The sequence below is a fragment of the Lissotriton helveticus genome, chromosome 9 (assembly GCF_964261635.1).
Source record: "Lissotriton helveticus chromosome 9, aLisHel1.1, whole genome shotgun sequence".
Taxonomy (NCBI): domain Eukaryota; kingdom Metazoa; phylum Chordata; class Amphibia; order Caudata; family Salamandridae; genus Lissotriton; species Lissotriton helveticus.
The window spans coordinates 1,191,378,115-1,191,666,472 of NC_136070.1; the positions used below are offsets into that span (position 1 = coordinate 1,191,378,115).

Sequence of the window (288,358 nt, forward strand, 5' to 3'; positions counted from 1 at the left end):
GCAGAAGCTGAAGTAGAGGCAGAAATGAGAGTTGAAGCAGGTGCATCACCTCCCCCCTGTAACACACCATCAGAGAAGTGAGGTTTATGAGATCCAGTATTATGAGTCAAGTCACGATCAGTCATAGACAAAAATACATTGTCGTTGCTACCATTGCTCTTCTTACACCTCACTAGACTCCTATCAAAATTTCCTGAATGCTCATTCCCCTTCTGGTACAGTGCTACCCGCCTGTAGTTCCACCTCTCACCATTCTCTAAAACCACACAGTAAGGTAATGTAAGCCTCACTCTAAATGGACCCCAAAAATTTCTTAAACGAAACACCAGGTCTTTCAGATCGTACTTTTACCCAGTCCCCTGGGCAAATCATCCTTGATGAGTTTCTTTCACTACTCACTTTACCCTGCAAGTGAGTTGGAGACAGATTAGTGGGCAACACATCCCTACTTACTAGTTCTTTCAACCACGTGGGAACTCATTTTGTGTTAGGAAGTCTCCCACGCATCATCTCGAAGGGTGTTTTGTTGGTAATACTATGTACACTGGAACGATAGGCCCAAACCATGTCTGATACCATGAAACTTACATCCTGACCACTAGAGATAGCTATCTGAATGATGCCTTTGACTAAACGGTTAGCTCTCTCAACAATTCCGTTCCCTTGTGGATTATAGAGGGAAGTACGGGTATGCCTAATGCCGCATGAAGACAAAAATGCTTTCATCTCCAAGGATGTCAGCTGCGTACCATTGTCAGTCAACAATACAGAAGGCAAGCCTTCGTCCCTCCAAACTTCCCTTAAGACTTTTACAGTAGTCGAAGTAGTTATATCTTTCAAAAATTTGACTATCAACCATTTCGTGTGTACATCCACCAACACAATACCGAAGCGTAAATTTTCTTTCAAACAATTCATCGGACCTATGAAGTCTACACACACCGTGTGCCAGGGTACACTTGGATCAGATATATGACCAGAGGAAGTTTGCGAGCCAACCTTTAAACGTTTCTCACCATCTTTGCATATTTGACAATTAGTAATAAAATGATCCACGTCAGAATCCATGCCTGGTCACCACCAATTCATTCTCAACCTCTGTTTAGTACGAGTTTGTCCTAAATGTCCCTCATGAGCTAAAGTGATCAAATTCTGTCTGAGAGACGCTGGAGGAACAAATGTATCCCCTCTCATAATTACTTTGTCCTCACAAATTGATAACTCATCAAGAATTTTTACGAAAGGTCTATTCGTGATGGAAACAGTACTCTCCCTTTTACACCCTTTCCTTATCATATCTTTGAGTTCCAACATGGCATTATCAGCAATGGCACTGATCCACATATCCTTGTCTAAAGTTTGAGGCTCACATAAATTTAAGACATCCTGGACAAAAGCGACAGCCCCTTCATTTTCTTTTTTTAGTACAGCATCCTTGTCAACAGATTCCCAATCTAATGACAGTCTTGAAAGACAATCAGCTTGAATGTTCTTCCAACCAGGGATGTGCTCAATATTATAACAAAACTCTTGGAGACGGGAGGCTAGCCTAGCCAATCTAGCTGAGCACTTTGCATCACCCCCAGGTAATAATACTCTTATAAGAGGTTTATGATCAGTCTTAAGCGTGAATTTGGTTCCCCAGAGATAAGTTCTAAAATATTCACAGGCCCAAGCAGCAGCTAGGGTCTCACGTTCTATAACAGAATAGTTACTCTCTGTGGGAGTTAACGTTCTTGATGCAAATGCTACAGTTCTTTCTTCACCATTGTGAATTTGGGCCAAAACTGCTCCAAGACCAGTAGCACTTGCATCTACTGTAAGGATGGACTTTAACTTTGTATTAAATGGTGTGAGAACTTCTGCACCGCAAATGTCTTTTTTTACATTTTCAAAACAGGTTTGTTGAGCCTTTTCCCACATGAAATTAACCCGTTTCTTCAACAAAGATCTTAAATCAGCTGTTTTTGTGGAAAAGTCTTTAATAAACTTGGAGTAGTATTCGATCAGCCCTAAAAAAGATCGCAACTTGTCTTTGTCTAACGGAACAGGGGCCAATCGAATAGCATCCAGAAGGTTCTGTTTAGGCTTGACTCCTTGTTCTGAGATCTCATACCCTAAATAGTCCACCTTATTTACTAGAAACTTGCACTTTTCTCGTCTAAGTGTGAGACCAGATTCCCTAATTTTAAACAACGCTTCACGAAGGGTGTAGTTATGCTGTTCCACCGTATCCCCAAATATCAATATGTCATCTTGAAAGAAAATGATGTTCTTAAGCCCCTTAAATAACACATTCATCATTCTCTGAAATATACTTGCAGCAGAGCATAAACCAAAAGGCATTCTAACACATTGAAAGATACCTTCTGTGGTTATAAATGCTGTTAATGACTTAGAATCGTTATGTAACTTTATCTGGTGGTAAGCGTTTTTAAGGTCTAACTTCGAGAAAAATTTGCCTCCACTTAGTGCTAAAACCAATTCATTTATATTGGGGAGAGGGTATGTGTCTACAATCACATTCTGGTTGAGAGACCTGAGGTCAATGCAGAACCTAAATTTGCCATCGGATTTCTCCGTGATAACCACAGGCGAAACCCATGAAGAACTCTCAACCGGTTCAATCACCCCAGAATCAAGCATGTCCTGGAGCATTTTTTTTACTGCTTCTCTAGCTACTAATGGTGTTCTGCGCGCTTTGTGCTGTACAGGAACAGCATTGGGTTTCAACATTATCTTATGCACATAGCCCTTAAAACAACCCAAGTCTTCTCTGAACACATCTTTAGCCTCATTCAAAATGTCTTCTAATGAAGGGTCTTCCACCACCAACACCTGTGTAGGAACTCTGGGATTTATAATAATATATAAATCAAACTGGTGCACCCACCCTAAAATAGGTGGTCCATCTCTCGATACATAAACTTTACCAACAATTGTTCTTCCTTTAAACTCAATGGTAGACTCCATAAACCCAATTATGTCAATGGTTTCTCCTTGGTATCCACCTGGATTAATGTCTCTAGGAAGCAATTTCTGGTTAGGCCACAGCTTAATAAATGTGCATTTAGGAATGATAGTATACATTGATCCACAATCAACCATCAAGTCTACATTGACTCCATTGACCTTAAACTCTGCTTTGGGTCGATTTCTTCTACCAACTTGGTCTTTAGGGTCATCTACACATAAGATTTTATCTGAGGGTACAAATGCACCTTCAATGTCATCAAAAGTAGTACTATTGTCACTGTCAATGGTCGCAACTCTCTGTTTGAAAGATTTCCTGCACATGTTTGAAAAGTGACCTTTCCGTCCACATTTTAAGCAATTTTTATCTAAGGCTGGACACTTATAGTAGTCAGGGTTATGAGAACCTCCACATTTGTAACATGACTTAAATTGTTGTCTTCCTCTTTGAAAATTGGTCTTTTGAAAGTATCTTCCAGGTTTTGATATAGCTGCAACTTCAGATTCTGTATTCTGCATTGAAGAAACGTTGCTGTGAGATACATCATCTTTCTTGTTCATCTCACGCATGCAAATTTGCGAGTGTTCAACAACTTTCGCTATCTCGATAGCATCTTTCAAGGTCGGATTCTTGGCTGCCCATAGTCTTTCTTGGGTCTTCCTACACTTACACTGCACAATTAGCTGATCGCGCACCATTTCATCCGTCATGGCACCGAATTTACATTTTAAAGAAAGTTCCCTTAATTTGGACACAAACTCGTCTATGGACTGATTCTCACCTTGTTTGTGAGTGTAGAATTGATGACGATTCATCACTAAATTGACTTCCTTGGCAAATCTTGTCTCTAGTCGTTTTTTTGCTTCATCAAATATATTCTCTATGGCATTACCATTAGGTAGAGTTGCCGTCGGTAAATATTTAAATATGCGTTGTCCTTCTTTTCCCAGATTATTCAACAATAAGGCTTTTTTTCCTATCAGCACTAAATTTTGATCCATCTATTGCATCGATATAAGTCTCAAACATAGGCAACCAGTCTTCCCATTCTATTGCAAGTGGTCTTGGAGAGGCTAAAAATATAGGTGGAGTGACTATAGAACTTTGAGTTGCCATAGTTGTCTTAAAGATATCCTACAATAACAGGTATGAATTGTGGCAAAAAAAAAAAAAAATTTTTTTTTTTTTTTATTTCCCACGTTGAAATAATATAATAGGGAAACGTTAAAAACTAATCGGAAAATAAAGAGTACCTTTTAAATGATATATAATGCAGGATTCCTTGATGTGAGGTCGATGCTTTGGTGCTGATCGATATGTTTCTGTCAAAAGTCGATTTGCGCTATATAAAATGGCCGCTACGTTGTTTGTACGTTTTTTTTTTTAAGGAGATGGGCCTTGTTCTGGTAGCGTGATGATGATAGAGGCTTGCGTCTTGTTTCTAAAGTAGGTTGGACACAGCGTTATGCTCGCGTCATGGAGAGTCTCGCGCTCCTTTCAAGCAACTGCTTGCGCTCGTTCAAAGAGACTGTTCGTGCTCCTATGTCATCAGTGCGCTCGCGCTGACAGCTGGTCGGCAGCGATTTGGGCGAAAAACAAGCCACTTGTATTAAATAAAAATATGACTCACGGCTCGCTGAAACGCCACTGCGCTACTGCACGCTGCTACCGTACAAGACTGTCCAAATGAAACAATGTGCCTTCCTGGGATAGCGGACACGACTGCAGCACGCTGGATTCTTGCCACCTCCACTACGGAGACTGCAGCCAGAACGTCGCCAAAATGAAGTAAGGTAGACGGAGATCTGTTGTAGAGAGGTAAGGAGCTTTATTCATAGATTGTCTTCGAGTGGAAAATCAGTGGCCTCCTCTCTGGCTGGTTAGGTCTCAACTGCCAGGAGATAGAACCATCAGCTCATGGAGAATGTGGAATGCACTAGGCACAGTGCTCCACGATCCATGGCTGATGTAATAGGTTACAACATTTTGTTCTCACACCCATATATGATGATTAGCCTATTTGATCCTCCCATTCGCTGACACATAGTTGAGCCTCCATTTCCTTTTGAAAAAAGGGTTAAAAATAACCTCAAAATCGTCACAGAACTAAACAGTTATTTACAGAAAAGCTTCAAAAATAGAAACAAAAATACCCAACACACTATGGGACCGATTCACAAAAGTAATCTGAGACAAAATCATAACTTTATGACTTTAGGTATTCACAAAAGGCATTTAGGAGTAGTAAAGTTAGGAATCCTAACTTTACTACTCCTAAGTGTTCTTTGTGAATACCGAAAGTTGTAAAGTTAGGATTTTATCTCAGATTACTTTTGTGAATCGGGCCCTTAGTTCTCCAAAATATATTTTGAAATACATGTTGAAAAAGCAATTTCATAATGATCAATAATACCTCAGTGTATTCAATTCCAAAAACAAATTCACAGCATTTTTGCAAAACACATTCCATGTAGGTTCATGCATCAGGAGGAAAACATAAGCAACAATGATTGCGTCATGTCCTTCTTCAGAGAATCCATTGCAGCAGAGAGTGACCCTGATCAACAAGGAGGGGTTGGTAGCATTCTAAAAAAACATACGGGGCATATTACCAAGGGTGGCGATAGGCAATTATCGCTGGTTTAGCGGCAGTTTTCAAAGCGGCGATAATTCTATCACTCTATTAGCAAGCTGTTGCTAACTGATGTTAGCGACAGCTTTTAGGCAATAGCGAGCGGTTTGGGGCCCGCTTTGCATGTCAGCGATATTTATCGCTAATGACATGCAAAGTGGGCGTACCCAACCTGTTAGCGACTGAAAGCAGTCGCTAACGTCACTATCGCCTATTAGCAAGGCAGGCGTAGCGATGGAAATATTCCAGCTATCGCCAAAAACTAACGCCTGCTCAGACCAGTTCTTAGCCTTGTTATCCAATGGGAGGTGGATAACATGGCTAAGAGCATTTCGTCGCTAATGCGTGAATATCGCTGTATTCTCAGCCATATTCACGCATTTCGCCACTATCGCTGGATATTTTAGCACAATGGAGAAAAACGTTGCTAATAGCTTGTTTTCTCCGCTAACATATCCAGCGATAGGCAGCGATAAAAAATTTGTCGCCAAGCCTATTTAGCGATAATTATCGCTACTTGTTGGTAATATGCCCCATACATTTGTCACTGTATAAAATTCAGTCTGGGCTTAGCGTAAAGACATTTACTGAGATTCACCATTGAATCTTTCATAAACAACAGATTATTGACAGAGATGACTCTGTGGATGTTTGTTTGAAAGTAAGGGTGAATGGCTATAAGCAATTGGAGCTATATTCATCATACTTTCATTCAGCGCAATGCAGTAAGCCACCTTGATGCGCTATGTGAAAGGGAAACGTAGGATGGTTCTATATTTAACATCTACAGCGCATTCCTAGCCTTTCTTTGCACTAGCGCACTTCTATGTTGTGAGCAGGATTGTTTTTGTGCAGGATCAGACACCTTCCTGCACGAAAACAATCCTGAAAGATATTTAGCTCTTTCTATGTGTGCTGCATTCTGCGGCGCAAGGGGTTAGTAAATAAACCACTTTTAGTACTTAACATGTAAAGCCGTTTGCATATTCTAGATGGTTGTTTTAACTCACATTGGATTTCTAGCCACATACTTTCGAAGCAGAGTCAGCAATATTAACATTTGTGGTTACCATTCCTCTTTCTTTCCAGATTTATTGTTCAAGCCATGTTATATAGCTTCTAATCAAGTCTATTTCTTTTGAATTTACAGATCGTAGTTTTATGGAATTTCTTCTTTTGTATTTATTCTCTCACCTCTCTGATCCTTTCTGGCATCTCATCCTGTTATCCTTGGCCAGACTGGTTCATTCCCCATTCCTAAACAGCTTCATCCTCACTTGCCCACATCTCACCCAAGTTTTACTTGATATTCCTCTGATTGATTGCAATGAGTGTGTATGCCTTCCCTTAGTTCAACACCATGGACAATGCTCCTTTGTTATCCATCAGAAGAGGTGGGAGGTAAGACTACCCACTCTGTGGTAGAACAGGGCATTGGTAAAGGTCTGTGTTCACAATTAGTCTAGAACTACAGTAACAAGCAGACAAGTATTGCTTCCTCTTTCAGATGTGTTACAAGGGGAGGAAACAAAAGAAGATCTGCAGCAACATTGACAATCATAACAAATGTCACTGAAGCATCAATGCAGAGTATAGACAGGCCATGTGAGAAGATGCATCTGCTGCAGAAATCTGTATTTACCCTTGCATCCCGTTAGGATTCTGGTGTGTGGTGTACCCAACTCAGCTTTTCATCGCCATGAGGTCAATTTCATTAGTACCATTGAGTTGATAATAGCAAAATCAGTAATTTACTTCTCTACAAAAGTTATAGGAACATGGCACCAAGCGCTATATAGCACACTGTGATGAAAACAAGATGTAATAGTCCAAGCTAGTGCCCACGAATTTCAAGGGGACATCAGGCATGCCTGTCGCCCGACGGCAGAAGCTTCAGGTCTCCACGAATCCAAGGAGTCACTACTTCAGCATCAGAGCTACTTTGTGGTCTTCAATATCTTCCAAATTATCAGAGTATAGTTCTTCAACGTAACTTATGACTTCAGACTCCAAGCTAGAACACCTTAGCTTCTGCAAAAGAAAAAAATAGATGTGTGGATATTAGTGAAGTTAACCAAGCCACAATATCATATTAAACAAATTAGAGAGACAGTGTAAGCAGTGAAGGCAGCAGTGTTAGAATCAAGCGTATGGCGGTTTCATACAAAGTGCTGCACGTACAAAGTTTACTCATCATTACAATTACAACATAATATGAATCAAATAACTGGCATTGTGTAACTTTTGGGCTGTGCTCAAAAGACAGGCACAATGTGTTGCTGGAGCTTTAACAAACAATTGCAGTGGCACAATCACAATATATCTTTCCACTACTCATAGAGATAATGTCCTTATTTTACAAACTAAATACATTTAACTAAAAAGTGTTAATGTCAAAGCTGAATAACACACGAGTAATAATGCAAAACATTAGTAGAATGTAATTATATTTAGGCATCACAAGAAAACACAAATGAAGTAACATAATGTATTGATTTAAGTTAGCCTGACTGCTGATACCATGTTACATGGTTGTATGTCAGCACAACGCGGGCTATTACCACGCGTGCCATTACAACGCTGTTTTTACAATGCAAGTCGTTACAACGACTTGCGCTGTAAGCGCTGGATAGTGGAATAGTTTAATTTTCTATTCCAAATCCAGCCCACGTTACAATAGGGAAGGTGTTGGAATTGAAAATTAAACTATTCCTTGTCCAACAGCGCCCTCCAGCGCAAGTCGTTGAAACGACTTGCGTTGTAAAAGCAGCGTAGTAATGGCAGTGCGTGGTAATGCCCGCCTTGTAAAGGTTGTTCCCCATGTTACATGTCGACTACACGTTAGGGTTAAGACGCCTATTTTCACATTAAGCTGTTGTTTTGCACAAGATGTTTTTCTCTTTCCACTGCAGATGCCAAACAATTTCCATAAGTCTTGTGTTAGCTAGGGAATAGGCATTTGTTATGTATTAGACAACTGATAGTTAATTTCCCACCTGGAGGAGAGGAGATGGCAAGAAACCTGACTCATTAGAAGAGCTGCCTGAACCACAAGATTTGATCAAATGTAATGAACCAAGGACACCCTTCCATAGTGCATTTGAAGGACATGCGGAACTATGGAGTTTACCTGCCCCCAGAGTTCACTGGAAACTGTTTGGTTGGTGGGAACGGGGAATGTATGGTGTAATTGTATTAGTTTGTGTTCCATAGATTAGTCAGGAAAGAGCCCCCTTCATAGCCTTTATCAGAGAGGCCTCCTTCATTCAGAGAGCTTCCCTTTCCCACCCGGAGACTAGGTATGGAGACCTTGCTGCAGAACTTAGAAATCAGATCTGATGGATCCCTGTTGACTTTTAGCTGAGAATACAATCCAGCTTTTTCAAAATGTAATTGCTTCATGCCTATGCATTTTTATTCTCTCATCTTCATTAGGGCTTCGAAACTGACACCTTACCTTGCCTGTTGAAGAAAATTACCCTTTATGCCTAAAACGTCATTAATTTAGATTAGGGATTTTCCTTTATGGAACACACTTTAACCTCACACCAAATCTCTTTATCGATTCATGTGAAGCCCCATTTGGACTTCACTGTTTATGTTGTTTGATGTAAATGACTTCTCCTTACCATCTCTCCTTGTTGACTAACAAAGGTCCCCACGACCAATGGTGGGGGTTATTTAATGATTAAACTCAACGATTGAGATACACAAATCTTTACTCCGGCCCTACCTTACTGATTTCAGTAGATGCTGAAGACACCTACAGGTTTTCCCATGGAGGTTTAAAAAAAAGATGGCGGAAGTGACAAGGATCAGGACAACATGTTTTTCAAAAGTAAGTTTTGTATCTGAACCATAGAAAACAAACTGATTCAAGAGCATAAGGTATAGAGGTGATAATTTTTTTTTAAACTACCATATGGTGTGTATTACTATTAATGCTTTAACTTGTGGCAGATTTACCAGGCCATGAATCTTTGAAAATAATATGCAGAAATGTTGTTTGCAATTGATTCTAACACAGTGTTTTGCACACATGCTTTCCTCCAGATTGGACCTGGTGGAAATTAGGGTTGAAGCTGAACTGGACTCAAATTGGGCACAATCTGTTTTTGTAAAACTGGGGCATACATTGATTGCAGCTACAAAGGATTGCAGAATGAAGCCAAATATCCCCCAGTGTGTAAACTACTTTCAGTCTTTTGATCAGGAAATTTAATTTTGAGGAGAACCGAAAGCAGGAAAGTTGTAAACTAAAACGTACCTTAAAGAAAAATTGGTGACAATGCCTGCACATTGTCATTCTGAATGCTGCGATAGAGGCCCAAAGTTCCACACAGGCCTTTGCCTCATTTTCACTAGTAATTGCCCGCAAATTCCCTGTTTCATCAACATTCAGGGGGCATGAGGTTTGCAACTCTTAACACCTTCACTGCGGCGGCTATTCCGCCGCAGTGCTAAACGGGCGGGGCGGCCGCACGCTGATGACGGAACCGCTCCGTCATCAGCCGCGGTTGGGCTGTGCTCATGACGGAGCGGTTCCGTCATGGCCCAGCCCGCTCAATAGAACGCCCAGCGCAGGCACGGAATCCGCGCCGCGCAGGTGCGGCGGCAGGGCCATGACGGAACCGCTCCGTCTTCAGCACAGCACCACCGCAGCTGATGACTGAGCGGTTCCATCATCAGCGTTGAAAGGGTTAATGAAAATTCATTTTATGGTTCAAGGGCTTTGAGCACCCCACCACTGAAAGAGAGGCTATTCGCAGTGCAATGCACAAACTCCACCTTGACCACCAACCCCTTTTTAGGTCGAGCTTTAGCGGCAGCGTGCATGTGCTGATTGCTTTGTGATTCAGAAAAGGGGGTGGTGATGGACAGAGCATCTGAGTTAAACAGAACACTCATACCCAGTCAAAAGATCAGGGATTGATCCATCACCGTTTTTTAGCTCACTGCACCATCCCAGTTCAGAACCTGGCTACATGCAAATTAGTCTGTCCCTGGCCCAGTGCATCATGGGAACAGGGCAGACGAAACTACCAAGCCAATTCTTTACTGGAAAGGAAACAAGCTTCCGGGGACCGGTTTCTGGCATTGCAGCCGTCTTCGGCCCGGCTTGCTTGAATCCTGATGGTGCAGTGAACAAGGGACTCACATCTGAGCATACCCTGCCACTCCTATAGTGGCCAAAACGATTCAGAAAAGGGGGTGGTGATGGACAGAGCATCTGAGTTAAACAGAACACTCATACCCAGTCAAAAGATCAGGGCTTGATCCATCACCGTTTTTTAGCTCACTGCACCATCCCAGTGCAGAACCTGGCTACATGCAAATTAGTCTGTCCCTGGCCCAGTGCATCATGGGAACAGGGCAGACCAAACTACCAAGCCAATTCTTTACTGGAAAGGAAACAAGCTTCCGGGGACCGGTTTCTGGCATTGCAGCCGTCTTCCGCCCGGCTTGCTTGAATCCTGATGGTGCAGTGAGCAGGGGACTCACATCTGAGCATACCCTGCCACTCCTATAGTGGCCAAAACGATTCAGAAAAGGGGGTGGTGATGGACAGAGCATCTGAGTTAAACAGAACACTCATACCCAGTCAAAAGATCAGGGCTTGATCCATCACCGTTTTTTAGCTCACTGCACCATCCCAGTTCAGAACCTGGCTACATGCAAATTAGTCTGTCCCTGGCCCAGTGCATCATGGGAACAGGGCAGACCAAACTACCAAGCCAATTCTTTATTGGAAAGGAAACAAGCTTCCGGGGACCGGTTTCTACCATTGCAGCCGTCCTCCGCCCGGCTTGCTTGAATCCTGATGGTGCAGTGAGCAAGGGACTCACATCTGGGCATACCCTGCCACTCCTATAGTGGCCAAAACGATTCAGAAAAGGGGGTGGTGATGGACAGAGCATCTGAGTTAAACAGAACACTCATACCCAGTCAAAAGATCAGGGCTTGATCCATCACCGTTTTTTAGCTCACTGCACCATCCCAGTTCAGAACCTGGCTACATGCAAATTAGTCTGTCCCTGGCCCATTGCATCATGGGAACAGGGCAGGCCAAACTACCAAGCCAATTCTTTACTGGAAAGGAAACAAGCTTCCGGGGACCGGTTTCTGGCATTGCAGCCGTCTTCGGCCCGGCTTGCTTGAATCCTGATGGTGCAGTGAGCAAGGGACTCACGTCTGAGCATACCCTGCCACTCCTATAGTGGCCAAAACGATTCAGAAAAGGGGGTGGGGATGGACAGAGCATCTGAGTTAAACAGAACACTCATACCCAGTCAAAAGATCAGTGCTTGATCCATCACCGTTTTTAGCTCACTGCACCATCCCAGTTCAGAACCTGGCTACATGCAAATTAGTCTGTCCCTGGCCCAGTGCATCATGGGAACAGGGCAGACCAAACTACCAAGCCAATTCTTTACTGGAAAGGAAACAAGCTTCCGGAGACCGGTTTCTGGCATTTCAGCCGTCTTCGGCCCAGCTTGCTTGAATCCTGATGGTGCAGTGAGCAAGGGACTCATGTCTGAGCATACCCTGCCACTCCTATAGTGGCCAAAACGATTCAGAAAAGGGGGTGGTGATGGACAGAGCATCTGAGTTAAACAGAACACTCATACCCAGTCAAAAGATCAGGGCTTGATCCATCACCGTTTTTTAGCTCACGGCACCATCCCAGTTCAGAACCTGGCTACATGCAAATTAGTCTGTCCCTGGCCCAGTGCATCATGGGAACAGGGCAGACCAAACTACCAAGCCAATTCTTTACTGGAAAGGAAACAAGCTTCCGGGGACCGGTTTCTGGCATTGCTTGGTAGTTTGGTCTGCCCTGTTCCCATGATGCACTGGTCCGGGGACAGACTAATTTGCATGTAGCCAGGTTCTGAACTGGGATGGTGCAGTGAGCTAAAAAACGGTGATGGATCAAGCCCTGATCTTTTGACTGGGTATGAGTGTTCTGTTTAACTCACATGTTCTGTCCATCACCACCCCCTTTTCTGAATCGATGCGAGGCATGCAGTAGTCCAGTATGGTGAGACCAGCTGCCCTCACTCTCCGCCCATATTTTTCATTGGCTTCGGGCTTTGTCCTTCCTAAATGCAGTTGTGTGATTACATAATAGGATTGTTAGTCCCGCCTTAGTAAGGCCATGACGTCATTGGTAACCTCCCTTGGCTACTGGCTCCTTTACTTTGCTGTTACACAGTGTACTATTTTTGGCTTGAGTCAGCGTGCAGGCGCTGATCTGGTTTTAGTTTCCTGTTTTCCCCGATCCTTTTGTTCCCGCCCCCTCCCGTTGTCCGTGCCTTCCCCCTCTCCCGCCCGTTGGGATGTCCGCAACACCAAAGCAGCCCGGGGGTAGGGGAAAGCCAGCCATGTCCTTTCCACCACGGCACTTCCAGTAGTTCACCAAACAGGTTCTGAAATTGAGAGGTATACTTACAAAAAAATGTTGGAGCGTGGTGTTACGCCACATTTGTCAACACCGCGCTCCGACATTTTTAAAATACAGGGATTTTACGTATTCACAATAATAGGGCACACTCCTGTTTCACCTATCGTTGGCGCAAAATAAGCTGTCTATCTCCAGTGCAGGCACCCTGCAGCTATTTTACAAGGGTGCCTGAGTTGCAGGGGCAATTGTTTATGTGCTGGAAATTGCACCCTCCTGCACATAAAGACTCAATAATGGCGATTTGCTCTTTCTATGTGTACTGCAGAATGCAACACACATAGAAAGAGCAGAACATGAGGAGAAAGTAATAACTTCTCCTCTTATTGCCATGTATTGTCTGGCCTTAGTTTATGGTGCTGCACCAGCCTTGCAAATCTGGGGCAGCGTGAAAAAGCAATGAGTGTTGCGGTGGAACACCCACTGTGACACCAATTGCATGCTCCTTTGCTGCAGAGAATTGCGGCGGAAATGGGCATATTTACAAGGTGGCATTAAGCCGTGTTATGTGGCTTAGTGCCACCTTGCAAATAAGGTGAATGCTACTATGCCACCGGAGCATCACAAAAAAATTATGGGCCAGATGTAGCTAATTCTATTTTACCGACTCATAAATACCGAATTTTACAGATTCGGTATTTATGAATCGGTAAAATAGAAGGAGGGAGATTTAGGTAAATTCGTAATTGAATTACCGAATCTGTAAAAATCAGTATTTACCGAATCGGTAAATACCGACTTGGTAATGCCCATTGATTCCTATGGGCCTTGAAGCCCATAAGAATCAATGGGCAATACCGAATCGGTATTTACCGATTCGGTAAATACTGAATCTTGCAAGGGTGCAGGGGGTGTCACTTTGACACCCTCTAGCACCCCAAATACAGGCATGTGTGCCATGTGGCACACAGACATGCCCTAAGGGCATATCTGTCTGTCACATGGCATAGGTGTGCATGCACACATGTGCATGCACACCTGGATTCGGTATTTTACCACCCAATTGGATTGGGTGGTAAAATACCGAATCTGTAAGGCCTTTGGGACTCAGAAGAGTCCCACCTACGTCTTGAAGTTACCGAATCGGTAAAAATACCGATTCGGTATTTTACCGATTCGGTAAATTTACCGATTTGGTAAATGTACCGAATCGGTAAATAGGGCCCCTACATGCCAATTCCTAGATATCGATTCCTAGAATCGGCCGTTACCGACCGGTATTTGGGCTCCTACATCTAGCCCTATGCTCCTGTGGCGATAGGGGCATGTAAATATGCCCCAGAGTTTTGACCGAAAAGAGGGTGATGTTGTTACGTACAATTGTTTATTGATTCTCCTTACCTTGGCTTCCATGCCTTGCACTTTCAAACATCATGGTTTAGAATTTTTGAAATGGCAGGAGGTGAAAAGATGGGTAGGAGCCACGCACACTCTGCAAACTTGTGCCGTGATGGTTAGACAATAAATTTGTATTCTCTCATATACCATCTTCCAGTGATAATTTCATACATTGTCATTAGATAATCTGTATTTGTTTTCTTTCTTCACTGTGTTAATAGATTTTTTATATAATTTCCACGTAAACATTTGTTTCTTGAAATATCCATTGCTGATTCTAAACATTTAAAATGGCAAGAAACGTGCTAAATTTAATCATTCCACTAGATGGCGCCCTAGGTCCTGAATTCAATATTTAATTCAATATTATACCGGTTCCTGAAATAGTAAAGGGTCATACAATATTTTTTGTCTTATTCAAATAGGTTCACCAAAAACTAAACCTGTTTCATTTGTTACAAATGAGTGTTTAGTTATATAAGAAACTGACAGGGTTTGCGTCATAAAAGTAACAAAAACTGACGCAAAATCTTTTTTTCAATTTACCTTCCAAAGTAAAACTTGTTTTACACTGGGAAATCACTTGAAAGAAGCACAAAGAAATGCCTAGTGCTGCTTTGCATTACTTAGCTCCAAGGGGGCTTTCCATGGGTGGTGCATGGGAGTTCCCATGTAACTACCAATGGTTTTTGACACAAAACTTTATCTACTGAAAAAAGTAGACTGGGTTCTACATACAAAAATAATGCCCTTTTGAAATAGACATTATAACGGAAAAATGCTTTTATTTCTCCTTATTTTTATGACTTTGTACGTGAGCTGAAACCGAACAGTACACATATAAAGTAGGAAAGTAGGTGAAGTTCATCTAAGCATAGTGTTTTGTACTGGAAGGGTACCCTTCCCAGACAAAGTATATACTGGCTCACGCAGACACATTTGCACAATGTAGATTGTGCACCAGCAGTAGAGAGAGAGGTGGAGAGTGCCATATCTCTGTATCTCTATAGATTTAGCACTGCCCTGCTCTCTCCTACTCACGAAATGCAGCGATCCATTTTTGACAAGTGCGCTGCTTTGCGTGAGTATTTAGTAAATAGATTCCTTAGGGCCAACGACCATATGTTGGAAGCCAATTAGTGGTCGGAAACTCTGGGAATCACCAAGGGCTTGATCTAGAGTTTGACGGGTGGGTTACTCCGGCGCAAATGTGACAGATATTCCGTCCATCGCATTGCAACTGCCATAGGATATAATAAACTCGTAATACGGCAGACAGGATATCTGTCATGTTTGTGACAAGGTAACCGGGTCCGCCAAACTCTATATCGGGCCCTAAGTCACCAAGTTTGAAACCTTCAATGCCATGTCAGGGGTCGTAAGTGCCATATAAATACAATAAATACATGGCTTTTTTTAAATCTACTAAATCTGTTTTACGAAAAGGAGTTACAGAATTGCAAAATGCGCTTAGAAAATGATAATGAATCACAATTGGAAAGGCATGGTTAGAGCGTCCCTTCCAAATTGAGCGTTGCAATGTTGTGTATCAATGGCTGCCGCATTTTTCCCTCAATTTCTGTTGCAAACCATTGACAGATGACCAACTCCTCAAATTAGGTGGTAACCCATTCACAAAGAAGATGAAGTACTGGTGGGACCTCTTCCAATTTGTGAATGGAAAAAAAAGTTTGGGAGTGTGCAGTGGTCTAGGGATGACTGACAACTCTTAAACAAACTTTAATTATTTGTTGTACTTTATTCAAATTTAATCACAGATATGGGGGTCTGCTGACCGTACCAAGCCACCATCTTTGTGATGGCATCCAACTGGGTTTAGAAATTTATAATGAATCACATTTTGGGAAGGAGAGTGTTTAAAGCATCCCTTCCAAACTGAGCTTTACAATTCTATGTCTTAATGGCTGCCTCATTTTCCTCCCAATTTCAGTTGCAGTTGTTTCAGGTCCAGGAAGGACCAGGCTTGGCAGTTCAGGCTGGACTGTTCCCATGAAGGACAGGGTCAAGACTGATTCGCATGTGGCTGGGTCTAAACTGGAGTGTCTTGGTGAGCAAAAGAATGATCGTTTTTAGCCAGATCTCTTGTCTGGGGGTGAATGTTTTGATTTGTTCTGCAGTCCGTCCATCATTTGTGTGTCTTTTGCTTTCTCACCCTAAGTTCGCTGGGTATGCCAATACGTGGGTCCCAGGCTCACTGTGCCACTGGATTCAAGCTAGTCAGGCTATTAAGGGGTTAAACCCTGAAACCAATCCTAGGATGCTTGTTGCCGGTCCAGGAAGGACCTGGTTTGGCTGATCGGGCTAGGCTTTTCCCATGAGGGACAGGGTCAAGACTGATTTGCATATGGCTAAGTCTAAACCGGGGTGGCATGGTGAGCAAAATAATGATGAATTTAATCTGCATCTCTTAACTGGGGGTGAATGTTTTGATTTGTTCTGCAATCCTTTCATCATCTGTGTGTCTTTTGCTTACTCACAACTCAAGGCAGCAGTCTAACAACTTAGCTAAAAACAGCAAAAAACTATGTAAAGAAAACCCTAATTTAAAGCACTGTGCAAGGGTTTGAGGTGGTGTAGGAGGAATACTCTGAATGATGCCACTATCTCCATAGCTGAAGTTTTCCAGCTCTCTCCCTTCAATAATACCACCTACTGTACCCCAAATGCAGAGTGAACACATCACCGAGTGTCAGCTCCCAAGAGGCTAGGGTCCATTTCACCTGAAATGGATGTAATACCCTGATACCACCCCTGGACTTGAGGGTGACCTACCTGCTGCAGAAGGAGCCTCATTTCCACTAGCGATTTCCATAGGTATATGAACCCATGAAATGGTGGTTGTGTCCACCAAGTGTCATACATCACTTGTTAAACTAATGCAATGACAAAATGTCTTGAGAGACCAAGTGCTGCAGCAACCTGGATGGAGGAGTTGGAGGAGGGTCTGGATAGATGGGGAAATGGCTTTAGTAGGCTGGAAAGAGATGTGCTGCAGAGAACTGGAAGGAGGTGCTGCAGACGATACAACATGGACTCTGGTGTGCCTTCAGCCTCAATCTGAGACCCAAACCATCTACAAATGACTGAGGGGACATTTGAAAATCAAGCTATCAGACTTGCCTTTAACAGAACAAAGCTCATAATGTGTTGAGAGTGGTGAATTTCAGGCACAATCAATGATCCCTCTTGTCTCTGAACTTTCTTCAGGCTCACACCAGTACCTGAAGTCACTGAAAGGAGATGTGAAGTGTTTTAAATAAATAAAAACACTCATTACTGATAAGGGGGAAGTTCACTCTACACTTACAAACTCAGGGGTAGATTTACAACCCCCTTGCAACACTTTTGCGCTGCTGTTGCATCACTTTTTGTGACGCGCAGCGGCGTAAACAATGCGCCACATTGCAGCCGATTTACAACCTGAGGCATCTAGCGTGATGCGTCATGTTGTGAAGCCCTGCATCACATTATACCTGTGTCAAGTATAATATATGCAGGGTGGGCGTTCACAAGCAAAAAGCAAAGTAGAACTGACCCAGTGAAATTTACAACATTTCACTGCGTCACTCTACACCATCACCGTGTCAAAATCCCTACGTCTGCTCAGACCAGGCGTAAGGAATGATGCAAGGCTTTTTAAATAGGACTCACCTATCTGATGTAGCGCATTTCTGGAGTTTCGTCACTTTCACGAGATACTCCAGCAATGCGTCACTTTTGGGTCAACAGATCCTTCAGAATTTCTGACGTATCTGTCAATCCTTGTGCCATGGTGCGCCTTATTGTAAATACGGTGCATCCATGATGGCGCAAGTGTTTCTTATGGAGGTGCAGAGAAACTGACATATCTGTACATATGCGTCAGTTTCTTGTAAATCTGCCCCTCAGGTTCTAGGAGGGCAATTAGTCCTCGTTGCAGATCTTACTTATGACACACTCTAAGCTGATGGTTCTTAGAATGTTATAATAGCTCAGAAGGTGACTATTAAAGGATGTCATCCCTGAGAGGTACATTGAGCATTAGACTGTATGGCGCATGAGGTGCCCTATTAATGGAAAGTTCTTTAGATCTTCGCTGCAGCCATCCCAGACTTCACATGGCTTGCTAGTTCTATCTGTTCCTGCACCTGATGCACCTCCTGTTATCGCTTCAGTGGACTGCTGCTCTGGCAGCATCCAGTTCAAAAGTAGTCCAATGCAAGGGCAACAGGAAACACGTGTTTGTCGCAAAGGGTGAGTCTTAAAGCCACCAGATACAGATGAGAAGCAACCATTTCAGCATCTCCAATTAACTGACAGGCCAACGTAAGAGATACCCTTCTCCTGCCATGGCACCACCTGAGTAACTAAGAGCTTTTTAAGATTTTAGATGAGTTTAGTAAGGCGTCCATTCTTGTCTATAGGACCTAAACATCTCAATAACCATGCAACTCTTTCATTTCACTTCATCTCTATAAAAAATGTACAAAATCGTAAATGTGCCTGGACTCAGAGCAAAGACAGGTAGTTGCCAGCCTGCCTAAGATTCTCTCCTTAGCCCCAATCTCCTCTGAGACCAGTATAGTTGGTCACACTGTGTGCATATGTGTCCATCCATCCCAGAGTGAGCACTGTAGCCCGACTATTTCTCCTTCTTTCTGTTCCTCTCATGGGCCTAAGCCCCACAGACCTGACTTCTCTCATCATCAGTTGTGTGTACCCACACAGCCTATGTGAGTTACCTTTGCACTCCAACAGGCCTACCTTTGATGGTATATGTGCACTATCGGTTAGAAACAAAGAAGCAACTATCTTTGAATTTGCAGCTCACCAATGTGTGGCTAATAGTTTTTTCCCTAACCTCCTTCTTCTAGGGGTAGGAAAAACCCAGAGATGCTTGGCCTTACTGAGAGGTGGGTAGCAATGGATAACCCTCCAATATTTGCAGCAAATGTTAAACACAGAGACAAGTATATGGGGTTTTCCCCATCATACAAAGTCTAAGGTGGATGGAAGACTTGCTCTGTCTGAAATGGGGAAAAGTCCACACAACTCTAAATCAGACCTTGAGGCCCCTATGAGTGCCTCCAGATATGTGGTGCAGCCACTGCTGATTATAGGGGCAGCTGGACCATGGTTGAAAATTAGCAGATCAGCATAAAGGACAACTGAGGGCACAGTGGTGCCAAGGCAGCCTAGTAATCCAGTCAACAACTAAGAACCCTGTCCTTCAGACGTAAGTTATATCAGTGAATTGTATAACAGACCAGTCCTGTAATCCTGATCACGGTTACTCTCCCCTATATACCGTATTTTTCTTCTGGGGTATTAACTTGTAATACGTCCAATATTTGAAAAGTTAAAAAGAACACCTATTGGCCAACAGTTCTTGACAGTCGCATAAAACAAACAAACTGCTGTCTGAGACCTTGATCAATACAGAGTATCCACCACATAAGATTGAAAACAGACAGAGTTCTACATAAAAATGTGTTGTTGACAGTTTTTGAGTGGAGGGCAACCCTGTCTGTTTCTTCCCCTCTGAGCTCCTTTTTTGTGATAGCCTAGTAATCCAAACATGTTCCTCCCTGAGGGCAGAAGAGGACTACTTAATGCATAATACTGGCAAAGAAAACTCTGTGATTATCCTCTTCTTGATGGATATGGAACCCTTAGAATTGCAAGCCTAAGATGTATAATGGTATATTAGTGCGTGTAGATGACAAACGCTGGTCTCAATCCCCAGGGCTTAGGAAATCACTAGGATGTTCTACCCGTCTGCTGCATGTCCACCATCAGGTGGTTGGGAGGAGGGCTAAATGGGGGCCCTGATGCTGAATTGGCTGTTATTACTTAGTACAGTTTATGTGGTAGACATTGTTCCATAGCTCGGTTCTCTTTGTTCTCTTCTGCTCATATGAAGTCCAGCTCTATTACTTGCTCTCCTGACCCTTTTAAACCATCCAAACAAGGAGCAAACACTTAAATGAATTCACGCATTAGTTTAGGAAACCTTTTGCACCTTCCATAGAAACACTTGATCAGATCTCTTCAAACCACTTCTAAACTTTCCATGACTGTGCCAGTCAGTCACCCTTAGAGATGGTGACCAATGGTAAACTCAAGTCATAGTTCATCCAGGTAGCCTCAACAACTTGTCATCATGGTTTTATTTTCTCACTTTTCATTAAGGGCAATGGCTGTTTATAGAGTCTTTGTATCCAGATTTTACAGAGTGATGCTTAACTTAGGCATCACTTAAGGGAGTAGAGAGCCAGTGTTAGACAGTCAGTCAGTCAATTATCTTTATTCGATTATTAAAAATCATAAAAGAACGAGCATAATTACATAGCAATTCATCAAGGCACAAGTTAATACATAATTCAGCAAATAATCAATATTTAAGAAACATTTTAAAATCACAATATACAAATAGAACATGTAAAAATATTAAGAAATATTAAAAAAGTTTAAAGTTTAAAAAGAGACCCTCCAGTAAACAAAATTTTAAAAGATAAAAGGGAAGTCAATTTTCAATATTCAGTAAGGTGCCTAACTCTAGTACGGTTCTTATTTATCCGTACTCCTGCAACTAAAAAACTAGCGACATGGAAAGCTACTTTAACACTTGGAAGGAGTTGCAAAAACATCAAAGCTGGTTTGACCTGAATAAAACCTTGGTTACGCAGGATTGGAAACAAATATCTTTTTCTGATATCGATATAATGTCCACAAAACATGATAAAATGTGTCGTGTCCTGAGTAGAAAAGTGGTCACAATCACATGGTTCAGCATCATCAGGTCTACTCCAATTTTTAAAATTGCCCAAAAAAAGATGGATCAAATCAAAACGAAATCTCGTTAGGAGGAAACGATCGTATGATTTAGTTACCAGGACAAGGTATGGTTCCATTCCTGGGACAGATGTCAACATACAATGTTTCCTTACCGTGGGTTTTCTAAGCTCTATTGCTTCCCTCTCCAGAACATATAACTTAGTCAGGGTATTTTTTACTGTTTTAAGATCATCCTGACTTATCAAGTCTGGAGAAGAAAAAAGCTCCGGACGTCCGGCAAGAGTCAGCTGCATTTGTACAAATTTTACCCACGGAATATGTAAGGCTCTATCCAGGGCTAAACAATCTTTTAAAATAATATGATTTAATGTGAGCTCCTGGTTAAGCCAAGTTTTCATCCATCCAATAACTGGGGCTAATTTTAGGGTGTCCGTTATATAGCCCAAACCTAGCTCTGCATGTAATACGTAAGTGGGAGGCGATTGGGGGACTGAAAGCAGAGATTTCAGAAATTTATTTTCTACTTTCTGGATTTTATCGTGACTAGTATACCCCCAAATGGCAGAGCCGTACTGGGCAATGGACACACATTTTGCTTTGTAGACTTTGATAATGCTTTCCATGGGGCGGGCACCTAATTTCTTAGCAAATCCAAGCAACCCCGCTGCCGCTCTAGCAACAGCGTTGCTTTTAACAGAGTGCTGGGGGCCCCAAGTACCCTTTTCATCAAAGGTCACCCCTAAATATGGGAAAGATGTGACTCTCCTAACCTCTTTCCCTGTGCAGAAAAATGTTTTAGTCTTTCTTTTCCTACCTGCGACTCCTGCGATCATCACATGGGATTTCTCTGTATTAGTTTTCATGTCTAGCAAAGTCATGAAATCTCCAAAGGATGAGAGGAGTTTATTCAGTGCCACTCCAGAGCGTGCTAGTAAGACTGCGTCGTCCGCGTACAGGAGGACAGGTAACTTTGTCTCACCTGCACGCGGAATATCAATATGAGATGCAGCCATAACTTTCTCCAGGTCGTTTATGTAAAGAGTGAAAAGTAGGGGGGCAAGGATACACCCTTGCCTAACCCCCCTCTCCGAGTTAAAGTGACAAGTGCATCTTCCTTCCCTAGTCACTCTAACTGAGGTCTTTAGGTCCCTGTGTAATTCAGCTAGATATTCAACCAAAGGGGGGTCAATGCCCATGACCAAAAGGATCCTCCACAGCTTAGCCCTGTTAACCAGGTCAAAAGCTTATGAGAGGTCCATAAAGGCCATGTACAGAGAGTCCCCCTTGGCGATCACATATTTATTTAAGATTAGTTCCAGGTTTAGGCATTGGTCTATGGTACCTCTTTTGGCCCTAAAGCCGTATTGTGCATTTGATAAAATGTCCTTCCCTTCTATGAGCTGGGTCAGTCTACCTAAAAGGACTCTCCCCAAGATTTTAAAACTTGAATCTATAAGGGAGATTGGCCTATAACAGGCTGGGTCTGTCCTTTGTCCTTTTTTAAAAATAGGTACTATTGTAGACTTTGTCCAGCTGATAGGAAAAATATGGTCCCTAGTAACATTAAAAATATTTGTAAGAATCTTGGTACTAAATTCAGGAGCACTTTTGAAAAAATCTGAAGGGACCCCATCGGGCCCCGGTGCCTTTTTGCAGAGTGTGTCGTTAATTGCTTTCTTAACCTCCTCTGGAGTAAAGGCTGGGATTATGGTTTTTGTTTGCGAAAGTAGCGTCTCGCAATCTGAAGGGATGTCAGAGCGACTGTAGATGTTGCTAAAATGTGTCACCCATTTATCGTCTGGTATAACACAATCTGCTCTCTGATTATTTTGTCCTACGAAATATGGGTGATTTATGATTGCCCAAAATTTGGCACTATCTCGTTGTGTTTCGGGCAATAATAATTCACTCCAGGCCTCATTTTTTATCTCGAGTTTCCTCACTCTGATAGCGTGGTTGTATTGCTTCCTTAATAACGCTATCTGTACTTTGTCTCTAGGTTTATTTTTTAAAGCCTTTAAGAGAATAGTGTGAGCCCTGGAGCAGTTTGAATCGAACCATCCGGGGCCCCTGAGCCCATCTGCTTTTGCCTTTGTCTTGACGGTCAGATCTAAGTTGACCTGTCGGCAAATGGCATCAAAGGCCTCAATCATGTTGGGACGAGAATTCTTATTGTCCAGACAGATTGCAACCTCGCCCTCTACTGTGCCAGGGTTTCCTGCAAAAAGGCAATAGGGGTCACTTGATCCCACTTCAGTCTCCGATTCTGATCTTTTAAGACTAATTTTGTAGCACATAGAATATCAACCTTTCTTTTTCCCAAGACTCCCTGAGATATAGTCTCTAAAATCACAGGATTGTGATCACTAAAAACTGTTGTTTCTACCTTATAGATGATAACTTCAGGTAGAAGGCTAGAAGATAAAAAAATATAATCTATAATTGTGCCTGTATTATTGCCCACGTATGTCGATAACCTCGGGCCTATAGGGCGACTAGATGATTCATAAAGGTTAAAAGTGGCTAGAAGCGATTCCAACATCTGCCCACGTGGTGTATGTTCAAAATGTGGTGGAGAGGAAGAGAAGGAAAATTCCTCATGTTCCACATGGCAATCCGCATGGCAAGGATGGATGTTAAAATCTCCCATGAGGATCACTTTGTACCCATAGGTACTGTTCTCACTGTGGGTAGACAGGAATTCCTCTAAAGTTGCCAAATGCTCGTTAAGAGTTTGACTGACAGGGGAATTATAAAAGTTAACTAATAATATGGGAGAGGAATTTGGTATGGATAGTTCAACCGCTAAGCAATTTATTGAGCTAGATTTAATGTATCTTGGCTTTCCTTGAAGGTCTAATGAAATATATATGGCCAAGCCCCCCTTTGCCCTTCCTGCATTACTGGGATCTGCAGGTACAAAAAAATGGGAAAAGCCGTCCAGAACCAAGCTGTCTGACGTTTCCCACGTTTCTTGAAAGGCAAGAACATCGTAGGATCTAATTATGTCAAGCCAATTCTTGTCATTAATTTTGGCTCTAAGACCAGCGATGTTCCAGCTCATAATTTTGCAGGCCCCAATGCCTGCAAGACTCCGTACTGGTGGACTAAATGCAGGCTGAAGGTCCTCGCCTCCATTTTCCTGTCTTGGAGAGAGTCAATCGTTTTGGTCCAAAAAAGACAGTGGAGCATAGCGGTTGGACAGTTGAAGGGGATGTGCAATCGGGTTAAACTGTGCTGGATGGTGGTGGTAAGCTGCTATGTTATGCCTTGATTCCTGATCCCATCTAAAAGTCGAATCCCAATTACTGTCCCACCCTGGGGCTGGGGTCCTTGGGTAAGTGACTTTCTGCTGCTCGCCATAAAAAAACTTTAGAGTCAAGGGAACAACATTGCCCCGTCTGCGTTGGGGAGGGAATATATTAGCAAGAATATTGGGGAGGACTTCATTTGCTGAGAAACTCACTGCCACGCAATCCCCTTTGAATTTTTTCGGACGGTTTCCCAACCAGGGGACCCTAGTTACTGACTTAATAACCCTAGCCAGGTGCTGCTTCCCCCCTGGTGCAAACCGCGTATTACTAGTCAGCCAGTGTAGAGCCTTACTACTAAGGGAAGTAGGGCTTTCCACTATTCCCTCTTCTAATGGAGGGACATTTGCTAAGACCAAGACCACAGGTGTAGCTTCTACTAAGAATTGTAGGGGGTCTGGTGTGTACATTTGTGCTGAGGGGTTATTTGCCAGAGGGGTTATATCTGGGGGAATGTTGACTAACAGAGAACCCTCACTGTTATCAAACAATGTTGGTGGATAAGATGATGGAATCTCCTCTGGCAATTGATTACCTACTTTTTCAGTTACAGCATCTCCAGTAGCTTTTCCCCCTGTGTTGTTATTTAAGTGTGTAACAATTGTAGTTATATTTTCTACCCCATCAGCAACCAAAGTATGAAGTCCGCCCAACTTTTTTACCTCTGCTTGCAATTTATCAATTTTTGATATTAGAGGTTTAATGATGATATTAATCTTTGTCTCAAGGAATTCACTAATTTTTTCGAAAAAGGCATCCTCAAGAGATAATTTGGGTGAGTCCTCATCACAAATCACTAACTTAGCTTTTGGAGTAGTAACCCTCTTCCGTTTTGCCCCTGAACGTAGCCCCACCCGCTTTGGTGGGTTTTTAGTACATTGTCGTTTTGGCCTAACATTTCGTCTTGTGGGGGACTGCTCATCCGCTGAGGCACAGATCTGTTTTTCTAGTTCAAGTTCAGTGTCTGTGTTTCCCTCAGCCTCTTCGTTTAATCCTTCAAGTGCTGGAATCGCATTAACAGATATGTCAATAGAGCCTTGGGGAATAGAACCGCTACTAATATCCACACAGTGAGCTTCTTGCAGAATAGTGTCATCAATCAGGATAGATGCAGAGGGGGATAAACATCGCATATCAGGGGACTGGCTCAGTCCCAGGGACTCTCTTCTTTGCGTGTTTATCTTTTTAATGGTCTGCACCAAGTAATTGTTAATGGTGTTAGACTGAACTTCCGCTTGTTTCTTAGGCATAATTAGCGATTTCCACACAAGACCGGTATGTTAACTAAACAAAGAAGCAACTAGAGAGCAAGTCTTACTTGGAGAGGCGTCTTTTTCAATTTTTCTGCAGTGTTTATGGCCCAGCCCAGCCTCCTCCTGCCGATGAGGGCCGTAGAGGGCCCGCCCTTTGCCCGGGCTTCGCTCCGGGCGTCCCGCGTAGCGGGTTTCTGGTGCGCTTTTGTGCGCCTGCTGGCGCCCTCACGTCGTTGGAAAGCGCGCCGCCACGTAGGCTGCCGGGAATTGAAGTCCCGGAGCGGCGGCGCGTGTAGTCAGGTAGAAAATGACTCTTGGCAGTGGCGGCGTGCTTCCAGGTGCCTGTGTGCCTTTGTAATGACTCCTGGCGGTGGCGGCGTAGCGGCGTCTAGCAGGTAAGTGTATTTTTCCTCTCCCCCGCTCCGCCGGTTTCTGGTGTGCTTTTGTGCGCCTGCTGGCGCCCTCACGTCGTTGGAAAGCGCGCCGCCGCGTAGGCTGCCGGGAATTGAAGTCCCGGAGCGGCGGCGCGTGTAGTCAGGTAGAAAATGACTCTTGGCGGTGGCGGCGTGCTTCCAGGTGCCTGTGTGCCTTTGTAATGACTCCTGGCGGTGGCGGCGTAGCGGCGTCTAGCAGGTAAGTGTATTTTTCCTCCCTTTATTTGGTAATGCGCTAATGACAAGGTTATGTAACTAACAAAATCCAGAATCAAAATCACTGATTGGGCAATTGTTCTTTGCAAAAATGAACTGCTACTAAAGTTCTATGTTGGAATAACATCTTTTTTAAAAGCTACACCATTTTTTATGAAGAAGAACAGGGAAGTTCAATCCTAACAAACACATATAAGAAAAACATAACCTAAAAATAGAAATTTGAGTATCATATGTAAGCATAGCAGTCTCTGCACTCCGAAACTTTAAATAATTATGAAGAAAATTATTTGTAGCAATTTGCAGAAATTAAGCAATTCTATCCATACTAATATTATAAAGAGAGAGCCCAAACCTTTGAGGCGGGTAATCTCAGTAACCACAGCACCAATCACAACACCAAATACAGCGTTGGAAAGGGCAGTTGCAGTAGAAGGACATAGGCTATGCCGACGGCCCCCATATACATTTTTTTTAATTGTCTTTATTAACTTTTCAAGAAACAGTGGTGTTCATCACAATCATACAGTGCAAGACATACAATTGTACCGTAGGACACCATATACATTCAAAAGGTAAAAGAACCGTGCCAGCAAAGTAGTCCCTTGTGGGCGTGTCTGCGTTGTGCTGTGGGCGTGGGCTGGGGGGGTGACTAATGCTGGAGGAGTGACAAACGCTGGGGGCGTGTGTCCACCCTTCATGCCATGTGAGTCGTACATACAAGCGCCAATTACGTTGCTGCGCAGCCTCAAGGGGCACGCTGGGGACGTGACACGCTGGGGGCGTGAGAAACGCTGGGGGCGTGTGTCCGGCCTTCATGCCATGTGAACGCAATTGCGCCACATCAAGGGGCACGCTGGGGGCATGAGAAACGCTGGGGGCGTGTGCTACATTCCGCCCTTCATGCCATGTGGGTCGTACATTAATCAGAAGATCGTCTGCTGTGGCCGCGTGCTGGGGGCATGACAAAGGCGTTCAGCTGGAGTTCTGGTAAGTAACATTACTGCAGCCTCTCCTGAACTCTCTCATTCAACGAAATTAGACGTGCCTGCTACCATCAACCAGGGCTCCAGCCGGGCTCAGGCGGCGGATCCGTACACTAATTACACGCGCCTGATAACATCAACCAGGGCTGCAGCTGGGCCTCAAGCGGGGAAACACGCGCCTGCTAACATCAAACAGGCCTGCATCTGGGCCTCAAGCGGGGGAACACGCAAATGAGCGTGTCTGTGGGGACAATTACTGCAGCCTCTCCTACTCGCTGTCACTGAACTCTCTCATTAAACGGATTTACCCGCGGCTGATAACTCTCTCATTCAACGACATTACACGCGCCTGCTAACATCAACCAGGGCTGTAGCCGGGCTCAGGCGGTGGATCACTACACCAATTACACGCGCCTGCTAACATCAACCAGGGCTGCAGCTGGCCCTTCTCCGTCCCTATTCTAATGAAACAAAAAATGTTATCTACCGCGAGATTTTAAAATAAATTGCCCTTGACAAATACACACATTACACACATTCTATTTCATACCCGGACAACGTCGGGACGGGTTGCTAGTGTGTATATAAAAATCTGGAACTAAACAGTGTGTATGACAGTTACAAAAACCACAATATAATTGGCTTTCAAGGAAGCATTCATTGCATTGAGAAGAAATTGTTTCATTTCAAGATGGCTGCTCAATAACATTTAAGCAGGAATGCTATGACATGAGAAGCAGCTACAATTGCTCTTGGTAAAAGGTGTCTGACATCTGTCCAACCATGTGAGCCCTGTCCCTTGACCGCATATCAGCTAGTGTGAGATAACTCCTACATCACCTAATATTTTATAGCAATTGATAACATATTGCTCTTTCTCACTATGTGCACTTCTCTGTGTCACCTACATAAAAATCTGGGTACGCATGTGTCAGACATATGCCAACGCGCTCCTGTCCACTGGTTCCTAGTCACATCTGTAGTGCCTTCCATTAAAACGTCTTGCAGTAACTTAGCAAAAAGTCTTGCTGTTCAGTTGCGATTGATAAAAACATGCATTGATTGCTTTCAACTTGAGTGACACAGGTCTCTTCCATGGAATCCTTTGCACCCCTCCCAGGAGATGCATCACCATCCCATTCCCATGCATATTGCTTGTAATTCACCTGCACAGAAGGTATAGAGGACGATTGTCCATCTTACCCCAATTTCAGGAAATAAAAACACGTCCTTCAGGGGAACTTCTGGTGATGGGACTGGAGGAAAAAGCTGTGTGAAGACTTGAAATCTAGAAAGAAAACATAGAAACTTTAGATTAGATCTTAAAACCATGAATGTGCTTTAGATGTTTTACCAGCACGTATGAACCACTGATTCCCAAATGATTGTTTCAGGTTGTAGAGGACTCTTTAAGCCTTGGCTTTGAAGGATTAGGTGAAATTTATTGTTCAGGGTGAAAAATAATAGCAGCAGGGCTTGTTTTTTCCTCAGAAAACTGATAAAGTCCCCTTTCAGATTGGGATTCAGAAACTATTTCAAACTTTTTTGGACTTCTCTGCTTCCAGGCACTAATGGGCCAAATCTACCTTGTGTATCCGGCCTACGCTCCAGCATAGTCAGCCTCAAATTATGTCTAGGTCCTGGGCTGCCACAACCATTGACTACCATTGGCGCTTTGCCACTTAAATCTCTAAAAATTCATATCTCATATTGGATTTTTGTCACTTTAGTGTCCTTTTGCTTACAACATTTTCTCTCCTTTAATAAATCGGAGTGGGATTTTTATTGTGTTCCATTTTCAACTTTTTAACTGTTTTGGTACTTCAAAATGCTTTACATATTTTCCTTAAAATAAGCCGCTATGCAATGTGCCATAGCTACCAGGGGTTGAGCCCAGGATTATATTTCTAAAGGCTTTGACTAGACCTAACAAATTAGTGACTTTATTAGTTGTGGTAGATTACCATCCACCCAAACTAATACATTCACACTCAGATAGATGATAAAAACGACTAGCAGGTCTTAAAGCACAAATAAGGCTATTGCCATGCCGTCAAATGCCCACAGCTAAGTGGACTTGAAAAGTTATTTGCCCAGGAGCAAGAGAGTAAGCTAGCATTTTTAAAGCTAAGAGGTTGGAATTGCATTTCGACTTCTGATTAAAACATTAAAAAAAAACACTGCACTGTAAACACAAGGCAAAAATATTTGATTTCTGTATAGAATGCAACAATGCAATAAAGGTTTTAATATGTGATAATTCAGAGCACTTTTATATTAAACAAAATAGTCCCTTTTGCATTCGTATAGAGTTGAGGGGGACAGAATGATAGTACAACTAGCCAATACCATGAGGTGAGAGGGAAATGCACTCCTCGGTGAAGGCAAAGCCCACTCTTTGTATATTTTAAAGAATTGGTGACAACAGATCCTCCAAACAGCTGAGCTGTCAAGCCAGACCTAAAATTGTAAACATGAATTTCAGCTGCCTGAGAGAAAAAGAACAAGACGCTGCATCGAGGACCCTAGCATAGATACAAGAATTCTATTTGCATAGATATTTGCACTTGCTAAGATATCAGTCGCTGCTCCTGCAGGTAAGTGCAGTGGGGCAGGGGCAGGGCGGGAGTGGGGAGGTGGAAGGAGGTACAAATGATAAAATAGGGAAAAGAAAATAAATAAATAAAACCACTTACCTTGCGCTCGCCACATTGCCGAGTTGCGATGCAGTGAGCACAAGGTAAGTGGTTTTATTTGTTTATTTATTTTCCCTATTCCTTCGTTTGTCACTTAGCCCCGCCTCACCATGCTTACCTGCACGAGCTGCGACTGTAAGATATACACATTTCGAAGAAAGACCATCCAATTTATTCACATTGTGAACACTGAGCAATCCAACTATCTAACATTAGGAAACTACCAACTACGGTGAGCAGCCATCACAACGCGGGCATTACCATGCGCTGCCATTACGACGCTGCTTTTACAACGCAAGTCGTTTCAACGACTTGCGCTGGAGGACGCTGTTGGAAAACGAATAGTTTAATTTTCTATTCCAACACCTTCCCTACTGTAACGTGGGCTGGAGTTGGAATAGAAAATTAAACTATTCCACTATCCAGCGCTTACAGCACAAATCGTTGTAACAACTTGCTTTGTAAAAACAGCGTCGTAATAGCACGCGGGGTAAAAGCCGGCGTTGTAATGTCATACAACCCCAACTACCATGTGACAAGCAGTATATTAAGTGGCTTATATTTGGGCCTTACCTGCATCATATGTATGTATCTAGATATGTGTATTTCTTAATAATATGTATGTATTTATCTATATATCTATATATTTATTACTTTACTCCTATTGTAAAAAAAAAAACGTTGACTCTCTCCAATGCACTCCTCTATATTTCACCCTATACCTCTCTCAATATATCTTCCCACTACTACTATGATCTCATAACCCATTCTAGACTCTTCCCTTTGCTATCCCTCCTTGGATCACCCCAAACCTCATTTTAATACTATGATCTCCCAAACAACCCTTCTAAATTCCTCCCTCATTTATCCCTCTTTTGATTCATCTCAAAACTCATTTTACTAGTATGATCGCCCTAATCCATTTCTAGAGATTCTTCCCTCCTCCGTCTCTCCTTATACTCATCCTAAACCTCATCTTACTATAATAATATTAATCCACATTTGTAAAGCGCACAATCACCCGTAAGGGTCTCTAGGCGCTGGGGGCCATCGGGAAGATTAAGCAAGCTATTGCCCAGAGTTACATGGTGGTGGGCTAATCTGCCACCGGTGCCAAGGATCGAACCGAGATCCCCAGATTCCGGAGTCAGTCGCCCTAGCCATGGCGCCACGCCTCTTCCTTGTACTAGTATCTCCCAATATATACTTTCTAGACTCTTCCCTTTTCTATCCCCCATTATCCTATTCAATCCAACTAACAGACTCACATGTCCACTGCTCAAATTAACTCACATTTTCACTATACTAATCCACCACTAATCCTTTTTGGGTTCCTGAGTAGCGTGCTACTCGCCAAAAACCACTTTGATGCCCCGTCAGGGGTAGTCAGAGGTATATAAATACAATTACAATACAATACAATATTTTTAGATCAAAGCCATACCCTGCAGTAGGCATGGAAGTTCTAAATAGACGTATGATCTATTTTCTCTATTTACACACTTTCCAGTTTTACAACATCTCACATTCACTGTATTCTTCTATCATAAGTGTAATTTTTTTACAAGCACACCCATACCTCGAGAAACTGAGGTGCTTATTTACAAGCCCTTTGCTCAGCCGATGCTGCACTTTTGCCCATATTAAAAGTGACCCACCGGCGGTGCAAGGGGCTTGTAATTAAGCCCCTGAATGATTCATAAACACCATATCTGTGGCATTTTGTGATTATCTTTTCAGGTAATGAATGGTTTTATGGTATGGTGTATTTTGCTGATTTTGTCTGATAGTATCATTTTCAAGTACATCCTATATTGTCAAGTGCATTTAAGAGCACTGTTGAAACACTGTGAAGACTGATCACTCTACAGCAGTTCTAAACTGGATGAATTGACCTAGTTGTATGTATATAAATTGAACTATGAATGAGAATAAATAAATGTGCTATCTACATAAGATTGGAGCAGTGTTAGCATGCCCAATTAGCGTTTTCACTACAAGTGAATCCCATTAACTCAAGTGATAATTGAAGGCATGGAATATTAAGATCACCTCTGGTACGGTCCATGACTGAACATCATCGCAGTGCATCACACTAGAAGCAGTAGCTAGCAGCCTCTTCTTCATGGCATCTATTGAAAGTGCATCTCCATTGATACCAAAGAAAATGCTTCCCATAACCAACTCCCAAAATCTACTCTGACAATGTGGTTTGAATCCCCTCTTGGGCAACTCAAAACACCCAGCTAAGACTGGCATGTGATCAAGCAATTGTATGATGGCCAGTGAAGTCCAATCGATGGATAGTGAAATGTCTACTTCCTAAGTCTAGGAAATTCGCCATACCAAGGACTCAGCTCTACACTTCTCGTTAGATCCATCCTTCCATTACAAGCTCCTATGTGTACTTGGACGGTAAAATGATGTGTTGGTATTGTCTCTCTGTTGACATTTGTTTTATGCTAGCTAAGCTCATGTCGAGCACGCAAAACATGACCGTAAGAGTTAGCCTATATAGGAACATTAAGGAATTGTCCCTCAATGATAGGTTCCATGTTGGTATTACTTTGTGATGGCATAATGATTGGCAAGTGCCCCAATACGGGTTTTATTCACCATGAAATAACAATTCATACCCTTTTTATGAATAGGCTTCAATAATAAAAGATAATAAAACTGAAAGAACAATAAACATGCCTGTGAATGTTTAGCAATATCTCTGTGTTATGACTCTAGAATTCCTTACCTCTTGCAGACCAAGGCGGATATGAAAGCTAGGAAAATCACTGTCAGGGAGAAGGCAATGACCACAATGAACAGTCCATCCTCCTTCAGGTTCCCTGGAAATTTAAGGTGCAAATAAACAGTTTCAGTATATTTCATCAGTTAATTTCTGTAAGCTAATACAATGAGGAGGTCATAAATGGTGCAGAAATTAGAAACTTGTGAATCTAAACTGTGCTTAAAATGTGAAGAATTTGGCTCACTGCACTAAGCAGGAACGTCAAGATTTTCAAGTGGTTTATTTGAGCTATTTGTTGAATTCAGAACACCAGTGCACCAAGGATGCTTCCAAAAACAATTATAAACAATACATTTCCTGAATACGGTCTATCACACAGTTTAACAAACAAATCCAGCAGTAATATACAGCAGAAAGATTTTTACAACAGCTAGACCTAAAGAGAGAGGACAAAGAACAAGTTGATAAACGAAACTTTAATGTAGCCTTCGAACAAGAGCTGAGAATTTCACAGCAGCTTTGGAAAAAGTTTAGGGCCTGATTATGATGCAGTTAGGAAGGACTCCTAACTGCATTTGCTGCGTCCGAATTGGATCGGGAACGTGTCTTCCTGGCCGACTCGGAAAGGTTTCCTACCAACTAAGTTCAATGCGTGTTAGACGTTAGGATTACCTCATTTCGAACCCGACGGCATTCGGAATGACCAAGCCATATGGAGCAAAATCCTACATCTCTACGGGCAGCATTTCCTAACGACCGAGTACAATGATTTATTCGGACCGCCTTTACGAATCGTGGCATCCGATTCAAATCGGCAGTCGGAATCAGACTTTGGGGGCCCGTAGCGGGCCCCCCTGCACCCAGAGCCTTCCCAATCGGGACTGTAGTGGTACCAATGGGTCCCCCCTTACCAGCCATGCACATTGTGGCAGGCAACAGGGGGTGCCTACCACAGGGGGCCCGATTTTCCCCAGCCACCTCTTTCTTCAATGGGAGCCTATGCATCCGGTTGGAACATAGGCTCCCATTGAAGTCAATGGGAGTACGACCGAATCGTATCTTGAAGCATCCGGATGCATTGTACTTGGTCAGTCGGACTCCCCCGATCCGAGTCAGTCGGAAACCATTCCCAAACCCATTCGGTCGGGAAGATATCCTCACCGCATCATAATCGGGCCCTTAGTGGGAGGTTCTGGCTTCTGGAATCGTGGAATCTCCAATCAAAAGCACCCCTACTGCACAGTTCTCTGAATACATTTGAATCTTCACCTTGGAAGCTGGGATGTAAGTGACAGTCTGTTCTTAGAAAGTTTAATACTAGGCAAAATGTTGGAGTAAAAACCTGTCGACCCATGTAGTTCCCAAAGACACAGCAGCTCCTCCCACAGAGCACTTAATAGTACACCTGAAAGGTGTCCAATATCTCCTTGGGAGGATGATCTCATTTAGGAGGAAAAAGCCACATAGGGAGAAAGTCTCCTTCTCAATCTTGAGGCTCTTTATTGAAGAAAAAGACTTAAGCAGAAGATGACTAGGAAGGTAACAAACTCTCCCTGACATGAGGAAAGAAAAAAACAAGATCTTCCCAGAAGAAATTCTCAATGGAATTCTGTTTGAAAGAACCGAAAGCCAGGGACATAAAAAGAAGCAAATGGGTGTTGAATGTAATGAAAAATAAGGAAGGGAATATTCTGCAACACACGCATTCCAGCCGGGTCTGGTGGCTTAGTGGACTAATGTGTTCACTATAGGGGCCTGTGTTTCACCCAGGCGAAGCTCCTGCGTTAAGTCGGAGGAGCGTTACTACTCCTGCTGAAAGCCAGCAGAGGCAAAGGACAAAAAGAAAATGATAATAAAACATATTTATCATCATTTTATTTTTTGCCCTGCAGGCTGGAAGTGCAAGCAGAGGGGTGTAGCCACCTACACAGATATTGCAGTTGCAGCACCAGGAAGGACGGGGGAGTGGTGGGCACTGCCAAGTGCTCATGACTGTTTGCCGGCCAACCAGTCATGCGCACTTCACCTTTCTCCGCCTCGATGCATTGTACAGCTGGGTGGAGAAATCAACACAGGCTCCCAGTCTATGTCAGAGCGCCGAACTGAGGTGCTCAGGTTATACTGGGAATAGTATTCCCAGCATGTGAGCAGCTCTGGGATTGGAAGCTGGGAGGGTACACAGCATGCAGCAGTTCCTGGACATCCAGATGGCAAGGATAGGGAGGAAGGTGGCGGCCATCGGAGCAGGTAAGTGCATTTTTCTTTATTTATAATCCTTTTATTTTGTTTGTGTTCCCCCCCTCCCACCGCCACACTACTTCACAATATGAGTAGCCACTCCTGTTTTGACCTTATGGCACTAGCAGCTGCTACCGGACCCGGGAGGTGGGGCAGGGGAATGGAAGTAGTCTGTCGCCTCTCCTCTGTCCTCTTCTTGCTGTCTCTGGTCCAGCAGTGGGAAGCAGCAGAAAGCCCCCGGGCTCTCAGGCTCGCCTGAGCCAATCACAATGCTGCAATGCAGCAATGCAGCTTCGTGATTGGTCTGAGCGCTGTGGTTCAGTGCTCAGATGGGGAATGGGAGGCTGAGCATGTTCCTCACCAGGCTGTGCATTACAACCTGGTGGGGAAGATGCAAAGTGCGCATAACTGTTTGGCAGGCCCAAAAGGTCGGGCCAAGCAGTCGTGCGCACTTAGGAAGAGCAAACCACTCCTACCCCTCCTCTGGCCAGCCTCACCCAAGAGCCACTGAGTGTCATAGGAAAAATAAAATGATAATAACAATACATTATTATCCTTTTATTTTTCCTTTTGAGCATTGGGACGATGCTCCTCCACCTTAACGGAGAAGTCGCCACTGGCTCATGGCCACAGGTTTGATTCCTGGCAGGTCGGCTCACCCTTTCATCCTTCTGAGGTCGATAAAATGAGTACTTTTAAGTTGGGATAAACATCTGTTATTCAGGTCCAAGATACCTTTCTGGTGACCGTGCGCTTTACAAATACACAACATGTTGTGTTTTTAATGCCTCCTTTATGTGCAACCCAGACAACAGCTGTCATCACAGGAAAACAGTCAGCTTCACCTTGAAATGGAAACCTCAGGCCTCCCTGGACAGACCATCTTCTTGAACAGAGCATTTTATATGGTTTAAGAATGCCCCTTTCTTCCAATACATTGTGTTTACATGGAACACAAAGAAGAAACACAAGTCTGACACTTTTTTCCAATGTGGGACTCTGCAGCCCAACCACTTCCCTTTGCTGCTGACGCTCCATACAAGGAAAGAAGTACTCCTCCAGTAGACTGCAACCATAGAAAAGTGAGCATGATACAGGCCATGAGGACACCCAGCTGTGCACCGAGCATGGGGTCCAGCAACAGACTGCCTTACTGCTTTATAAGTGCATGGTCTTCTTAACATTCGCTGCCTCATGGAAACTCCCTATGTGGATATAACAACTTGTGACTCTCAATGCAGGAGGGAACATCTGTCACTGGTCCATTGGGAACTATAGATTACTTGTAATTGGCCTTTAGGGGTGTTATCAGCAGGTACTGCCTGGTCAGCAAGGCAAGCATGGACAGTGCCCATTCTAGTGGTGGCAGCCAATGCAGTTGTCTTAAAACTGGGATTATGTGGTCAATCCCACATGATGCACAGCCTCAGAGGAATGAGGGGAGAAGAGTTGGCCTAACGGCTAGGGCGGTCGACCTCGAATCTGGGGAACCGGGTTTTAGTCTCGGCAATGGCGCTGAACATCCTGGGATTCTGGGCAAATCACTTAATCTCCCCGTGCCTAACCAAAAATGAATGTGTGTCCTCATGTAACGTAACTGGTGCCTGGTAAAGCACTCTGATACCCGATTCAGGTCAAGTTCGCGCTATATAAAACTCTGCAAAAAAAATGGTATTGGATTTAGGCAATCCCACGACGATGGAGTTTCTAAATCCAATCCACAAAAAAGAGGCCTAAGCCAAAGTATGGAGATCAGGTAGAGGGATCAAAAGTATCAATCCTTTGTTAATGAAGATGAAAGTTAGTACAGATGACCCATTGGACATGAGTCTGCAAAGTAAAGTGAGAAGTGAGATAGAAGCCTAGAATGTGAGGAAAAGAGCAACTGGAGAGGTGAAATTGATGGCCAGATCAAGCATCAAAGAAATCCATACTAATCTGGTTGGCGTGGAACAGGAACTAGATCTTGGAGATTTTTAATTTGAGTAATGGTCAACATACATTTCTCAATCTCGAAATGGAAGTATTTGACTTTACACAGTTAGTTTTATCATGTGTCAATCACAAAGCCTGATGATTGTGCATGCTGAACACTACCACAAGAACAGCAGAAATGGTAGATCTGAACTGGCTATAACATCAGGATGTTAGAGGAAATTAACATAAATGAGTCAGTTTTGACAGTAGGCAAGACAATTTGTACTTCAGAATTAATACTTCAATATTCGATGCTTTTAACAAACCCCCTTGTTATGTTATGTTATTTTAACTTAATATCACACTCAAATCAACCACTAAGGGTTATCTCGGCATGGGGAAACGGGCAGAAAACAGGCTGAGGTTGACTAAAATAGGTGGGTTTATAGCGACTTCCTAAAAAGAAAATGGTTAACGCAGAGACGAAGCTGAATGGGCAGACTATTCCAAAGATGAGAAGCAAGGAACGTGAAAGATCTGTAGCAGGCCCTGTCCTTCTTAAACCTGAGGCCTTTAAGCAAAGCTTTGTCACTAGATCTAAGGAGTCTCACTGGGGTATAAGGCAGAACCTTGGCTGCAAGAAAAGAGGGCCCTTGGCCGTGAAAGGCACAGTGGGTTAAGCAGCATAATTTGGAAATTATTCTCTTTTTCACTGGAAGCCAGTGTAGAGACGGCAGAAGAGGGGCTGAGAATGAACACAGAGGGGAGTTGCACACAATGCGTGTGGCAGTATTTTGGACCACCTAGAGTTTGGACAAAAGATTCTCGTTAATGGACGCCAGAAGTAAGTTGCCATAATCGAGACGGCTAATTACCAAAGCTTGGACCAGGGTTTTCCTTGAGGAGAGAGGTAATGGGGGAAAACTCTTCGCAACAGGCGCAGCATGTAAAAACAAGACCCTCTGGTAGCAGCGATGTGTTCATTCATAGAAAGTGATTGATCTATGCAGACACCAAGATTTTTTACTGCAAATTTTGGTGAGGGGCTGGGGCCCAGTTCAGATGGCCACCATTCCGGGGCCCAAACAAGTGGGGCTTTTCCTAATAACATGATTTCAGTGTTTGTAGGATTGAGTTGTAGCCGGTTATCCAACATCCAGGTGGCTATGGCCTTCATCCTGGAGGAGAACAGGGCTTTAGATTTGAACAAATCAGAGCCAAAAGAGAAAATTAGCTGGGAGTCATCAGCGTTTGAGATAATCTCAAATCCAAAGCCTCTGGCTATCTCAGCAAGGGGAGCCAAGTAAATATTAAAGAACGTGGGACTCAAACAGGAACCCTGAGGGGCTCCAAAGGTTAATGGCATTGTTCTAGACCTATAGGGGCCAAGGGTGATTGTTTGGGATCTTTGTGATAGAAAAATCTGCTAACCATTTCAGGGCCATTCCCTGACTCCCTAGATCATGGAGTCTATCGAGAAGTCAGGGTGATACACTGTATCAATTGCCGCTGACAGATCTAATAAAACCAATATTGCCGGAACATTAGCATTAAGTGAACATTTAATATGGTCAGTGACCGCAGGCAAGGCTGTCTTGGTGCTGTGGAGAGGTTTGCAACCAGACTGAGTGTCATCCAATAGTCTGTTAGTCTCCAGGTAGGTGGTTAATTGATAGTTAATATGTTTTTCAAGTAGCTTGACCAAGGAAGGGAGTAGGTAAATAGGGCGGTAGTTAGCCAAATCAGTGGGAACAGGGTTGTCTCCAGTCTAAGGGCACTTTCCCAGATGTAATTGGTAGAATAATTAGGGAAGCAATTTGCAGTGCTAGTTCGGAGGCGAGAGTCGCCAGGACTGTGTGTGGACAGATGTTTGAAGAAGAGCCAGACTTCACAGAGTTTAAAAGGTTAAAAGTAATTTCTGTGGAGATTGCCGTAAAATTACAAAGACTAATTGGAGAATCAGTGCAAGAGAAGGGACTATGGGGTTCATTGGGACAGTAGGAGGGAGGTTTAAGTAAATCTCCTTAATTTTGCCCTCAAAATGGTCAGCCAAAGTGTCACAGAGAGATTGGGATTGTCATGGATCTGAGATGCAGGCCGTAGGGTTAATGTAGGAATTAAAAATATTAAAAAGAGTTTTTGATGAGTTCCCAACGGCATTGATAGTTTTAGCAATATAAGTTTTATGTGCTGCCTTGACCTTACGATGATACACTGTTATGGCCAGTTTAAAGGTTATTTTGTCCACAGTTGGATTAGTCGAGCACCATCTTCTTTCCAGTTTTTTTTCAAGACGCTTTCATAGTCCTTAGAACGAGAGTATACCAAGGCATGTGAGGTCTATGGGAATTTTTTTGCCATGGCTGTATGGGGCAATTTTCTCAAAAACTGCGTTCAGTGACATGTTATACTATGCTAAATCTACTTCAATGGTGTCAGAAAACAAAGGAGGCAACTGTGCCTTGGCCAAAGCCAGCGGGGTGACTTTTGCCATTGCCTAGATAATTTATTATGGCCTATGAGGCGTTGGCTATTAGTCTTGTGTACAGAAAAAGAAAAAACGATCAATGCGTGATCGGACCAGAGTACGGGTTTAGGGGGGTCGATGCTAACTAGAGGAGTCATTGAAAAAATTAAGCAAGGGTGTGGCCCGCCGACTGTGTGGGGCTTGTTGATGTAGTCCCAACGTTCCTAAGTCAGACAAAAGTTGATTGGAGTCGAAATTTGTTATGTCATTACCATAAAAGTTCAAATCACTCAGCAAAAGGAACTGCTGGGAGGAGCGAGCATGTGGGGCTAAAAATTCCAAAAGATGATGGCAAAAATGCTTTGGGGGCCAGGTGAATGATAAACCAATGCTCCTTTCCATGAAGGATTGGGGGAGAGGTCCAACTTGAAGACACAACATTCCACCCAGTTTTCAGAGATGGAATCAATTATTGTTGCCTTAACATGTTTGTCAAAAATAATAGTAATACCCCCTCCAACCTTATTGACCCTGTTAATTCTGAGCTTTTTAAAATTGGCTGGGAGAGCTACAGGGATGGAAGGGGTAGAAGTGGGAGTTAGCCAGGTTTCAGTAAGAATGCCTATATCATTTGAGGAAGAGGAAAGAAGGTCCCAGAGTTCCACCGCGTGTTTTGACAGGAATCTCATATTGATAAGGACGCTGTTTAAATATTCTGCAGGAGTACAGGAGACATTGGGGCAAGGTATAGAAAGTGCAGACAGGTGAGAGTCTTTACAGGAATTGGTGTGGGTGAGTGTAGTGAGATTCCGGGGGGGAGACAGACTTTGGAATCTGTATTGATGTAGGTAGCGGGACCCATTAAGAGAGGAAAGCTGGAGACACGAGCATAGTGATTAAGAAACTTCAATTGATCAGAAGAGAAACTGACCGTCCTCAAAAAGGGATATCCTGGGGTAAAAAGAGCAGGGGTTCTAGTTCCTGGGGACGGCCTGGCACGGATGGGCACAGACGGGCTTGCCTTTGGCATGCCATTGGCGCAACCGCTGCGTGTCGGCATTGGCAAGACCTGACGAGAGGAGGATCTGGGGATGCGAGGCACGAAGAGAGTGAGAAACTACTTCCTCCACACAAACGGCAGCTGCCGCGGTAGGCCAGGAAGTAAGTACAATGGAATAGGCTAAAGATTTTTAAAAGGTAGAGTGTTCAATAAAAACTAAAAGCGCACAACGAGCGCTAAATCATTTACACTAACATCAGCAATTAAAAGTAAAGTCACCAGGTATTCAAGTTGTCCTAAGCCTAGGTCAAAGGCCCTTCAGATAGAAAACGTAAAGAAAGAGGCATAGGCTAAGAAGAATTAGACAGGAAGAATCAGGAACTAAGAAATTTAAGAGTACTCTAAAGTTACAATCCAAAAGCACTGCATGTAAAGAAGAAACAAAAGACAAGGAGATGGATACATCATGAAAGAGAACAAGAACATAGCAACTGCTTCCAGTTCCTACAAGAGGCCAGGTGTGAGGTTTGTCGTTTAGGAATAAGACAATATTTTTTCCTGACCTTAGACTTACTACCCAGAAAACAGAGTGAAATCAAATCCCCCTTGGAAAGTCACTATATCACATACATATACCCTGCACACTTTTACAAACCACCCTTCAAGCAAAGTCACTACTGCGCTCATTTAAACAGGACCAGTACCACAACAGTATAAAGGAGCACAAAACTTTTAATGGCATGTTCACAGACACCTATTACAGTTGCAGATTGTTACAATATATGTGGCATCAACCAGATAGTGATCATATCACCGCCATGCAAGTTAAAAACAGCATTGCACAATACAAACACTGCAATTTGGAGCCAAAAATAACTATAAGCAAAATAAAAGAGGGAGAGACAAATAAGACAGCAAACAGCTGTCTATTTCAATAGCACCGATCCATTTATCATTATACATGACGAACATAAAAAATCACCATCTATTGTATCAAGATATTAAACAGATTCAGGGCCAGATATACGACCTGCAAAATAGCGCTGTGTTTAACTCTGTTTGCGATTCCCACTGTGGTCGCAAATTACGAGGCTCATGAATATTAATGAGCCTCTCGCAATTTGCGAGCCCATTGGGAATGACAGGGCCTCCAAGGCATGGTGGCCTGCTGGGCTCAGCAGACCACCATGTCTGGGACTGCTTTTCAATAAAGCATTTTTTTTAGTGCGGCCCTTTTTCCTTAAAGGAAAACGGGCTGCATTTAAAAAAGAAAAATGAAACTTTTCAGTAAACATTTTTTAAGGGGAGGCAGTGGTCTCTGGGACCACTGCCTGCTCTTAAAAAATATTTTCCATCATACTCACAAAGGCAAAGGCGTCCTCTGGGGAACTCTTCCCCTTTGCGAGTGGTTTACCACCTACTTGAACTAGATGGTAAACTGTGAGTGTTTTGAGGCCGCAAATGCGGTCCCAAAACACTAGTACATAGCATGTTGACTCACTATTAGGAAACGACGCCCCTCCCTAATAGCGAGAGTTGCAAATGCTATTTTGTGAGTCAGTGATTCACAAAATAGCATTTGTACATGCTATTACCCTTTTGTGTGGCCGCAAACAGCAAGGTTCTCCCGTTTGCAGACGCAAAAAAGGGTCGGACAACTGGCCCTCAGTGCATCAAATATAACAAAACGTTTCAGTGGACTTCATTGATTATTACCACCTTCTTCAGGACAAAACATATATTCCTTCACACACATAGGATAAAATGTATAAAACCAATAGGCATGATTTGAAGTTCCTTAAAATGACCTATACATTAGTATTAGTGTCCTATAAGGGAATTTTGTCTTTAAAGTTCAAGGATGTCAGGCACCAGGCCATAATCCAAAGAGTCACTCATTGGATGCCAAGACAATTCTTGTGAAGCCAGTGTCTGGTTGAAAGACTCTGCTTTTATCCTACCAGACTTCTGTCTCTGAGTTTTACATATAACATTTGGGATATACTCGAAAGGGAAGAAAACAGGATGTCAAGACAATTCTTGTGGATCCACTCATTGGTTGCTGAAAGCCAAGCATATGTCCTATCAGTCTCTGGATTTATTGTTTATACAGTGGCTGCATCAAAATGGATTTTAGTGAGGCCACAGATGCTCACAGCCTCAGCAGCTCTGCATCTTGGTCCAGGTCTATTGTTTCCTGGCCTATAAACATGAGGCTACTCAGAGTGGACAAGCGCAGTATTCCTACCAGGGATACTGTTCCAGGCCTCTAGTAATGTGGACAATCATGCCATCTCTCTTCACTAAGACAGCATGTTGATGCTCTAGAAAACATACGCATACATACATGGAAAATAAAAGATAAAAGACTACGGGCCCGATTAGGATCGCGGTGAATCCGCATCCTCCGGGCCAGCGGAAGCCACCGCCGGCCCGGAGGATGCGAATTCACCACGGCGGACACAGAAAAGACCCCCCGCCAAATTAGGATGGCTGGGGGGTCATTTTTCCGTCCGCCGCTTTTCCGCCGCGGTCGCCTTCCGACCGCGGCAGAAAAGCTCTAATATGGTGGCGGTGTCTATCAGACACCACCAGCCATATTAGGATGCCGGCGGAGACATGCTTTTCCACGGCGGGTTTTCTGCTGTAAAAAAGCATGTGGAGTTTGAGTATGGGGGCCCGTTGCGGGCCCCCAGTGGCGTTGAGGGGTGGGGGGTGCACATGGGGGGGTACCTATGGTACCCCCCTGCCTTTGCATGCACAAAGCGGCAGGCACCACGTGGTGCCTGCCGCTTTGTGCATGCAAAGGAAAACATGCACATTTAACCTTCGAGCAGCACCCGCCGCAATGTTAAATATAGGGGATGTGACCGCCAGGGTGGCGGTCACATCCTAATTCCAAGGGAGGGAACGCCGCAGCCCCTGCGGACCGCCCCTCCACCTCGGGGGTGGCGGACGGACGCTGGTCCGTCCGCCATCCTAATCGGGCCCTAAGAAAGGATGTAGTTATTAAATAGACCACAAGCTGAGGTCTTCATCGTATTGCCAACAGCTTGACAAACATCAGGTAGCAGAGTTATAAAATGGGAAGTCTTTATAGCTGTGGCAAAGAAAAAAAGAGCTGGGGATGTAGAAACAGATTTTGTCTGAGATATCAAAATGAAAAGAAGGTGAAAACAACCTTCTTCTTAAAAGGAAGTTGTGTTTCTTTCAAAATAGCACATCCTGAACTGGGAACCTGAACTAAAGGCTAGGGGGAAGCAGATAGCAGATTCTTTAGCAATTTACAAACTTGAATCTAACATGAAGTGTGGCAGTCAGCTTTTGAAACATTCTTTGATACCAATCACCAACAAACCGGACACTAAAATAAGGTCAGTTATGTAAACAGAAATCCAATAGCCAGAAGTCTGTTTGAATTCTATCTTCTGACCAAACCAAAAGGTTACTTGCTGCACTTTATAAAACATTTAAACAAATAATAAACAAGTATCTATAAGCTTATTCTACACCACACCACTCTATGCACTGCTGTCCATGATGTCTTTCCTAGCTCCACCCAAAGCCTGTCAGAGACTGGTCAGTTCCAATGACCTGGGGGTAGATTTATTAAGGTTTTGTGTGACGGCTGTGTCAATTTTGTGGCACAGCCCAGAGGCAAAATCATTTTTGCTATTTACTAAGCCATGTAAAGATAGGTTATATGCTTTAGTAAATACAAAGTAACGCAAGGAAGGGCATACTGCTGCTTTATATTTACACTGTTAGGTAGGCATTTCATGGATAGAACATGTATTTTCCTATGCATCCATCTAAGGATTTTGGTGTATTGACAGATTTACAAAGGCTTGCAAAGTAGGGAGTACTTCAGAATACTATGCTTTTCCGGTGAGGTGTAAGGAGAAGTATTGTAAATTCTTCACATTCTGCAGCACTCATTGAAAGTGAAAAATGCTATTAAGCATTGTTTTTTGCATGAAGCAACTGCACAAAAACAATCCTGCCTGTAATACAGGCACTCTTGCACTACAAGGAAAAGTTTCCAGCGTTGGCGGTACGCAGCACCGAGTGTACCAGAGCAAGGAGAGAGCAGAAATGTGCCACATCTTTCTGCTCTCTCCCTTTCACACAGCACAGCAAGTTGTCCTGCTTAATTGCATTGCATGAAAGAATAGAAAATCTACTCCTCTGGGTTTTAATGTTGAGCACTCTGCTGGACCGAGGCCTTCAAATGTAAGGGTACCTCATTATAAGGAAGAGGGGGTCCACATGAGGACATCTGGTCCAATAAGAGTTTAAAATCCTCACTCTTTTATCATGTCTCATGAAACACAACAGTGGATGTCTGACAAGTTCTTGATACTGAATTCATAACAAAACTCATCTAAATGACAACATATTTAACAATGTGAGAGGGAATCGTGATATATACTACTTTAATGCCTCCGCTAAGGCAACTTAACTTTTTAGTAAAACTATTTAATGTAGGAGACATTTTGCATGCAATCCTTCACTAGTGCCAGGGTGCGTTAGACCTACATTTCCATAATCATCAGTGCTTTATTGCTTCTACACCTTCAGGTGGGGAATTACAGTAATTCAACCTAATAATGCCCAATGCCCATGGAAGGACCAAGGGCCAAATTATCAAGAACGGCGTTAAAAATATTGCAGTTTTAGCAGCAGGAAACTGCAGCTAAAGCGGCGATAATGGGCTTGATTATATGCCCTTGTGAATTCCCATAGACCCCAGGTTAACACCAGAACCTGGGCTTCTATGGGAATTCACAAGGGCATATTATCAAGCCCATATCACCGCTTTAGCGGCAGTTTCCTGCAGCTAAAACAGCGATAATTTTAATGCCGTTCTTGATAATATGCTTCCATGTTCCTTCATATCTAAATACTCAGACTCTGAGTTCCTATATATTATAACATTGTTATATGGTGAGAAATACTTAACTGTGGTGCTTACACATTAATGTTACCCTAAGTGTGGAATAAATGACTCATTTATTTTACTAAAGACATTACACAGCCAGAGACTTATTGGATGTTATTCCTGTGTTAATCATACCGTATTATTTAAGCATACATCACTGTCCAAGAGCATGCACTGGCTGTTCAAACTCACAGTTCCTGAGACTCAAAGCTCACAAAAGAGGAGCTAAATGAGCTTAAAAAGATTGCCAATTCGACTGTGACCTACCTAGGGCCTTGAGAACTGGTCCCATAAGTCTCCTACTAAGACCCATGTGTTGTTCGGGTTGGGATAAAACAGGTTGGGTGAAAACGCCTGCCCCACGGAGGTATACAATGTCTTTGAGCCTGCTGAAAGCCTCATAAGGAATTGTTAGGGCCTGGTTTTAACAAAAAAGGAATTACTACAGACTGACCCTTGAATGTGTAATTTAATTCTAGCTGCAGGTTTCTTTTCATGTCATACTGAGTTCTCCCTTACCACTCTACTTCTAGCACATCACTGTTACTTGTTACCAGAAGATTAATTTGTGCTCTTGAGGGTAAGCCTAACTCAGTTCAGAGATGCAAAGGGCCCGATTCACAGACCTAACTGAAGACAAAATCCTAAACTTACTACCATTTTGGTATTCACAGAAGGCACTTACTCATTTCGGTATTCACAGAAGTTAGGACTCCTAAATGCCTTCTGTGAATACCGAAAGTCTTAAGGGCAGGATTTTTCTCAGTTTAGGAGTAGTAAAGTTAGGACTCCTAACTTTACTACTCCTAAACTGCGAAAAATCCAAACTTATGACTTTCAGTATTCACAGAAGGCATTTAGGAGTCCTAAAGTTAGGAGTCCTAAAGTTAGGAGTCCTAACTTCTGTGAATACCGAAATGAGTAAGTGCCTTCTGTGAATACCAAAATGAGTAAGTGCCTTCTGTGAATACCAAAATGGTAGTAAGTTTAGGATTTTGTCTTAAGTTAGTTCTGTGAATCGGGCCCGCAAAATCTTTACCTTTTTACGAATTCAACCAGTGTTGTCTTACCCTCCAAGCATATTCCCGCGGGATACAATAATAATTTACCAAATTTTAATTGTAAACACCCATATCTAAAATAATTTCTTAGCATACTCATTTTTAAGTCTAGTTTGACAGAGCTGATGTCTGCAAACCATATTGATTTCAGATCTTCAAAATATACAAAGAGTGGTTTTGGCTTCAGCCAGAGAAGTCATTGGCTATTCAATGGATCATTTCACTCTCTAGACTGCTTGCTTTACAATGCATGCAGGACTATTTTACATCATAAATGAACACTATATCATCACTCATTAAATACGTTATCTGATAGATCCATTCTAAGCAGAACTTTTTTGGTTTTTTTTGTTGGTGCAGCAGACTTTTTTTTATGCTTTAATTAAAACTTAGGGGTCTATTATGATGGCAGTCAGGAAATCACCCCGACCTCCATGGAAGCGGGGAAAGACCCCCCACCAGAACGGTGGCATAACCGCCAGTCCCATCGGTATGCTCCGCAGTCAATATCCGACCGCAGCGGTACGATCACGGGCTTTAGCATTGCGGTGGTTGCTGCTGCCAGCAGCACCGCAGCGATGTCAAAGGAGCACGTCCAGCATATCCCTGCACTACATGGCAGGTACTGCACAGTGCCTGCCACCTGGTACAGGGACATGTAGTTGGGTACCATTGGTACCTTCAGTGCACCCACACACCCCTCTAACACATTGGGGGCCCACAATGGGCCCCCACAGACATTCTCTGCATGCCTTTCCATGGCTAGCTACTGCCGGCATCATAATCATGCTGGCGGAGCCTGGCCCTGCACCGGCAATATTGTGGCAGTCCAGTTCCGCTCGCTAGGCAGGCGTGCGGACTGTTACCGGCGGAAAAGTGGCATGTGGAAAATCTCACTGCCGCGGTCATCACCGCCATGCTAATCAACGGTTTCCCAGGTTGCGATTGCGAGCGGATATTCGCCATCCTAATAGACCCCTTAATTCGCAAGAAGAAACATTGGCTTTGCCATTGCTTATTAATTAGAACTGGAACAGCCATTCACCTTCTTTTCAACAGATTGTCATAAACAATTATCTTTCTTGTGTAAGAAATTGGGTTATTTTTTGAAAGGGCTACGACCCACTTCAAGAAATAATCACAATCCTTGTCAGGGAGAATCACAAATGTCAATAACTAAACCTGTGCTTAATGCTCTCTTAGCTTGGCACAAAGCAATCAGGCTCAACTTAGAGGCAATGTGTAAAGTATTTTTGCAACACTCAAACTGTAATAGAGTGTAAACGCAGCACAGGTTAAATTCCAAAACTATTTTGAAAAATAGAGAATATTTTAATTAATAAAATGAAAGCAACATTTTGCAAATCCAATCAGGAGAGCCGGAGTTATGAATTTACAAATCTTCAGATAAAAATAAACTAAAAGCAGCTGCAGTTATCAAGTTGAACTAGACCGGGTCATAGACAGAAGTTAAGACAGGCCACAATGGAGCACAGTTCGGATAGAGAGACCATGTTCGTCCCGGAGGAAAGTTTACCTTTGCACTTAGAAATGTTTTTGAACAAAAGTTCTCATCAACTGCGGGGTCGGGCTATACTCTGGAAGTGCAGCTCGTTGATGGTGGCTGCTAAAAAGCAGGTCCTCAGTGGGAGTTTCACCTCATGCAGAAAGTTCATGGCTTTAGACATCGGGGAAGCTCCAGGAGCTCAAACTCTGAAGTCTTGGCCCAGGTCGGTGTTGTTAAAGATGGGCTGCTGCCCGGCATTCATCCTGGGTACATCCTCTACGTTCAGACTTAAACACTTTTTTGAAAGTCGAGATACTTTCACAAGGTGAAACCAGGAAGTGGAGCTCAACTGGCAATTCAGCGTGAGCTGATGCAGCTCAGCAGTGGTCCGATGGTAGCCTCTTGTTTCTTTTGGGAAAAAGTAAAAAAAACTATTTGAAGTGTCCATTTTTAGTTTTTGGTCAGGAGGAGTACACTCCAACAACAACCAAGGTTCCAAGACCTGGGGAGGGCACCTCTTGGGGGTTAGGACTCACTCCGGTAGAGGTCCAGAGCAGTTCCAGCTAGGCAGAAGGAAAAGCAGGAAAGCAGGAAACAGCGCCTGGAAGCTTGTTCTGTCCCTGTAGCTCAAACAGGAGTTCAGCCAACTGAACCTTGGAGTCACTTCTTGGTTCCGGATTTCAAAGCAACTAGGTACAGACTTCCTAGTTTTTCTCCGGGTTTCAGAAAGCAGGGCAGTCCTTCGTCTTAGTCTCCACAGGCCCAGGATTATTCTCTTGAAAGGTTCTGAACATTCTTCTTCTATACCCAGTGCCCAGGGCCGGATAGGCCATAACGGGCACTGGGCATTTTCCCAGTGGGCGACCACGGTGGGGGCTGGTTTTAGACCCCGGGGGCTGTTTTTGTTACCGCAGATTGTTTTTGCAGCATAGCTATAATATCGGCCCACTGCAACTAAAGCGAAAAGCAGCACAAGGCTTTCCCCTAATAACCCCCATCCGAGCTCTTTGCCAGGGACGATTTCGGTTCCCAGTCTGGCCCTGCCAGTGCCGACCCGTGTGTGGGGGAGACCTCTTTCATCTAACCCTTATCTCGCTCTTATCATTTCTTCCCTTTTGACTGTAACCTAAATAGTATCCTCCCTTATAAACAAATGTGATAATGAGAAAAAGATACACCTATACTAAACCACACGTAGAAGGAAAAGGAAAAAAAACTCTTTTTTATATATAACCCTCACCTACTCTAGTAGTGCCATGCTTCATCATCAGGTTCACCCTGACTCCTAAAGGTCAGGGTGGGCTTGATCATATTCCAGGGATCGTGTTGGAGAAGTCTTGATTTTTTTCTTTTTTGGCGGGGTTAGATGTAATTAAATATAAGATTTCCTCATTCACCCCAAGGTATCCCTTTATTCGCAGTGTGAGTGGGAATAGTTACAAATTATGACAAGGGGCAAACAGGATGGTGTGATCTTATGACCCTAACCTAAAGGCGCCAACATCTTCAGCCCTCCTCTATTGGCCTAGATAGGTTCTGGGTTTTCTTTAAGGTGACACTAGAGAAAAAGATCCCCCAGTGAATCACCCCTGCAAATTTTACAGGTGGATGCATAGTGTGCTAAACATAAGCTTCAGCATGCAAAAAGACAAATGTACTTGCTGTGTTTCGGAAGTACCTGTAAATAGAAAGCACAAGATCAATTGCAGCATAATTACATTTGCAGGTTAATCATGACTCCTTAATCATAACATGGTTCCAGACTTATTTACCTATGTCTTTGTCATATGTTTAGTGCCTTGCAAATGTGATTTTTTTACAAGGCCAATTGTCCCGTAATTTGCTCTATATTTTCATGTGTCTGGATTTCGGACTAATCTCATTAGTGGGTACCAATTGGTACCATAAAAAGAAGCGAGGTTCACTGGAGAAACAGTGTTTACAGCACTGTTTCCACAAAGCATGGGTTCACAACGGGGTTGTTACAACGACCGCGTTGTTACCACATGTGTCATTACATCGCAAGTCGTATCAATGACTTGCTGTAGGGGGCGTGCAACACCAGAAACTGTGTTGGATTTTAAATCCAACACCGTCCCTGCTGTTGCACAAACTGGAGTAGGAATAGTAGTTAATATTATTACAAAGTCCAGCGCAACCCCTACAGCAAGTCGTTGATACGACTTGAGATGTAATGGCATGTGTGGTAACAACGCGGTCGTTGTAATGACTGTGTTGTAAAGGCATGCTTTGTGAATGCATGTGTTGCAACGTCATACATTTGGTTCACTTTAATATTTTTAGATACACTAACTGAATAAACAAAGAAAAAGAGGAACAACAAGCGATGAGGGCCATGTGGCCGGGACATGCAACATTACAGAAGACACATGTGAAGACATTACCACAAGCATTTTTCTACATTTGTCTATGGACTTATCCTAGCTCTAAATAAATTATACTTATCAGGAGGCGTGGGGGTAGGCCCTGTAGTCAAACGCTTAAGATTTTTCTGGTTGTCATGCCAGTGTAGCGTAAGCCACAGGGGCATGTGATCATGTAATTTACATTACTGCTATTGCAGTTAGTGTGGGCTCTTTTTTCCCATGCTTTTGCAAGGCCTAGTTCCAGTGTGTGTGTGTGTGCCATGTGCTACTTTTAAATACCACGCACCCTATCCTATAAACATTAGGGCCAACCTTAGGGGTGACTTATACGTATCGAAAGGAAGGTTTAGTCCTGACAAATGGCTATTTTGCAAGGGTCAAAATGGCCCTTTTAAAACATCACTCACAGATTACAATGACCCAATGAATGCTATGACCCACTGGTAGCATTTCATTTACAGGTTCTATGTATGCATGTATTACCATATACTAGGGACTTAGAAGTAAATTAAATGTACCAATCAGATGTATACTAATTTTACCATTTTTTGGAAGAAGAGCATAATCACTTTACTACTGGTTAGCAGGTGAAGAGTCCTAATGACAACAAAAACTGGGTCAGCAAAAACAGGGAAATGAAGACAAAGATCTGGGGAATACCACGCAAGAGGTGGCCTTTTCCAGCAAGAGCCCACGTCGGCAAACTCCGCAACTGTCAAGAGTCACAAAATAGTACACATTATGTGCAAGCTAGCTGTTAGATCCTTTGCACTCAGAGTCAGGACACACGCCTGAAACATTTCTCTGTCCTGGTCACTAGAAGACCCATGCTATGCAGAGGTGAATCATAGTGATGGTGCTGCCTAAACTTGCCCACAGTTAATGATGGAGCTGTGGTTCTGTTGCGGATAGGTGTACTTGAAAAAAAGAGGCAATATGACCCGGCAAGGGGGGTATTTATATGGGTACAGAGAAAGTATACTATTTGCGGAGAACACTGTATGGAAGTGGTTATCAATTGTGTGTCTTCATGGCAGGGGTTTGTAGTTAACATAAGTGAATAATAAGACTGTGCCTAAAGAGATGTTGTGACTCTTGCCTCAAATGTCAACAATCATTGATTTAAATATTATAAGCATATAGGGGCAGATTACAATCCCTTTACGCCACTTTTGCGTCACTTTTCCCATGTCAAAAGTGACGAAAAAGTGGCGCAAGGGGCTTGTAAATCTGCCCCATAATGTTTTGTTGGGGATAAGGAACATCAAGCTTAAGCTGAGGGTACAGTTTGATAAGTCAACACTACTAGATATTAATGAACTGTGTTTGAAAAATGCATTAAATTCTGAAATGTTTAAGATAAGAGGCATCACAGGCAACCAAACAAAACAGCTATGTCAAAAACAACAATAGGGATTTATGCATGGGTGGATTCTGGCCAAAGCTGTGTGCAGGACAAAAACAGATATCTTTACAAACTTTGATAAGGATCACTGGTTATAACGATGTAAACATAAGTTTTACCTTCATGAAATCATTTTTATCAGTTTAATCCAGGGGTCTCTAGACTTTTCAGTACAATTGCTGCATAATGTATATAGATATATTAAATGAATGAATCAGGCTTACTTGGATTTTTTTTGTAATCAACTTAATATTCAGAACAAAAGAGAACTGTGACAATTACAAAGAAGCAATGCTTTGCATGGACTGAGAAATTATATATAATACTAGCAGCCCGTCCCGATGTTGTCCGGGTATGAAATAGAATGTGTGTAATGTGTGTATTTGGCAAGGGCAATTTATTTTAAAATCTCGCGGTAGACAAAAATTTTTGTTTCATTAGAATAGGGACGGAGAAGGCCCAGCTGCAGTCTGGTTGATGTTAGCAGGCGCGTGTAATTGGTGTAGTGATCTGCCGCCTGAGCCCGGCTACAGCCCTGGTTGATGTTAGCAGGCGTGTGTAATGTCATTGAATGAGAGCGTTATCAGCCACGGGTAAATCCGTTTAATGAGAGAGTTGAGTGACAGCGAGTAGAAGAGGCTGCAGTAATTGTCCCCGCAGACACGCTCATTTGCGTGTTCCCCCGCTTGAGGCCCAGATGCAGGCCTGTTTGATGTTAGCAGGCGCGTGTTCCCCCGCTTGAGGCCCAGCTGCAGCCCTGGTTGAGGTTATCAGGCGCGTGTAATTAGTGTACTGATCCACCACCTGAGCCTGGCTAGAGCCCTGGTTGATGGTAGCAGGCGCGTGTAATTTCGTTGAATGAGAGAGTTCAGTAACAGCGTGCAGAAAAGGCTGCAGTAACATTACTTACCAGGCCTCCAGGCGAACGCTCTTGTCACGCCCCCAGCACACGGCCACAGCAGACGATCTTCTGATTAATGTACGACCCACATGGCATGAAGGGCGGTACGTAGCACACACCCCCAGCGTTTCTCATGCCCCCAGCGTGCCCCTTGATGCTGCGCAGCAACGTAATTGGCGCTTGTATGTACGACTCACATGGCATGAAGGGCGGACACACGCCTCCAGCGTTTGTCCCACCCCCCGCGTTTGTCAAGCCCCCAGCACACGCCCACAGCCCACGATGTGATGGCCGTGCCACACGCCCCCAGCGTTAGTCACGCCCCCAGCCCATGCCCACAGCACAACGCAGACACGCCCACAAGGGACTACTTTGCTGGCACGGTTCTTTTACCTTTTAAATGTATAGAGGAGTTGGCCTAAAGGCTAAGGCGCTCGATCTTGGACCTGGGGATCTGGGTTTGAGTCTTGGTAACGACGCCAAACATCCTGTGAATCTGGGCAAATCACTTAATCTCCCCGTGCCTAACAAAAATGAATGTGTGTCCTCATGTAACGTAACTGGTGCTATGTAAAGCTCTCTGATACCTGATTCAGTTCGGGTCAAGTTCGCGCTATATAAAACTCTGAAAAAAAAATAATACATTTTTTTTTTTAAATGGTGACCGTCTGCATAGCCTATGTCCTTCTGCTGCAACTGCCCTTTCCAACGCTGTATTGGGTGTTGTGATTGGTGCTGTGGTTACTGAGATTACCCGCCTCATAGGTTTGGGCTCTCTCTTTATAATATTAGTATGGAAGTAAAAATGTCAAACATTAGCAAATGTTCAGACAAAATAATTAATTACATATCTATAGCTAAGAAAAGCAGGCTATTCGTTTTTTAATCATATTAAATACTAGAGAACATTGAAGAGGCTCTGCTGCTACCCATAGGCTGTCAAAGGAATTGGAAATATATTTCCCTCTGATCATCGAATCCGAGGCTTTGGAAAACAACAGAGAAATCACATTGTAGCCTATTCATGCTAACTATGCTGCGGGCCAGATAACATCTTGTAGAGGGCTGGGTAGTTTGGAGAAGCCGTGTGTAATCAGATAAGCAAGCTTACCTATTTAGAATCATCCCCATATCTGATATTTAGGAGCCCTGATCGCGAGTCCATCCTTTTGGACAGATGGCAATGTACCTACCTGTGAATACCGGCTGGCTCCATTCACTCCAGTGGTTATTGCTCCTGCAGGAATCGGTTCCTCTGGCTCTCACAAGCACAGACTGTCTGCTCCTTACATTCTTGAAAATGTTTACTGTGTTCCTCTCGGTAGAAGTTACCTACAAAAGGAAACTGTGTCAAAATTTCAAAGTGCCACACGAAAGTCTAAAGGTTCAAAGAGAGCATATAATGAAATTTAAATGAAACTAAAAATAAAGGTAAGTCAATGATAGTGCAAATTAAAGACAAACAATTCGGATGGTGACATAAAGGTAAGCAAACAATATCTGAAAGATCAATGGTGCAGCAAGACAATGCCAGGTGAATACAGGCAAGTTAATTAGGAAGGGAAAGTCAGGTTACTGACACAACCAACACAATAGGAGAGTCTAAACAAGAGCAAAACCAAACATAAGTCCATTACACATGAACCATGGCAAATTAAATGCACCAGAATGTACGTTGTAGGAAACGGCAGTCAAGTAAAGCCCAGACAGCAATACATAAAGGCAGTCTAGTTTTGCCAGAAATTAAAGGTTAGTCAATGCCAAAAGAAAACAATATCATCTCAGTGGAAGGAAAAGATATGTGAGTGAGGTAGTGAACAAAGAAGGAAGCAAAACAAATGTTATCAGTATAACCTGTCAATGCCATAAATTAAGGAAGGCACGTTAAGGACACAGTAAATGAAATGCAAATCAATCAGAGTGAAACACATAAAATAGAGTACCCGATTAAATTAGAATAAAGGAATGTAATGATATCCAGAAATATAAGTAAGAAATAAAATGCTGAAATACGTGATTGAAAAAGACAATAAAATGAATTCAATAATTCAATATCACAGTTGAACAGAGGCCAGAGTGAAAAAAGTGCAAGCTAATGTAATGTAAGTAAATGACATAAAAACAAAAGCAAGTGAAACAATGGAACGACAGTAAGTGAAGGGAAGTCTGTGATACAGAAAAAGGCAAGTCAATGGCACAGCACACACATGCGTGTGTATAATTAGGGCCATATGTATGAAGTAAATTCGCATTCGCAAAGCCGAAATTCACAGAATTTCGGCCTTTGCGAATGCGAATTAGCAAAATGATATGTATGAAGTAAAATCTGATGCAAAATAAGGAATCGCAAAATTTGCAATTCCTTATTTTGCTATTGCATTTAAGGAATCACAAATTTTGCTTTTCCTTAAATGCAATGTATCAAGCCAAAAAAATTTGCAAAATGCCCTTAAGGAATTGCAAATTACCACCAACTTCATGTTGGTGGTAAGTTGCGATTTCCTTGAAAAATGCACATTTCAGCATTTTTCAAAGTGCCATGTGACGCACATACATGCCCTAAGGGCATGTATGTGCGTCACATGGCACTTTGAAAAATGTGCACCCATGCATATTTCAGGGGTGCAACAGGGTGTCCTTTGGACACCCCTGTACCCTTGAAATTATTCTCAATTTGCGATTTTCAAATCAAGAATCGCAAAATTGAGAATACCTTCCGGTTCATTCCTATGGGCCTCCTGGCCCATAGAAATGAATGGGAAAGTATTCCTTAACTGCGATTCGCAATTTGCTAATCGCAATTAAGGAATACTAAGAATTCGCTAAAAAAAGCGATTTTGTACATACATACCAATTTGTGATTCTGAAATAGCGATTTCTTAAAAATCGCTATTGCAGAATCGCAAATCGGTACCTTCATACATATGGCCCTTAGATCTGAAAGTAGGAAACCACAAAACGCAAAAGCAAGTCAACTCTACTGTCAAACAAAGGAGGTGGCAATAGCTTGGTAAAAAGTCACATGAAACAGTCATGTCACTCACACATCAAACCAAAGGCAACTTAATAACGCAGTCAAACAATTTCAAGACAACAATCTACAACAAGCATTGGTAAATGCACTAGGTTTCGCCTATTTGATGAATAATAAGCTGTTTTTTGTTGTAAGTTGTACCTTGCTGAGTAGTAACAATATAAGTTACAGAAATTCTGTTAAAGTGTTATGACTTATTTATGTACAAAAAAGCAATATATTGTGCTGTTACCAGTGGAATAGTGTGGGTAAGTAATAGCAATATTTTGAAAAATTAAATAGAATAAAAGAGTGAAATGATTGAATTAATTGATGTAATAGCAATATTATGTGTTTAGAGGAGTTCTGACAACTTTTGGTACTGGAGCCACTGCACCTGCTGCACCATTCAAATCACGCCCATAGTGCCTGCAAGATAACTGCATTTGGCACTTTCTGTTTAGTAGTAAAATATATGGTGTCTAAGTGTAATATAGCTAGACGGTGGAGTGCCCTAGCGGCCCCGGAGTTGAATGCATGGATAATTGATATGGATTGGTGTATGGTGGCTGAAAAACCCATATATGAAATAAGGGGCTGCCCAGATAAATGGACAAAAGTATGGGGGAAGTGGAACGAATACTGAGGCATGATATGTGCACCAATATTAGCAACAGAGCATAGACTTCAGTTATTAATTGATCGAGGTACGGTGGAGTTGGGATTATGATCAATGATATCCTGGAAATGTATGATCCTGCTGACGGACACTCCGCAGCTTGGTGCTGCTGTTGCAACATGTAACATGATACTGAATGTGCATTGACCAGCTGACTGCTCAATGTTTGTATTTTTGTTTAAATAAAAAGATTTTTTTTAAATAAATAATCACCTTAGTCAGTATTTAGGGGCGTCAATTTCTTAAAGCCCCATCATTAATAACTACACAGTATGCTTAATTGTTATAATGGTTGCCAATCATGAAAGATAGGACTCAGCAAATGTCTGAAATTCAAGGAACATGCGGCGTCTCTTCACTAGATTGGTTGGAAATGTAAATTAGGGTTATGCATGGCATAGTTTATGGCAGACTAACTCCTGGTGGCTGGGGCATCAGAGCACAGGTGGGTGTGATGCAGCTTCTAGGTGCAGGATGGGACATTCAGGTCAACCTTGCCACAGAAGGATTTAGAACACTAAAGCTGTACATCGGTTCCAGGGAACACTTCAGGTTGAATGGCTTTTTCTGCCTTCTTTACAGCTCCTTATACTAGCTATTACCCTCCACCCTTTTTTATCACCATCAAGGTTCTATCGAGGTTTTGCTCCTGTGAGTCCTGGTTATCCGCATGCGCGCTAGCGTTTTTCCTGCTGCGCGCTGCGTTTTTCAAAAAGCAGCGTTACATGACGAACTCAGCTCGTCATCAGCGCACGCCAGGTTACGCTCATGACGAGCTGAGCTCGTCATCAGCCCCAAAGGGGTTATTTTCTTCTCATCCAATTGCCTTGCGGCTACTTCTCTCCAGTCTCCTGTGCTTCGCTTTCACTCTGCTTTTAAAGAAGCTCTTACCTTGCTTCCTCCTTACATTTACTCTGATGGCCATATGTTCACCGTGCCCTGCCAAGCGTGAGCTGGTGAGTACATTTGCAGAAGGCGGCTTGCCCTACTGCAAACATTACAGAACTGAGATTCTGTTGTCAGAGCAAGCCCTTAAACGCTATATTTGGAGAAATTAGGGGTGTCAGTGTACGTGGACTACTAGCCCCCGCCGCTAATTTGGCCTTGAAGTGATCACATCCATGGGGGTTTCACCTTCTCTACTGAGAACCCTCTAATCTACCACTTTTGAAAATGGCAGAAGCCTTCCTCATCTGTACAGACCAGATAGCCCACCCTAGTCTGGAATCAGATGCCATGACTGTTACAAGCCAAAGGTACTAACATTTAACAATATCTATACTGCATGGTTTGACAAAATTGGGAAGAATACAGTGCAAGTAGATATTTATATATATATATATATAAATATATATTTATTTTTTTTGCAGATTTTATATAGCGCGAGCTCGACCCGAAGGTATTGGAGCGCTTTACATGGGCACCGGTTACTTCACAAATTCAGGCACAGGGAGATTAAGTGATTTGCCCAGAATCACAGGATGTGGACGCGACCCAGAGGCTTGAACCCTGGTTTCCAGCATCAAAGTCGGCAGTTTAGCCGACGGACCACATCCTCTCCCCGATATTATGGTTCTGGCGAATTCCACATACAATTTAGAGCCCTGAAGAAGCCCTGTGTGGACGAACTGCATTGGCTACTACATTCTATCATTTATTTTACTGGTGTAACGTTACATGAGAAGATATTTAATAAATAATAAATGTAGAAAGACAATTTTGACATCGTAAGGGTTTTCTTGTTTATACATGGACTAGCAGCCCGTCCCGACGTTGTCCGGGGATGAAATCGAATGTCTGCAATGCTTTCAATTTGCAAGGCAATTTATTTTTAAAACTTACTTTGAATCGCCCCATCACCGGGCTCAGGCCCCGCGTTTTTCTTAAAACGTACTCTGAATCGCCCCATCACCGGGCTCAGACCCCGCGTTTTAAAAAAAAATAACTCAGAATTGCCCCATTACCTGGCTCAGGCCTCGTGTTTTTTAGAAAAGTTACTCTGAATTGCCCCATCACCCGGCTCAGGCCCCGCGACTCAGAATCGCCTCATCACCCGCCTCTGCCCCCACAGAAGAATGCGCCCACTGTGAAGCTGTGTCCTCAATGCAATATGGGAACGTTTGTGTCCGCTGCAAACGCGAATGTGTTTGTGCGCTCCACCTGACGCTCCGCTCCAGCCGACGGCAATTAGACGCCCCACATCGCGTCAACATGCAACGCCCACATAAATGGTAAATGCAATGCCCACTTGTATTGGGACGACGCCCACTCGTATTGGGACGGCTCGGTTCCATCTGACGGAAATTACACGCCCCACATCGCGTCAACGGCCAACGCCTACAACAATGGTAAATGCAACGCCTCCTCGTAGTCCCAGCAGGCCGCGCCCATCGCTCTATGCCAATGCTTACGCACACGCCCAAATGGTAAATGCAACTACCCCTTGTTTCGGGACGGCAGTCCCAGCATGCCACGCCCATCGCTCTATGCACACGCCCATGGCTTTCCAGCAGAACGCCCACGCCCACAACTGACTACTTTTTCCCTAACATTCTTTCTTTGGCCCACTGTTGCGGTAAATGCCACCTCCCTCTCACTTAGCGCGGGGACACGCCGAGATGGCATAACTATGCGCTTTATAAAAAATAAAAAATTTAAAAAATGTATATGGTGGCCAGCTGTATAGCCTATGTCCATCTGCTGCAACTGTCCTTTCCAATGCTGTATTGAGTGTTGTGATTGGTGCTGTGGTTCCTGAGATTACCCGTCTCAAAGGTTTGGGCTCTCTCTTTATTATATTAGTATAGACTGTGATCACTGTTGTGGTTGTGGTTGATGAAAAAAATATTTGCTGAAATTCTTGCATTATACACAATAGATTACGAATTGTGAATGCAGAACCACTATTTGCAATTTGTGTTTGGAAGTTGTCCATATAGAAGTAGAGAGGGGTTGCCCTCCAAGGTTCATTGTACCAGTGTGAATATTTTCGACTATCCAACAATATCATTGTTGGCAACTGCGGTTTTCGTTTGCCTCAATCCCTCAGTGTCTTGTTGTAAATTATTATGATCATATTTACGTACTGTGATAGAGAAATTAAATAAACAGCATCTAATCAATTGACGTATATAAAAACTATGTTCAAACAACAAAAGAGTGTTGTATGGTTATGTAAGACCACGCGTAGGAGCAAGGTAGAAAGGTAACCGGCCTCATTTAGGTAGGTTAGGAAGGCCCTCACTCACCACCTGGTGGTGACATGCTTCATCATTGGGCCCCACTAAAGAGGCAGAGTGCCTCTTTAGTGTGCTTCGACGCCAGAACTACTGCGGAGCAGGATTTGTGAGTTTAGGGCGTGCAGTGAAAGTAAATTAAATGGTGGTGAGGGGTATAAAAAAGTCTAAGTGTAACCAAAAATTGATTTATTATGTGGTCACTTAGAGCATAGATTTAAAATTATGTGTTGGGAAAATCGTCCACAATTAATTGTGTGGTTGTTTCCAATTCTACATTTTGGCTGCTTTAATAGAGAAATATTTACCACCCATGTTTTTTACTTGAATGCTGAGGTTTTGAGGCAAGGTGCCAATCTTGAGCAGATGTTCCTTTGTTGTGTGTATTTGGTAATTTTATTCCTGCTAAAAAGTGGTCCTGTTCCATGTATTGCTTTCTGGGTGATACATAGCAGTTTTAAGGTGGATCCTCTGGCAACCGCTAACCAATGTAGGGCCCTCAAGGCAGGGGAGATGTGGGTTTACATGTGGGAGTAGTCTAGAAACAGAGTTCTGAATTTGTTGTTGTTTTTTCATAGTTGATAACGTTGATCCATGGTAGAGGCCATTGGTGCCATCAAGTTTGGACAGTACAATATAGATAGTAGCTTGGACCTTGTTTAGAAATCCTAGTTGGGGGAATATGTATCACAGAGTTTTCATAGTAATGAAGCTTGACCTTGTCAACTTGTCCACTTGGGCATTCATTGGTAATTTGGAATCCATGGTAAATCCAAGGTTTCTTACTTCCTTAGATACTTTATGAGGTGGTCGCAAATAATCAGGCTAGGCGCAGAGTGGGTCATAATGTTTCTAATTGCCACCTGTGAGTATTTCAGTTTTGGAAGCATTACATCTGAGGAGGGTCTATGTCATTCACTGATCAGTGGCTCTCAGGCAACTTAAGATTTTTGAGTTTCCAATGTCTTTGGGCCTTTCCAGTTTAAGAAGTATTTTTTATGTCATCTGCACTTATAGCACGTGAGCTGAAATCCGTTGATCTTTGCCAGAATGACTTCATGTAGATGTTGAAAAGTATGGGTGAGAGCACAGAGTCTTAATTTAACACATTATTGCATGCATTAATCAAATAAATTAAATTACAGTGCTTGGTACGTTTTAAGCAAACAATGCAGGGGTTATGGGGGTATTGGGTGGGGAAGTATAATATGATTTAGGTTTTTAATTATTGATACTTTGGTATTGATTAAAAATACATATTGATATATATATATACCAACAACTTTCCCTTCTAGCAGAAAGGAAAACGCTTGACCATGGCATCGTGGGGTAACTTGTGCTTTATTCAGCCATGAGAAACAGTCTCTGTCTTCAAACCTTACGCGTTTCAGCTGTCGTTGCAGCCTTGATCACAGGTGAGCAGAAATCCTTATGTTTGCGACGTGTGATGTGATCTTTATACGTCTGCGTCAAACTACTCCTTTTCACCGTAGTTCTCGGCTTCCTACAATTCCCAGGATGCATCAGGTGAGTTAAAGTCTCTTTGTCTTAACACTTTTACTGCTCCGATATTTCTTCCAGGATTACACACAATTACAGTACGTGTATGTATATTCTGAGTGTCTCACTCGATGCACAGTCTGCTCATTAAAATAAATCTGGCTGTTTCCTTGAATATAATTAATGCCTGCACTTCGAAACAATCCCGAAGCCTTCTGTTAAAGCACCCGTGTGCTGCACATTCCCAAGCTTGCAGTGCAGCCCAGTTGGAATTTCGGCTGAAAATCTCCGTGCCTAAATACTGGAACACTGCAGGCGGGTCCCGCTCCTTTTCTTACAACTCCAACTCCTTTTGCCCACATGGAGCAGCGGACCTCTCACAGGGCGGTCACAGCGCTGGGGGTGGGCAACCTCCATTAACATACCAACAACTTTCCCTTCTAGCAGAAAGGAAAACGCTTGACCATGGCATCGTGGGGTAACTTGTGCTTTATTCAGCCAAGAGAAACAGTCTATATATATATATATATATATATATATATATATATATATATATATATATATATATATATATATATATATATATATATATATATATATAAAATCCCATATAGAAATAACGCAGCACTCCTTATGGCTTCAAAAAAGGTTGTTTATTGCAGATGCAATCTCCTACCCGCTTCGAACTCTGTTCTTGATCACGGTAGTTTGATTCAAACTACCTTTTTTGAAGCCATAAGGAGTGCTGCGTTAAGCAAGCCGGGCCGAAGACGGCTGTAATGCCAGAAACCGGTCCCCGGAAGCTTGTTTCCTTTCCAGTAAAGAATTGGCTTGGTAGTTTGGTCTGCCCTGTTCCCATGATGCACTGGGCCAGGGTCAGACTAATTTGCATGTAGCCGGGTTCTGAGCTGGGATGGTGCAGGGAGCTAAAAAACGGTGATGGATCAAGCCCTGCTCTTTTGACTGGGTAGGAGTGTTCTGCTTAATTCAGATACTCTGTCCATCACCACCCCCTTTATGAATCGTTTTGGCCACCACAAGTGTGGAAGGGTATGCTCAGATGTGAGTCCCTTGCTCACTGCACCATCAGGATTCAAGCAAGCCGGGCCGAAGACGGCTGTAATGCCAGAAACCGGTCCCAGGAAGCTTGTTTCCTTTCCAGTAAAGAATTGGCTTGGTAGTTTGGTCTGCCCTGTTCCCATGATGCACTGGGCCAGGGTCAGACTAATTTGCATGTAGCCGGGTTCTGAGCTGGGATGGTGCAGAGAGCTAAAAAATGGTGATGGATCAAGCCCTGATCTTTTGACTGGGTAGGAGTGTTCTGCTTAATTCAGATACTCTGTCCATCACCACCCCCTTTATGAATCGTTTTGGCCACCACAAGTGTGGAAGGGTATGCTCAGATGTGAGTCCCTTGCTCACTGCACCATCAGGATTCAAGCAAGCCGGGCCGAAGACGGCTGTAATGCCAGAAACCGGTCCCCGGAAGCTTGTTTCCTTTCCAGTAAAGAATTGGCTTGGTAGTTTGGTCTGCCCTGTTCCCATGATGCACTGGGCCAGGGTCAGACTAATTTGCATGTAGCCGGGTTCTGAGCTGGGATGGTGCAGGGAGCTAAAAAACGGTGATGGATCAAGCCCTGATCTTTTGACTGGGTAGGAGTGTTCTGCTTAATTCAGATACTCTGTCCATCACCACCCCCTTTATGAATCGTTTTGGCCACCACAAGTGTGGAAGGGTATGCTCAGATGTGAGTCCCTTGCTCACTGCACCATCAGGATTCAAGCAAGCCGGGCCGAAGACGGCTGTAATGCCAGAAACCGGTCCCCGGAAGCTTGTTTCCTTTCCAGTAAAGTATTGGCTTGGTAGTTTGGTCTGCCCTGTTCCCATGATGCACTGGGCCAGGGTCAGACTAATTTGCATGTAGCCGGGTTCTGAGCTGAGATGGTGCGGGGAGCTAAAAAACGGTGATGGATCAAGCCCTGATCTTTTGACTGGGTAGGAGTGTTCTGCTTAATTCAGATACTCTGTCCATCACCACCCCCTTTATGAATCGTTTTGGCCACCACAAGTGTGGAAGGGTATGCTCAGATGTGAGTCCCTTGCTCACTGCACCATCAGGATTCAAGCAAGCCGGGCCGAAGACGGCTGTAATGCCAGAAACCGGTCCCCGGAAGCTTGTTTCCTTTCCAGTAAAGAATTGGCTTGGTAGTTTGGTCTGCCCTGTTCCCATGATGCACTGGGCCAGGGTCAGACTAATTTGCATGTAGCCGAGTTCTGAGCTGGGATGGTGCAGGGAGCTATAAAACGGTGATGGATCAAGCCCTGATCTTTTGACTGGGTAGGAGTGTTCTGCTTAATTCAGATACTCTGTCCATCACCACCCCCTTTATGAATCGTTTTGGCCACCACAAGTGTGGAAGGGTATGCTCAGATGTGAGTCCCTTGCTCACTGCACCATCAGGATTCAAGCAAGCCGGGCCGAAGACGGCTGTAATGCCAGAAACCGGTCCCAGGAAGCTTGTTTCCTTTCCAGTAAAGAATTGGCTTGGTAGTTTGGTCTGCCCTGTTCCCATGATGCACTGGGCCAGGGTCAGACTAATTTGCATGTAGCCGGGTTCTGAGCTGGGATGGTGCAGAGAGCTAAAAAATGGTGATGGATCAAGCCCTGATCTTTTGACTGGGTAGGAGTGTTCTGCTTAATTCAGATACTCTGTCCATCACCACCCCCTTTATGAATCGTTTTGGCCACCACAAGTGTGGAAGGGTATGCTCAGATGTGAGTCCCTTGCTCACTGCACCATCAGGATTCAAGCAAGCCGGGCCGAAGACGGCTGTAATGCCAGAAACCGGTCCCCGGAAGCTTGTTTCCTTTCCAGTAAAGAATTGGCTTGGTAGTTTGGTCTGCCCTGTTCCCATGATGCACTGGGCCAGGGTCAGACTAATTTGCATGTAGCCGGGTTCTGAGCTGGGATGGTGCAGGGAGCTAAAAAACGGTGATGGATCAAGCCCTGATCTTTTGACTGGGTAGGAGTGTTCTGCTTAATTCAGATACTCTGTCCATCACCACCCCCTTTATGAATCGTTTTGGCCACCACAAGTGTGGAAGGGTATGCTCAGATGTGAGTCCCTTGCTCACTGCACCATCAGGATTCAAGCAAGCTGGGCCGAAGACGGCTGTAATGCCAGAAACTGGTCCCCGGAAGCTTGTTTCCTTTCCAGTAAAGTATTGGCTTGGTAGTTTGGTCTGCCCTGTTCCCATGATGCACTGGGCCAGGGTCAGACTAATTTGCATGTAGCCGGGTTCTGAGTTGAGATGGTGCGGGGAGCTAAAAAACGGTGATGGATCAAGCCCTGATCTTTTGACTGGGTAGGAGTGTTCTGCTTAATTCAGATACTCTGTCCATCACCACCCCCTTTATGAATCGTTTTGGCCACCACAAGTGTGGAAGGGTATGCTCAGATGTGAGTCCCTTGCTCACTGCACCATCAGGATTCAAGCAAGCCGGGCCGAAGACGGCTGTAATGCCAGAAACCGGTCCCCGGAAGCTTGTTTCCTTTCCAGTAAAGAATTGGCTTGGTAGTTTGGTCTGCCCTGTTCCCATGATGCACTGGGCCAGGGTCAGACTAATTTGCATGTAGCCGAGTTCTGAGCTGGGATGGTGCAGGGAGCTATAAAACGGTGATGGATCAAGCCCTGATCTTTTGACTGGGTAGGAGTGTTCTGCTTAATTCAGATACTCTGTCCATCACCACCCCCTTTATGAATCGTTTTGGCCACCACAAGTGTGGAAGGGTATGCTCAGATGTGAGTCCCTTGCTCACTGCACCATCAGGATTCAAGCAAGCCGGGCCGAAGACGGCTGTAATGCCAGAAACCGGTCCCCGGAAGCTTGTTTCCTTTCCAGTAAAGAATTGGCTTGGTAGTTTGGTCTGCCCTGTTCCCATGATGCACTGGGCCAGGGTCAGACTAATTTGCATGTAGCCGGGTTCTGAGCTGGGATGGTGCAGGGAGCTAAAAAACGGTGATGGATCAAGCCCTGATCTTTTGACTGGGTAGGAGTGTTCTGCTTAATTCAGATACTCTGTCCATCACCACCCCCTTTATGAATCGTTTTGGCCACCACAAGTGTGGAAGGGTATGCTCAGATGTGAGTCCCTTGCTCACTGCACCATCAGGATTCAAGCAAGCCGGGCCGAAGACGGCTGTAATGCCAGAAACCGGTCCCCGGAAGCTTGTTTCCTTTCCAGTAAAGAATTGGCTTGGTAGTTTGGTCTGCCCTGTTCCCAATATGCACTGGGCCAGGGTCAGACTAATTTGCATGTAGCCGGGTTCTGAGCTGGGATGGTGCAGGGAGCTAAAAAACGGTGATGGATCAAGCCCTGATCTTTTGACTGGGTAGGAGTGTTCTGCTTAATTCAGATACTCTGTCCATCACCACCCCCTTTATGAATCGTTTTGGCCACCACAAGTGTGGAAGGGTATGCTCAGATGTGAGTCCCTTGCTCACTGCACCATCAGGATTCAAGCAAGCCGGGCCTAAGACGGCTGTAATGCCAGAAACCGGTCCCCGGAAGCTTGTTTCCTTTCCAGTAAAGAATTGGCTTGGTAGTTTGGTCTGCCCTGTTCCCATGATGCACTGGGCCAGGGTCAGACTAATTTGCATGTAGCCGGGTTCTGAGCTGGGATGGTGCAGGGAGCTAAAAAACGGTGATGGATCAAGCCCTGATCTTTTGACTGGGTAGGAGTGTTCTGCTTAATTCAGATACTCTGTCCATCACCACCCCCTTTATGAATCGTTTTGGCCACCACAAGTGTGGAAGGGTATGCTCAGATGTGAGTCCCTTGCTCACTGCACCATCAGGATTCAAGCAAGCCGGGCCGAAGACGGCTGTAATGCCAGAAACCGGTCCCCGGAAGCTTGTTTCCTTTCCAGTAAAGAATTGGCTTGGTAGTTTGGTCTGCCCTGTTCCCATGATGCACTGGGCCAGGGTCAGACTAATTTGCATGTAGCCGGGTTCTGAGCTGGGATGGTGCAGGGAGCTAAAAAACGGTGATGGATCAAGCCCTGATCTTTTGACTGGGTAGGAGTGTTCTGCTTAATTCAGATACTCTGTCCATCACCACCCCCTTTATGAATCGTTTTGGCCACCACAAGTGTGGAAGGGTATGCTCAGATGTGAGTCCCTTGCTCACTGCACCATCAGGATTCAAGCAAGCCGGGCCGAAGACGGCTGTAATGCCAGAAACCGGTCCCCGGAAGCTTGTTTCCTTTCCAGTAAAGAATTGGCTTGGTAGTTTGGTCTGCCCTGTTCCCAATATGCACTGGGCCAGGGTCAGACTAATTTGCATGTAGCCGGGTTCTGAGCTGGGATGGTGCAGGGAGCTAAAAAACGGTGATGGATCAAGCCCTGATCTTTTGACTGGGTAGGAGTGTTCTGCTTAATTCAGATACTCTGTCCATCACCACCCCCTTTATGAATCGTTTTGGCCACCACAAGTGTGGAAGGGTATGCTCAGATGTGAGTCCCTTGCTCACTGCACCATCAGGATTCAAGCAAGCCGGGCCTAAGACGGCTGTAATGCCAGAAACCGGTCCCCGGAAGCTTGTTTCCTTTCCAGTAAAGAATTGGCTTGGTAGTTTGGTCTGCCCTGTTCCCATGATGCACTGGGCCAGGGTCAGACTAATTTGCATGTAGCCGGGTTCTGAGCTGGGATGGTGCAGGGAGCTAAAAAACGATGATGGATCAAGCCCTGATCTTTTGACTGGGTAGGAGTGTTCTGCTTAATTCAGATACTCTGTCCATCACCACCCCCTTTATGAATCGTTTTGGCCACCACAAGTGTGGAAGGGTATGCTCAGATGTGAGTCCCTTGCTCACTGCACCATCAGGATTCAAGCAAGCCGGGCCGAAGACGGCTGTAATGCCAGAAACCGGTCCCCGGAAGCTTGTTTCCTTTCCAGTAAAGAATTGGCTTGGTAGTTTGGTCTGCCCTGTTCCCATGATGCACTGGGCCAGGGTCAGACTAATTTGCATGTAGCCGGGTTCTGAGCTGGGATGGTGCAGGGAGCTAAAAAACGGTGATGGATCAAGCCCTGATCTTTTGACTGGGTAGGAGTGTTCTGCTTAATTCAGATACTCTGTCCATCACCACCCCCTTTATGAATCGTTTTGGCCACCACAAGTGTGGAAGGGTATGCTCAGATGTGAGTCCCTTGCTCACTGCACCATCAGGATTCAAGCAAGCCGGGCCGAAGACGGCTGTAATGCCAGAAACCGGTCCCTGGAAGCTTGTTTCCTTTCCAGTAAAGAATTGGCTTGGTAGTTTGGTCTGCCCTGTTCCCATGATGCACTGGGCCAGGGTCAGACTAATTTGCATGTAGCCGGGTTCTGAGCTGGGATGGTGCAGGGAGCTAAAAAACGGTGATGGATCAAGCCCTGATCTTTTGACTGGGTAGGAGTGTTCTGCTTAATTCAGATACTCTGTCCATCACCACCCCCTTTATGAATCGTTTTGGCCACCACAAGTGGGGAAGGGTATGCTCAGATGTGAGTCCCTTGCTCACTGCACCATCAGGATTCAAGCAAGCTGGGCCGAAGACGGCTGTAATGCCAGAAACCGGTCCCCGGAAGCTTGTTTCCTTTCCAGTAAAGAATTGGCTTGGTAGTTTGGTCTGCCCTGTTCCCATGATGCACTGGGCCAGGGTCAGACTAATTTGCATGTAGCCGGGTTCTGAGCTGGGATGGTGCAGGGAGCTAAAAAACGGTGATGGATCAAGCCCTGATCTTTTGACTGGGTAGGAGTGTTCTGCTTAATTCAGATACTCTGTCCATCACCACCCCCTTTTTGAAGCGTTATTTCTATGCGGGATAATTTAAAATGAGACACTGTCCTGGTCTCGCCACAGCACCAACTGGAAATTTGCTCCTCTTGCACAGAAGAATAAAATTCTAATTGCTCTCTTGCAATTTGGGTCGGCTCCTCTATCTTGCATTACCGGTAGACTCCGAGCAACTAGGAGTTCGTTGGTGTGGATGGAGTGATTTGACATATATATATATATATATATATATATATATATATATATATATATATATATATATATATATATATATATATATATATATATATATATATATATATATATATTTATATACACATATATGATCAAGGCCCGTGGGAAGGGCTGAAACGAGCTATGGCGGCATCTTGCACTGAAATAAAATAACTATCCACTTAATCTGTGGTCCGTATCCATTCTCTGGGAAGAAATACAAGGAATAGAAGCAGAGTACCTTGAAAATATATATCTAAATCTATATCTGTATCTATATCTATATCTATATCTATATCTATATATATATATATATATATATATATATATATATATATATATATATTACATTTATTGATTAGATAAATTAAAAATAAATCCATGTTAAGTTTTAGGTACAGGATGCAACGGATATAGAGGTACTGGGAGGGGAAGTGTATTAAAACTCTGGTATTAACTATTAATACCGGGGTATTCATTTATTAATAAGAAGTAAATCACAAAAGCAGATAACATAAAAATAAGGAAACATGAAATGGTAATTATTAGTTCTGAAGCAATACAAACCCGCCAAATTTATTATCAAACACTTATTTAATGGTATAAGTAATTTTAAATTGTAACTTTCAATGATTAATTCATTCATAACACATATGGTTTTGGAATTAAATACTTTTAAATATTAAAGAAAGGACTGTAAAATTCAATAAATAATGCTTTAATATTACAAAAATATATCTGCATTTAACAAAATACCTAAATAATTTAATGCATTAACTTCCACTTTTTATGCATTTTTTAAAAACATTTCCCCATGATTTCCACTTTATTTCAAGTGGGAAAATTGTTCTTTTTTCTTTTTACTTTCCAATATTAGGTTCCCGTGTGTAGGTCTGTTTCTACAGTTGGCGGAGAGTGGAAGCACGAGGGAGGTGAGGCTAGGTAAGACTGACAATTTAAAAAAAAGAAGTGATAGGATAGGTACTTCATTGGAAGTAAAGAGGGAGAGTACTAGCTGATAGTAATAAGTATTATTGAATTCGATATGTCACTTTGAATGAGTATTACATTCCCAAATAGGTTGTGTTTGTATGCTCATACTGGAGTGTATTTTTAAAAAACATATTACATTTAAAAAGCTTACATTACACTACACTTATATTTAAAAAACAGCTATTTTGATTTTTTGGGCATTGTGTTTTTTACGGTGTATTCATTTTAATTACGAAAATAATTTTCGGGTTGCTTGGATTTGGATGGACATTTTTTTGGGGCACATCATGGATGGATTCAGGATTTCAGAAAGTATTTACCTTAAGTGGACTTTGAGATTACCATAAACTATTGGTGAGTGGATCTTTAAAAATATTACCCACAGTTGAAAAGAAGACTGCTCGAGGTAGGACACTTAGAAATGGAGACTTTGAAAAATGTCAATTTAATTAGGAATTCATGTACAAACAGAGGAGAATTGACCATAAACGTTAAGTTATGGGTAGGTTTAATTGTGTAGAACGCAAGCAATGTTTTTCAGGTGTTTTGAACTTCTCAAAATAAGAAACTATCGGATTTTTACCAAGAGACTTTCAGACATTTGTTTGCTTTTTTTTATACAAGAGGATTGAGACTACCTGCTGATGGTTGCGCCTATATACATTCCTAAAAACGTTGTTACTTTTTAAAATTTCCAGGGAGTTATATAGGTTGGAATGAAGTTTATCAATTGCACTGCTAAAAGACTTATGCTTCTTGACCCAAATGCACCCCAAACACACTCCAATTTTCATGATTGACCCCAAAACACACCCCAAATTTAAAATGTTACCCTATAATACACTCCACATTTCATATCCGACACCCAAAACCCATACCCACCCAAAATATTAAAAATACCTCATTACTGACCTCACAATGGGGTAACAATTACTATTCCCACTCCAGTGAGTGCAAATCAAGGAAAGTGTTGGATAGCGGAGGGGTAAAAATTACTATTCCCACTCCAGTGAGTGCAACAGTAGAGAAAGTGTTGGATAGCGGAGGGGTAAAATTTACTATTCCCACTCCAGTGAATGAAAATCAGAGAAAGTGTTGGTTTGCGGAGGGGAGAAATGTACTATTACCACTCCAGTGAATGCAACAGTAGGGAAAGTGCTGGATACCACACCAATAAAAAAAATCAACATTTTTATTAAATTAATTCCCATTATTAACATAAATAATATGGAAATTTAAAAATATTATTATTAAAAAAAGATTATAGGTTACACATTGTTTAACACTATAACATCCACAACACACACCTAAAATGTATTACACAATTACAATTACTAATTACTAATTAATTAATACACATTAATGAACAAATATTTAATACTTCATCAATAAAAAATAAATTACTTCCCACCCTTCTCACCATTTACATCTATAAAAATCACAACACACATCTAAAATTAATTAAACACTTACCATAATTAATTATTAATTAATTAATTTAAATGAATTAACATCTAATTAGCATACAATTATTAATTAATTAATGTACACATTTAACTCTAAAACATCACAACTATACAATTATGGATAAATATAAATTATTCAATACATTTCATATAATTACAACGTGTTCACGATTTCTACGGTGGGAACAAGGGAACATATGCTGCAGTATTAAAACACTGTAAGTAAGTAATTTCATATGTAACACCCATCTAGTGTCATTGCTGATGAAATATTGAGACAAATGAAACACCTCACTGTAGATTCTACAAAGAGTACAATGTACCTCTTCCTTGCCTGTCTTCAAATCGTGCATCTTTACTTCATACATGAAGCAGTTATTTGGAAAGGACGAACGCGGGTGTTCCCACTGTATCTCAATGAAATCAATTTTCTGGAATACTGTGACATTCCAAGGAGGGAGGATCTTCTCTGTAACACACAATAGATGTTCAGAGAATGGTTGTCATCTGAACAGGGAAAAGCAAAGGATGATGGAAAAAGTCATAAATGCTTACCAAGAATGTCTGTCTCAAATAACTGGTAGAATGACTGAATTTTGGCATGCCAACTGGATCCATTAATGAATATCACTAATTCGCTTCCTCTTCTACTGTTTATTTTTGTCTTTGGAAAGTGGCAGCTGGTAGGAATCTTGCTATGCACATCCAAGCCATAATCCCAGCACTCTTCGGTGACCTTCTTATACCTGAATTAAAAAATGCAATAACAATAGGGGAATCCGGTAAGAAACATCAGAGTGAGAGAGGAAGTTATTGAATTGTATGAAGCTCCTAGGATAAATTTGTAGTCCTACATTTGCCTTTATTTTACTTTCACAAAAGTGTATTCCGCCATAGGATGCATGTTTCTCGATTACTGCTGAACTACAGATTTGATTCATCATCTGGTTCTATAAATTACCTTGATAAGTGGTTTTGTTTAAAATTGTAGTTATAACAGTAACTATCTGGCACTATCACTATTACGGCTAACCTGTAAGGAGATGGTGTCTAACCTAAATGTTCCTATTTCAATGGCAGTCTCTGCTGTAATGGCTAGGATATTAAGAGAGACATGGTAGACAGTGTAGCACCAACTGGTTTATGGCCCTTGTAAGTTCAACCATGTATATTCTGCTCATTCTGTATTTCAAAGTCTCATAGTCCAATCCCATATTAATTTCAAGTTACTCTGTCTGATACACAAAGCCAGGCATACAATCTGCAGAGGGTTTTGTACTTTGATCTCTTCCTGCGTAATACCAAGACCCCTACGATCTTGCGTATCTGTCCTCTTGGAGGTTGCTCTGCAAATCATAGCTCTATCATGTCATCCGTTGCATCCACCATCGTCTGTATAAGGTCATTCATTAGGGGATTTGCAGTCCAAAAGGAGGTATATTTGGCTAGACCCTATGATCCTTATGATTTGATTTTGATGAGAATGTTATCTTGATGAGTAGTGTGAGATATAAGGGATTGCATTCGGCTGCGTACTAGATCGCCAATGCTTTTCTCTTGGCTATTCAGAATACTCCCTGTCTGACCTTATTGAACAGTCTTGTCTACAATGCTATGTTGGATGCCTGGTTTCTGGGACCTTGGTCTTGGCTCTTGATCAAATTCTTTGTGGGACCTTGAGTAGAGACTTGGTATAATAGCAGAGGCATTAGCCTGGATGCTAGGTCTCCAGATGACTGTATCTATGACACTGATAAGACATAATGGTTTGGTTGTATTGAAAGATGTATTCATACCATAATTCAAAGAGACAGGGGGCTACACCCGTGATTAGTTACACTACATACAACTTTTGTTGCACATAAAAACTGTTGACAGCATAGACAAAAGTGTGTAATAATTCAAGATTGCCTTCCATCTGCCTTATAGTGAGTTAGTACTCCTTCAAAGGGAGGCAAAACAATGACTAGCAGAAGTCTATGCAATGGAACCAGCGTCCTACATTCAAAGAAATTACAGATTACCCATTGAATTGCATTTTGTTCTCCACTAGTCAAAATGTCTGAGTACCTACCACTATGCGTAACTCAAATATAAAAAGAAACACTGTCTTCTGGTGAGGGATATATTACTAGGAGATATTTAATTGCTTGAGCTAGACTATGCACAGGGCCACCAAATGTGCCCCCAGTCCAGACTTTCTGGCACTCTCAGAGTGCACCCACCCATCCCCAATACACTAAATCCTGTCAGGGAGATGGTTACACCTCCCTGTGAAAGGATGCCTATTGTCATGCCTTCCTCTGCTGGAGCTTGGCTCAGCAGCAGGAGAGCAGAATCGTGTCTTTGCCTGTCAGCGTCCATTTTGTGCTGCACAGGTCGGGAAAGCTGGTGCTGGGTAGACCGGTGACCCACAGTAGTGGCTCTAGAAGGGTGGAATTATACCTCCCACACCAGTTACTGGTGTGGAGGTATGATTCCAAGGTGTTTGAAACTAAATACGACATGTTTCTAAGCAGCCATTTTTAAGTTAGCATTTACCGCGAGGTTATACTGCACTTCAACCTATATGTCTGGCTGCATTACAGACAACCCCGGAGAATGTTTCTCCGAAGGCTGCAGAGGGGCCCTACTGAGGCAGGGGCTCCCTCTCACGTAAACCCAGCCCCCTGACTTTAGGATTTTTAAGGCCTGCCATAGGGGTGACAGGTTTTTAAGTGTAGTGATATATATATATATATATATATATATAGTGAACCTACATCCCAGTAAGTGGTGCAAGCACAAGCTTACACAGGTTGCTGTAGAAGCCCTGTTGTGTCATTTTGAATGGCCTCTCATGGGTGGCATAATACATGCTTCAGCCCATGTGAGGCCTCCGGGGTACCTATGCCCTGGGTACATGGTGTACCATATAGTAGGGACTAATAAGGGTACCTCAGTATCCAATCTGGAGTGTACCTAAAGTACATACATGCAATTTAAGGGAGAAAGCAATTAGACTGGGGCCCTGGATAGAAGGATCCCAGTCAGACTAGGCCAAAAATAGTGAGAAATCAGCAAAAAATGGGGGTAACCATAAGAAGCAGATCCTACCTTCCTACAGCCCTAGGTGTTGGGTAATAAACATGGCGATTGAAGAAATGCGTTATTAAATACATAGAAAACAGCAAAAAGAGTTCACACAGTGTTTGGGATAGCATGCTTTTTAAAAAGACTCTGATATTAGATTAGGGACTAACTTAGAGTTTGGTGAAGAGGGTACTCCCTCACAAATGTGGAGAAATACAAAGTCTGCCAAACTGTCAGTTTGCTATGTACCTCAGACTCTCCGTCCTATTTGGGATGGACATTCAGACATTTTTGTTTTCCTGATAGGGACCTCCAAGAAGCCTGGAGATCCAAAACAGAAAAATATACCAATGGTCCACACACCTTAAATAAGTTCCTTAGGGCCCGATGTAGGTAAGCAAATACCAGTCTGAAACGGCCGAAAATACCGATTTTCGGCCGTTTCTGACCGGTATTTGGATATTGAGATGTAGGGGCATCTTAAATTACAGAATCGGTAATTTTACAGAATCTGTAATTTTTCCAAATCGTTAAAATACCGAATCTGTAAAATTACCGATTCTGTAATTTAACATGTAGGTAGCACTATAATCAGTGCTACAAGGGTTTAAGAATTCGTTATTTACCACCAACTAGAAGTTGGTGGTAAATAATGAAAACCCTTCAAAAAGCATTTTTTTGGCTTTAAAAAATGTGCCATGTTGCAGACATACAGGCCCTAAGGGCATGTATGTCAGCAACATGTGCACCCATGCACAATTGAGGGGTGCAACAGGGTGTCAAAGTGACACCCTGTCCCCCTTGCAAATTCGGTAATTTTACCGAATCGGTATTTACCGATTCGGTAATTGGCATTGATTCCTATGGGCCTCAAGGCCCATAGGAATCAATGGCAATTACCGAATCGGTAATTACCGATTCGGTAATTACCGAATCATTCCGATTCGGTAATTTCAAAAGTGAAATTACCTACATCCCATTTACCTACTCTTAAATACCGAATCGGTATGATTCGGTATTTAAGAGTAGGTAAATCGAGATTACCTACATCTGGCCCCTAGTTCTCTCGCCATTACTTTCACAAGTCTATTGTGGTTTTAACAATAGGTAAGCACATACTCCTCCCATGCATTTTCACAAGAGCCTCACCTGTAAAACAGAAAGTATTTGGTATCCTTCGGAGCATTCTTTCCAGCGAGCCAGGTACAGTTTAGACATAGTGCACCAGCAAGATCCACATAGGTAACACACGATAGGTTGGTGACAGAGGTATCAGAATCACCTAGAGAAACAAAAATAAAGAACTAAAATACAAAACAGCGATCAGAAAAAGTACAGGGAGCTGTTAGGGACACAATTTAAATGTACTTTTCTGTGTGCAGTCCCCCCAGGCGGCCTGGCCAGCACGTGCCAGCATAATGTAACTTGAGTACAGTGTCTATCACACAGTCGCTATCTGCCACAGCAGCGCTAGATTGGCCAGCATGCGTTCCGCGCTCCTGCTGCTTTCTCACTGCTACTTAACTTATTATAACCCAGCGCCCACGACGATGAGGCGGCAGCGCTAGATTGCATGACTTTTTCATTTTAGTGCGGTGATGCGGACGACCACACTAAAATGCGTTAGTCTGACGCCTGATGCGTGATCTTGGCGAGGCTGTGTGTGTGTGTATTTGTGTGAGTGTGTATTGGGCAACACAAATCCATTGATGAATTGCAGGCATAAAAGTCGGCACACCAACCAAGTATTGCAAAAATTTCATTCAAGATTAATTTCATGGCAAGCAGTCAGACACCCAAAACAATCAAGGTCCACGTATGTCGGGAGGGATGCCTTTATCACAACCAAGGGGGCAGATTTATGTTAACTGGCGCATCCCCAGGGATGCGCCAGTTAATGTGCGCCACAGTGCGCCACAGCTCCGCCACCCATGGGGCAAAAATGGCACAGATGCGTGACGCATCTGTGCCGTAAAGGCGGCGCATTGCTGGAGTTGCGTGGCAAGCACGACGCAGCTCCAGCAAGGCTCGGGGGTGCCCTATCTGACCAATGCTGCATCAAGACCTACGCCTGCTTCAAGCAGGCGCAGGCTTTTGACGCAGCATTGGCCTGAAAGTGACTGAGTGAAATCTTATAGATTTCACTCAGCCACTTTTGCGAGGCGCACCTGCCCCGGAACGCCCACCCTGTGCCGGAACGCCCACAAGCGGCGCAGGGCTTTACAACTTGACGCATCTGCCTAGATGCGTCACGTTGTAAATCGTTCGTATGGATGCGCCACGTTTACGCCGCCTTGCGTGACGCAACAGCGGCGTAAACGTGGCGCAAGGCCTTCATAAATCTGCCCCCAAGTTTGCATATTTTGTGCTCACCATTTTGCAGGAAGTTGAATTGAGAACAAACCATAAGCCTGGCCATAGAGAGACAACCTCAAATCAATCACTTTTAAAATATCTTTGAAGGTACCAAACGGTCGCCATTTTGTAAGTTGGAAAAGTTAAAGGCCAGTCTATATATAAATATTCGATGCTATACAGATGACTACTTTAGCCCAATGTTGTCTCTCATAAATGTCCTAAAAAAGCATGAGCTCTACGACATCATCATCATCTCAATTCTTTTTCCCATTTCAGTCAAAAGTTTAACAAAATCACCTTCACCAAGTGCAAACCAATAAAGTGCATAATAATAATCCACATTTGTAAAGCGCACAATCACCCGTTAGGGTCTCTAGGCGCTGAGGGCCGTCAGGATAAGCAAGCTATTGCCCAGAGTCACATGGTGCTGGGCTAATCTGCTGCCGGCGCTGGGGATCGAACTGTGATCCCCAGATTCCAGCGTCAGTCGCCCTGGCCGCGGCGCCACACCTCTCCGCTTAAATCCACTGCAGCCAATAAACATGAAATTAATATTTGGAATCCATCTGAATATTTTGAACTAGGCATTTAGAAGAAGACATTTATTGTGAATAGACATTCAGGTCAGAGATTTCAGTATAAAAAATTATTCGGCAATATTCTATATCAGTCAGTTTATGGCCTTAAAGTCCCTTGAAATTCTATCCTTTCCCTGTCATGTTTAATTCATGGTGCTTTGTGTCAAACCCAAGTGGCACTTATGTTCCAGGGCGCTCTTAGTATGGCCCAAGTGGGCATCCAAATCCCATCAGAGGATATCATAGAAAATGTACCAGTCTTGGTCAAAATGCTTTAAATAAATCTCAGGATATTTGATCAACCATAAAGTGGCACCTATCATGGCGCAAGGGAGACTGCGTTGGCGCTAGGAAGCACACAGTGCGCCAACACTAGTAGACAGCATGAATGCGCCATAACTTTATTGATATGACACAATTCTGCTGTTTCCCTTTCAAGTAACACACCACAGCTACTTAGCTTGAGGCCCTGAGCTGTCTGAAAAATGTGTAAATATCCCTCTACATATTTATCGCTTGTTCTGTGAAGCAACATTTCCTGTTACTGTTTTGAATATTTTGCAAACAGGGAACATGGACCTAGGTGACTGATAAGGGTGTACTTGCACCACGTCCAAGCCAGAAACATCCACAATGTGTAATAGATAAGCAAGGGCAACTTAACTCATTATTTATAAGCTGTACATGTACCCATCACTGTGCAATACCGTAGCACAAGGTTAAAATGCAACTTGAAATGTAACAAAGCACCAGTGCTTAATTTGTATAAAATAAGTGCCAGGGCCCTCACCAGGAGGTCACTCCCGCTTGCATCACCCATTACCACTGGCAGCGCTAACACTTACAGTACGAAAACAACTACTAACGGGTCTACTGGCCACACTTACCTTCTGGACAGCACGCCACACGCAGCCTCTGCCCCTGGGTCTGGAACGCTGTAGGTCTCGCCGCCATCACCACTCTACGGCGGCTCGAGACTACAGCTCCCAGCGGGCTTTGCGTGGACTTCCGGTTTCCCGCTGTCTTCGCGCCCGGAGGCACTACAAAGGCGGGACAACCCCTCGGTGGAGCGGGGGTCTACTGGCCACACTTACCTTCTGGACAGCACGCCACACGCAGCCTCTGCCCCTGGGTCTGGAACGCTGTAGGTCTCGCCGCCATCACCACTCTACGGCGGCTCGAGACTACAGCTCCCAGCGGGCTTTGCGTGGACTTCCGGTTTCCCGCTGTCTTCGCGCCCGGAGGCGCTACAAAGGCGGGACAACCCCTCCGCGTCGCGGGACGCGCGCGGGCGACGCTGGGCGGAGCCCGGGCAGAGGGCGGGCCTTCTGTGGCCGTCCGGGGACGCCGAGGGACGAGACGGGCCACCCATCCTGGCCCTTACGCTTCTGATACTACATCCAGGTACTGTACTGTGGGCATAGGGAATCTGCTCGGGGTTGTGAAGCCCGTTAAAGCCACCCCTTAAACCTCTACGGCAGCTCCCAAGAGGATTGGCAGAAACCTTGCGGGACATTGTTGAGGCGATAAGGAAGGAGTCCTCAAGGGAACGATGTCCACCCACCCCAACACCCGCTCGACGGGGAACAAGTCAAATAAGAGAATAACCCCTAAGTTAACACGGGGGGAAATAAAGGAGGCGAACCATGCAAAGGGGAACAAACCCACAGCAATTGACTTAATGTTAAAGAAAGTCACAGGGGAAATTGAACGGATGGAACGGAGTTTATCCTCCTCGCCCAATCTCAATGCCATCACTCAAACACCCTCTAGAGACGTTCTACTCATCGATAGCTTAAACACCCAGGGCAGTGCATCACAAATAATTAATGACACAGTGGATGTCCCTTGTGCACAAACCTCAGGGCCAGAATCCCCTGAACTTAATGACACACCCCATAGGAAATCAAGGAAGCGTGGGGGGAGGAATAAGGGTCAGCAGAGGCAGAGGAAAGCACTCCCAAGAGCCAATTCCCCAATATGCCTTCATGAATATAAATCATTAGAAAATAACTCCCGAGCAGACACTACTCCCCCAGGGTGGATCGAGACAGTAGTCATAGATATCAAAAAACAGCTAGAAACCTTCATTGCGGCACAACTAAAACCCATAATAAGCAAGGTGGATAAAATAATGTGTGAGCTCTCCAAACAATCTAAGGCATTAGAACACACACTCGTAAAAACTTCCGCTGAACCACCCCAACCAACGGAGGTAGCCTTAAATGATAAGGCAACCACAAAGAGGGCCCAAAATAACAACTGTGTTAGCCATGTCCAACAGGCTATAGTTCAGATTCATGAGGCCCCCAAATCTGTCCAAAACCCCAAAGGGGGTACAAATGATAACTCTAGAGGGAGATACCAGCAAGGCGTGAATAACACTCAGAGTGAGAATCCTCCCATACAACCACTAATGCAATGGAGACAAGATGACCGCCCGCAGAGAGAAGGGAATCATAATCATTGTTACACAGACCCTGACCCCTTTCATAACATCAATACTCAGGCACCACACATAGATTTACCGCCCGAGGCGAGTCCTTTTGTAATAATTTTTGCAGGGGTCCCAGAAAATAGGCCCAATGAGAGAGAAACACACCCACAACTGCTCTCCAAAATATCTAAATGGCTGAATATCCACAGACCCTTAAATACTGGAGAAAGAGGAGAAATATTAAGCGTAAGAAGGGTAAACTGGGTTGGGGGGAGAAAGAAAGATATCAGAGGAGACTGTATAGTCGCAAACTTCACGGACACTAGCTTGGTAGAGTACATCCTGAAGAATTCCAACAGGAACCAAACCAGCACGATTTGCGCCCTCCCACTTGGGTATTTTTACCCAAGGACCCGCAACAACAATCGTGTGGATGATGAGGGAGGATGGACGCTGGCTAGACCACAGCGCCCATACAGATCCAGACCAGCAAGTCACCTCGAACAGCCCTACTCCCAGCGTGATTTCTCCCAATGGAGAAACAGATTTGCCCCATTTCAATCACTAGAGGACATAGATTGACTCATACCTACATTAAAGAATATTACAGGAAGGCCGGCCCTAGTAGTTATCTTGGCCCACAAATAGGGAATATAGGGGGGAGCGAGGAGAGTATACTAACTAGGGATCTAGACTCACCCCGGCCCCACGAGGAAAAGGGAAAAACAACCAAATTAGATTCACCATCAGATGGGGAGGAGAAAGTAACTGAAAACCATACGGTAAGCGACCATTCTATCGTGGAATGTCGCAGGGCTGGAAGCCAAACTAAAAAATAAGGAATGGCTAGAATTTATAAAATGTTTTCATTTGATAGCGCTCCAAGAAACATGGGCAAGGGACTCGGGCCCATGCCAACTGGAGGGTTACAAATGTTTTTTTAAACCTGCACAGGGCACAAACTCGGGCAGAGCAAAGGGAGGCTTAGTACTATACGCAGATTTAGATCTGAATGGATCGTGGTCATATTCTGACTGCCCATCAGATAACATACAAGCAGTTAGACTCTCACATAAGGGGGAGAGTCTACTGTTCGTGAATTTTTATAATTCCGGGCCGGTGAGGGAAATTTCCCAATTTTAGTGCAGCTGGAGAGCTGTCTAAATGAGGAATTAGATCAAAGGACGACGGGGTCAGAACCAACTGTCCTGTTGATGGGGGATTTTAATTGCCACCTATGCCCCAAATTACTGCCCTTAACTCCCGATTGGTCAGCTTGTCCTTTAGAAAAGGGCCCCCACTTCTCACATACCAAAGAGGGCATACTACTGATGAAGTTATTAGATAACTTTGCCCTCACCAAGGTCATGGATCTATCCGCTCACAAGGCAGGTGATTCCCTAATACCAACATTTAAGGGTAAAGGCGGGGGATCCATAATAGATTATGTGATGATATCCGCCTGGGCGAGGGAAAGGATCCTAAACACCAGGACAGAGTGGAGTCCCTTCAGTGACCACAATCCCATTATAACAGAACTTAAAGGGAATGACTTCATTAGAAAAGATCCAGGGGTGATTCATCAAATAGAAATTCAACCAACAGACCAAGGGAGACGCCTAAGGTGGTCAGTGATCAACCCCCAACAATTCTATGTTAAATTAGTCGATGAAGGGAAAGCCCACATAGAGACCTGTCTAGATCATACAATAGAGGGCAGAGGAGTAGTAGAGGCATTCGAATCCTTAACCAAAACTGTAGAGAAACTCCTGACAACCAAGAAGCCCGTAAACCCGCTATCCATGCCTAGATGGTTTGACTCTAACTGCTCTAAAGCGCTAAGAGATTTAAAACAGAGCCTGAAAAAGACACCGAGGGACAAAAATGAAATCACTCGCTGTAGACATTATTATAAAACCCAGGTTAAGATCAGAAAAAGCACCCTCCAAAAAGAAGTCTGGGCAGACTTAAGAGAGGCCGGCGAAAACAAGGACTACACCCAGTTTTGGAAAATTATAAACAGACCATGTTTTCACGATGCAAGCTCCCCAGTCATCAGCTCAAATATCCTGCCGGAACAATGGATTGCCCATTTTAAATCCTTGTACAACCAGCAGGATGTAGACATTGGTGATGGTAATTGGAGGGGGCCAAGGGCGGAAAAATTTGAATTATCCCTGGATGAAGTTCTCAAGGCAGTCCTAGGGTTAACACGAAACAAAGCCCCGGGCCCGGATGGAACCCCCCCTGATCTATTTCTTAGTAATACGGATCTATGGGCCCCACTGGTAACGAGAGTACTGAATGCAGCCATCAAAATAGGTCTGCCGAGATCATGGTCCACTGCGGTGATTGTCCCGATCTACAAGAAAGGCTGTAGGGACAGCCCGCAGTGTTATAGACCAATCTCGCTCATCGACGTCTCTGCCAAGGTACTGGGGAGGGCACTCCTAAACCGCCTACTGGATTGGACCGACACCCATAACATCTTGGTGGACACCCAGTATGGGTTCAGAACAGGTAGATCAACCACCGACCAGTGCCTCAACCTGTACCTTCTCACTGCTAAGTATACCAAGGCATCTGAAGGTACCATGTATATGGGGTTCATGGACTTAGCAGCGGCGTTTGACAATGTTAACAGAGCCAAACTATGGTCGCTCATGTTCAATCTGGGAATTGATCCGGATCTTATCAACATTCTGAGGGAACTTCACTGGAACACCACTGCCAAGGTCCGCTACAGCGCGGGGGGGTGAGTACCGATCCCTTCCTGTGCTCGGGCGGGGTGAGGCAGGGGTGTATCCTGGCACCTTTCTTGTTTTCCCTCTACATAAACGGCCTGGAGAGTGACCTGATAGCATTGGGAACTGACTGCCCAAAGGCGGGTTTGCGTCACCTGCCAGTACTTTTGTACGCCGATGACGCGGTCCTCCTAGCTCGAACGGCGGTTGGCTTGCAGCTCCTAATCAAGGGTTTCGCAGATTTTATGAGGAAACTGGACCTCTCTGTAAATATGACAAAATCCTTCATCATGATAGTGGGGAAAAACCACAAAAGAAAGTTGTATTCAAACTGGGGGATCATGTCTTGGACACTGTTAAAACATTTCCATATCTGGGTCTTTTATTCGATGAGAAGCTAAAGTTCGCCCCGCTGATAGTGGAGAGGGCGAGGAGACTTGTCTCAGCCAATGGAGCTTTGTTAAACTTTGCTCGTCGAATGGGACGGTGGTCCCCAGAGCAGGTGTTGACTTTGTACAGATCAGTCAGCATCTCAAAGACCATTTATGGATCAGAAGTCTGGGGTTTCAGAGATGCACAACTAATCCAAAGCGAGGAAGGGAAATTTCTAAAAAAACTGTTAAAACTTCCGCTGAGCACCTCTGCAGCAGTAATACACAAAGAGCTGGGAATCACATACATAGCGGACTTGATCAGACTGAGACCCATACTGGCCTGGATCAAAATCTGGCTAAACCCCAACGCGGAACTATCCAGACAGATTATCCAGGATTGTCTGACGAAAGACAAATGCCTCAAAATCCCCTGGCTGAAATACGTTAAAGATACTTTGGGGGAAATAGATGAACAAAGATTATTTCTGGACCCATCCTTGGTGGACATATACTCCAGTCACTCAGTAAAGGGGCAATTGTTGGACAAATTTAATGGCAGGAGGAGGGAGCTTGACTCTATTAAATCCTCGATAGTCGCTCACTCGCTAGTCTCGAATCAAGTTGGCATGGAACCATACCTCTTTTTATTGTATAGCCAGCATGAGAGGTTTTTAATGACTCGTTTTAGGCTCAATTTGTTGCACCATATTTTAGCATATCCATCGGGGTTCACTCAAACAATTGAGCAGAAGGGTGCCTGCGGCTGCGACAATAGGTCTCCGCAGGACACCCTTCATTTTGTACTATTGTGTTCTTTTTATAAAATGCCGCGTCAAAGATTTTTAGTAGGGGTTTTAAAAGACTTTAATATCATCCATGCCAAATCTGCCTTACTGTTCCTGCAAAGAGCCACTGAAATGCGAACTTTATGTGCCACTATAAGTTTTCAAAAAATTGCTTTTAAACTGAGAAATACAAGGGGATGTTGAAAGGGGTGGGTAAGGGAGGTATCTTATCTTCTTATGCAGGGTTTTGTACCTTATCGGCACTTGGTCCTATTACTTACACAAAAAAAATCTTTTTTAACGTGATGTCCCTTTTCCTTTTAAATAATGACACGTTGTTCAGAATGTTTTCACTTGAGATTATGTACTATAATTATTATGTATTTTCATGATGGTTTTTAACCTTCGAAATAAATAAACAAACTGAAACTGAAACTGAACTACTAACTGTCACACTTCGACAAGTGTGACAATTCAGACTGTTGGAGGCCCCCACAGCTCTAAGAATGGCCAGGGAGCAGGTATTAGTTGTTTTTAATGTTTATTGAATTAATAAACGCCTGTTGTTCTGCTTATATTTAAATTACACAAACAGCGCCACCATGTGACAGCTGTCATAAGCGCCAGTTTTGGTAATTATGTGCTGGTGAACCCACTGGTTCAAATTAAGCACTGCAAAACAGCCTGCAGCATGTTTAGTATATTGCAGGAAATGAAAAAGAAAGGGGGTGGCGTGCCCAGTGCTTTTCTCCTAAAAACTAAGGGAACATATTTTTTATGGATCAAGGGCCACATGTATGAAGTTGGTGCTAAACTGCGATTGTTTTGCGACGGCATTCCGGTCGCAACACAATCATACATCCCCCTGTGGCTCGCTATTAGGAAGAGATGCCCTTGTTATGCCCCTTCCTAATAGTGACTCTCAGACCCTATTTTGTGATTTGCTAATAAGTTACGACTCGCAAAATAGGGTTGATACATTCTACAGGCCATTTTAGCAATTGCAAACAGCCCGATTCGCCATTTGCAACAGCTAAGTATGGTCGTACATATAGTCCCAAATCTTTTTTTTATTACATTTTCAAAGCAAGCAAGAATTTTGTTTCACAGTGTACCTTACCTGGTTAAAAGGTTTAAACCGAAAACAAAAAACCTACTCCTTCCATTTCCACACATCCATTCCTAAAATAAGTGAGTGGCAGAAAATACATCCACAGAAAAAAATGCATTGGGTCTACAGGCGCATATCTCTCTGCCCACCACAATCCTCCACCCAGCAGGTATGGTATCTGTGACAAATCTATCACCATAGTATATCATTCTCTATGGTACTTGGGGCGGATGAGTGCTCGAAATTCTGATGATAAGTAGTTCAGAAAGGAGTTGAAGTTTGTTTCAAAGCTCTCACAAACTTGTTCTAGTACGTTATTCAGTTTCTTCATTCCCAAGAGTTTCCAAAGTTGGGGGTATCCTTGTGTTTTTATCAGACTCACCCACCTTTCCCCATGGCAGTCTTCCTACTGCAAACAACACCAAAAACATGTGTTTCCCTGTAGGGGATTGTACCCAATAAGTCTGTCTTTTGGGCAAGTTCTAGTAGGGTACGTGATGGAAACCTGGGATAGCCGTGTGGAACATTGAGTCAACACCTTTAGGAATATGTGTCCTGTGCTTGGAGTTTAGGGCATCCCACAAGGTTCATGTTACTACACCTTTCCACTAGGGGTTTGTGACAATTTGCTACTTACAAGGAAATTCCTGGAAAATTGCACAAAATGCTACTGCCCTAGAATTGTGCTGCGAAAGGAAGCCGTATTACCTGATGTGGCATCATGACGTAATTTCAGGAATTTTGCATAACAAGCATAACGTGGAATGACTGAAATTATGAAAATTATGCTGGCATAAATAAACATTTTCCTGAAACTGCTTTCGTTCCAGCACTCTCCTGCCCATCTTGGCTCCCATCTATGGAGATTAACTGGTGTGTAATACTAATATGTAATGCCATCTACGTGAATCCTACATTTTCCCTGGTGTTTCAAATTACGAAGCGTGTCCTCCCATTCCTAGTCCGCGAATGTACACACACACTCCTCCTCCCATAGCTTCTGTCCCAGTGTCCTGCTAGTTGGGTAAGTGTGTAGTAGTATTTGGTATAGCACTAACATTGTTCCATTTGTACTAAGTAATCATGTCTCAAACTGAGTAAATTGTTGAATGCAGCTGCGGCTCCTCCATTATGGCGGAGAAATATCCCCCTACCTGTGCGAGCGCAGCAGGCACACGCAATAATTAAATTTAAAAAGAAAACATTTTATGAATGTGTCCCTGGCTCTCGCTGTTACAGCATAAGGGTAGGGGGCGGGGCTGATTGGTGCAATTGCACTATTAATGCTTTCCCCTGCCAGTGCGCATGTGAGATTGGCCGGGTGTCTGCAGCTGCTCAATCCCACATGCCTATTTCAAAGCCTGCAATCCCAAGGCGGAAAAAACAGCCAAGGGATTGCAGCTGCAGGCCCTCAGCCTCAAAATGAGTGCCGGGTGAGCCTGCTCCAACCAATCTTTGGAGCTGCGGTGCAGCTCCAGGATTGGTTGGTTTTGGGTTGTCCCTCCCTTTCCGCCCAGGCAGCGCTGTAGAGGAGAGTGCCAGGAGTAGAGGGCCAGGACAGAGACCTGTGGGCAGCATGTATGGTGAGTGTTTTGGGTTATTGCCCCCCACCATGTTGCCAGCCACCGCAGATTGGATGGGGTAGAATGGAATTCCCCTGGAACAGAGGACATGGGAATATGAGAACCAGAAGCAGTTCAAAAGCCAAGCTGGTTCTGGTGACTGCGGATGAGCATAAAACCAAGAGGGGTGTTTTCTGATAGAAGACCAGTGGTATGGTGATGTCTGCTGAGTGCGCTCTATCACTAGGCCAAGTTGCACATTTTGGGAAGCTCATGCCAGGCTGCTGTTTGTTTACTGGTAGCTGCTGTCCAGTGTAAACTGAATCATCGGATGGTCATTCTGTTCCTGTCAGTAACAGAAATGAAAATTGTTCCTATGATCTAGAGGCAGGTGGGCAACTAGAGCCAAATTTCGGGGGGGCTGAAAAAGATTGGGGGGGGGGCTAATTCTTCCTGTCATAGGCAGAGTGGCTCTATGAAGGGGTGAAAACAAAACAAAATCCACATTAACAAGTAATTGGTCTTTTAAAGACCTGCGAAGTACTTGGGTGCGGCTGCAATTAGATGGTCATTAGCCCGCAAAGCTGTCTCAGGCCGGGCTGACACACACGACGGGGGGGCTGAAGCCCGGTGAGCCAAATGGGTGTTGCGCGCCTGTCTAGAGGCCTTAGTCTTCTGCCTTGTTTTTGAGCATTCATGTGGTGTTCAATGTTATTAGGTTCTAATAAAGTGCAGGATTCAGGAGCTGGGACAGGATGTGTGGTTCTGGGGCTCCTGGTCACTCCTCAGTCTGTATCCCTTCATTCCACCTGACCTGGTCACTGAAGGAGCCATCATCTCATCTGCTGTGCTTGGCGGGTTTGTTTGAGGTCCGACTCACTTTGTGGGATTGATCAAGCTACATGGGGCTCAATACGGGTAGCTGCAGGAGAGGGGGAGCCTGATGGGTTCCCCAGAGCACGAGCACTGGTCCACTGCATCCACTGTGTGTCACTCAATGTCTAGGCGGAAAATAACACAAATCCCAGATTGGTAAGTAATTTAAATCCTAGATTGCAGGTGGAAAGGTACGTAAATCGCATTTTGTAAGCGGAAAGCAATGTAAATCCCAGATTACAGACAGAAAGGTACATAAATCCCAGTTTGTCAGCGGAAAGGAACCTAAATCCCAGATTACAGGCGGAAAGGTACGTAAATCTTAGATTGCAGATGGAAAGGCACATAAATCCCAGATTACAGTTGAAAGGTACGTAACTCCCAAATTTGTAAATCCCTGTTTGCAAGCAGAAAGGTAAGTAAATCCCAGACAACGGGCGTAAAGGTATGTAAATCCCCAATTGCAGGGGACAAGGTATGTAAATCCCACATTTGTCAATCCTAGCTTGCAGGCAGAAAGGTACGTAAAACCCAGAATGAAGGCTGAAAGTTACATAAATCTCAGGGGCATATTATCAAGCCCCAGCGATAATTATCGCTAAGCGCACTTAGCGCTAGAATAATTATCGATGGGTAGCGTGGATTTTTATCACTGAGATAGCGTGCTATTAGCAACACTTATCTCAGAAGTGATAAAAATCCTTGCGCTAACTGCCAAATGAGAGATTATCGCTGGAAAACCAATGATTATCTCTCGAAGTTTGGCATTAGCTTGATGATAGGGGCTCACAAATTTAGCCATGATATCCACCTTCCATAGGATATCATGGCTAAGTCAGGAAAATACCAGGTGTAAAAAAAGCAGCGCTAACCGCGGTTAGCGCTGCTTTTTTTAACACGAACAGGGTTAGCGATATCCTTGATAATAGGAGAAATGTCGCTTAACAACATTTCTCCTATTATTTTTCTCTGGAACGCCCCCTTTGCATCTCATTAGAGATGCAAGGGGAAGCGTAGAGAAAAAGGGTGCTAACATGCGAATTTGCGTGTTAGCACCCTGTTGCTGATAGGGAGATAATTTTATCTCCGCTTTCTTGGCTTTTAAAGGCAAAAAAGCGGAGATAAATCCCTTGATAATATGCCCCTCAGTTTGTAGGTGGAAAGACACTAAAATCTCAGGGGCATATTATCAACAAATAGCGATATTTATCGCTAAGTAGGGTTAGAGACAATTTTTTTATCGCTAAGTATCGCTAAGCATCGCCTATTTTTATCACTTAGGAACCTTGCTATTATCAAGGTTTATCTCCTAAGCGATAAAAATCGGCCGAAATGCATGAATATCGCTGAAAAGTCAGCGATATTCATGCATTATCGAGGTAATGCTCTTAGCCATGTTATCCACCTCCCATTGGATAACATGGCTAAGAACTGCTCAGGGGCAGGTGTTAGCTTTTGGAGATATTCACGCTTAGCGCGAATATCTCCAAAAGTTGGTAATAGGAGATAGCGATGTTAGCGACTGTTTCCAGTCGCTAACATCTTGGCACGCCCACTTTGCATGTCATTAGTGATAACTATCACTGACATGCAAAGTGGGGCCCAAGATGGTCGCTATCTCCTACTAGCTGTCGCTAACTGGTGTTAGCGACAGCTTGGTAATAGGGAGATAATTTTATCTCCTCTTTCTTGGCTTTTAAAGCCAAAAAAGCGGAGATAAACCCCCTTGATAATATGCCCCTCAGTTTGCATGTAGAAAGTTACGTAAATTCCAGATTGCAGGCAGAAAGGTACATAAATCCTATGTTTGTATATCCCCGTTTGGAGGTGGAATGGGACATAAATCCCAGACTGCAGGCAGAAAGGTACATAAATCCCAGACTGCAGGCAGAAAGGTATGTAAATCACAGGTTTGTAAGTCCCAGTTTGCAGGCGGTAAGAGACATAAATCACAAATTGCAGGCGGAAAGGTATGTAAATCCCAGTTTGTAGGTGGAAAGGTGCTTATTGCTGCATTTGGTTATAATACAGGTATTAATTATGTGAAATCCTAGCCCAGACAGTTTTACCATGAGTAAAAACAAGCATTGGCAAAGTCAATTGATCTTGTCTTTGAGAATTTTGGCTCTGACATTGCTTTCATGCTGTGCAACATGGGCATTGATGTATTTAGCAATGTTTTGTAGCCATGCTGTATAGCAGTCGCCAGTATATCGGGTCAAACTAGAAAGACTTCCAGTGAAGAGACCTACCTGTCTGCAGGCTCATTGACCGAGAGGGAGTGACTGCAGTTTAGAGATCTGACACATGGGACATGCAAGGAGAGGAGTGGACATTTGTGTTAGAATGAACCACAAACATGGGGACCCTGTGAAAGGCCTGCACATCTTCAGACTGGTGGTTAGACCCCTGCACTTCGACAAACTCCAGTGAAGAGACCTGCCTGTCTGCAGGCTCGTGGACCTTGAGGGAGTGCCTGCAGTTTGGAGCCCCGACACAAGGGACATGCAAGGTGAGGAGTGGAATTCTGTATTAGAATGAACTGCAAACATGGGACCCCATGAAAGACCTGCACATCTTCAGCCTGGAGGTCAGATACCTGCATATCTCGGAACTGGTTGCAGACAAGAGATGAACAGAAGAGGCAGAAACATCTGAAGCCTACAGGATTAAGACCTGCACACTTGGGGTCTCAGCTGGAGTGGCCTGCACACCTCCAGTCTGAGGTCAGGAGATCTGCATTAAAGGAGCCTGAAGAGTTCAACGAGGCGTGCAAGAGTGGCTTGCAGTCACGCCCAATACCCTGCATGTCTTGGCCCAGTTGCATCCTCCCAAATGCTGAGCTCAGTTTGTACTCTGGGGTCAGAGGCCATTTCTTTTCAAAGAATTCTGGAAAATATGCCACTAGAGAAAACTGCTAAAGAACAACACAGACTACAGAGGGACCAGAAACAAGGATGGCAGGGTTGGTGAAAGAGGGGGAACACAGACAGAGATCATGCAGTGAGAAACCGGAGGGGCAAAGGCAGATATGAAAGATAACGATCCACCGAGCAGGTCAAGCCGCGGAGAGGCAGGTAAGGCACAGGCAGATGACAGGCAAGGGTAAGATGGGCACAGGCAGTGAGCAGACATAGAGCAAGGGGAGATGTGGCAGTGGGCAGACATGGACAGGAAGGGTACAAATTGTATGTAGGGCAGTGGGAGCTACCTTGTAGGCTCTCTGAAAGGAGGAAGACAAGAGTTCAGACATTAGTGGACTGTGGAGAGCACTGGCACTGTTTAGGGCCAAGAGATGTATTTAAAGGAGTCATAGGCATAAAGAGGTGAAGACGGTGAGGGATGGGAAGAGACCGAGGATAGGTAGGGGGTATTGGACAGGGGTGGGGAAGGGGAAATGAAGTATGGGCAGGGAGAAGAGTAGCAGAGGAGGTGTGCAGACAGGGGAACACGTAAGCAAAGGCAAAAAAAGTGTGTAGGGAGGAGGAAGGAATACATGCATGTCCTGGACAAGTAGGGCTGTGCAGAAAGTGCAGAGTCTGCCTGCCAGGCATAGCCACCGCTCCACCTCCTCAGGGTCCAGCTCACATTGCAATTTATTTCCTGTCCAAGCGATTCAGTTATAGTCTTAAAATAAATTTTAAAGGGCTGTGCCAGTTGATAAGCAAGCATGGTAATGAGCGTGTGCTGCTGACAGGGCTTGTGGGGATGGGGACTCAGTAGTCTGAAGCAGAAAGATCAGGAACTCGACTGTGGTCTGAACTTCCAAGAATACCGCACTGGCTCCCTCCTGGTTTTTGCAAGAAAGAAATGACAAGCAGAACACTGCCCCAGCAACGGCATATAAGTCAGCACAAACATTACCAAATCCAGAGGAGCCCATCCTCCAGGCAACATGTACACTTTCTGGGATCACACTGGTGTGTCAGGAGAAGAAGGGATGGCGCACAGTAAATGTGAGGAGATAACAAGAATTACAGCCCTGTTTACAGAAACGGAAGTCAGAGCTCAATGCGACTGAAAACATTGAGCGCTCATGTGGAGTGCTCTTGGACAAAGGAAAAAGTTGTCCCTTTTACAGTTGTTAAAATGGGACAGATGGGAGTCTAGAAGTAATGGGGACCTGCTCCCTGGGAGTAAACAACCAATGAAGAGGAGTTGGCCTAACCGCTAGGGCGGTGGACCTCGAATCTAGGGAACTGGGTTTGAGTCTCGGCAATGATGCTGAACATCCTGTGATTCTGGGCAAATCACTTAATCTCCCTGTGCCTAACAAAAAAGAAAAAAAAATGAATGTGTGTTCTCATGTAACGTAACTGGAGCTATGTAAAGCACTCGGATTCCCGATTCGGCTCAAGTTCGCGCTAAATAAAACTCTGTAAAAAAAATATGAAAATGAGGGACAAATAGGAACGATTAACCACTTGGAAGCAAGGATTTTTAAAGGACATTGAAAGAAACAAATGAAAAGCAATGGGCGGGTTGTAAACCCACAAAGTATATATACAACATGTCCCAAAGAGACAGCACAAGCGCTGGCTAGGTTCGACCTTATAACCAAAAATGATGTTATACTATCACAAAATGTGGTCTCATTATGCCACATAATTTAGTCAACCCTGTCACACAATTTGGCCATCCCTTGTTGCATTATTCCAGTGGCCCTAATGAGAGTTACAAAAATCGATGCAGCTTAAAAAAGCAATCAGTTTTTTATTTCACTAAAATCAGTGATTGCCGTATCATTCATTTTTTGTTGAGACTTGAGACCATCAAATATAGAAACCCGCTCCAATGAATGTCAGAAGAACATTTCGGTTGGTCTATGGGAAAAATGAATATGTCTTATTACCAAGCTGGCATTTTCAAGAATCAACTATTACAAAGCAATGCTGTTGCGTATTCCGAGACTCACCTTGCTCCACTTAAGGCACCTCAACATGCTGCAGCACACTTGATCTCTTTGATTGGGTGCTCTGATCACATGACTCCTTTACTACGCTAGTGAAGGCACATCGACATACAAACCTGTACAGGCCTAAACCTAAACTCTGATAAAACTCGCTGATTGCCAAGTAAATGAAAGGGCTGTGGACGCTCCAACCAATTACAAAGCTCAGATGCTCCACTGCTTGATATCCAAGTATATGATAAAAAAATTCTCTGACCAGCTTTTTTCTGGGTGTGCTTTGACAGCATGCTACCCCGCTATCGATTCGTACTCTTGCCTCTCTAGTCACTTTCAAGCGAGAATTTAAAATCTTCCTCCTCAAGCACTATTTCTCCTCGCCTTCCATTTAATCATCAGAATCAGCCCTTTCACTAGTATTTCATCTGGTATTTTGGAGGTGTACAGGAATCAGTTGACTGTTGTTTCTGGTGCTGATTTCCTCCTCTGTCTGGGGTTTTGCTCATACTCATACATCAGTCGACCACTCAACGAACACCGTTAAGGCTCTTGTCCCACCACATAATCATCTTTGTATCTAACTCTTACCAGTTTTTCATTTTCCTTAAATTGGTTTGTGGTGCCCATCCCTTAATCTCCCTTCTCTACATGTGCCTTATATTATCAAACTATGCACCTTCCATTTTAAAGTGTCCTGATCCCCTTAAACCTTGTGCACACTAAATACAAACGTTAATACAATAAAATAAAAAAAACAGTACAGCAAGTTACAATTCATGTACCTCATCTAATTTTGTTTAATACATATTTGATCAATATTGCTAACAGCTCTCAATATTTTAAGTGCTCGACTTACAACACAATATTATCCAGAGGGGTTGGACTTGCGCAGAATAAATGGTTGGGGTGGTGGGGTAGGAGGACTACATGTCACTAACTGTCTGTCTTAAACCTGCAAATGCTGTGTAACTTAACAAGATCTCTTTGACTAACATGTGGACTTCAAGCAAGGTCCTTGCAATTGTTTAAAGAATTAAGGATTGAAACGCTGTAAATCCTTACAGTTGTCTGGTTCTTAAATGCATTTATAGTATGAAATGAAGATGCACTTTGTGCAATCTGTGTCATAACGATTTTTCATTTTGGAAGTTGGATAGCTTATAAATGTAAAAATATTGAATTGCAAACTGTTTCTTACATAGGAGATGCCATAAAATACAATCTATGCCATGATGATGTTTCATGTCGGCCAACATAGAGTAAGGTGCCCTGTTAAGGTTGAAAGTAGAAAACGGGTATTTTTATTGTGGCCGCCTCATAGTTACCAAACCCATTCAAAGATGGCGCTCACAAACATAGTCCTATTTCGATTTCCAAACGATCATTTATAAACACCGCGTTATCGGCAGGAGGTGTTTCTGCCTATTTGATAGCCAAGACCCCCGCATTGTGACGTTCGTAACAAAGATAACTGGTAAGCTAAGCGCATAAATGAAAGCGTCCTCCGTTATTGAAGACCAAACTTAATTTTATTTTTAATACTGAGCCTTGCCTTTTAGTTTCTGTTCGAGCCGATTTGAAAATACCGTGCAAACTTGTGCTCCGCAGACACTACAGCCCCTTTCTTTGGTAAGCGCCTGAATGTCGAATATTGTTGTGATTCATTTCCAATGCCATACCCTGAACTGACCAGGTTTCTGTATTACTATACAGAGTGTTTTGGGCTTGACTGCGGACCAACACTGGCTAGTGTTACCTTCATACCAAATACCCGGTTGAGGTCTTGCGGAAATAATTAGCGTAACCGCCCCCCTTTTTTAGGTAAGCGTGGTCAATTTCTAACGCATTGCGGGCTAGTTGTAGTTACCGTACCCACATTTGTTTTTCTGTATCATTATACAGATTGCTTTTGGCATAGTCGCTGTTCAACTTGGGCCACAACTGTGAGTGGAATTGCACTCCCGCGTCACTAATTCGAAAATTAAGGTAATTCAACCTGTAAGTTGGATGAAACATGCACCGATAGAGATCCCCAGCATACTAATAATTAGGCATTTCTACATCTATGTAGATTGATGTGGATCAGTAAACATCCGGAAGTACCTATAGTTTGAGTCATACAACGCGACGTGTCTCTGCTGAAACCCATACGCTATAGACACAATTATTGCTGTAAGTCACTTTTTTCCACTACTAAGGGTGGTTGAGCTGAGGGCGATTGTTACCTCCTCTGTTGACGGCTTGAAACATCACTGTGGCCGCTAGATGCAGTATAATCTCTTATCTGTGAAAAGTGCACAAATTAGACATGCTTTCTTCATCAAATGTTCACCATAGTGATAACATAGCTATATATCAAAATGAATAGCATGAGCTAACACATTGTGTAAATGCGAGCAGTTAGCATTGTTTGGATTTAAACTGTCAAAATTGATAGAAACAAACAAACTCTGTTTGTAGGATAAATAGGTTTTGAATATATGTGTGTTTTTTGTAAATATGTTTTTTTGTAAACATGTGTTTTAGAAATAGGTGTCCAAATGTTGTTTATGTTTGCATATACCAAGGTGTGATGACTTAGAATAATCAGTTAAGATTTGTAATCGAAAATATTTCTGTTTCAGATTACATTTTAATATACAGATTGAAAATATCATCAGTCCTGAAGATGGTCTCGCAAAGTAGCCTGTAGGAGACCGAAACGTCGACTTCCGCCTTATCCTGTTTGTTTTTTGAGTACACTTTTGGGATAGGCGTTCATAGGTTCTGCTGAGTTGTTTGTACATTAATTTAGTATCAACCACCAGTCCTATTCTTTGTTTCCTGTATATCATATGAATTATTTTTAAATTGTTTGATAAACTTCTATTTTCTATACACCTGGTTTGTGCGTTTGTTTGGTCTATATGTAGTCATGTTTGTTTAAAGTTCTATTACATTAAGCTGAATTTATTTTCCAAGAGGATAATTTGTTGATTCTCCACAAATCAGACTATTAATTAAGAAACTGTCTAAAACGAATTCCCTTGAAGGCACTCTTACCTTTTCACTATCTGGGAGGGCCTCAACCTTAAATAATATAGATTATTCAGAAAATGCAGACAATGGGTTGAACAATCTTAGTTCTCACCGTGTGGGAGTTAAATGGTAATGAATGCTTTGGCCAGCATTTAATGGTGAACCACTTGTTGTGTAGTGGGCCCTAGGCCCACATGACAATGAATGAGGACCCCAACTCAGTGTAGGTGGTTACTAGAACTGGCCAGAGCACGTGCATCTGGGCCCTTTTTATTAACAGGCTCACGTCACTCATGACGCCTGTGATGGATGTGTGTGGGGTGTATGTGTGCCCACTCCCCCAAGGGAATGGTTGAGAACTCTGGGGCATATTACCAACAAGTAGCAATAATAATTGCTAAATAGGCTTAGCGACGATTTTTTTATTGCTGCCTATCGCTGGATATGTTAGCGGAGAAAACATGCTATTAGCAACGTTTTTCTCCATTGTGCTAAATATCCAGCGATAGCGGCGAAATGCGTGAATATCGCTGAGAATACAGCGATATTCACGCATTAGCGACGAAATGCTCTTAGCCATGTTATCCACCTCCCATTGGATAACATGGCTAAGAACTGTTCTGAGCAGGCGTTAGTTTTTGGAGATAGCGGGAATATTTCCATCGCTATGCCTGCCTTGCTAATAGGCGAAAGCGACGTTAGCGACTGCTTTCAGTCGCTAAAAGGTTGGGTACGCCCACTTTGCATGTCATTAGTGATAAATATCGCTGACATGCAAAGCCGGCCCCAAACCGCTCGCTATCGCCTAAAAGCTGTCGCTAACATCAGTTAGCGACAGCTTGCTAATAGAGCGATAGAATTATTGCCGCTTAGCGGCCGAAAACGACCACTAAACCGACGATAATTGCCTATCGCCACCCTTGGAAATATGCCCCGCTGTGTCTGCTGAGACACTAGAACGTATCTCACAGACACAAAACCACTAGCCAATCAGAATATGAATTGCAGTTTTTTATGTTCCTAACATTAAACTCTGATTCAAAAAAATCATTATGTTGACATGTGACAATGCTTGTCAGAAGACATTGCTTAGCAAGCATATTAGGAAAAAGCATACAGTTATTGTGGGTTTTCTTAAAATATCCACATAGAGGATTCTCCTAAACCGCGGATGCTCCCATAGATCATGTTCTAATCTATTTAATACATTTTCTATAGTGCTTGGTCACTGAGGTAACTGCACGTCATCCTCGCTAAAACATCCAAAGATGGCGGACAGCCTCTTACCTGGATGAGGTGGGAGTCGGACCTCAGCCCATTGACTTCTCTCCCTGAATGTACCATTTGTATATAGAACGGTGGAGACACGTGCAGAGAGACCCTCGTTCAGAGCGAAAGTTTGCTTCCTCACTTTATGCAGAGTTTCGTACTAATTCAAAGGTAGACAATAAATAATTTCAATGTTGGAATCAGTGAAAAACGGTAAAAGGCATCATTTGTACTTTGCAATAAAAAAGCAACATTCTAATGGTTTTCTGGCCACATCCCCCAGTTCCAATAATTGTTCCTTATATGGCTGCGAAAGTGCCCTCTCTCAACAATACAATATATAGACCTGGCATTCCTTTCACAAATAAGTTTGACCATGTATGGTAGAGCAGTTAGTTCACCTGAAGAAATCAGGGCACTCATTTGGTGCCCTGCCAAAAGGAGTTCGGAAAACTTAGCACATTGCAGACCTTTTTAAAATCAAAATCAAATAAAAATCCGATGGCTTCAGACTTATTGCATGTACATTAATGTTCTCTATCTTTGATTGATTGAATGCTGAAAACACTTGTATGGTTTATATTGTTTTTTATATATATTTTATATGTCATTCCTTTATAGGTAACTGCGTGTTCGTGTATCAGTTTTTAGAATTCTATAATGTATAAATAAAACTAAAATAAGCTCAAACTCGATCTTTTGCAAGGTCTGTCTCAATGCTGAAGGCACAGCTGTCTCTTCCATCTCTGATACGCTCTGAATGTGCTACTGCCAGTCATCCCTAAAAAGGTGCCAGTAGAGGTGGGCTCCATCTGTGCCAGGAAAGTACTGTCTTCACTCGTTAGTGTAACAACATTTTATGAAAGTAACTCCCAGTTGTAGCATGTTGCACTAGGAGACACTTGATTACCCAAACGTTATACTTTATTTATCACAGAACTCTATTTACCCCACATGCGTTATCACATTTTTCACCAGACACTCCTTCTACTTGTTGGTCATGCTCCTGTCCATCTGCTGACCTCAAACACATGTTGTTTGACTGTCCTCCTATTTCCAAGTTTTGGACACTGGTCTGGTCTCAAATACAAAAGATTTTCCAATTTCAGATTTCCTTCTCCCCTTCTCAAATTTTTCTAGGATCCCTCTCACCGGCACTTCCCCGATCTCCTCATCATTACCTCCTACTTGACCTTTTGATTGCTTTTGCTTTCCATACCATTACTTCTAATTGGAAACAAGCTACAAACGTCTCCTTTCATTCTTGGTGGAATGCAGTCTGTGTTCATCACCAACTAGATACCAACTATGTTTCCCCCATCTCCCTGGCAATTAAACGTGATCTGCTTTGGCTCCCTTTGGTAACGTATCTTTCCTCCTCTGCTCCAGTACATACCTCTCCGGATCCGGGCGTAATGGAGGTACGCAAACCACCGTGACTTTTTTGCCTTTCTGTTAAAATTACATTCACAGCATTTTTACTGTCATTCTAATTAACACACACGTTTGTTCAAAAATCCTCATGCTCGTTATCCATGCCTTTCGCAAGAGTTTTATTGTAAAGCTTATTTCCTTTTTGTATTTATATTTGCTGATACTTTTCATTAAGATGTATTTTATTGTCATATCCATTTCCTGTTTTTTTCCTCCCCCCCTCTCCTCCCTTTCTTTATTTCTTCAATAAAATAAAAAAAAAAGGAGACACTTGATTACTTTCAAAACGTTCAAATACAACTCCATCCTAGATTGGGATCAGCTGCAAGTGGTACCTGTCTTGTCTCACTCGGAGCAACATGACAGCCTACAGGGGTGCTGGAGGGTGAGCAGAGATGCACCTGAACGCTCATCCCACCATCAATCACTTTTTTGTATCCTACAGAGTGACCATCCAAGTGGGATGCATATGCCCAGACAAGGGTCCCATGCACGCTGTACAACTAGAACCAAGCTAAACCTGCCTCATGAGCCCCAATAAGGTCGAAAGTGGTTCTGGGTTGCTTGTGCTCTGGTTTTGGGAGAACCTGGCCTTGCATTTGCATTTGAGGCTGAGCTGTTTCCATTGGAGCAGGGTCAAGACTGATTTGCCTATGGCTAGGTCTAAACTGAAGTGGCACAGTGTGCAAAATTACGATGGAGTGTGATGCGGTTCTGAGTAACTACCATTGGTTGATATTAATTCAAGCATTCCATCCATCACTTTTTTATATTGTTCAGGCAAATGACACCAATTATTCTGCCTGGCCTGCAGCCTGAAAGGACAAGGTGTTACAGACCGTATGCAGGTGCAAATGTTCACCTGACAGGCTGTGAGTAACTCCTCTCTCTAATCCACCACACTGAGTGAGAGTCCTTTCAAAGTGGGTGCTAGTGAGCAGCGATGGGCAGGTATCTCCAGGAAGAACTTCATATATTGGGGGGGTGGCTTGGAGGCTGATGAGAATGGCTGCATCCTAGGACAGCTCCATGCTGGTGCCAACATGACAGCTCTTTTCTTCAGGATTTATGGAGCTTTGAATTGATCTTTTCTCTGTCACCTTGAAAGTGTTGTGATCTTTGGTTAAAGAATAACATCTCTTTTGCAAGTTGTCTTTCTGCTCAAAGTATGCGAGGCAGCCATGACATGAGGTGAAACTGAGGTCACAATAAAGACCCGCCACTGCCATCACTTCATCATACATTAAAACCAATACTTGGAACTTTGATTGGCTCACTCATGCTCCTTTTTCAACAGCAGTTATAATAAAAAGAAAGTATTTGGAGTATTGTTCATTCTACAAATGGCAATAAATATGTCAGGCAATTTGGTCAGCCATGGTGTGCTTCCTTTTTATTTCTATCGCTCTGAGTTTTCACTTTTAGCACTTGTGAAAGTACCTATGCATGGTTACAAATAAGCTATTGCATTATTCACCTAGCAGGAAGGGAATTGTTGTAATAATAAAACTCTGAGGCAGAAATGTGAAGAACAGACTTTATTCCGTCACCTACTCTCCAGGACTGACAGGAGGATGCCAACATTCTAAGGTGAGCTCCAGGGGAACATACCATAAGGGGAGGGCAGTAAGAGGGAGGGACATACCAAAAAGGGAGTGGGGAGAGGGAAGAAAGATTACAACACATCTCCCTTCGATCGGCATAGACAAGGATAAAACATTTATGAAGGCATGTGTAACCCTAACGAACAAGGAGACAAAATAGAATGAAAACGTAACCCCTGTTGACAACCCATGGCAAAAATAAACCATAAGGCAAACATTCAGCAACACCCCAGGGCATGATGTTGGGAATAACCAGGAAAGACCATGTAGAAAGTTGTTGTGCAAGGATATCTCCATTAAGCCTTCTCAATACGCTGGAGGAAACAATGACATAGAGGTCTAGGGCACCCCTTTACAAGTGAAAGGATATTTTAAAATCAAAGAGGGGGCCGGTAGTAATATCTGAAACCAATTGGTACTGGATCGACTTGGAAGAGAAATGGTGAGTAAAACCCAGAATACATTGGGTCTGGTCATGGAACCGATACCTCTGCAGCAAGTAGAGACCATGTTACACCTAGAAACAATCTCTAAATTACAGAACGTTCAACATTATCACTCTCAAGCAGAAAAAAATCTCTTTCATTCTCAGATAAAGTGGCCAATATGTCAGGGGAATTTCCCATCATCGCCGAACCACACACTCTCTTATTGTTGCAGACATCACTGTGGCTTTTAGCTAAAAGCCCCTCTTGGGACGCCTCCACAACCTTATGGAAATCCTTGTCCAACATCCCCAGGCAGACTTGATCTATGTTGTTAGGGTCCAGCACGATCCCTAACTCTCTTTGATGGTGCCAACCTAATAGGTTTGAACCATCTTTTACAATGTAAATGTTGCCACATATTGATCTTCCCCTGAAATCTATACACATTTCAACCATGCCTACCAGGGGAATATATTCTTTAGTATATCCAATAAGTGATATGTTAGGTTTTAACACATTAAGACTTGACATACTGAATAATTCCTTCATAACATTATGACTAATCAAGGTAAATGGAGAACAAGAATCAGCGTAAACAATCATAGGTTTTTTGTTCAGCAGAATGGTACATTCAGGATACTCATTTTGTTTGGAATGTATCATTGAAGACTCACTATCAATATTGTTTACTTGGAAAACGTACTTCGGAGTGTGTTCCTCTCCACTGGAAACCATTTTCACCTGGTTGTTCTCCCCCTCTCTACACACTCTAGCGAAGTGCCCCTTCTTATTGCACTTCATACATGTTGAATTACGTGCAGTGCAATGAACACTATTAGCAAGATGGTTACTGCTGCTGCATCGGAAACACTTCAAACCTTCGGTCACGCTAACCGCTTTCTCAACCTTTACTTCTCTGGGTCTAATCTTTTATATCTCACCATCATTGTTGTCATCAATAGCACACTTGGAGTTGGTTACATTACAGACAGGCTCTTTGGGAGGGTTCATTTACAAAATGCACTTAGCTGTATGTTCTATAGATTGTGCTAAACTAATGGCTTCTTTTAAAGAAGGGTTTTTTGACAAAAGTTTCTCTTTTATACGGCTGTTGTGGGTACACCTGACTAACTGATCCCTGATGAGTTATTAAGTTCGCCAAACTCGCATAATTGGGTAAGTCCTCTAAGAGCAGCTACATAATTAGTGACCGACTCTTGTTTGCCCTGAAGACGAGTAAAGAACTTATGCCGCTCTAGGACAACGTTTACCTTATCCCCGAAATGAGTTTCTAATTTCAAAAGAGTGATCCTAAATACATCCATGTCAACTTCATCATCTACTAATTCAGGATCAGGTAGGGTATCGTAAATTTTCCTACCTTGAACACCCAAAATGTGTAAAAGGACATGTTGTTTACGGACAGCAGAAAACTTTCCCCCCTATGGCAATCAGGTAAGAATCAAATAGATTAATCCAATCCTTCCAATGTATATCAGGATCACCAATTTCATTTAAAAAGGAAGGCGGTTGACTCATGGATGACGCAGCCATAGTAAGGAAGGAAAAACAGGTATGCCCACCGAATGAGGTAAAGATTATAGAATATATGTATATGCACTCTACCAACCAACAGAGGTACACAGAAATGATTAGTTACCAAAACGTAGCTATAGCATAATTAAAGGATATGCCCAGGAAGGTGGCAATAGGTAATGGAGGAACATGAAAGAAAAGCACCAGGTACACAAGTCACTGGATTAACATATGACGCGCACACAGAGGACAAACAAGGTGAGGGTGGGAGGACTAAGGTATACACAAGATATAAAAGAGGGGAAAGGTAAGGATGTGCGTATCGCCATTAGGTAACACACAGGCACACCATGCAATAAAAAATCCAGATAATAACATCTGCACGTTGAACCCTGAGGAGGAAGCATCACAACCACACTAATTTGTACAGTAAATAAAACTATACTTAAAGTTAGGTCCTAATTAGAGGATGACCAGTGAGAAAGGAGTGTAAAAACTAATTTGCCAGTCTCTAAGTGTGGGTTCCTGGAAGGGGCAGAGAGATCAAAATAAAGTCATGAGGTGAGATAGTCACCGAATGAAGACGCACCACCAGGTAATGTTGTGAGGAAGAAAAAAAAAATATATATGCTAATGTCCTTGATATCTGCAAACAAAATAATGTAAATAGAAATCTTCCTGACAGGTACCCAGGATAGTCTTACTTCTGCTACATCTGTCGTACTGATTAACGGAAGAAGAAGGAAAGAGCACTGTAGCAACCCGACACTGGCATCAGACAAGGGCGTCTTCACACGCTGCAGCTGAGGAGAATAACGCCTACCCCAAGCAGGTCACAGCTGGTAAACACCACATGAGAAGGAACGCACACCGTCGCGACAGCAACTGACAAAGGCGCGTTACCAACCCACAGGCCTCAGCTGAAGAAGCGCACCGACAGCAGCGCCCACTGGAGGTCGCGAATCTCGATGAGGAAATAATCCGGCTCCGAGACGCTGCACCGGAACAACACAGGCAAAGACCGGCTGCCCAGGGGCGGGGGAGCCATATAGCCCGGTGACACTGTGAAGAGCAACTTCCGATATTGCAGCGATGAGGAGCCTCACCAGCAGGAAAACTCATCCGCTGTGCACTCCGATAGCCAAAAGACTTGGAGCTCAAACTTTGAGACGTGAGCTTTGAGAGCTTTGAGACGTGAGTTCGAAGGAATCCGATGGAAATCTCAAGGCAGTCCCGGAGGAATTTTCACAGAACTGCACAACGGACTGAGGCAGTATTTCACCTATGATAAGTAGGAAGGAGGCAGCAGAAGATGTCCTCACACTCTGCAAGACTTTTCAAAGGAGGAGACAGTTTCCCTCGTGGCAGAAGGATCCCGTGTAGAAAATTTCAATTGTTTTTAAATTCGCACAACTCCACTTATCTGAATCAGAAGGCATGGAACGCGGCACTGCAGGATGAATTCAGACTCCTCCACGGCACAAACAGCACGGAGAACCTCTAACATGCAGAGAATGGAGAGAGCACAGAAAGGGGAGGTGACAGAAGAGGCCCCCTGCGCCAACTCGTCGCCAGTGTTGTAATAATACAACTCTGAGGCAGAAATGTGAAGAACAGACTTTATTCCGTCTACACTCTCCTGGACTGACAGGTGGATGCCAACATTCTAAGGTGAGCTCCAGCGGAACATACCATAAGGGGAGGGGAGTAAGAGGGAGGGACATACCAAAAAGGGAGTGGGGAAAGAGGGGAAGAAAGATTACAACAGGAATGTATTTACTTCTTCAGCAGAATATTTGGTGGACTTTCATGCAGGCAACTGAAAGAAAGTCTGCACACTTGACTGTAAGGGAACACTTTTATTTTTTCAGCTTGGATATATAGGTGGCTCGTATTACTTTTAACTATATGCCTACATTATAATATGTAGGAGTTTGCTATTAGGTTTTTATAAGTATTGTTATGGACAGAGCATTTACATTATCTCCTGTTTTATTTAAAGGGGCAGGGGACGAAGAAGAATACATGTATCACTAAGTCTGTGCTGTCATTCAGGAGGCTTTACATCAGTTACCTTTCTGACCACTCTGCATGCAAAATGAAAGTTGATTCTTCTCAGGCTGATGGATTAAAACATGGCACCAAAGCCAGTTTCATCACTCTCTAGCCTGTTTTCAGTATGAAAAGAAAGCACCACAGCTGGCAAAGTATCTATCAAAAGGGTTAAATAGACCCACCTTTGTCTATGAAACCTAATTCTGGATTCACCATGGAAGCCCTCTTAAAGGGGATTAGAGCTTTTAGAACATTCATAGAGGGAACAAACAGAAAACCTCTGATGATAAATGGTCTATCATGGTAACCTAATTTTGAAGATAAAGCAACATATTAGTAATGCAGAGAATGTTGAGCAGAGACTATCTAATCTAGAATCCAAAACCAAAATCCCTGGAAAACAGGAAGAGAATTTTGAAATAAGAAATTAATAAAAAATAACTTTAGAGAACATGATCTGCCTTATGGAGTGGAGGTTGAGGATTTTTTGCCCGTCATAAAACGTTTCTTATACGAATTGTTGGGGCTCTAAGATACAAATGAGATTAACATCCACATAACTCATCTTCTGGGTAAATCATTACAGCTGATGAGCAGAAATGAGAAACCAAGAGGTATAATAATGCTCTTTTTAGAGTATACTGCTCTCATGAAGGTGGTGATGGCGGTAAACAAGAGAGAGAACAATGTATCTGTTCAGGACATAATATTTTAGTTTAAAGCATGTAGCAAAGAGTACAGCTGAAATCCATAAACAATTCTTGGATTTAAGACCAGCATTGAGGCAATCGAGGCCACTTTATGGTTGAATTCATCCCTATTTGTTTAGAGAGACTCACAGTGGGAAACTATAACGCATGAAGATACTCAGACACTCAGAGAATATAGTATACATTTGATGGCTAATACATGCTTATTTAGAACTGTTATATCACATATTTTTGTCATATTTTAATGTCTTTCATTATATGGCTGTGCTTATGGATAGATGGTAGAATGCTCCTTGAGTTATGTTCTTGTAATATCTAATTGAACATTTTTGTTTTTCCTTCATGTTTTTTCTACTTGTTATTTTGTGTAGATGCCCCCCAGTGTTGGTCATACGTCTTTAATTGGATATTGTGGATAAGCAGCGGCTGCAGGTGAGGTGTGCTGTTTATTCAAGTAGCTCTCATCTTCTTTTCAAAACTATTTTTATTTATTCGTATCATTTTACTCACAGCTTATTGGCTCCTGACTGTCTCTCATTTTATTCTTATCTGGTGCCATTCTCTTTACTTTCGATTAATTTTTTCCTTTTCTCTTTTTTCTCGAGGTGGTGTCAATATATTTCCTGGGTGTGCTGTGGCTAAAGGGATCGTGTGTGATATGGTGTTTTTAGTTTTATGATTTGCCTTGATCATTGACTTAATGTAAAGGTTAGATTTGCATCTTGGAATGTGTGATGTCTGGGTAACTCCATCAAGAGACACTAATCTAAATTTAAGACTAACATTGCTCTGCTTCTAACATCCTATTTGTCTGTAAATGAGGTGATGAAATTTAAACAACAGTGGGAGGGTTATGTTTCTACTGCAAGAACATTTCAGAAGGAAAATAGAACATTATCTCATGCCATTCTGAAGGCAGATGCATTCAATTAGTCTATATATAGCCCAATTGAATACTGAGATTTCTTTTTCCAAGCTTTATTAATATGATCTCGAATAACCATCCAGATGAAAATGTATTAGGAGGGGGTGATTGTACCAAATACTAAACTTATTTCTAGACAGGAAATCTAAATATAAGCATATTCATAATAAGATGCAAAAACTTTTTCAAGAGTTGTTTCACAAAGGGAATTAACTGATACTTGGAGAATACATAATACAGGTGTATGTGAATTTTTGTATATCCCCAAGGTGCATGGATTTAATTCTAGAATTGATTGATTCAAATATGACTGCCTTCTATGCTCGGAAACTTGAAATATCCTAATATTAGATCATGTACTGGTAATATTTAATTTAGATTTCATCTTTCAAAAAAAGAAAAAGCATAGATGGAGATTCAATACTTGATTGTTGAATGATATGTAATTTGTATCTAAATTTGTAGCCTTGGCTAAAGAAATATTTTAAACTAAATTGAGTTGTAGATATGTCTGGTTACATCACTTGGGATACCTTTAAGGCTTCTGCTAGGGATGTCATTGTAAATGATGTCTCACATTAAAATAAGGATCTCTAATAAGTATTTCAAAGGGATGTTAAAATTAAGTACTTAATATAAAAACACATTTTACTTCTAAAAAAAAGTACTTGAAGAATTGGCAAAGGCTAAAATGGACTTTGACAAAAATATATGGAAATGCATATGCTCTTCTAATAAAATCTAAATCTAAAGTCCAATTGTATGGTGGGCAAAAGAAAATGGAAAAATTATTACCTAATTATTTGAAAACTAAAAAGGAGAGAGTTATAGCAATTAGTCCTGAGGCATTTCTACCTAATCTATATCTATAATCTATTAATGAATTCAGAAACTGTTAGAGATAACATTAATGTTAATTCTCAATGGGAAAATGATTTGAATACAGTGTAGTCAATTCAACAATGGGGGTTTATATGGTCAAGAATTCATACCACATCTAGTGCACTCAATACAACACAAACATTATTTTGTCTTTACAAAAGACTGCATCTTAAGCTATATCTATTACAATGTAACAAATTGCTTAATTAACATTGTTGTCCACTCTCCTGTGTTAAATCAAATTTTGTATACATTATTTATAAGTGCCCGTTAGTATATCAGTTTTAGGTCTAAGTTTGAAACTTAATTATTGAAGTTCTGAAAACAAATGTCCCTCGTTTGTTACAAAATATTTTCCTGGTTGGTTTGGTCTCATATACTAAGATACCTCCTATGAACAGCAGAACAGTAGCTTTACTCTTACCAACTGCATTCTGACAGATTACAACAAATTGGAAGGAAACTGAAAGAAACTCTTATAAAACCTAATGGAATTGTTTATGCTATAACCATAGAGTCAATTTCTCCAACTTTAATTCTCCAAATTCATTAATTGGAAGGAGTTTACTATGGCGATACTTTACTTCATAGTTATCCCAATCTAGATCAGCAAAGGTTTTCACAACTTGAGCTTTTGAAGAGGTTCTAAAGCCTCCTTCAATTAATTCGATTGGCATCTTTAAATGTCTCCTAATTATTTGTCTTGCTGTAAATAATTAGTATCATTATTTTATGAGCATAACGTGTTTTTTATGCATGTTACATTGCATTACATACTCTGGAATTTTCTATCTAAATCATCTTCAGTATTACAGGATTAGTGTAACATCCAGATATACAAATGTAATAATACTTATCTAAGTGCTTAAATGTGGCAATATTTTTTATATATACATTTCCATTGTGGATAATAATTCAATTTTGTGTTTGTTTTGGTGACTGGGTATGTTAAGTATATAACATTTAAATAAAGAATTTAAGATAAAAAAACAAGATTGGCACTGTAATTCACTATATATGAGAAGAGGCAGAATATGCAAGGGAGCAAGATAAGCTGCACCTCTGCTGTTTTCAGACCAACTAAATGTATGATGAAAAATAAATTCTGGTTGTGTTAATTATAAATTAAATATTACATTACCGTCTCATAAAAAGTTGGTGTATTCTTATATCTAGAGCTGAGAGGAAAATGTGCAGCGCAAAATTACACAGTATGGTTAAAACATAATGGGACTAATCCACCCTTGACTACTGCATCACATATCAGTGCTGTTCCCAGGTGCCTTACAAATGAGACACCTATCGCAATGTAGCAAAAGACAATGTATCTACTTTAAATAGAGCACATTTGATTGGGCCTTTCAGGAGGATATGGCTACAGACTAGGTAAAAATAGCAGTGAAGGGTTCTTAGTACCCACACCAGGAAGGTCAGTGTAGCTTTCTGTTGTAAGGTCTTTCTTTCTCTTCCTCCTTTCCACCCTGTCTTCCCGCCTTGTTCAGTCTGCGGACATTTAGAATGTTCAATGATGTCATAGAATCTGATGGGACTCATGCAGGTCAGTTGACTCCTGGCTGAGCTGAAGGAAAGCAGCTCCTGGTAGGGCCTTCATACCATCTTACATATTGGCTTAACTTCTACCCTGGCTAACTATTTACAACCTTTGTACTTCAACCTGAATAAAGATTCTTACCTGGAAATACTACCTGGACTCCTGTGAGGTATTTACTTTCAACATTTTGGCGACAATCTGGTCTTCCCTTTTTTGATTAAAATTCTATGGACCTTCTCTTTAAATACCTGTTTACAACAACTAAGGATTCAATTTTTGCGACTTCATCTAAGAACCCAAGCTGGTATCATCTATGTTTAACCACTTGGCAGCCCCTGCCCCACCAGTGACCACAGTCCACCGGTCAGCCTCAAATCGGACATGCCAGTTTTCCAGTTGACTCCAGCTTGGTGAGTTATGTAAGTTATGTATTGTATGCTGGTATACCTTTGATCTTCAGTGACTGCCTAAGTCATCTTTCTTGACATTGTGACTGTCATATTAGGGTGTTTTCTATGGTCAGCTATATTAGAATGGTGGCCCAAACATCCTAGTGTATTAATACCTGTTATAGCTGAGACAAAGTGAAGGCAGTACTCTCTTCCACCCCATCCTTTCTCTCATGGAGTTTTCTTTGAAAGCATGAAGTCGACTAATGCATGGTTAGTTGTGACACTATTAGTCACAACTCAGATCAGCTTTTGTTGGATGATGGAGGAAGTGCTGTCAGGCAACCACTCACCCTTTCAGAGCACCACCTGCTTCCACTCTCACCTGACACAGTTTAAAGCCCCTGACTTTCTTTATTTTGTTTAGTATAGCATTGCAGATTATGTTAGTTTACAGCTCTGCCCACCCATCATTATGCCCTCAGAGTCTATAGTTTCCTTATTATGATTAGTGTGACATTGCATGATATGACAGAGTTCAGTGCTGCTAAGCTTGCAAGATATTTTACGGATCACAGCAGATGTAGATCCTTCATCTTGCGATTATGGCAACACAGAAAGCAGCATGCATGTATGTATGATGTATTAGTATGTCTTCATACGTATGCATGTATTTATAGAGTTAGACTTACTCGGAGAACTCCATGGTTAGTTCTTCAGAATATGGTAGAGTACATATCTCCTGTAGCTCCTTCACTGAGGTTACTATGGTATTGCAGGTTATAGTAGAATTCACATCAACCACAACTTCTTCTATTATAGTGAGCAGTTCAAGGCCTGAACTTGCCCAAGGCGTATGTATCTTCATTGTTATGCTTTATTAAAGCTGTGTGGACAACAGAGGAGATTACGAAAACAACTCACAGCTCTGGCCCTCTCTCTGGAAATCATGGATGCTTAGTAGAGCTGCTCTAGTAGCAAAAGAGATCACAGTAGGACTCACAACTCTTCCTTCGTTCAGAACAACATGCAGCTCAGATCTCACGCAGCTCCTATCAGACACTTGTGCAACTCAGAGCTCATGATTCTTTGTTATAAGTAGAGCTGGACTAGTAGCAACAGAGATCATGGCAGGACTCCCAGCTCTCCATCTGATTCATAACATCATACAGCTCGAAGCCCATGCAGCCCCTTTATTACGGTTAGTACTGCATTGCAGGTTCTGGCAATGTTTATAGTTCCCGCAGTTCAGAGTCAGTTCTATAGCAAGGCAATCTAGATGGCCATCTAGTGCATGTCTAGCGTGTAACATGCAAATGCTAAGGCCCTCATTCTGAATCACATGTAAGAGAGACAATGGTTCAGGGTGGCCTATAGGTCCAGGTGAGAGCACGGAGTTATTTGGTCTAGAAACTAAATCAAGAGGGTGCAGGATAAGTAGGGCAACATGTGTAGCATTTATTCACATTAAACAGAATCTAAGATACGTTCAGGTGCTCACATAAGTGACAGGGTGTGTAACGTGACTGAGTGGAAGTGAACAATATACGAAATATCACATAAAGAGATCTGCAAGAAATATGTACAATGAGGGGATTTTCATTGGGGGTCGAGAACGTTTCAATCTTTACTTAGTTAAGATCATCATCAGGACAGGGTGAGCAGTCTGAAATATTTCGTAAAGGTGATTTGAACAGAATACAGCTTGTAATCAACGTAAAAAATAAAACTTCACATATCCCAATGCATTTTGGGCTTTTACATAAGCCCTTTGTCAGGGGAATCTGCAATATATCAATAATCTTGTTTCAATATGAAGCTTAAGATGACAAAAAAATGTCAAAGCAATCAATGAAAATATGGAACATCAGGGCTCTGGAGGGCCGAAGAGGAGGAGAACGATAGATGTACATCTCATGCAGTGTCATGAAACTAACGTCTAACCTATTAAGTGCACAAACAAAAAAACAGAATTGTGCTGAAGTGAAACTTAATATAAAAGTCAACACATAGACACAAATGTGCACAAGTGACCGTGAATTAAAAAAACGTGAATTAAAAAGGCTATAAATGAATCGCAGCATACCTCTAGCGCTCAAGTGGATGCAATCAGAGCAAAAGTATAAGCCGACAAGAATCCTAGCGCCATGGAACCGGTTTCGGTATAAGAGCGCTTTACAAATATTTTAAAATTCAAATTCAAATTCAAATTCAATTCAAATTCAATCCTGAAATACTGCACACAAATAAAAACCATTGAGAAGTGAGTTTTGGTGAATTCAAAATGGTGAAAAACAGTGGCCAAACTCCGACGCTTACCTATCACAATACTTGTCGAGACGCATTCAAAAATGGAAAGGCAAACACCTGAAAAAAGGAGCTGGTATAAATATTGTTAGAAAATTATGAAGGGGTTCTGCCCAAATTACCCTCCCATACCTGGGCAAGAAACATCAAAAAGATGAGGAAGTAGAATCAAAGGTACTGAGGAATCAATTAAACATATGTTTTCACAACAAGATATATTTAATTATCCTGTTATTTACAGTTATTCGTATTAGCATCAAATGATACAATTTCATAAGGACATATATACGAGTCACAAGACAAGGTGGCACAAAACAACCTAGTAATCAAAACAAAAACCTATATACAAAGACCTACAAATACAATATATACACTATATGTACAATGAAGTACCCTACAAGAAACAGAAAAATAAAGTGAATCAATTTTCTAACAGTACCCACTCCTAACTTCGAGTGAAGTATCACGATAAAGGAAGTCCTTATAGCGCCTGAGTTGTAAATTCTCTTTAACACAAGAAGTATATATTAATCAAGGCGCCTGACATCAAACAAAAATTATACAAGAATAAGGGGACTCCTTATCGCAACGGTGTCGACGCAGTCGCGGTCGCGTTTCCGCCAGTTGTCTCTTATGGCTTCATCAGGACAGGGGTACTTTAAAGAAAAAAGAAGAAATACACACAGGGAAACTAGTCCTGGGGACAAGGCATGACTCCTCGTCTGGTGCACACAAGGCGGGCCCTCCAATGAGTGAAGGTATCCGCTCAAAGGTCCAGATGTCCCATCAATCGTCCGGTTACCGGGGGGGAAATTCTATCACTCTGGGGGAAGACCTAAAAACTCCTTATTTAAATTTCTGGAATCCAAGTCGCAAAGCAGAGTCAAACCGCATTATATGAGCCTCAGGGCAGCACAACCTTCCGTGAATCCAAGTGAAACCCAGTAAATATGGTAACCCAAAATGTAAGAGAAGCACAGTAACGTACAGACATTTCCTCAAAAAAGTGAAACTCACCAGAAACGGCGGGGATGCAAACACACACTGCCATACGGAAGACGCCGGCTCCATCAGGTGAGCTTGTGCGTCATCTCCGTTTAAATGTGACACGGTGACAGTACAAATAGAAATAAGACTGGTGTGACTGTGCATCTACTACGACGAAATCGGCTCAAAAAGTGGAACGAAAAATAAAGTGAAAATTAAAGTGAATTAAAGATAAAAGATAAAATAAAATGAAGATAAAGGAAAAGTGAAAGGGACGGGGACGGGGTAAATGTGGGCAAGCTTCAAGAATGACAAAACAGTCACATATAAAATCAAACAGTGACAGAAAAAATAAGATCACCATAAATATTGAATTTTGAAATAGATCAAACAATGGGCATGTGGATAACCTGATCTAGTACATACAAAAAACCTATCTGCCATTGAGTGGAACAAGCAACAAGGAATTTAACAAGCACAGAGGAGCGATATCATAAAATGCAGTAAATATTTTTAGGAAACAAGACAATTCGAATTTTTCATTCAACCCTTTCGGCGACATTGTTTCCATAAACCAAATCCAATGAGACTCGTTGGGATAAAACTCTGGACATGTCTCTGTCAGGCCGAATCGCGACCAACTCAAGAACACTAAATCTTAACTGCGCAGTCGTATGTTTTCCAGCTAACCAATATTGTGCTAATGGTGAACTGATAGTTTTAGTCCTAATCTTACTCTTATGTTCAGTAATGTGGGTTCGGGGAACTCTCTCCGTCTTCCCCACATAATGTAAATCACACGGACATTTGATCATGTAAATGACATGATGGCTATTGCAATTTGCAATGAAATTTAGAAAAATATTTTTGCCTGAACGAGTGTGTGGCAAGCTTCTGCCTGTGATCACATTGTTACAATGCGAACAATTCATACAGATAGACATCCCTTTATAGGGGACTTGAACATTGGCTGCGGGTTTGCTTGAAAATTCTTTCAAATTGCGTGACCCCTTGTATGCAAATAACGGAGGATTAGAAAAGATTCCTTTGAAGTCAGGTTCTGATTGAAACAAATCCCATCATTGCAAAATGCTCCTTTTAATGAAATTGGAATGGTTAGAATATGTGGAAACAAACACTTCTCTAGCTAAGCCAGGTTGCTTTATTGTCTTTTTCAGAAGATTATTGCGGTGTAATGCAAGTGATCTGGGTTCAGCCTGATCTACTACTTGTTGGGGGTAACCTCTGCTCAATAACTTCTCTTTGAAGTCTTGAATGGTCTGCGAGCCTAAATCTGAGTCCGAAGTAATACACCTGATTCTTGTGAATTGAGAAAAAGGGAGATGACGTTTCAAGGACATGGGGTGGAAGCTTTGATATAACAAATTATTGTTGTGGTCAGTTGTTTTTTTTAAAACACTGGTCTCAATGGTAGTACCTGAAAGTTTTAGCGAAACATCCAGAAAAGCTATGTTCTGTGATTCAATCTGAAAAGTGAATTGAATCCGGGGATTCATATTGTTGAGCTTCAAGATCTGGGATTATAACTCACTTCGTGGCCCATGTCAAATGATTAGTATATCGTCAATGAAGCGACGATATACGAATAACTTAGATGTCCACAAAATATCTGAAAGAATGTGCTCTGTTTCAAATTTTAACATGAAAATATTCAAATAGCTGGGGGCTCCTGAAAAGCCCATGGATGCACAATTGGCTTGAAGAAAGAATTGATCTTTCCACTGAAAATAGAAATGGAAAAGACAAAAGTTGAGAAGTTCAAGAAGAAACACTTATTAGTTCTTATGTGTTCCTGTCTCAATAGTGCCCATTCAATAGCTTCAATGCCTTCAAGATGTAGAATGGACGTGTACAATGACACCACGTCTATTGTACATAACCAGGTTTCTCCAGTCTCAGGAATGTTAATGTCTTGAAGAATATTCAACAAATGTGTGGTGTCTTGTAAATACGACGGGTTGGTTTGAACTATAGGTTGAAGAAAAACATCAAGATAGTGGCCCAATGGGTCATGTATGGATCCACACCAGGATACTATAGGTCTCAATGGGGGGGGTCCAACACATTTTTGTGTATCTTGGGAAGCATATAAAGCCCCGGTCTTTGAGGAAAGTGAGTAAATAGAAACTCTCTAGTTTTGGAATTAATCCATTTCATTTCAATAGCATGTGAAATAATAGAATGCAAAAGAGCTGAAAAAGAAACAGTTGGATCCTCAGATAGTGGTAAGTAGGTGGAAGTGTCCTGCAACATCTGTTCAATTTTTTATCATAAAGCTTACGATCCATGACACCTAAAGCTCCACCCTTGTCTGCTTTTTTAAAGTGTAAAGTGTGGTTGGACTGCAAAGATTTCAATGCTAGTCTTTCTCTCTTGGACAAGTTCGGGATGACTGAAGTTTCAGATGGTAATTTAGCCAAGTCTTGTTTAACCAGGGTCTCAAAGGAATCAATGATCTTATGAGAAATGGGAGAAACAAAGTGCTCCGTGGCATAAATTCAAGATATTCATCATCCTGTGTGGCCTCAGGTTCAGTAACAATAGTTGAAAAAAAAATATCTTAAACGTGATTTCCTTGTGAATTTGTATGGGGCAATCAAGACTTTTAGCTTGATGTCTAGGTATAAATGAACAACCCTTATTCAACACTGCAATTTTATTATCAGTTAATTTCTTAGAAAAAATGTTAACCACTAGTGTTTCTGTGTTCGACGTGATGTTCCTGATTTTACTGAATCGGTGCCTTCTACGGGTTTGGCTGGTTCTGCTGCCACCTGAGTAGGAGGTTGGTTTGCGGCGGGACTGGTCTCTAAATGGAGACCTTAGTTGTACTGGGACCAGCTGTAGCAATATCACTAGTGGGCAGTTGGGTTATAGAAGACACCGGTGGACAGAATAATTGAGTGTCGCTGACTGAAGCTAAACTTTCTTCGGATGAAGTTGTGCCTGGTTTTTTCCAGCTCCGTTTTTGGGCATATACCTTGACCCATGAATAAACTTGATCCAATTTATAATCAATCGTATCGCGATTAAATTTTCTTATCTTATGTTCATGGATCTCTTTAGCGTACACATCAAGTTTTGTATTGATTTCATCTAGAGTAGTTGTCCAAACATCAGTTTCTATACGTGAAACTAAACTCGCCTGTAATTCGTTAATTTCTGATTCTAAACCTGCTAATACCTGAGACAACTCTTCAACAATTAATAAAATCAAGTCCAAAGAGCACTTGTTTAAAATAGCATACCATTTCTCCATAAATTTCTTGTTCATTTTAAACAACATGGGTTTAATAGCAAGGCGTAACCCCCTTGGTATGCGACTGGCTTAGTGATATTGGATTAGAGTTGTGGCATGCAGACGCTGGTTAATCTCTCTGCACATTAAATACTCGAATTGTCGAATTTGTTGCTGAACCGGACCTGGAGTTGTATCAAAAGTCCTGACTTCTCTAATGAGCCCATAGATGTCAGTGGCTTCACAGGCAGAGTAAACTTTAGTTTGAGCTCGGTTTTCAGTGAGATGTAATATATCTTTGAAAGGCATAGTGAAAATGCTAAAAATATAAAAGAGGTGCAAAAATAGCTGCTAAGCAGAAAGTTGAAGAAACAATGAGTAATATGCAGCTGGATTGCACCCAAGGATTCTAATTTAAACAAATAAACCACTTGTACAAACTTGAATGAAAATCATGTGTGCACCAGGTGAGGGGCTCTGTGGGCCACCAGAATCAAAATGAAGAGAAATGAACCCAGATGAGTATCCAGGAATACCCAGTGCACTACAATCGAGTCACTGATTATTGTACACAAGTTTATCAAAAACAATTCTTAACCACATGGCTGCTAGAGCTATTCCCCTGCTGTGCTGGACAGCAACCAAAACGGGTGTGGTCATGACGAGCTCAGCTCGTCATGAGCACCTGAGAGGTATATGCCATGACGAGCTGAGCTCGTCATTAGCACGGAAGGGGTTAATAATGCACGATGTCTCTTATTGTGAACAACAATAAACCAAACAATTAACGATGAATCCGGATTTGCAAATGAAATCTTCAAACATTAAATTGATTGAGATCTGCTTTATTCTTGATAGTTGCAGATGAAGATTGTAGTTCAAAGTGGCAAACAATACAGCTTGTAATCAGCATAAAAAACAAAACCTCACATATCCCAATGCATTTCGGGCGTTTAGATAAGCCCTTCGTCAGGGGATTCTGCAATATATCAATAATCTTATTTCAATACGAAGTTTAAGATGACAAAAAAAATTCCAGCGATCAATGAAAACATGGAACATCAGGGCTCACTGGAGGGCAGGAGAGGAGGAGCTTGTGCATAAATTCACACTTATGCCCAAATTATGCACCACTCGAGTGTTTACCCTTAATATTTGCTCCATGTGGCATGCATGCAAACTTTGCAAAATCTGTGCTTGCATTCCTCAGAAATAGGAGAAAATTATCCCATTTTTAATGTTATCCCCATTCTGAATTTCGTTACCCAGGAATAAGCACAATTTGTTATGCTGGTAACTACCACACTCTGTTGTATCAGTTTTTACCAAATGGTCAAATTGAAACTAGAATTATGCAGAACTGAGCATCAGTCCTTAAGTGGTCAATACAAACATCAGAGAGTTTGCAATATTTACGGTTACATTATGTCCATATTTAATATGTCACCTGCATTGTCTTGGATGGAGTCTCCAGGACCACAGCATACCGTACTGTATCATGGACATCGAGTTCCATGGACAGATTCTCTTTCCAAGATATTGTGACTTCTCCCAGGGCCGACTCCATGATTTGAAGATCTACAGGAGGAAGGATCTGATCTGATGAAGAAAGACCAACACTTAACATTTACTTCAAAGATCACACGAAAAAATAATTATACAGAAAAATATGTGGAAGCAGAACATGTGCTCTTGGGGCCCTAAAAATGATCCATTGCAAAGGCTTCCTTTCATAATGAAGAGCAACAAAGCGGACCTGTATTAAAGTCACATTCAGAAACAATTGTCATAAACTAACACTTATCACTGCTTTGTGAAAATCCAGTCATATGTTCTTGTTAAACAAAGCGCAAGAGCACAATGCACATTGTAAACTCACTTGCATTAGCAAGTCAATTGGTTTGGCAACTGTACTAAGTACTATTGGTTTTGAGTAAAGGGGCGCGAGCGCTGACAACTGCATCTGAAAATTGATGCTACAAAAGTAAATATAAAATTAAATTCTACAGATAAAGGCAACCGGTTTTATCTATACCTTTAATTTTTCAGATGCATATATCAGAGTTCACTTCCCAGTATTATTGATCCGCTTGCTGACTGTAAGATATCACCTCATGGATTTCAATGGAAGCACAAGAACATAGCTAATTAAGCAACAAAAACTTAGAAACCAAAATACCCCTGTGGGATGACCCAAGATCTGATTGACAATATCACAAGCCAATGGCTAAAGGTGTCAAAACAAAAGAAGCTAATGGCTGAAGGAGACTGGCCCAAAGTCTGTTAATGTAATTATATAACACAATATGTTCAGCATGAATTCAACAAGAGCCTTACACAATAACCTTAAGAACAACTGTAAATTAGACAGCGTACACTATCACAAAATGCAGCATTTTGATTGGTTCATCACCACTCGCAATATATCCTGGAGATTCACTACCAATACTGGAGTCTAACCTCACTACAGTATCTGCCTACATTTCACTATTCCTTCTTTCCCAAACAGCTACCTATGAAATCCAAAATACATCAAATAAAGAAATAGAACTTCACCTATCTGCACTGGGAGACCAGCTGTTGGAAAAGACCGCTTTAGAATTATTCACTCCCTTTAAGGTTGAATATGTACATGGAAATGCTTCTTATCGTTGCGGTTACAACATCCTGAAATAAATGAGACACCAAAAACATTCTTTTCCATGTGTTGTTTATAGGTTTACAGTGCTCCCAGTCAGTCATAATTGTGTCGTCTATGACAATTTTCACTGTTTTGGAATAGCATTGTCATATTTTTGTCTGGTATTTTTAATTCAATTTAAATGAAATAGTTTTCAAGTTATACAAAAAGTCCTTCTATGGACAATACATATTTTTGCATATGTTTTATAATCTTACTATATTTAACTCACAATAACAAATATTATGAGGCCAGTCCACATTTATTCATGGAAATGCAAATACTGACAAGAGGGAGAAGGAAAGCGTAAAAAGAACAAAATAAATATCAAAACAGCAAATCCTTCTGGAAGGTCTCACCTACCTATTGAAGCACAATATTACTAATTTAAAATATGAGATCTGTGTGTAAATAGCTTTACCCCAGCTCTAAAAAATCAATTCACAATAATTTAAATAGAAATGGTTTGGGATTGAGCTCTTCAACTATATTTAGCCACTTACACAATATATATTATGCCTCAACTAACTATAACACTTGTATGAGAAAATCATGACCGGAAAATGTTTTCTCTCAAACATGGTCCATCAAGTCACCTTTGAACTCCCCAACAAAAATGCTTTATAACATGACTATCACTCTTTCTAAACGCTCCTTTGTGTTCCCTCAAATCGAGGCATTCACCATAATGCATTTTAATGTAACACTTGAGATAGAGCCTTATCACCAAACAACTCCAAGAACTGTTCTTCCTGTAACCTTCCACCTAAGTAGAACAATAAAAAACACACCAGCTAACAATTTTGTGATTTTCACGCCAAATGTTAAGGGTCTGATTTACAATAGCACTCATATTTACAGTGGAGGACTTTCACAGGTAGTGCCTACACCTGGTTAATAATCACGTGGGAGTTCCATCTCCCTTTTGAACAGGAGATCTGGTCTAGAGGCTAAGCTGCTGACTTTGGAATCTGGAGACCTAGATTTGAACTACAACCTTGGTACATGAGGGGGAATCCTCTGGTTGTGGGAAGATAACTTATTCTCCCCATTCCTTGAAATATAATTGCAAATATGTGCAGTGCAAATCTCCATTTTTCCAATAGCCTCCTTATGATCAGGGCTTCATTAGTGAGCTAGATGTGTGCTATATAACAAATACAATAAACAGCAAATGTTCCAAAAGGCTAAATAAAAATTTCAGTGGTTTAGATATTGTGACAAATGTATGTGCAGTGCCTTATCCATAGCGTATCTATATTGTGTGTACAGTGCCTTAAGCTACTCTAATTCAGAAGCCTGAATTAAAAAGAATAGGGAAGGAGTATTGGTTGGGCATCCTCTCATGTTGCACCTTTTCGAGATCGAATTGTAGTCCCCAAAGGTGGCCGTGTTTCATATGTTTTTACCCTCAAGGATCTCATCTCCTAGTTCACACTTCTTAACCCCTTCCATGCTCATGACGGAACGGTTCCGTCATCAGCGTCGGTGCTCCGGTGCTGATGACGGAACATTTCCGTCATGAGTCAATATGATTTATGACCCTTCAGCACTGCAGCGAAATTCGCGTGGCACTGAAGAGGTTAAATGAGGGGCAAAGTACCCTTGTACTATGGGTTTAACTTTAATCTGGTTTGTACCAGAATACTTCTAGATATCAGAACTTGTGAGGTTTGATTTGCATGTTGACCACAAGCCTTGACCATACTATTCTTGCTCTCTACCAAACCGTTTGGCTTGTGGGAAAAAGCGCTGTCCTCAAATGATTCACACCAACATCTTTCAAGAATTCACACATGACAACAGACATCAATTGTACTTCATTTTCGTTCACAATGTTCACAGGTATCCCTTCTCTAGCAAATTGTGTGGACACAATACTAACACATTTAGGAAAACCCCATTTGGATGTGTAGTCCACCAACACAATAACAAACATTTCAGAAGGTCTGAACACACTGAAAGGACCAACAATATCCAAACCCAATTTGCACCAAATTCTACTAGGCACCTCAACTGGAGACAAAGGAGCATTCCTTGCTACCAGACTTTTGTAACAATGTGCATGCAAATTGCATTCCTTTACCACTCTGTCCATCATATGATCCACCCATGGCCAACAATAAGTTTCTCTGGCTTTGGTTTTGTTCCTTCCCAAATGCCCATCATGAGTCAAATTAATAATCTTGTCACGTAAACAATCTGGTGGCACCATACTCAAACCACTACCTAAGATCTTAACATTCACAGATAATTTGTCCCTCATCGGCCAAAATCCTTCTAATTCCACAGGAATCTTACTTCTATCAGGCCATCCCCAAACCGCATGCTCTTGTACTGCCAATAAAGCACCATTACTGTCAATCGCCTCATTCCATTCCACCAACAATAGCGCACTTTCCTGCACCCAAAAACAACATTCTCTACCTGCTCAACCTCCATGGCACTCACAAGCAACCGAGAAAGACAATCGCTGTTTGATTTGAAGATGCAGACAAGTATTCCACTTGAAAATTACAATTGCTCACGCCATCAATCCATCTACAGAAGGAGTAAAGTCACCCTTTCACTAACCTTGGAAGAAAACATCCTTACCAAAGGTCGGTGGTCTGGCTTAACCACAAACAGCAAACCCTACAAATAGAATTTAATATGTGCGATGCACCATGTGCATGCCAGGGCTTCCCTCTCAATGACAGAGTAATTCTCCTCATTCTGGAGGCGAGTGCCACAGCCTTTTTTCAAAAGGTCAGCAGCTTACCAATGCAATGCTTAACCAATTCAAATGCCTCCTTACACTCTTTTGTCCACTCAAATCTCTCTACCTTCTTCAGTAACGTTCTTATTGGCCTGTGCCACACTGGCAATGTGTTGGATGAGTTTATTATAATACTCCCCTAATCACAAAAATAAATAAGCTCCATCCTTACTAGAAGGTCCCGGTGCATCCACAATGGATTTGGTCAAATCAGACTTGGGACTAATTACTTCATGTGAAATGGTGTCACCAAGGTTTGTAACAGTGGTTTCCCAGAATTTACATTTCTCTCTCTTCACAGATCAACCACAATCATGCAATTTCCTAAAAACTTCAAACAAAACCATGTCATGATTATCACTGCTTGAACCATAAAATAAAATGTCATTGTGGAAAATGTTGGCTTGCTGTATCCCTTCTAGCATCTTTAACATGACCAGTGGAAAGCATGCCACAGCCGACGCAAGTACAAAAGAAACCTATATACACCAACAGGTGTGACAGACGAAGTTAAGTGCTTGGATTCTTCACTTAACCACACTTGATGGCACACAGCAGACAAATCATGACACTGCCTCTTTAAGGTTGGGATTTTTAAATGATACTTGTTACACACACTAACTGGTCTCTTTTAAAGGTAGCTGCTCATTCCCAAAGTCACAAGTTCTTGAAAGGTTCCTCAAACAAGGTACATATTTTTAACCCGCTCAAATTTGCCTTTTTGGCATGCAAACAAAAAATTTCTTTCTAGGCCTACATTTATTTCAGTATAAAATTTTCAAAGACATATCTAAAACATGTTCTGGTTGTCCATCAGCATTACCAATTCTTATTTCCTCCAAGCTTTCGTAAATATGCCTTCCTTCTACCCCAATATTATGTAACAATACCCCATTGTTTCCTAGATGCAGAGAATGTTACCCACCAATAGCGACTAAGTATGAATCAAATTGTTTTTTCCACCTGGGCCAAGGCACTACAGGCTCCCTGCATCAGATAAAAATTGTGGTAGTTGGGAGATGCCAGTAACAGCTATTACTATAGTAACAGTGAAATAGAACCAAATAATAAACCAACAAACTGATCAAAATACCTAGCTGATCAAATACATTAAAATAACAACCAGTCCATATGATCTGCATCCTTGTTAGACAATAGTTTGCCACACTGTTCACAGCTGCACCCTTATCCTTGGTTAGTATTGCCACCCTGCACAGTTCAGACTGCTTCTAGAGTTTGTCATGGTTAACACAGCTTACTCCCTGAATTTAGTATAATACCTCAAGATCTACTGGCTGCCTAGTCCACACTGAGGTGCTTGCCTCACTTCGGCTACCTGAGTTGCACAGTCTACACTGAGGGGCTTGCCTTATGTCGTTCACTTGTGCCACGATCCAATGGTTTCCTCCTTCACCGTCCGACAACACAATAAACCCTATGTGCAATTGTGAAAGTGTTTCCCAAAACAAAAGGGTGGGCACCGAAGTGGCATGCTGCTTCAGATACTGCATACCTTACATCAGGCAGGTTTCCTGATCCAAAATGGCACCTGGAAAGCGTAATGGCTTCATCGGATGCACATGCAGACCTCAGTGCTCGTGTCATTCAGAACAAAAGTTTGCCTTTGGTGATCCCGCCCTCGCATGGTGAGTGTGGTTTAAATATATTCCACCAAACTCATGAGGCATGGAGATTATGGCCAGAGGTACCAGTGGACAAGAATAAGCAAGGAACACGAGAGGGTCATTACCAGGAGGACCAATGCCTTGATGGCCATTACCAAAGTAATTTGAATTAGGATCAGGGCCAAGAGGCAGGAGAACAGGCACTGTGAGTGCCAGGGGACCATAACTTTAGTATCAGGGTGCAGAGTGACAAGTGGAGGAGAAAGACCTGGCAGTAGTAGGACCATAATGTGGATGATCAGGAGGATCAGAACAGCCAGGCAGGAAGAAGAAGGGGACTGGACATTATTAGCCAGGAGGATCAGGCCCAAAGGGATCAGACACAGAAGGAGCAAATAAAGAGAACCAGGACCAAGAGGGCCGAGAGCAGGAGGCACAGTGCCAGAGAGACAAAGAAGACAAGGCCCATAGCCAGGAGGACAGGGTGATCTGAACCTGGAGGGCAAGAGCTAACAGGGCAAGGCCAAAGAGCACCAGGATATCAGAGACCAGGTGGGTAGTGGAGACCAGCAGTACCAGAAGCTGGTGTAGAAGCAATCGGATGAACAATGTGAGGACGATCCTGGACCAAGAAGGAAGAGCCACAAGAAGGGGGCTAGGGTGGACAGGGAGATCTAGGCAAAGAGGACTAGACATCAAAAGACACAAAAAAGAGGACCAGAAGCAAAAGGTTCACACCGAGGGGGCACAATACCAGGAAGAGAACACAGACTGTTAGGACCATGAATAGGAGGATCAGTGCCAGGCAAACCAGACAGAGAGTGAGGACAACCAGTAAAACTGGACATGGAGCTGGAGAAGCAGTTGCCCACACAACCAGAGCCAGCAGGACAATAGTCGATTGCTCCGGCGCCATACTTCCAGGTTCATAAGCAGGGCGTAGTCTGTCCTCGAGGCACAGTAGCATCCCGGAGACAGACAGAGCCTCTGCCCGTCCTCTTCCTCTACCGACTAAGCCGTACACTCAAGTAAGTGCAGAGCAATTTGGTTCACTATTGACAGCCTTCAAAGATGTCCCGCATATTGACTGCCCCTTCCTTTTTCCCTTCCTCTTAGATACCTCCCATGGCCTCTTCTGGAGCTTAGTTCCCCTCGCTCCATTGTAAGTCTCCAGGGCATAGGAGCTCAGTGATTACTCAGGCAGATAGCAATTAATTAAACTTTTATTCTACAAGTAAGTGAGTTCTCAATTTTCAGCAAATACCGACACCGCTACTGCAATCATTACTCTCAGACCTTCTCACTTGGTTTAAATCCCTTGTCAGGATGGAAAACTGTGACATAACAGCCCATGACGCCGCACTTCCTTCAAGACCCAAGATTCGCTACCCTAGGGTTCAGTTAGTAAGTTACCCTTATGCAGGGGTACTCGCATGCCGATCAACTGCTACCTTGGCATGTGTCACCACAGTCATCATTTTGTGATACCCTTTGTCATGTCGTGTCTAAATTTTGAATCATCAGCCCACAACGCTGCACTGGACTCAAGACCCAAGATTCACTTCTTTAGGGTCCAATTAGTAAGTTCCCTCTTAATGCATGGGTACCCTCACTCATACACACTTCTTCCATGGCATGATTCATGGTTAAATTTCGCCTTGACCTTGTTGCCGCACGTCCATTAAGTCAGGCAATTGATTCCGCCACCGAGACCACCTTTCACTTGGTCTCAAGTGATTCACTCATGTACAGTTTAATTAGGCAATAAATCATGCCATTGAGACCCCCTCTTTTCCAAATATTTTACTAATTCTTTACATCCTTTTGGTCTTTCATTAAAAATTTGCAGAATTCCTTCTATGTCCTTTCTAGCTTGATTATCATATATAGCTGGTTATCCTGTACATCTGTTCTCTCATTAGTCGAGCATGAAAATGTTAAACATTAATTATTGTCAATATTTCGGGGATATTTCATGGATTTTGAACCTTGCATTGCATTAGTAGATATCACATGCTCACAATTCTGTCCTGATGAAGATCTCAAATTGTTGAGATTGAAACGCCGTCGACCCTTTCACAACTAAACTCCTTAATTTCTTGAACTAATTGCGTAAGGAGTTTTTGCTCTTGCTGTCAATGCGATGTATGCTTTTAAAGTTTTCCTTCTCTCACCACATCACGTTCCTTTTCATTAAATTGTGAGCACTGGCTCTATAATCTGCCAGTAATAATACAGTAAATATTGTCAAATAAATGAACTATTTTACAATGTTCATATGTGTCCCGTCCTATATATGGTTTCTTAAAAATGACTTGTGCCAAAAGGATCTCTGATTGATTTACCTCTTTTCTATGCAAATATTTATCTCTACCTAGACTGAGTGGCCTTGTAGGAACCATTTGTTTTTTTACAAAAACTGTCTGAAACCCCAGGTTCGACGATATGGGTCCCATTGTTATATAACACACTGCTTGAAAAACAGGCGGGTGAACTTCTGTACTCCCCCTTCTATCTATCTATATCTATACTACTATTATAAAGAGAGAGCTGAAACCTTTGAGGTGGGTAATCTCAGGAAGTACAGCACCAATCACAACACCCAATACAGCATTGTAAAGGGGAGTTGCAGCAGATGGCCACCATATACATTAGAAGTATCAAAGAACCTTAGGGGTAAAGTAGTCCCTTGTGGGCGATGGTGTTATGCTGTCATCGATGGCGTATGAAAGTAGCGATGGGTGTCTCAAACTATACTTCACATTACTCCTTTGTGGACGTCACCGTTGTCAGAGGGGCATGGCCCAAAAAAAAAAAAAGAAAAATGGGCGAGGATTTCACTGTGCGCACCCATTCACGCTCCATTACTGATAACACTCACAGTACTTGCCGACTTGCCGCACTAACTGCCTACTTGCTGCGCTAACATAAACAAAGCTTTACTCATTTGTGAGCCTTGGCGTTGTCAGAGGGGGCTGGTCTAATAAAAGGGGCGCGGCTTTCAGAACCGCGGAATTCACTCGGCACCACATTCACGCCTTTGTGGGCATCACCGTTGTCAGAGGGGCCTGGCACAAAAACAAAAAAAAATGTGCGCGGATTTCACTGTGCGCGCACATTCACGCTCCATTACTGATAACACTCACAGTACTTGCGGCGCTAACAAAAATAAACCTTTACTCATTTGTGAGCCTCGGCGTTGTCAGGGGGGCTGGCCTAAAAAAAGGGGCGTGGCTTTCACAAGCGCGGAATTCACTCGGCACCACATTCACGCCTTTGTGGGCGTCACCGTTGTCAGAGGGGCCTGGCACAAAAACAAAAACAAAAAGAAAAATGTGCGCGGATTTCACTGTACGCGCACATTCATGCTCCATTACTGATAACACTCACAGTACTTGTGGTGCTAACAAAAACAAACCTTTACTCATTTGTGAGCCTCGGCGTTCTCAGAGGGGGCAGACCTAAAAAAAGGGGCACGGCTTTAGGAAGCGCGGAATTCACTCGGCGCAACATTCACGCCTTTGTGGCCATTACCATTGTCAGAGGGTCCTGGGCCAAAACAAAAAACACAACATGAATGGTCTTGGATTTCAATGTGTGCGTCCATTCACGCTCCATTACTGATAACACTCAAAGTACTTGGGGCGATTACTGATAACACTCACAGTACTTGCGGCGATAACAAAAACAAACCTTTACTCATTTGTGAGCCTTGGTGTAAAGAGCGGAGGAGGCAAGAAAAGCTTTAAATAGGATTTATTTAAGTCAAATCCTAGGACCCACTGGAGCACAAACCAAAGCGTCTAGATCAGATCAGCTCCAACGGCTTCTCTGATCTAGAACTCTGGTCCACTACAACATTCTCCATTACATGTGTAACATTCTACATTACATATGACAATTCCAAAAGTGACATCAATGACAGTGACAGAAAGAAAAGAAGAATATTACCACATGTATCTTTTCCACAAATAAAACAAAATAAAATAAAATAGAACAAAACAAAAGAAAAGAAAAGTAAAACAAAACAAAGAAAGATTAATCCAGAATATAATCATCTAATCTCTTTGGCAACTTAACACATCTTTTAAGAGAAACATGTGATCCAAGAACAGATGGACTAGTACCAGCATCACAATCAGAAACAGAAGAACCCAAAATAGGATCAGACTCTGAACGAAGAGTAGAACCAAGACCATCACTGGAACAAGCAAACTGTTCCTTCTGTAATGGACCAGAACAGGAATTGTCAAACCAAACATCTTCACCATCTTCCCTTTTATCAAAACAAAATTCTTGGCCAGGTTTAAGAACAACCACAGAACTTTTACTCCACCACCCTCTCCCCTTGAGAAAAACAGTGGATTCTGAAACTTGTTCCACTTCAAATGGCCTGCTGAACTTGGACATACCTTTGGGTGTGTGAGAAGGACTAACAATCCTAACCCAATCACCAACATTCACAACTTTGTTCTTACAATGATGAAAATCATCATGATAGGACTTTCCTGACATTCGTGCAGAAGTGATATTATCTCTAGCTTTAGAGATAGAAGACTCAAAACTCTCCGTCAAATTGCTCTTGTTTTTAAGTTGAGACAAAAACAAAGATCTAGCTTGTCTGCCTCTCATTAGACAAAAAGGAGAAACTCCTGTACAAGAGTTAGGGGCCTGATTCACAGAATGAACTTAAGACTCAATCCTAAACTTACTACTATTTTGGTATTCACAGAATGCACTTACTACTTTTGTCATTCACAGAATGAACTTACTACTTTTGGTATTCACAGAAGTTAGAATTTTGTCTTAAGTTTGTCTTAAGACAAACTTAAGACAGACTTAAGCAGACTTAAGACAAATTTAAGACAGATTTAAGACAGACTTAAGACAAAATCCTAACTTAAGTCTGTCTTAAATATGTCTTAAGTTTGTCTTAAGACAAACTTAAGACAAAATCCTAACTTCTGTGAATACCAAAAGTAGTAAGTTCATTCTGTGAATACCAAAAGTAGTAAGTGCATTCTGTGAATGCAAAAAGTAGTAAGTGTATTCTGTGAATACCAAAATAGTAGTAAGTTTAGGATTGAGTCTTAAATTAATTCTGTGAATCGGGCCCAAAGAGTCAGATGATAACTCCACATTTTGTCTTTCAAAAAGTCAAAAACATCCAAATTACTCTCCAAAGCAGCTTGGATCCCCTCTTTAAAAAATCTGTTGGCCCTTTCGACCTGACCATTGGAACGAGGACTATAAAGAGGAGCCCTCTTAGCAGACACACCAAACTTTTTAAGAAACATTTCCATTTTGTTTGAAACAAATTGAACACCATTGTCAGACCTAATGGAAATGGGTGCCCCTTCAATCCTGAAAACATTGTCCAGGAAACTAATAACCACATCAGTACTAGGATGCTCCACAAAAGAATAATGTAACCATTTAGAAAAATCATCAATGAGAACAATTAAAAATCTATCTTCTCTGCCAAGACAATCATAATGTCCTGAAAAGTCAATAGAGAGCTTTTCCCACGGACCTGTAGGAGCTTCACAAATTGACAATGGTTCAGTCGAAACCTTCCAGTGCTTGTCAGACCTAACACACACCGCACAATTATTGATAAACTTCTCAACAGAGGCATCCAAACCAGGCCACCAATAATGACACTTAAGCAACCTCTTTGTACTTGAAACACCAGGATGCCCTGAATGTGCTAATTTGATAATCTTCTCCCTGAGACTTCCTGGTGGAACAAACAAATCATTCCTCATCAAAATTCCATTTTCAATAGATAACTCATTCGCCACTTGTGCAAAACTTCTCAATGAAGATTCAAGAACAGAGGGCCATCCATTAACAACATAAGATTTGACCTTAACTAACAAATTATCTTTACCAACATGATCATTCCATTCATTCTCATCAATGCCAAAATTGGTGGACTCTACAGCATTCAAAGCAGCCACTACACATTCTTGCTGATCAGTGACCACATCACAAGAATCACCAAGTGGAGGTAACCTAGATAAGCAGTCTGCAGCAAAATTATTTCCACCTGGAATATGCTGAATCTCAAAGTTAATCTCCTGCAGTCTCGCTATTAACCAAACCAACCTAGAAGATGCTCTACCACTCCTCACGCCATCCATCAAATAAACCAAAGGCTTATGATCCGTCACCAAAACAAAAGGCCTATCCCACAAAAAATTCTTTAACTTCTCCACAGCCCACACACAGGCTAAAGCCTCCTTCTCGATTGTACTATAATGAACTTCAGCACCCCTAATCGCTCTTGAGATAAACAAAATAACTCTCTCCTTGCCTTTAACCATCTGCGTGAAAACAGCCCCCAATCCAACCGTGCTTGCATCCACAGTTACAAAAGATTTCCCCTCTGGATCAAACGTTTTAAGACCCGGAGCACTAGCGATAAGCTTAATAACACCCTGAAAAGCTGAATCATGGACCTCAGTCCAAACAAATCTCGAACCTTTCTTAAGTAGTTGTCTGAGAGGTTCAACAACCAAAGCATATCCTTTCACAAATTTCGCATAATATTCACTTAACCCAAGAAAAGAGCGTAAAGCATCCTTGTCCTGAGGCTTGCTGGCATTTTCAAGGTTGCTAATGATATCTTTTTTAGGAAAAATCCCTTCCTGAGTAATTTTATGGCCAAATAGTCAATTTCTTTAACTAAGAATTTACATTTCTCCTTGCTCAACGTCATGCCTTTGCTGCTTAGGATCTTCAAAACTTTTTCCAAAGTGACATTATGCTCATCAAATGACTTAGCAAAGATTAAAATGTCGTCTTGAAAAGACTGGACACCTTTAACCCCACTAAACAAATTTTCAATTAACTTTTGGAAAACACTGGCAGCAGATGCCAGGCCAAAAGGCATCCTCAAAAATCTAAATAACCCAAACGGAGTTATAAACGCCGTCAGATCTTTAGAATCGTGATCCAGAGTAACCTGATGGTATGCTGCCTTCACGTCAATAATAGAAAAAAATTTCGCTCCATTGACAGCAGCCAACATTTCTTGTATTCTTGGCAAAGGATAAGTTTCTACTACAATGTTTTTGTTGAGAGATCGAAGATCTACACTCAATCTGATTTCTTGATTCTTCTTAAGAGCAATAACGATAGCGGAAACACATTCTGATCTATCAGTAGGTTCTATGATGCCTTGAGAACAGAGACCATCCAAATGTGATTTGAGCTTGTCCCTCACACCCAAAGGTACCATACGAACTTTATGTTGTACAGGTAAACCTCCTTTTTTAAGTTTAATCCTGTGTGAAAAACCTTTGACCTCACCCACAACATCTTCAAAAACATTCTTATACTTATTCAGAATAGAAGAAAGAGGATATTCCAAAGAAACATTGTTAACAGGCATTTCTCTCAACTGAATGGGACGATCTGATCCTGGGCATAAATTAATGCCAAGTTTACCAAGATCATACCACCCAACAATATTTTTCCCATCAATTGCAACATAAATTTTGGTAAATATGACACGGTTCTCAAATTTTAACGAATCCTCGAAGAAACCTAACATTATGATGTCAAAATTACCAAAAGCTTTAGGATTGATATCGGATTTAGCAAGTTTGACACCTTTCCATTTTTCATAAAAGAACACATCTGATAAGATAGTCACCGGCGAACCAGATTCAGCCATAGCTTCAAGGGCAATCTCACCGACATGAACTATCCCCAAAGGAGCTTTGAAAGGAAGAGAAATACTATTTATGTGACTATCAAAGGAATCATCATAAATAGTGATGACTAAATTCTCCAAATCATCATTAACATAAGAAACACTACTAACAGTGGAATTAGACTTACCACCTTTCCTTTGAATCCTACATGAAGATGTAAGATGGCCAATTTTACCACATTTAGTACACTTTTTTTTAAGTGCAGGACAATCTGGACAGTTCACCAAATGTGTTTTTGACCCACACCTAAAACAATTTAATGCTCTATTAGTTTTAAAATCACCCTTACTATGCATTTGAACAGCACAAACAGAGGTGTCATTAGTATTCCTGTTTTCATTAGCAGCAATGACCTTAGATGACTCAATTGATCTTTCAATCCCTTTGGCCAAATCAATTACTTCTGCCAGAGTAGGAATACGACAAGCTAAGAGTCGTTCTTGCACTTTTTTAGCTGCACAATTAAACACAAATTGATCCCTTAATGCTGTATCAACATAGGCACCAAAATCGCAGTTTGCAGCTAAAACCCTCAAAGCTGCTACATAATCCTCAACAGATTCATCAGCAGACTGTTTTCTCTTATGAAAAGAATGCCTTTCAATCATGACATTAGGTTAATCTTCAAACTGTTTTTCAAGTCTAGCAACAGCTTCAACAAAAACATTCCATCCATCACCTCCCTCAATTGGTGGCGCAATAGGTATAAGGTTCTTGAAAATCTCAATAGCAGCTGTGCCTAAATAACTGAAAAGTATTGCTTTTTTCCTTGCAGCAGAAAACCCAGTACCATCAATGGCAACAATGTAATTATCAAAAGTCTCAATCCATTTCTTCCACCTTAATTTTGGTTTTCCTGGAATTTCCAAAAAGATGGAGGGTTGATTACAAATCTGAGAATTAGCCATTACAATGACCTAAAATAATAAAACTCTAATACCTTCTTAAAACGTGTACAGATAAAGTTAAATCAAATATGAAAATCAAAGAAGCAAAAAAATGTAAATTGTGTGCAGATCACAGTAGTAACAAGACTGCAACATGCACTTCTCAAAAATAATAAAGTGTGCACATCACTGAAGTAAACAGAGGATTGAAGGAGATCTCCAGCTTACCACACCTTCACTTTCCGATTTTCAAAATATTTATTTTAAGTAATAGTGAGCGAATTACTGAATTCACAAGTAATACTCCAGGAAAATGACACAAAACACACGTTGCCGCTTGAAAGACGTTGGAAGTAAAACGCAGTTACACTGCTCGACAATCGCTGACGCTGTCAACACAGAACAGCTGATCGTCTGAAAATCACTCTAAAAATGGCCGTGACTTTGCGTGCTACGTTGCGTTCCAGATGAGTGATGCGTTTTAGGAGTCTGAAAAGCACTCCTAAAATGTTCGTGACGTTACGTGCTACCAAGCGATGCGTTCCAGGCTAATAATGCGTTCCAGGAGTCCGTTGCAAATCACAGACGTCATCAGACTGGAAACGCACAAGAGCGCGAGCAGACCAACTGCCGTAGAGACGCTTTAGAGACAGCGACTCAAAATCCTTAAAATTTATGGAAAGGACAGTACCTTGGAAGTCACAAGAAAGCACCACTGTCAACAGCTCCTATCAATCTGCATCAGAAAAGGATCGCACCGTAGGTCTGTTTCTTGTTTTTAAATAAAATCGATGAAAAACTAAAAGACGCTTAGCAACACAGTGGGTCCATAATTTATTAAATAAACCTCGCCGCCATTGTAAAGAGCGGAGGAGGCAAGAAAAGCTTAAAATAGGATTTATTTAAGTCAAATCCTAGGACCCACTGGAGCACAAACCAAAGCGTCTAGATCAGATCAGCTCCAACCGCTTCTCTGATCTAGAACTCTGGTCCACTACAACATTCTTCATTACATGTGTAACATTCTACATTACATATGACAATTCCAAAAGTGACATCAATGACAGTGATAGAAAGAAAAGAAGAATATTACCACACTCGGCGTTGTCAGAGGGGGCAGGCCTAAAAAAACGGGCCCGTCTTTCAGAACCGCGGAATTCACTCGGCGCCACATAAATAAGGATTTACTATTACAAACATTGCACACATTACATTTCATCCCCGAACAACGTCGGGACGGGCTGCTAGTATTACGATAGATTGGTGTTCATGGTTTAAGATTGTACAGGAACGGGAGATGGCTGCGAACTTGAAGACGCTGAATGTTACAAACATGGGCGATTTATTCAAGGAGGGCACAGTGAAAAGTTGGGAGTAGATAGTAACTGACATTGAGACCCCAACGGATATGCCGCGTTTTAATTTCCACAGACTCAGACAGGCGCTGAGGACCATGCTAGGAGAAGACATGCTAGAACCCATAGACATGCCTGCATAAACTACTATACTAAAAGAGAGTGAGCCTCTCAAACTAATCACCAGACTCTACCCGGCGGCTCAGGAAGACCACAGACCGCTTATGACAAAAGCCAAGCAAGACTGGCAAAGAGAGCTAGGCATTGATGTCAGAAGCTGGAAATACTTTGCCCTGAAGTGTCGCCCTTTTGGGAAGCCATTTTTTAGAACTGGAGCAGATAACAGGCATTACATTAGAGGTAGATTAGTTTATGGCCCTTCTGGGATATACTAGAGGCATTGAGAAACCACACCACAAACTAATAGCGATGGGGCTGTTGTTTGCCAGGCGTTGTGTAGCAAAAGCGTTGGGTGAAGGGCCCGTTACCCATGACTTATATGTGGCACAGAGACATGACGTATTGCAATACACAATCTGAGACATACAATAACCTACTCCCCCTATACAGTCGACCTAAAAACATATGCAATAGCTACCACACATACTTAAGAGGGAGAGAGAAGGAGGAAGCTAATGTGCAAGGGACGCAACATGGGATGTTGCAGACGCAGGGTCAGCAATTGCTCACCGAACATACACAATAGGGCAAAGGTTGAGTCCTTGATATTCCCCACTTACGCAGGGACACCTGGGACACTGGGGCCCAACTCAGCGCACAGAACCATAAGTTGATACTGTATACGTTGGTGTAAATATGTGCATGCAGTGCATTAGATCACAAAGTAAACCATGAATTATGTGTCACAATGTAAAGAGATGAAAATGTAAGATGCTTAAGGAAGTAAGTGATGCTTATCGGACTAGTGTGTTATGTACAGTCAACTGTTCTAATTGTCTTTATTCTTCGCCAATAAAACAAACAAATAAAACAAAAGCAGAACCTGAAACAGACCTACGAGGGTCAGGAGGCCAGAACCAATGGGTACCAGGAAGTGAAGTACTACCTGGAACAGGAGGTCTAGCATCTAGGGTAGCAAGATCATGCTGACGAGGATCAGGCAGACCAGGACAACCCATGCCTTGAGGACCAATGCACCCAGACCAGGACCACAATAACCATAACACCCCAAGAAGACCTAATAAGGAAGAGCAATACCAGTGAATGTAATACCAGGTTGGCCAATAGGACAGGGACCAGAATAAGGATGATTAGGATGACCCAAACCAGGAGAACTAGGAGTGCCAGGACTAGGAAAACAGAGCAAGATAGAGAAGGACCCAACAGACCAGCAGGATCATTATGCAGTGTTTCGTCAGTACCAGGATCAGAGGGACCAATGAAGGGCCACTACAAGGAAGGGCCAGGAGCACAGCCAAGAACCTTAGGGTCAGGAAGGACTAAAACCAGGTGTACCAGATTCAGCAATCCAGTATCAGGGTAACCAGAGCTAGTCAGACCTGTGATAGGATATGGAACAAGACGAACAAAACAACCCAGAAAGGGTAGACGTGCAAACACGAGTGGGATGCACACCAACCGCAGAAGGTGTAGGAGGACCAGAAGGAGAAGGAAAAAGACCAGGAGCAGGAGGACACCTATGTGATTATAGGCCACATGTATTAGGATATCTCTTTTGTAATGGTCCTTAGTCATGCTTCTTGTGCTATCAGCTCATTGAAACCCACACCTTTTTCAGCCCACTTTGAGATCTGGTAAGTATTTGCTAATAATTCAGAGCATCCAAAGTGAATAAAAGCCAGGACTGTTACACTCAGACCTCTGAGTGATAACAGATGCATCTTCATGCTGGCACTTTAGTCTGAGGGTGGATCATGGAGCCGAGGGACTGAAACTTGGCAGTAGGGCCTAAAGATTCATGGGTAAAAAGGAGTATAGAGCTGAAGTTAGAAAACCTGGTTAATGCCTAACAAAGGAAGCCAAAGGGCTATGTAGATTAGAAAAGGGGAGCTTAAGATAATAAGAAGACTCAGATAAACAGAATAGGGGTGAGAGAAGCTCCAAATAGGTTGTCTCGGATGTTTCACACAGGGCTTCTGGGTAAGAAAGGGCTCTGATTGCCATCTATCTTAGCACTGGGAACCAAGGTCAGCAGTAATAGCTTTAGCACCAGACGAGTGGTCTGCGAAAATCTGAGGGCCAAATGAAGGGTTTGGAAATACATTTGCAGCAAAAGTGTTTGAAAGACCAGCAAGGAGATGCCAAGATTTACAAAGTTTTTGCATCGAGCTTGTGTTACATTTTTAACGCAAACCAGACGCAAAATCTTTTTGGGGATATACAAACCAATGTAAATTAGTATTTGCGTTCGTTTTGATGGATAAGTGCGTAAACCACCGCAAAGCATTGCTTTGTGTTTTTAGCATCATGAGGGCGCTACATGGGTGGTATATAGGCCTTACCATGCAACCACCCACGCTTTGTGATGCAAAACCCAACATTAGTAGACAGGGTTTTGTATAAAAAATTACGCTGCTGGAAAGCAGGCGTTAAATTTTTTTTCAAAATAATTTCTCTTTTTTGCTGACATTGCATGTGTGCTGCACTTGCAGCGAACATACAAAGTAAGGAACGTTCTAAAACTTGTCTAGTCATAGTATTTTGTACTGAAAGGGCACCCTTTCAGTACAAACCTATGCTAGACTCATGAACACACCCTTCCACTCTGGCACAAAGGTGTGTGTGCGTATGTGTGTGGCACTCAGCAGCAAAATTCTGTGCCGGCGCTGGGGTGAGGGGAGGAGAGTGCCATCTCTCTAGATATGGTGCTGTCATGTTCTCTCCCTGTCATGCAACACACCACAGTACCTATGGGAGCTGCATTGCATTGCATGACCCCTTTGTACATCTGGGACTAAGTGTCAACATTATTATTGTCGCCTGCATGACTTCCAGACCTTTGCGCAGACATTTCATGAGCGTGGGTATGTAGCAAGTGTGTAGTTGGAAGCATCAATGTGTGGTGAAAGTCTGAGTGCTGAGACTAGAGGGATACATTTAGATGCCACCTGGTTTAGCATGGTATTTAATTGAGAACAGATGCAGCTCTCCCAGATGGAGGAAGAATATTGATTGTATACCTCTAGCTGGAGATCCAGACACTGAAATGAGGAAGGATGGAGAAAAGGCTGCCCACAGAAGTTCAGGGAGGTACTTGTTAGCAAAGGGCTGCTGATTATTTATTTCTGAGAAACCACATAGGGTAGATGGTAGAAGTAAGGGGTAGGTCAGAGGTTTCTCTTGTTAACGGTGACAACGTTTCTAAGGAGTGCCTGCACTTTTGTCTGTGCCCGATGACTGCTACAGAAAGGCGATTACAGCCAGGACTGAGATCTCACACTTCATTGTGTCCTTGTTTTGGATACTCCTTCTAGGAGCCTGCACCATTGCTGTGGCTGTTATCACCTGCAGGCTGAACATGACATTTGAAAGAGAGTCACCCCAAATCATTTCTGAAACCTTGGGCAGTAGATCCACATCTCCTGTCAGGAAAATTAGTATAAAAGTGGAAGGGTGAAACGATTGCTTCATCGGTCACAAGAATGGAGGTAACAAAAAGTCTCTATTTATTCTCAGTGTCTTATTTCCTATAATATTTGTAATAAAGGCAACAAATACATCTGTTAGTTTCTTTTGTTCTGTACCTTTGATGCCTTTCATTTACTAGGAATATTCCTTCATATTCCAATGACATTCTGTTCATTATTCATGGCCCCATTCCTTTGTTTGTAAAGTAGACATTTCCATAAATTGGCCAGATGGTTGGGAGTAGTTGTCTCCTTCAGATTCGTCCCTCCAAAAGCCCTTTCAGGAAAGTGTTCCATGTCCTGGGAGAAAGGACACTGAAAAAGAGTAATTAGCTTCACCTAGCTTAGCTAAGGTTCTAATCATCTTGACCTTTAGCCACATCTGCAGGTAAAGTTAAAGGAATATGAGCATTTGTGGAGTGCGAGACAGCTCCCTATAGGGCCCCTCAAGTGTCTGTGTCTTGGCACACAGTGAAATGGAGAGGCATGCTGTGCCAGTCGGTCAAAATTACTTGGCAGCATTCAAACATTTGGACCTTTAGATCTTTGAGTTAGTTTAGTGAGAAAACTGCATTTAAGCCAGTTATAGCAGCAAGGATCAAATGTCACAAAACGATATGCTTTTTGACCATAAAGGTGTTTATCATTATATTCAAAAGCCCTTTTATGAGTTGGGAAAATCTATTGACTCATAAAAGGACTTCTCCGATCCTTTCCAATCTGCAAATAGGAGGGGCTGTGAAAGAAGCAACACTTCTCCCATTTCCAATTCAGAAAGGAATTTATCAATAGTTTGCTACTTCAATTGTGGTGATGAGCTACCAATCCCTAAGTTGGGGGTTGTAACTGATTTGCAATGGGTAGTGGGTCCCCAATTGTACCCCATTCCCGCTTTGAATCACTTTAGCAGCCTCAGAGAAAAGAAATGGTACAAAGGATCACTGCGTTCTCCCCTTGACGTTTCTCAAAATGTAAAACTTTGTTTTGAAAGGCAGCACTGGTTTTGGTATTTAAGGAACACAGAGACTGTTTTGAAAACAATGCTATCCATTTTGAAATGTAGTCATAGGGATGGGGAGTGCTTTCCCTTGCATACCACCATCCCTGTGATTGCAGCCAATCATAGAAGATTGTAGATTGCCTCCTCCCTACTGAATATTAATTAGGCAGGTTTTTCTGCGACTCCTGGTCATTGAGTATTTTGTGAAACAATGAACTAGTATATATGTTGTTTGAAAAATACAATGCCATTCACAAAATGTCTGTGTGCAATGTGCAACGTCCTGGTTGGAATAATACTACATTAGGAACATAACTTGTAGGAGGAGATGTCATCCGAGTTCACTCCTTGTTTGCTGTCCTACTTGGTGGTCAGTGCCTGTTGAAAAAATCTGCATAAGGCAAAATCACTCAAAATGTTGGTTTAGACAACAGCAGGAGAAATAGTGATGGTTCTCTGCTAGCTGCATTGCTGCTGGCCAATGTGTCCACACTGTCTACTATTTATCCACCCCCCGAGTGAATAATAAACTTTCTCTTCTCTTTGCATTGCTACTGGACAAGTTATGCACATTGTCTGCTATTTTGCCAGCAGCTGTGTAAAGAGGGAAGGCTCGTTGTTATGTCTTGACTGCTGGTCAAACAGTACATGATGTCTATTAGTTAGACACAGACTATGGATCCTTTACTACACAAGGTGTAGGTCCATAGCTGGGGCTATAGGTCTTATCTGAATGCTACATTTTGCATCCTCTATGGAGCCTGTACCACACACCTTATCCATAGGCGGAGCTATACCTCTGACCTGGATCCTAAACTTTACACCCTCTGTGGAGCCTGTACTACACACCTTATCCACAGCTGGGGTTTTACATCTCACATTAATCCTACACTTTACGTCATCCATGAAGCCTGCACACCAAAATGTATCCATGGTCTCATGTTACATCCTGTATGGAGTCTGCACATCACATCCTATCTGTGGGCCCGATTCACAGAACTAACTAAGACAAAATCCTAAACTTACTACCATTTTGGTATTCACAGAAGGCACTTACTCATTTCGTTATTCACAGAAGTTAGGAGTCCTGACTTTAGGACTCCTAAATACCTTCTGTGAATACCGAAAGTCTTAAAGTTAGAATTGTTCTCAGTTTAGAAGTTGTAAAGTTAGGACTCCTAACTTCTGTGAATACCGAAATGAGTAAGTGCCTTCTGTGAATACCAAAATGGTAGTAAGTTTAGGATTTTGTCTTAAGTTAGTTCTGTGAATCGGGCCCATTATTAGCCAGGGTTATACATCTTATCTGGATCCTACAATTTACACCTTCCATGGAGCATGTACTACACACCCTATCCACAGCCAGGGCTCCTCTATGCAGCCTGTACAACACAGTCTACCAATAGCCAGGGCTACACATCTCATATTTTCCCACGCCGCACACCTTTCCACCGTTCTGGAGGCCCAATTACACACCTTATTGCAGCCATCACTAGACACATTTGAGGCTTTGTTTACACACTTTTTATGGGGCCCAGTGGGGCACAGTTTCTTTAACAGAGGGAAGTAGAAGGTTATCAATAAAGATGTTTCTTCCCCTTGACAAAAGCAGAAGTACTTCAAAAGGGTTCAAGACAGAGGAAGTTAGAGAGGTGCCTCTTCAGAGCCTGCCACAGCAGATAAGACCTTTCGGTTATCCTGTAAGATTAGGGTCAGGAGATGTCGAAACAAACGCCCTGCTTGAAAGGGTCCCTCTAACGCTTCATTGCCTTATCCGACGTGTGTATTTTGCGCTGGCTGAGTAATACCTGAGAATTCTGAAAGCTTAAACATATGTGAAAACTCTCATCATACAATAAACAGTAGAGGCGAAAACCTGACAGATCTAGCTCCTGGTAGTAGAGCCAGCACAAGTGTCTTGGACAAGAGTGCAGGTTTTGCAGTTTTTAGAAGCATGTAGTTAATGAGAAGATAGAATCAAATATTTTGTTTCCATGGTGGTACCTCACGGACAACCGCAGTGTGGGTGTCCATCACTCACACGTAGACACATACAAAATGTGCACAAGGAATGCTGCAGTGTAATCTTTTGTTACAAAAAGAAGAGACTGGTCACATGCAGCAGCAATGTATTTATCTCTCATGTACAGAGGAGAGATATACCACAAACAGCAGTGCAAGCTTCCATCACACGCAAGCACCTAAACACAGCAACACGCTCACGCCAAAATGCCCGCACAAGTGCAAACTCAAAAGGTGCAGAACACTGTGTTACAGTGTAAACCTTTATTACATGCACAGCACTTTACAGAAAAGGCACAAGCAGTCCAATTAACACTCCAGTACATACAGATGTGGTATAATAGAAGCAGCTGACCAAGTTTCCATCACTCAGACAAACAAACACGCATACAGAAGCACACACACACACTCAAAAGGTGATGAGCAAAGTGCCTTTGTATTATAGTCAGACTAGATGAAGCACATGCTACAGGTGTGCAAGCATCCCTCCTGTGCACAGAAGAGATACGACAAACACACAAGATACAGCTTCAATCAACAGATATATAACGTGGACCAGATGACTCTCTGACAGAACCTCAATTTTCAAAGGCATAAAAAAATTACAGCATGTGCAGCAGCAGAGTTTACCATAGTGAGGCCATCATTTAGAGTTGATGGATGTGGTACATCTGCCCAAAATAAAGGACGCAGTGCAACAACAACAAAAAGATGCACCGCCTGCCAAACGGGCAGTTCTCCTGCCACATTTAGAGGTTTGGAGGTCACGGGATTTCCACCTGAGGAGCCTCAGGCCACGTAGAGGTTTGGAGGTCACAGGATTTCCACCTGAGGAGCCTAAGCCCAAGTAGAGATTTGGAGGTCACTGGATGTCCACCTGAGGAGCTTCAGCCCACGTAGAGATTTGGAGGTCACAGGATTTCCACCCGAGGAGCCTCAGGCCACGTAGAGGTTTGGAGGTCACAGGATTTCCACCTGAGGAGCCTCTGCCCACGTTGACGTTTGGAGGTCAGAGGATTTCCACCTGAGGAGCCTCAGGCCACGTAGAGGTTTGGAGGTCACAGGATTTCTATCTGAGAAGCATCATCCCATGTAGAGGTTTGGAGGTCACAGGATTAACACCTGATGAGCCTCAGGCCACGTAGAGGTTTGGAGGTCACAGGATTAACACCTGATGATCCTCAGGCCACGTAGAGGTTTGGAGGTCACAGGATTAACACCTGATGAGCCTCAGGCCATGTAGAGGTTTGGAGGTCACAGGATTTCCACCTAAGGAGCCTCAGCCCACGTAGATGTTTGGAGGTCACAGGATTTCCACCTGAGGAGCCTCAGCCCAAGTTGAGGTTTGGAGGTCACAGAATTTCCACCTGAGGAGCCTCAGCCCACGTAGATGTTTGGAGGGCACAGGATTTCCACCTGAGGAGCCTCAGCCCAAGTTGAGGTTTGGAGGTCACAGGATTTCCACCTGAGGAGCCTCAGCTGGCTCCACCAAGGGAAGTCTTGACCTGACAGCTCAACCCTCACAGGGCCACAGGGTCATAATGAGAGTCACACCTTCCAGTTTAGGGTGAGATAAACAGTAAACGTTTCAGCTTTCTGATCAACTGTGGCAGTTTGCTAGATCTTGCATGCAATTCCTGAAGATGTCCGCTGCAAGGCCGGGAGCACGCGATAGGGAGATGACCAGCTGCGTGTCATCAGCGTAGGACACCAGGCGAAGGCCGTGGCCCTCCACGATAGCTGCTAGGGGGGAGACGTAGATATTGAATAAGGTTGGGCTCAGGGACGAGCCCTGAGGCACGCCCTGGCCCAACTCAATCTCCCTCGAGTAGCTATCACCCAGGCGAACCTGGAAACGCCTGTCGGCCAGGAAGGACCCGATCCAGCCAAGCGCTTCTCCAGTGACCCCGCCTTCACTCAGACACTGCAGCAAGGTGGAATGTGCTACAGTGTCGAATGCTGCACTTAGATCAAGTAAGATCAAGGCCATTGTTTGGCCCTCATCTGCACCCTGGTGTAGTGCTTCAACCGCCACCAGAAGCGCTGATTCCGTCGAGTGACGGGGGCGGAAGCCAAATTGAGAGTCATGGAGTATAGAGGTCACCTCCACGAACTTCATCAGTTGTAAGTTGGCTATTTTTTCCGCCACTTTGGCCATATAGGGCAGGAGGGAAATGGGGCGCAGATTGTCGAGTTTTTCGAAACTGACATTGGCTTTCTTTTGCAGGGGTAGTACAACTGCCTGCTTCCAGGCATTGGGAACACGCTGGGACATGAAGGAGGTATCTAATAGGTGGCGAATATAGGGTTCAAGTACTTGTAGGCTACCCTTCAGTCGACCAGGGGTGGTCGGGTCTCTCGGGGAACCAGATTTTATCGACCCACAGATGCGGAGGAGTTCCTCCGCAGGAGGGGTGACGAAGATGGTTAATCGCTGTTCCCCTTGGGTTGTAATGGTCTCCTGGTATAAAGGACTATTGTCTGCTTTCTGAGGGAAGGAATTGTATATGTTGGTAACCTTGTTTGCAAAGAACTCTGCAATCCGGTCACAACCCTCTGGGGTGCAAAGTTTCTTGGGCACCACCGTGGGCTTCCCTACTGCAATAGATTTGTAGATTGAGAAGAGTTCCTTGGTGGACTGTTCAGCTTCTTCAATCTTGTTGCAGTAGTATAGAGATTTGCCCTTTTTTTATCAGTTTATGATAATTGCGCCTACATTCAGTGTATTCTGCTTTGGCATGGGACGAGTAGGCAATCCTCCATTGCCTTTCAGCACGTTTACACGCTGCTTTAGCCACCCGCATGTCCTCGTTGTACCATGGAGCCGATCTCTGGACTCGGCCCCCCATTTTTGCCACACCAAGCGGAGCCACCAGGTCCAAGGCCTCCGTGATACGTTGGGAGAGGTTAGAGTTGATTTCTTCAACCCCATCACCCCCAAGATGACCCTTCACAGTTAGTGCTTGATTGAATTTGGCTTGGGAGAAAGCCGCCCATCTCCGCCTAGGGTGTTTATCGGCAGGAGGTTCGGTCGGACACGCTCCCTGCATCTTAATGGTGAATGGGATAAGATGATGATCGGACCATGGAATGGGGATCGGAGTCTGAGCTTCCACTTGGCTCCAGTTTGCAAAAACCGGGTCGAGAAGGTGGCCCATCTTGTGGGTGGGGTGCTGTACTTTCTGATCAAACTGTAGATCTGCCATAGTTTGACAGAATTCACCTGCCACCTTGTCAGCGGGAGTATCTAAGTGTAGATTTAGGTCGCCTAAGACTAGATATTTATCAGTACTTAGTGCGGCCTCTGTGACTCCTTCGACTAGCTTCTCGATAAAGGCTGTAGAGGAGCCAGGTGGACGGTAGATCAGAAGGCCTCTCAGGGTGAAGTTGCCGTTAATCGAGACAGAGAAAGCCCCGGCTTCACTGTCCTCAATGATGGTGCGTTGTAACAGACATTGATAGTCCTGTTTAGCAGCAATAGCTATGCCACCCCCTCTCCCTAGTGGTCTATCTAGCCTCTGCAGGCAGTAGCCCTCTGGGATGGCTTCAATGATCTCCGGCATGGAGTCTTGGTCTAGCCAAGTTTCCGTAAGGAAAAGCAGATCCAATTCCTTCCCGCTAAGGAGGTCATGGATGTCAAGACTGTGTTTACGTAGGGAGCGTACGTTCAGCAGGCCACAGACCAGGGAGTGCTGGTCTCTGAGTTCCGCCTCCCCTGTATGGAAAGCGAAGTTGCATCCTTTTATTTATTCCCATGACATGCAATTTAGGAGACCAGTTACAAACATATTTTCATTCACTGCAATTGTAAAATAAAATTCCTTTATGACCTGAACGTTTTGAACCCAGAATCGGGCCCAATCAATTCACATTTTAGGAGATTTACTTACATGGTCTCCACTCCTCCTTATATGTTAACTCATATTTGTCCTATTTGAACACTAATAATAGGAACATTTGTATTTACGAATACACATTTGTTCTCGTCAATCAGTTATCTACTGTTTGCAATAAAAAATAAATTTGGACAGAACCACATATTATGACACTGGAGGTCATTTTAAGTTTGAAGCGGCAGGAGATCTATTTCACTTACAAAGAGGCTGTTCTCCCACCTTTGTAGAGGTTCTGCTGGGCAGACACCTTTGACCAGCTGTGCATCCAGCACAGGGCAGCCAATCTGTGAATATTGAAAGAGTCATTCTATTTTGGGTAGCTCTTCTGTCGTACATTCTCATGCCCGGGAAAGCATGGATGGTCACTGGCAAGGAAAATAAAAAATCACCCGCATGCTCAGGAAGACAACTTCTTGTGTGTGATGGACTTTGTTTTTGGTTATCAGAAAAAACACCTTAGGAAGTCTGTTTCAGAAAAACAAACGTTAATACCGAAGGGACAACATGGTGACCTACCCGGCATTCAGATTTGTCAAAAGTGCCTTGTCTGTAAGTAACAGCAGAGATATTTGCAGCATCAAGGTCCCTGCTGACCTGGTGGAGAGTTACAAATAAGGTGGCCAGAGGGACTGGGGGATGACGTATCCACTGACCTGGTGATCCACCTGCCAGGGTCTAACTTATCTTTTGTATTTTTGTCTCTACCAGGTCTTCCAAGCATACACTTTTTCTCATAAAAGCAATTGGGAGTTTGCGTCCAAATTGGAATACTGGGACTCCAGAACAGCATGCAAATAAAAAATGAATAGGTGGATATTGTTTGGAGACCTAGGCAAGGCATACTTTACACATCTACATCTTTGCCCTTTCTTGATCAAAAAAAATATTTGTGGAGTGTGGGGATCCAATCATGTTCTGCATAACCTCCAGCTTACTGTTTACAAAACATAAACTACTTTGAGAAAAACATTATTCTTTGGTGCGTTAACAATGTTCAGTTTTGTTCTTCTTCCAGGAAGTTTAATTGGAAGCTTACCACCTCCCAGATGTATATGTGAAACTGTATATGTTACCCATGGCAGGAACCTAGCACTGTACCCTTATTCCTATGGCATTAGCACCTTTGATGTGTACAGAACATCAGACATTGAGCACAACTACATAAGGTTTAGGACTAAACTCCCAAGAAATTCTGGTAACAGCTTTGCCCTTCTAGCCAGTATAATAGCTTAAAACTATGGGGTAGTTTGGAGGAAAAAAACACACAAATACATGTAGTTGATCATTTTGTGTTCCACTTTAATGACAGTGCTTACTGTGATCACAGCTACCACTGGAAATCATAGGTTCATACAACTTCAGTTTGTCTCAGACTTCATTAAAATCAACTACTACTCCGTGCAAAACCCCAAAATTAGGGTGGGCACTCTTGAATGTTGTAAAGGATGTGTTAGACTATGGACCATCGCAAAGTTGGAATGTTAGGATAGTAGGTTGTGTGATGCTTACTGTGGTCATCCTGTGAGTGGTGTGGTGAATTAAATCATTCAGTCATAGTGGTGCTATTGTATAGGGTTAGTGCAAACAAAAATATGTTATTAACTGCAGTTTTCTGTAGATTGGTTATAGGAACAGTGTACTGTAGGATCTAGGAAAGAAGCCACTCCAGTCAGTCCAATTACTGGGCTAATTTGTGAGCAGTAAATGTATAATGACAGCTAACTGAGGCAATCATAAGTTTCAACACTTTTGTTTTTGTTAACATTCACAACATGTGAGCTCACATCCCTCTCTGTTCATGAGAATCAGATAGTACTCCGTTGGGGTCTGCGGTTACAGCTGCATTTGTTAAAGGTCATTGTTTGACCTGCTTCTTCTGTACAGTATACACTGTGAGAAATCTAACTGTGGACATAACACATTCCAACAGTTTCAATGCTTGCCAACATTCAGAATCAAAAAGAACAGTTGATGGACATAATGCAGAACAATGTCATACATTCAACCCAGTACAGAGATCTGGGCCTAAATCCATCATTGTTTTTCTTTTTTTTCTTTTTGCTCCCCATGCTATTGCAGTTTGAACCCAGCCATATGCAAATCAGTCGTGACCCTGTGCCCAATGGGAACAGTTCAGCCCGAACTATCAGGTCCCCCCTGGACTGGAAACAAGCATTCTAGGACCGGTTTCGGGTTTTCAACCCTCAACAGCCCGGATAGCTTGACTTCCAGTGACATGGAGAGCACGGGACCCACGTCTGGGCATACCTGTCCCACTCGGGGTGACTAATGAAAAAAAAACAGTTGATGGAGAGAATGCAGAACAATGTCGTGCATTCGCCCCAGTACAGAGATCTGGGCCTAAATCCATCATTTTCTTGTTCCCCATGCCATTCCAGTTTGAACCCAGCCATATTGCAAATCAGTCATGACCCTGTGCTCAATGGGAACAGTCCGGCCCGAACTTCTGAATCAGGCTAGGCATCAACCTGAGAAAGAAAATTCCCCCACCAGCCAGTTGCATCGCTGGTTCGAGAGGTCGTCTCCTTCTGATTAAGTGATGTATCTCTGCATCTGATCAAGAACTTTTCCTTAGTAGTCTAACAAGTCGAGGCCTCTATTGACAGAAGCAGCACAGCACAGTAGTGCATCAGTAGCAATGCTACTTGAGTTGTGTGTGACATCTATTGTGCTCCTACAATGCTGCATAAATACCTATCACTTCTTGTTACCTAGTATTAAAAATATGAAAAGATAAACTGAGAAAAGCCTGCAGCCTGTTTTTTCTAAAATTACCATGATTTTTAGGGCCTTTTTTTCTCCAGATCCTTAGGCTGTAGTAGCCATCTAACAGTTCCCAAGGTGTTTCCTGCTAGAGACCCATGATGCCAGGAGACGAGCGAGCAGTCTCTCCTGCGAGGTTTCTGTGACCTGTCAGTGTTTGGTCTGCTCAACCATTAAAGGGTGAGGTCATGTGAGGAGGTGTTAGAGGTGGAACCAGAGACAGTGCAACACAATTATCAAACTAAATAATACATGACAATACCCTATAAGAGGTATTACGTTAACAATAATAGTGGCTTGATTTCACTGTCCCTTCCCATCTATTCTCTCTATGCTATGGGGTGTGAGCCTAAATGTCAGGAGCATCATATTAGCCTTTTTGCGAAGCTCTGCCAGACATTTCCTGGCAGGTTTTATAGAAAAAACTCTGGGGCCGATTAGGATGGCGGACGGATTGCCCCCGCCGGGCTGGCGGTAGCCACCGCCGGCCCGGCGGGGGCAATCCGTCCGCCATCCTCCCTGAAATGACCCCCCGCCACATTAGGATGGCTGGGGGGTCCACGGCGGACGGGAAGACCGCCCGCCGCTTTCCGCCGCGGTCGCCTTGCGACCGTGGCGGAAAAGGTCCAATATGGTGGCGGTGTCTATCAGACACCGCCAGCCATATTAGGATGGGCTTTGGCGAATGCCTTAAAGGCATACGGTCTTTGATTTGGGGGCCCGTTGCGGGCCCCCAGGGTGAAGGGGGGGGTGGGGTGCACATAGGGGGTACCTATGGTACCCCCCTGCATTTCAAAGTACAACATGGCAGGCACCGCGCGGTGCCTGTCATGTTGTGCTGTGAAACGCACAACATGCATTTTTAGCATTGCGGCGGGCGGTGCTTTCAGCACCGCCCGCCGCAATGTTAAAAATGCAGGATGCACCCGCCACTGTGGCGGGTGCATCCTAATTCGGCGCACACGGGACCTCCGTCATTATGGTGGACGGTCCCTTGCCACGACAGGATGGTGGACGGACAAAGTCCGTCCGCCATCCTAATCGGCCCTTCTGTTCGGATGGTGACCCACAATCATTTGTGGTGGCATCACCTCTGCACACCAGCCCAACAGATAATGGAGGTTTCCACCACTGGGTTTTCAGCCATCCTATTCTTAATAGTATTTATATAGTCCCATAAGTACAGAAGGTAAATCTGCTGTTTTCATTGAAGATTTTCAATAACAGACTCTACTTTAAATCAGAACTCAGTTCCTTAATAGACGATTATATATTTGCTGAGCCTAAGGTTGAGGACGCTACATCTTTTCCTTTTTCCTGATTTAATAAAGATATACCTCCCCCGAGGATGTGATACCCCCCCCGCGCGGGTTGCGGTGGGTTTCCTGCCCCTCTCCGCTCCCCACATCAGCATATTAGCTTTTGAACCTTCCCTGGTATGGTTTTTAGTTTAGTCTTTTTTCTTTCTTTTCTTTTTTCATGTTACCTCACTTACCCAAAGGGTTTTGGTTGGTTTACCACTGAAAGCGTTCAATTATTCCAGAAGCTTGTAGAGGGGGCTTGCACTTACTCCTTTTTTATGGTTAATTTGCTTACTCTCTGAAGCTATGCATGGTTTTCCTCTTAAAAACGGCTCACAAGAGGCGTCCATAATGTATTATGAAACTGTGTCTTTACTATAATTACCTAATGTCTGGACTATGCTCCTGTGAAAAAAGCTTGAACACAGTATGGTCTTTGTGTCTTATGAAATGATTGTAATCTTTGAATAAAACTCAATAAACAAAATTTGACAAAAATAGAATGCTACAATTAAAATAAAAAACCTGTATCACAATCCTTATGGATATATGTATCCAAACAACTTGGTTTGGGTCAATGATGCTTGGGGGCAGAGATGGAGGTTGGCAGATTAGAGAACCTGAGGAGAAATGGCACGTAAGGGCAGGCACCATAATGGGCCCTGCCAGCAGATCGCATAAGACTGAAGGAAAGTGGCATCCAAGCAAAAGATAAAACAGGACTTCTTTAGCAAACTAAAGAGGTGCCCGCTTAGGGCTACAGAGCGGGAGATGGTGGTAGGCGCTCTGGTCAAGGAACAGAAAGAAATGCTCAACATGTTTAACATCATCTACAAAAAATCAGACAAGGTGAAGAAATCGACTTCAGCAATGGAGACCTGACCAGAGTAAATGACAGTGAAGATAAAAGAAACAGAAAGAAAGGTGAAATCATTGGAGGATGAGGTGGCAGAGTGGGGGAGAAAGACGAATGGAATGGAGAAACCTACAAAAACCATCTCAGTTTTTACGGAGTCCAAAGCATAGATTCCGATGGATAATAAAAAGAAGGTACTCAGAAAGCAGCAAATATTCTAGCTTTTGGGTAAAACTCTAAGTCCATCTCAGAAGCAATGTACACCTTCTTTGCAGAGAATCTTATCCCCGGTCACACTGTGTCGAAGTAAATTTGGTGGGAAAGGCATATCGATCATGAGTGAAACTGTCATTTGTAAAAGTTCAAAGAAAATATTTAAATAAACAGAATACCAAAATGGCTGGATGAATGAATGGGGTATGAGTGTAATAAAGTGGGAAGGACAAATGGGAAGAGAAAATTGAAAAAGCAGTATGAACAAAGAGGAAACTAGCAAAAGAGAATATTACAAAAGATGGAAAGGAAAGAACAAATAAGGGACACTAATAAGACGGAAAAAGGAAAACGTGACAGGACAAGTTACCTGACCGTATCTTATGCAGAAAATGAAAAGCCAACGAAGGCAGAAAATACATTTGAGAGAGGAAGGTGGGAAGGGTGAGATGAAGAATGCAAATGTAAAACGAACAATTAAACAAAATATTCAAGATGAAGAATAAAGAAAGAATGAAAAAGTATGACAGAAAGAAGAAAAATGAGAATGTTGACAACAAAGAGAAACAGTACAATAGGTTTAAAAAAATACAGAGTCAGTTCTGTGTAAAATGAAACAATGTTGCCTTCATTTTAAACTTAACACTAACGGTGCGAAAGGAGAAAGATGTTTGGTAATTGGGATAACCAATATAATGAGTATTTTCACAGATTATTCACAAATCCATGGAACACTTTTTACTTATGTGTGTATGTACTTTGTGGGCTCTGGAGATCAGCCCTAGGACTTGTCTGCTTCCGCTTAGGGACTTTTTTTCTGTTCAACTGCCTCTATTTAAGTGCCTTGATTGAAAACGACCAGTAGAGGTCAGTAAAATACCAGAATTGCTTTCTACTTGTTCCACTGCCTCTATTTAACTGTCTTGATAGAAAACGACCAGTAGAGGTCAATAAATTACCAGAATTGCTTTCTGCGGAGGGACTTTCTTTTTTTAATTTTTATGGCAACTGCCTCTATTTAACTTTCTTGATAGAAAACGACCAGCAGACGTCAGTAAAATACCAAAATCACTTTAGCATTCTGTAGATTTCAGTCCATAGAAATTGTCTTCCACGAGCATCCGTAGACAATAATATTTTTTTTCAAATCTTGTAGTTTCAGTGATGTGACCACCAAACAGAACTTTGGACTATACCATTTCCCACTGAAAGGGAATATTTCTCTCCATGTGTTCCAATACTTGGCGTGTCAAGCAGTTTGCTGCTTACTTTCCTTTCATGTTAAAGAACAGTATATGTTTCAGCACCCAGACTAATGTGCTCCATAGCAAAATACACATATGGTCCCAAATGCGAGACTGATTGCATTGCAAATGCTTGTTATAATATGGCAGAAAGTGGCTGATGACCGTGCAAACACCACATCTGCCTATTCCCAAGTATTTAACCCAGTGCTCAATGTTGACCCTTAATTTGTTAGAGGCATATTCATGTTGGCAATGCTAAAAAAAACCTGCAAAGAAAACATTTAACTGGTAGAGGCTTTTTATTAGAGGCCAGCAACTCACAGAATACAAATTGAAACTGAACCAAAATCATTCTATTTAGTCATCACAGAAAAAATGCCAACTATTTTACTTTTCTCTGAAAAGCAAAATAGTAGAAAACAATCTTTGTGGCTAGTGGCAGAACTGAAAACTAATATAAAGTAAGCAGTAGGTAGTTATAGTTAGGACTAGTTTCCATAGGAAAAGCATTTATTGCTTTGCTAATAACTTTGGCCCCAATTGACGAATCTTCAAGGAATTTTACATACCAGTTTGCCACTCACTTCAGCTGCTGTCTAGAAAATTTGGGGTGATTCGTCAAGAAGGAGCTCAAAAAAATGTTGGGACCCAAAACATGTTTTCCCCATGCAATTTCCCATATGGATTTTAGACACGACTACAGTCTGAACCGCTGAACGGAGATACATCAAATTTGACAGAAAGTTAGATCCTGGTCCAGAAAGATTTCTTTTTGAGATATGGTGTAAATCCATTCAGTAGTTTTGGAGTTATTAAAGAAAAAATGATTCATATGTATCTGGCGATGCGGAGGGTCAGCGGATCCAACAGATCTCATCATGAAATCTGATTGGCTGCCACCACTTCAACCTGGAAGTGGTGGCAGGCCTCTTGGGACTCTAACTCGGCTGAGTTCCAAGATAAAACATAAGAAACAGACAAGGGGGTAGGGTATAAATACCCTGACCCCCCTGGGTCTGTTGGTGGGGTCCCACTGGGGCACCACGGGAGCCGAAAAATGTTTATTTTGGGATTTTTTTCTGTTAATCTGCAGAGGATCTGCAGGAAAATAAAAATTAAAAAAGAGCAGTTTCCTGCATTTGTTTTTATATGCTCCCCATGCAGGCCAGATAACGGGGGAAATTAAATGAATATATAATGGGAAGAAGAGCGCACATGGCCCACCTCCTCAGGTCGCGTTTGGCTCCTGGGACCCCCATCTCCCGGAGCCCAGCTGTCAAAATGAAAGGGGGAGTAGGGCTACACAGGCCCTCCAGGCCGAATTCAGCCCAGAGGACCCATGCACCGGGCCCGGCCTCTTTTAAAAACAGGGAGGAGGGTCACACGGCATCACTCCCTAGCCGATTTTGGCCCCTGTGACCCTTATTCCCCGGGGCACAGCCATGCTTCAAATAGTGAGCGCGGACCCTCTCCTAAAGCCCTTAAAGGCCATGGGGGCCCTATCCTCCAGGGCCGGTTCCTTCCGTGTCCTGGGGTGCCCACCTGTTTTTGCTCTTGCTTGGCAGGAGCAATTTCAAAGCTCCCACCAAGCAAGAGTAAACACTAAGGACCCGATAGTAGACCTTTGTGGACAAGTTACTCCATCACAACGGCAACGGACATCCTGTGGGATATCCTATGGGATTTATATTTCGACGGAAAGTATATCCGCAATCGTTGTGATGGAATAACCAGTCCTCCAAGATATAAATCATGCCCTAAGTCTGTATCCAGTGTGAGCGAGCATGAACAAGGCTCCTGCATGCTGGGAGTGGACTTGTGATCTTTTTCCTTGCCTGCACTGAAGCAGACAGGGAAACAGATGAAAATATTGCTCCTGCACCAACGTGCAGCATTTTTAGCTGGATGGGGCAGCGGGGCATTGGGGATCCCCCAGTCTGTTAGCCCAAAACCGGTCCCAGGAAGCTTGTTTCCAATCCAGGGAAGACATGGCTTGGCAGTTTGGGCTGGACTGTTCCCATGAGGCACAGGGCCAAGACTGATTTGCATATAGCTGTGTCTGAACTGGGGTGGCGAAGTGAGCCAAAGAACGATGATGGATTCAACCCAGATCTGGGACTGGGGTGAGTGTCTGAAAAGTTTCAGCGCTCTGTCCATTATCTCCTTGTGTTTGCTTGGTTCCCCCAGTAGCCCCCAACAATGGTGAAATGGGTGCCCTTGGTGGGCCTCAGGGTACCCACCCTTAATTGACTGAGCCCCAGCATCCTCAGGGCCAAAAGCAGCCTAGGGGGGGGGCAGCATGCCTCCCTCCCTATGTAAAAAAGTAGAGGGCCCCGGGAGATGGGTGCCCCAGCACCAAACCAACCCAGAGAGGGGAACTGCATTCCCCTTCACCTTTGCAATATGGCTGGGCCCTGGGAGATAGGGTTTCTGGTGCCAGAAATTCGCCCGGGAAGGGAGGCTGTGTGCCCCCATCCTCATTTACAATATTGCTGGGCCCAAGGTGTCAGGGCCCGCCTCGCAGGATTCAAATGATGAAAAAAGGGGTCCACCTCCCGATGTTACTAACACCCTAGATGTACACACAGGGGGTTCGAACCATCAGGCGAGGGATAATAAAGAGAAAGACCGGGGAAGGGAAAGGGTCAGCAGGGACAAGGGATCTGGAATGACAAAGCATAAAACGTTATACACGTTGCACTACAATCAAGGCTACTCTCAATGATTCTCGCTAGAACTGTAATACCTTATTAGGCTGTAATGATTCCTCCAACCAAAATAAGATAGAGATAGTCCAGTTTCCTGTAACCAAAAACACACGGGTTAACCAATGCATTACCCACAACACCGTTTCTGTCTCAACCTCTATATGTATACACACCCTATAATGAGGAACTGGACATTGTAATGACCCTTATGTTGTCCTGTAAGTTGCATCACTTGGACATTTCATAGTTCATTCCCCGATATCAGCATAACCTTTAAAAGAGTTAGAGATACTCCTCTCTTTAATCACTCAGATCAGGTATGATTTGTTCCACTCTCAGGACGTCCTAAATTAATACACACCCTCGGAAGTCAACAAAGTTCGTAGTCACCCCAAATCCTATAGAGAGAAAATAAGATGGGAGAAAAAACGGCAGCGTGTGGTTGCGACCACCACTACACTCCGCTTCTCCTGCGATGCAAACAAACCAAGTGTCCGGTAGCAGGTAGTTGTGACCACCACACTGTTCCGGTAACTATTCTCGAAATGGCACACTGTAACGTGTAGAGCCCTACAACGCTCCACTGCTCTTTTCCCCAAAAGTACCTTCAGTATCTAGAATTCATAGACGGCAACCAGCAGCAGCCAGCCGCTTAGTTCCGCGGGACAATCACACGGCCCCTAAACAGTCTAACACTCGCCGTTTCATTTCCTTTCCTCTTCACTGAAACAAAAGCCAAGGCAAAGGAATGGATCCGCGAGCTACGGCTCCCAGCGGTTCTCCTAAGAAAAACAATACCTCGAGGTTGAGCGGGTATTTTCTGCAGCCGTGGAATCACTCTCGCTTTCAGCAGCGCGACGCTGACAACAGCCTGCACTTCTCCCATAGACATCAACGAAGGACTCAAATTACGCGCAACTTCCCCCGGTCTCTCCTCACCATATACTTCCTGCAGCAAAGGCTCATGGAAGTTGTAGTCACTTAAAGTCTAGGCAGGCGCGGTAAGGAAAATCCTGACACAAGGAGATTGGGTTCCCGGGACTCAAATCAGCCTGAGGAAGGGGGATGTGTGCCCCCTACCCCATAAAGTCAGTGGTGGACTCCGGGTGATGGAGTTCCCAGGGCCAAAAATGGCCCAGAAAGGGGGGGGCACGTAATAACTCCCCTTAAGAAATTTAGCTGGTGCCTAGGGTTGGGTTCTCAGGCCAAACTCAACTTGGGGAGGGGGTCACATTGATTGCCTTTGGGGGGTTGGCCACAGGGTCTGGGTGCAGGACAGGCCCTGTGGTCACCCTCCTGCCATGCACAGCTGAATGCCATGTGCAGCGTGGGGTTGGCTGCATATGGGTGTTGGCTACTGCAGCCAGGCCCTGAGGCTAACCCCAGCCAAGCATGGTGTGGCGGCAGTTGGGTTAACATATTGTAATTAAATATTACTTTACGTTAAAAAAACTAGAAATTCACACAAAAAACAAAGGTTACAGGGACATTATAGTTAGGAAATACCATTAAAAAAAACATAGAAATTTACAACAAAAAAAACAAAGGTTATATGGACGTTATAGTTGGGAAATAGAATAAAAAAGACGAGAGTTACACAGATGGTATAGTTAGATTAATATTTTACGCACACAAAACCAAAGAAATTCAGTAGTTATAGTTCTACAAGTCACAAGAAACTATAAACTCATGCCACAAGGTATCTATAACTCGTGCCCTCGCCATGCACTGCTTATTACCCCACATATTACATCAGTCATGACATCTTCTTTGACATCATTGATAATATCAATGCAACATTTGCAATAAAATGAATGAGGAGAAAACTGCATGCCAAGGGCGTGAGTTATAGTTACCCTAGGGCATGAACATATATATATATATGCGCGCATTGACACTGACGAAGGACTTACAGTCCGAAACGCGTCTGTTGGAAAGCCGATAATAAACTAACTGAGCTTTAATACCCCCGTGAGTGCGTGATCGTTTTCTCTGGATGTGGGAACGGTTGGAGCTGAAATATATATATATATATATATATATATATATATATATATATATATATATATATGTATATATATATATATATATGTATATATATATATATATATACTAGCAGCCCGTCCCAACGTTGTCCGGGTATGAAATAGAATGTGTGTATTTGGCAAGGGCAATTTATTTTAAAATCTTGCGGTAGATAACATTTTTTGTTTCATTAGACTAGGGACGAAGAAGGACCAGCTGCGGAACGTAGCACACGCCCCAAGCGTTTCTCACGCCCCCAGCGTGCCCCTTGATGCGGTGCAATTGCGTTCACATTGCATGAAGGCTGGACACACGCCCCCAGCGTTTCTCACGCCCCCAGCTTGTCACGCCCCCTGCGCAGCAACATAATTGGCGCTTGTATGTACGACTCACATGGCATGAAGGGCGGACACACGCCCCCAGCGTTTGTCACGCCCTCAGCGTTTGTCATGCCCCTAGCACACGCTCACAGCCCACGATGCGATGGCCGTACCACACGCCCCCAGCGTTAGTCACGCCCCAGCCCATGCCCACAGCACAATGCAGACACGCCCACAAGGGACTACTTTGCTGGCATGGTTCTTTTACCTTTTAAATGTATAGAGGAGTTGGCCTAACGGCTAAGGCGCTCGACCTCGGACCTGGGGATCCGGGTTCGCGTCTTGGTAACGACGCCAAATATACTGTGATTCTGGGCAAATCACTTATTCTCCCCGTGCCTAACAAAAATGAATGTGTGTCCTCATGTAACGTAACTGGTGCTATGTAAAGCGCTCTGATACCTGATTCAATTCGGGTCAAGTTCGCGCTATATAAAACTCTGCAAAAAAATATATATATATATATGGTGGCCGTCTGCATAGCCTATGTCCTTCTGCTGCAACTTCCCTTGCCAACGCTGTATTGGGTGTTGTGATTGGTGCTGTGGTTACTGAGATTACCCGCCTCAAAGGTTTGGGCTCTCTCTTTATAATATTAGTATGGACATATTGATACCCCTCGGTTCCTTTTCGCCAGAATTTGCAGCGCTCTCTCGCAGGTTCGTAAATCCTCGCGGCAGAACCACGCCACATTTAAATCCACAACTAATTCCCCCAGCTGGGAGAAAAACGGAACGAACTCGCGTTTGTCTTCACATATGTGCATTTTGATTTAATCCTCACAGCATGGAGTTTCTCAAGCAGGCAGGCACAAATCTAAGCGTTTCAGGATAGCATATCCCTTGTTCACGATCAATTTGGCTCCAGGCTCTCAGTCTCAATATAGTGAGTCACATTATTACATGTTATGTTATGTTATCTACATTTTTACCGCGCTCAGCTGCCCCAGCAAAGGGGCGTCCCGGCGCTTTGCAAGGTAGCCAAAACACAACTCTGTTAAAAGGCCAAAGGGAAACAGCAAAGAAGCAGAAAAAATAAACTACACAAAGAGGATAGTCTTAATGGCGCGTCTGAACAACAAGAGATCTTCAAGGGCCCGGGTCTGAGGGGGGAGAGAGTTCCACAGTTTCGCCGCTAGCACCCGAAAAGAGCGGCCCCCCACTCTACTCAGCCTAAAGCGCGGAACAACTGCCAGATTTTGGCCCAGAGATCTAAGGGTTCGTGAGGGTACATATAGCCTCAGCAAATTCTCCAGTATTTGGGAGATGAACCCTTCAGGATTTTCAAAGCAAGGTATAATACCTTGAATTTAATCCTCTGGCTCACAGGGAGCCAGTGGAGAGAGCGCAGCGCGTTTGAAACAGAACACTGCCTTGGCAGCCCAATCACCACTCTGGCTGCAGCGTTTTGAACTCTCTGCAGCCGCATGAGTTCCGACTGATTAATCCCCACCAGAAGCGAGCGAGCATAATCCAGCCGGGACACCACTGATGCTTGGACCACTAACTGCCTGGTGGGTGCATCGAAAAATTTCAGGATAGGTCTTAGACCCCTAATGATGCCGTAACAGGTAGCTGCCACCTTCTTAGTGTGGCAGATAAAACTAAGAGTCGTATCCAGCCAGACTCCAAGATTTTTTATCTCTGATACTGGAGAGGGAGTCACACCTAATTCAGAAGGCCACCACATGTCACCCCATTGCTCCGCCTGTTTGCCGAGCACCAAAACCTCGGTCTTTTTTGCGTTTAACTGGAGACAGTTGGAAGTCATCCAGTTGGCCACTGCTCGTAGTCCGTCACGGAACCTGGGAGCCTCCATGTCAGAGTCCCCACTCAACGTGACCGCCAGCTGCGTGTCGTCTGCATAAGAGACCATCGTCAGGCCCCACTGCTTGACGACCGCAGCCAGCGGCCTCACGTAAAGATTAAATAGAGTGGGGCTTAACGAAGGGCCCTGAGGGACACCCAGTTCCAACGGATAAGATTTAGACTGGCAGGGCGGGATCGCAACCTTAAAAGACCGTTCGGCAAGAAAGGAACGGAACCAGCATAGGGCGGAACCCGTGACACCTACTTCTTCCAGGCGTTGAAGCAAAATCCTGTGCGAGATCGTGTCGAACGCGGCACTTAGATCTAATAACAACAGTCCTGTTTGATGTTATTTTGGCCCTCGGCCTTCTGGATGATGTAGTTGTTTGCAATTTTTTTATAATTTTTTTTATCCGTCTGCATAGCCTATGTCCTTCTGCTGCAACTGCCCTTTCCAACGCTGTATTGGGTGTTGTGATTGGTGCTGTGGTTACTGAGATTACCCGCCTCAAAGGTTTGGGCTCTCTCTTTATAATATTAGTATGGATGGATACATATATATATATATATATATATATATATATATATATATATATATATATATATATATATATATATATATATATATATATATATATATATATATATATATATGTGTATATATATGTATATATATGTATATATATATATAGTACACAACAAGTTACTCTCCATCTTCCATGTGGCGTATAGAGAGACACGAACCGCTGTAAGGTATGGCTTGATATTATTTTATTTTCTCAAGATATGACGCATTTCGGACTGCACTAGTCCTTGCTCACATACATTGGAATGCAAATCGCCATGTTTGAAGTATGTTTTGTTGAACACCACGTGATAGATGGACATAGTGAAAATACTAACGGCTCTTTCAATAGTTCACATCTCATAGTCTGTTTACCAACCTGAACATTTCAAAGAATTTTGCACTAACATTATTTTGGCATAACAATGCTAATAAATTACTTAACTAATAATAAATATGCATAAAACAAATTGTTGCTTAAAATGTGCATAAATGTATAAATAATATTAGAAACATAAAAAAATATATAAAGAGCAAAAAACCATGTAATAGCTACACACTATATATATTATGTGGGCAGTCACAGTTGTTAATTACCCTTCCCTCTTTATGGGCCTGAGTGGAAGACGGTACAAAAGGAGGTGGTAGACGGCAGAGGCAGATTATAAATAGTTATTACCCACAGGCATTAGCTGTAACTCTTATTTATTACAGGTCTTTGTATAGTGAAATGTAACAGTTTTTAAGATCACTGATCCTCAGCTTGTCAATAAGCTGAATTTTAAATTAAATATTTTCATACATTATTAATCAACCAAAAGTATATAATGATGTGAATAGTACTGTTTCCATCCAAAGGTGTGACTGTGTAAATGTAACCCCTAATTTCATTCAGCATACATTTTCTGTGTTGCAGTCTTAAATTCATGGAATCCATTTAAAGAATTAATCTATACTACTATAATAAAGGAGAAACTTTCAGGCTTTGAGGCGGGTAAACTCCGGAACCACTGCGCCAATCTACACACCCGATACACCGTAGAAATCGTCAGGGTGTGTAGATGGTTATAGGCTATAAAAAGTTTAAAAATAAACATTATTTAAATAATAAGATTTGTGCACGGATGACTTGTCTTGGTGGAAATGGCGCTTTACAGAATACAGGCAGATATTCCTATGGTCAGTATCTAGGTTGTTGGGTGCTTAGGCATGGGTTGTCATCCTAACCCACCAATAAACAAAAGATCAAAAACTCCAAGGGAAACCTATCACACCAACATAGATTATTAAGTAAACTTATATAGTTATCTCCAAATTGAACATAAAGGCACAATATGACAAAAAAATAGAATTCATTTAATTGTAAAGACTTTTCCCTCAGTCCAGCCAACACGTGTTTCGTCGTCTGGGCGGACACCCACGACTTCCTTTATGTTCAATTTGGAGATAACTATATAAGTTTACTTAATAATCTATGTTGGTGTGATAGGTTTCCCTTGGAGTTTTTGATCTTTTATTATTTAAATAATGTATATTAAAAAAGTCCCCCCAAAGTAGCGCCGGCCGCGACGTGCATGCTCACGTAAAGGAGCGGCGTCAGAGCGGCGTCAGAGGAGCGGCGGACATGGCGCGGGGGAGGAGCGGTCACGTGAGGAGCAGCGGACAGGCCAGCGGCGGTGCGACCAGCAGAGAGGCGGACATGGCGCGGGGGAGGAGCGGCGGCGGAGAAGCGGTGAGGAGCAGAGCGGCGAGGAGCTGTCAACTCAGGAGCGGCGGCTGAGGTAAGCAGGCGGGTGTCGGGCCAGGCGGGGGACGGGGAGTTACAAAAGGCAATGTCGGGGCAGGCGGGGGTCGGGGAAGGCGGGGGACGGGGACTAACACCTCCATTGACTCAGGCCACGCGAGGGTCGGGCCAGGCGGCAGGCGGGGGACGGCGCTTACGGGGGCCCGGGCTGCTGGGCAATGTCGGGGCAGGCGGGGGTAGGGGGAAGCCTGAAAGCTCCCGGACAAGGTCGGGACGGGCTGCTAGTGTTCTATAAGGCTATGTAATATAGTTTGCCATTTGATGACAATTGCCTACGCCAGTCAGACAATCTTTGTAATGTATGCAACCTTAGGTACATCTCCTTATGGTCACTGATTCATTTGTGTGTTGTTGTTAATTAATTTAGTGTTCTATATAGCGGATATCTTTTAAAAAGAAACAACTTACTGGGAGATGCAAGGGATGCCAAAAATGTGATAACCAACAGCAATACAGCCACCATCACTGCATTTATCTGTGGAACATAAAGACAAGAGGTTTAGTTTTCTGTTGAAAGCAATTGTGCTCACACCAGAGCATCATGATCTCAGATCCAGATATCTTATAAGCAGCACCGTCTAAACCAATAGACGTGACCACAATTTTGATCACATTCCCCAGGAGCCCCCTTTTCGATCTCCCTCTGTGCGACACATCTGAAGTGAAGATTCATATTTGAACTAGAACAGAGTAAGGTTGTTTATTACCAGATAAATCACCAACCACTACAATGATGTAAATGAAACACATGTACCTGATTCAATTCTTCAGCATTTTGGAATCATATTTTGAACTGTTCTGCCTATGCTTGTTTGCCACTCCATTTTCTTCTATTTTAGCTTGTGATTGCCTGTCACCAAGCTTTCTTTCATGTCATCCTGTGTTTGGTTACCACTTATTGCTAATCGAATGTATCCTGTTCTTGTTTACTCCCCAAAAACTTGTGCATGGTTGCAACCCTTTCCCTCTAATGTATCCAGTACTCTCTCATTGCTTTGTTTTATCTATGCTTATTTAATATCCAGTTTCCCTTTATATTCTGTGCTTGTGTGCCTAGTTTTCCTTTTTTGTGAAACTTACTCCCTTGTCACCCCCAAACTGCTGTTTGGATGCTATTTCATTTTTCTTTCTCTTTCGTGAGCTCATTTGTATCCAGGTTACTCTTGTTAGGTAAGTCCGAATGAGGTCGCACACTGCTCGTCCCATCAGCGTGTGACCCCGGAGCATGATGGTCGATGTGGTCGGTATCAGCGGTTAGGTCTAGCTTGATTGCTCAGCTGCCTGCATGATGTATTGTTTCCGGTTCATTACATTATATGCACAGTGGCCTCACGCTATTGGCTATTTGGTGAACCAGCCGCCTTCCAGTAAGTGCGTCAATTAGAATGTTTTATGTCCTAAAAGTACACTCTGGTTTATAACATTCACTACACATTCTATATCGAGGGAAATACTGTTGGGTACTGTTTGGTGCACGAGCTGTCACGAGCGTGGTGATTGTCTGTCACAGCTCGTGACAATCTCGTGTCTATGGGGAGAATGTTATTATTTGTAATGTGGCTGTTGAGCAGTTAGAAATGCTGTTATGTTCTCAGCACTCTCTGACTGGATCTCAATGTACGAGAACATGAATAAATCATCTCGTCACTTACCCATCTGTTTCCCGGTATCTTCTTTGAATCTTCCTACAAATACCCTTATGCTTTCTTTTCCTTGCATTGGCACCGCCTTTAATGTAGCAGGCTTCACTGTGATAACAGCATTTATGAATGTGGCCCATATAAACGCTGGTTATCTCATGTTTTATTTTCCTCTCTGATGGTCAATGTCCTTATTCGCCATAATTATAAAATGTCCTGCTGACACACATATATCACTGATAGAACTAATAATTTTAGGAATAACTCAGGTGTATCATTCCATCTGGCGATTCCCTTATCTTGACAAGTAGATCTTTGGAAAATGTGTGTAGAGACCCTACAGTTCAATACTATATCTTGGAGTATGCAAAGTTTCCTATAAAAATTGGCACACACCCTTAGCTTGAGGTTTTACATTCCTGGCCATCACCATTCTATTTGGGGTCAAGAGCAGTTCATATTTTTCCTGTCTCAGTTTTATCAAGATTGCCCAATGGCACATTTAAGGTGGGGACAGTGACTTAAGAGTGGAAGCAGGCATGGGGGCTTCCCCTCTTAAACAGGCGTCATGCTGATCCCAGTGTGATACCCAACTGTTGGCCAATTTAATTGCTTTCAGCACATGCTAAGATTTTGGAGACATATATCAATAACAAACTTTAATGCTTTTCTGAAGACGTTAATGTTTATGGAGACATATATCAATAACAAACTTTAATGCTTTTCTGAAGACTTTAATGTTTATGCCAGTTATCAATCTGGTTTCAGACAAGCGGACAGTACCGAATCAGTGTTGATTTCTGAAATAAATGAAACCAGAATTTCTCTAGATTCTTTTAAGCTTGCAATTCTGATCTTGCTTGACCTGTCTGCAGCCTTTGACATGATCTCCCACAGTACTTTAATGCACAGACTGCAGACCATCAGAGTGGGTAGCTGAGCTCTTAACTGGATCTATTCTTTTCTGATGAATAAAACACGATAAGTTGACTCTCCATCCAGATCTATACAAAAACATCTTCCATGTGGTGTTCTACAAGGGCTTTTGTCTGAGCCCTACTTTTTTAAATCTCTATGTGTCACCTCAGGCAGCTATCACATATTTGTTTGGCTTCCTATACTTTGCCCTATGCAGATGACCCGCATATAACCATCAGACTACAAAAGGACTCAATTTCACAAAAATAACATTAAAAAATTGCATGGTCAAGATTTCAGAAAGGATAGCGCCCAATTCCTTACCTCTCACGCCAGCTAAAACTGAAGCTCTGGTCTTTGGAGATGTCGCCATATGGGGTGGGGGTGTATATTGGTGCTTGCCTCTGCTTGCCCTTCCAACCCCTGGATCACATGAAATCTTGGGGTTCTATTTATCAATAATCTTTCTTTTCAAGAACATATTTCTAAAGTAGTTTTTTAGCGTATTTTCATACTTAAAGTTTTTAGGAAAGTCATGTCATTTATCACAAAAGAGTTCTGGAAGACAATAATTCGAGTCTTTGCTTTATGTAGACTAGATTATTGTAACTCCGTCTTTTTAGGTCCTCCACAAAATCAATTGCTAAGTTGCAGTTGATTCAAAATGCGACCTGTAAGAAAGTCATCTTTTTTGCCCTGATCAATCCCATATTAATACTGATGCTGGTGGTTACTGACTCTGAAAATGCCCTGTTCTCTGCCGACCAGGCCTAAGGCTAGTGCTCTGTCCTGTAAAGGTATATGGAAAATTGTATAATTCTAATTGGCCAAGACAACCTACCTGTAATTCCTAGTATAGGGTAGGGCATGTAGGTTTTGAGACCCCCGTGGACTTGATGCACTTAAGTATGCACTACTGTGGTGTCTGGAGTCCTTTTAAAGCTAGCCATGCTGGCTGGTTTTTAAAAAAAACTATTTACAAATTTGACTTTGGAACTAAAAGCACTTCCAAAGCTAAAAACTACCTTTTTATATCTTATAAGTCATCCATAAGGTGCCCCATGGGTAGGGTGTATTGTTATAAAAAGGAGAAACAATATAAAATATGTTGTATATGCCCTGGTAGGGAAAAACAGCCAAAGTCGTTTTTCCCTATTGTAGTCCCATAGGATACTGTGGGAATGCTTTATTAAACTTAATGAAGCCATCTTTGCTTGGGAGTTAGCTAGCAATCTCATTGAACGCATCAAAATAATGGTCACAATAAATATAACAACTTGCCAAAGTGGGATTTATTACAATCTATTACAGGAAAGTAGCTTTAGAACTTACTATCCTGCGGTTACCTAAAGGAGCCATGTCGCAGCCTTCTCTGATTGGCTAGCCTATGAAATCCTGAGCCAAGCTGCTACCTGAGTAGGTGTGAAGAGGCTTAGCGCTGAAACAATACAGCTATTTGGTGGGAGGAGATTTGCTTTCTGGAGAAACCAGGTAGATGATGCGGGTTGGGGAGATAAGCTGGACTTCAAAAGCAGGAGAACAGATGTCAGAGGGCCTAGGCCAGCCCCCACTTCCTTGACCTCCAGCGAGAAGGGAGCCGTCCTAATTAGATTAGAAGAGCGGGTATGGAAGGGGGGTGTAGTGAGATGTTAGCCACACCTTTGGAGTGGGTTACACAGAAAAGCATGGATTTTCTCCATTTTGATTTTTGTGTAAACAGTACATTCTGTGTCAAAAATATACCTCACTTTGCACAAAGAGGGCATAGCAAAGGGAAGTAACTTTACTCCTATTGGTTGGGGTGTGCCCTCCTCTTGCCAGCCCAGAATGGAGAATAAATGTGGGAGAGCTACAGGTTCTACTCGGAACATTGACTGGATCAAAAAAAGAAGGCGAACTGCCCTGCTGGACCATTGGACTGCACCACAGAATGCTTGCACTCAAAAGGACTGCGCCTGCTGCACTCTCAAGGCTCAACAAAGAAAGATCCGTGTCTGACCCAAAGGAAAAGGAGTGGACTCCCTGATCAGCAACAGGTATGACAGAGCTAGAAGAAGTCACCTGCAAGCCCAAAGAGAGGATCACCGCAGCAGACCTGTTGCAACTGGATTTTTCCTGGACTCTGCAGGTGCATTGTGTGAAATTGAGTCCTAGCCTTAAAGAGACAATCCAGAGTCTCTGAACCCTTGGACTGAGCTAGTGGACACTTATTTTCCACAAAGGAACCTCAAGATCAGAAAAGCTCCAGGAAGAGACCAGCTCGCTGTCAAGGGTCAAGTTACCGATATCAACTCGCAAATCAGCTCAACCATGCTAGTTTGTCTCGCTGAAACCTCTGGAGCTCCTCACTGTCCATTCCTAGGCTCGCCGAGGCATTGCGCTGCATGCAGCAGGCTACCGTCTTCGAACCGAACTTCAGATACGAGAAGCCCAACGACAAAAGAATCTCTCCAAGATATATGAAATCCATGTAGTCTGAAGTCCTCAATCACAATACCATAACCAATATCATAGCATCCCCCTAAATCCACCACAAATGCCACTACCAACACCAGACAGAATGCCACCATCAATACAACCACCAGTAGACACCTTCAATATCACCAAAACCAAAATTACCACCAGTATTAAATGCCAACACCAATTTGTTCCACTACTACCAATAACATAATCAATAGCACACCCAAGACCATTGTCACCAAAACCACACCAACACTACAAATAGCACAAAAACCAAGACCAGTACCACAGTATCTATATCACACCACCACCATTACCATTACCAGTATCACAACTACACTGCGTCCACGAGTACCACCATTAACACAAATACTATGAATGCCAATACCACTGCGAATTTCAACACCACCCCCAATACAACATTCAGTGCTAATATGATGACCACCAGTACAGCCCCCCAGACACAATACCACAAACAACAACACCACCAATACCATATCATCACCAAAATTGCCGTCAATAATACTACCAACCATCAATACCACCACCACTAGCTTCAAAACCACCACCAATACAACCAAGCAGGGAAGGTGTTGGACTTTAATTCCAACACCATTCGAACAATGCGTCCCCTAAAGCAAGTCGTTTCAACGACTTGCGTGCAGAACACATTGGTTCTGTTGCCGTTGCTGTGAAGGCACAGCTTGTTTGGGGCTTTGTTGTAAACAATGTGTCCCCAACCTATACAGTCTTAAGAGTACCACCACTAATACCACAACCACTGCAAATACTACCAATAGCAATAATGCTAACTCTACAAGACCACCACTGACACCATAACCCGGCTAAATACCAGCACCAATAGAACCACCCCAGACAGTACTAATAACACTGCCAGTACCGCCACCACCAACTAATAGGACCAGGAGTTCCTCCACTACCAATATCAACAATACCACTCCACCCGCAATGCTACCAACATCAATACCAAAATACCTATACCCCTATCGATATCATACCAATACCACTCTTACCAATAGTACCACCACCAAAACTTTGCCACCAGCATCACTACCATCACCAACACAACCATACATCCACAAAGCCAACATAACTATCTTCAATGTAGTATCACATGAAAGCATCGTTACTGCATGCCTTTTGTTTAAATACTCTAACACGAATCGATATGCTTTGCAAATGTTTGTTAAAAATAATGCATAAATTGCGCCGCCTCGCGGGTAGACACAGTCACTGACTCCTTCTGGCCTGTCTCTTCCTTTCTGGCCTCACCCGCATTCTTCTCTCCCTACAACTCCCCATCTTCCCACACACAATTAATGTGCTCTCGAGCTACAGGCGTTCAGTCTCCAAAATGGGCGTAGGAAGTGTGGGGGATGCTGGGGATATGTCCCCCCCAGATTTTGGAGTGGGGGGGCACGGGGGACAAGGGTTTGGGGGACAAGGGGACAAAAGAATTTCCCCTCTCCCTTCTGTTATTCAGCAGGGCCATTAGCACGCGAAAGCGCTACCTAATGGCCCTGCACTTGACCTGCCTGGAGTCAAAGAGGCGACCCGCCCTCTGTCCTTTGTTATGCTGCAGGAAGGCTCGGAGGCCTGGGAAGGGCAGAGAAGGGGAAAAAAACTTTCTCTTTTCCTTCGTACCCATTTCTGACTTTGTCTCGCTCCTCCTTAAGTTCTGATTTTAAGAGCTCTTATTACTCTCTCTTGCATCTCGTTTTCTTCATTTGTTTCTCTGTGAAATGGATCCAAAATAGGCGGACACTGGCTGGATATTTCCTCATTTACTGACCGTTTTATAATTCCAAAGAAAAGCCTCGGGACAGAGAGAAAAAAAAATGAAATACCTAAATTAAGCAATACAGAGTGGTCAGCAGACAGGCCAGAGTGTTATTTACACCCACACACATTAGAACTACTTTACAGAGTTTGCCAGTGAAAGCGCTACTTTCTTTTTTTCTTCTTTCTTTGAACAACATTGTTTTCCCACGGGAAGTGCACCATTTCTAAAGGGACTGCAATACCTGGTTCATGAGTGGAGTGAAAATGTTTAATATGATCGTTTTCAACTGTTTTAATTATTTTAGCTTATAAAATGTGTACTGCAGCTCTGTGTTCGGGGATGTGATTTTTTTTAACCAAACTGCTTACATTTTGAAAGGATATAAGCAATGGACATTGAAACGGGTCACTTCCTGGTCCTGTAGCCATGTCCTGAATTTTTCAGGCAAAATCACTTACTGATTTCTGAATAATGAGTTTAAAACTGTTACGGTAACCATGTTGTTCCTGAATACATTTCACATGATTTGCTTATTCTTGCATTCCTTATGAGTGTTTGCTTTTTTCAGGGTGTTATTCATTTTTTTTCAGGCAGCATTTTACTGTTGTCTAGTGCATAATTTGAATTTAGTTGCAGCACAATTGAGTTGTAGCTGAGGGCAGTGCAAGTTTCTCTGAGTGGGGCACTATGGTGTTCAGTGTGGGAGAGGATGTGACACTCTGGCCAGAGCTGCTGAATTCGGAACTAGAGCACCATTTTCAGCCTTCATGACCAGTCCACCAGACCACACTCCTGACAGAGCTCCTTCCGATGCTACACCTTAGAAGGCCCGATAGACCTTAGAAGCCCTGGTGTCTTAGCACCCGCAGGTGGACCCCAATGGTGGCAAGTGTGAGTTAACCTGGAAGGCCTGTCCACCACAATCCATACTGCAGTTCACCTCCAGTCTTGCGAGCAGGCCTACAAAGAAGCACACCCTAGATCGACAGTGACTGTCACTGAAGTCACAAGATCCTTGAGGCCAGCCCACCACACCCATTGATACCTCCATTGGTCTTTTTCAGCAGTAGTGGTGCAACTTACCAGGGGTTGGCATTGTAGGATTTGCATGCACACCAAACTTAGGGGGTGATTATAATGAAGGTGGAACCGCCACGTCCCCCCGTCATTGGCGGTCCCACTGCCATCGGTGACTGCATCAACGCCAACCATATTACAATGGCGGGTGCTTTCCTGGCGGTCAGAAAGACCAACCGCCACGCACCCGACTGGCTACTTGAGCCCGCCAGTGCGGCGGAGGGGCTCTTGGTTCCTACAATGCTGGTGGTGCCTACCAGGCACCACAGTAGGGCTTATGATACCCCTTACCCGCCAGCCTATCCATGGCAGTTCACCCGCCATGGAAAAGTTGGCGGAAAGGGACATTGGAGGCCCATAGCGGGCCCCTTTCCCCTCAGCCCCCAGACATGGGACCTGACAGAGTGTCCGGCTCCCCCCTTCCGCTCCAAAACCACCGAGATAATCTGCGGCGTACCCCAAGGCTCATCCCTCAGCCCAACGCTGTTCAACGTCTACATGGCACCACTCGCCCACGTCGCCTGACAGCACGACCTAAACATCATCTCTTACGCCGACGACACCCAGCTGATCCTCTTGCTCACCAAGGACCCCCACACTGCCAAAACCAACCTCCACGAAGGAATGAAGGCTGTCCCCGACTGGATGAGGGACAGCCGACTGAAGCTGACCTCGGACAAGACAGAGATCCTCATCTTCGGCTCAACCCCATCGGCCTGGGATGACTCCTACTGGCCAACGGCACTAGGAGCACCCACCAACCACGCATGAAACCTAGAGATCATCCTCGACCCCACACTCTCCATGACAAAGCAGGTCAACGCCGTCTCCTCCACCTGCTTCAACACCCTCCGCATGCTTCGCAGGATCTTCAAGTGGATCCCCACTCAAACTAGAAGGATGGTCACCCAAGCCCTCTACTACAACGCACTCTACGCAAGAGCCCCGGCCAAACTCCTGTCACAACTGCAACGCATCCAGAATTCCTCCGCACGACTGATCCTCAACGTACCTCGCCGCAACCACATCACACCCCACCTGAAAGACCTGCACTGGCTCCTCATCAACAAGAGGATAACCTTCAAGCTCCTCACCCATGCACACAAGGCACTCCAAGACACCGGACCGGCGTACCTCAACAGACGACTCGGCTTCTACACCCCCGCCCGCCAGCTTCGCTCTGCAGACCACGCCCTCGCCATCGTCCCCCGCAACCGAAGAGTGACCACAGGTGGCAGATCATTCTCCCACCTCGCCACCTAGACATGGAACACCCTCCCCATCCGCCTACGACAAACCGAAGACCTTCTAACCTTCAAGAGACTCCTCAAGACCTGGCTTTTCGAACAGTGGCAGTCCTCCCCACCCCCTAGCTCCTTGAGACCCTCACAGGTATGTAGTGCGCTTTACAAATGCTATGATTGATTGATTGACATGTCAGTTTTTACATTGCGGCAGATGATGCAGCCAGCAGCACCTGCTGCAATGTAAAAGATAGGCACTGCGAATGCCATAGTGGCGGTTGTCTTGTAATGCCTATCGTCGGGCCGCCACCTTGAAGGCCAGCGGTCCCATTCCCTGATTCGATGGCAGACGGACTGAAGTCCGCCTGCCTTCGTAATCAGCCCCTAAGTTTGCAAACTTCATGGTCTCTGCTTCATGCACAAACACTTTTAACATGTGCAGCCTTCTTTCGGGCCACTGGAGTTATGCAGCAATGGAGGCCAAAATTATGTTCCAGTGTTGACTAAATGATGCAACAATAAAAAGACTGCAGCGTAAGGCGGTGCATTTTATGATACTTTATTATTTTAACATATTTATACATACTAACAGCCTCTGCAAAGTTTTTGCCTCATTAGTACCTGTGTAACACACAAATGCAGCACAGGGAAAGGTGACCAGTCAACCTTTGCAAAGGGCCCTACACTTCACAGCAACATAAGTCACATTTCTTTTAGTAATTTTTGAACCGTTTGAGCTACAAAATTGTTTTGGGTCAAATCGTTAGATTATGCAGCAGATGATGTATTATGTGGCAAATATGATACAGTCATAGTTAAGTGGAATTTTTTTTCCACTTAACTTAATTTTGCCCCAGCATTGTAGTTGATCAATTTATAAGTTCCCCAAACGCAAAAGTCGAGTTTGGGCACAATTTGCATTTTAAAAGCAGTCCTACACCACAGGGCTACTTTTAAACTGACCTCAGGCTTCAGCAGTGCACACATGCAAACGCAGAAAGGGCTGCTGGCCTCTAAACAGCCATGCCCTAATATATTCTAGGGACTTAAAGGTAGTTCTAATCTCCATGCCCTATTATGAACTAGGGCCTTATAGGAGAGGTCATGCCAATCATAGGGGTACCCTAACCCATAGTGCACCCTAGTGTATGTAGGTGTTTTCACAGTATCTTTAAGTGTCTCTTTCAGAATAGCACTGGCCCGGTGCCTGTTCAGGCAGAGGCCAGGGTCAGTCAAAGTCAGGTACCACCAGTACCAGTCAGCAAAACGTTGGGGAGTGCCCAGGGCACAGGATGGCTTTGCAACACTAAAGAAGCACACACTCAGAATTTAAAACATAACACCATGGTTGGGGGGTTCTCTTTAATAATCAGAATTGATTTATATCCTAATGAACCCATTTTCCAACATTAGGATAAGGAAATACTGGGGAAAAATCATAATGTTCTAATTTATACCTTGAAGTTTTCATGCAGCTCTTTGATGACGGTTAATAGCTCACTGTTCAATGTTAGGATTTTAACTTATAAACTGCAAATACCAACAGAATCTCTCAGACAAAGGCAGTAACTCACTGACCAATTTACATGATATGCATTTTGTGATCTGCGTGGTACACATTCTTTGCAGCATGCATATTAACCCACTGTGTCTACCTTACCAAGAGTCAAAACTTTCACTAGACAAACCTTCGATCTCTCACAATGAAGAACATTAATCACCAAAGTTATCTTCACATTTTTAATATTGCCTGAAAATTGCTGGAGACCAGGAATGCAGCAGCAGGTACTTTTCAAATCATAATGCACTTGCAAATAACGCGCCCCCACCCTAAGTCAGCCACCTATGTTTGCTTGGTGCATCAAGATGATTCATATAAATTATTTTTAACATTTGGCCTGTTTACTATATGAATGTAAATAACAATAAAGCATAAATGAAAATTGTTACAACATGCCTGCTTTTCTTAATATTTCACTTCGAAAGTACGCGATTGTATTTGTTTAACGGGCGGTGATTTGTATAGGGTCACTGGAAAGTCCACAAGGTTGTCCCTGTACCCCCCAGAATTTTAGTGTCTCCTACGCCCCTGGTCTCCAACATGGTACATCACACCCTCTCAAAGAAGTTATTTTTCACGTGTTCAGTCTCTCCAATATCGTACATAACACCCTCTCAAAGAAGTTATTTTTCACGCGTTCAGTCTCCAACATCGTACATAACACCCTCTCAAAGAAGTTATTTTTTCACGCGTACCGAGAAGATGTGACCCTCGCCAAGGAGCTATCTGAAAAAAGAAGCGGTTCCTCAAACATTCCTCAAAGATGACGAGTCCTCCATCAAGATGCGTGTCTGGGATGCACACGGGGAAAAAAATCATTGGAAGGATCCCTGGAAGAACGGCTCGGACAACCAGCTGTGAAAAAAAATGATCCCCGGAAGGTAAAGGCAATACTCACTGGGCTACGAACGTGACATCCTTACGTCGCAGTGGCGTTCCTTAGACTTCCAGGTTTTACGATCACCTCAAAGGTGCATCTACTTCAACCCCGAAAACTTAAGAGGCCCCTGTCTATACGATCTGTAAAGACCAGCACCGTATTACAAGTAAACAACAACCACATGCACACATCTCCAGTAGGACGTATTACTCTCAAACAGCTTCAGATTGTATCAGTAAGACATGTACTCGTCTCCCTCTGACCCCCCTTCCCCTACTGCACCTGCTGAAAGAGCTCCTGAGCCTCACGAGGACACCGCTCACGCGTGGACTGAGCCGGCTGCTTGAGGAAGGCGCATTCTTAAAGCTATAAGTATTGCTTCATTGAAGAACAGAGAGATTAGGACGGCACGAGGTAACGCATCTGCTGCATGCAAAGGAGATTGCACAACTCCAGATGCAAGCAGGATGATGCGCGGGGAACCACTGACAGCAGTCTCTACACTACAGGGTCCTAGCTTAGTCAGTGACATTCAGGGGGTGCAGGGGAGGAGTCGGGGAGGAGGTGGGGTCTGTGAATCTCACAGTTCCCAACTTAAAAAGCATTGGCCTACAGGGTGTTGGGTAGGGCCGGACAGGCTACCGGGCGTTTTCGTGGGCTGCCAAGCTGGGTGCTGATTTCACGGCGGTGGGGGCTGATTTCGTTGATGGGGACCTGCGTGTGCTTCTAAGTAAACAAAGCAAAACGAATGGTTTTAACCCCTTCCATGCGCACGAAATTTCCACGCTGTACAGGAGTTTTCATTTGTGGGCGGGGATTCAGACGGTCGGGGGCCGTTGTGCGAAAAAAACCACCGTAACGCTTGGCGGCTCTTGGCCGTCACGAGCATGGAAGAGGTTAAGCACACGCAGGTCCCCATCAACAAAATCAGCCCCCATCTTGGCAGCACACCAAAACGCCCGGTAGCTAGTCAAGCCCTGGTGATGGGGTGGGATGATCAAGGTTTGGGATGGACTGATTCCATATGGAACAGGGCCAGAACATATTTGCATTAGGTGGGCCCCTGTCTAGGGTGGCACAGTGGGCACCTAAGGATGGGTTGGAATGCTATCCGAGCAACATTCTAGAAGTTAGACAACTTTCAACCACTCATCACATCACCTTTTGGGGGTTTGATTGCCAGTAGCATGCCCTGGGTCAGCTCCTCCATTGGAGCAGAGGAGCGCCGCCCCACTAGCCTCAGATCTGAAAAATAAAACGATAATAAAGTTTATCCATTACAGTTTTATTTTTCAGCAACCCGTCCTCAACTAAGTGTCAGGACGGGGCGGGCCTGCGATGCAGAGTGGCAGCAGCATGGAGCTATATGCTTTCAAACATGCATTTGTCTTTGGCCAGCCGTTTTGGGAAGGCCGGCCAGACATGCACATTTTGAAGTTAATTTGCTCTTAGGAGCACTGGGAGAGCCTGCTCTATCCAATTCTGGTGCTGCTTTCCTAATGTGAATGGATGGACCGCCATAGCCGTACTCACACTGTCTGCTAGATTACTATTGTAATCCTTGGCAGGTGGGCCGTGTCTGTTTAAGGTTCACCTATGGGTCTTTAGACAGGCACCGCCGTGACACCAACGCAGCACGTTCCTGCATGGTGCGGCATGCGGAATTCCTATCTACAAACAGGTAAGTACAAAAATATCGAATCAAAAATATAGTTTAAAAAATTTTTTTTAAGTGTCTTAAAAGTAATTTAAAATTCATGAAATAATAAATATAACATTTTCTATTACCACTCCAGTGAGTGCAACAGTAGGGAAAGCGTTGAATAGCGTAGGGGTAAAAATTACTATTCCCACTCTGGAGAGTGTAACAGTAGGGAAAGCGTTGGATAGCGTAGGGGTAAAAATTACTATTCCCACTCCAGAGAGTGCAACAGTAGGGAAAGCGTTGGATAGCGTAGGGATAAAAATTCCTATTCGCACTCCAGAGAGTGCAACAGTAGGGAAAGCGTTGGATAGCGTAGGGGTAAAAATTACTATTCGATATTAAATTACTTACCTTCAATTCTATATTTTTGCACCACTATATTCTGTCCATTCGATATTTTGTCCATTCTATATTTTGACTTCGATATTTCGGTAATTCTATATTTTGAATTCGATATTTTGTCTTGTTACCATAGACATACATTGATTAAAAGTGATAATGTTTAGAAACATTCATGGTCCGCCTCCAACTACAATGCCATTAGTGCACTAATGTCATTGTTATGTCGAAGAAACTGCGTTTCTAGCTGGCACAGTATGCAACCTGTTCAAGTAAAGACCACAATCCTAGTCTGGGTAAGCTAGATAAACACTAAAAGATAATCTGTGATTACCCTCTGGTAGCTTGACATACATGCTTATTCTTTAAATGATTCACCTGAAGTGCATATTCTGCCAGTTCCAAACACTGAAAACATGGAATATTCCATTTCAGGGTTTTGGGATGGTCACTATTTGCATACAATGAGCAGTTAGTTGATGTTGCCTTTCTGTTTACTTTTGTGCATAGAGCTCACATATTTAAATAGATTGCAACATCCATAAAGTCAATACTTTTTGCACTATTATTGCTTGTAGAGTTGATAATGTATTCAATAAGGATTTCAAATACTTTTTGATCTCTGCCTGGAAAAAATTGAGTTATTGGTTGAGAGGTGTGGAAGGCTGACTCTGGGAACAACCTCAATCTTTGTCAGGGTGAACCACAAAAGTCACTAATTAACCTGTGCTTAACACTGTGGTAGCCTGGTGCAAAAGCAGTCAGGCTTAACTTAGAGGCAATGTGGAAAGCATGTATGCAGCACACCAAGAGTACTAAAGTGAAAACACAACATAAAAGTCACTAATTAATCTGTGCTTAACACTGTGGTAGCCTGGTGCAAAAGCAGTTAAGCTTAACTTAGAGGCAATGTGGAAAGCATGTATGCAGCACACCAAGAGTACTAAAGTGAAAACACAACATAAACAAAATCTCAAACTGGGTTTCAAACATAAAGTACATTTAAATAAATAAAATGATACCAGAACCACAGCAATCTAATCAATTGAACTGGAGATACTGAATTTCAAAGATTTTAGCAAAAATACAATTTGCAGTTATCTGATAAGGCTCGTCCAACCGAAAGTCACAAATTCAGGCTGACGGCAATGTCCTGGCGTTGAGTTCCTATCGCGTTGGATGAGGCTGTGAGGAGGAGACTTTTGGCGGGAACAGCAGTTCGGGCATCATCGACAGTCGTTACTGTAGCGAGAAGTCCAATCGCCGATGGAGCTTCATGGTGGTGGATTGCCATGGCTGGTCACTGTTGTCGCAAAGTGTAAGTCTCACATTGCCAGTCATCATGTACGATCGCTGGCACAAAGTGTAGGGCTCCCTGGAATTTCACGTTTGCGGTTGTCGCAGGCGACAGAGTCTTGGTGCAAACAAATCCATTCATCACCATGAGGAGCATAACTGCAGTATTTTGACCTTTTTCTTGTGAGGAGCTCTCACTGATGCCACCCAAGGGTCCAGGACCTGGAGGGCACAACTCTGGGGGGTCAGGACTCATTCCAGCAGAGACCAGCAGCAGTGTTCATGCAGGTCCGGGCAGGTACAGTTGTAGCTGGTTAGCTGGTCAGTTGTGTGGGGGAATTCCCTAACCTACCCCCACAATTGGTCAGTTCTTCTCATACCCCTGGTACTGGGTCCAAACTGTCTAGGGGAACAAAGGCAAAGGTAGGCCTGGTATCAGGTTCCTTTTTAGTGTGAGGTGGACAAGGTCGTTTGAAATGTAATCAGAGCAGGGTACAGCTGCTCCCCAGCCATCCTGTAAGGAAGATCCTCTCCTAGGTACACCCATGTCCAATTTTTCAATGTCTGGCTCAATTTACATTCTTGATGGGGGAACCATTTACAGGCTCAGGCAGCTGGAAACTAATGCATCAGAAACAGACAACTTTTTAAAAGTGGCATTTTCGAAATTATAATTTACAATGCAACTTTACTATTAAAGAGGATTTAAAGAATGAAAAAGAAAGGTTAATACCAGACAAAAGATTTATTTAGCTAAACTACTGGCTGCAGTGGCAGGCCAGGGACATGGTTTAAAAAGCTACTTTAGTTGGTGGCACAATGAGTTTGGTTGCCCACTTGCAGCATTTAAGATACAGGCCCAGGGTATATGTACTACCATTTACTAGGGACTTCCATGTAAATGAAATGTACTAAACAGGTTTAGGCCAATATTAACAAGCCCAGGCAGCTGGAAACTTCTAGAAAGACCTTAGAAACTTTGAGCAGGAAAATACTTTATAAAAGTGGCAATTTCAAAAGTATGATCTAAAATCCAACTTTATCATTAAATAGTATTTAGGATTATAATTCATTTATATGTAAACACCATTTCACTATCGTCTCCCAATCTGATGTTATCACTTATTATTTGAAATAAGGTAAGCCAGTGTTAGACTATGATAGAGATTGGTCTTAGAACAGTAAAAAAACAACTTTAGGCGTTTTTCACTGACAAGACATGTAAACCTTAAACACACATTTTCTACATTTTATAAACCATGCACCCTGCCCTATGAACCTTTCATGCCTACTTTAGGGGTGGCTTATAAGTATTAAAAAGGAAGGTTTAGACCTGGCAAAAGGTTTATTTTTCCAGGTCAAAATGGCAGTTAAAAGTTACACAACAGCTGAAGTGGTAGACCGGAGACATGTTTTAACAGGCCCAATGAAACTTACACATAAAATAAATGTACCAATCAAGTATAGGCCACTTATAACATGTTCTTAAGGAACAGCACAAGCACTTTACCACTGTGTAGCAAGGAAAAAGTTCACAGAGTCCTGAAAGTCAAGAAAAATTAGTTCAGCAAAGGAAGGCAGAAGAAGGCAAAAATCTGTTGTGACCCTGCAGAGGGGGTCAGGTTCAATATGACCCCAGATCAAAAACAGATCACCGATATACCTTGTCCATAGGGCTACCCTGTCCATAAGTTCTTGATTTTTTCTTCTGCCCAGGCAACATACTTTTCCCACGATCCCATGAAGAGGCTGCATATGCTGGGGCAAAGAAAGTGCCCATCACAGTGTCTTGCTTCTGCAGGTATAGGATACTATTAAGCAATACATTGTGGGCAAGGCAATATTCCAACATTCTCATGGAACTTCTCCACCTAAATGTGAAATGTTACAAATAGTAACTTCACTCCTACACCTAGGTGTAAATCTACATGTGTGTACTAGTTTCCAATTCCAAGTGTATATTTACATCTAAGTTTAGACTTACATGTTTCAACCCACTCAGTTCAGGGGTGTGAGGCGTTTAATGATACATTGATGAAGGATGGTAGAGAATATGTCCTTCCAGGCTTGGAGGGACGGTAGTTGCATGGCTCTGGAGGATTTATATGTAAATGACACCTTCATTACCTTTGAACAGGCTTGCGAGGGATTTGACCTGTGACAGGGGCAATATCTCCAATATACAGCCTGGTGGAACTGGCCAGAGTCACATGGCCCACTTGTCCAAATATGCCCCAGACCACTAAGACCCTAGAGATATTGCTAACATGTGGCAGTGGACGTAGGCTAGTATCATTATTATATAAGGCTATGAGGGGCGGGAATCTTAATAGAGGCTAAACCAGAACAGTACTTCCTGGGGCTGGCCCGCAACCCAAGAAACGGAAAATGGCCAATAAGTTATTACAATTATCATTGGTGTTGGCCAAGCGGAGGGTGGCTACCGTATTGTCCGGCGTATAAGACGACCCCCTACTTTTCCTGTTAAAATATAGGGTGTGGGCTATACTCGCCGTATAAGACTACCCCGAGTTCTGGCCAATGTGGGGTGCCTCTTCTTAATGCACACTTGCCCACTGACTCGCCTCTGTGCTAACATCACCGGCAGGCTGCACTGGTGTTTGTTTTGCTCAACCCATGACATGGTGGTGATCGCGGTAAGTGAGAGCTGTGGAGAGATGTATGGCGTTACAGGGGTGACTTTGTGCTGCTATCATTCACAGGCCTGACTGACATAAATTGCCTCTTTCCTGGCATTTCTTCGTGGAAAATGGCGATCATTTTCCTGCTGGTGCAGTGACAATGTTTCGGCGTGTGGGCGGCTTCCTATTATTTTTTATTTACCGGCGTATAAGACGACTAAGTATGGGCGTAAAATCCGCTCCGCTCGCGGATTTTTCGGATTTTCGGCAAATTCGCAATCCGCGAACTCTCGCGAATTTGTCGAAAATCCGTGAATCCGCTCGCGGCGGATTTTTTGCTTGGTTGCGGCGCGCGGCGTGGTGCACGGCGTTCACTTTCCGTCATTAAGCGTTTGCCGAGTTGTTTTTCTCGATCATATTTTTCTAGTGCCGCGCCATTTTAGATCTTGCTGCGTGATCCCGCGGGAGTTTGGCGCCCGCGAATACGTAATCGTGGCTTGCCACCTTGCATAGCACACCTCGCGAGAGTTCGCAATTGCGAACACGTAGTTGCGGCGGAAAGGAACAATCTCGCATTCGCGAAATAGAGATTTTGCAATTCTGCACAAGAAAATCACCAGCAAACAGGATAAACCTTCAGAAAATTATGATTTTTATCAGAATCACTCCTCAGGTTGACATTTGCATGGCCTTTTTTTTTGCAAGGAGTCCATTTTTGGGGGGGGGGGAAGGAAGTGCCCCACAGTCTCCAACTTCCTGTTCCTGTCCAGCAGGCTCCTCCCAGTGCTTTGTCCATCTCCTGGTCACTTTCATTTGGATCTGGAGCTGGAAGGATTACTTTTTGTGGGTGCTGCGGGATATTTGGATTTGAGGCCTTTTTGACTGTCTTTGGATCACTTTTGGATTAGAAATCAACTTTCACAAGTAAGTTTGTTTGGGGCATTACAGTTGCTGCAAGTACAATTTTGGAACTTTTTCAGAGCATTAAATAAATTATATTGTGGGTAGCCACAGTATCCAGTAGGACCAGGGTTGGTTAGGGGTGCATGATACAACTGTTTTGTTGAATTTAAACACCATTGAGGCCATGGATGGGCTGGGATTGTGCTGATTTTTGTCGTTTTTTTGGGCCTGCTGGTGTGGCCCTTTGCCCAGGGGTGGTGAGTGTTGCATGGGCCTAGTCTTTCTGTGGGGTGTCTTCTTGAATTTAAACATCATTGAGGCCATGGATGGGCTGGGATTGTGCTGATTTTATTGTTTTTTGTCGTTTTTTTGGGGCTGCTGGTGTGGCCTTTTGCCCAGGGGTGGTGGTGCATGGACTGAGTGTGCCTGTGGTGTGGTCTCACTCTCTTTAATGTAAACATCATGGATGGCATTGGATTGTGGTGATTTCTGGCTGGTTTTCTGTTTTTTGGGGGTGTACTGTTGATGTGGACTGGCCATGTGGGTGGTGGTGGTGGCCATCTTGAGTGCTGGCTGGTACAGGCAACATGTGCTTGGGGTGTAAGGGGCCATTTTGAAGAGAGGCAGTGTCTGAGGCCTGCACTTATTTTGCCTACTTTTCATCCATTATGCCCAGGGGTAGTGAGTGTTGCATGGGCCTAGTGTTTCTGAGGGGTGTCTTCTTGAATTTAAACACCATTGAGGCCATGGATGGGCTGGGATTGTGCTGATTTTATTGTTTTTTGTCGTTTTTTTGGGGCTGCTGGTGGGGCCCTTTGCCCAGGGGTGGTGACTTGCATGGGCCTAGTCTTTCTGTGGGGTGTCCTCTTGAATTTAAACACCATTGAGGCCATGGATGGGCTGGGATTGTGCTGTTTTTTGTTGTTTTTGTCGTTTTTTTGGGGCTGCTGGTGTGGCCTTTTGCCCAGGGGTAGTGGTGCATGGACTGAGAGTGCCTGTAGTGTGGTCTCACTCTCTTTAATGTAAACATCCTGGATGGCATTGGATTGTGGTGATTTTTGGCTGTTTTTCTGTTTTTTGGGGTGTACTGTTGATGTGGACTGGCTTGGGGTGTAAGGGGCCATTTTGAAGAGAGGCAGTGTCTGAGGCCTGGACTTATTTTGCCTACTTTTCATCCATTATGCCCAGGGGTAGTGAGTGTTGCATGGGCCTAGTCTTTCTGAGGGGTTTCTTCTTGAATTTAAACACCATTGAGGCCATGGATGGGCTGGGATTGTGCTGAATTTTGTGTTTCTGTCGTTTTTTTGGGGCTGCTGGTGGGGCCTTTTGCCAAGGGGTAGTGGTGCATGGACTGAGTGTGCCTGTGGTGTGGTCTCACTCTCTTTAATGTAAACATCATGGATGGCATTGGATTGTGGTGATTTCTGGCTGGTTTTCTGTTTTTTGGGGGTGTACTGTTGATGTGGACTGGCCATGTGGGTGGTGGTGGTGGCCATCTTGAGTGCTGGCTGGTACAGGCAACATGTGCTTGGGGTGTAAGGGGCCATTTTGAAGAGAGGCAGTGTCTGAGGCCTGCACTTATTTTGCCTACTTTTCATCCATTATGCCCAGGGGTAGTGAGTGTTGCATGGGCCTAGTGTTTCTGAGGGGTGTCTTCTTGAATTTAAACACCATTGAGGCCATGGATGGGCTGGGATTGTGCTGAATTTTGTGTTTTTGTCGTTTTTTTGGGGCTGCTGGTGGGGCCTTTTGCCAAGGGGTAGTGGTGCATGGACTGAGTGTGCCTGTGGTGTGGTCTCACTCTCTTTAATGTAAACATCATGGATGGCATTGGATTGTGGTGATTTCTGGCTGGTTTTCTGTTTTTTGGGGGTGTACTGTTGATGTGGACTGGCCATGTGGGTGGTGGTGGTGGCCATCTTGAGTGCTGGCTGGTACAGGCAACATGTGCTTGGGGTGTAAGGGGCCATTTTGAAGAGAGGCAGTGTCTGAGGCCTGCACTTACTTTGCCTACTTTTCATCCATTATGCCCAGGGGTAGTGAGTGTTGCATGGGCCTAGTGTTTCTGAGGGGTGTCTTCTTGAATTTAAACACCATTGAGGCCATGGATGGGCTGGGATTGTGCTGATTTTATTGTTTTTTGTCGTTTTTTTGGGGCTGCTGGTGGGGCCTTTTGCCCAGGGGTAGTGGTGCATGGACTGAGTGTGCATGTAGTGTGGTCTCACTCTCTTTAATGTAAACATCCTGGATGGCATTGGATTGTGGTGATTTTGGGCTGTTTTTCTGTTTTTTTGGGGTGTACTGTTGATGTGGACTGGCTTGGGGTGTAAGGGGCCATTTTGAAGAGAGGCAGTGTCTGAGGCCTGCACTTATTTTGCCTACTTTTCATCCATTATGCCCAGGGGTAGTGAGTGTTGCATACTTGCATGGCCCTAGTCTTTCTGTGGGGTGTCTTCAATGTAAACATCATGGATGGCATGGGATTGTGCTGATTTTTCTGTGTTTTGTCGATTTTTTGGGGTGTATAACTGAACTGATGTTCCTCTGTCTTCCATTGCTTTTAGGTGCACAAGACTCAAGAGAACCCCCAGTGCCAGGAAGAAGTCCTGCAGCGGTGTGTGTGTGCAGCATAACGTCACGCGACGTCACGTCTGGACACAGACAACTCTGCAACTCGTGCAACTGCTGCCTGCTGTTCTGACCTGCTCTGAAGAAGATGGCCCCAAAAAAAGTTACCCGTAGCTCCTCTAGCAAGAAAGGTGCCAGTAAGGAGCAGAAGAAGCAAGTTACCAAGGAGACTGGTGTGCCGCCCGCCCCTTTTTTTGGGAGTAAAAAAAAAAGTATGCCTGCAGCAGCAGCGGGATCTGCTGGGGACCAAGCTGGCAGCAGCACCCCCGCTCCATTGGACTCAGTGCCACCACCACCACCACGCCAACTTAAGTCCAAGCCCTTGAGTGCTGCAGAGGCAGCCAATCTACTTGTTCAATCACCATCGACCAGTGATGTTGGCTCATCGCAAGAAAGCAGCAGCAATGTCCCTCAATCAACACAGGTTGTTGTAGCTCATCTGACGAGTGTTGAACAACCACAGCCGCAACAACAATCACATGTGCAAGTACAAGCCCAAGTACATGTGGAAGGAGAGGCAGCGCAAGGAGATGCGCAAGCAGAGGTGCATGGAGGGTCACAAGTGCCTACAATAGTTGTTCCTCCCGAAGTAGGGGCACATCAGGAAATCGACAATCAAGGCGAGGTATCATTTGAGGAAGCCACTCCTCCTGATGATCATTCATTGTCTTCCACACCCCTAGCAAGGAAGAGATCAAGGGTGGTGTCTACATCTTCTTCAAGCACACCTCCTTCTGATGATATGGATCAAACTTGGGAACCAGCACCACTGCCGTCTGAGAGTGAGGCACACCATGATCTGACAAAGGTAGTTAAGCGTAAAAGGAAGCTCGTCCAAAGTCTCAGAGTTATGGAGTGTGATGAGGCTCAACAAGAAGTGGCGGATACTGCTGCTGATGAAGACTCTGACAACGACGACCCAGTCATCATAAAGGTCACTGCAGCCCCAGCGGGCATGCAGCAAACAGACATTTTGACCCTAGCCCGAAGAGCTGCTGAGCGTGATGATGATGATGTTGTCGATGAGGAGGCAGTGGAAACACCACAATCATTGGAGTTAAGTAGTACACCAACTCGTCCCGCTTCCATATTTCTTTCTGGCAAGAAGGGACCTCCATCCAACTCGACCTTAATTAGTGGCGGTGAAAGTGCACAACGTACAAAAGTTGGGCAATCCAGATCCTCCACTTCATCTGGCATTAGCTTCATGACCACCACCACCAGTATCGCCGCCTCCTCCAGGCCCCACAGACACTTCAGGTCCCCAGTTTGGGACTTCTTTACTGTTTGGCAAAAAAATCCAAAGTTTGCCATTTGTACCCTTTGTAAGCTTGCAGTTAGTCGTGGTAAGTCAGGTACCAACTATGGTACCGGAGGCCAGAGAGGTCATCTTGAGAGAAAGCACACTGTCAAATGGTTTGCGCACCTAGATGCGATCAAGGAAGCCCGAATTGGAAGTCAAGAAAACGTTGATGTTGCATCTGATGATGACGAGGAGGAAGAAGACATGTCAAACACTTCCCTTACACCCAGTACCCCTGTCAGCAGCACACCCAATGTGAGGCACACTAAGAGTGTTGGAGCGAGTGAGACACCAACGCACAAAAGTTCACCAGCGAGCAAAATTGGGTCAACGAAGTCATTATCAGCCCGTAAATGCTTGGTCCAGGGCAACATTAGAACCATGTTTTCTTCAGACGTGCCATATGAACGCAACCACCCACTGACGCGTCTGTATAACACTAAGCTGGCTAAAATGCTAGCTGTGGACCTTCTCCCTTTTTCTTTTGTAGAAGCGGTAGGTTTTCTAGAATTAGTGGCAACGCTCTGCCCTAAATGGAAGGTTCCTAGCCGGTTCTATTTTGCCAGAGTTGCGGTTCCAGCACTACATGAAGATGTGCTGGAGGCGATTGGGGCAGCTTTGCAGAAGAGTGCTGTTCACACAATACATCTGACAACAGACATGTGGACCAGTGGCGCAGGCGCTGATTACATGTGCATCACTGCACACTGGGTCTCTTTTTCAGGTGTTAAAGCAAAGCTAAACGCAGGTGTTGACCCGGACCAAGTTTTCAAAGCTGCTCGGAAACATGCAACACTAGCCATGTTTGGCTTGGAGAAAAGTCACACATCCGAAAACATTTTGGACGAGTTTAACAAAAAGGTCTCGAAAATGCTATCCCCAAAAAAACGCCAGATTGGTTATGTTTCCACGGATAATGGCGCCAATGTAGTTAAGGCCATGTCGCTGGGTGGCTATTTCAGAGTGCCGTGTTTGGCGCACTGTATCAACCTGGTAGTTCAAAAATTCTTGAGTGATAGAGACAGTGCAGCGTTCGCGGTAATGGCCACCTGCCGCAAAATGTGCAACCATTTCAGCCATTCTTTTAAGGCCCGGAAGCATCTGAGGAGGCTGCTACTTGAACGTCGAATGCCAGTGAAAGCACTCATCCAGGAGGTGGCAACACGTTGGAACTCAACCTTCTACATGCTTGAGCGTCTGTATGAGCAGTATACGGTACTCGATCACTATTTCTTAACAGAGGGTACATCTCAGAAGGAGGACCTGCGGATGGGTGCGGCGCAATGGGACATAGTTAAAAGCCTGACAGACATGCTTCGTCCTTTTGAGTTCTTCACGCGTGCAGTCAGCCAGGAGGACTGTAATTTGGGAAAAGCTATCCCATTGTTGTGCATGCTGGAGCACCAACTGATGGCGGTGTCTTCTGAGTTTGAAAAAGATGTAAAAAAAAAGACCCTTTTATTTTGTCTGAGAAATTATTAGAGCGCCTACGTGGTGATGAACGTCTTCAAAAGATCAAGTCAGAACAGCATTACATTTGTGCTACTATTCTGGATCCACGCTACAAAAAGGCGCTGGCAGGCGAAGCATTCTTTCCTTTTACTGATGAAGATGTTCAAAAGTACAAACATTGGCTAGCCTGGTCAGCCATGAGGTTTGAAAAAGAACGGCAGGTTATTGAAGGAGAAGGCAGTACATCAGCATCAGCATCAGCAGGCCATCCCCAGTCACAAGAATCCACTTCTGCACCTGTGGCTGGGGCACAAGTGACCTCTCAGCCGTTAAAGACACCGGCAACTGGATCATCTGCACCACACACAACAGTAACAGTGGCTGCTGTAGAGGATTGGCTAAGTTTGCTTGGGTATGGTTCTCGAAAAAAAGTCACAGGCACAGCAAAAAGTAAGCAAAGTGGAGGAACCATTGATGACCTTGAGTCGATGGTGCAGGACTATCTGAATGACTCAACAGAGGTCTTTCTTAATGATGAGCCATTGCAGTATTGGCATGGCAAAAAACAATTGTGGCCACAGCTCTCCAACCTGGCTATAAACTATTTGTCTTGCCCACTCGCAAGTGTGTCTTCTGAACGTGTTTTCAGTGCTGCTGGTGGCATTGTAACTCCCAAACGGAGCCGCCTCTCGCCCAAAAATGTGGAGCGGCTGACAATGATCAAGATGAATCAGCACCTCATACCACCAGATTACAAAGTACGAGAAAGCACGCCGCATGAAGACGAGGAGGACGGCAACGTAGATGAGGGGATTTGTTCTCTGTTCGGTGGCACTGACCTCATCCTGCCTGAATTCACAGAGTATGATGACGAAATCTTCTTCTTATTCCCTGACACCGAGCCCTGAAAATGAGACAATGAATCAATAACCTTCTTTTTCGTCCTTATTCACTTTTATTCCTGTGTGTCTCTCTTTCTTTGTTTTGCACAGTTAATTTAATTCAAACTTTAATCACCTAATCCCCAAAACAAGACCATCAGCAGAACTGTCTTCACTTGTTTGCTTATTGATTTGAAGGTGCCGCAGTCTACATTCCTCAGGTTCACAAGTTCTGAAGAACATGCTCCTCTATCCTCCTCCTCCAGACTGCGATTTCCCTCAAAGCAGAGTGCTGGATTACGCCCAATGAAGAAAGACTCAGCACTTGTGGGGGTGTTCTACTTCTTTGCGGGTGAGTTGACGGCTTTGGGCCCATTGCTGTCAAGCTCTAATAATGGATAAAAGTGTTTTGGACCAAATATGAGGTGGAAATTTCTTGCCGTTTTTGCTGACTTGCTTGCCTTTGAGGTGCTCTTTGGCGGGGTTCCGGGTGTTTGTGGGTGAGTTTTGGGGTCTGGGAGCACTGCTGCGACAGTCTCATCTTGATTGCATTTGCTTTTCAGGAAATCCGTGGTGGAAAACAGGAGTTATGATGATTGGTGACCTAGCTGCACAGCGCGTTTGGACGGAAGGCCGAGAGATATTGTAAGTATGAGATTTAGCTTTTTTGCTGTTTGGGGGTGTTGTCGCGTGCTTTTTTGCGGGTGGGTTGGCGGGTCTTGGCTGGGGCATTCCTGGGAAGGTCTAATACCGGATAGAAGTGTTTTGGACAAAAACCTTAAGGAAAAGCGTTTTTTTGCTATTTCTTCTGACATCTTGCTCAATGTAGCGTTTTGGGGGGCTTCCTGCTGTTCGTGGGTGGGTTGCGGCCGGGGTCTCTGTCGAAGCACTGCTGCGACAGTCTAATCTTGATTGCATTTGCTTTTCAGGAAATCCGTGGTGGAAAACAGGAGTTATGATGATGACCTAGCTGCACAGCGCGTTTGGACCGAAGGCCGAGAGATATAGTAAGTATGAGATTTATCTTTTTCGCTGTTTGGGGGTGTTGTCGCGTGCTTTTTTGCGGGTGGGTTGGCGGGTCTTGGCTGGGGCATTCCTGGGAAGGTCTAATACCGGATAGAAGTGTTTTGGACAAAATCCTTAAGGAAAAGCGTTTTTCTTGCTATTTCTTCTGACATCTTGCTCAATGTAGCGTTTTGGGGGGCTTCCTGCTGTTTGTGGGTGGGTTGCGGCCGGGGTCTCTGTCGAAGCACTGCTGCGACAGTCTAATCTTGATTGCATTTGCTTTTCAGGAAATCCGTGGTGGAAAACAGGAGTTATGATGATGACCTAGCTGCACAGCGCGTTTGGACCGAAGGCCGAGAGATATAGTAAGTATGAGATTTATCTTTTTCGCTGTTTGGGGGTGTTGTCGCGTGCTTTTTTGCGGGTGGGTTGGCGGGTCTTGGCTGGGGCATTCCTGGGAAGGTCTAATAACGGATAGAAGTGTTTTGGACAAAATCCATAAGGAAACACCTTTTGGCACTTTTTGTAAGTTAGGGTTCGTTAGGGTTAGCCCTACCAGCAGGATTGCATGTGTTTCGGGGTGTTCTATTGCAACGCAGTTCTGGGGTTTTAGAGCACTGTTGGAGCGATGCTGGCTATGGATACTTTTGCTTGCTTGCAAGTGGTTTGAATACAATCCACGGTCGGTAAGGGTGTATTTGGGCCTACTGTTACTTTCAAAGTACGTTTTGTCACCATTTTTCTGCTAGGCATCGTTTTTGGAGATCTGATTGGGGGTCTTCTACATTTTTGCGACTGGCTTTAGTAAGGGTCTTGGTGGGAGCATTGCTGGGAAGGTCAAATTGTGTTCTAAAACACAGTTTACAGTACACCTACCTTGAGGGGAAAGATCCGCTATAATATTTTGGCCATACTTATTTATCCTTAAAAAGGTGACTCAGACAGAGCACGCAATTTCAAAAATATTGTACTGTCTATTAGGGAAATCAAAGTGTGACTTTTTGCACCACACAGCGTACATACCTTTTATTTATTTATTTATCAGTGGTATTGTAATAGCACTTCCTGTTTTCCGTTCAATAATTACAGGCCGGGTTTCAGTCAACATCCGCCAGGCAGGCAGTGGACAGGGTGTCTTCTGTCAGTGGTCACCAACATTGATGGACGAAGCGTCAGCTGGAATGGAGGAGTGCCGCTAATAAGAGGAATTGTTTGCTGCATGCAACTTACTTACCAAATTCAACAGGACAACTCCAACAACATACAGAATACAGATACAGTATCCATTGTTTTCTTCTATGAGTGTGACTGCATGTGCTTAGCTTTAGTTTCTACCAAAAGATTTCTTTATCTTCAATTATTGTTTGTCCAGGCTGTGCATTTTTTTTCTTCTCTCCACAAAACCTACCCAAAAAGAAACCCCCATTCCCATCCATTTTCCAAACCCTAACCCTCTTCGCCCGGGCTGTGTTGTTTTGCTTGATGTCTGACTAAAATGACATCAATAATTCCACACACTTGCTGGGGAGGATAAGGTCATAGCAACAGGCTGGCGAAGGAATACGAGGATATCTTCTAGACTTACTCAGCTTCAGTACTATTTCTTCTAGTAGTAGGAGCCAATGTCAAATAAATTCAACGCAAGTACTAGTTATACTTGCAAGCAAATACTTTACCATTTGTTAGGCTACATTATGGCACTGTTCTAGTGTACTGTCACCTGCTATATTCTCGATCGTACCGTAACTGTTGTAATGCTACAGTAAGGACAAACCAGGAAACGTTTTCTTTTTTTCCATAGGCATGCAACTGCCACTGTGTCACACCACTAGTACCATTGCAATGAGGAAATTTCACCCGCCCAGGATTGCCAACGTTAATCCCCATTTCACGTGGAGCCAGCCCTGGGCCTAGCCCTAATTTCTAACACAAATTACAGGTAAGATAAGCGTTTGGTGGGAGGTAGTATAATGGAGTATTAGGACTAGACGAGAGATTGACGGTAGTACTACTAAAGTCCTACGACTGTTCAGGAAAACAAACTTACTGTTACACCCCCGTCCCCCACCCACCAGACTGAAAAGCAGTAAAAAACAGGTATGGTCAGATAAAGTTCAAAAAAGTATATTTATGTAGCCCTAACAAAATAATCTCCCTCAAGACCCTCCCTAACCCCAACGATTGTCTTTGAAAAGTCCCAAAAAGAACCCAACTCCCAAATCCCACCCCCCAAAAGTCTCTAAAAAAAGGGCAAGGGACACTCCACTACTGGAGGGTGCTGGTGAATTTTGCGGCCAGGGCATCATACTCCTTGCGGAGGGTGGCAAGGTCGAAGCGGAGGCCCTCCACCAAGTTCTTGTACCTAAGGACCTCCTGCTCCAGGTAGGACATTCGGACTCCTAGGCGGCGCTGGCGTGCCTTGCAGCTCCTGTGGGGGGCAGCTGGTCTTTCTGCTGCTTGGCGGTGGAGGTTGGCTTTCTTAGCCCGGCTCCGTACCGCTGGAGCACTGCGCATGCTGGCGGCCCGTGGGGTCACGGAGGAGGATGCAGCTGTCCCAGTCGAGGATGTTGTGGTTGCACCGGTCGACTGCGTGTCCTCCTCCTCCTCCAGGGCCACCAGCCGCCGATATTCGGCGACAGTGGCATCCAGCCTCCGTTGCCGGGCCATTCGAGCCTGCTCCCTCCGTGATGTCGATTTGGAAGGAGAAACTATATGAAGAAAGAAAGACATAGTCTGTAACCAATGCTCCTTAGCATTAATAACACAAAGTGATTGAGCCGATAGTTGGGTCACAGTACAAGTAGCAAATTGAAAGCACAGTACATAACTATTGAGGACAGTATCTATGTAACCTCCCACTTCTGCATCCTTGCTCTAACATTAGTGGTAGTTTAATGAACAAATTCTACGACCACTATGGACTTCCATTACAGTCGACTATGACAGTACCCCAGTCTTATTCTTCTTCTTCTCTCTTGTTTAGGAAAATTGGTACGTTATCTTATGCAAGCCGGCAGAATGGCAGCACAGTGAACTTGCACCCGAGAAAAACAGTTGCACACCATGATGAGTGAGACACACTGGCGTTACTGTACCGGTCCAGTACATGCAGGTGGTGAAGCTATTACTTTTCTATTACGGGTGGCACTGAGAATACTCTGTTACAAGGGCTACTGCTTAATTAATTTACCTTTCACCCTACAGTGCAAATGAGTACTAGAAAAGGAAAATGAAGAAGCTAAATAATTTGATTATCTATCACTTCACATGGGACGTATTTGATGACATATGGGATGACTTTAGGTGCTTTGCTTAATATTGAGTGAACAGTGATACACCCACACATGAATGACGTGCTACAACTAAACTAAAGTTATTAAGAGAGGTACGGAGTGTCCACCGTAATAACCGGATATATGCTGTGCTTGCAGTTGCAATACAAAGTACTGCTACTATTCATGGTAGTATTGGACACATTTACAATTTCTTTTCCTTGCCTTCCCTACACTGGAACGGACGTGCGGGTGCGGTGGTACATGCTCTTCAAGGTAACACTTAGTTCATCCAGCGACCATCTACTCTCTCTAGATACACATGTGCTATCTAAGAGTCAGAGAATACCATGCTCCAGGCATCCATTCATTCAAAGTATACGCACACATCCAGTTTCTGTTTCACCCACCCAGGCTGCTGTCCTTCCACCCATCCTTGCTTCATCATTGACCCAGCCATGCACCATACCATATTCTTTCCTTCCCAGCCACCTCGGGGGCCAAGCAAACACATATCGTTCTTCTTTGCCAGCCATCATAAAATTTTGCGTCCCACTTACTTACACCCTTCTTTCGCTTTTCGTTCATCCCATCCATCACGTTCATCTAAGATCTTATTGGGATTCTTCTCACCAAAAACTTCACAGCTAAGTCGGAGTACATTTCGAGGAGGCTACTACCTGGTTGATTTGTAATACACCTGTGCAGAAAGCACACTATGCAGTCTTCAATCTCAATAAGTAAGGAATATATAGCTTACCTGTTCCCGCCACCACCGTGGGAACCCCCACAGGACCGTCCGCCGGCTCTTGCACCGCTTCCTCCCCAGAGTCCTCCGAGTCCTCGACCAACACCGCCACCTCCGCGCTGGCCCCGCCACCAGATGTTCCACCTACAAAGTACATTTAAGAATGTTAGAATACACCACTCACTACTATATAATATTTGGTCTAGGAGTAATAAAGAAATGTTAAAAAAACAGAATACAATGTAATAATTTGTGACTGTCTACTCTAAAGTAAAAATGTCCCTTTTTCCAGGGAAGGCTGTTGTCTTGCTGCACTTTTATGCACAACTGATGAATGCTTGCTTTTTATTTTTAACACGCACCACTTTTTCTCCTAACAGACAGAAGCTTGACTTCTAATAACACGAGTCCAGGATCAAGTTCAAACCAGGTGAGAGCTCGGCTCGACCACAAGAAATGTGTCCAATTAATCGTCAGCACTAAGCACTTTTCCGTTTTCAGTTAAATAGTTTTATGACAAAGTTGATTTTAATAAATGTGTTTACCTTTAATAAAGCTATTAAACTTAAATAGACTCTGTGGTTTTTGGTCCTCCAGACTAGAGTGGATGAGCTAAAGGTTTTGGAATTTTTGCAAGCATGAGTGCCTCTGACACTTCTTGACTGTGACTCCGTACTCTTGTCCTGCGTAGGATAATCTAAAGATCATTGGGGATCAATCATCGGTGACTTCGGGAGCTAAATGACTCTGCCACACTATCTAGTCAGTAAGGAGACAGTGCATAGAGCTATTGCTGAATAGAATGGGAGTACAATGGAATTGCCAAATGTCCAATCTTAGTTAGCTACACAGACAGACTAATAAGAATAATCTAGTAATACCACATGGAGTCATATTCGAGGCAGGATAAGAATTTATATCCAGTCTACAAGAAGATCAAAGACGATTTAGAAAAAATCGAATGAGGAACGCTAGGAAAAAATAGATACTCTTTATTAAAATTTAAACTTACTGGGGCCAGCAAAGGAGCCCTCGCCTGCCCGATCCTGGCCTGCATCCTCCTGAACAGCACCCTCCTCCTCCTCCTGTGTCCGACTCCTCTTGCCCTTGGGGGGAGCTGATGTACAACATGAAAGAAAGAAAGACCAGAAAACATGGATGAGATTTGTCAACCAAATCAAACATTTCAAAAGAACAATAACAAAATATTTTGGAGAAATAGCAAATAGATAGACAACTATTCCACGGAATCTATCTCATGTGGTATACTACGTTATTCGTATTGCCTGATTTGCGGACCGTTGACTTAGAAAGTTCCTATGTAACTCAATAAACAGACTACTAAAGAGGTTTGCCTAGGCCTGGCAGGCAGCAGTCCGCAGCACGCGAAGTGACAGACAAAGTCCATCCTGCTTGCAGATCAGTGAATACTCAAACTATCAATCCACCGACCACCGCCACTATTTCTTCTTATAGCCATGTGTCTAAAGGAAGGACTGGACTTCAGTCTGTTGGGGCTGATTTAGAAGTCCCTTGCGGCTCATTTTCCTCCATTGTTGCATGACTTTTGTGACGCAGCGGCAGAACAAAAGACTCGCCATGGTGTTGGTGCGGCGTATATATGCATCACGTTGTAAAGCCCTGCGCCATCAGGGGGCGTTAAGGTGCAAGGGAGGGCGTACCTGCGCAGGAACGAATCCTAAAAGTGGCTGAGGGAAATCTACAAGATATCAATCAGTCACTTTTAGGACAATGATGCATGACTCAAACCCTGCGCGCTTGAAGCCGACGTACGGCTTGATGCAGCATTGGGGAGATAGGGTACCCCAGAGCATTGCTGGAGCTGCGCCATCGTTGGCACGCAACTCCAGCAATGCGCCGCCTTTACGGCACAGATGCGTAAGGCTTCTGTGACGTTTTGGGCCAATGGGTGGTGGTGGCATGGCACACAATTACTGCCGCACCCCTGCTACTTTGCAGGGATGCGCCGGTAATTGAAAATATGACCCTTAGTGTCTAGCATTACGCAGTTCATATCTTTACACTACACTCATACATAATTTCTCAGGCCAATGAAATGAACACAAAATACAAAACAAATAAGCATAGTAGCAAGCAAGGCTACTGAGAAGGAGAGCAGTGCACCTGAAATGCATAGAAGATTTTGAAATATAATTCACCTACAATGTAATCGGCAGCATTATTGCTCTTGGTAAAGAACAAAGATTTGCAAATGACAGAGCCGGATAGAACAGAGTAGTGATGAATAGCTACTACTACTCACCAAGCCCGGGGACCTCTACGCCGAGCGCGTCCAGCAAGTCCCGTTCCCGGTCCATGACATCTGTCCAGCGGTGGGTGGCCTGGTTATATGTGCGCCGGACCCCAGAGAGCTTAAACATGGCCCGGCACACCTTCTCCCACCGCTTCCGGCGCTCCCGGATGCCATAGCCGGTTGCGATCTTGCCGCCTCCCAGGATCCTCTTGGGGAGGCGGCGCTGGACGTGGAAGATGAGTGCGGCCACCTCCTCCGCGCTAAAGATCTCCCGTGGCACCACTTGCTCCCCCCTCAAACACCCGCACGGGAGCCGGGCACGGGGTGCGGGACCCTTCCCCTTCTCAGGGTGCTTCCCGGCTCCCTTTACCATGGTCTGGGCAGAAATAAAGTTAAATGATAAAGAAGAAATAGAATAGTGAAGAAGAAAAGAAAAGAGTTTAAAAAAGTAGTTTAAAAGTAACTAAAAGCAGCAGAAAACACAAAAATATAGAGCTAGAAAAATAGAGGGATAGATAATAAGTAAAATAGATCAAATAAACTTCAAACAAGCAAAGGATGGCAGAGATTCAGAGAGGATACAGAAAGCATGCCCAGAACCATAGCAATGAATGAGAAACAAGATGGCCGCGCCCGTTCACAACCGCGTGGGTAAGTTCGCGCAAGATTTTCCTCGCGAGCACACGCGAAATTGTACTAGCGAGCAGCACAGTTTGCGAGATTACACATAGCGGCCGGAAACGGAATTACATCACGCAAACAAGATGGCCGCGCCCGTGTACGACCGCTAGGGTAACTTGGCAAACGTATAGCTACAAGCCCCTCGCGAACACGCACAAAATCACGCGAACATACACGTCGCAAAGAAAAATTTAGTGTATTCGCAAGCATTCGCGGCTTCCGAAATCGATCTCGCACGGATTCGCGCCCCAAAAAACGCGCGAAATTGCAGAAAAAACGATTTTTGCTAAACTGAAAGCAATGAGCAGGTGCAAAAGTTCAAACTTAACATTAGTAACATTCACTCTAGTGCTTCCTGAGGGGCCCCTCCAGAGTTTGCAACTATTCTATGACCCTGCTATGACCCAAACAGCAGGCTCATAGAATAGCTACAAGTAGACCATAAAGGTCCTGTGAAAAAAATTTGCACTGCAACAGGAAGCAAATTACAGATAAGGAAGGAAGCAGGTGCCAGCCAGACTGGAACTTTCAAAATAACTGACACATTAATCAACCCCAAATTAATTCATGGCAGTTGAAGTAGGGGAGGTGTGCTTGCTTTTTTCAACCCCCATAAACTACAGTGATAAACAAACCTAATGGGTGGCAGTGAGGATGTACCAGAGGGTGGCATGGGTGTCCCAGAGGGTGGCAGTGGTGAAACAGAGGGTGCTGTGAACCTGTGATGATAAACCAGACGTAGAAACAACATAGTCGCGGCCGTTGCGAGCCGAAAAGTAAGTTCGCAATTGCGAAATTGTCCCAAAATCCGCGCAAACGCTTGCCAACACAAAAAACGGGAAAATCCGCAAATCCGCGAGAGTTCGCGGATTGTCGCGAATTGCGAATCCGTAAATACGCAAATTCGCGTACGCGAGATCCGCTAGATCCGCCCATGCTTAAAGACGACCCCCGACTTTTGAGAAGATTTTCATGAGTTAAAAAGTCGTCTTATACGCCGGAAAATACGGTATATGCTGGATAAGTTAACGAGCCCCAACATTCCAAAAGCTGGATACAGGATGTGGGAGAGTTGTCCTTTGCGGAAGATCCACATTTGAAAGTCTGTCGTAAGGACGAGAAGTTAGAGGAGGACATTGCAATCTGGAGAGAGCTATGCAGGGAATGGTTAAACCCAACAGGAAATTAAAGTGAACAGGATAATGGATCTGACAGCAGTAGCGAAGTGTAAAATTGGCAATTGGGCAACACCCTAGCTATGTATGTTGCTAAGTATACTGCTATGCCATAAATGCATAAATAAATGCAAAATGTGTACAGAACTCAGATGTATAATGGAAACAAGCTGGATGGTATTATCTTGTTAAACTCTATGTATGACCGGTCAGTTATTGTGTGAAAAATTGAATAAATAGTATTTTTTTTTATAAATAATACATTTATGAGGGTTGATTTACATGTGAGTACCTTTACATATGTAAATTTACCTTTATGAATAGCCTCCAGAGTACTACTACCTCACACGTGTTGCACACCAATTACACATACACAAAGTCAACATGCAGACAGAATGTCGGTGTATGATCTGGAGTTCACATCCAAAGTGGAACCTGGCATGAAAGCGGTCAGAAGTCTATACTTCTTCTTGACACAGAGTAAAAGGTCTGGTCACATTAAAGATAAAACTCTGTGCTTTGCCACCACTGCTTTATATGACATACCAAGCGCACGGGCAGTAGCCCTGTGCACGCTATAAGGGTATGCTTTGGGCCCCTTCTATGTTACAGAACAGGTTCAGGATCTCTCATTACCAGCGACAAACCTAGGTCTATGTTGCCGGGGTTCACTAAAGAAAAGAAGATTCAAAAACCGAAAATACAATCAAGGAAATGTGGAAAAATGCTGGAAAAGGGCAAATGAGAAACCCAGAGGTGATTGTTTGAAACGAGCAATCGAAAATAAAAACAACAAAGAACAAGAACCATAAACATCAAGCACATCAACCTTGAATGAGAATATGAGAGGGGAACATTAAACATGACAAAACATAAAAGATCTTTAACCTTGAATAAAAGATGTAACTCCATAAAAATGAATTGAATGGGAGAGAACAAACCCCACCAGAGGGGTGAAAACATGAAAAACAAAGTCAAAAGTTAAAATTACTTTGGACTTACTAAAGAATGAACACCATAAAACAAACTCAAATATGGTTTGTTCTAAGTAAAGATCACAAAACTAAAATAATTTTCAAATGTGATTTAGAGGAAAAAATTCCTCCCCTAGAGACTCTTTTTAAATTAAAACTACAATAACCACAATGCTCGGTATCACAACAAAGGAAATGATGTCACACATTGTTTTGAATGTTTAAAATGTTTGAAAAAAATGTGGGAAGTTGATCGTGAGCAAGATGCTTGTAGCATCGAAACGCGTAGGACATCTGCTTTCGTGCTAAATGAATTAAAACAACTTTAATTGTGGATTTCAGAAGGTGTGCGCCTATTTTCTTTACTGAGAAGTGAAGGAGTGTGGAATATATATATATATATATATATATATATATATATATATATATATATATATGTTATTTTTATTTGTAAAGCGCGTAGCTGCCACTGCCAAGCGGCGTCCCAGCGCTATGGTGGACAGAACAACACAACACAGTGGAGGACCATACCAGAAACAGAATACTATTAAACCAAGGTGAAGAGAAATGTCTTCACGGCTTTCCTGAAAGGCAGCAGGTCGGGAATGGAACGGATGTTAACAGGGAGTGAGTTCCAAAGTTTTGCTGCCAGAACACCAAAAGAACGGCCGCCAATTCTGCCTTTTTTAAAGCGAGGAATCTTAGCCAAGAATTGACCAGTAGAGCGTAATGCTCTGGCCGGGGTGTAATAGGAGATAGCTTGAGCAAGAATGGGGGGCAAGGCAGCCTTTAGGATCTTGAACACCAAGCACAAGGCTTTGAACTTAATCCTCTGCCTAACGGGCAGCCAATGTAGATCGGAGATGGTACGCCTAGCAGAGCAAAATTTAGGCAAGCCGACCAACATTCTGGCTGCCGCGTTCTGCACGCGTTGAAGCCGAGTCAGTTCAGCTTGGTTCACACCTAGGAGAAGGGAGCTGGCATAGACCCATCTGGACAAAATCACAACTTGGAGAATGAGTTGCCTAGTAGAGGCATCAAAAAACTTAAAAATAGGTCTAAGGCTCTGAAGAGCCCCAAAACAGGTCCCCGCAACTCTTTTCGGATTGGGGGGTAAAAGATAGCTTTGAGTCCAGCCAAATGCCCAGATTCTTTACCTCTGTCACCGGAGTAGGTGCTTGGCCCAATTCCTCTGGCCACCAACAGTCTCCCCATAAATGAGCCTGTTTGCCCAGGACTAGACCTTCGGTTTTAGAAGCATTAAGTTGGAGACAGTTATCTGTCATCCAACTAGCCACGTCCTTAAGGGCTGCCTGGAACTTAGAGGCTTCAATCATTGTGTCCCCATTTAGTGCCACCGCTAGCTGAGTGTCATCAGCGTATGACACCATGGTTAAACCCCATTTTTTAGCAAACAGCAGCTAGCGGCTGCACATATAAATTAAACAGGGTCGGACTAAGTGCCGAACCCTGCGGGACCCCTTGAGGGATGTGGCAAGAAACAGATTCGAATGGAGGAGTAGAAACCTTAAAAGTGCGCTCAGCCAAAAATGAGCGAAACCATTCGAGAGCTGTGCTCTCCACACCAGCCTCTTTTAAAGTTGGAGAAGGACAGTGTGGGAAACAGTGTCGAAAGCGGCACTGAGATCCAGAAGGATCAGTGCCGCCGTCTGCCCTAAGTCCAACAACTTTCGCAGATGTTCTACCATCGCTAACAGAGCTGTCTCTGTACTATGGCCTGCGCGGAAGCCGTTCTGAGATGGATCTAAGACGCCCAGATTTTGTAGATGACAAGATAGGATTTTGTTGGCATGGGCCTCAGCCAGCTTGGAGATCCAGGGGAGAAGAGAGATGGGCCTATAATGTTCTGGCTTAGTCGGGTCTAGAGTAGGCTTCTTTAGGATCGGGATGGCCGTGGCCTGCTTCCATTTGACAGGTACAATCCCAGAGGAAAAAGATAACCTGACAAGGTCAAGCAAAGGAGGAAGGCAGAATTCAGCAGATTCATTAAATTGTGCAGGTCTCAAAGGGTCCGCGGGTGACCCTGATTTAACTTTCAAGACTAAAGATTTGAACTCTTCTTGCGATGGCTCAGGTATTAATGAGAGCGGCCTAGTAATCAGATGTGTGGGACATGAATCACTATTTGGACTCGTTGAAGAAGGAAAAGACCGGTAGATAGCCGCCACTTTCTCAACAAAGAAAGCTGCTAGCTCTTCACAATGGGATTGAGAGCATTGTTCCATGCCTGCTTGTTTCCTACTAGTCAGGTCTTTAATGACTTTAAAAATAAGTTTGGTGGGATTGGGGTTTTTCTTAAATTCTGAGGCGTAGAAGGAGGCCCGGGCCTTGCAGATTGCACGATGGTAGAGCTTAATAATGGCCTGGTAACTCTGCTTGAGGACAGAGTCATATGTCCTGCGCCAGGCTCTTTCTGCCCTCTTACATGCCGTCTTAAGAAGCCTCAAAGAGTCGTCATACCACGGACTAGATGGGCCAGGGCGAGTTTTACTCCATCCAGCTGGAATCAGAGAATCCAATGCCTGAGTCAGCCAGTCACAGAAGTAATCATACCCCGAGGAGACGTCTGTAGGAGGATCTGGCGGGTGTTGCACCAAAAGCTGATGAAAGTCGGCCAGCCTCAGTTTCCTCCAGGGACGTTTGAAAATTGCAGGAATCGTACTTTTGAAAGGGGCCCCAATCAAAGAAATCTGTATTTCAATCAAATAGTGATCGGTCCAAGCCATAGGTTTAGGTGGGCAAGAAACAACACTAGTGAGGTTCGTCAAGAAAGGGTCCAATAAGTGGCCGCCTACATGGGTCTGATGAGTAACATACTGGTGCAGTTGTAAGGCCTCGAAGTCTGCAAGAAAACTACTCGCCACAGCAGATAAAGGAGAATCCAGATAAAGGTTAAGATCCCCCACTATACTTAAATTCGCCGATTTAAGGGCCAAGGAATGAATGAATGAATGAAAAGTTATTTATCTCCGCGCAACTATGCCCAATGGGCGTCAAGGCGCCTAACTCCAAAACTAGCTGACGGCAAACAGAAACCAGGAGCTCACTGGTAGGCTTTAATGAAGCACCAAGTTTTCAATGCCTTCCTGAAGAGATCCAGTGAAGGCTGTGATTTTATCTCTAAGGGGAGAGCATTCCACAGTTGTGGTGCAAGAATGGAGAAGGCTTTGCTCCCCCATCTCGCCATCCTGGCGCGCGGGACTACCAGTTGGTTAAGCTCGAGAGAGCGGAGGCATCTATTTGGGACATACCTAGTTAACAAAGACCCCAAAGCATCATTCGGGCCTGCCCTCAGGGCGCTGTAGGTAAGGCAAAGAAGCTTAAACGACACTCTGGAAGGGATGGGCAACCAGTGGAGACTCTTCCTTGCCAAGGTTGCAGAGATCCGCCATGGGAGGGCCAAAACAAAACGTGCCGCGGCGTTTTGAATCACCTGCAGGCGTTGTAGAATACCCTTGTTGGCCCCGGCATAGAGAGAGTTGCAATAATCAAGCCTTGAGCCAACAAGGGCAACCACAACCTGTTTGCGTGCCTGTGGGGACAGATAGTGAGCAATTCTTTTCAGAATTCCAATGACCCCCCAACAGGTGGCCACTGTCCTATTGACCTGAAGCTCCATGGAGAGCCGAGTGTCAAAAATGACGCCTAGGTTCCTAGCAGATTCGGTGGGTGTGGGGCAGATGCCTAACGATGAGGGCCACCACTCACCTGACCACATACCCTGGTCTTTGCCGAAGACCAGGACCTCCGTTTTGTCACCGTTCAACTTTAGTGAGTTGAAGACCATCCATTCTGCAACAAGTTGCATACAGGCTTTAAAGCTGGACGAGGTGACGTTTACGGAGTGGGTCAGGGACACCATAATCTGCGTGTCGTCGGCATACGACACTACCTCCATCCCCTGAGATCTTACTAGCCTTGCAAGGGGGGCCACATAGATATTGAACAGGGTCGGACTCAACGCCGACCCCTGTGGCACCCCACATTGCAAAGACTTAACAGGGGAGAGGTAGTCCCCAAGCATCACTCGCTGCTCTCTCTGATGTAAAAAGGAGTTCAGGAGACTCAGAGCCGGACCTGCTACCCCTGCCTCCCTTAACCTAGATGTTAACGTGGAGGGAGACAGGGTATCAAAAGCCGCTGTAAGATCCAGCAGGACTAGCACAGTGGTCTGCCCAAGGTCGACTTTCCGACGGATGTTATCTGCGACCTTAGTCAGGGCCGACTCCGTGCTGTGCAGCTTTCTGAACCCATGTTGGGACCCATCCAAAAACCCTGAGGCGTCCAAAAAGTTGGACAGATGACAGTTCAGATGAGCCTCCAACATTTTGGCAGGCGCCGGCAGCAGGGAGATGGGCCTAAAGTTCTTCAATAGACCAGGGTCAAGGGTGGGCTTTTTAAGGAGGGGTTTTACAATAGCCCTCTTCCACGCCCCTGGGAAAACACCCTGCTCCAGAGCACCATTCATAATTTCCAACATTGGAGGAAGAATAGTAGCCCTACAGATCTTTAGTATTCTCAACGGGACCGGGTCCACAGGGGAAGCAGATTTTGTTTTATCTAATAGGCAATTAAGACCTTCCAGAGAAAGCATAGGAAATTGATTAAAGACTTGGGGAGCAGCCGCATCCCCAGATTCCAAAAGTTGGACTCTAGAAAAGTCCTCCTCCCCAAGTGAGTTCCTCTGAGATTGAAGAGCCACATAGATATCATCTATTTTTTTATAGAAGAAATCTGAGATGTTATTGCATAGCTCCTGTGAAGTGGCCACAGGGTCGGGCAGCTGGAGTGAGCATAAGGAGTCAACGATCTTGAAAAGCTCTTTAGATGACGTAAGAGAACAGGTTAAGTTGGTGAAGTAGTCCTGTTTCTCCTTAATTACTCTGTTCTTATAATCTCGTAGCAAGCCCTTGTAGACCTCACGGTCTTTGGGATCCCATGATTTACGCCAGCATCGTTCCTTCCTTCTACATTTTTGTCTGAAGGATCTAAGTTCTTCCGTAAACCATGGGGCTGTCGGCTTATGCCGGGCCACATGTTTGAGTGAGGGGGGGGCCAGCTCATCAGCTGCTTTAGTGATGGAGTCTGCGAGTTCTTGGGCCGATTCATCCACAATCCGCAAAGATGTAATATTCATACCTTGAATAAAAGGGGCCAGTGTTTCATTCGTAAGGTTCCTAAAGCTTCTTTTAAAACACTTCCTGTTTATACCCGGATTCGCCTCTAAACAGGAAGTATCCAGGGACAGTGGAACAGCAAAATGATCAGACCAGACTATCGGCACCGGCAGGCCGACCGTTAATCTGGAATCATTAGAGAATATCCCATCTAGGATGTGGCCAGCCTTATGGGTCGGATGGAGCACTCTTTGTATAAAGTCACAGGCTTCCAAGGGGTTAACTAGGGAGGATGTGTCCTTAGACTCCAGATTCTCTAAATGGAAGTTCATATCTCCCAGAATGGTAAAATGGAAGAAACTGCTTCCGGTAGGGCGGTTCGGAAGGCGGTGTCAGGACCAGGAGGTCTATATATAAGGAGACCCGAGATGGTAAACTGAGAGTTTATAGAGATTGCGAAATGAGCGCTTTCACAACCCACTATAACTGTAGCCTTTCAAGAACATGGGTAGCATGCCTTAACCACGGCCGCAATCCCGCCACCTCTCGAATCACGGTTTAGAGTATACATAGTGTACTCCATAGGTAGCACAAGATTGATTGCTGCCGTAGCATCGGCATGCAGCCATGTTTCAGTTAGAAAAAATACATCCGGTTCTTCGTCCGTAAGTATAGAGAAAACATCCAGATAGTGGCATACTAGTGATCTAACGTTAAGGTGGAGGACTTTTAGTGTTGTCAGACCTAGAGTAGCAGCCGAACGGTTTACTTTCCCAGAGGTTCTACCCATGGTCCTGGGGGCAATGACCAAAGAGGGTGCTGGAAGCACAAACAAGCAATCAGGGCACTGATAAGGGCCGCACAGGGGATCGAGCACACTATGAGCACACATACCTGTCCTATTCCGCAGGCCGTGTAAATAACCCGCAGAAAGCATAGTAGAGACGACCAGGGAGTCCTGCCCTAGCTCTGCCTAGCGCTGATGGGCGCAGACGGGCAGGACTCTGGCACGACTCAGGCACAGCGAGGGCGCACCCGCTGCGCTAATCCGCTGCGCGCAGGGACGAACTTTAAGTAGGCGTGCTGGTGGCGTTGCAGCGCTAGAGCGCTCACCACGATGTGCAGGAAGTGCAAAATGTCCTCCCAAGATGGCGGCTAAGTTCGTGACCCCGGGAGCCCGGACCCGCAAAGTAGCGGTGCTCTGAGGTAATTTTAAGCTGCAAGTGAGGGCCAGGAGGGGGCGCGACAGTTAAGAACGAGGGTAAGAAATTAAGATCCAACGAAAATACAAAATGTAGGAGTTTTTAAAAAGCTAGCGCAATTACAGCAAAAGCGCTTCAAGTATAGTAGCAGCGCAGCGTGATGGTCACCTTGTCCAGGCTGACCGGCAGCAGCTCCTCGCCTTAAGTAGGCGTGCTGGTGGCGTTGCAGCGCTAGAGCGCTCACCACGATGTGCAGGAAGTGCAAAATGTCCTCCCAAGATGGCGGCTAAGTTCGTGACCCCGGTAGCCCGGACCCGCAAAGTAGCGGTGCTCTGAGGTAATTTTAAGCTGCAAGTGAGGGCCAGGAGGGGGCGCGACAGTTAAGAACGAGGGTAAGAAATTAAGATCCAACGAAAATACAAAATGTAGGAGTTTTTAAAAAGCTAGCGCAATTACAGCAAAAGCGCTTCAAGTATAGTAGCAGCGCAGCGTGAAGGTCACCTTGTCCAGGCTGACCGGCAGCAGCTCCTCGCCTTAAGTAGGCGAGCTGGTGGCGTTGCAGCGCTAGAGCGCTCACCACGATGTGCAGGAATGTGCAGGAAGTGCAAAATGTCCTCCCAAGATGGCGGCTAAGTTCGTGACCCCGGGAGCCCGGACCCGCAAAGTAGCGGTGCTCTGAGGTAATTTTAAGCTGCAAGTGAGGGCCAGGAGCAGGCGCGACAGTTAGATGCGGATGAGGCAGCACAAGATCTGCAGGACTCCATTACTAAAGCTGTAGAAAATCTTGCCCCCGCATCCCTACAATATGTAGCCCGGCTGAAACCATCGGCGCCATGGTTTTCTGACCGTCTTAGACTACTTAGACAGGGCTGCAGAAGTAGTGAGAGGAGATGGAGGAAATCCTGGGATCCCATAGACAGGTAGGCACATAAGTCTGCTCTGCGGGAGTATAAGCAAGAAGTGGTAATAGAGAAGCAGAAATACTTCTCTAATTTGACCAGCTCACTCACTTCTTCCAGGGAGCTGTTTAAAATTGCGGATTCATTATGTTCCCTTCAACTCCCTGATCCCGTAGTCAGTTCTCAACGGCTATGTGACGACATCGCAGACTTCTTTCATAAAAAGATCTTTGATATACATACTTCCTTAGAGGCTCAACGTCTTTCTCTGGATGAAGATAGTCTATTGGATATTCGCTCCTCCGAGTCACTGGCTACCACTCCTCCTAGCCTCCTCTCTGATTTTCCCCCTATGTCCCGGGAAGGATTGAATCTTCTCCTTGACAAAACGAAGTCCTCCTCTCCATTGGATCCACTGCCTCTAAAAAAGTTAAAGGAGTGCAGGGACAGTCTCCTGCCCCCTCTACTTGAGGTGATGAATAAGGCCATAGCCCAGGGCATTTTTCCATCAATTTGGAAGAAGGCCATCGTGAGGCCGCTTCTTAAGAAGCCCTCCCTTGATCCTGGTCTCTTGAAAAATTTTAGACCGATTTCTCTGCTCCCTGCACCGGCTAAAATTTTGGAAGCACACTTGAATTGCCACCTTTCTTCCTTTCTCGAAGCTGCGGAGTATCTGGATATTACCCAGCATGGATTCCGAAAACATCACAGCACAGAATCTGCTCTCACCTCTGTAGTCGATAACATCCGACGCAAGGTGGATGCGGGACAGACCACTGTTCTTGTGCTATTGGACCTCACGGCCGCATTTGACACCTTGTCTCCTGCCATCTTAACATCTCGGCTTGGGGAGGCAGGTGTCACGGGCTCGGCCCTGAGTCTCCTTCATTCCTTTCTCCTTGATAGGGAACAGAGAGTGATGCTCGGCAACCACCTCTCCCCAGCCACATCCTTGCAATGTGGGGTGCCACAGGGGTCGGCATTAAGTCCGACCCTGTTCAACATCTATGTGGCCCCCCTTGCTAGGCTGGTAAGATCTCAGGGGATGGAGGTGGTATCATACGCCGATGACACCCAGATTATGGTTTCATTTACTCAGTCTTCGGTCGTATCATCTGCCTCTAGCTTCAGGTCCTGTATGCAATACGTTGCTGATTGGATGGTTGCCAACTCCCTGAAGCTAAATGGCGACAAGACTGAGGTCTTGGTCTTTGGAAAGGACCAAGATATTTGGTCGAGTGAGTGGTGGCCCACTTCTCTTGGCACCTGCCCCACTCCCTCACAATCTGCCAGAAATCTGGGTGTGATATTCGACACTTCACTCTCGATGTCCCTACAGGTGAACCGGACCGTCTCGACCTGCTGGGGCGTGATTAAGACGCTCAACAGAATCCGCAGCTATCTGTCACTCCAAGCACGCAAGCAGATTGCAGTTGCCCTTGTTGGTTCCAGGTTAGATTATTGCAACTCTCTCTACATGGAATCCAACAAGGGCCTCATACATCGTCTGCAAATTGTGCAGAATGCTGCTGCACGTTTTGTCCTGGATCTTTCCAGGGCCTCTTCTGCTACTGCTGCGAGGAGAGATTTGCATTGGCTTCCTATTCAGCACAGAATTGATTTTAAAATTCTGTGTCTAACTTATAGAGCTCTCGAGGAAGGTTCTAAGAACGCTATCAGTCATCTGCTGACTCGCTATCACCCTACAAGGTGTCTGCGTTCATCGGGACTTTTTCAACTTGTTGTCCCTCGTTTCAAGCTTACCAGATGGGGAGCCAGGGCCTTCTCCATCGTTGCGCCACAGCTCTGGAACATCTTGCCGATGGAGCTGAAGGTCCTCCCCTCTATAGCGCTCTTTAAAAAGGCTTTAAAAACGTGGTGCTTTGCGAGAGCTTACACAGGTTGAGCTGCCTGGTTTTGGTCGTGAGCTGGATTTGGAATTAGGCGCCTTGATGCCCATTGGGCTAAGTCCGCGCATTATAAGATCCCTTTATTAAGAACGAGGGTAAGAAATTAAATTCCAGCGAAAATACAAAATGTAGGAGTTTTTAAAAAGCTAGCGCAATTACAGCAAAAGCGCTTCAAGTATAGTAGCAGCGCAGCGTGATGGTCACCTTGTCCAGATATACATATATATATCATCAAACAGGTAAGCCCCAATGGAGTAAAGTCACCAGAAGTAATTAGCACACATGCTTTATTCACAACTTGCCATCAAGCGATAAACAGGTACAGTCCTCAATCAAAGTCTCTTTAAGCCATACGCGTTTCAGGATTACCAAAATCCCTTCTTCAGTGGCATCATGCAGGAGAGGGTTGAAAGCACTGTTTCTTTGCGCACATTTATAATGTTCCAATTACCTGCCACAGTGGGCGTGGTCCTTCGCAAGGCCATCTGGGCATTGTAGTGCGGCAAAATCTTCCCCTCGTGGGGCGACTTGCAAATCCTTCGTGTTGTGCTCAAATTAATTAATCCAAGTGGGTGGAAGTACTGTCCTGAATACAGCATGCCCCGCTTTGCAGAAGTGAACTTGTGTCTACAAGGCAGCTCCAACCTGTAATGGCGCCGCACTTGCCTTCTTCCCGCAAATGCAAGCACCAAATTGTAACCTGCACGGACCCGATGTAATATGTGACATCATCAGCAGTGGATTGCGGGCGCGTGAGATATAGTTAGTACAACTAACTATATCAGAGGAATTTCAATGGTTTTGTATGAGTGAAATGTCCAGCTAACTATAACACCCCTAAAATCTACAGTTTTTTCAGTGAATTTCTAAGGTTTTTTAAATGCTAATTCCTAACTATATCAGGCCTGAAACCTATGGTTTTTTCAGTGAATTTGCAAGGTTTTTTAAATGCTAATTCCTAACTATAACGTGGCTGAAACCTATGGTTCTTTCAGTGAATTTCAAAGGTTTTTTAAATGGTAATTCCTAACTATAACGTGGCTGAAATCTATGTTTTTTTCAGTGAATTTCAATGGTTTTGTAAATGATAATCTTTATATGTATTAATTGTTATATTTTTATACTGATTTACTACATTATTTTAAATTATTTATTTTTAGAAACTTTATTTTTTAAATTACATTACATATTTTTAATATAAATTGAAAAAAAAATGTTTTTACACCTCTCTGCAACGCAGCCCCCTGGCGTGTTTGCAGAGGGGAACTAATTCCCCTTGCATACTGGGGGTCCCTGGGGGCCAACTAGCCCACCAGGAACCTCCAGTATTCCCCAGGGGGCTGCATTGCAGAGAGGTGTAATGAGGCCACACCCTTTTTTACACCTCTCTGCAGCGCAGCCCCCGGGCGCGTTTGCAGAGGGGGAACTAATTCCCCTTGCATAGTAGGGGTCCCAGGGGGCCAACTAGCCCTCCTGGAACCTCCAATATGCGCCAGGGGGCTGCATTGCAGAGAGGTGTAATGAGGCTATGCCCCTTTTTACATCTCTCTGAAATGCAGCCCCTTGGCGCGTTTGCAGAGAGGGAACTAATTCCTCTTGCATACTGGGGGTCCCTGGGGGCCAACTAGCCCACCTGGAACGTCCAGTATGCGCCAAGGGGCTGCATTGCAGAGAGGTGTAATGAGGCTATGCCCCTTTTTACACCTCTCTGCAACGCAGCCCCCTGGCGCGTTTGCAGAAGGGAAACTAATTCCCCTTGCATACTGGGGGTCCCTGAGGGCCAACTAGCCCACCTGGAACCTCCAGTATGCACCAGGGGGCTGCATTGCAAAGAGGTGTATTGAGGCCACACCATTTTTACACCTCTCTGCAACGCAGCTCCCGTGCCCATTTGCAGAGGGGGAACTAATTCACCTTGCATACTGGGGGTCCCTTGGGGCCAACTAGCCCACCTGGAACATCCAGTATGCGCCCGCGGGCTGCATTGCAGAGAGGTGTAATGAGGCTATGTCCCTTTTTACACCTCTCTGCAACGCAGCCCCCTGGCGCGTTTTCAGAGGGGGAACTAATTCCCCTTGTATACTGGGGGTCCCTGGGGGCCAACTAGCCCACCAGGAGCCTCCAGTATGTGCCAGGGGGTTGCGTTGCTTTGCCCCGGGGGACGGCGGTCCCCGGGGCAGTGTGGGGGGGGATTGGGGCCCCCCCACACTTCTTTATCACTATGCCCCCGCGATTTGGTCCCCCCGGGGGGTAATTTGAAAAAAAACAGACCGGGTTTATAAAAAACATTTTTTTGGCCTTGGGGGTCCTTGGGGGACCACCTGGGCAGGCCTAGGGGGGTCAGGGTGTTTCTACCCTGCCCCCTTTTTGTGTTCTACAAGTTTGTTTTTCTGATTTCTTGTGCCTCGGTCTACCGAGCACAAGATGGCTGCCAACACTTCCTGGTTTGAGGTGTTGAAAGCCAATGAGCATGCAGCTCGTGCTGATTGGATGCCACTGTCTGTCAACACTCCAAAACAGAAATTGTTGGCAGCCATCTTGTGCCTCGGTAGACTGAGGCACAAGAAAGCAGAAAAACAAACGTGTAGAACTCAAAAAGGGGGCAGGGTAGAAGCACCCTGACCCCCTAGGCCTGCTCAGGGGGTCCCACAGGGACCCCCAAGGCCCATTTTAAAAAAACATTTTATAGAAAAATCGCGGGGTACGCGTACCGTACACACACTATATATATATATAGAGAGAGAGAGAGAGAGAGTGTGTGTGTCTGTGTGTGTGTCTGACATCTAACTGAGGCATTCCTGACATATCCTGTGGCGACTTTTGGATAGCCGCAGAATCCATAATATATGGTGTCCATTCTTGCCATCTATCTGGTACAACTTTGGAATTTATGTCATAAGCAGAGACTCTGGAATTTTGCTATTGTGCGACTGTGGCAATTTTCGCATAATTATAGGTTTGGCTCATTTGCCACATATGCTATCATCTGCCACATAATTTGCAGATTTTAGCAAAAAATTATTTTGTTTTCAGCTTGAACGGTCCAAAAATTACGAAAGAGGCGATGACACGTGTTGCTGTGCAGTGAGAGGCCCTTTGCAAAGCAGGACTGGCCACCTATCTGTTGCTTATTGATATATTTGGGTGTTAAACTGGCACTAATGAGGTGCAACCAATGCCCAGAGAGTGCTACCAACTTTACAAATTACCAAATAATAAAGCAATACTATTACAAAATGTGCCACATAATTTGCCTTTCTTGCTGCTAATTTACTCCACCATGCCACATAATTTGGGCCTCTCCTGCCCATAATTCCATTGATCCTGGTCATTGGTGACAATCTTTACACATGGTCGCCATCTGGTGGGCATTCCTGACAAATATTTGTAATTACTGACTTCTCATGGCATAAATAAGGTGAACAAAAATGCAATTGGCTTATTTACAGAAAATGAAATAAGTTTAATTAAAAAAAACTGGTAAGTATTTATTGGTGGAAAACGAGTTTGGCAAAATCAGTGTATCTTCAGTGAATTGCAATTTAAGGTTTAGGAAAAAAATGGCTTATCTCACAAAACTGAAACTAGTATACAGCTAAATTTGGGTATTTTCTGAATTTTATTTGAAAGCTGATGTTTGGAGATAAGTGGTTTAATTGTTTATTAGAAATTAAAAGCTGCTACTTAAAAGCAACATTTGTGTCTCCTTGAACGGCAGATTCTGTCTCATACACTTAAAGGGGCATATTATCAACTGCCAGCGATAATTATCGCTGGCCGTGCTTACCGATAATTTTATTATCGCTGGCTTTCTCTGGAATGTATCGCCCTGTTAGCGCGTTATTAACAACGCGTTTCTCCAGAGCGATAGAAATTCCAGAGATAGCGAGGTTATGCCGTTTTGCAGGGAACATCGCTGGTTTTCAAGCGATGTTCCCTGGAAAACGGCGATAACCTTGCTGATACGACCCACAGGGTCGTATCAGCATAATCCACCCCAATGTTAGGGATAGGTAAGTCTGCATTTTAGCAGACTTTAGTTTTTGGAGAAAACAGCGGTTTTCTCCAAAAACGAACGTGTGCTAAAATGTTGGGGCAGCCTTGTAAATATTGCAATGTGAACATCAGCGATATTTGCAAGGTTGTCCATCCGGGGTACGCCCAGTGACACCCACGTTGCATCTCTTTAGAGATGCAAGGGAGGCGTTGGGAAAAAGGGTGCTAACATGCGATTATGCATGTTAGCACCCTCTTGTAAACAGGCTGATAGTTTTATCTCTACTTTTTTGGCTTTTTAAGCCAAAAAAGCAGAGATAAAGCCCTTGTAAATATGCCCCGAAATTCCTTAATAGAGCCTATTATACGCCGGAGAGGCTGCATCGATATGGCCTACGAGATACTGCATGTGAGTGCTGCAGAGCCAGCCCGGTTGAGTCTTTGCATATTGCCTGGTCGTGCCCTGCCATTGCAAAGTACTGTAAACAAATTTTTCGAACGTTGAGCGAAATCACTGACCGTTCCTCTGCCATTTGATCCGCTGTTGGCCCTACTGGGTAACACAAGGTGATTGCAGAAAGGCGCGCATCGATTGATAGATATAGGATTATTGTTGGCAAAGAGCAGGATTGCGTTGAGCTGGGCTCAGGGGCCGGCGCCATCTGTTGTAGACTGGTCAAAGGATATGGTTTATTGCAATACACAATCTGAACTGTATAGTGAATTACTACCGCCAAGGAACTGCCCTAAAAGCTTTTGGGGTCTGTATCACCGCGACTTAGTTGGTAAGGAGACGGCGGAGACTGAGGGTGATGGCCCTGCTTGACGGCGTTAATTTGGCTGGGGTCTTGCACCGCAATTTGGGCTGAAGCCCAACCAGTTAACCACCACATGTTTCAGGCTCAAGTCTCTGTTAGTGGTGGGTCAAACGTCGATGGTTGTATGTTTGTGCATTTATTAAGCCCCTGGATGCCTTGATGTATCTCCATGTAACAGACTGGGTAGATGCTTAGCAACCAACTCATGACTGTGCACACTGTTAAATACTGATGTACCACAGTAACTGCTTTTCTGGTTATCAATAAAAAAGTTTGAGAAAAAATGCAACATTTGTGTCTTGACCTGAAATTTGAAAGAGGACGTTTACAGGAAATTAATATTTTTGATGAAAATGAAAAGCATGTATCCGATGGCAAAATGTGTATTGTTTCAGAAAATTCAGGGACAAAAAGAGTAAACTTCCAAAATATATTAACATCTGATATCTGGTCATTCATGTTGAATTTGTAACGCTTATTGCTGAGACAGTGGCAACATTTGTCCGGTGCAGGATGGCACCTACTAATTGGCATGCTGGTTACTACAAGACTTACCTAAGGGCGTTCGATGCTCTAAGTTGATAACTCTGCATGACATGGTCACCACTGTACAAAACTGTTGTCTGACGTCTAAGCCTAAAAGATATGTGTAACCTAAGGGCTCTGTCTGCTGTCTGAGGTTGAACCTATGAGGGCCTGCTTGCGCGAGCAGCAGGTCAGTATGAGCCAGTAAGGTCGAAAAAAGAAGACGGTACTTCTCCTACCTAGGATCCAGATTGTGAAATCTGGATCAATTTATGTTCTCCCATTCTGCTCCTTTCACATACATTCTCAGTCATTTCTTATACCTGACAATATACATACAAAAAGCAGAGTTGGAAAATGAAATTAGGTGAAATGTGGAAGTAAATGACGCAAAAATATACACACCCAGGATATAGAAGCCAGTTCTAACTTCCTCGCCACCAAGGGACTCAGGCAGCATCACAGATAAGAGCCATAAGGGGAGGAGGATAGCACACACCTAGTTGGTTTATCACTTTCCTTCGCTGGTGCGGCACAAACTCCACCTACATCAGAACTGCCTCAGAAAGCAGCATCTCAGCTACTGGAGGTGAAGGTGAGAATCCAAGAACCGCAGCTCCAAGATACTGCAGCCATCTTGAAGTCCTGTGGGTCCTGTCCCCAACAGCAAAGCATCTGTACTAGTACTTAGACAAATAGCAGACAAATTCACCATTTAGCAGGCAGCTGGACAAACAGTACAGAATCTACGCTGCACAGACTAAAAATGTAATTTAGTATATTTACTGGGCAATCAGTCAAATAGTACAGACATTTTGCAACAGTACAGAATTTATGCTATTTGGTCAGGGAACTAGGTAAAAGTTATTATTTCTTGCTGCTTGAACAATTTGCAGTGACATAGTACAAACTCTCTGATCCCTACCCCTCATCCGTGTAAATAGTTATACTTTTTTGCTCTTATACTATTGCCAACCAAACAACATTTAATCTCTCCTTTTTTACCAGCCACTGTGTAAGTTGTGAAGTGTCAATTATTTGCACATTTGCTATCCACATAACATAAGCCTTTGTGTTCATGTACAAATTTGTTTTGCAGTTGCAAATCCTGATATTCACAAAACGACATTGAAAAGTTATCGACTACGCAAGGGAGGTGGTAACTAATTTGCAAAAGGGAAGCACACTGGTAGCTATGTTGAGCAATGTACCTTTAAGGGAACTAGGCTGCTTTAAAAGTGAACCAAAAAATTCTCATTTGGGAAAACAAAGTCCCAGATAGTGGCCTGGATGTTACTATACCTGTATTTGCAGCCAATCCCAGGTGGTCGCAAATAGCAACTTGTCTTAGTACTATTCATTAGGCTGGTCACTTTGCAACACCCTGCATCTGGAAATTGTGTAAAGTGACCTATTACTACAAAGGTCACACCGGGAAATTACACGTTGGTTGCAAACATTTAGTGCACATTTGTGATGACTTTTTGCAACAAGTCTTTTACTACATCTGGCCCATAATATACGTTTTAGGCCAGGGTGTTCATACTAGTCAGAGACAGAGAACAATATGTTTAAATGAAAATATTGACAGGTAAGTCTAGATTTTCTACTCCACATGCTTGTACCTACGAGGTACGTACATTTTCAAGGTCCGTGAATGTGGAATTAGGAATAGTAAATCTATACTTCCCTACATGCACTTAGCTTTCGATATTCTGCCCTTCGATATTCTGTCCTCGATATTCTTGTATGTTGATATTCTTTCTGTCAGTATTTAGTAGTACCATCCTATGTAGCAGTCTCCCACCTAACTAGTGAAGGTTCGTGTACAAGGGATTGCAGATATCATTGTCTCCTGAGAGTGTTCCTGTCCTCCGAGGCTTTTTCATAGACATTGAAGATCGCTTACTGCAACTTGAGCGGTGAGCGTGTATGCCCTCTCCAGATACTTCTTTAAGTCCTCTTCCTAGCATCAGTACGATTGAAACACTTCCATTGCTGGTGATGCTAAATCAAATGTTCACAAGTAGTGTGGGATTCCTCAAGAACATCAAGTAGTATGACTCAAAGCCAGGGGTGTAATTTCTCGCACGGATGCAAGAGTTAATGAAGGTGGCTATATACTGGCTCCACACTTGTTTCTGTGGGACTTCATGGTGCCAAGTATGGGCAGCATTCAGTTGAAAGGTTCCAGTGGCACCTTACCAAGAGTATGAAAAGAGTTATCCTGCTTTTCCTAACCCTCCTAAGTGCAGCATTTCATTGATCACCTACCTTTCAAAGACTCTGCCCTAATCCAAAAGCCAAAAGGCTTGTTATAGGTGAGAAAATACTTTCTTCACAGTGCTTTCATACTAAACGCCGTCTCACCCTAGTAAAGTTAAGCATGAGCACAGTAGATGAAGTAACCCTCGATGATACAGGTCAAACCCTGTGGACCTGTACTATGAAGATGCTGTATTTACACTGCCTCTTTAGCTGTTGGCTTTGCAGTGTACAGAGTTCTTTCAGTTCCTGTCCCCATTTAGTGCCAGATGAGGCCAGTAGGAACTTTTTGGGGATGAGGATGAAGACTTTGTCGTAACACAGATCACCACGTCTATCATTTGGTGAATTCAATACCAACCAACTAATGGTAGTGTAGGGACAGAACCAGCAATAAGTAAGTATGGAATGTGGGTTTTGTGTTTCTGAGTAGAGGATTCCTCTTTAACATCACCAGTTTAGCTCAGTGAATGTTGTGAGTGTCTGGGAGAGCACAGCTGAACAATGTAACTAGTTGATCTATCTTCTTGGCATTTAGAACTACAACTTCCGGGTTACATCAGCCTTGCTGCTGGGATGCTCTCATAGTAAAGTCAAGAAAGTGACATCAAATTCAAGTTGGAGATATTGCCTTAAGGGGCACACACGGCGTAAGGACTGCGAATCAGAGAGCACAAACGTCCCTTCTCAGGAAAACGCACTTTCCAAATGCCCAACAGAATTATTCACAAGTTTTAGAATAATACAAACTAAATAATAAACAAAAGAAGTTTCATTATATCAAGTATTCATTTTTAAAAAGGAGTCCTGTTATAACTATTATTGATTCCTTTAAGTAGACGGAAAATAAAAGCAGCTCAATTTCACCTTGAACATGTCAAAATTTGTAATCATTAAACTCATCATTTAAAGTCTAAAAAGCATATAAATCCCTTCATACAATGACTATGTAGACGATACGTTACACCCATTTGAGATGGAAATACATATTTTGACTCTTATCATTGGACACATCTGTTAAACTTATAAGAGGCTTAGAGAACGGTTGACACAAGGATCTCAAAGATATTACCTTACACTCATTTTAGAAAGGTATACAGATTTAAACTCTTGTCAACTCACCAGGTTAGTTAGTCTCTTTTCTCTTTACATGCACTTACTCACTTATTTTCTAGGCAGTTAAAATAAGTTATGTTTATAACAACCAGCTATTTAAATGCAGTACTAAGTAAAACATTGCTAATCATTTTATGTAATACTAATGAGATAACGAAAAGTGATATTATAAATTAAGCTCATATAATGTTGTTACTTTATGTTGGATGCCAAGCTCTGCATCTTCTAATTTCACAGGCGAACTATCAGATTATTTTAGCAATTTCTTTAAGCATTACGAGAGTAATTTACTAATTTCACAACATTTTTAACCTAGAAATACGTTTAGCAATTTAACATTAAATTCAAAATTAGCAAATCAAAACTCTGTGATACTAAGTTATTAAAAATTCTTACCAGAAACTAAGGGTATGATAGGTCACGCTGCTGCATCCATCTAGTGTTAGAGTGCTGTGAGAAATGGAGCTGCATTTATGCTGGCTGTCATTAGATTATTACCACCTAAAGTAGCCAGCATTCTCTGGTCAGCTCTTTGACTACACTCTTTGGTGTGAAAGGATATACAGTCCTATTTTAAAAACATAGTAAGAATGTCATTTCTTTCCTATTGATGTCTGCTTTATAATTGGTTTAATAATAGCTCACAATTAATAAACTGACAATCCATACTAGAAAGACAGTAAGTTACAGCAAAGAAGTTCTGTTCCTATAATTGAAAAGAAGGGGTTTCAACTCTGACATTGATTTTATTTTTGCTATTTGAAAAACTGACAATTTATGAATTTCATTTTTGCTCTCAAATGCTTAACAAACTCTATAACTAGTATAGGTTGTCAATATATAAATTGTAAGCCAATCCCCAATCTTTTGACATTAAGGACCAGAGAGTGGCTCGTGTCACTCAGTACACTGCCCTGATGTCCTTACACTGTATTTGAGAAACTGAAATCATGTCCAAGTTAGATATGTTGCTGTAGGTGGATGAAATGAAGTCTGAAACCCAGGAATCACAGGCCGGAGCGGGTTAACCCAGAAATGTGGTGGCTGTGCTTCTCTAGATCTGCACAGGCCCTTGGTTCTGGCAGAAAACAGTTTAACCCTGTGAGAAGTTGGCCTGGTATATGATGTCCACAGTTCTGTGGGCACATTGTATCAGTCCAAACAATCCCTTATGGTGGTGGTTGTAAGTCAACCTTAAAGACAAGACTATCCTAGTGGTAGCATGGACTAAGCAGGCTAAAGGCTTAACTCAAGAGGACATGTGAAGCCAGCTGTTTTACCATATACAATCCTGTAATATCAAATGAGCGCAAAATCCGCTCCGATCGCGGATTTTGCGGATTTTCGGCAAATCCGCGATCCGCGAACTCTCGCGGATTTGCCGAAAATCCGCAATCCGCGATCGGAGCGGATTTTGCGGTCAAAAGTTCAAGCGCGCCTAATTAACGATGGCGCCGGCAAGCTGCCAGCGCCCATCCTGCAATAGTTACTTAATTAGCTTCAACAGGAAGCTCTAACAGATAAGATACAGCAGGGGCTCGAGCGCCTGCTTTATTTTAGCAGTTGGAGCTTCCTGTTGAAGCTAATTAAGTAACTTTTGCAGGATGGCGCTGGCAGCTTGCCGGCGCCATCGTAAATTATTTCAACAGTGGTGTCTTCTTGAATAAATATGAAGGGCAGGGTTCATTCGGGCACGACGGTCCTGGCACAAAAAAATAAACCTCAACAGGAAACACTTGCAAATATCAATAAAGCATGTGCCCTAGTTGAAGCTTAAATTCAGTGACTCATTCATCAGCCCAAAAATTAATCTGCTGCTCTGATCGGTCTCTGACCTTTTATACACACAAGAGGCATGCTCGCATGGACGCCCCGTCCGTTTGGCCCCGCCCACACACTCGAGGTGTGCACCGTCTTCCCGCCATTTACCCACTATGATGGACATTTCACTCAAGGGACCCCTGCGCACTTCGGCGCGATTGCATAGTGACACACACTTGGTCGCTGGAACTAGTTGAAGCGCAAATGCAGTGACTCATTCAGCATACGAGCGCAACCCCCGTGCTGTTCCTGTGACCAGGGGCTTCTGTCTCTTAATCTGCTGCTCTGATCGGTCTCTGACCTTTTAGACACACAAGAGGCATGTGCGCTCGCGTGGAAGCCCCGTCCGTTTGGCCCCGCCCACACGCTCGAGGAAGCCCCGCCCCCAAATCCGCAAATCCGCTGAATCCGCGGATTTTGCGGATCCACGATCCGTGAATCCGCTGAATCCGCGAATCGTGGATCCGCAAAATCCGCCCATGCTTAGAAAGGACACCACACAAGTTATATATTATCAAAATATATGTATTTATTCTTAGAATAATCCCCACTACTCTTTATGAGCAATGAAGCACAAGCGTTTAAATAAAAGCACAGTATAACATAGACAAGTTGCACGTTTTGGATGAGGCCGGTGGCCACTCAAACCATATATCAATAAAGTGGTATAACAATCACTAATTGATCAGGGGTAAGGCCTAGGGCCTTGTGAATCGCTTGGACTACACTGGACTAACAGCAGTTAGGACGGGAGTAGCCCGCGGGTTTCGGGTGCAGTGCGGGAAGCACGGCTTGCACCAATGTAAAGTCAATGGCGCGTAAAAGTTACAAAGTTATTACAAAAGGAGTCTTTCGACTGGACTAGGACTACCAAACTTTAGACTTAGGCACTAGAGGTGTGTACCAGTGTAGGAACACCGGCGCTAGTAAGTTACCTCACCCACAGGAAGCGGGTGCATAGGTGCCAATGTGTGTCGGGTTTCGTCACGCAGTTCGATGGTGCCTGAGGATGAAGATGCTGCAGGCGTCCAGAAGAGAAGTGTCCGGTGCGATCCAAGGGTGGATCGAAGTTGATGAGTACCTGAAAGCAGAGGGGACAGAGTCTGGGTCACTAGCCAGTGACCAGGAAGGAACCAGGAAGGAACCAGGCGATGTCGGGCGCAATCAGGTTGATGTCGGGTGCCTTGTCTCCGCTGCCACGTGGACTCTGGGGCACCGAGGATGTCCTGGAGTGGATCACAAGCTGTCCCACGAAGGCTCTCGCTGTCGGCGGTGTCGGCTTCCGGATCGGAGTCAACAAACCTTGGCAAAGGCAACCCACGAAGGATTCGAAGAAGGCTCAATACTCGGACCAGCAAGTTCAGAGCGGGTGCTCCTTTTCAGGGGAGCGAGTGCCAGTCTGGAGCAACCAGACCAGCTGTGAAAGTTCTTAGGGTCGTCGGTTCTGGGGCCACTAGCCAACCGGCAAGCGACCGGACCAACGCGTCGAGCAGAAAGATGCAAAAGGGCCCCACGCAGCACTCGTCGAGTGTGGAGGGGTGAGCTTCGGTGCACAAGCTGCTCGGGGCTGGAGCTTCTCAAACTCCAATGCACAGCTTCGAGGGAGCCTCGGGTGCTGCACGGTCAGCGCTTCGTTGTTCCTCCAAGATGGCCGCTCCCACGCTTCAGGTCGCCTCCACAGGTCTCAGCTTTGCAGGGACTGTGGATCGGGCTGTTAGAAGGCAGGCACGCTGGGTTTTGTTGATCTCTGTCGCTCGAGTTCCGGCGGGAACTGCAACAAAGCAAATGTCGAGGTGCTGGATGGTGCCTGTTTGCACAGGGTGGTCACTCCTTGACCACAAGGGAGATTCTTCAGTCTTCTACGTCGAGTAGGATGTCGAAGGGTCCAGAGTTTCGTTTCATAAGTTGCAGTCAGGATAATCTGATGTGCATTGGCACTGCTCCCACCTATATTCCAAATCTGGGGGAAGGATTACCTGCTAGGTCCCTCCTATGGGTGGGACCCAGGAAGGGGGTGGTTACACCCCTTTTCTTTGTCCAGTTTGCCGCCAAGACTGGGGCTGGAGTGCCCCAGAACGGGTTTGACTGGAATCTGCCCAGTGACACCTTGTGTGCCCCAGGCAGTGTCTAGTTTCTTTCAACCCTCCCTGCTACAATCCACTATCTCCTGTCTGGGGTGGTGTGACACCTCCCTGTGACAGGAGATCCTTTGATCAAGCCTCCTCTGTCGAGTTTCAGTCAGCAGCAGGGGGCCAGACATGTGTCTGTGGCAGCAGCATCCATTTTGTGATGCTGGGGCTCTGGTTAGGATTAACCGCATTTGCAGTAAGTAACATGTCTTTTCTCTCTAGAAGGGTGGAATGCTACCCCCGTCGCCAGAACTGGCGAGGGGGTAGTATTCCACAATGTATGACACCCAAACACGACATGTTTTGATAAAGCCAAACCAAAGTTAGCATTAACCGCGAGGATTATAATGCACTTAAGAGTATATGGTATGGCAGTATCACTGGAACAGCAGTAAGGAAATGGTTCCGAACGCTGCAGACAGGCTCAGCTCATGCTAGAGCACCACCTCACATAAAACCAAGCACTCTGCCTCCAGGATTGTCAAGGCCTGCCATAGGAGTGACTGATAGGTATATATGTGTCCAGATATAGGTTTAGATATAGGTATACTATATCTAAGCAAGGGGTGATTACACCACCTTGCCCCAGCTGTGTGAACAGCCAGTTGTGTCGATTTAAGTACCAGCCAGGGGTGGCAAAAGATATGCCGCAGCCCCTGGTAGGTCTTGGATGCACCTATGCCCTGAGCACCTATAGTGCATGGTACAGGGGCTGACAAGGTGTCCAGTACCAAATTGGTTATGTACCTATAGTACATGTCTGTGAATTTAGAGAGAGAACAGCAGGCTGTGGGTCTGATTAGCAGGCCCACAGCCACATTAAGTCGAAAACCAGTGAAGCAAAAAGCAAAAATTGGGGTGACCATAGGATAGCAGACCCTACTCTCCTACACAACCCCCCCCCCCCCCAAACGCAGGGACATTAAACTTAACCTTGACCAGATAAGTCTTCATGTTCTAAGTGGAAGTACCTGGAGAGACCATCTGCATTACCATGGTCAGTCCCTGGGCGGTGCTCCACTGTAAAGTCCATCCCCTGTAGGGAAATGGACCACCTGAGTAGTTTGGGGTTTTCACCCTTCATCTGATTAAGCCACAAGAGGGGCTTATGGTCTGTCTGAATTAGGAAGTGAGTACCAAACAAGTATGGCCTCAGCTTCTTCAGGGCCCAAACCACAGCAAAGGCCTCCCTCTCAATGGCTGACCAACGTTTCTCTCTGGGGGTCAGCCTTCTGCTAATTAAAGCAATGGGCTGGTCTTGACCATCTATATTAAGTTGTGAAAGCAGAGCTCCCACCCCCAACTCAGAAGCATCTGTTTGAACAATGAACTGTTTGGAGTAGTCAGGACTCTTAAGGATTGGTGCAGAGCACATGGCCTTCTTCAGGTCATCAAATGCCCTTTGACAGCTAACTGTCCACTGAACCTTTTTTGGCATTTTCTTGGATGTCAAGTCATTTAATGGTGTCACAATGGACCCATAGTTCTTTACAAATTTTCTGTAATACCCAGTCAGGCCCAAGAAGGCTCTGACTTGTGTCTGGGTAGTTGGAGGAGCCCAGTCCTGTATGGCCTGGATCTTGCTCTCCAATGGTTGAACTTGACCCCCACCTACTAGGTGGCCCAAGTACACAACCTTGCTCTGCCCTATCTGGCACTTGGTAGCCTTGATAGTCAGGCCTGCCTTTTGCAGGGCCTCCAGAACCTTCTTAAGGTGGATCAGGTGATCCTCCCAAGTAGAGCTAAAGACAGCAATATCATCTAGATATGCTGCGCAAAAGTCATCCAACTCAGAAAGGACTTGATTCACCAACCTTTGGAAGGTGGCAGGTGCATTCTTCAAACCAAAGGGCATCACCACAAACTGATAATGTCCACTGTGGGTAGAGAATGCTGTCTTGGCCTTAGACTCCTCAGCTAACCTGATTGCCAATAGCCAGCTGTCAAGTCAAATGTGCTCAGATATTTGGCAGAAGCCAATTTATCAATGAGCTCATCTGCCCTTGGAATGGGATGAGCATCTGTCCTAGTGACAGCATTGAGACCTCTATAGTCCACACAAAATCTCATTTCTCTCTTTCCATCTTTGGTATGAGGTTTTGGCACAAGGACTACTGGGCTGGCCCATGGGCTCTCTGATGGCTCAATCACTCCAAGTTCTAACATTTTCTGCACCTCAGCCTTTATACAATCCCTGACATGGTCAGGTTGCCTGTAGATTTTATTCTTGACAGGCAGACTGTCGCCAGTATCCACCACATGGGTGCACCAGTTAGTTTGACTGGGTGTAAGTGAAAACATGTGTCTATGGGCTTGCAGAACCTGCCTGCAGTCCATCTGTTGCTGGTCAGTGAGACTGCCTGCCAAGGCTACTCCATCCACTGAGCCATCATCAGGGTTTTGGGAAAGCAGGTCTGGGAGAGGGTCACTCTCTTCCTCCTGTTCCCCATCTGTAGCCATGAGCAAGCCCATGCTTTCCCTGTCAACAAATGCTTTGAGTCTGTTCACATGGATCACCCTGTGGGGGTTCCTAGGGGTTTCAAAGTCCACCATGTAGGTGACCTCCCCTTTCTTTTTCATTATGGTGTAGGGTCCAGACCATTTGTCCTGGAGTGCTGCTGGGGCCACTGGCTCCAACACCCACACCTTCTGTCCTGGCTGGTACTCAGTCAGAACAGCCTTTTGGTCATGCCAAGCTTTCTGTAATTCTTGGCTGGCCTCCAGGTTTTTGGATGCTTTCTCCATGTATTCAGCCATCCTGGAGCGGAGACCAAGTACATAGTCCACAACATCAAGTTTGGGCTTTTTGAGAGGTAACTCCCATCCTTCCCTCACAAGACACAATGGACCCCTCACAGGGTGGCCAAACAAAAGTTCAAAAGGGCTGTAGCCAACCCCCTTCTGTGGGACCTCTCTGTAAGCAAAGAGTAAGCAGGGTAAAAAGATATCCCATCTACGCCTGAGCTTTTCAGGTAATCCTTTTATCATTCCCTTTAGGGTCTTGTTGAATCTCTCAACAAGCCCATTGCACTGTGGGTGATAGGGTGTGGTGAACGTATAGTTCACTCCACACTCCTTCCACATTGCCTTTAAGTATCCAGACATAAAGTTAGTACCTCTGTCTGAAAGTACCTCCTTTGGAAAGCCCACTCTGGAGAAAACTCCAAGTAGGGCCCTGGCCACAACAGGAGCTGTTGTGGTCCTCAGGGGAATTGCCTCTGGGTACCTGGTGGCATGATCCACTACCACCAGGATAAATCTGTGTCCAGATGCTGTTTGGGGATCCATTGGTCCAACAATGTCAACCCCAACTCTTTCAAAGGGCACCCCCACCACAGGTAGAGGTATAATGGGGGCCTTTGAGGTGCCACCTGATTTGCCACTGGCTTGGCAGGTGACACAGGAGCGACAAAACTCCTTGGCATCTTCTGACATATGAGGCCAGTCAAAGTGAGGGACAAGCCTGTCCCAAGTCTTGTTCTGGCCTAAGTGTCCTGCAAGGGGAATATCATGGGCCAAGGTTAGAAGGAAGCCCCTAAATTGCAGAGGTATAACCAACCTCCTGGTTGCACCAGGCTTGGGGTCTCTAGCCTCTGAATAAAGGAGCCCATCATCCCAATATACTCTATGGGTACCTTGAGCATTCCCTGCAGCCTCAGCAGCAGGTTGCTGTCTGAGGGGTTCAAGTGAAGGGCAAGTCAACTGAGCCTGCCCCAGGTCTGCCCTTGAGGGTCCCCCTGTCCCCAGAAACTCAACCTGATCAGGTTCAAGTTCTTCAGAGACAGTCTCCTCTTGGATCACAGAATCACCCTCCTGTGAGGTCTGATCCTCAACCTGGGGCAAGTGGGAAGGCTCTGCCTTGACCCTCTTGCTCCTTCTCTTGGGTTGTGGTTGGTCTATTGTTTCAAGATCCACCACAGGTTCAGGTAGGCACTTCTTGGCCTGGGACCTGGTTACAGCAAGGACATGTGCTGAAATTCCTAGCATTTCTGCATGAGTCCTGTACTCCACTTCTGACCATAATGATTCCTCCAGATCATTGCCCAACAAACAGTCAACTAGGAGGTCTGCACTAACAACAACTCTTTTGAGGCCAGTTACTCCTCCCCAGGAGAAATTAACAACAGCCACACTATGTGTAGTAGTGGCATTGCTAGCATTGGTCACTAGGTAATTCTCACCTAGTATCATCTGTTCAGGGTCCACAAAGTTAGGTGTCACCATAGTGACACTGGCACAAGTGTCCCTGTAGGCCTGAGCCAGTTTCTCATTAATTAAAGGTGTCTGCCTGTATTTGCCCAGGTTACTAGGAGTCACAGTAGAGGACAAAGCTATGTCCCCCTCACAGATCAGAACTGCCTGAGTAGGGATTCTGACTAAGCCAGTCTCCATCTCAGTACCCAGGGTTAACCCTACTATAGCCTTGGGTTGTGTACCTCCACTGCTGACTGTACTAGGGGGTCAGTTGCCTTAGGGGCTGCAGTGGTAGGGACTGGATTTTTATTAGTGCATTCACTTCCCCAGTGGGAAGTGGATTTACAAGTATTGCACCAAGGTTTCTTTGGGCCATCATTCTTCTTTTTCTTGTTTCTATTTTGGGACCCACCCTCCTTATTACTATTTTGGGGGCCTGAAGAAGACTTCTGGTCTTTATCTTTCTGATTACCACCCTTCTGGTCTGCTTTCTTCTGATCACCTCCTTGGTTCTGGGGTTTCTGCTTAACCCTTGTTCTGACCCATTTGTCTGCCTTCTTTCCCAATTCTTGGGGAGAGATCAGTTCAGAGTGTACACGGTGTTGATGCAACAGCTGGTTTGTACAGTTATTAAGGATCTGCTCTCTCATTATAAGATTGTATAATCCTGTATAGTCTGAAACTTTACTTCCCTGCAACCAACCCTCCAGAGCCTTAGTGGCACAATCAACAAAATCAGTCCAGTTTTGAGTCTGTGCTTTTTGGGTGTCTCTGAACAACAACCTGTATTGCTCAGTGGTAAGGCCAAACCCATCAATAAGAGAACTCTTCAAGACAGAGTAGTTTTTAGCATCCTCAGGTCTAACTGTGAGGAGCTTATCTCTCCCTTTCTCGGAAAAGGAGAGCCACAAGATTGCCGCCCACTGATCTTCAGGGACCTGCTGTACCATGCAAGCCCTCTCAAGAGCAGTTATCCATTTGTGGATATCATCCCCATCTCTGTAGGGGAGCACAATCTTACTCAGGTTTCTATGATCATAGGACCTGTCTTTATCCTTTGGGATAATGCTGCCACCAGTGGGAGTCTCCCCACTCAATCTCTGCTCTCTTGCAAGAGCAAGTCTAGCTTGGGCCAGGAGTAATTCCTCTCTTTCTATTTGGAGATTAACTGCTCTCATTCTGGCCTTATGCTCTCTTCTTTGAGGGGAAGTCATTCCTATCTGTGATTCTCTTGAGGCACTAGAAATGTGAGAATCCCTGGAAGGGCTTCTCTCTCTCCTATTGCCTGGGAGAATCCTGCTATGTACTCTGGGGAGGTGCTGGCCCTCTCCATTTCCATCTAGATCCAAGTTGGCCTGGCTAAGCCTTGCCACTGGGACCTGGTTTTCCCCTTGATGATTGTCTGCCTCATCATTCGATCCTGGGTCCTCCTCCTCCTCTTCTGGGGTGGTGTTCTCAGTGTCTGGGGGATCCACTCCTGTTCCTGATCCTGAGGGGACTGCTCTGCCTTTCTCAAGGTCATCCTTCTCTAGGATGGCTATCATGACAGGAATGGTAGGGTTGTGACCCTTTTTCAGCTTCCTTGCAGTGCACAGGGCACTCAAGTCTTTGTAGCTGAAGTTGTCATAGCTGGAGGTTGCCTGTGGAGGGTCAACCCTCACAGTTAGAGAGCTTAGAGCTTCACCTGTGCCAGACATGACTCTAGTGTGGTGTAAGTGATGCACCTACCTACACTAAGTGTTTTCCTACTGGCCCTTACTAGTGAGTTGTAGTCAGGGTGTGCTAAGCCCTTCTACCTACAACCACTAAGTTCAGTAGAACTCAAATATGCTAAGCTTTTATTTATATGTACCTATGGTACTTAATGTGATCTTTCAATTTGATAACAGATTATAAAGGTAAAACAACAGCAAGCTCAAATCCGTACCGCTGCTCACCAATGTGAGAAGTTGGCCTGGTATATGATGTCCACAGTTCTGTGGGCACCTTGTATCAGTCCAAACAATCCCTTATGGTGGTGGTTGTAAGTCAACCTTAAAGACAAGCTATCCTAGTGGTAGTATGGACTAAGCAGCCTAAAGGCTTAACTCAAGAGGACATGTGAAGCCAGCTGTTTTACCATATACAATCCTGTAATATCAAATAAAAGGACACCACACAAGTTATATATTATCAAAATATATGTATTTATTCTTAGAATAATCCCCACTACTCTTTATGAGCAATGAAGCACAAGCGTTTAAATAAAAGCACAGTATAACATAGACAAGTTGCACATTTTGGATGAGGCCGGTGGCCAATCAAACCATATATCAATAAAGTGGTATAACAATCACTAATCGATCGGGGGTAAGGCCTAGGGCCTTGTGAATCGCTTGGACTACACTGGACTAACAGCAGTTAGGACGGGAGTAGCCCGCGGGATTCGGGTGCAGTGCGGGAAGCACGGCTTGCACCAATGTAAAGTCAATGGCGCGTAAAAGTTACAAAGTTATTACAAAAAGGAGTCTTCCGACTGGACTAGGACTACCAAACTTTAGACTTAGGCACTAGAGGTGTGTACCAGTGTAGGAACAACGGCGCTAGTAAGTTACCTCACCCACTGGAAGCGGGTGCATAGGTGCCTATGTGTGTCGGGTTTCGTCACGCAGTTCGATGGTGCCTGAGGATGAAGATGCTGCAGGCGTCCAGAAGAGAAGTGTCCGGTGCGATCCAAGGGTGGATCGAAGTTGATGAGTACCTGAAAGCAGAGGGGACAGACTCTGGGTCACTAGCCAGTGACCAGGAAGGAACCAGGAAGGAACCAGGCGATGTCGGGCGCAATCAGGTTGATGTCGGGTGCCTTGTCTCCGCTGCCACGTGGACTCTGGGGCACCGAGGATGTCCTGGAGTGGATCACGGGCTGTCCCACGAAGGCTCTCGCTGTCGGCGGTGTCGGCTTCCGGATCGGAGTCAACAAACCTTGGCAAAGGCAACCCACGCAGGATTCGAAGAAGGCTCAATACTCGGACCAGCAAGGTCAGAGCGGGTGCTCCTTTTCAGGGGAGCGAGTGCCAGTCTGGCGCAACCAGACCAGCTGTGAAAGTTCTTAGGGTCGTCGGTTCTGGGGCCACTAGCCAACGGGCAAGCGACCGGACCAACGCGTCGAGCAGAAAGATGCAAAAGGGCCCCACGCAGCACTCGTCGAGTGTGGAGGGGTGAGCTTCGGTGCACAAGCTGCTCGGGGCTGGAGCTTCTCAAACTCCAATGCACAGCTTCGAGGGAGCCTCAGGTGCTGCACGGTCAGCGCTTCGTTGTTCCTCCAAGATAGCCCTCCCATGCTTCAGGTCGCCTCCACGGGTCTCAGCTTTGCAGGGACTGTGGATCGGGCTGTTAGAAGGCAGGCACGCTGGGTTTTGTCGATCTCTGACGCTCGAGTTCCGGCGGGAACTGCAACAAAGCAAACGTCGAGGTGCTGGATGGTGCCTGTTTGCACAGGGTGGTCACTCCTTGACCACAAGGGAGATTCTTCAGTCTTCTACGTCGAGTAGGATGTCGAAGGGTCCAGAGTTTCGTTTCATAAGTTGCAGTCAGGATAATCTGATGTGCATTGGCACTGCTCCCACCTATATTCCAAATCTGGGGGATGGATTACCTGCTAGGTCCCTCCTATGGGTGGGACCCAGGAAGGGGGTGGGTACACCCCTTTCCTTTGTCCAGTTTGCCGCCAAGACTGGGGCTGGAGTGCCCCAGAACCGGTTTGACTGGAATCTGCCCAGTGACACCTTGTGTGCCCCAGGCAGTGTCTAGTTTCTTTCAACCCTCCCTGCTACAATCCACTATCTCCTGTCTGGGGTGGTGTGACACCTTCCTGTGACAGGAGATCCTTTGATCAAGCCTCCTCTGTCGAGTTTCGGTCAGCAGCAGGGGGCCAGACATGTGTCTGTGGCAGCAGCATCCATTTTGTGATGCTGGGGCTCTGGTTAGGATTAACCGCATTTGCAGTAAGTAACATGTCTTTTCCCTCTAGAAGGGTGGAATGCTACCCCCGTCGCCAGAACTGGCGAGGGGGTAGTATTCCAAAATGTATGACACCCAAACACGACATGTTTTGATAAAGCCAAACCAAAGTTAGCATTAACCGCAAGGATTATAATGCACTTAAGAGTATATGGTATGGCAGTATCACTGGAACAGCAGTAAGGAAATGGTTCCGAACACTGCAGACAGGCTCAGCTCATGCTAGAGCACCACCTCACATAAAACCAAGCACTCTGCCTCCAGGATTGTCAAGGCCTGCCATAGGAGTGACTGATAGGTATATATGTGTCCAGATATAGGTTTAGATATAGGTATACTATATCTAAGCAAGGGGTGATTACACCACCTTGCCCCAGCTGTGTGAACAGCCAGTTGTGTCAATTTAAGTACCAGCCAGGGGTGGCAAAAGATATGCCGCAGCCCCTGGTAGGTCTTGGATGCACCTATGCCCTGAGCACCTATAGTGCATGGTACAGGGGCTGACAAGGTGTCCAGTACCAAATTGGTTATGTACCTATAGTACATGTCTGTGAATTTAGAGAGAGAACAGCAGGCTGTGGGTCTGATTAGCAGGCCCACAGCCACATTAAGTCGAAAACCAGTGAAGCAAAAAGCAAAAATTGGGGTGACCATAGGATAGCAGACCCTACTCTCCTACAAACCCAAGTTGGATCAAGTTCACTGGGATGTGGCACTGGACTCAATGTTGGTCTTCCACGGCTGTAAACGATTTGGAAGCCATAGGAACAATAAACTGTTCACTTGTATTCAAAAGGTGCTTTTACTCTTCTGGTAGGGGGTGGAGCAGTTAGCTCCTTTTTCTGTTTTTAGTGGGTACCCCTTTATTAATGTTGGGGAGCAGTGTGCAGATTTTTAAAAACCCAAAGGCAACATTTGCAGACTTAAGACAAACTTAAGACAAAATCCTAACTTAAGTCTGTCTTAAGTCTGTCTTAAGTTTGTCTTAAGTTTGTCTTAACTCTGTCTTAACTCTGTCTTAAGTCTGTCTTAAGTTTGTCTTAAGACAAACTTAAGACAAAATCCTAACTTCTGTGAATACCAAAAGTAGTAAGTTTAGGATTTTGTCTTAAGTTAGTTCTGTGAATCGGGCCCTTCCTACGCTCTTGCTGGTAAGTACGTTTACACTTTCGTACCTGGTTGTGGCTGCCTTTAGCCTTTCACTTTGTATAGATGATGACTTTGTGTTGTGATGTGGTGCAATATCTCTTCTTTTGGCCTTACCAGGGGTTTTCTGGCAGGCTGTTTGAAAGTGCTCAACCACAGGGACTTCAACTTCTTCAAGGGCGGTATATGGAATGGTGGGGGTTTGACTCCACACGTCAATATCAAACTGCTTCTCATCGACTTGGGAGCATGTGGCATGCACGAGCAGTTTACTGTATTGTTGTAAACTCTCAGAGAAGTCAGTCTTGTTTCTTTGGGGCAGAGATCCCCTACTTGTCACCAGTTTTAGCCTCCTCCCCAGCCTAGGGAGCATGCAAAGGAATATGCCACACACGTTAGCTCTGGATTGTATGTCTCTGTTCCTCAGCATGCAATCACAAACTGCTGTTTCATTACGTCATACCCGTTATTACCCACACCTTCACAACTCCCAACAAGTTACATAATTCTTTGTTGCGTATGTCCAGAACTGCAAGGTTCCTAGTGCACATAGTCTCACTACACTACATTGGTCCTCTTAATTATTTTAATTAGAGCGCCAACACACTCTTGCAGCCAGTAGTCAATGTCCAACCTCTTTTTGCCCTTGTTGCACACTGATACACGTTCTCTCTCTCTCTCTCTCTCTCTCTCTCTCTCTCTCTCTCTCATTGGTAGCCTGGGCCTGATTGTTGTCATCTACCCCAGATTTTCATTTCCCTACATTCCCTAGACTTAGGACTTCAAGCACACAACCATTTGAAGTGTATCACAGCGGGCAGTGGCAAAAAGCAAAATATGATGTGTCCCCTTCAGAAGTGACAAGGGTACATACAGGCTTCTCTGGAGGAGGGCAGACGAGGTTCGTGTCACCACTCTATTTATCCTGCCCTCCACCCAACCACCACAGATGTTGGATATGCCAGCAGACACAGAGACCGTGTCCCGCCAGACACATTACCCAAATACCTTTCACTGCAAAGCAGTACTGTTTACTTGAAATGTTTAAATCTGAGTTTGTAGATATGTGCTATAAATCTATATCATACATGCCAACACACCCGATTCAAAATGAGCTTTCTTTTTTTATATTTTTCTCCTAACTAAAATTGTATGTATTTCAGTGTTAGTCAAATGGGGAAAATAAAGTCCCACAACGTGCTCTCTCTTTACTCTTTCAAAATGTTGGTATTGTGAGAACCAAATCCCAACATTCTACTGCACCCCACTATTTTGATCACCCCAAAAAATGACCTTCGCAGTTCAGCTACGACACCCTTGATCTAGCAATGTCACCACCCTCTTCGACATAAGACCCACAAAATCAACTTAGGAGAGTAATAAGGTAGAGGAAATCTTCCATTAGGTTCCACAGCAACACTGCAGTCTGAAGATGTACAACAAAGTATGTGGAAGTGTAATTCAGACAGTTATATTAGGACCACAAAGAAAGTTTCATTCACTGTGTGCCGTGCTCAGTGCACAGCTACTGTTTTGTTATAAAATCGAGAAAAATTATTTCTTTTTTTTTTTAAAAGAAAGTTTCATTCACAATATGTTCTCTCTAAGGAAAATAACTAATTACATCACAGCATCATGTGCGCCGCAAAAACAGTGAAGAGAAAAGATACGCAGGGGGATATTGATGGTGAGGGAGGGGTAATGAGCATAAGCTAGATGAACAGAACAACAAACAGCATCTATTTTAATCAAATTAAATATAGTAGTTAAAAAAAATCAATAGCACACTTAGAAAAAGCTTCCACTGTGTATGCTATATATTCATATAAAGATATAGATAACCTCACACAAAGTCAGAATTAAACATTTAAGCAAACGTTTGTGCATGTCATTTGGAGATGGCCCCAACACTTAAACATCTTTAGCACATTGTATCCCACTTAAAAATCACTTCTACAGACACCCCTGTACGATGTGTACCCCTATGACTCCTACATCTCCCTAAAACTACAGGCTATAGACCAGAGTTCTTCAAACTAAGATGTGGGGGGCCTAATTGAGCCAGGCACTGACCAAGAGATGCATCATGCTGAAAAAACAAGTCAGACACTCTGTAATGGGTGATCACTAACATATTTTATTATTCATATTGTGGGAGGAAGTAGCTGTCAAAGGTGTAGGTCCTCAAACTTCATATGTTAAGAATCACACTGTAGATACTTTTACACTTTAGAAAGGCCTGGCTAACCAGAATAGTTGGCGATTAAGTATTTGATTGCATTTTCAAACACGATAATTTAACATAACTGCAATGTTTAAGTATGTTTACAAATATTTAAACATTGCCAATTTTATGGCATAAATGTGAAAAACTAGGCTTTCATTTAGGGGCCGAATTATTTATTTATTTTTTACACTGGGGTTTGCGACATTATAAAGTTTCAAGACGGCTGACTACTTTAGAATGAGTAAGCGCCCCTGCTCCGGTAGACTGGGGGTGAACTCTACCCCTTCGGCATCAGCTCCCTGGTTCTTGCGTGGATTCTCCCATGTTTCTGTCTATATAGAGCTGCTTCAATAACAAAGCGTGACTCCTCATCCTTGACGCTCATCAAGTGACTTGGCAGGTCTGTAAATCTGCTTTGTAAAGCAGCATGTCGCCACAAGATGGCTCTTTCGGCGTTGTCGGTTAGCGTTCTAGATCTTTAGTTGGACATTGTGCTGCCTATTCAGCGTCGTCGGTTAGCGTTCTAGATTTTTAGTTGGACATTGTGCTGGACCACCACCACAGTGTGCGCACGCCGCTCCGGAAATGGCGTGTGTCTATGTGTACAGTGCAAGGTCGCAGTTGGAAGCGCTGTTGAGGAAAGCCGGTGCGGTCTGAATGAACGACAAGATAGGGAGGGTTTGGGGATGGGCGGAGTTGTGGAAAACCGCTTTGAGACTCATCAGTTTAGATTTTTTGTTGCATATATACAATGTCTTTTATTATTATATTTTTGACTGGTTCGTGTTTCATTAGACCGTTTGACTGACTCACACCAGTACATCATTTTAGATCATTCCTGTGGAGTTGAGCACAATTATCAACTCGTTGGCCGTATTTTCATGTCTGTGGAAAATAACTCCATTTAACCTTGCTCTTGTAGATGCTCCGGCGGTTCTTGAGCGTGCCGCGTAGCCTCTATGCCGCTCGTGTGTGTTTGTTAAGCCGAAGTCTCTACACAATGCAGCTCCAGTCGGAAGACTTCAGGGCCCTGTTCACAGAAGGGTTAACCACTTTGGCAGGTGAGAGATTGTGGTTGTGTGTGGGATACATAACATTCTTGGCAATCCTCCCATAACCAGTTTGGTCGCAGTTTGTAAGAAGAGGTGTGTCTTAAGTGTCAGTACCAAACCAGCTTCCCTATTTGGCTCCTTTTCTTAAACTTTTCCAGATCTCTTTGTAAAAGAGAGGCATGAGTTGCGACTTGCTGGAGGTGCTGTGCGGGATCTACTCAATGGAATGAAGCCTCAAGATATTGACTTTGCTACAACAGCCACCCCAGATCAGATGAAAGAGATCTTCCTGAATGCAGGAATCCGCCTGATCAACAACAAGGGGGAGAAGCATGGAACCATCACTGCACGTGTGAGTCTTATGTTTTGTGTACTCACACCATAAATCCAGTCGTGTAAGGGGTGATACCGGGAAGCTGGATAGCAGATGCCCATACTATGGCATTATACATACCCCCCAGGATATTGTGGCATGGATTAGCAAAGTTAGCGGCACAAATATGGAAATTTAGCGCCATTTTTGCAGCACTTTATTTTACTCATAATCATTCATTTTCAGCCTGAAACCATTGGAAACTGTTTTAGCAGGGTATTCCACTTTGAAATAGGCATGTTTATATCGTCTGGAGTTCTACAGAAGCACAGCTCCAGTCCTAACCACGTGGGAGGAGCTGTATTTCTTACTGGGATGTTCTAGTGCTCATGTATGCACCCTACCCACGCAAATAGAAGAGGTACTGTGTGAGCGCCAGAAGTGCACGCTTCCTGCACACACAAGAATTAGTATCACACAGACATCAGCAGTGCAAGCTTCCCTTACACACACATGCACCCACAAACACAAAGTGTTGTCAATGTGTGTTGGTGAGTTTTCATAATTCGTGGGTGCTGTATGTGTTGGTCTCTGTGACACCATGGAAGCCAGTACGTCTTACTCTGTATATGTATGTGTCCTTCTAAATGCATGTCCTCTACAGAAGTCAAACCTATTGAATTTGACATTACTTGTTAAGGCATGACAGTACATGTTCTAAAGGACATCCAGTGATTTCTAAACAGCCCTACTGGGCCCTCAGAGGTGCATGCGCGCCACTCTACTATTGCCATATCCGTCAAGGGAAGACTGACATGTGACTGAGTCTGTGTGAGCGGTCTGCCTACCAGTTTTGTTCCTGAGACGGTACTGATATTTCCCAAGTTCTGCTGGATTATCATATGTACCCAGAGCAGGTGCCTGATTCTACCCCAGCCCTATTGATCTTTCACAAACGCACCAGATGTGACCAAATCTGTCAGCAACTCTGTCATTCACAAAGTGAAGTTTGCATGCAATTGACTGTACACCATCCCTACATCCGCAACCTCTGCCGTAGTCACCTAGCTAGTGACTGACCCTTCTTCACGCCCATCTGCTTCGAGACTTAACATGTAACAGACTCTTCCACATATCTGCCAGCCTTTCAAATACATGCCTGAGATATAATAATCTGCCTCGTTGATACTGCTCTTTAGGATGTAAGTGTGACGTGCTCTTCCTCAGTCCTACATTCCGTTCAGTAGTGCATCTGACTACCAAAGTTTCAGTGGCCATTACAAGGTCTGCCTGACGTTTCCAGCTCTGCTTCAGCTGTACTTGCCTTTCAGAGGGGCACTGGCATCTGGTTGAGATTATTACTCACGCTATACCAGCTTGACAGATGCGCCTCTCCAGCTGTACTGTCCTTTCAGATGTGCCCTTCAGACTGTAAATGCAGTCTGAATTTGCTCCATGCACAACATTTTATGCATGCATAAATGAGACGAAAATGTGCATTGGTCATGTAAGGTTTTTTGTTTCTCTACCAGGAAAATAGTTTCCAAATGGAGAAACCACATCTTCCTGTATGGTATGGCAGTTCTCCCCTCTGTATACCTCTGGTACCAAATTAACACCTGCACCAGCACAGGGCTCACATGGTGTTTTGCCTGCCCCTAGGTGCCAGATAGAGGACTCTGGTATGTCTTAACCTACTGCTCTGAAACCAGCCTGTGTCTAGATTCAATCAAAGCAGACAGAGGGGTGAATGGTCGACAGCTCTGTTCAGCATTAACTTCTCTGCAAAATAGTTTTGCATTCCTAAGTATTGTGCAGTATTTGGCCCACCATTACCTTGCTCATCATTTCAACAGTTAGAGTCCCAAAAAAAACTTATCAGATTTTTCCAAATTTCGAGGGCAGTTTTGTAAAAATCGCTGCATTTTTACAAAACTGCTGATTTCGTGATTTTTTTGGGCAAATCGCGAAATCCTGGAGGGTCTGATTATAGCCATGATTTCCCCCATTGCGGCACTGTTTTCCCATCCTTTAGATGTGCGAGTTCAAGAATGCGAGGAAAGTCCTGATTTACACCATGAAAGCAGACCAGGGCCCTTCTTTGTGTTCTGATTTAGTCAGGAAGTGAAAAGTGTAGGCTACAGGAACTCATTTTGAAGATGTGTGTTATTTCTGCTAGTGTGCATCATTATATGAGACATTATTCTCAGAAGTTTGCTTTATATGCCAAACAAGCTTTAAAAAATGTTTAGAGTTCTTTTTTCATAGAATGCATCTTATTTGTTTAAACTAACAAATATACTTTTTAGGATATAGGAGCTTGCTCGTTTCACTTAACCCTCTGAGAGGTAATCCGTGTCCGTTCTTGAAAGGTCCAGGATATTCCAAATGAAGTTCAGACAACTTTGACTTGCATCTGGAAGGACAGTGGCATCCTGTCGCTGCTCGACATTGACTGCATTAGGCTTTCTTCTTTAGACTGTATTCGTGAGGAGTCACGTTAATTTTATCTCCGCAGAGAGATGTTGGATCTCTTTTTAGAAGAGAATAGCAGAGGATAGCTTTAGGGCTTTTCCCCATGGTAGTTGAAGTTCTTTAGAAAAAAACGCCTTTGTGGTTCTGCCTCGCCTTTAAAATATTTACTTATTGAAATTGGTCATCTAAGACTGGTATTGTGTGAGTTTTTTTTAGATGTGTTTCATGACTGCAATATGATTTTGCCTTTGTTTTTCCTCCAAAAACTGTTCGTTTCAATGCATTTGAGATTGGATTTGTATCTTTACTGTTAATTGTGTGAGTGAGGTTCCTTGTTAACTCCATTGCAAGCCCTTTTCAAACTGAGATTCTCTTTGTTGTACACTAGGACAGATTAGGATAAAATATAAATCTGCAGTCCATTCCAAGTACACAGTACGTCCTCCGTTTATCACCGTAGTCTGCTGCGTATGATAACTTTTTTAGCTATCTAGGATTGCCACAGCAGATTTAGTATTGTGTAATATAAGTGATTTTTGACTTTCTCTCTCCTCCAGCTCCTACCTGAAAATTCCAAACATTTTTTGCTACAGGAAGATTGGAGCTTTAAAACTTAATCTCATGTCGGTATCAATAGTTTAAGTAACTTAATATCTATTTCTTCTGACATGGAGCCTTGGAGTTAGGCACACAGATGAACACTTTCTCAATTGTTTTGCCAATCTGCCCCATTTTCATGTCCCAATCTGCTCCTCTATCTTGTTCCCCCTTTCTCTCACTGTTCACCATTCAATTACCTCCTTTCACATTCTGTTTCAAACACGTGTTCTAGTCAACACTATCGCATTACCACCCTGTATTATCCTGCCACATAATGCCAGACCAGAAACTGCTAATCAGAGTAGCTATAACTAAAACCTCTGGGATGAATTTGAGTCCATTATTGCCCAGCAAACTGCAGAAACTGGCCCCATTTCTCCCTCCCCAATCCACCTGGAATACAACCATTGCATCTGTTCTCTGTCACAGCATGAACATCTTCAAACAGTAGTCGTTAGATTAAACAAGCATTGGAAATGCAATAGGTCTCGCATTAGAAAAGTTGGAGCTATTGGTATTGTAAATATAATTCCTTCTTAAGTTCTTTTTATGTTTTTAAAATATTAAAACTATTAATATTGTTCTTTGAAATGCCAATAGTTATAAAATTAGCTAATGTGACACCTATAGCATTAGTAAAGCTGCATGTTTAGTTTTCCCCTAACTTACATGTATTGATATTACAAATTCCAATGGCTTTGGTCTTTGCTTTGAGTGTTGCTGTGGTGGTGCTGATTTGTGTTGTTGTGGTGTAGAGTGGTGCTGTGGTGTTGCGCTGAGTGTTAATGTGTTGCTGCCTAGTGATAATGTGGTGGCGCAGAGCGGTGCTGTATTGATGCTGTGGTGTTGTTAGTGCAGGCACTGCTGCTCGGGGTATCGGAGAGATTTGTGTAGGTAATTGGAGAGGGAGGGAGAGAGTTGGAAGAGAGAGTGAAATTTGCAGAAACGTGGAGAGGAATAGAAAGAGCGAAGGGATCTGTAACCTGAGAGATGTGGCATAACAGAACGCTTGGTAGTGCGGGCACTGCTGCTCGGGGTATCGCCGAGATTTGTGTAAGTAAATGGAGCGGGAGGGAGAGAGTTGGAAGAGAGAGTGAAATTTGCAGAAACGTGGAGAGGAATAGAAAGAGCGAAGGGATCTGTAACCTGAGAGATGTGGCATAACAGAACGCTCGCTAGTGCGGGCACTGCAGCTCGGGGTATCGGCGAGATTTGTGTAAGTAATTGGAGAGGGAGGGAGGGAGAGAGTTGGAAGAGAGAGTGAAGTTTGCAGAAACGTGGAGAGGAATAGAAAGAGCGAAGGAATCTGTAAGCTGAGAGATGTGGCATAACAGAACGCTTGCTAGTGCGGGCACTGCTGCCCGGGGTATCTGCACGATTTGTGTAAGTAAATGTAGAGGGAGGGAGAGAGTTGGAAGAGAGAGTGAAAGAGGCAGAAACGTGGAGAGTAAAAGAAAGAGCGAAGGAACCTGTAAGCTGAGAGATGTGGCATAACAGAACGCTTGGTAGTGCGGGCACTGCTGCTCGGGGTATCTGCGAGATTTGTGTAAGTAAATGGAAAGGGAGGGAGAGAGTTGGAAGAGAGAGTGAAAGAGGCAGAAACGTTGAGAGGAAAAGAAAGAGCGAAGGTATCTGTAAGCTGAGAGATGTGGCATAACAGAACACTCTGTATTGTAGGCACTGCTGCTCGGGGTATCGGCGAGATTTGTGTAAGTAAATGGAGCGGGAGGGAGAGAGTTGTAAGAGAGAGTGAAAGAGGCAGAAACGTGTATAGTAAAAGAAAGAGCGAAGGGATCTGTAAGTTGAGAGATGTGGCATAACAGAACGCTCGCTAGTGCGGGCACTGCTGCTCGGGGTATCGGCGAGATTTGTGTAAGTAAATGGAGCGGGAGGGAGAGAGTTGGAAGAGAGAGTTAAAGAGGCAGAAACGTGGAGAGGAAAAGAAAGAGCGAAGGGATTTGTAAGCTGAGCGATGTGGCATAACAGAACGCTTGAGGTACTGAACTGCTCAGATAAACAAGCGTGGAAAGATGGGGGAAGCTGGGTCCCCAACACGGAGAAATGCTGGGCGGGAGAGGATTCGAAAAGCAGCACCCTGGAGAAGGGGAGAGGGTGTGGCGCAACGGCAAGAGCAGTCGCCTTTGGATCTGAGGAACTGCTTTCGAGTTTCGGTGTCAACTGAAAATGCTGTGACTCTGGGCAATTGAATAGTGTAACTGGTGCTCATGTAAAACGTGCTAATACCTTCGTGCCGAGTACCCACTATAAACAACTGCCCAAAAATAAAGTGTTGGTGTGAGTGGGACTATGAGACAGACGTCCCAGCTTGGGGTTTACCGTACAGATCGAAGTATTCCACAAGTATTTTAGGGTACTTTGTAGTTGTGGAATAAAATGCAGGCTTGTTTGAAAGAGAGAAGAGGAAGGAGGAAGGGGGTGGGGAGGGGGGGGGAAGGCCAAAAACCAGAGAATTGGCATTGCTGTGGGGAGGGGGTAGGAGAAATGCGACACGGCCTGTCAAAATTAAAGCCTTTGATGCAGCAGGGGCGGAGCGGATCCCAAGTGAAGCTGCTGGCGGCAGATGGCTGGCTTTCATGTGCACGCGCTTTTTAGGGCTTGCGCTTGCGCAATGACCTAAAAAGCGCACATGCACTCCATGGAATCGCCAGTGGTTAAACTCTGGATAAGCCACTATAGAGCTTCGCCAGCTATGCGCAAGCGCATCAGCAGGCGAGCCCTAAAAAAAAATTAAGTAGAGGGTTGTTACAAATTAGATGTGTTGCTTAGTTGCTTAGTGGCCATAGTGGGTGAGATGCCTCCCTATCTCCTCTGTCTTGTCTTCCTTTTAGGCCTCATCCAACTGGTGGTGTTAACCCCGGAGATGAACGTATTTATCCTGCAGCTATTTTTCTCCAGGACATGAGAAGTGGTTAGAGCCAGATACAGTCTTGTGGGTCCAGAAAGTGGGCGGAGCATAGTTATTTGGTCCTGAGACATGGGTGTGCCATCTGATTCTTGCTCCGTTCTTAGGTACCATAGTCTAAGTCAGTCACTGCACAAAGGAAGTAAGCTTGATTCTCCGGGGCACAGTGATGCCATTTTGTTGTACCAACAGGTTGGTCACTTGTCCGTTCCTGGGTGCAGTTTTGTGGAATAGCTCTCACCCCTCTAGTGACTCTGCGATTTTGCTCAGGGAAGTTGACAAGGCCGCATCTTGACCATCTCCTGCTCACAGGAGGCCCGTCCTGCTTTGGAATTCTCATGTGATCATTGCAGGCAATAATTAAGGAAAATAATGAGAGTCCCTTGAGAGAAGGACTTCCCTGTGAAAAGAAACAGAAGCATGGCAGGACTGGCCAGCAACCTCTATACTACGTAAGCATAAGTAAAAATGCAGTGCCATAAGGTGTCAGCCACAGCTAAGACTGATATCTCTCATTGTCCGCCTCGTTCATTTGATCTGGCTGGTCTGTGGTTCTTCGTGGTCTGTGGTTCTTGCTGCATTTATGCCACAATAGGTAAGCCAGGGATAGGTACATTTTTCGACCAGTAAACTGTGACCAGTGATGGTGATAATGGGTCTATACTTATGTGTTTTGATAAGCGAACAGCTGTAGTTCAATGGTGTGAGAGGTCCACCTCCACTGCATCCGTGTGCTTGGCCAAGGAAGAGGATTATTAATCATTGCACAATCTTAAAATCTCTTGGAGCACTGCCCTTTGGAACCAGACCAGGACATACAGAATCCAGCTTTTCGAGAAACTGACAGCCAAAATACTGTCCTCTTCCTATATGGTTTCATTTTGACCGCTTGAGAATGAAGCACTGGCCATTCCATTCTGCAGGGCTCATTACCTCTTGCTCTGGCACCAGTAACCACACTGGTGCCAGAGCAATCTGTTGGTGACCCTTCCTTTCTCTAGCAGGCCTCTCAAACCTGAAAGCTTTACTCGAGGACAGTGTGTCCTTTTCCTGGGTTCTGTGCTATGGTTATGCGGGTTTACTGTTTCATGTGTTGCTTCTGTCCCTTACAAACTATTTCTAAGGGGCATTAACCCCATTACACTCCAGTAGAAAAACAAGCATTGGCCATGAAAGAGACACGGCCGGAAAACTCAGTGCGAAAGATAAAGATAAGCAGAGGCCGGGAGAGAAAATAAAGAAAATGAGGCGAGAGTGGAGGAGATAACGAGATAGACGAAAGGAGGGTCCGGCTGGGAGCCGGGAAGAGCTGCTGGCTCGGGAGGGTGATTGATGGGCGGGGGGGGGGAGCAGATCCCTTTGAAGCTGCTGCCTGCTTGTGGGGACTGGGAGGAAGGGTGAAAATATTCCTTGGACATTTAGAAGATGTACTGGTAGCACCCAGCGGAAGGACCGTGGCAGGCAGGCTGCGAGAGGCAGCTTTTCGGATGCCCCGGGAGGGAGAAGGGGTTCCTGTAAGGGAGTGTGTGCACGTGAGAGGCTGGCTGTGGCTATCCGAGGGAGGGAGGATGTGAGTAAAGAGAACAGTGACCGAATACAGGAGATAGTAAACTGGCTGATTGGGACTGTCAGGAAAAAATGTGGAGGAAGATAGACAGACAGAAGGGCGAAACAGAGGGGATGCTTGCAGCTAAGAGAAACGATGGGAAGCAGGCTGCAAGCAACTGTTTGAGAACAACTTGCATTGGACTGAGTGAGAGAAAAATGCATGAAGAGGGACAGCGTGAAAGATAGGAAAGAGGATAATACGAATTATATAAGGAATGAGACGGGAGGTAGAGACTGAATGAACAAAGGTAAAGAAGTGTGGGGAAAGAGGGACGGGTTGCCGGGAGAGAGGGAACAGCACCAACCCTAACGAAAACGAAACTAGCATCTGGCGGAGAGCAAGGGATAGAGAGAAGGCGGGGAGCAGAGCCGGGGAAGTACATGGGAGTCACGGCCTGCGGCCGTGAATAAGTGACAGCGGGGGGCGGGGCAGCGGAAGCCTTTGATGTGGCAAATGCTGCTGGCAGGGTGAAGTGGATCAGCAGGGGGCGGAGAGCAGGGGTCGGAGCAGGAAGAGCTGCTGGCGTGGGAGGGTGATAACTGAAAGTACGGCCGGCCTGCGGCCGGCCATGAATAATTAGGGGAGGAGAAGCCCTTTGATGTGCTGTGCGGCCGGGAATGCGCGTGCTTGTTTGCTCACGTGATTCACGTGAACTCTAAGAAAACCGCAGTGCAAGAAGCCCTTGGTTCGACGAGGATTTCGAGCACTTGAATTCTCGATCCCTCAATGCGCTTGCGCGCATTGTAGGTCACGAGACCTAACAATGTTACTCCTTTTACGCTCCTGTGTTAGTGAAGTCAAGCAGCCAAGGCTTGCTCTTGGAAGTGGTAGGGATGAGAAATTCAAATATAGCAAATGGCTATGAAGGATAGACGAAAGACACCAAACCTAGCCAATAAGATTCACACTGATTCTCTTCCAAGCCAGCAGCATTAAGGATTACAGAGTGAGTCAAGGGGTCTTTAGCATCTCCTCTCATGGTCCTCCTTACTGGCAAAGATATAACTGCAATAGGGCCCTGAACAGCAATACCTACTTCTGATGGGGGGAAAAAGGCCTTTGGAAGGAAATAAAAGAACCCCAAATCCCCCTTCCCACAGCAGAAATCCTTAGCCCAAGAATCTCTAGAGCCATAACAAACCTACTGTACTTGCTGCTCGGGAAGAGGACCCTGAAGAATGGAGCTGGTTCTTATCAAGTCATATCAGCAGAGGTTCTTCTCAGGAGCCCAGGTTTCTCCTCAGCCTGCAGAGGAGGACTACAACCCAGCAGAGCTTCTGGCAACAGGTCTACTGTGCACGGAGTGCGTTGGGTTTGTACCCTATGTACAACTGGCTGTACCCACAAGTTTAATACTTCCCCCCCCCCCTTGTTGTGCACAATCATAAAGCCAGCGTGTAGCTTTTAGTCAGAACTCAAGCACAACAGTCAGTCTTGCATTTGTTCTCTTTGATTTTAACAGGCTTCTAAAGCAGGGAGTCAAATCAGTTTGAACTGATGAGTATCTTTAATATGGCTTTCTGTAAGTTGAACGAATAGAAAGCCACAATTGCTAAGCGACAACCGACAAGGCAGGGCAAGGCAGCTCTAGTTTTAAATTATGTCCTGGACTGCACTGCAGGATTCTTTCTAAACAATTGTCTTCAGTTTGCGCCAATTGTACTGCTAGATCCTCCTCGCTCGTCAAGCTGCGGTTTCCTGGACATTGCTCCTGTCCTGGTCAAAGACTTTTTCTTTTTCATAGTAGGCTGTATAATTTCCTTTACTTTCAATGCATGCCGTTGCAGTAGGACTTCCTCCTGAGGACAAATTTAATTCCCAGACAGAATGGTACAGCTCAGGTGTGGTTTTTTTTCCCCTCGGAGCAAATGTTTTGAAGAAGACCGTATGAACGTAAATAACTGCAAAATGAACTATGAGCGGACAGGACGCTCCTCGAAGCTCCAGGCTTATCAGGGCTTGGTGTTGAAACGCCTTCGGTGTTGTGCTTTTGCCGATTTGAAACTGCTGGCATTTATCACATGCACCAGAGCACACTCAGCATTATAATAAAGCTGAGCTTAACAGATACAGTTTTCTGTTATTTGCGTCACTGTCCCCACCGTCTTTGAAACTTGCAACTACTACGTAGAGGACCTATGCTTGCAGGTACAGACACTTTGTTGTAACAGCAGTGGACCACAGGCATATTTGTTGCCCAGTAAATCTTGAACCAGTTCCAATTGTAGGATTTGGTGAACTAATGGGAATGACCATAGTATGAGAGCTAGGAATTTGTTCTCTTCGCACAGACACTCAGGTCCCTTCAGCACATAGAAACCGTCGCATTTACACTATTACCTCCGACACTCTGCTTCTGGAGGTGCGGGGTGTCCTTAATATAATTACTTGCCTTGAAAAAGTCCTTTGGGCGAAACACGCGTCGGCTGCCAGTGTGTTTTGTAATTGGATTTTGAGAAGAAAATAAAGAGAATTTCTTATGGACTTCCTCGACTCACTATATTGGACACTACCTATATTACAGTATGGACTAAATTTGGTGTGCCTCTGCATTTGTGCATAGCATTGGTGAACTCGACGGAGACCTCTTTCCTTGGAGTTTCTTTTTTGTCTCTTGAAGGGTGGAGGGAGACTTGGTGCTTGGAGAGCAGCACATTGTACTTTACACCAGTATTACTTTCTGGCTGAGTAATTGCTAAGATGTGCATTCGCAAATGGGCATTTCCACCTGTGTGCTTTTGTTTAATGAACATAAATAACTAGTCTTGAGACTCCAGTTCTTATTTAGTTTCATGGTGTATTCACAAGAAACTGTGCCCAGGCAAATTATGTCCCACATTCAAAACCTGTTACTCTTTCAAACCAGAAAAAAACACATCTTGCCCCCGCCCCCTAACCCCCTCCGCCACACACCCCCCCCCCCCCCACTCACACACACACACACACACACAAATAAGTCTAGATCAGTCACCGACTGGTCACAGGGATCTATTTAGCACAGTGGGGAGAGTTGTAGGTCTTCTGAATCGGGTGTCTAAAATTTACACACCACTCAATGCAGTTATAAATTGGTTGACCACTGACACCCCGCAGTGCTATTGAAAGGCCCAACTAGCCAAATACTGTTAGCTATGGTATCGTGTTGCTAAGAGGGAAGGACGTCTCTCGACTACTTGCCTCTGTAAAATCCGGTCAATTTCTGTCAACATACGAGTAACTTTGTCATCAACGGATCTACCATTTGACCATCTCTACCTCATTGCAAGAGTGGATTGAGACTACCTGTGACCCTGTTTATTGACTGGGATATTTTAGACTGCCAAGGGTCTCTCCTGTGTTTTTTATTTGTATTCGTGATTCAACTTGCCACATGTCATGTATCTTGTTTATGAATAAACAAATTATTTATTTAGGCGCCTGGTTGTTAAGTTTTTTTCTCTTTTTTTGCATTATACTGATATTTGTCTAAGGGGAAATAATATTCATCAAGTATTTTAAATATTCTTGTGAGTCAGATAAGGAATGATCCCTTGCTGGCTTTCTACTGTTTTGTTTGTGTTTACCCAAAGGCTCAAGGGATTTTTGGGTTGCCCTTATTTCCTGCTAAGGGGGAAGAGGAATAGGCAGATATTGCAAAAGGAGAAACGTATTGGCAAGCCAACAGGTATAGGTTTAATGTGCTAAGGGGTTCAGCATTTGCAGATTTGAGACTCATTGGAAGGAGACGGCAGACTTGAGAACTAGTTGTAAAGTAGTCCCTCATGCAGTTCAGTGCACGCCCTGGAGTGGAGGAGGAAGTGTACATCCAAACAGCCAGTGGAAATAAGTGAGGGAAATATTCCAGTTGGCTGATCCAAGGCGTGATTTAAAGTTTCAAACTTGTGTCTGAAAGAGGCTTGACGAAGAAAGCCAGTGACTGAAAGTGGCGGACCGAATTCCTAATCAGTGAATATTGTAAGCAATAGGCCTCTTAGTTAGCTGGTCTTTTTAAAACTTAGACCTAAAAACACTCATTCCATTGCTATGAAAGAGAAGTAGGGTCTCGTGCTTCCGCTAAGAATTTTTGGGGAGTACTTTTGAGACTAAAGTAAATGCAATTTCAGCACAAGTTAAATTTATTTCAGAGCTGCTCAAAGGCTTAAAAAGTAGATTCTTGACACACATATACTTTGCTGTTTTAATTGCCCACTCAAATCATAAGGACCCCATCATTTGTATGTTTTAGAGGCTTTAACAAGAGGGTAAGAGTAACTCATTTTTCCCCCCTCCTTTCATTTACGTTTACAGGCCATAACTGTGCTACATTCCATAATAATTTAAAATCAAGCATATATACAGTTGCTCAGTGTGTAAGCGGGCATGATAACCACCTACTAGGGAAGATTCTACGTTTCTGTGGCTGAATATAGATTCCCTAGACCCAACTGAACAAGCTATTGGCAAAACGACCTGCATAGTGTCACGTCTACACGGCAACGTGAAGGGGGACCACCATCTTGTGCTACATTTGCTGTGGCTTCTAGGAGGATACCATGCATATATTGTATGAACGCTATATATGTGCCACTCTTCATAGCTCCACAAATGCATGTAGGCGGAAGTAAATGTACCCAAGTTGCTTGACACAATGGACGTTACAGGAAAATGGTTATTAAATTACTGTAGAAAGAATACAGGGAAATAGTCCTTTGTCCCTCACTGCAATCTTGTCTGCATTAATCGTCACTCTCGCGTAGCTCACAAATTGTCCAGTTGCCATCGTTGGGTTTAAGTGGTGATGCACTCTGTGTACCACATTGCCAGCAGAGCCTTGTGTGATTGCTGGGGAAATGTATTTAAAAATAAATAAATAAATAACTACCGCCATCGAAGGGTCTTACGATTGTCAAACCCTGAGATGAAAATGACAGGCCAAGTCAATAGGTGGAACAGTCCTCCCTACTATGAGGGGAACGATTGTTGAGCCAATGCTTTCAAATGATTCAGAGCAACTTTTGGCACATATGGCTTAATAAATATTTGCTCAGTCAGCTTTTACCCCTCCTCCCTTTCTTCTTTTCTTCACAATGGTTTTAAACCATAGGTTCGGAATAGGAGTGAGGAAAGGAAGTAAGAACCTTAAGTTCATGGTGATCTTGCTACTTCTAGTGTGTATTTTCTTTCCTAACCTCTTCAGCCTACCTACTGACCAAAGCATCGCATTACTAGACCTCTTAATGAAAACATTAGCAACACCTGTGAGAGTGAAGTGTTGTACTGTCTCATACAGGGCAGCAGGTACAACTTGGCTCTCAATACAGCAGCTTTTATAAGCAGTACCCCGTTATATTAATAGGTGACAAGGAAATATCCCTGTTAATTTTTCTATTTGCAGATTCAGGAACAAAATTTTGAAATTACAACATTAAGAATTGATGTAACCACAGACGGGAGGCATGCGGAAGTGGAATTTACAACTGACTGGCAGAAGGATGCAGAGCGCCGTGATCTCACTATCAACTCCATGTTTCTGGGTAATGTGTATGTGGAATCTGATGCATTAGATTATTGTTAATGGTAGAATGAAGGTTGATGAATGGATGTCGAGATTGGTACAGCAAGCTATCATTCTGCTGTGCATTATCAAAGATTGAGATACATTACCACTTCATGATTTGTGACATCGCAGTTCTCCACAAACATTAAATGTGAAGGGTTCTCGTTATTTTGCAATTTAGTGACCACGTTTGGAAAGCATCCCTATTATACCTTCCCCCCACCACTTAAAAAAATAATAATAATAATTTGATTATAATAAAGACATCTAGGTTAAATGCTGCTTCCCCCTGAAATCGGATGCAAGCCTCCATGCCCCTGTTTGTGGTCGCTATCTTAAGACACTTTTTCTTTGTCTTGGTGATGCGTATGTTTTATTGTCATTTTACTTGCTGTGGAACTTTGCGCTTTGGTTCACCCGCACTCCTTCACTTTGGAGGTTAGGTGGGCGAATCACATGTGAATTCAGAATAGCTTTGTGCTGCAAAACTTGTTACAAGTAAGTAACTTTTTTTTCCTTTTGTAGGATGAATCCCTTCTAAATTGATGTGGTGTATATTAGTTATGTAGCTTTATTCATTGTTTTCAGGTGGTTGCAAAAATGTGTTCAGGAGTCTGTTCATTGACAGCATGCCTGGGTTGCTACTCACAGCAAGAAGCAATTGAGAAGTGGTGTTTTGTAAAACTGCAAGACCAGCTCTCTAGTCTGTGCAAGTGAAAATATGGTGAGGGTCATGGCAGGCCCATAGCTACACGGGAGCCCATGGAAAATATAGGGGTCTCAGTACCACAAACTGAATGATGACAATACGGCCAGAGAATTCCAGCAACGTTTCTCTAACTCATGGGTGGTACTGTAACAGTTTGTTTCACCATATGGTTTATGTACTTCCACCATCTTAGTGGATGGCCACATGCAATCTGCTAAAACTCTTGTAGATATGGTTTTAGATCACAACAGTGCCCCAGCAGTTTCTGGATGGAGTGTTAAGAAACCACTTCTAGAATGGGAACATATCCATCTCTTTGGCTGTGACTCCGATTCTACTGCAGAAGAGGGCTGTAAATAATCACAGGGAGGGCACAGAGTTAAATCCTAGAAGCCGAAAAAAATCCATAGTACTTAAGACTTCTTCCAAGAAACTATTTTAAGAGAATAAAATCAGTCTTTCTCAGACTCTGCCCAAAAAAACTGGAAATCTGATATAATCTGCTTGACCGAGTGATCATGTGGATCAGCAGAGAGGCTCTTCTCAAAGAGTTTGATGACTGGGGCCAACTAGAACAACTCTTAAATACCTTAAACCTGGGTTGATCTGGACACATCAAGAACGTCTGATGTGTTCCCACTTCATAAGCACTTCAGAGATACCACAGAACAGACCCATTCAAGAGCAGTGTAGAGGCTAGACAAAGGTACTAGAAACTGGGCTTCAGGTCATAAACACAACAACTGAAGTTCAACTGAGACTACAAGAGTCCAATCAAGATCAGCTTTAGAGGCGCCTTGAGGGCTCTCCACAGACTGGTGATACCAAATAAGACTTAGATTGCTTTTTTTAAGACTTAATTTCACAGGTTCTTTTTTATGGGTTTTGGGATTGAGGGTAACTTTAATCTACTTGTATTTGTAGAAGTACACTTCTCATTTCAATACTCCAATTAGGCCTGAATAAGACATGACTGACGCAAGTTTACTCATTCAGTGGTTCCTGGGGACAACTGAAAGGACGATGCCTACTTACAGGGGAAACAGGAGATCACGGATAAGGATTTTTCGATATATAGACTGCTCCGATGTTGCTTAGGTTATAAACCCTGTTCTATGAATATGAGGGAGTTTAATCCTCAGCAGAGAAACATCCATTAGATTTTCATTATCGTCTAGACTGCCAACCAGAGGGGGAGTTCCTAGACTGTGGTGAACTCACCTGACTACATTGTAGTTACCTACATACACTTTGGAAATACTGTCTGAAATAGTCTTAAACATGAAAGGTTGCAGAGTCTGACTATATTGGGGTTTAGGCCCATGAAAGGTGTCTGTAGATGTCTGCAGACTTGACTTATATATATATATATATATATATATATATATATATATATATATATCAGGAACCTCCTTCCCTTGACAAAAAGGAGCAGAAACCCGAGGGGAACATTGGAGGCCTTTAATGTGTTCTGTGGCGAATGCATTTCTGGCTCGATGTTCGCCGTCATCAGCGCCCAAAAGCCTCCCAGGATTACAATAGCACAGCACCAGTGCGTCCCGCCTTCTTAAGCCTCGATATTGCAGGCCCGCTCCGCCCCCTCAGCACACCTGTGTGATCTCCCTAGTGTGTCGAGAGACCACAAGTCCCAGAATCCCCAATGTTCGGATCCTCGGAATGATGTTGCAGGGGGGAAAAAAAACAGTACCTTAGTGGTTGTACTCGGGTGCAGGGGGCACGGATTGTGCTTGAAATCCAAGTGTCATGGTTTGTGGCTTAAAGTTCACAAATAAAGAGTCTCCTCCGGTCCCCTCATAACGCTTCAGCCGTGAAGATTAGGGATCAATGTAGCAGGGGTCGCAATGACAATTCACGCTTCCCTGTATGTGGCCCCATGGCCACACGACTGCGTAATCTCTTCCAAGACTTCTCGGCGGACTCCGGACTTCCAATTAACATTGGGTACACGAAGAACTGCAACAGCTCATACCAGCTTAGTCCGGACCCTTTAGTGAAGCGGGGTATTCTGTAACGCGTCTCTGGCAGACGCATGGATACATGACAGGAACCTCCTTCCCTTGACAAAAAGGAGCAGAAACCCGAGGGGAACATTGGAGGCCTTTAATGTGTTCTGTGGCGAATGCATTTCTGGCTCGATGTTCGCCGTCATCAGCGCCCAAAAGCCTCCCAGGATTACAATAGCACAGCACCAGTGCGTCCCGCCTTCTTAAGCCTCGATATTGCAGGCCCGCTCCGCCCCCTCAGCACACCTGTGTGATCTCCCTAGTGTGTCGAGAGACCACAAGTCCCAGAATCCCCAATGTTCGGATCCTCGGAATGATGTTTCAGGGGGAAAAAAAAACCAGTACCTTAGTGGTTGTACTATATATATATATATATATAATATATATATATATATATATATATATATATCTCCATCCATCCATCCATCCATCCATCCAACCAACCAACCAACCAACCGGCGGTCGCCAGTAGGTATAGTTAGGATTTTTTCTCTATGGGTTTTTTGAAAATTCTATGTCTAATAACTTTGGCGTTTGTGGACGGAATTGGCTGAAATTTTCAGGAAAATGGCACATTTTGTTTCTGAGCAGCCCCTGAAAATTTTGGGGGGGTTCGTCAAGGGGGGGCCGAGAAAAAAGGGAGGTCCCAAAACGCGTTTTTCCCATGTTAATTTCCATAGGGCGGTTGGCCTCACTTTTAGCCCGAACGGCTGAATGGATTTGCACGAAACTTGGCAAAATTGTAGGGACTGGTAGCCCGATGTGCCTTTTGTAGGTCTCAATATATGTGCTCCAGTGGATTTTGAGAAATTAACGTTTAAAAAAAGATATATATCTGTAACAGCGGACTGGGCAGCGGCCCAGGGCGCGTACTTTTCGCGCAACGGAGCTTTGTGAAGCGAAGCTGATTGGTTCTCCGGCGTCTGTCAACATTCCAAACAGTCTGTAGCGGCCGCCATCTTGTCTCTCGGTAGGATCGAGAGACAAGAGGAGGCCAAAGCGAAGGGGCAAATGACCATAAGGGGGCATAGTACATTGTCGCTGACCCCCTAGGTTTGATGTGGAGGTTTTAAAAGGGCCCCGCGGGGCAAAAAAAAATAAAAATAATAATAATCGAACAGCTGAATGGATTTGCACGAAACTTGGCAAAATTGTAGGGACTGGTAGCCCGATGTGCCTTTGCTAGATCTCAATATATGTGCTCCAGTGGATTTTGAGAAATTAACGTTCAAAAAAAGATGTATATCTGTAACACCGCACCGCTTCGCGTACTTTTCGCGTTACGGAGCTTTGCGAAGCGAAGCTGATTGGCTCTCCGGTGTCTGTAAACATTCCAAACAGTCCGTAGCGGCCGCCATCTTGTCTCTCGGTAGGATCAAACAGCTGAATGGATTTGCACGAAACTTGGCAAAATTGTAGGGACTGGTAGCCCGATGTGCCTTTGCTAGGTCTCAATATATGTGCTTCAGTGCATTTTGAGAAATTAACGTTCAAAAACAAGATATATATCTGTAACAGCGCTCCGCTTCGCGGAGATAAAATTATATGTGTATTACCTAGCTGTTGCTAACACTAGTTAGCGACGGCTAGTAGAAGATAGCGACCATCTTGGGCCCCACTTTGCATGTGAGTGATATTTATCACTAATGACATGCAAAGTGGGCATGCCAAGATGTTAGCGACTGGAAACAGTCGCTAACATCGCTATCTCCTATTATCAACTTTTGGAAATATTCGAGATAAGCGCGAATATCTCCAAAAGCTACCACCTGCCCTGAGCAGTTCTTAGCCATGTTATCCAATGGGAGGTGGATAACATGGCTAAGAGCATTAGCTCGGTAATGCATGAATATCGCTGAGTTTTCAGCGATATTAATGCATTGCGGTCGTTTTTTATCGTATTTCCGATAAACCTTGATAATAGCAAGGTTTATCTGCGATAATTTCTGACGGTAAAAAAATCGTTGCTAAGCATCGTTGGGGATAAATATCGCTTAACTTTGGTAATATGCCCCAACGTCTGTTAACGTTCGATTCGAAGGAAATCAGGAAGTGTTGAAAAACATTGTCTGCGCCTTCTTGTCTTTTTTCAAATGCCACACTTTTGTCGTGCACGGCAGCCATTTTAGATGCCTTGACCAGACCCACTCTGTGCACGCTGTCGATCCTTAGCATGGCTCCCCACCCTCGCAAGCATCTCCCCTAGGCAGTGGTCACCCCCGCTCTCTGTCTTATGCATGGGTAATAAACCTCCCCCCATCTGCGCTGCTCTTCCCTGAGAATCACACCCTGTGCCCGCCCGACACCTCCCTTTCGCCCTATTCACTACCGCACCCTCTGACACTCCTTTTCCTCTGTGTCCGATTGTCCAGGCTGGTCCTAGGGTATCAGCTAGCCCTGCAGATGTAGTTTATGGCCACAGCTGTAAAGAATCACCCCTCTTCAAAGGAGTTATAGTAGATCAAGGCCCACACTGGATGAGATCCGTCACAGCAGAAGCGTTGCTATTATCTGAAAACCATCCTGTATTGTGATTGGGGAGGGGACCGAGCCTGAAGCGGAAGATTCCAGGGATGACTCTTTGTACATCAAAGTTTTTACAATTATGTGTCACATTAAATATATATAGCACTCCGACAAAGTAGTAAGATTATAAAACTTTAATAATTTATAAATATATACAAGAAAACAAAAATAGTAATAACATATAAACATTTTTAGGGAAAAACAACGAAGTAGCGGTCGGCTGTGCGAATAGTCCCAACGCAGCACAATGTCCAGATTTCCGGCGTGGGGCGTCGCGGGGGGTGGGTCATCAGTAGCAAACTGTTGTGCGAATAGTTCCAAGGCAGCAGAACGCGCCGAAATCTAGATGACACGAAAGTGATGTCTAGTAAGTTGCCACCCAGCAAATAACGGCATGGGGCGTCGCGGGGGTGGGTCATCAGTAGCAAACTGTTGCGCGAATAGTTCCAAGGCAGCAGAACGATGGCACCAAGGTGATGTCCAGTAAGTTGCCGCACTGGTTTTGGTATCCTACAATGCTGCTCCGAATAACGGCGTGGGGCGCCCCGGGGGAGGCGGCGTGAACGGGCCTCTCCAGGTGGAGTCTCGTCTGCTGTAGTGGGGCGCCCCTTTACCGTTTCAGTTGCCATTCCGTCCGTTTTTGGTCCACTGTGTCAAAAGCCGCAATTCAGCTGAGTTGCGCCCACTCTTGCGGTGCAGCGATAGGCGGCTGTCACAGGACTCTCAAAATGGCAGCAGGCTGTTTCCTTTTTGGGCCTGGTCCACTGAAATGGCCCTGGGACACCTTGGAAATCGGACGCTTGTCTGCTAGGTCTTGGACCCCATTCTCGAAAGCGTCCCCTTCGCCTTGAGAATTCATCAAAAGTTTTGGGGGCTCCGACTCCTGCAGGCTTCTGGTGGGGAGCGGCTGCCATGATTGCTCGCGGAATGACCACGACTGAGCTACGAGATGGTGGTGCTCTCATGCTGACGCCAGCTTCAGTCTGAAACATCCAGAAACAAGGTGCGGCTTTCATCGTTTGGGGGAAAAAAAAAGTTTTCATCCAATGAAAAGTGTTGTTTTTAGGTCACATGATCAAGCCTTCCATCATTAGGAAACCAAAAGTAAAATGAACCAATGAAAAGTTTTATAAACAAGTCACATGACCTGTTATGCGGCATAGGGTGTAAAATGCGGAGAAAATACGTTGGCACGTGAGGCGGCGTCAGTAGCGGACCGATGTGCGAATAGGCCGAAGGCAATACAACGCGCCAAGATCCGGATGGCACCGAGGTGGTGTCCAGCAAGTTGCAGCACTGGTGTGGCCATCCTACAATGCTGAAAGTCGGCGTGGGGCGCCCCGTTGGCCTGTGAGTTGGCGTCAGTAGCGGACCGATGTGCGAATAGGCCGAAGGCAGCACAACGCGCCAAGATCCGGATGGCACCGAGGTGGTGTCTAGTAAGTTGCCGCACTGGTGTGGCCATCCTACAATGCTGAAAGTCGGCGTGGGGCGCCCCGTTGGCCTGTGAGTTTGCGTCAGTAGCGGACCGATGTGCGAATAGGCCGAAGGCAGCACAACGCGCCAAGATCCGGATGGCACCGAGGTGGTGTCTAGTAAGTTGCCGCACTGGTGTGGCCATCCTACAATGCTGAAAGTCGGCGTGGGGCGCCCCGTTGGCCTGTGAGATGGCGTCAGTAGCGGACCGATGTGTGAATGGGGCGGAAGGCAGCGCAACAATATTTTCGGAATAGAAGACACCACTAGGCGCTGAGATGCCAAGATCCGGATGGCACCGAGGTGGTGTGTAGCAAGTTGCCGCACTGGTGTGGCCATCCTACAATGCTGAAAGTCGGCGTGGGGCGCCCCGTTGGCCTGTGAGTTTGCGTCAGTAGCGGACCGATGTGCGAATAGGCCGAAGGCAGCACAACGCGCCAAGATCCGGATGGCACCGAGGTGGTGTCTAGTAAGTTGTCGCACTTCTGTGGCCATCCTACAATGTTGAAAGTCGGCGTGGGGCGCCCCGTTGGCCTGTGAGATGGTGTCAGTAGCGGACTGATGTGTGAATGGGGCCAAAGGCAGCGCAACAATATTTTCTACTATATTTTCGGAGTAGAAGACACCACAAGGCGCTGAGATGCCAAGATCCGGATGGCACCGAGGTGATGTCTAAGTTGCGGACCGATGTGCGAATGGGGACAAAGGTAGCGTAACAAGATTTTCTGTATGGAAGATACCACTAGGCGTTGAGATGCCAAGATTCGGATGGCACCGAGGTGATGTCTAGCAAGTTGTGCCACTGGTGTGGCCTTCGTACAATGGTAAAAGTCGGCGTGGGGCGCCCTATTGGCCTGTGAGATGGTGTCAGTAGCGGACTGATGTGCGAATGGGGCCAAAGGCAGCGCAACAATATTTTCTGACTGACACCACAAGGCGCTGAGATGCCAAGATCCGGATGGCACCGAGGTGATGTCTAAGTTGCGGACTGATGTGCGAATGGGGCCAAAGGCAGCGTAACAATATTTTCTGTATGGAAGATACCACTAGGCGTTGAGATGCCAAGATTCGGATGGCACCGAGGTGATGTCTAGCAAGTTGGTGTGGTCATCCTACAATGCTGAAACTCGGCGTGGGTCACCCCATTAGCCTGTGAGATGGCGTCAGTAGCGGACCGATGTGCGAATAGGCCGAAGGCAGCACAACGCGCCAAGATCCGGATGTCACCGTGGTGGTTTCATAGTTGAGAGGCACTTCATCTGCAGTGGGGCGCCGAGATCCGGATGGCACCGAGGTGATGTCTAGCAAGTTGCTGTACTGGTGTGGTCATCCTACAATGCTGAAATGTAGTGGGGCGCCCATTTACCGTTTCAGTTGCCATTCAGCTGAGTTTCGGCTGCTCTTGATGTTATAGCGACAGGCGGCTGCAAGAGGACTCTCAAAATGGCGGCCTGTTCTTTGGATTTGGGCCTGGTCCACTAAAATGGCCCTGGGACACCTTAGAACTCGGACGCTCGATTTTTTTTTCCTTTCCTGTACATGCAAAAAAAGGTAAATGCCCGGTACGTTACACGCTTCATCTGCCACGATGAACTCTCCAGAGGAACCGGAAAAAAATATAGTTGTGGTAACTATACCATGCATCGTCATATGGAGAGGTGGCACCAATTAATTATAGTGCTGCATAAAAGAGAGATTTGGAGGAGAACCCCTGACCTGCTAGTACATTCATCAAAGAAGTGGCACTGAGAGCTTCAGAGGCAAGGGAAATGGTCCCAAATATTTAGAAGAACTTTGGAAAGATTAAAATGACATGTTTAGATTGTGGTAAATTAATTTCATGTGGACAGATGAGTGTTACTCTAATAAATACAGCATATGAACATCATCATAGTCGATGGTTGGTAGAGACATTTTGACTATATCCTGGACCTGCCCGTCCTCGCCCAAAATGGCGCCGGAATAAATGGGACTCGTAACTCCTTGTTGTGTACTGGTTGCAGAACATTGAAATCACGAGATACGTATGCAGTTTTGAAGCACATGGCGGGCGGGGACGAGAATTGATTGAATATTTCGACATCCCTATTGATATTAAGTTCTGATGTGTTATTGATTACTGTACTGTTGAAAATTCGAATTAACGTCACCCATGGTACTTGCCCGCAAATGTATATCTAGATAATTTTATTGTAACTGGCCCTGTCGTATTTTAATTATAAAATGTACGTCCACCGATTCCGTAACTGTTAGACACCTTAGTTCTTGCAACCTAATGGCCCGCCCGTTACGTTCCTCTACAGTGTAAATGTCTATTCATCATATACGATTACAGTTTGCTCCGTGGCAGGCCCACGTGGTTATAGGCTCGTATTTGTATAATGAAATTTTCACAATAAAGGTTTTTAAAAGAAAACATGGTAGTAGTATATACATTGGTAAAGTTTTTAATAATAGTCACTGTTTTAGAATCATTAAAAGGCAAGTGAAATAAAGCAGACCAATTACATGAAGGGTAAAAGGTATAATACGAAGGAACGCAGTAAAGATAAATGGTCAAGGGCTGTTGTGTTTTCTATTCCTGCAACATAAAGTGATCGATAAGAATCTCATATTCAGGCGTATCGGCGACTAAGACAGCAGGTCGACCCTCTTTTGCTCAACGGCTCCGTCATGGGACGAAGAAACGCTCTTTTTCTCGAAAAAAGAATATATTTTACTTGCAGGACAGTTGTAAAATTTCCGGGAAAGTACATTAGCCTGGAACATTATAACATATATTTAAGAAAAAATAATGTTCGGAAGTAATTAAAAGCGTAATTTTTAGGTGATATGACCAAGGCTTTCATCATTAGAATAAGAAAAGTAAAATGAACCAATGAAAAGTTTTATTAACAAGTCACATGACTTGTTATGCTTACGTTACGCGCTGCGCGCCCCGGATGACTTCCGGATGCGCTAACGCGGCGCGTCATATGACGCATTACGCGACAACGCAGGTCCAGAATATAGTCAAAATGTCTCCACCAACCAGCGGTCGAAACACAACCCCTTTCAGCAGGCTAAATAGTTCTGTTAAATGACAACAGAAGGGACAGGGAACAAGAACCATCAGTCAAAGAGGGGAGGGCTAGTTCTTGTCTACCGGGTTACATTGGGGCGCTACCGGAACTGATCGAATTGGTAGTCTACAGTGTTTCTGGATGTTTCAGACTGAAGCTGGGGTTAGCATGAGAGCACCACCATTTCGTAGCTCCGTTGTGGCCATTCCGCAACCAATCATGGCAGCCGCTCTTTATCGTTATTTTGGGCGGGGTGGGTGGCGGAGCCGAGCTGTTTTGCAGCCATCATTGTGTGGAGTTCAGTTCATCTCACTAGTTTTGTATTTGTCATGAGGGGTTGTTCCTAATGTTTCTATTTTAGCGAGGTCAAAAAGAGATCCCATTAGTGGCCTACTGATTTTACTCGATTCCTTTTCTTTTTTTTACACGATTTTTCGTTATCTGCAAAGACTAAACAGAGTATTGCGACTCTGTGTTTGTTTGTAAATAGAGAATGAACCAAAGAGAACTAATTCTAAAACAGTAAATACTTGGATAACAATCAATCAAATGGAGAGAGAAGCAGGCACGACGGATTACAACGGGGGCAAAGGCCTGCGTTAACTACCTTTCACTATCTGCAAAGAGAGAGTACTCCTAATAGAAATGAGGGGGGGGGGCACCATTCAAAGCAGATCAGTGTGCATAAACACGAAAATGTTTTCACTTACCACGTACTTGACATTCGACAGCTTATGATATTTGCTATTAAAAAACCATTGAAATTCACTGAAAAAACCATAGGTTATAGACCATATATAGTTAGGAATTAGCATTTACAAAACCTTGAAAATTCACTGAAAAAACCATAGGTTATAGACCATATATAGTTAGGAATTAGCATTTAAAAAACCTTATTTTACTCACACAAAACCATTGAAATTCCATATATAGTTAGTTGCACTAACTATATATCGTGCACCCGCAATCCACTGCTGATGATGTCACATATTACATCATTCATGACATGGTCAGTGACATCACTGATGACATCTCAAATGACATCACTGATGACATCACTGATGACATCTCATTTGACATCAATGACCACATCACTGATGATATCATTCATGTGACAATACAATGCATCTCCTCACATTTTAATATAACCTCTGTTTCACCCAGTGTTAAATACAGAGTATAATTTTTGAAACCATTGACACACCAATACTAGTTACTACATACGCACTCACTGATTCCTATGTCTACACACATTCACTCATTCACCCATACAATCATTCATACATACAATCACTCATCTTTACAACACTATCATATGCAGTCATACACCTATACAGACACTCACACTCTGCCACTCATCCATGGAGTTACTCACACACCTAGTCAGTCCTGTAAAGAATCAATCACACTTCCATTTTCTTGTCTATACAGTTAAACATAGAGCACCTTACATTTTCAAACATATACTAACACATACTTACTTTCTTATACAATCATTGATACAAGTACACATTGATCTGCACAGTCACACACCTCCCAGCCAGCCACACACACACTCAGTCTCCCATACAAATACTTGGATAATCAATCAATAACCCATATAGTTAATCATATAGCTACTGATCAACACATGCAGCAGTTTACAGAACAACAGACATAATGATGCACAAATTAAGACAGTTTAGTCACTAACCCATGCACTCAGTGAGACACATTTAATCACTGACTCATACATTCAGTCTTGCACCTACTAAATCCTTCGTCCAAACACTTATACATCTACTCATTCTTCAATATGTAAAACATATTTAAACTTTACAGAAACACACAGTCACTGGATGATGTCATCAGTGATGTCATCAGTGATGTCACTGACCATGTCATGAATGATGTAATATGTGACATCATCAGCAGTGGATTGCGGGTGCGCGATATATAGTTAGTGCAACTAACTATATATGGAATTTCAATGGTTTTGTGTGAGTAAAATAAGGTTTTTTAAATGCTAATTCCTAACTATATATGGTCTATAACCTATGGTTTTTTCAGTGAATTTTCAAGGTTTTGTAAATGCTAATTCCTAACTATATATGGTCTATAACCTATGGTTTTTTCAGTGATATATATATATATATATATATATATATATATATATATATATATATATATATATATATATATATATATCCCGTCCCGACGTTGTCCGGGAGCAAAAGTCTGCTTCTGGGCCCCCGCCCGCCCCGTCGTTACGGCTGCTTCACTGCCCCCGCCCGCCCCGACGTTAAGGCTGCTTCTGGGCCCCTGCCCGCCCCGACGTTGTCATTGTGTCTCCCTTTCATGCAAGGCTTTCACTGCTGCGGTCCCCGCAAAGAGGCATGAGCAGTGGGAGTCTTTCTTACCTGCTCCCGGTGGTCGTCACCGTTCCTCCCCGCCTGCTCCTCCCTGCGCTCACGCCCCTCGCTCTTCCTCTTGCTCCTGTACGCCGCTCCTCCCCGCGCTCGTGATGTCGGCAGCACGTCGCGGCCGGCGCTTCTTTCAAGGGACTACTTTTTTTTATATTACATTTTTTAAATAACGTATATTTGTTTTTTTAATATAGCCTATGTCCATCTGCTTGCCCTGCCGTTTTCAAAGATGTATTGGGTGTTTGGATTGGTGGTGTAGTTTTCGAGTTTACCTGGCTCAAAGGACACACTTCTCTCTTTATAATAGTAGTTTATATATATATATATATATATATATATATATATATATATATATACATACATACACATGATGTATATGGAGGTTCTTATATCTATCCAAACCCCATTTTAAAAGGGGGGGGAGGGGGTTGCCATTCCAATCCAGAAAGGGCTGCCCCTCATAGTGACACAGACCCGCAAAGCATGGTTTTCATAAAGCTGCTATACAGCTCCAAGCGATTGTTCAAGGTTTCATCTATGTGCTAGTTTGTGATAAAAGTGAATTGTAAATAATCGATGAATAAAATCCTCATTCCTGTACCCCCCCCCCCCCCCAAAGCCAAAGTGCTCATTGTAGGAGATTGGGATGTAGTACTTGACACACTGCTGGACAATTCTCACCACTTTACAGCACTCCACACCGGAGAGAGATGGATACATACCGGGTTTTCTTATGATAGACTATTTCCTACTAAACCCTTAGCGATTAACACTCTGCAGAAAGGGATTATACCTTCACTTCCTGCATGCATGGCACACAATTCAACATAAATTGCTTTTTGTTAACGCCTTTTGTGTTGCAACGAGTATTCAACACAGAAATTATACCAAACAGCACTTCAGACACTGATGCGATATTGATTCATATCGCACTTTGCTTGATCAAACACCACTGAAACAAAGGACCTTTAATGCATTACAGTATAAGCTCCCTAATGATAAGGAGAAATTGTGGATACTCTCCACATACCTGAAAGAAAATTAACACTGTTGTGACTTCTCATCATATGCAGGTAAAGCTACTTTGCGATGGAATACAAATCCGGTCTCTGCACAGAGAAAGCTACAGTCAAATTGCACTGGGAAAGTTTTTTGAGCAGAGGCCTGAATATTAAAAAAGAAAGCACATTCGCAAGACCTACTTTGGGCACTTATGAATGTGACTTTCGACAGCGCCGTTATCAAAAAGGGGGGGTGGCGTACGGCCACTAGAAGCCATAGTCGCACAATTTCAGCGGTTGAATATGATGATTTACACATTATGGGTGAAATCTTTACCACAGCACAGTTTTGCCTATTTAGATCTTGAGATACTGGTCAGGTGGCAATCCTATGGTAAACATATACACCAAGTGCAGATCCAAACTCCCTTTTGTGAAAACTACTGCTGGGCCAAGTTAATTACTCTGCTGGCCGGCAGGAGGATCAACGGCTTCCCCACAAATGGAGCCATTTGACAGTCCTTGGCACTTTTTCCTGGGAAAAGAGGGGGGGCTCAAAATCCAGATGTGCTAATTACCTTTCACACTGCTCCCACCCTGAGCCTAGTCGCCACAACAAAAGAGGACAGAGAGCCCTCTGGAGCCACACATATAAGAGGCTCCCCATTGGAGTTTGGATGGGAGGAACTATCCATAGACCTATTAAGCTGCCATGTTGAAATGTACCAGAAAGCTGTGCGGGAGGGGTGGTGAAATTGTCATCCTAGCTTTAGTTCCTACTTTCCATAATCTTCTACCCTCTCTTGAAAACCTCTGTACAAAGGAGAGACTGTTGAGAACTTACTGGATGTGAGAGCGACAACTCCAGAAAAGTGCCGTGCTGGAAGGAGAAGCCATCTGACTCTGCCGTAGAAATGGATTTAAGAACTTTGACTCCAACTGACCCTCAGACTAGAATTCTTTCTCCAGGACCAATGGCGCATGCCCCCTTATACTCTTTGAGGGCCAGTATTGGTAGGAACTCTGGAGCTTCTGTGGACTGGTCCTGCAGATAAGAGATGTTAGAAATGGGGGTCTCTAGTTGGCAATGGTTTGCACCTTTGTCCAAATAGGGACCTTTTTTCTAGTCTGGGTAAGGGAGTAACGCCCTTAGACATCCCCACTCACCGACTTGGTAGCTTGGCACGAGCAGGCAGGCTTATCTCGGAGGAAGTGTGTAAAGCATTTGTGCAACAAATAGCTCCCCCTAGGTCTATTACGACATTGTGACAGATAAAAATCCCAAAGTACAGCTCGGACCTCGAGGTGCGTGGCGTCGAGCATGGAGTTACAAGGACCCCTAAAACAGTACCTTTGTAAATTATGAAAACAAAGATGGTGCACAGCGTCAGGGAGGTAATGCTGTGTTGGTGCCAGGTGGCGTCTGTTCTTTACGACCACAGGGGAGGTGAGCGTCTGTTCCTTACGACCACAGGGGAGGTAGTGCGTCTGTTCCTTATTGCAATGCAGGAGAGCTGACGCATTTGTTCATTATTGGTGCCGGGGAGGTGAGGCGTCGGTGCCTTACTGTTGCCGGGGAGGTGATGTGGCGGTGAGGCGGCGTTTACTTATGATGGTGCTGTTTTGATGGATACTGGAAATCACTCATGTCTGGTATCGGCTCCGCGATTATGAAGCACAGGTGTTTGTGAGGTCGGGACTGTGCATTGGGAGCGTCATGAGTGGTGCCCTCGGCTCCGGTGCAGGCAGCGGCCTTGGTGATGGCGTCTATACGGTGCAGTGTCGACAGGCATCGGGGCTGCAGTGTAAGTTGGGGCTGTGCATTGTGCACTTCACAAGCGGTGCCCACGGCTTCGTTGCAGTTCACGGCGGCACTCGCTGATGTCTGTCTTGCTTTTTCCATCTATGGCAGCTGAAACAGAAGTTCAGGTGCAGGAGAACCGAGGGGGGGTGAAGCCTTTGTGTCCCTGAGACTTCAGAACAGGAGGCAAGCTCTACACCAAGCCCTTGGAGACCTTCTTCAAGCCGGATACACGGCACAGTTCAGTCTCTGTCCTCTCCTTGGCAGAAACAGCCACTGCAGGCCAACCCAGCAAAGCATCCACACAGCAATGGGACAGTACTCCTCCTTAGAGCATCTCCAACTCTTCTCCTTGGCAGAGGTTTCTCTGGAGTCCCAAAGTAATCTAAAGTTCTGGGGTCTGGGCCCCAATATTTATACCACATTTTCCTTTGTTCTATTTTGGCAGAGAGTCTCTTAGCTCAGTCCAAACCAGTTCTGCCCTCACTAATCCAGCTTCTTGGCAGGAGGTGGAAGCAGCATTGTGCACAGGAGACTGGGCCTATTCGGGTGCAAGGAAACCTCCTCCCACTATTCTAAATGCAGGCCAGGTCTATTCAGCTCACCCCTGACTTACACAGGAAAGGCAGGACCCACCTCAATCCCCCTCCTCGCCCCCCGTGGCTGTCTGCAGTGAATGCACATCTCCTGCCACTCTAAAACCAGACAGTCCATACACAACCCAGCAGAGGGACATAGGATGGCTAAAGTAGAAAATGCCCACTTCCTAAAAGTGCCACAAAAAAAAACAATTGATGGACAGAATGCAGAACAATGTCAGTTGGCAGGGTATGCCCAGACTTGGGTCCCTTGCTCACCTTTCCACTGGATTCAAGTTAGCCTGGCTGATTCGGGGTGTTATCCCGAAACCGATCCCAGGATGCGTGTTTCCGGTCCAGGGAAGAGCTGGCTTGGCAGTTCGGGCTGGACTGTTCCCATGAGGAATAGGGTCAAGACTGATTTGGATATGGCTGGGACTGAACTGGGGTGGCAAAGTGCGCTAAAGAGCGATGAGTGAGTCAATCCAGATCTGTGACGGGGTGAGTGACTGAAAAGTTTCAGTGCTCCGTCCATCTCCTTGTTTTCACTTTCTAAAAGTGGTATTTTTAAACACACAATTTAAAAACCATCTTTACTTAAAGATGTGTTAATAAATTCTGAGTTCAGGGAGCCTAAACTTCATCTTTCATCTTGTCCCCATGGGAAGTGCCCCATGGAGAGGATTTAATAAAAAAAAACAAAAAACTATGTCTAGTGAATTATCTGCCGCCGGAGGGGACAGAAAGACTTTGAGGATTTGGGGGGAGCATTAGGCCACTGTAAGTAGTTGCTTCCCTCCGCCTGCCTTTTGTTAACATTTGGGTTCGCTAGGGGTGTAACATGCTGTGAGAGTGTCTGCACAGATGTCTCCATCTGCTCATTTGTTCATATTGGCTAATTAATGCAAAGTAATTAGTAGTGTGTACATAATATAGTACATTTAATTTTTGTAAGAAAAAGAACAGACTGAAGAATGATTGAGTATTTGTTGCATGCCACCAGACTGGGGTAATAGCTCGCACTACCTCCCCAGAGTGTGCCTTGGACTGCTCTTTCCAGTAAAAGGAATGTTGCAGACTTATTACTGTTAGTTGTGTTTGCAGATGTCATAGTTTTGGTTGTGGGGTACGCATATCTTGGGGACCTACGCATTTTTTAACTTGGGTCAAAGTTATTTTAGTTGCCCATTAGATGGTATGTTAAAACGCACACTATGGTGTCTTTTTTTAGTTCATCTTATTTTTAATGTAAAATTGATTGAGGTTGAACTTCACTAATTTTACTCCAGGTTACTGTTGTTGGTTTATAGCTGATTGTTCAGAGTCCTCCTCCTGCTCCCCCTCTTCTCTGCAGTGTGACTCTCATTCATTGTTTGCGCCCTTTAGCCATGTCAGTGGTGGTTCTGAATTTGTTTTTTCTGGCCTTATCCTTTGTGCATAATGATTTATTCATATTAATCTCGGTGAGTAAAACATTCTGTTGATGAAGACAACAAGTGTCCTTGTCTATATCTGTACTGCATGTCCTCTTCTCTGCTCCTGTGTGTCTTCCTGAAGCCAGTCTATATCCTATCGTGCCTTCATGAAGCTCCGTGCAGTGGGTCAAGGACCATGTAAACCTGCTTGTCTGGTTGTTGGGCTTGCTTCTTTCAGGGTAGCATTCCAACTCCCTTATGTGTTTGCAGCTCTAGATTCTTAGTCCTGCTTCTCGTCAATTAAAATTTCTTAGGTATACAGTGTTCTTGGGAAAGTTCTGCACAAACTAAAGTTCTCGAAGGTCTTCTGGGGATACTCATTCAGACCTAGTTTATTTCCAGGTGTATTTCCTCTGATCCTCTAGAATCTCATGAGTTTAATTACTGTTTTGTGGCTCTCGGAAATTGTTTGCATCAGAGATTTGCTTGAAGCCGCGGTCCTTCCCACTCACTTATTCATCTTCCTGTGCACACTCCTTTTTTTGCATAAAAGAATTAGAAAGACCAGGCATGTTAACCTAAGGTACCTCAACAAGGTTTTCTTCCTTCTGATCAGACACACTCTGCCTTTGATGTTGTGTAGTCCTTACCTAGAAACCATAGAATTATCTTTTTGCTTTCCTCACCACAATCGAGAATGTTTGTTAAATATAGCATTGTGAAGTCTGGATCAGCTGATAACACTGGGAAAGAGTCTGAAATCATCCAATATGCTGGCATCATCCTTGGAGCAATATTTTGTACATCGCAGATGTGGTCATTTGACTCTCTTTACTAAATTACAGATGCATTTAGTTGGAACTTCTTACATCTATTTTAAACTGCTGCAATCTAAAGCACTAATTTAAAGTAAAACGTTTTGAAGTGTTCTGTCCAATATTCCTATTTATCTTTGCAGGCTTTGATGGAACTCTTTATGATTTCTTCAGTGGGTACGAAGATTTGAAAAACAAGCGTGTTCGCTTTGTGGGAAATGCAGCGCAGAGGATCCAAGAAGATTATTTGCGGATCCTAAGATACTTTAGGTGAGGTGATCCAACCACATGCAAAACCTTTTTAAAAAACAACCTTCTTAGTAAAGAGAAATACTCCACCTCTAAAATGATCTGACCAAGATTGCTGGCTTCTGTGTCACCCTCAAAATAAATCTCTCCATGTTGAATTTGGTACTCTAAAGTCTTACCTAGATAGTGAATCCTAACTCCTGTTGCAAATCTCAGATTGGCCATTATGACCCTTTCCCGTTAGGAGCAACCTTCTGTTTATTACTGACCCCAAGTAATTTGCTTTTGGTTTCTGGCGCTCGGGATCCAAAAATATTTGCCTATAACTTCTGTCTCGTAGGCTTTGTACCCAATAAAGAAATCTAACGCCAACTCAAAGCAAACCTTTGTAGTTGTCGACTAATGTGTAGCATGTTAAGTATAAGATATAGATTTTCTTTACAGGGCTCATCTGTTAATGGTGTGGTCAGCTGCATCCTGTGTACTATATGGTAATGTTTGACCACTCCTGTTCTAGGCAATCTGGAGTCTGCTTTGCTGCACAACTCTGAGTTTGCCCAACAAAGAGGTAGGCCACAAGAGAGAGAAGGGAGGGATTGGAATGAGGGATTAAAAGGGGGGGAATAGAAGAGTCTGAAAGGACTAGAAGAAGGGGCAGCTGGCCAAAGCTTTTAAAAAGTAATGCCAGTTTTCCTTGTCATTTCAAGCAGTGGTCACTTTGCAAGCGCTCTGAATGGCAAGCAGTCTTAGCTTACTCTTGGAGGATGGTGCTCTGGTGCAATTGTTTACTGGAGTGGGGCACAAGAGAAACAACCGGGAAGTGTTATACATTTTTGTAAACCTTCATTATTTTTATTCACAGTTAAAGGTTCAGTAGCTATGTTACACTTAGCCACACATTATGTTTAGCACACTTGCGTACAGACAGTCTAACCCAGGCAGATTAACACTATCTAGAACCAGACCGTTCTACCCTACGTCAAGTAGGCACAGAGCTTTGTATACAGTAGAAGAGTTCAGGAAATTCTGTTCAGGTGTTCTAAAAATGTCAACTCTCACTCAGCCAGGCACATGCCTGCTTGATTGTGCTAACACAACAGTGATGGACAGAATGTGGATCAATGTCACACATTCACCCCAGTCCAAAGATCTGGGCCCAAATCCATCGTTTTTCCACTCCACACCACCCTGGGTTAGACAATGGCGATATGCAAATCAGCGCTGACCCTGTGCCCCATGGGAACAGTCCAGTCCGAACTACAAAAGCCATGTCCTTCCCAGAACGGAATCAAGCATCCAAGGACCGGCCCGGTTTCGAGGTAACACCTCTCATCAGCCCGGCTAGCTTGACTCCAGTGGTGTGGAGTGCCTGGGACTCACGTCTGAGCATCCTCAGTACACTTAGAGCGGTAATTGCAAACACAACAGTGATGGACAGAATGTGGATCAATGTCACACATTCACCCCAGTCCAAAGATCTGGGCCCAAATCCATCGTTTTTCCACTCCACTCCACCCTGGGTTAAACAATGGCGATATGCAAATCAGCGCTGACCCTGTGCCCCATGGGAACAGTCCAGTCCGAACTACAAAAGCCATGTCCTTCCCAGAACGGAATCAAGCATCCGAGGACCGGCCCGGTTTCGAGGTAACACCTCTCTTCAGCCCGGCTAGCTTGACTCCAGTGGTGTGGAGTGCCTGGGACTCACGTCTGAGCATCCCCAGTACACTTAGAGCGGTAATTGCAAACACAACAGTGATGGACAGAATGTAGATCAATGTCACACATTCACCCCAGTCCAAAGATCTGGGCCCAAATCCATCGTTTTTCCACTCCACACCACCCTGGGTTAGACAATGGCGATATGCAAATCAGCGCTGACCCTGTGCCCCATGGGAACAGTCCAGTCCGAACTACAAAAGCCATGTCCTTCCCAGAACGGAATCAAGCATCCGAGGACCGGCCCGGTTTCGAGGTAACACCTCTCATCAGCCCGGCTAGCAGTTACCGCTCTAAGTGTACTGGGGATGCTCAGACGTGAGTCCCAGGCACTCCACACCACTGGAATCAAGCTAGCCGGGCTGAAGAGAGGTGTTACCTCGAAACCGGGCCGGTCCTCGGATGCTTGTTTCCGTTCTGGGAAGGACATGGCTTTTGTAGTTCGGACTGGACTGTTCCCATGGGGCACAGGGTCAGCGCTGATTTGCATATCGCCATTGTCTAACCCAGGGTGGTGTGGAGTGGAAAAACGATGGATTTGGGCCCAGATCTTTGGACTGGGGTGAATGTGTGACATTGATCCACATTCTGTCCATCATTGTTGTGTTTGCAGTTACCGCTCTAAGTGTACTGGGGATGCTCTGACGTGAGTCCCAGGCACTCCACACCACTGGAATCAAGCTAGCCGGGCTGAAGAGAGGTGTTACCTCGAAACCGGGCCGGTCCTCGGATGCTTGTTTCCGTTCTGGGAAGGACATGGCTTTTGTAGTTCGGACTGGACTGTTCCCATGGGGCACAGGGTCAGCGCTGATTTGCATATCGCCATTGTCTAACCCAGGGTGGTGTGGAGTGGAAAAACGATGGATTTGGGCCCAGATCCTTGGACTGGGGTGAATGTGTGACATTGATCCACATTCTGTCCATCATTGTTGTGTTTGCAGTTACCGCTCTAAGTGTACTGGGGATGCTCAGACGTGAGTCCCAGGCACTCCACACCACTGGAATCAAGCTAGCCGGGCTGGAGAGAGGTGTTACCTCGAAACCGGGCCGGTCCTCGGATGCTTGTTTCCGTTCTGGGAAGGACATGGCTTTTGTAGTTCGGACTGGACTGTTCCCATGGGGCACAGGGTCAGCGCTGATTTGCATATCGCCATTGTCTAACCCAGGGTGGTGTGGAGTGGAAAAACGATGGATTTGGGCCCAGATCTTTGGACTGGGGTGAATGTGTGACATTGATCCACATTCTGTCCATCATTGTTGTGTTTGCAGTTACCGCTCTAAGTGTACTGGGGATGCTCAGACGTGAGTCCCAGGCACTCCACACCACTGGAATCAAGCTAGCCGGGCTGAAGAGAGGTGTTACCTCGAAACCGGGCCGGTCCTCGGATGCTTGTTTCCGTTCTGGGAAGGACATGGCTTTTGTAGTTCGGACTGGACTGTTCCCATGGGGCACAGGGTCAGCGCTGATTTGCATATCGCCATTGTCTAACCCAGGGTGGTGTGGAGTGGAAAAACGATGGATTTGGGCCCAGATCTTTGGACTGGGGTGAATGTGTGACATTGATCCACATTCTGTCCATCATTGTTGTGTTTGCAGTTACCGCTCTAAGTGTACTGGGGATGCTCAGACGTGAGTCCCAGGCACTCCACACCACTGGAATCAAGCTAGCCGGGCTGAAGAGAGGTGTTACCTCGAAACCGGGCCGGTCCTCGGATGCTTGTTTCCGTTCTGGGAAGGACATGGCTTTTGTAGTTCGGACTGGACTGTTCCCATGGGGCACAGGGTCAGCGCTGATTTGCATATCGCCATTGTCTAACCCAGGGTGGAGTGGAAAAACGATGGATTTGGGCCCAGATCTTTGGACTGGGGTGAATGTGTGACATTGATCCACATTCTGTCCATCATTGTTGTGTTTGCAGTTACCGCTCTAAGTGTACTGGGGATGCTCAGACGTGAGTCCCAGGCACTCTACACCACTGGAATCAAGCTAGCCGGGCTGAAGAGAGGTGTTACCTCGAAACCGGGCAGGTCCTCGGATGCTTGTTTTCGTTCTGGGAAGGACATGGCTTTTGTAGTTCGGACTGGACTGTTCCCATGGGGCACAGGGTCAGCGCTGATTTGCATATCGCCATTGTCTAACCCAGGGTGGTGTGGAGTGGAAAAACGATGGATTTGGGCCCAGATCTTTGGACTGGGGTGAATGTGTGACATTGATCCACATTCTGTCCATCATTGTTGTGTTTGCAGTTACCGCTCTAAGTGTACTGGGGATGCTCAGACGTTAGTCCCAGGCACTCCACACCACTGGAATCAAGCTAGCCGGGCTGAAGAGAGGTGTTACCTCGAAACCGGGCCGGTCCTCGGATGCTTGTTTCCGTTCTGGGAAGGACATGGCTTTTGTAGTTCGGACTGGACTGTTCCCATGGGGCACAGGGTCAGCGCTGATTTGCATATCGCCATTGTCTAACCCAGGGTAGTTTGGAGTGGAAAAACGATGGATTTGGGCCCAGATCTTTGGACTGGGGTGAATGTGTGACATTGATCCACATTCTGTCCATCATTGTTGTGTTTGCAGTTACTGCTTGATTGTGCTGGCTGAGGCTGTAGGACAAAGACGCAATGGGTTGAAGCTGCCAAAAGGTAGCTGCCGGCAGCTATTACCAGTGGATCTGTTGTCATGTGAGGAAGAACCACTTCGTGCCTCCAACGACACCCGCGCTGGCCGACTATCCCCGTTCGCACTAACGCCCACCGCCCCCGGCGTGCCCTCAACCCATTGTCGGACCGTGAATTATGCTTTCTACTGCGCTCTTATGGCCCAGGTCCGGAAAAACACTTATCCAACGTACACATCCCCATACCCACAATTCTTACAAACCCTCTGAGGCTCCCAACACTCAATAATAGAGGTTCCGTCCCTAACAACCTCAGAAAAGTCCCCCTCACACTAGAAAGCTCGACCACCCTTCTCTCTCCCAAACTCAAATGCATCCTACTCAATTGCAGATCGGCCCAGAGACACTCCTCCAACATCGCTGATCTCGTCTTAGCTAGGGAACTGGACCTAGCCATTCTAACAGAAACGTGGCTTACTGAAGCCTCTACCCCGATTATGGACATACTAGTCCCCCCCAATTATCACATCATTAGGCTGGACAGGCCCCCTGGCAAGACGGGCGGGGGAATTGCATGCATGTTTAGGAGCAACCTCTCCGTTACTAAAATCACCCCTCCCGCCTTCCCCTCCAGTGAACTCCTCTGCCTCGACATCACCAGCGGGGGCAAACAAGCTTGTGCTTTACATCTCATCTATCACCCGCCTGGTGACAACCTCATATTCACCCAACAACTCATGGACATGATCACTTCCAATGCCGGTCGGCAGACAACCCAAATCTACCTGGGTGACTTCAATCTTCACTGGAACGATCAGAAAGACACAGTGGTGAATAGTCTCAAAATTTTCCTTAATGCGCTTGACCTCACCAAAATATGCGATAGACCAACACATGACAAAGGCTCGATACTCGATCTCATCATTGCCAAAGAGAACTCAACACAACTGGAGGCGATCCAACCCTGCGACTGGTCTGACCACCACATTATCACCTTCTTTATCAATGAAAAAGTGAAACCTATCCCAGCTCAACCAATCAAATCCAAAACTTGGAAAAGGGACATGAAGAACGTTAACCCCTCTACCCTGCCTCCCCACATCGGCAATCTCCTCCTTCCCCCTTCAGGTGCCTCGGATGTTCAAACACTGATGGACCACTACCTTGACTCTATGAACACAGTAGTCAATGAAGTCGCCCCACTTCAACTGAAGAGAGTCTCCACCAAAACTTCTAACCCCTGGTATGATGATAGACTCAATGACGACAGGCGTACTATGCGAATGGCAGAGCGCACCTGGAGATCGGACCCTTCAGCACTGCACCTCAAAAGGCTTAAGAACAAAAGAAACGCCTACTTCAGGAAAATAAAGCGCACAAAGGCGGACTTTTTCAGCCGTCAGTTGGATCGAGCAAAAAACAGGCCAAGAAAGCTGTTCGAACTAATCAAGACCCAAACAAAGACTCAACCCCTACAATCAAACAGCACAACAAGCGACACCCCACATTGTGAAGCCTTCTTTAAGCTAAAGACTGTCAACATAAGAAATGACCTCATCTTGGATGTAAGTCGATTCCCCAACAACTCCAGAATGTCTTACATTCAACCTAAAAACAAGGCATCTTGGCTGTGCTTCGATACCTACTCGGAAGAAGCAATCCGCAAACTGCTCTGCACCTTGAAGCCCTCTAATCACCTCACAGACCCTCTACCTGCTAATGCGGTAAAAGACTTCATCCCCTTGCTCCTCCCTCTCTGGACCAAAATCATCAACAGCTCCCTGCAACAAGGCCTCATTCCGGACTCCCTCAAGGTGGGGCAAGTCACGCCTATACTCAAGAAACCTACAGCTGATCCGACTGACCTAAATAATTACCGGCCCATCACCAATATCCCCACCCTGGCCAAACTGCTGGAGAAATGTGTCCAACTCCAACTAACAAGACACATTGACCAATTTGACCTCCTCAACTCTCATCAATCAGGCTTCCGAGCGAAACATAGCACGGAAACAGCTATGACACACATAATTGATGACGCCCTCCAAATTCTTGATCGCAATGAGTCCTGCCTCCTCATCCTTCTTGACCTCTCGTCAGCATTTGACACGGTCAAACATGAGAACTTGCTGGAGCTGCTAAGCACTAGAATGGGACTATCGGGAACGGTTCTCAAATGGTTTTCGTCCTTCCTTCACAACCGGACTCAGAAGTTCAAGATCGACAATGTGCTATCTTCACCTGTGCCTGCAGATCTAGGTGTTCCACAAGGATCCTCCCTCTCCCCCACATTGTTCAACCTCGTCATGGAACCGCTCGCCACCTTGCTCCAAGCTTCTAATGTCCAATTCCATATGTACACCGACGACACACAACTGTACCTAAAGCTTCAATCCCCGGAAGATATCAAACATCTGAATTCCACGCTTATTAACACTCAATCTTGGCTAGACGATAATCACCTCAAACTAAATGCTCTGAAAACTGAGTTCCTTCTCATCTCACCCCCGGCGAAAATTTCAACCACCCAAACATGGCTCAACAACCTAACAGCACTCAATGTCCAACCCACCATCGTGGACTCAGCGAAATCCCTAGGCATGACACTGGACGCCAGGCTCAACATGCAGCAGCACGTCAGCAAAGCCATAAAAGCAGCTAATTTCCAAATCAACACACTGAGGAAAATTAAACCCTTCCTCCCTGCTGAAGACTTCCGAACTGCTGTACAAGCGTTAGTCATCCCTCGAATAGACTACGGAATTGTGGCCCTCAGCGGACTCCCGCTATCCACAACAGCACCCTTAAGAGCCTCCCTGAACGCTGCCGCAAGACTCATTACTGGCTCAAGAAAACATTCGCATATTTCCCCAGACTTAAAGTCCCTAAAATGGCTGCCTTTTGAAGCCAGAATACAACTAAAAATTGCAGTTATGACACACGCGGCAGTGCACCACAATGCACCCAACTACCTCGCTCAAAAGTTGTCTATATCAGGAGGTTCGAGATCCAATAGAAGCTCAAAAAATCTACTCCTGAAACCCCGTAGATTCCGGAAAGAGAAAACTTACAAGCGCTCCTTCTCAGGAATGGCACCCAGGATCTGGAATGCGCTCCCTCCTGAAACCAGGCTTATCTCCTCCACTGCACTCTTCAAGAAAGAGGTGAAAACCATCCTTCTGGCCAAGATCTCCTGAACGCTATAGGTGTTGGATCAGAGACTCTGCATTGCCTTGTGTCAATGCTCACCTTGTCCTTTGGCACTATACCTCTACTTGAGGGAGACACTATTACGCTACTTTCTTACTACTGCCCATATATGATACACGTTGGGTCACTGATTCACCCTCCCGATGCCCCCACTCAATGCTCTCTCTATACCAAAACATTGTCATAAGCCTTCCACACACCCAAAGTGTACCTGAACACCTCTGTAGTGGGATCAATGACTTATGCCGTCTTATATTACTTGTTTACCTGACTGTATATTGATATGTTTTATGTTTGTTATTATTATCCTTTCATGTTAGTGACTACTACATTGCTCCCATTACCTCTGTTCATTCCTACTGCCCCTACCCTGTCATTGTGAAGCGCTCTGATATCTGTAAGGATCTTGTTCGCGCTATATAAAACTTTGAATAAATAAATAAATAAATAAAAACCTTGTGTGTGGGTACCGTCCTCTGCTGCGAGGCACACAGTAGTTCTTGCACACAGATGTTTCTACCCAACAACTATCTATCAGCTGCATCAACTGTTAGTCGTTCAGAAGCGTGGACATGGTGAAAGTAGCTTTCCATGTTGAAAGGTGTACCACATTAGGTGCGCCACATCTCCAGCAGAGTTGAGTATTCGTGAGCAACTCACTTAAAAATCATGTTCTGCACCTGCCTGGGTACGTGGCTATTGAGTCTCCTGTTCAGAAAACTTACAGGGTGCCTCAGAAATGTCCAAACAGGAACATAGCAGCTCAGTGTTACTGTCTCAGGCGCTTGCCTTTCCTCAATCAGATATACCATTGACCTAGTCAGCAGGAGATTCTGTCACATGATGCAGTAAACCTCCAAGAAAGCCCATTCAAATTCCAAGCTGGAGCCTTGGTTTCTGCTCTATGATGCAGTCAAAACATTATATGGAAATGGAGCACCTCAACAACTTCATGTTCTCACCTTTCATGATTATTAGCCATCTCCAAGGTTTGAGCTCCATCATTCCAGGCACCTTGTTTGGAAGGTGTGATCTGTCCCACAGAGGCAATATAACCAGACCAGTATTCCATTTCTCAGGAAAAAACATCCTGGATGATTCTGGGCACTGCACTAAAACAATCAGATCTGCAATAACACATGGGTCATCTGAGGGATCCTCCAATCATTTTTTTAAATCTGATCCACTTTGGGGATCCTGGCATCATATCTCCACATTTTGTTCCATCGAAGGGGACTGGTGTTGCAAGCAGGGTACAACAGAGTCTGATCAGTTGCTCACCCCCTCAGACTGTGTTTTTTTTTTTTGTGTGTGCACGCACATGAGAAGCATAAAAACTTTGACCTATCATCCTGACTCAAATGTTCAAAGATGATGGCCTTCTCAATAGTTGATTCACATTCATGCAAACTTTGAATGTGGAAGGAGCCCAAGGGATGTCCTACAGGGGTGAAGGCAGAAACACATTCCTCCGGTTACTACTCCTAGTATGCATCTAAAATGGTCGCCCAGATTACTTGGTGATTGGGACGCTACTGGCTGAGTCACATTAGAGCACAAGGCATGCTGACCATGCTGTCTTCTATGTAAAGATGATCCCCTCTTCAGGGTCAAAGAGAGAGGAGGCAGGAAATCCAAACCGATCACAGGCCTTTAAACTGAATCTTCTGTTCCTTTTTGCTGGCTAATGCACACAAAAGGGGGCTGAGAGGAGGTTTAAGGTCCAACGTGGGCAAACTCCCCACTCGTAATACCAATCACTAAAAGAGCCCACGGGTCCAGAACGTCGGTCTGAGGGGCATGTGGAATGTGACAACCACGCTAGGGGAGGGGGGTTCCCCTCACACACCAAAGGTGTGATGCTTCATCATAGGGGTACCTCCTCGCGTTGAGAGCCTAGTCTCAACGCAGGCTACAACCCCCTTGCTGCGAGGGAGGAGCACTGGGATGTTTTATGGAAGATTGGGTTACTCTAAAACCCTATGTAAGCGTGGTATGTAGTTGAAGGGGTGCAGTGCTGAAGGGAATGGTGAGTTAAAACTGGCTACAAGGTTAGCTATGGCAAGCTTTATTCAGCTACCTCAGGCCAGGATTAAAACCAGAAAGCTAGAATGCAACTTCCAACATTAGAGACAGTCACATTAGACAATGGTCAACATGTATCGGTCTGTGGACTTATAAGAGTTTCTTGGCCTTCATTAGGATCAAGTGAAAAGCTACTGCAAAAGGTGAGTAACAAACCGAAAGACGTGTGAAAGTAACAAATAGCAGTGTGTAATACTGAACCAATGGTCCTGTAGTTCAGGGAGTACACCGCTGGAACCTGTGGTGTGACCAACAAACATAATTTTGTGACATTTACATTGGGATTAGAGAAAACACAAATCACATGGCTGCATCACATCATCTCAGACTGACAAACAATACATTAATGGATGTACTCAGATCACTCAATAATATATGGTTAGTGAAACAAAGGAGGGGATGCACAACTCACCTACAAATGTTAGGAAATAAACTGCATCTGTCCTGGACAATGTGCCAAAGGTACATACGCCAACCTGCCCTGATAAATAAGGGTGGAGGTGTTCGACAGGAGAAAGGGAATGGAGCAGAGTACAAAACTATATTGAACGAATGAGCCAGACAATGAGCAAGTAACCGTGAGCGCTAGTAAGTGAGTGAGCTAGTGTGTAATGCTGTCAGGGGATGCACGCCCAGCATGAGGTTAAAAACATGATGGATGGTCAGTTGGTCATAGCAGGATATGAAGTGGCTGCCCGTGTATGTCGGATTAGGCAGGGATAAGGTCACATATGAAACACAAGTTGGCAAAAGTGCCAACAGTACGCCGTCTAAAGTCCGGAAAAATGTGGCGGACAGGAAAACATCGGGAACGAAGATCCCGGGTGGGCAGGTGTGTGGAGAACGGACCATAAAGGCGGCCGTCCCGAGGGCTTATGAAGAGCCCAAGTTGGCAAGTAGTTAACTGTAAAAATGCCGGGCAGACAGACAAGAAACCCAGGGAGCAAGGTCGCTGGTGGGAGGGAAGAATCCGAAGCAACTGACCTCATAGGGGACCGTCCTTGGGGCCTGAATGAGAGGTGTCCGGTTACAATAAAATACCAGACAATATATGAGAAGAGCCCCGACGGGACGAGGCTCCGACTGGGAACCATGGAGAGCCGGGGTCTGACCACGCAGGAGTCCCGGGCAACCGGGGGCCGCTGCAGGGAGCGGGACATAACATAAGACGAAACGTTTGTGTGCAGGAAGCTGTACCCGCTACGCCGTGCATGCTCCTGAAATAGCCGTGAAAGATTAAATGTGCCAGCTGTATGGCGCAACGCATATCCAGGAAAGGAGGAGTAAGGGAAGGCGCCTACCGTTCAATGCGGCGTGGATGTAGTGGGCGTATGTTCCACTGACGGAAGGAATGACCTGGGAGGCGCGTTTAAATTGAGGAAGAATTACGCGAGTGATTACTTCCTGGTAGAGACGGCCGGGAATGCTGGGAATCGTAGTACGGGTGCAGGGGCCACCTCAGAAACGGGGGGAATGTATGGGTTGCAAGACACTGGGCAGAGTGTGTCTGGGGGTAAACCATAACTGTGTGAAAGCAACGTCCTAGGGACAACGAGGAATAGTAAATTAAAACACAGTAGGTCCGCTCAGGAAGGCGGCAAGGGACATCTGCGGCGCAGCCTGGATATCTGCTGACGGTATCAGGAGTAACCTTGATAAGACACGATGTGTGTGTCAAAATGTTCAAGATAAGATGAAATGGCAAAAAAATTGCATTACAGGCAAACCCCAAACAGCACAGGGGCAGTATTCCTCCTTGGCTTCTCCGGCTCTTCTCCTTGGCAAAGGTTCCTCTTGATTTCCCAGAAGTGATCTAAAAGTCTGGGGTCTCGGCCTCTCTTTTTATACACAAAAATCCTTTGTTCTCTGAAGGCAGAGAGTGTCTGTAGCCAGCCAAAACCAGTTCTGTCCTCACTGGTGGAGCATCCTGGCAGTAGGTGGAGACAGCATTTTTGAAGTAGACCAGGCACATTCAGGTGAAAAGGCAATCTCCTCCCCCTACTCTAAATGCAGCCCAGGTCTATTCAGCCCAGCCCCGACTCATCAGACTTCTGGAGCCACTGCCCCTCTCCAGCTCCTGTTACCCAAAAGCCAGGCATGCAATACTCAAACCTAACAGAGTCACACGGGGTGGTTAGGCAAGAAAATACCTACTTTCTAAAAGTGGTATTCTCATACACAATGTAGAAATCACCCTCACTAAAATATGCATTAGATAGGACAGGATGTATGTTTATAGAGCGCTCGATTGCCGTGGCGTCTTGGCGCTAGTGTATGTCAGAGGAAAGGATTACATTACCAGAAGGACTAGATGGATGAAAAAAGCCATGTTTTCAGATCCTTCCTAAAAAGCTGCCGATTTGCTTGGAATCTCATGCCATTGGCAATTTGTACCGTAGTTTTGCTGTGCCGTTCGATAGTGTCCTTCCTCCCCATCTTGCCCGCCTAATCTTAGCAATCTGAAGTAGGCCTAACTTGGCAGATCTAAGGGCACGCGAAGGGATGTTAGGTAAGAACGTTCTTGAAATTTCCTCGGCACCACCACCGTGAAGTGCTTTGTGGACCAGGCACAAAAGCCTTAAATTCCACCCACTGCTGGATAGGAAGCCTGTGCAGTGATTTGATTCCTGCTAAAGTTGGTTGTCCTTTGGGAATATTCAAAAGAAGTCTTGCTGCCGCATTCTGTAAGGACTGGGGTTTCATCATCTGAGTCTTATCAATGCCCAAAAAGAGGGCATTGCAATAGTCTAGTTTAGATAAAAAGAGACTCACCATCACAGTCTTTTGTAGTTCCTGTGAGATAAAAGGAGAGATCTTTCTCCTAGTTTTTAATAAAAAGAAACAGGAAGAAGTGAGACTGTTCACTTGTGCAGAAAATTCAACTGGTCATCGCAAATGACCCAGTGGTTCCTGACTTGTGCGACGGGACGAGGACAATTCCCAGCCTCGATCGGCCACCAGGAGTAATTCCACAGGGACCGGCCATTCTGAATTCAGGCATACTAAACTTTATTTTTCTACCTTGTTCCCAGGGCCAGTTATGTTTTATAAGATGTTCTAAACAAACTCACAATTCTGTCCTAAGGGGACAGGTAGCCTTGCAATAGTGAAAAACGAAATTGGCAGTATTTCACTATCAGGACATGCCTCACACATCATGGCATGTCCTACCTTTCGCATACAAAGCACCCTGCCCACAGGGGTACCTTGGGCCTACCTTAGGGTTGACTAATATGTGAAAAGGGGAAGGTTTAGGGACTGGCAAGTGTGTGCACTTGCCAAGTCGATATGGCTGTCCCAGACTGCAATGGCAGACCAGAGTTACATTTTACAGGTTGCTTCTGTGGGTGGCGCAATCAGTGCTGCAGCCCACTAGCAGTATTTGATTTACAGGCCCTGGGCACACACAGTGCACTATACTAGGATCCGACAAGTAAATCAAATATGCCAGTCATAGAATTACTAATCCATAACAACAATTTACAAAGGGAGCACTTGCACTTTGACACTGAACAGCAGTGGCAAAGTGCCCAAAGCATCTAGACCAGCAAAACTGAGTCCAGCACACATCAAAAACACAGGAGGCAAAGGCAAAAAATGCAGTGGAGACGCAAGCCAATGGTGCCAGGTCTAACTGCCTCGTTTTACTATATGGTCATGACTTGCAATATCCTCATAATGTATTGCAAGGTGTACTGGATTTCACGTGTAAATATATATCACTAAGCGTAACCTGGTCCTATATTGCTATCTCTGGGTTCTGTAGACATTTAAAAAACCCTCCATTCGGCTTCATGGTTTATAAATGTCACCACAACCTCTGGATGACCATATAGGACTGTACTACGTATATGTAAAGTATATCACATAGATCTGTAATATATTGGAATCTGAATAGTGTTGCATGTCGTGACCCAGTTTTCAGAGCTACCATCAGTGAAGCCTTACTGTAGTCAATTGAAAATTAAATTGAGGGAATGACTTGGGTTATGATATGGTATGCAGCAAAAGCTGCAATGAGAGAGCAACTTGGAGCCCAGAAGACTACCTTTGTAAGACTCTTGGAAGCTAAATGTCTCAACCGAAAATCCAAGTACTTGGTTTGAGTCTGATCATAAAATTAACAGCTCTAGCTGGACAAACAAGGAACGAAACTAGGGTGAACTAGAAGCTTTATTAACGATGAACTTTTTATACTTCTAGTAATTTGTATGCAGCCTATTACGAGATCGAAAATCAGGCTGACACTGCTGGCATACAAAATTAGGCAAGCGGTCTCAGACGGCGAGGTACGTAAGATATTTTCAAATTATGCTCCTGTTACATTGGAGTCTTCAGGGAGCTGTAAAAGAGACGGAGAGCATAGAAACTGATAGTTGAAGATCTATTCTGTGAGGTAGAGACAACATGCCGTAAAGGGAAGATGTCCCATTTGACCTCTTCCCCCTTGGTGAATCTAAAAAAAAAAAATGTTGGTTTATTTAAATAGGATCAGACATGGTGGTCTTCTGACCCCAGCAGGTCACAGTTCCTGTGTTGGCATCTGACCGTAGTATTTTGTGTCCTGTCTCCCAAATAATGAAGAGGTAGGTTGGATTGTGACCCACTGCCATTCAGAATTTTGTAAACAAATCTATTAATGCATAGGTAGGGTAAGAAAAATATTTTCCATTCGCAAAAAGTCGGTGTGCAATTTTTATTAATGGAAATTTTTCACATCAAGGCCTAAACTTTGAAAATGTCCAACATTCCCGTGCAAATTAAGTTTCCAATGTGTGCATTTCTTTTAGTTTTGAATTGAATGCACAAATTATTAAATACTTTATTTGAATTTTTGCATACTTGTTTCTGTATTACTTTGAAGTTCAAATTGTAGAAATTGTTTAAAGTTGGTCCCTAACTTCCAGTAATGATTCAGTGGAGGTTCATATACATCAAAAGGTTTAGAGCCACTGCTCTAAAGCATAATACATTACTGTTTATGAGCTTGTTTACTTTACAGCCCCATCCACAATGTGTTATAGTTGGAGTTGAGGCAGAATTTAGCATGTATGTGTGCCCACTCCTCTTTGGCGCTATAAGAACTCTGAGCCAGGCAGCACGTACTGTAACTAGCTTCTTGTATTGCAGGTTTTATGGTAGGATAGCAGAACATCCAGGTGATCACGATCCTGTGACTTTGGAAGCAATTCAAAAGAATGCGAAGGGCCTGACTGCAATATCAGGAGAGCGGATCTGGGTGGAACTAAAAAAGATTTTGGTTGGCCAGCATCAAAATCACTTGATCCACATGATGTACAACCTGGGCATCGCTCCATACATGGGTATGTTGTCAGTCTCAATATTGTGTTTACAGTATAGCTCATATTTATAACAGTATTAATATCCCAGTCCTGGTCTAGAAATGTAATAAAATAGGATATAAGGGTTTGAGGGATATTGGTAGACTTTTTACATGGCTACTTGTACAGCTAAGTTTGTTTGGGTGTGATAATGTCTGGTACACTGGTGGGCTCTGTACATAGGTCATATTTTAGTTATGTGGATACTACTGTTGGACTCTGAATTTAATTGTTTTCATACTGAAACCTCATAGTCAGGTGTTCAGTTTTGTGAGCAGGTCTTTGCAAAGGTAGACATTCCTGTATTATTGGTGGGTCAAACATTTAGCCTTTGTACAAAGGTGTTTCATTTAAAGTTTGGCTCTTATGGATTCTTGAATGAATGTTTGTGCAGTTTCCTACTTTATAGATTCAAAGTTTTGGCCTTTGTGTTTAGTGTTTACCATTGGTATGGTCTCCCTCCTTGCGATCATTGCCTGAAGGCAGTAAAGCATAAATTGTGGTGCAGTGCACAGCTAGTTTATGCATCACTTCAAGGCTTCAGGAAAGCTTGTGATAGTCTCTATGAATATACTGAGGAGGCAATATTTGAGTGCTACTGTCACTCCACTCGCTTCTGCACCACTGCTATGTTTTTCACATCACCTTTTCTGTTTATTTATACTAGGTTTTGTTCACTTTATTATTTTTACTCTTATCGCATTTGATAATTTATTAGACTATATTTACGTTCAGGTGGGTAACTTAACAAGAGTACTCAAGTTTTGACCGCTGGGTTAAATCTTTCTCTCAGCTTTCTTTGTAGCACGAGTATTTGTATAATTTCTTATCTCCCCATAGGGTTGCCTGCGAATAACTTAGAAGAGTTTGACAAGGTCAGCAAGAATTTGGAGACCCTGGACCCAAAGCCCATGACTGTGCTGGCCTCCCTCCTCAAGCTCCAAGATGAAGTTCTTAAACTTGATTTGAGGCTGAAAATTTCTAAAGAAGAGAAGAACCTTGGGCTCTTCCTCGTGAAGTATCGGAAAGATCTCATCAAGGGCAGAGATGACACTGTACCTCTCAAGCCATACCAGGATTTCATCACTGATGTAAGTGTGTAGCTGTAAGGAATTCGAGTGATAGTCATGATATATTCTGTGATTGAGTTCATAGCAGACCCAAACAATTTGACCAAATAAGGTGAACAAGCCTTTTCTAGAAATCCCTTCCTCGTTCTAGGTAGTTTGCCATAGACAGCAAGGTTTCTTGGAATAAATACATGTGTTGTTTGTGTAAGAGCAAGCCAATACAATCTAATTGACACATATTCACACCGTTTCCTTATGTGAAAACCTTTCCATGCTTCGGACTGGCTTCAAGTGTTCTAGCAATGTTGAGTCCCATGCACTAGATGGCTTTGTGCGAAGCCGAACTCGCGATAGTGAGACTCCTATCGAAGCACTGATTGGTAACATTTTTTTACTTCCACCTAATCAGAGTTTTCGAATACCTTTCTTGTAACGCCATCAGTTACCCAGAATGCAAGAAAGTAAGGCTTTAGGGGTTTTCCATAATCTGGACTGGGTTTCTTGCGGAAAAATGTGGTTTTGGAAAAAAGAAAATGGGCAAGAGTTAGGAGTCCCTTGTGCTTCCAAAACTCTGCCAGAATTAAAGTGACTTCCATCCTGTTAAGGCTTGGTACCCTGGTCGGCAAGGCCATCGTTTACATGAAGGCCAGAACCTAGTGACAGGTTTTCACCTCCAATGGAGCTGACTTAGAGATGCTAGTTTCCGAGCTCACTTATGTTCAGAGCAGCACTGAATTGAAGAAGCTAATTTGCGATCGGGAAAGTTGTGGTATGACCAGGCCAAGCAGTGGTACTTTATTTGAGGAATAAAGGTTAGATTGCTGATAAGCTGGAGGTTTTGGATTGAGATGGGGGTTTATTGCACTGGCTTCCCTGTATCTTAAGTATATGCATTCATTGCTTTCTTTTCTCTGCTTCTTTCTTTCTCCATCTATTCAGTCGCGGGAACCTGATGCGCACAGCAAGGTCTGCGAGCTCTTGAAATACCAAGGTCAACCAGAGCTGCTGAAAGAGATGAAACATTGGTCAATCCCCCGCTTCCCGATCACCGGTCATGACTTGCGCCGAATGGGCATCTCCTCAGGGAAAGAGATAGGAACAGTTCTACAAGAGCTGCGAGATCAGTGGAAAAGAAGTGGATACCAGATGGAAAAAGAGGAACTTTTAAGTCATGTAAAGAAAAATACTGGTTGAAAAGCATCAAGAGAACATTCAAAACGTTTGCAACCTGTTGTGCTCTTTAAGTTAATACTGACTGTAACTGAGGGGAGAGAGAAAACGTCTAAAAGCTAAATATTCAAAGCTTTATGGGATGCCAGAAAACCATCTGCAATTAGGGAATATTGTCAGAGTTCTTCTGTGCCAGTATGTAAATCCAGATTCAAATATGCTGCCAGAACTTAGTTCAAGTGTGGAAACAGCAGCTGTGGTCTGTGGAAGAATTTGATGCACTGAAAAGGAGCATATGGGCGCTTACTATTGGCCTATAGCTGTTTGGGGTCTTTGATGGCAGATGGCAGATGTTGATGCAGGTGTTCCTTCCTGTCGAAGAAAAGTGCATACTTGAATTGATGGGCACTTGTACAATTGGTCTGTTTTTCAGGATTGGAGTACTAAAAGACATAGAGGCTCAGGTTACGTGGCAAAAAAAATGTGGCACTATAGAAGAGCTGTTTTATTTACTCGTTTTTGGAATTCAAAAGGTTACACGGTGTGGCTAACTGTATGTGGCAGAATACCTTGCTTCTCATCAGCTTTGTTCAAGCAACCCATAAATGTGGCTTCATGGTGCAAGAGCTTCATTATTGCATGAGCATGCACTTCACCATAGGTCTGTTGTTCCTGGGCATGCCATTCATGAGGTGTAAGAATTGCACATACCTGATGTTCTGAGCTGTTGCATATCCCATGTAGTTTGAGAGCTAGAAGTAGTTGAAATGCCATTGAAACAAGTTGTCTACAGCTGGGGAACAAGTTAGTGTTATTTCTGGTTCCAGGGTGTTAAGGCACCGTGAAGTTCCAGGGCTGTTTGGTAGCACCTGTTGGTCCCTGCAAAAAGGTGGGCTACTACAACCTAGTAGAAAATCCGGTTCTCAAGCTTCACTGTGCTTTGCATAATGCTCCTCTCTTGCAGAACTGTAAAACGTTTTTAACCCTCACCTTCTGCTCTTTGCTTTGGGGCTCAGTACCAGATGTCCCTTGTGTACTAATTTGTTTTGTTATGCTTTATTTGAGGACTCTTTGAGCAGTGTGAGATTCCAGCATTTAGACAAGTACATGCATACAACTGTTTTCGGCCTATAAGACCTCTAATAATCTGTTTCCTTATTGAGGAATGTAGCTTTGAAAAGCCCATTATTAATCTTGTTTATTAATTTGTGTTTAATGTGTAGGTCTTGTCAAGCAAATATGCTTTTATTTCAGCTTCTGATATTTCCCACTTCTTATACATTGTGTCTTTAGCAGCATATAGACCACTTGAGAGCAGATAATGGTATGCTCTTGCAACCTCACTTTGAACATATTGAAAAACTATTTAACAGTCTTCTCACCAGAAAACTGTGATCATGCCATTAAATACAAAGAAATTACATTTTTATTCTAGTGAATTCCCTCTTCTGAGCTTTCCTAAGATAGTCAATCCCGTTCTCTCCTCCTGAAGTCCTATCTTTTTGGGGATATCATTGAAGTTCCTTGAAGAAATGTGTTATTATTGTAATGACTCACCATACTTATGCATGCACACCCCTACCATTTCTGTGTTGAAATCTTGTTTGTTACCAAAGCAGATATTTTCGGTCTGAATACTAAGAAATCGTTCACAAAGCTCTTGTTGTAGCTTCACATATGCCCCTTTTGAAGTGTGAAACATGCAATTGTTTAAAACTTACTGGATGAGCAAGTGGTTGTCCTTTTCAGTTGCTTTTTCAGCTGGTTCTGGCAGAAATCTACATTAGTGATGACCCTTCTTATTGCTGACTCCAATTTGCCTCTTTCAGATTAAGTTCTGGGTCTTCCAGGAGTAGCTGTATGTATCTTAAACTAAGTGTCATTCTCTAATGGTTTTGCAGTTTTATAGGGTTATTGATCTCATGGATTGCACTATTTTGTGTCTGAACTACTACATCTGATTGTGAATCCAGCTTGCTCTGCAGCCACAAAAAAAGCAAAGGTGCCTTGATTTACTGTTCCACAACTGTCACATCTTTGAAAATGGCCCACTATGAGGACACCAATTACTTCTTTCAATGGATATTGGCCCTTCTTCCTCCCCTAAATGATATGTTGTCCTTCAGAGTTAGTAGAACACAGAAATATGAATTCATTTGAGAGTATCCTACTTGGATGTTCTAATGAGTAGAATATCCAAGCAGGATACTAGCAGTTGTTCCTGCAGCGTCAATAAATGATGGATTAGCCACAGGTTTGTTTAATATGTTGCAATTGTTAGTTTGTGTTGTCAACTATCTTTAAAAACACAGTAATGCTAACAATTTGGTTAACGAGCTTGGCATACATCTGTGATCTCCATATTGTGCATCTAAAAATAAGTTACAGGTGTGCCAAGGTGAGGGTGCCCTGCTGACCCTGTATCAATAAATCAAGATCAACATTGAAACAAGATATACATCTACCTCATATGTTAAGCAATATGTGACTGGAGATCGCATATGTGTATCGTACTTGAAATCTTATCAAACTCCCACATGCACACTGAATTATTGGTGTGATGTAGCAGGAATAATTCCCACCCATTTCAATCTACAGACCATTTTGGATTGTGCTATTCTTGGGCAATTTACTCACATAGCCATTACCTGTTAAGGTTACTTAAAGGAGTCATTTCAAGCAAAACTGGGTTGTCAATAGGAAGTAGCTGATATTACATCAGTATTGACTTTGTTTGGTTCAAAGCAAGAACACTAGAATAACAGTGCTTTGGCCCTGGTACAGAGAGTGGGGATTTCTAGCGAGAGTAGGGATATTAAATCCTGCACATCCATTACTACCCAAAAATAATTTGGTTTATTGAGTTTTGAAGAATTATTTTAGTTCTAAACTCCATGTGTATAGGTAGCAATTGACAACTAACAACCACCAAAAAAATCCTATGCCCTTCATCAACCATCACATTATATGGTTTCCTAATTGTAGTACCACAATACGTTGCGTGTGTTGTGATTGTCGGACATGCCACACAAGCTGTCTCATATTGAGATATTGTACTCTTGTTCTTTGTAACCGCTGAAAGTTCAAAAATTGCTGAAATAAAATCTTCAATTAAACCTGTTTGTGAACTTTTGTTCCACATAAACATATCCATTTGAAACATCAGTATCCCCATCCAGAGCAGTTCATTTTACATACAGATCTGAAAGAGACACGTTAGTGATAGATTCCTTACCTTAGAATATCCCCAGGCGTCAGACTGGATCCGGAATTTTTTTGCGTAGCAGTACCCTTGCGCGTCGGTAGGCGTCGTCTGCGGCTCCGCGTCCGTCGTCGGCGTCGTGGGCGCCGTGATGACGTCGTCGGAGTACTTAGACGCCGCCTCCGCGTGCTGACGTCAGTTCTTCTTTATTCCGCGCCAGCAGCGCAGATCCGGAAAAAGTGGTACCTTAGTCACTTTTTGACTAAAACTTTTTGATCTTTTGATCATTCTTTTTTGAAGCCTTCGACTCCGAACGGTGCCGGTAGGGATGCCAGGTTTTAAGCCCTGTGAGGATTGCGACTGGCTGATTTCGGTCACCGACCCTCACCGTCGGTGTCTCCACTGTCTCGGCGTCGACCACGACGACAAGACCTGTTCCGACTGCCGGGCCTTGACTTCGAAGGCTAGACGGGAGCGGTCCCGTAAGCGGCTTGAACTCCGGCAGTCGGCCCCGCGCCTAGAGAGGTCCCGGCCTGGACGGAGGTCGAGGGACCGGTCGCGGGAGCGGAGCCATCATAGCTCCGGGAGTCGACATCACTCCTCAGGGTCGCAGTCGTCAGGTAAGCACAAAAGTCGAAGAGACGTCATCGCTCTTCCGACTCCCCCCGCCGGGAGTTCAGGTGGCACCGCCCACGCGGCTCCGTCGGAGTCGCAGGCGCCGCGTCCGGCCTCATACCCTCCGGTCCCTGGGCCTAACGCAACGCCGGAGGAGATCGAGTGGTTCCTCATGGCCATGAGGTCCCTCTCTCCTCCGACGGGCTCCGCGGCGCCTTCGGGCCCAGCGGACCCGTCTGGGGGTCCTAGCGGGTCGGGGGCTTTGGCCCCGACGCCGTCGGGTGCTTCGGCTCCGCCGCCGCCGCAGGGCCCCGCTGGATCCGGCTCCGGATCCGGGTCGTCGCCGGTGGACTTAACGACCTCCCCGGTGCCGACTCCACAGGTGTCACCCCCGGCGCCCTCATCGGGCGGCGCCGTCCCCGAGGCCTCCCTCGACCCGGTTCCGGCGCCGCTTCAGACGCCGTTTGGAGAGTTTACTTTCCATGAACCGGCCCCATCATATTCTAACCCTGAGTACCAGGAGATGGGTGATGAGGAGGATTGGGAGGGGTCTGAGGACCCTCTGGCACGTGAATGCCAGTCTCATGAGGACTGGGCAGGTGAACTTGGGGAGGCCAGTGGTATTGACACTTTGCCAGACACTGGCTTTGTCTCACCTCCTACCGTGGCTACGGAGGAGGGGGCAACCTATAGTGTGGTGTTGATGAGGGCGGCCGAGGCCTTGAGCCTTGAGCTCCCCGTCGCAGCCGTGAGGACTAACCTCCTCACTGAGGTCCTTAAGCCGCAGTCATGCTCAGTCGAGCCTCTGCTGCCGTTTAACGAGGCCTTAACCGACGTTCTTTTGGGCACTTGGTCCAAGCCCGCTACGGGTTCGCCCGTAGATAGGAACGTGGCCAGACGACACCGCCTGGCTCCGGGGGACCCATGTTTCCTGTCCACCCACCCCACCCCCGAGAGCCTGGTCATCCAGGCCTCCAATTCCCAGACCGCATTCCCGTCGGCTCCGCCGGACAGGGAATCCAAGAGGTACGAGCAGTACGGTAAAAAGATCTTCTCCTCCCTTAGTCTGGGACTGCGGTCTTCCAACACCGCATGCCTCTTGGGCCGCTACACCCACTCTCTGTGGGATACGGTTGCGGAAGTGCTGCCCGAGTGTCCGTTGGAGGTACGGGCCAAACTCGGCCAAGCCCTTGTGGAGGGCCGGGATGCAGCCAGATATTCTATCCGGTGTGGGCTGGATACCACCGACTCACTAGGTAGAGCGATGGCAACGACAGTGGCGGTCAGATGTCACGCCTGGTTGAGGTCCGCCAACTTTTCGGCCGATGTCCAAAACACACTGATGGACATGCCGTTTGATGGCCGTCGCCTTTTTGGCGACAAGGCAGACCATGCGCTTGAGCGCTTTAAGGACTCCAGGGCTACGGCCAAGTCCTTGGGCCTCTCGGCCCCGCGCCAGCAATCGGCTGCCTTTCACTCCTTTCGTGGACCAGGCAGACCATGCGCTTGAGCGCTTTAAGGACTCCAGGGCTACGGCCAAGTCCTTGGGCCTCTCGGTCCCGCGCCAGCAATCGGCTGCCTTTCACTCCTTTCGTGGCCACGGAAGGGGTGTACCCACACGTGCTGCCAGCCATGCTCCGCAGGGTAATACCCAACGCGGTGGTGGCCGTAGAAACCGCTGGGGTGGCGGTCTGGGTCAACGGCGAGGTCAGTCCACACCTTCCCCGCAGCATCCGCCTCAAAACCCTCCTAGTCCGTGCTTTCAGGCCCATGTGACGCCAGTGGGGGGCAGGGTTCGCCATCACCACCTCCACTGGCGCACTGTCACGTCGGACAGGTGGGTGCTGCAGATCGTCCGAAGGGGTTACTCCCTCCCCTTCGAGGCGACTCCTCCAGCCATGCCACCGCAGAACCACCGTGTATCGGGGGATCATTTGCGACTTCTGCAGGAGGAAGTTTCGGCCCTCTTGGCCAAGGGGGCCATCGAGCGCGTTCCTGGGCCAGAAGTAGGGTGTGGTTGCTACTCCCACTACTTTCTGGTACCCAAGAAGGGCAAGGGGGGCCTACGCCCTATCTTGGACCTACAGAACGTCAACGGCTTCCTCCGGAAGGAGAAGTTCAAAATGCTGACTCTGGCTCAGGTCTTAGCTGCCCTGGACCCAGGAGACTGGATGGTAGCATTGCACTTGCAGGACGCTTATTTCCACATCCCCGTCCTGCCGGCCCACCGGCGGTTCACGGTTGACCACGAGCACTTTCAGTATACCGTGCTCCCCTTCGGCCTTACCAGCGCCCCACGGGTGTTCACAAAGGTGATGGCGGTGGTCGCAGCTCATCTGCGCAGGTTAGGGGTTTCAGTCTTCCCCTACCTCGACGACTGGCTGTTGAAGGCGGGCTCGCCCCAGACAGTCGTCAGCCACCTCCAGACTACGGCAGATCTCCTGCACCAGCTGGGGTTCTCCATCAATGTGCCAAAGTCACACCTGTGCCCCTCTCAGAAGCTCCTCTTCATCGGAGCGGTTCTCGACTCGGCGCGGTTTCGGGTTTATCCACCCAAACAGCGGGCCCGGGATATTCAGGCTCTGATTCCGATAGTTCAGCCTTTATCCCGGGTCTCGGTCAGGTTGACGCTGCGGCTTCTGGGGCTGATGTCCTCCTGCATCCTACTGGTGCATCACGCCAGGTGGCGGATGTGGGCTCTGCAGTGGGACCTGAAGTTTCAGTGGGCCTAGCATCAGGGCAACCTGTCCGACCACGTCCTGATCTCGGAGGGCACTGCGAGACAGCTGCAGTGGTGGCTCACGGACCGAGATTGGGTCAGCGGCAGGTGCCTCTCCCTCCCTCAACCGGAGCACGTAGTTGTGACGGACGCGTCCCTCCAGGGCTGGGGAGGCCACATGGGAGAGGCGGAGATCAGAGGCCTCTGGTCTCCGGCGGAGGCCCGGCTCCACATCAACCTTTTGGAGTTGCGGGCGATTCGTCTAGCACTGAAAGCATTCCTCCCCTCTGTCCGGGGGAGTGTAGTGCAGGTGTTCACGGACAACACCACCGCCATGTGGTACTGCAACAAACAAGGCGGGGTGGGGTCGTGGACCCTTTGCCAGGAGGCTCTGCGCCTCTGGCAGTGGCTGGAACGCCAGGGCGTGACCCTGGTGGCTCAACACCTGGCAGGTTCTCTGAACGCCAGGGCAGACGAGCTCAGCCGTCGGTGCATGATGGATCACGAATGGCGTCTGAATTCGGACGTGGCGCAAGGCCTCTTTCAGCGATGGGGAAAGGCTTGGTTAGATCTATTCGCCACCGAAGAGAATGCGCAATGTCATCAGTTCTGCGCGTTGGAATTTCCAAGGCGGCACTCACTCGGGGACGCTTTTCGTCGCGAGTGGAGTTGCGGTCTGTTGTACGCCTTTCCGCCTATACCACTTCTGCCCAGAGTGCTGAAGAAGATCAAGCGCGACCGGGCACAAGTCATCCTTGTGGCTCCGGACTGGGCACAAAGGTACTGGTATCCAGAGCTACTCAGTATGTCAGTCGATCCCCCTGTTCGTCTGCCTCTTCAGGAGGACCTTCTGTCGCAGCAGCAGGGGACGGTCCTCCACCCTAACCTGTCCAGTCTCCACCTCCATGCTTGGAGATTGAGCGGCGACAGTTGAGGCCATTTGACTTGATTGATTGATTGATGATTGATTGTGGGTTTCTAAAGCGCTAGAATCGACTCCCGAAGGAGTATCTCTGCGCTGTAGACCGGTGGGGAACCCGTCCTGGCTTTCCCTGTGAGATGGTCCCTACTGGGTATCTCCAAGGTGAAACCAGGCATCCCCGGCGTATGTGGGGGGCCGTTGTGGAGATGAGGCAAGCTAACACCCAGAGTTGCCGAGTGTGATCCCTAGTTAGAGTAGGCACCGAGGCGAGAATTATCGAGTCCGTTGACCCTGGTCCAAGACCCTGCCGCGTCGGGGATTGAACCCTGGTCCCGGGCCGTCCTCTGCTCCCGGGTCTGCCGCCTCTAACCAGTGAGCCACACCACTCCTCCTGAAGTCTGTAACGTCATTCTGGCAGCCAGGCGTCCCTCCACAAAGTCGGTATACGCCTGCAGGTGGAACAGATTTGTGGCATGGTGCACAGCAAAGGCTGTGGATCCTCTTGCTGCCCCTCTCTCTGAGGTTCTTCTCTTCCTTCTTTCTCTTGCCCAGCAGGGCTCTGCTCTGGGCACTATCCAGGGCTACCTTTCTGCCCTTTCAGCCTTTCTAAGGCTGCCTGATCAACCTTCTTTGTTCAAGTCCCCTATTGTAAATCGTTTTCTTAAGGGCATCACACACACGTTTCCTCCTGTCCCGTTTGTGATGCCTCAGTGGGACTTGAACCTTGTCCTTACGTTTCTGATGTGCGCTCCCTTTGAGCCGCTTCACAACTGTCCTCTCCGCCTTCTTACTTTGAAGACTGCTTTCCTGGTTGCCATCACCTCTGCCAGGAGAGTGAGTGAGCTCCAGGCCCTTTCTTGTACTCCTCCTTCCCTTTCTGTCCTTCGGACAAGGTTGTGTTGCGTACTAAGCCATCTTTCCTGCCCAAGGTTGTCACAGCCTTCCACATCGGGCAGTCTATCACCTTGCCAACCTTCTTCCCGCCACCGCATCCTTCTAAAGAGGAAGAGCGGCTCCACTGTCTGGACCCAAAACGTGCGCTCTCATTCTATTTGGATCGCACACGCCAGTTCCTGTAATTTTTCCGATTCGGTAAAATACCGAATCGGCAAAATTACCGATTCTGTAATTTAACGTGTAGGTAGCACTGTAATCAGTGCTACAAGGGTTTAAGAATTCGTTATTTACCACCAACTAGAAGTTGGTGGTAAATAATGAAAACCCTTCAAAAAGCATATTTTTTTGCTTTAAAAAATGTGCACCCATGCACAATTGAGGGGTGCAACAGGGTGTCAAAGTGACACCCTATCCCCCTTGCAAATTCGGTAATTTTACCGAATCGGTATTTACCGATTCGGTAATTGGCATTGATTCCTATAGGCCCATAGGAATCAATGGCAATTACTGAATCGGTAAATACCGATTCGGTAATTACCGAATCATTCCGATTCGGTAATTTCAAAAGTGAAATTACCTACATCCCATTTACCTACTCTTAAATACCGAATCGGTATGATTCCGTATTTAAGAGTAGGTAAATCGAGATTACCTACATCTGGCCCTAATTCTTTTGCTTGAAAAATTATTCTAAATTACCATTTCTTATCTGACACCCGATATATAATCTACCAAACAGATTGAAATTATGTTTTAATGACGCTAGTTTGTCCTTGGACTCAGAGGTTTTACGCAGGCTGGTGCTGAGGAATTTAAGTTTATTCCTTGGTATAGTATCTGTTATGGGCTTTGAGCACGTTTGCAACATCTCATGAAAATTGGAGTTCTATTGCAATGTACCTATTTCATCTGCTGTTTTCACCAATGTGATAACTTCAGCAGGCATAACTTTGTGGCTGTCCAGATTACTGCTCTCCTCCATAAACTGATTACCAACTTCTTCAATTGTATACCGTAGAGATTTGACCTCTTTTGTACACTATGGGGGTCATTAGGATGACGGGCGGACTTTGTCCGCCCGCCATCCTTTCGGAATTCGGGACCGCCCGCCATTAGGGTGGGGGTATTAGGATGTGCCCGCCACAGTGGCGGGCACATCCTGCATTTATAGCATTGTGGCGGGCGGTGCAGACAGCACCGCCCGCCACAATGCTATACATGCATCAATGCATTTGCATAAAGAAAGCGGCAGGCACCGCGCGGTGCCTGCTGCTATGTTCATGCAAATGAAGGGGGTTACCACAGGTACCCCCCGTGTGAAGACCCCACCTCTCCTTCACTCTGGGGGCCCGCAGGGGGCCCCCAGAGTGAAGACCGCATGCATCTCTTTGGGCCCATCATAATATGGCTGGCGGTGTCTATGAGACACCGCCACCATATTAATCCTTTTCCGCCCCGGCCGCAAGGCGATCGGGGTGGAAAAGCGGCAGACGCTCTTTCCGTCTGCCGCGGTCCCCCCCGCCATTCTAATATGGCGGGGGGGGGAATTCAGGAGAGGATGTCGGGCGGATTGCCCCCGAGCCTGGCGGGGGCAATCCGCCCGACATCCTAATGGGCCCCTATGTATTTGTTCATGTTGGCAAAGGTTTTTTTGGGGGGGAGGGTATCCATGAATGTTTGTTCAAATTCATTTATAACTCTGGAAATGTCTGACCCAGATATCATCCATATTCTGAGAGCGCCTGGATTTTCTATGAGACCGGCAGCACCTCCATCTCCCTTGAAGATAGCATTGTCCCGCTCATGATTTTGATCTAGAGCAATTGATGAGAATGCGCTGTTGCTTTTATTGACAACAAACTTTCAGTTACAAAACTCTGAGTTAATTTGTGGGTGGCGTTCTGCTAGTGTCGCCATGTCGCGAATGTGGAGAGAAACCATCGAGAATAACTATGATTTTGTTGCATCGCTCTTTCAAGCCATTTATATTCATAGGTGTTAGCAGTTTCAGATTTGCATTTGCCATATTAGGATTAATTACTACAATGCCACAATCAATTCCTCCTTGTTTTCGTTCTGGGTGCTGTCCGAGTTATTGCTGTTCCATGGAAGGAGTCTTTAGTTGTCATGGAACTTGGGTTGCAATATAGGTTATCAATTTTTCTACTTTCAAACTCCGTTTTGGTAGACACACACGTTCACTCTCATACAGTGTGCAAATGCTATTTCGTAAATCAGCAGATATTTGCAAAACCCTATCATATGACATACAAATGTACAACTTTATGGAACTTGTCTAAAAGTTCTTGATTTCTCATTTGGTTGTGGATAATAAGAGCAATGTACATCGACGGAGGAGTTTCTTTGTTGCTGTTGTCTAGGAACTGAAGGAGTGTTTTCGAATTCTTTACACTGTTAAAACATAAGTAATTCGGAAATGGACAATGCTGTATTGGTAGTGGCTGTTTCACAAGGATACTGATCTTATGTCGGATCCATCAACTATCATTTCAACAAGGGCAAGAAGCGATACTGGTATTGATCGACAAAATTAGGCAAGCGGTCTCAGACGGCGAGGTACGTAAGATATTTTCAAATTATGCTCCTGTTACATTGGAGTCTTCAGGGAGCTGTAAAAGAGACGGAGAGCATAGAAACTGATAGTTGAAGATCTATTCTGTGAGGTAGAGGCAACATGCCGTAAAGGGAAGATGTCCCATTTGACCTCTTCCCCCTTGATGAATCTAAAAAAAAAAAATGTTGGTGTATTTAAATAGGATCAGACATGGTGGTCTTCTGACCCCAGCAGGTCACAGTTCCTGTGTTGGCATCTGACCGTAGTATTTTGAATTTTGTGTCCTGTCTCCCAAATAATGAAGAGGTAGGTTGGATTGTGACCCACTGCCATTCAGAATTTTGTAAACAAATCTATTAATGCATAGGTAGGGGTAAGAAAAATCTTTTCCATTCGCAAAAAGTCGGTGTGCTTTTTTTATTAATGGAAATTTTTCACATCAAGGCCTAAACTTTGAAAATGTCCAACATTCCCATGCAAATTAAGTTTCCAATGTGTGCATTTCTTTTAGTTTTGAATTGAATGCACAAATTATTAAATACTTTATTTGAATTTTTGCATACTTGTTTCTGTATTACTTTGAAGTTCAAATTGTAGAAATTGTTTAAAGTTGGTCCCTAACTTCCAGTAATGATTCAGTGGAGGTTCATATACATCAAAAGGTTTAGAGCCACTGCTCTAAAGCATAATACATTACTGTTTATGAGCTTGTTTACTTTACAGCCCCATCCACAATTTGTTATAGTTGGAGTTGAGGCAGAATTTAGCATGTATGTGTGCCCACTCCTCTTTGGCGCTATAAGAACTCTGAGCCAGGCAGCACGTACTGTAACTAGCTTCTTGTATTGCAGGTTTTATGGTAGGATAGCAGAACATCCAGGTGATCACGATCCTGTGACTTTGGAAGCAATTCAAAAGAATGCGAAGGGCCTGGCTGCAATATCAGGAGAGCGGATCTGGGTGGAACTAAAAAAGATTTTGGTTGGCCAGCATCAAAATCACTTGATCCACATGATGTACAACCTGGGCATCGCTCCATACATAGGTATGTTGTCTGTCTCAATATTGTGTTTACAGTATAGCTCATATTTATAACAGTATTAATATCCCAGTCCTGGTCTAGAAATGTAATACAATAGGATATAAGGGTTTGAGGGATATTGGTAGACTTTTTACATGGCTACTTGTACAGCTAAGTTTGTTTGGGTGTGATAATGTCTGGTACACTGGTGGGCTCTGTACATAGGTCATATTTTAGTTATGTGGATACTACTGTTGGACTCTGAATTTAATTGTTTTCATACTGAAACCTCATAGTCAGGTGTTCAGTTTTGTGAGCAGGTCTTTGCAAAGGTAGACATTCCTGTATTATTGGTGGGTCAAACATTTAGCCTTTGTACAAAGGTGTTTCATTTAAAGTTTGGCTCTTATGGATTCTTGAATGAATGTTTGTGCAGTTTCCTACTTTATAGATTCAAAGTTTTGGCCTTTGTGTTTAGTGTTTACCATTGGTATGGTCTCCCTCCTTGCGATCATTGCCTGAAGGCAGTAAAGCATAAATTGTGGTGCAGTGCACAGCTAGTTTATGCATCACTTCAAGGCTTCAGGAAAGCTTGTGATAGTCTCTATGAATATACTGAGGAGGCAATATTTGAGTGCTACTGTCACTCCACTCGCTTCTGCACCACTGCTATGTTTTTCACATCACCTTTTCTGTTTATTTATACTAGGTTTTGTTCACTTTATTATTTTTACTCTTATCGCATTTGATAATTTATTAGACTATATTTACGTTCAGGTGGGTAACTTAACAAGAGTACTCAAGTTTTGACCGCTGGGTTAAATCTTTCTCTCAGCTTTCTTTGTAGCGCGAGTATTTGTATAATTTCTGATCTCCCCATAGGGTTGCCTGCGAATAACTTAGAAGAGTTTGACAAGGTCAGCAAGAATTTGGAGACCCTGGACCCAAAGCCCATGACTGTGCTGGCCTCCCTCCTCAAGCTCCAAGATGAAGTTCTTAAACTTGATTTGAGGCTGAAAATTTCTAAAGAAGAGAAGAACCTTGGGCTCTTCCTTGTGAAGTATCGGAAAGATCTCATCAAGGGCAGAGATGACACTGTACCTCTCAAGCCATACCAGGATTTCATCACTGATGTAAGTGTGTAGCTGTAAGGAATTCGAGTGATAGTCATGATATATTCTGTGATTGAGTTCATAGCAGACCCAAACAATTTGACCAAATAAGGTGAACAAGCCTTTTCTAGAAATCCCTTCCTCGTTCTAGGTAGTTTGCCATAGACAGCAAGGTTTCTTGGAATAAATACATGTGGTGTTTGTGTAAGAGCAGGCCAATACAATCTAATTGACACATATTCACACCG

General features: G+C 44.3%; 3 protein-coding genes across 3 annotated transcripts in view; 2 read left to right on the forward strand and 1 right to left on the reverse strand.

Annotated features, from left to right (window-relative positions):
* Positions 1–6,613: 6,613 nt before the first annotated feature.
* Positions 6,614–194,628, reverse strand: IL5RA (interleukin 5 receptor subunit alpha). Its single transcript, XM_078662390.1, has 11 exons — positions 193,588–194,628; positions 157,427–157,493; positions 115,220–115,371; positions 95,723–95,864; positions 74,833–74,965; positions 71,167–71,357; positions 70,935–71,080; positions 53,862–54,000; positions 32,847–32,940; positions 28,608–28,692; positions 6,614–7,637 (listed from the first exon to the last, which is right to left on the reverse strand). The coding sequence occupies exons 1-11, from the start codon at positions 194,626–194,628 to the stop codon at positions 7,527–7,529; spliced, it is 2,301 nt and encodes a 766-aa protein (XP_078518516.1). The 3' UTR covers positions 6,614–7,526.
* Positions 194,629–225,800: 31,172 nt separating this feature from the next.
* Positions 225,801–278,163, forward strand: LOC144782337 (CCA tRNA nucleotidyltransferase 1, mitochondrial-like). The gene is made up of 8 exons (XM_078661656.1): positions 225,801–225,912; positions 226,189–226,327; positions 226,477–226,670; positions 239,613–239,751; positions 257,730–257,856; positions 272,596–272,789; positions 273,648–273,898; positions 274,817–278,163. Exons 2-8 carry the CDS (start codon positions 226,189–226,191, stop codon positions 275,069–275,071), a joined length of 1,299 nt encoding a protein of 432 aa, XP_078517782.1. The 5' UTR covers positions 225,801–225,912; the 3' UTR covers positions 275,072–278,163.
* An 8,567-nt stretch (positions 278,164–286,730) lies between these two features.
* LOC144782338 (CCA tRNA nucleotidyltransferase 1, mitochondrial-like) overlaps positions 286,731–288,358 on the forward strand; it is a 3,150-nt gene continuing 1,522 nt past the window's right edge. The window contains exons 1-2 of the mRNA XM_078661657.1: positions 286,731–287,022; positions 287,881–288,131. Of these exons, the coding sequence (XP_078517783.1) occupies positions 286,746–287,022; positions 287,881–288,131 (528 nt within the window). The 5' untranslated portion in view covers positions 286,731–286,745. The remainder of the gene's footprint in view (positions 287,023–287,880; positions 288,132–288,358) is intronic.

What these genes read in the sequence shown, in the direction of transcription:
- IL5RA (XM_078662390.1), bottom strand. Translation starts at nt 194,628, where the DNA reads ATGGCTTGGACCGATCACTATTTGATTGAAATACAGATTTCTTTGATT. An exon ending in ATTTGAGACAGACATTCTTG is followed by an intron (nt 71,081 to 71,166) that starts GTAAGCATTTAT and finishes TGTGTGTTACAG; the next exon opens with AGAAGATCCTCCCTCCTTGG. An exon ending in TGAAGACAGGCAAGGAAGAG is followed by an intron (nt 54,001 to 70,934) that starts GTACATTGTACT and finishes TTCCTTTTGTAG; the next exon opens with GTAACTTCTACCGAGAGGAA.
- LOC144782337 (XM_078661656.1), top strand. Translation starts at nt 226,189, where the DNA reads ATGCTCCGGCGGTTCTTGAGCGTGCCGCGTAGCCTCTATGCCGCTCGT. An exon ending in ATGGAACCATCACTGCACGT is followed by an intron (nt 226,671 to 239,612) that starts GTGAGTCTTATG and finishes TTCTATTTGCAG; the next exon opens with ATTCAGGAACAAAATTTTGA. An exon ending in GGGCATCGCTCCATACATGG is followed by an intron (nt 272,790 to 273,647) that starts GTATGTTGTCAG and finishes ATCTCCCCATAG; the next exon opens with GGTTGCCTGCGAATAACTTA.